This window comes from Ostrinia nubilalis, chromosome 10 (assembly GCF_963855985.1).
Source record: "Ostrinia nubilalis chromosome 10, ilOstNubi1.1, whole genome shotgun sequence".
NCBI lineage: Eukaryota > Metazoa > Arthropoda > Insecta > Lepidoptera > Crambidae > Ostrinia > Ostrinia nubilalis.
This window is the reverse complement of record NC_087097.1, coordinates 12,899,080-13,187,437: the sequence shown is the minus strand read 5'-3', so window position 1 is coordinate 13,187,437 and position 288,358 is coordinate 12,899,080. Positions and strand designations below refer to the sequence as shown.

Below are 288,358 nucleotides of genomic sequence, written 5' to 3'. Positions count from 1 at the left end.
ATTGCTTTTCTAACGAGATGCATAAGTCGATAGAATAATTAAGTCCAAAGCTTGCGTAAATTGCCATGTATTGGTTATAGTTAGTTAATAAAAAGCTCGTGATTTTAGATTGCAGGGTTTGTACAAAATTTACTGCCTATACAACGTTGAAATAACTGTATCGGAAACCGATGGAAGTACATTTACATAGCATCTATAAATCTAACTAAAGCATATGTCATTGACTCGAAAAATGACATCATCCAGCACAGTACGAGTAACTAGGTTCAGTAGATTTGGCTTATTACCCTGCAGTCAAACACGATGAGAGCCAATGACGTTATGAGTGTTACCTATAGTGTTAGTCGATGATTGAAGTCGTGATAGCTACATTTTAAACTATGTTAAGTATGGTATTTAAGGAACCTCTCTTACGAATTTTCGACTAAATTAGTAATATGAAAAAAAATCCGGATTATTAAGACTCTAAAATCCTGGTCACTAAGCTGTTAGTTCCGATAACTATCGTAACTACGATAATCAATTTGACATAACATCCCTCTGATCTCTCCAAATTGTGTTACTGTAGAGAGAAACAAACGACAGGACAAGCATCTGGAAATTTCGCTAACAGACCTTTATTGACCACCTAACCTAAGTACTGGATTATATCCGTAGTTAAAATCTTCGAAGATTTCTGGATGGCTGTAGCTAGAAGCTTTACTGTGACCAGTCAAATTCATCTTAGTTGCTGTGCCCAACTACGAAACTACAACAATGAGCGCTGTTATGGCCTCGTACTACTTCCGACCAACCGGCAAGTCACGTGTCAGAAAAGTCACGTCATGTAGATGGGCACAGAAGCTTACTTCATTACCCTACCTGAAAAGAGAGTGTTCATTAGGCATAATTTAAAATAATTTGGCAAAGCCAGTTGAAGAGAAAAACCTAGAAAATAAGCTAAAAATGTGACAGCAAAGAATGTGAAATAAAATAGGATAACTAGTTTTAAGTGTAAATAAAATAAGCTAAGTAAGTACCAGCAAAGAATACCTATACATACACTCCGTTAAATATAGCTTCATAAAATACACAATCGTCAACAATATTCAATCGTGCGGGAAATATAATTACCAATACCTAGTATATTTAAATCTGGTTTCGTTAATGCTATGCGCTTATCGATAACCCAAGTGACTGTGTCAAAGTAACGCCATTATTTTAAAACACCGCTACTCTCATGACATGCTCCTTTGGCTGGTGGTTGTCCTGACATCATCATTATACCACTCGAACTGAAGCATCAGCCGTATGTATAGAGACCTGCTGCGAACATACTCAGTCCCGTATTATCAAACGACGCTCAAGCGTGAATGACGCTCAAGATCAATCCTGTCATTGGTTTAGATTTTAAATTTAACCAATCACAGGCTTGAGTTTCAAGCGTCTTAAGAGTGGTGAGAGATGGACAGAGTCGCTGATATGGAAGCCAAGTATGGTATCTAATTTCAACATCTTGTTCGAGTGCTGTACTTCTATTTTAACGCCACAGCAGCCTTAAACCACAGCTGATGGTGGTAGAAAGTGAGCTTTTATGAATGTGGCTAAAAACTTTTCTTACAGTGCAGTCCTTTTACACACTACCCTCTGACTTCATGAGAATGATGGGTTATCTAGGTTTAAAAACCTCGCCGATCAGCGCATAACTTTATGCCTCGTCTCATGAAACGACTCCTAAACTTCAATCCAACTGAAGCATAGCTCTAGTTTGTGATTGGTTGAACCAATTACTCACTTCAATCTATTCTTGAGTTGATTCATAGTTGAGTATCGCTTCTTGATACGGGCCTTCATTTAACTAGTACAACTTACTTTAATGTGGAATTAGCAAATCTGTGAATTAAAACATTGTCAGAATAAAATTTTAATTGAAATTCAGAATAATTCCAGATTGGAGAAAATGATTTTAAAGATATAGATTTAGTACAAAATTTGCTAAAACTGGCAAGACATAACCTCAAAGTTTTACTAAAATAGCTTCAATATAAGTTTTTATTAAGCTATATTAATGGAGTTTACAATTGGCTAACTCATTCGCATATCAGAAGTACTTAAAGTACATACCAGTCGATTCTTCATTTTTTGTGAATATAGTAAACGAGGGAAAAACAAGTCTAGTTAAAATTATTTTACAATAGAATAGTGTAGTTTAATTTAATTAAATTAAATTTGGTATTGTAAATACGTCATAAATTATGGTAATACAGCTTTGTAAATTATTGTACCATAATTATATCTGCACTCGGGGAGAAATTTACCAAACAGGGTTACGAGTAGATAGTAGTGAGTAGTTCTTGCGAGTTCTTGTATGGTCCATGCCACTAGACTGTAGCAATCTTGCAAACAAATAACCCGACTAAACCTGACATCTAATAGTCTTTGGTCATAGTAGTAACAAACCTACTTATTTGCTTGCAAAGTAAAATAAACTTGAGATTACTGAATCTGACCAACCATTGTTTCACATAGCCGTATCTCATTTACTTACTGCGTTCTATTGACGTGGACTTATTTACTTGGACATAAATAGATATACTGTCATAGTCATCACCAATAACATCTGCTGGACACAAGCCCTTTTATGCTCTAGATGCAGGTTGCAAACCCAGAGCTAAGTGAAGGTTAATTGCCTAGCTCGCATCAATATTTATAACTTATAGATATTTTAGAGACTGTACAAGACAATAGTTATTTTCAGCACTGGCCCATTTACTGTCCCGTAGCAGTGATAGGGTTATTAGTGCTTTTTAAAAGCCTGCTTGCAAAACAAATGATTTTATGAGTTTTTTATGCATTTATTAGCTTAGCTCTCATAACTAACGAGGTTTTCCATAGTGTGTTGTAGTTTGCACACAACAATGGAAAACTGGGTCAGCTATGCGAGCTGAACTAAACTAACTCATCTAGCTCTTGGTTTACAACCCGCCTAAGCCTACTCCTCAGATGGTTGCAACAGATGCTCAATAATCATAATAAAAATGTCAATCATTAGCATAATGTTAATATAATTTAATTGTAATAATGTATGTACAGATAACGGCACTCTAGGTATATATTTTTTGCATAATCCCCCCTATTACAGTTAGGTTAGGTTAAGTGCGTGCTGTTGTCTGTACCTACATAATTATTAGTACTAATTACTCCATTTATATCAATTATTTGGCAGAAAATGCTAATAAAACGAGTTTTTCCACCGACCTTTCTTAAGTCGCCACTCCACCTCTGGAGGGACACCCTACACTAAGCTTGCCGAGTCACGAAGAACTTAAAGAAATAACCTCCTAGTTCAAGAATTTAAGCCATCTAACAAAGTACTTGATCATAAATAAACAAATCAAAACTACTACAAAATTGATGAAAATACTTGATATTATGGAGTTGGAAGTACAGATAGTACATACAACTACTATGAAATTACGAATATCTACAGTGAATTTTTAATTTAGTTAAAAAAATATTGTGGACATTATGATTCAGTGGTAGGTGGATGTGCTCTCAACTGTATTTATTTTAAAAATGTGTAAATGTGTAAATAATGTAAATATAGTTTAATCTCTATATAATAAATGTATATAGTAGCGTAATCCAGTGTTTTATTATACAAAGGTATCAATATCAATAAGGTATAAATAGATCCCTTTATTGTAATAAATAGTTCGTAGAAATTAATAAATAGTCAATTTTTACTACTTAGACTACAAACATACTGTCTTACAAGAAATGGAACTACAGAAAAAGTTGGATTCTCTCAATCATAGAGGTCATGCTGGGTTCAATTCCCAGGTGGCATAGGTACAAACCTATTAATATATCGAGTCTTCCTATAGTAGATTTTATTCTAAAGAATAAATTGCCAAAGCCTATTGGGGCTGGAAATCGCCTGTGGCAGGTGACAAGGTCTAAGTATCTATTCTAAGACATGGTTGTGGCCTCAGCAGTTACAACCCACACAGTTAGTAGGAACGAAAAGAAATAAAGACCGCATACTTACAGTTCATGCATAAAAATCCTTAAACATTAGTAACTACAAAGGGGTTGGTTTTATATGTTCGCTAATAAGAGATATCACTTACACCACCAAAAGAATCCAGAAAGAAAGAAAGATGGAAAAATATATTTATTTGAAAACTAAATAAAATACACACAAACCATAAGACCATAACGTTATTCATTAAAACAAAAAAAATCTATGGCTAATTTGCATCACTTATATTTAACGGTACTTTAACGAGAACCTGTGCTTTTTGTATGGAGTTTAACAGGCATTTGCTAATGTTAAAGTAAGATAGTGAAACCCAGCCTTACAAACAAAGGGGTTGATTTAAAGTATGTTGTTTTTTAATAAAAGATATCACTTATTTACACCACCAAAAGAATGTAAAAATATAACAGAAAACATTTTGGGGTCTGAAATGGGGTGTGTAAAAAAGAAACTTTCCATCGTATGACGTAACTCCGGGCTGGAGCTGTAAGAGCAAAGTAAGTAGCAAACCGTAAGTTGTGATTTAATCATATTAAGTTCCTAACACTTAAAACCGTAGGGCGTCCACGTATGAGGTGGACCGACTACCAACTGACCTTTGTGGAAATCATTGGGGGAGGTTTATATTCTGGCCCAGCAGTGGCTGAAATGATGATGATGAAGATGAATGTCTTAAAAAAGCGCTCTGTTTAACGTGTATTAATACTATGATTAATTCTGAATACTAATACACTTTAAAAGTTACGGTCCCAGGTTCGAGTCCTGGCTGATAATCTCGTGTCTGTGTGTCTTGAGTAATTACACGGGTAAAGTACCTAGGTAATATTTAACGAAGTTTCCTATAAACCACAAACAGTGTCTTCGTCGTCTAAAAAAGAATCGTTGTCAAAGACTTGTACCAAACTTTTAAACTGACTGAACTTTTAAACTAGTAGTCTGGGTTCGATTCCCATTGGGTGTTAGTCTAATCAATTAGCTTACAAACGAATGTTATTGCAATGAGTTATCGTTGGACACTTAGGTACAAATCACCATCTAGTCCTAAGTAACGTAAGTAGATCTTACCTGTTTAATTACTATGTGCTACTTAAAATGGATAAAAACATACATCCTTTCATACTTACTTGTTTGTACAAACATATAGGTACCTACATAATGTTTTAAACCTAGTTAAAACAACCGTGACAAAACTCGTCATGAAGCCTGCCACTTAGTTCATGCTCTCTGTATGGTATTAAAAAGAAATTCTTATTTCTAGAATTCATAAAAATACCAATAAGTAACAAGTGGGTCGAGCGACTTTTCAATATGGCAATGCTGCCCACATTAATCACATAAAGGCAAAGTTCTTTTCCAAATCAATATTAAATGTTTAATATTCACTTTATAGGATCGTATATAGGTACTAACGTATTTTGTGGCTTCATTAATTGCAGGCGAAATCTTGGAAAGTCCTTTCAGTCGCGGTATTTCTGCCTACACAGTAACATACAAAGAAGCTTGTAGAATGAGGGCTATCGTTTTAGCGCTCACCAGTTAGCGCCACTGTAGAGTAAGGTCCTGTCACTTGCTAGTAGCGAAGATAGTGGCACCAACTGGTGAGCGCGAAAGTAGTAGGAGGACTATCGCATTTGCACTCATCAAGATGGCGCCACTGTAGAGTAAAGTCCTGTCAATCGCCAGGGGTGCCAACTGTTGAGTATAAAAACGATAGCCCTCATTATATTAGATAGAAGCCAAAGAATTGCCTTCTTACTCGTAGAATTCATATTAAAAATTACTTACTCGTATAGGTACACTTACGTATAAAAATACACCATTCGCAATTTTAATACTTCAGCCAGAGAAATTGCGGTGTAAATACAAAATTCTTTTACGTCTGGAAGCAGCGAGATGGAATAAGTAAGTATAAGTAAGTAAGTGATGGAGTTTTTACGCCTGTCTGGAAAAGTCAAACGCTTAAGCTCACTCTGTGTGGAGAGTATTTTTGGGATGTCATACGTCAGAAAAACTTCAAATTGGCTTCGGATTTAAGCTCTAAGCCATAATATGTCAATGCCACCCCTCCCGTGCCACTCACATACCTCAGGTATTGACTGAGTTATGCTGCATAACTTATGCATCAGACTACAGATTGATACACTAATATTAAATTTAGGAAGATAATTTTTCCTTCGCCCTCACTATATGGCATATTCAAATAATTAACTGCTAAAAGAATAAAGACATTGCTACTACTAAAATCCATTAGCTATCAAAGTGAGTTTGTCAAATTAGGTCCCCGACATTCCATACTAATGCCAAAGGGATGCTAAAAATCAATTTCTACTGATCTTTTTTGAAGGGGCGATGTCCACCCCAACCCTTCCGCTGGGGCACTGATTTAGCCCTAGGTCACAAAATTTAATACGAATGGCAATAAATTACACTAAAAATCGTTTCAACCCATCAGCAGATTGAAGAGAATTTTTGAGCCGTTTAAATCCGAGGCTCTGTTTTGTTTTTTACTATTTCTTTGTCTGGAGATGCAGTACTCATCTGAGCACTTTGAAAGACAATATTTAAGACGGATCCTATTTTAATTGTTCCCTTGCTTAGCATTTCATGACAATCGTGCTTTGATTAGTTTCTTTCCCTACGGATTTTTGGAAACCAAAGTTTGACTCTCAATACGGGGTATTTTAACCTATAAAATTGTTTGCTACACTTTACGTCAAGATATTTTAAAAAGTATGAGACTTACAGTATTGAAATTTTGGAACATTACCTATATTCTGCAACTAATGTAGTTTCATAATAACAAGCGCATTTCACACTTAATTTGCATTTTATAGATTTTTTGTCGTAAACCGTGATTTAGTAAACAATAGATGCCACCCGTATTGAGAAGTGACTTTTAACTTGGCAACAATAGGTGCCTCCTGTAGGTAAGAGGTAATAAGAATAGAACTAAATAGAAACTAGCACCAATGTAGAGGTACAATAGGTAATATAAGGTCCTACTTTAATTACAAACTGGCGATGACATACCTTCACATTTTCCGGTATCAAATCAAGTCTTAAAATGAAGCATGAAATTTTAGTGCCGGCATCTTATTAAATCCTTTATTTAAATAGGTGTGGAGTTTTATTTAAATTGGCAATTTCGTCAACCCTTGTACAGCGTTTTGTTGAAATTGTCTGTTTAAAATGTGAGAAACTTATTAGAGTCAAGTAATATCACCAAGAATCCTTGGAAGTTCTGAATGCAGTCAAAGCATTGTCTTGCACGTTATTTGTGTAAGGAACTGCATTTCAATACAAATTCTTCGTAAGCTCTTAGTTTTGCTGGAGAATATTAAATTGTTAATTGAATAGTCTGAAACTACAAGGCTGACAATGGTAGCTTGCTTCATTTGCTTATGTGAGAGTAATTTGATTGGATTATAAAGATAATTTAGAATAAGTATTGATATTTAAAGCATATCTTCAATAAAATAACGCCAATGAAAACAAAACGCCTATCAATTAAGATGTTCATTTTAATAAAGGACTATTTTATCTTTGATATTTAATTTTTAAGGTCTAAACTAAATGAACTATAATGTAGACCTACTAAGATTTATTAATAACTTAAATTAATGGTAAATTAATAAATGATTTAACAGTAGTAATCGACTCATTTCTCGTTCCCAAACAAAACGCGAAACACAGCATTCGCATTAAATCAATTGCTCGATGTAAATGCTCAAAAGAGAGACGAAATAGAGCGTGATTGAGTATGAAGAACGGGCGGAAAAACACGAGCGTTGTTTGCATTATTTACCGTTACGTCTGCTCAAAAATAAACAATTAAAATGCAAGCTCAAAACGTAGGGTAGACAACAGTAAAACAACAAAAAGAAGCCTGTAACAGGGGCTTAGGTTTCCAATAAGCCGGAAAAATGCAGCTCTGATAATGGAAACGAATTGATTGGTGGAATATTGAATTTGCTAATTAAATTCTATCAAAGAAGTGAAAATAAGAAGGTTTTGTTAGTATGCTTGGTGCAGAATCTAATTACTTTGTGTTCGCTTCTATTACTTAGGAATCCTCGTAACTTAATATGAAATTAAAGGAAAGATAAAAAAGCATATTGCTGTTAAAAATGACGTTTTATTTTATTTATTTAATAGGACTGCAATCAACAAGACATACTAGTAGGTATTATTTAAGTGTAATTTAATAACATAATTAAAAGAGACCTAAACAGGCGCTTTTCAATTTGTCCTCAATAGACATCGAATCTGCGGACTCACTGTGGTAACTTACGAAGCCACTGTGTAATCAAGCAATTAATTAGTAATCACACAGAGAGCCTATTATTGCTGATCAATTATACAAACTATTAAGGTATATAGTTACTATAATTTGTGTATATTAATCTGTGGTATAAACCCATTCCATATTCACTGTATAAGTTGTTATACCAAACTATTTGCCAAGATATCAGTAGCACCATTACAAGACATTATTTATTTATTTTATTATATTTATTAAGACAACCAACAAGACAAACACGCATACATGGAATTACTATAACTAAAAGTGCTTAGAACTAAGTGTTGTCTTAATTAAAGGCAGACATACATTATATCACTAATTCTTTAAAAAACTTCATTTTATTTTGAAAAAGTTAGATTTTTTGATGAAGTCATTGAGGTGATAATTATTAAATTTTAATTTGATCAATTGTGATATTATTTTCAAATAATAATATGCTGGATTGCTGGTGAAGGTTGATGATGTGCTGTCAACTATACTTTTACAATAAAATTAACAGACTTATATAAGTAATTTGTTTTAATGGATTCCGTGGAGGGTAGGTATTTAAATGGAAAGCATGGTCGATCTGCATATTGGTTTTCATTTATTGTTTAATGGACTTTAGTGTACAAATCTGGTGCTAATTTGTGTTTTAAAGTGCAGTGAAGTAATAAGTATATAAAAACATTGACTGCTGAGGCGTTGTTCATCGCTCGAGAGCAACAGATTCCAGCTTTAATGCAGACTTGAGGCAGTTTTTAAGGTAAGTGACCACCTTTTTTTATCAAGTTGTTAACAAACCAACATTAAGCCTCTGATTAAGTGATAGCAGCATTGATTACTTACTATAAACATACGTTGCGAAGAAATTTGCGACATACCTATAGAAATTATCTATCAAGCTTAAAACTAATTCAAACCGGTACATAATAAATGAAACAAAGTTATTTAATTTTTAGCGTTAAGAGTGTGAATCGTGGGTTCAATTCCCGCCTGAAAAATGAAACAAAGTACCTACATTACAATTGAATGCAGATACAAATATTATACGATAGATACGAGTCTGAATATGTCCAATAACATCAAAGCTGCACCAAATTCCATGCAAACAAAGACCGTTTGTCCGTCAATGTTACTTTCGAGGGCGGGCGTGTCTACCATGCCTTTTTGTACTGTATTGTAAGGGGAAGTATAGACTAGAGCAGTGGTTCTTAACCTTTAAGGCACGAGGGACCATTTTACCAAATTTCTGTCTTGTCAGGGACCACTTTTTTTTCAAAAACCTATGAAAGGGGAGGTCAATTTCTCGCCCACTGTGCGCCGTTTGCGTTGTGTTGACTCGATTCATCACGTCACGTCACTGTTTATTACGATGTCTTCGCGGACCACTTGGAATGCCTCCAGGGACCACCAGTGGTCCGCGGACCACCGGTTAAGAACCACTGGACTAGAGCATTTACTTGTAACAGAACAACGAATATGTACGTACTAGTGACTAAAACATATCATGAGAATCTAGTGTATATCACTACAATCTACATCTAATGTATCCACCTTTTCACGAACCAAACGTTGAGCACGCTCGCCGTTTTGTTACAGCCCAATTGTACAAAGATATTTAATTTCTAGAGTTGCATCTCAAACTAAATTGTCGTGGGATTGATTCCCGCATTAGGCAGTTCGTTTTCAAGTTATTTATAATTTACAATATCGTCTTTCCTTTGCACGAGCGCGGGCAATACACATTTCGACAAAGAGTGAACGAAAGGTAAAACAAAGTGTTACGGGTAAGTAGGTACACTCGCTGTGAGCATTACGCCGAACAGAGCCCCAAGCTATCACAGGAACGTTACTGAACCGTACTGACTTTTAAATAATATGGCTGGGTTGTACCATCTTATTTTAACTTTGACAAATGTCAGAAATCTGTCAAGCTCCATACAAAAAACACTGGTTATCGTTAAAGTTACAGTCAAAGTTAGGTGGTGCAACTCAGCCTATGAATACACAAATTCTAAACAAAAAACCGTCGTTTGGTTTTCTAGTCAGTTTTCAGTACTTGTCTTGCATGCAGGCTGGACCTACATTACATAAAAGTTATTTGGAAACTGAACGGTACAATTAGTATTGTACCGTTCAAAAGAATGTTACATTATATTGTTTTAAACTTTCATGGTCACTAACATAATTATATTGATGGGATTGCTAGATTGCTACAATGTACCTTAATTTAGAGTTTTCGATATTTCGGCAACGCCATGGTCACGGAGTAACTGAGGCAACTTTCAATGCTACATTACATAGACATGCTCCAGTCTATACTCGCCTTAAGCGAGCGAGCTGCAGCCCGGCCGTTGCCATGGCGACCGCCTGCAAGCCCTGCCGATAATAAAAGCGATCCCGGGAATCTAGGTACACGTACATCTAAACAACGGCACATCAGACTTTACATTTTTACTGGAAAATAGCTCCTATTACCATTGAATACAATGCAACAGTGAAGCTTTATGTGCTTTCTACGTACCTGTGTAAGCGGTGCGTGAGTTTATTAAGTTTTTAGCCCGCTTTGAGCTTTGACATCGACAAAGGAGCTTTATTGGAACACCGTACCTCCTATCTATGCTTTTTCTGAAACTTTTGTTTTGTCAAACTCTCCTTTGTTTGCTTATTGGCGGGCTATTTAATGCAAAATTAGATTAAATCTTTGTAAAAGACAATATTAATATGTTACAAAGGGCAACAATTTTATTCAGAAAGGAAATTCGTTGTCATCCGCAGAGCTCTTGTCGCCGTCAATGTGCCAGCAGTTTTAGAGCCTAACGGCATATTCCGTGACGACGGCAAGAGACCTGACGGCATGACGCTCATTCCCTGGAAGCAGGGACGTCCTCTTGTGTGGGACGCAACATGCGCGGATACGCTTGCTCCGTCTCATACAGGAGGTACCTCCCTTGCCGCAGGCGCGGCGGCGGCCTCGGCTGAGTGCTCCAAGCGGCGCAAGTATGCAGCTCTCAATGAGAGTTATATATTTGTGCCGTTTGGGGTTGAGACTATGGGACCATGGGGTCCAAGCGCTCGTTCCTTTTATAAGGAACTGGCAAAGAGGCTCACCGAGGTGACCGGTGATCAAAAGGCTGGCAGCTATTTTGGTCAGAGAATTAGCCTGGCCATTCAACGTGGCAATGCTGCCAGCCTTTTGGGCACCATTCCTGACTGCGGCGCTGGGGGTGAAGTATTTTTTATTTTGTAAATAGTTTTTATCATTAGTAATTTTTAAATTTTAGTTTTTAAGTCATTTTAAGTTAATGTAATGTATTATTATAAAATTTATTCTCTAATAAAAACGTTGTAAACTATTCTGAATATTAAGATTTTTACTTCATACACGAGTGCTAAAGGTGTAATGACGGTAGTAATCGATTACTTACTTACCTAAAGTTGAAAGGAATAAATCCTTTTCTTTATACTACATTTATTCATTTACTTAACTACAAATACATATATCTAGATTTATTACAAGAACCAGACTAGTATAGTCTTAATTTTCACTAACTCTTATTTTCACTATAAATATCTTAATTTTCACTAACTCTTACACTAGCTAAAGGTTCTGGCAAACCGCAGGCTTGTAAGTATGTATCCAAGAATATTAATTTATTTATTAATGGAATAGTAAAAGTATTTTCAAAGTTACAGCTTCTTAGAGAAAGTCTGTCCAAGTCCACTAAAAACACAATGGCGAATTGATGAAAACGAAAAATGGAATAAAACTTGAACAACCCTGCAAAAATAATGTAACAAGCAAAAACGCGAGAGGGGAAATGTAAGCATGCTGTTGGTACAGTCAGTTGCGTATTGTTAAAAACCTATTATCAATAGTGTTTCACGGAGGATTTAAGGGGGGAGTGGGGGTGGGTGGGCTTACACCGGGTGGCCACTTCATAATAACATTAAAAAGAAACCGGAGAGCGGGTGGCGAGTCGAAAATTTTAGGGTGCAATATTAAAGTCCGACAATGAGTTTATTGAAACATATTGGCATTCGTTTTTGGTTCAATAATCGAGAGCTTGGAAATGGGAATGTAATATTGAAGTGGATGAAACTGGACTATGTGTCTGGTGATTATGTATTACAATCACAATTAGGTTTAAATAAATCATTGGAAAATGTTTGTTACAAAATTTTAGTTACCTAGTAGAAAATGAAATACACGTAGGAAGTAGGCTCATAATATTATGATGATTAGCGCCGTTATACTTATTACCAACTTACTTCAGTTAATTTGATAAAATATAATTTTGTACCAACATAAAATTGGATAAAATTATTATAATTTTTTTGCATATTCATTTTGTATTTAATTTCAATGTAAAAACTGTTAACGTGTGTAATCATTAATCTTAGTAGCCATTGAAAGAAAAGGTAAGTAATGTACAGTCACGGAATGAAAAGGTTCGTCAGTTTTCAAATTGATTCCTTCAACGAATCGCGAGCACATATTACCTTTTGAAACTATGTTACAGAATAATCTCGAGTTAGAGAAAATAATCTTTAACTGTTCGTCAGTAAAGTTCAAAATTATTCAGATCAAAGTTGTTTGACGATTTAACTTGTCAAGAAGATTATTATGATTGATAAACTAAAACCTTCTTGTTGGTTCAACCTGCCATTATCTATTAAAAAAAACTACATTTTGTTGCACTGATGGGATAGAAAAATAAAGAAGCAAAACCTTATTCGTTAGCAAACGTCATATTTATTTAAATGTTAGCAGCACTGTTTCTTGCACGGTTATGTTGGCAGGTTTGACTCTTACAGTACCTAGTGCAAGCAAAAACCGACACTAAGGTGACGAACCTTTTCATTCTGCGACTGTATAAAAACAAGTTTAAGACATGAAAAAGCTCTTAAATTTTGCTAGCGACAAAAGTGTCTGGATTCTGTAAAATTCATTGCACTTGCCTCAGAAATATGTATAAAAGAGTAACCCAGGCTACCACTGAATTGTTTGTCTATATCGCTGTAAGTGTCGTGTTGTTGCAATCGTGGTACGGGGGAAAAGCCCTGTCGAGTTGTAAGTACGATAAGTGGCCCTAAAATGGTTGAGTGGTGCCAACTAGTCAGTTTTGGGCAGGATTGCGAATCCATTAGCGACGATTAGCGTTCAGTTCTGTGGGGTCAAATTTGAACTGGTAAACAGTAGGGTAATTCAAGTGCAATCTGTCATTTCAATCTATTCTATTTGTCATTTAGCTTGTTTAATCTGTGCTGAATAAAGTGCACAATATTTAAGCAAGATATGGTTGCACGCGGATTTTTAGAGAGTTAAATCTTTTGGCCAATAGAAAACGTCATAATAGTTATTATATGAACTGGGATTGGTCAATGACTTTTGAAATTAAAATCCGATGGCCTGAAAAAATCGGTTTTCCAACAAACGTCAGTTACGCGCAAGGAGGTTTAGCTATTTATCCATCGAAGTTAATAAGGGAGAAGACATAAGACTAATTTTATTATTTGCCTGCCGCGACCCGGTTTTTACGAACAATGACGATGACGAACGTTGAACCAGTAACGAGGAGCACACTTAGCAATGCTTCCAGGTTGCGCCTCGGTATCAATTAAGTAACATTTTCCGTTAAGTTTACTTTATGGCCAACTAAAGGACTTTTGCCGTCTCCATGGACAAACTCGAAGTATGATAACTACAGTCATTGTCAAAATTTTGCACTGCCATTGCCGCTGGATACCATATATCGCTACTATATTCATAGATAATAGACTTTCAGTTAATCGTCAAAATTGACATTGTTTTTTAAATAACAACAAGGAAGCGCGGGAAACGTCGGTTTCGGTGGACGTCATTTTTTTTGAGAAATTATTTTTTCATTATTTTGCTATTTATAGGATCAGTTAAGTAGTGCAGTGTAGTTTGTTAACTTAATTTTTATTTATATATCATTTAAGTGTATCATATCTCATCACATATTGGGTAAGTTTTAACTTTTTAACTTTCCATCTCGTCCAATGGACGACGATCCTCATGACCCGGGTGGGACAGCCCCCCCGGTTTCTAATTACATTACTATTTCACGTAATAGTTCATGTCTGGACACTGAAGGATCGGTAACCGATAATAATAACAGTGAGTCAAATGTTTCGCATGCAAAACGCAAACGAACTTTAGCTAGAAAAGTTTGCAAACATTGTAACAAAAAAAGGAGGAGTCGTCATAATAAGTCTAATGTGTTCGATTCAACAAACGTTTTTGAATGTCAGTGTGTTCCTAGTAGCAGTACTAGTGAATTACAGGATGCGCCCATAGTTTCTTCATTAGATCCATCCCCATCCACTGCGAATTTGTCGGCCAATGAAAACGTATCCAATTCTCCAAGTGCCCCGGTTGCTAGACCTTCTTATGTAGCTTCAGATTTGGCACCATATGTTGTTCACATTCAAAGAGTTCCATCTGACCCCAATGAAAATTGCACCATCCATCCTATTTCATTTGGATTTTTCTTAAAAAAGAATGGCATTAGAAACATCATTGATGGTAGTTTGAAAAGAATTGGACGGAACCGAATATCAATATCTTTTTCCAAATTTGAAGATGCTAATTCATTTCTAGACAACGGGAGCTTAAAGTTTAATAAATATAAAGCGTTCATTCCTTCTTTTAATGTGACACGTATGGGTGTGGTGAGAGGTGTGCCAACAGACTGGACTGAAGAGGAAATTGTAAACAATATTTCAGTACCAATAGGTTGTGGGAATATTTTAAAAGCTCGGCGACTTAAAAGGAAAAACATAGTTAATGGAGAGGCTCAGTTTGTTCCTATAGAAACGGTGGTGTTAACTTTTGACGGTCAAGTCCTCCCTAAGAGAGTGTTTTTATGTTTTAACTCCCTACCCGTTGACCTGTATATCTACCCGACTATTCAATGTTTTAATTGCTGTCGATATGGGCACGTAAAAAGCCAATGCCGCTCAACTCCCAGGTGTTTCAAGTGCGGTCTAGGCCACTCAGGTCATTCATGCTCAGTGGAGGAAGATGATATAAGGTGTTGTTTGTGTTCAGGGCTTCATATGGCCACTAGCAAGATATGTCCTGAATATAATAGGCAAAAGAACATAAAAGAAACTATGGCTAAGGACTGCATTACATATGCTGAGGCACTTAAATTACACCCTCCCTGTTCTAAATCCTATGCAGATGTTTTAGCATCTCCCACCCCTCAGACTCTTTACAATCTTGATTCATCAAATTACTCTAATAAGACTTCATACAAAAAAACGTTTTTCTTAAAGCCAAGATCTCCTCCTAGGTTCTCTAAAGGGTATGACAAATCTGCTCATGATGAAATTACTAAAGGATATAACTCTCCAATATTTCCAAGTAAAAGTATTTTAATTAATAGTGATGAGAAAAACTCAAACTCTTTAAGTAATTTATCATTAAAAGAATTAATTGTAGCTCTGATCAATTCTCTGCTACTACTAATTTGTCATCCCTACCGTCCAACGTTGCCCCAATCAAAGATAGAATATTAGAAAAAGTTTCACATACTGAAGAAAGCATCAGCAATTCAGTGGAATTGCCGCAGCATTTTAACTAAAAAAAGTGACCTTTTACATTTAATAAATAAAGAAGATCCTTTTATTATTGCTCTACAGGAAACATGGCTTAAGCCTGTTTCCATTTTCAAAGTACCTAAGTTTTCCTGTGTTAGAGAAGACCGTAGTGATGGCTATGGAGGCGTGGCTATTCTCATTAGTCACTCTACCCCATTTTCCCATGTCCCAATTCCTCAGCACAGTAGTGATTTTTCTATTATTGCAGTTTCAGTAAACCATACAACTTTTGTCTCAGTTTATATCCCGCATCCCTCTTCTCAGATTTATGATGAAATAGATAACATTATTAGCAACCTTCCTTATCCTATTATTATTATGGGTGATTTTAACGCTCAACATGAAGCTTGGGGAAGTAGTAGTTCTAATTATTACGGTAATAGGATTTTAGAAATTTTAGATAACAATCAATTATGTATCTTAAACTCTGGTGTTGCAACTCGCAGGACTGCGCCTCATGAGGGAGTGAGCGCTCCTGACTTATCTCTTTGTTCTACTAATTTAGCTTCGTCATTATCATGGTCAACATTAACTTCATCGTATGGCAGCGACCATTTCCCAGTTGTCATTGAATTTCCAGATATTAATAGGAATGTAAATAATCGCGATCCTCGAATGAAATACAGACTTGACCGAGCTGATTGGAGCCTATTTAAGGACAAGGTAGAACAGGGTCTTTCATCTCTTCCGGTTGTTAGTGAAAACAATCAATCAGCATGTGCTGATGCTTTAGCCTCTTTATTAATCGAATCTGCTAATCAGGTATTTCCTATTAAAAACGGTCGGCATACTAATAAAATCCCCTCACCACCTTGGTGGGATAGCGAATGCTCAGATGCTGTTAGGAGAAGAAAGGAAGCGGAAAGGAATTACTGCGCTTTTTCAACAGAAGCTAATTTTAATTTATTAGTTGAAATAATGTCAAACACCAAAAAATTATTAAAACGTAAGAAGTGGGAAGGTTGGAAAAACTTTTGCTTATCTATCTCGCCAGATGTTTCCCCTTCCTTTGTTTGGACTAACATAAGAAAATTTAGATCTGCCTTTAAAGAATCTCAGCCGCCGTCTCTTAATGATACTTTAATCGAAGAATTTTTAGATAAACTTGCTCCTCCTTCTGTTGCTGAGAATCTTTTTATCCCCAATGATGCCTTATTATTTACTAATATTGAACATTCAGTTCTTAGCGATCCTTTTTCACTTTCTGAGCTTAAAGGAATTTTAACTTATGTTAAAGACTCCGCGCCGGGTGGCGATGGGATCCCCTACTCATTTCTCTGTAACCTTAGTAATTCTAGCTTATTATATTATCTAACTCTTGTAAATTCTATTTTTAATTCTGGTTGCGTTCCACCGTCATGGAAATCTCAGGAAGTAATTCCAATTTTAAAACCCCAAAAGCCTCGAGAAGACCCCAATTCTTACAGACCAATTGCACTCTCATCCATTCTTATGAAAGTAGCTGAGCACTTAATTAAAAATCGGTTGGAATGGTTTATGGAAAGTAAAGGCCTGCTTAGTAAGAGTCAATACGGTTTCAGAAAAGGGAAGAGTTGCGCAGATAGTATAGGCATTTTTTGTACTGATATTAGATTGGCATTTTCATGTGGCACTTCAGTTCTTTCGGCTTTTCTTGATATAACAGCAGCATATGATAATGTGTTGTTAACTGTTCTCAAAAGTAAACTTTTACAACTACAAGTTCCCGGTTTGCTCGTAAATTTCATCCTAAATATCTTATCTATGCGCACTATAAATGTTATTCATGACAACAAAATCGCATCCAGGTTATTAAGCAAGGGCCTTCCTCAAGGATCCGTCTTGAGTCCTTTGTTATTTAACATCTATAGCTATGATTTAGAAGCTTCTATGAATAACAGTGCTCATATTTTACAATATGCTGATGATCTGCTCCTATATGTTAGTGGAAATAATATACAGTTAATGTGTGAGTCTCTTACATATTCTCTCACCCTGTTAAAATCATGGTTAGATCAAAATGGCCTTAGCCTTTCTCCTTCTAAAAGCTCAATAGTTCTGTTTTCTAGAATCCGTTTTCCACCCCCAATTAGTGTTTATTTTGATAATCAACCAATCCCGGTTAAAAATGAAGCCAAATTTCTAGGAATCATTTTAGATTCCAAAATGACAGGTCTTCCACATTTCTATTACATCAGTTCTAAATGTGAGCGACTATTAAATATCCTCAGATGTCTAACTGGTGTCTGGTGGGGCGCTCATCCGTTTTGTTTAAAGCTCTTATATAATGCCCTTATCAGGAGTATACTCGATTACGGAACTTTCTTTCTTGAACCCTGCAGTATAGTTGGACTTCGTAAATTGGATTTAATTCAAAGTAAAGGTCTTCGGTTAGTAACTGGTGCCATGAAGTCGAGCCCTATCATTGCTCTTCAAGTCGAGTGTGTCGATCCACCTCTTAAGCTACGTCGTCAATACTTAAGTGATAGATTTTTATTCCGAGCATTACAGTTTTCGAATCATCCTCTCCATTCAAAACTTCAAAATCTTTTAGAATATGTAGAATCTTCTTCATACTGGTATCACAAATCTCCTCCGTGTCTAGTAATCAGTTATCGTAAATACATATCTCTGCAAGCTCCTACCCATAGTTCCTCTTATCTGCCAATTTTTAGTAGTAAATATGAAGAGTTAATGTTCTCTCCAGAGATTTATTTTGATTTAGGTGTTTACAAAGATGATCGAAATGCCCTCACAAACTTTAATTTTATGATTGACAGAGATTGGTCTAACTGGCATCATATGTATTTTGATGCATCTAAGCATTCTAATAGCCAAGTAGGCGTTGGAGTCTATCATTAACAATTAAAAATAGTTCAAAAAATCAAATTCCCCCCAGAAACATCTGTATTTACAGCTGAATGTTTCGGCCTTTTCAAATCCCTTGAATACATCTTAATTATGAAATTGCAACAAACTATTATCTTCACTGATTCAAAAAGTGCTCTTCAAGCTCTTGTTAAATTCCCTTTTAAGTCAAATACTTTCTATCCTGTAATCATGGATTGTAGACGGCTACTATTCAATTGCTTCTTAAAAGATTTAAAAGTCGTATTTGGTTGGATTCCTGGTCACAGTAATATTCCTGGGAATGAAAAGGCAGATCGCTTAGCTAATGATGCAATTTCTTGTGGTGACATGTTTCCTTATAAAAATTACAGTCATGACTTACTTTCACTTCCCAAACTCTCTCTTATGGAATCCTGGGAAAGTCAATGGACTGACAGCAGTCAAACTAAAGCAAAACACTATAGAAATATTCAACCACATGTTCCTCTCAAACCGTGGTTTTTCAAACTGAAGCTGGATAAGGCAGGGACTAGTAGCCTCATTCGTATGCGACTGGGTCATGTTTGCCTTCCCTTCCATTTGGCTAGATTAAAGATTGTAAACAGCGACAAATGCGACTGTGGAGACGGAAGTGAAGTGGGTGACATAAACCATTGTTTATTTTCCTGTCCTAAATATGACCGCTCCTCTTTTATATCTTCCTTACTTTCCCTCCGTGTCCCTTTTCCTTCTTGCATTAATTCTCTTTTATACACGAACGACCTAACTATATATAAATGTATCTCTATTTATTTATCTAATAATAATATAAAGATTTAGTTTTTATACATTTGATTGTTTATTGCTGAAGTAATATTTACATTTCAATTTCCTATTTTCCTATAACTACTGCCTGTTCCTACCTATACTGATCCTAGCCCTAAATTCCGAAATTCCGTTTTTTACTGATCCGTTTCCCTACCTTGACATTGGCAAATGCGCAAGCCGCGCGAGCCATTAAAAAAAAAAAAAAAAAAATAACAACAAATGGTATGAATTTTTAAATGTGATATTTTTATAAAGGTAAGTCCCCAAAACAACATTTGATAGCCTATTTTCTTTCGTTGGCATCTAAGTTCCTGTTTTCTACATATATGTTACTACTACCTATTGGATAAGTAACTAAGAACTTTGTCGTTTATTCCATGTGAACAAAATCCCTAAAAGCCCATTTGTAATAATATTCTTACTAAACACTGCTGAAAAAGGACTAAACTTCTGAGCTATGAACGTATAATCCAGTAGCATTAAGTAGGTAGGTACGTATAGCGACGTTGGAACTTGATATAGAAGTTAGCTGTTTTATATTTTTTTTCACAGCAGAAATCTTTATCTTTGATCTTAATATCTGATCGTACGTATTGTCTTTTAAAATATTACATTTGCCTAAATAAAAATAACCGACCTGCTGCTTATGTAAATTATAATTATTTATAACCCTACTTACAATGCATAACAATCATAATTAGGTATTATAACCCTACTTAACAATGCATAACAATCATAAGATAGTTTGGCGTATAAGTAGGTAGGTAGGTACTATCTAGGCCGAAGGTGGAAGCGATCGACCCGGAAATATTCTCAACCATCTCAACTATCATAATATGTATTTAGAACAGTCCCTCCTTACCAATGATATTATAGATAATACCATTGCTCCTTACCATCAATGCAATCGAGCAGACAAAGGACATTGATAAAAATCGCCCTAAGATTTTCAAAGACTTAGTATGTACCATAATTTTATGTATATTTTATTTAAAGGCACTGGGTCTCTATCAGAAGGAACTCTAGGGGTGGAATCTCCATAGGCGTGGGTTAACGGGCAAGGAGATAATATCTTGGATGGTTGACAATCACTTTTCCTACAATTTAACGTTCCACCAAACTCAACACGCTCTCAAAGATAACCTCGCAGCCGCCTGCTCACACTTGACATGACATAACTCATTGACAGTTATCTTTTTCTGCGCATCAGTCGGGTGTTACGTTTAGGAATCACAAACCTTCTGCTCTACAGATTTCTACAGATAACATAATATTAAGATTGGTACTATTAATCATCAATAATAATTTGCAGCATCTGTGTCCGGCGCCGACACGGCCAGCCTGACTATCGCACGGCCTCGTGCGCTTAGTCCAGGGTTTGTCCATCTGTAAACATTCAATTTCTTATTATCACAGCTCGTCCATTCCTGACTACAGAACGTGCGAATATCAGATCGTAGAATCACAATAAATACAGCTGATCAGGGCGTGATGACCCTGGATCAGGAAACCAAACCATTACAGCTGGCCCGGGCGCGAAGCCCGACCAGGAAACCAAAACATTACAGCTGGCCCGGGCGTGAGGCCCCTTCGACCAGGAAACCGGGGTTTAGGTAACATGGCCCGACGCGCAAGGCTTACGCCAAGGCTCCTTCAACCATTTACCTCAAACCGCACCACTACTACTGCTGATCCAGGCATGCAGCCATGCGACCAGGAAACCAGGGTTTAGGTAACATGGCCCGACGCGCAAGGCTTAAGCCAAGGCTCCTTCAACCATTTACCTCAAACCGCACCACTACTACTGCTGATCCAGGCATGCAGCCATGCGACCAGGAAACCAACATTACATCAGCGTGGCCCGGGCGTAAACAGCCCCTTCAACCACGGCAACAGGGTGGCCCGGGCGCCCTTGGCCCGGCCCCCTCAACTCACTCACTCACAAAGGCCCTTCCAGTTTACGTCAATCACAATAATTTCCGTCAACCTGCACCAACTCTCAATGTCTGAGCCAGCATCCTCCATGTAAAACTTGATGAGTTGCGTAGCGTAGGTGTGCATGCTGAAAGATTTATCTCCTTTGAATAGTGCCCTTCGAATCCCACTTCTGATAAAGGCACTGGGTCTCTATCAGAAGGAACTCTAGGGGTGGAATCTCCATAGGCGTGGGTTAACGGGCAAGGAGATAATATCTTGGATGGTTGACAATCACTTTTCCTACAATTTAACGTTCCACCAAACTCAACACGCTCTCAAAGATAACCTCGCAGCCGCCTGCTCACACTTGACATGACATAACTCATTGACAGTTATCTTTTTCTGCGCATCAGTCGGGTGTTACGTTTAGGAATCACAAACCTTCTGCTCTACAGATTTCTACAGATAACATAATATTAAGATTGGTACTATTAATCATCAATAATAATTTGCAGCATCTGTGTCCGGCGCCGACATATTTATTTACTTGCAAGTGTCCAAACCTATCGGACAAGTTGCAGTTCGAAAAAATATTTTAAAAGTATTTAAACGAAATCAAAGTCACCGACATATTGACAGAGCAGAGACAGAGATGCGCTTTTTTAATTCGATTTAAGTAAATAATGGTATGATCGATTAGACTAGAGTCTAATCATTAGACCTTTAGACGGGCGCAGATCCGCCGCGCCCGCAGCGCTTCAGTGGATTATTGCATTTTATGTATATTTAATCACATTTATTTACCTACATTTACATATTTACTCTTTTCTTTAAGTGTAGACACTGTTTATGTATAAGTCCACTATTGCATGCCGTGGCAACCTATAATTAAGGCAGCACTTAGATTAAGTTAAATACGTTGTAAATATTGATTGTCTTCCAGTGTATGTCTTGTTGGTTGTCCTATTAAATAAATAAAATAAATATTTATAGCAACACAATGTTTAAAAATAAAAATTTTCAAAAACGATCAATTTAATCGATTATGTCTATTCTAAATGGACATCCCTATTTGTTAGTCAAATTGTCATTCACTCGCATCACCTTTTCTCTCTCACTCACTCTTGCTGTGTTGCTGTCTTGCTTGATCCTTCTTTGTGATTCGTTTGTGTTTTAGCTTTTATTTTCGGAACTTTATTAACTACAAACTTGGCTATTCAAACGGACTCTGATTGATTGCAATAACGACATACTCAGCCTGGGATTTACTGTTTTTGTGTGGCTCGGCCAAGGCTCGGCTGGTGGTTCTATGGTGTTAGAAAATGAGCAACTTAATTATACACAACAATGGGCAGCACCTCGATCGGTAAGTACCTACATTTTGCTCTGCAATCTTATGAATAAGTACTAGCCTTGCCAAACTTCTGAATTGCCATTCTCATGGCGGGTTGTCTTGAAATGAATGTTCCGCTATTATCTGTGGTTCAACCCTGGACAGTGTGGACAGCCAGGCCCGATTCGATTGTAAGAAACTAGTCGATGGTACAGCGCAATGGAGGCATGAGCGAAACAACAATTGAGAATGTTACTAGGTATGCAAAATCACTTGAAACCTATGTTACAGTTAAGCTTTTACATTTACAAATACATTAGTTTTTATTTCATTCAAAAATACCCAGTAGTTATGATTTTATAGGCATTCAAAGTTCGCTTAAATATTGAGTCCCGCCGACGGTCACGTGACCCCGTGTGACGTACATTCACAGCGTCCGCTCACTAGAAAACGGATATAAACATACTTAAATATATTTTTTTTTGTAAATACAAACTTATTATACATATTAACACCCAGACCCATCACAGAAATTAAAATTGAACCAAACCCAAACTTGATGCGATTGTGTCGTTTTATTGCGAATTACCTTCCAGCTCCATCATTAGACCCCGATTACTATATAGAATTAAAATACTCATCAATACAAAACGAACGAGCCCAAACTCGATGCATTTAAGTCGTTTTATTATAGAGTTCCTATGGCCACCTTCCAGCTCAATCATCAGATCAGCTCCATGTCATCATAATATTGCATGGTCATCCAAATCACACGTGTTTGCGAAATTTCAGCTTAATCGGTTGCCTGGAAGTGGGTCTTAATTCAGTTTGCAAGATTCCACCCATACAAATATGAGCCAGTCGTTGTAATATGACGTCACGCGCATAAAATGGCGGGCCGGCCGCCGCCCGTACTTTTAAAATTCAATATCTTGGAAACTAATTGACGTATCGAAATAATTCTTTCACGTGTATTTTTTATTTTTAACAGAGAATACAGAAAGCTAAAAAACAAAATTAGTGAACATTCTTCATTATGTTGACAATCCAGCTGGTTTTGGTGTAAATCTAAGGAATTATTTACTTTGACACTATCTCCCTGCTCTCAATGAAAGCTTGTTTTGTTTTGTTTTTTGGAACTAAAACTACTAGATTATTATTTTTTGTAACTAAGTTTGTAACACGTCATAATTAATTATTATAACAACAATGCTTATTTACTAAAGCTGTTTAACCCTACCCTCTGACCCAAAATTCTACTAACAGCACATAATATTGAATTATCATTTTTTTTATGGTTTGCGGCTCAATTTATTCAACGCACAGGAGTATGTGTGGCATGGCATGCAATGAATCTATTTATTTTTACAGGTTACAGCTCATGATCTTATATGCACAACATGTTGGACCCAAGCCCAAGATACAACACAAATGCATCTACTTCAAATCTTAGCAGAAAATGTGTGCTTTGCAGTAGAACACTAGAGCCTAGAACACGTTCACATCAGCTCATGTCCCTGAGAACTAACACTCAACATCATATTAACATCAGAAACATAATTGTGGAACGACTAACTCCATTAGAGGTAATGCACGCTAAAGTCCTTATTTAATAAAATGTTATTGGCTATACAATCAGTCTAATTCTTGTAAAGTTATTGGTTTCTGTAAATTAATACTAAAATAAAATAATTTAAGTGCGGGACATTAAAAAACTGATAATTTTTTTAAACTTATTTCTAATTATTATTATTTTTAAACAGGTTACTGCAAATGACTACATCTGTGGGGCTTGTCACTCATTATTGCAAAGAGATACCACACCTACTTCACAACACTCTCCAGATATGCCAACCGGTGCCCCGGTAGGTCACCAACAAGTTTGTGTTGGATGTGGTTGTTCATTATTGCGAACTTGAAGTCATTGTTTGGATACAGAGAATAATCAAGATATATTAAACATTGTTCGAAATTGGATTCAACCCAGAGAGGTAAGAGCCCTGCCAGTTTTATAATACATAAAAATAATTATGCCGGTTTATTATAATAATAAAAAAGGTTTTTTCCGAATCAGCCTTCCCATCCTTCAACTCCTTCCATCGCTTTCAATCTGCCACTACTCTCATCCATACAGGTTAGTTAGTTAGTTAGTTAGTTTTGCAGGGCAATCGAATACCGCACTTAGCCTCATGATAGGGCCATTGTGCGCGATTTGTGGTTTATCTTCCTACTCCAACCACCCCAGATCCCCCCAGAAGGCGAGCAGCCCGTCCAGGCTGCTGCAAGCTTCCTGTAGCGACGACGGTGATCGAAGAAATTGAGCCCGTTGTTCTTCCACGCTACTGCACTCCATGAGCACATGCTGCGGTGTTTCCTCTGCCTCCATGCACCCCCTGCACAGTGGGCTGTCTGTGACACCTATGTTGTATAGGTGCTTGTTTAGCATACAGTGTCCTGTTATGACACTTAAAACCTTGCGGATGCTGTCCCTGTTTAGTCTGATGAGGCTGCGGGAGAACTTTTTCGATACGTCCGGAACCGCATCTTTTGTTTGCCTGCATCCTTCGCTATTTTTCCATTCTGTGTGGTGTTTTTCTTCTGTTTTGGAACGCAGCCAGTTCCTGATCTGTGCTTGTGGTATCGGCAGTATTGGTTCCGGGCCAAATACTGTTGTGTCCGAACCTCTTTTTGCCAGTTCATCCGCTGCGTCGTTGCCTAAAGAGTTACTGTGCCCTTTGATCCATTGTAGGGTAACTCCATTTACAGCTGCAATGTCTTGGAGCGCTTCATGGCATTCCAATATAAGGGCCGTTGTTATTGTGTTGCTTTGTAGCGCTTGCAGTACGGATGCACTATCCGAGATAATTCTTATATTTAGACCTCGGATGTCTCTGGCTGTTACCGCCTGTGCTGCTTTGGTGATTCCAATGCATTCTGCTTGGAAAATTGTATTGTGTTTATCTAAAGTTGTTGATATTCTTATATTAAGATCATTCGAGAAGACACCAGCTCCTGTACCCGTTTGAGTTTTGGAGCCGTCCGTGTATATCCTAACTTCATTGATTCCAGAGTAATCTCGCGTCTCCGCTGTAAGTTGGATATCATATCTTCGGTCGAAAATGTGTTCACAGGGTATCCTATCGATTGGTGCCTCAGTGAGAGGTATTTCTTTTATGGTTTTCTGCAGGATCGCAGAGTGTCCTGTCTCCTTGTTTTGCTTCCATAGGCCGTTTCCTTTAAGTCTTAGAGCGGCTGCTTGCGCTTCCTCCTGAATGATGAGATCTAAGGGTCTAAGATTCAGAAGGTACTCAAGTGATGCCGATGGTGTGGTTCTCATGCAACCGGTGGCCGCTATGCTTGCTAGACGTTGCAGGCTTTGGAGTTTTGATCTTACTGTGGATAGTTTTGTTCTGGGCCACCAGACAACTGATCCGTAAGTGACAGAGGGCCTGATAACTGATGTGTAGAGCCAAAGTGTTATCTTTGGGTTAAGACCCCATCTGCTACCAATGAGTCTTTTACACTGATAAAATGCTATACAGGCTTTCTTTGTCTTGTTTTCAATGTGACTCGCCCAGTTCAATTTGTGGTCAAAGGTGATGCCCAGATACTTCACTTGTGTTGAGAGGGAGAGTTTTGTTTTAAAGAGTTCTGGTAGCTGGAGCTCTGGTAGTTTCCTTTTGTTAGTGAAAAGGATTAGTTCAGTTTTGTTTGGGTTTACTGACAACTGGTGGTCGCTGCACCAGTTTTCAACAATGTTCAGGGCTGAACGCATTATTTCACATAGCACGTTTTCAGCCCCTCCGTTTAACAGTATGGTGATGTCATCTGCATATCCAATGGCCGTGTACCCTCTGTCATTTAGTTTCCTTAACAGACTGTCCACTACCATGTTCCATAGTAGTGGCGATAGGACGCCTCCTTGAGGGCATCCTCTGACAACCTCTGCTCTGGTAGTCGTGTTCGCCACCACCTGAACCGCCCTTTTACTAACTAGTTCAGTGACCCAGCTTCTTACGGCTGGTTCTACGTTGAATTGTTCCAGGGCGTGGTTTATGCTGTTGTGCATAGTTTTATCAAACGCTCCTTCTATGTCTATGAAGACAGCAAGAGTTGACGCTTTGTTTGTGATGGCCGACTCTATTTTATGTACTACCATGTGTAGAGCCGACTCTGTTGATCTGCCTTTCCTGTAGGCGTGTTGTTGGGGGTGTAGTGGTTTGCTTTTCAGCACGCCATCCCTGAGATGTCGGTCTACCAATCTTTCTAGTCCTTTTAGTAGGAACGATGTTAGACTAATTGGTCTGAAGGATTTTGCCTGTGTGTAGTCTTCTTTTCCCGGTTTCGGTAAGAAGATTACTTTTGCTTCCCTCCATGGCTTGGGTATGTATTTGAAAGCTATGCATGCCCGGTATATCTGTACTAGGTACTTGAGTATTTGGGCTGTTTGCCATTGTAATAGCGCTGGGAAGATTCCGTCCAGTCCTGCGGATTTAAAGGGTTGAAAGCTATTTAGCGCCCATTTTACTTTATCCGCTGTTGCTATACTATTGGCGATTTTCCACTCTTCGTTTGTCGGTGTGCTTTGTTGTTCATCCTGCCACCTTGCGATCGATGTGATCTTACAACCCGGAAAGTGTGTTTTTAGCAGCATTGTGCTTGTTTCATCTTCCGTGTTCGTGTAGGTGCCGTCTTCCTTCTTTAGGAAGCCCAGTAGATTGAGATCACCTTTTGATAGGATTTTCTTAATCCTAGCAGCCTGGCTTGTTGAGTTTATGCTACTACAGAAATTGCGCCAGTGTTCTCTACTACGGAATCTGATCCGCTTCTTGTAGTGCTTCTGTGCTTCTTTGTATTTGTTCCAGTCTTCATTGGTTCTGGTGTTTTTCGCTCGGTTGAAAAGTGTCCTGAGTTTTTTCCGAAGGCGTTCAAGTTCCGGCCCCCACCAGGAACCTTTGTTCGCAACTTTGGGAGTAACTTCTGGGCATGACTCTACGTAGCTTTTCGTTAGAGCAGTTGTGAGGTGTTGTATGTTTAGCTCTATATTGTTAGTGCTAAGTGTTACATCTGTCATTTGTGTATCGTTAAGTGTTTTGGTTAGTATTTTGGTATACCTTGTTATATCGGTTTTACGGGGGTTACGATATGGAACAGGGTCAGTTAGTTTCATTTTTATTTGGTAACATATGCGTCGGTGGTCTGCAAAGGATGGCTCGTTTGACACATGCCAGCCTTCAATCAGTTCCGCCGCCTCATGTGTTGCCAGCGTCAGATCTATTATAGTTTGGTACCTTGAACTTACGAAGGTGGGTTCAGCTCCTTTGTTCATAATGTTCAGGTTCGATTGGAATAAATATTCAGTTAGTAACTCACCCCTTTTGTTTGTATCCGTACTTCCCCACAGCGGGTGGTGTGCGTTGCAGTCTGCGGAGATGATCAAGCCCCAGGCCTGCTCTCTACAGTGTTGTACCAGTGCGGTGAGTTCTTGTGAGGGAACTGCATCCTCACTTGGCATATACACTGAGGCTAGCACTAGGGTTTGTTGTTCTGTCACGGTTTTCACTGCGGTGACATCTCTGGAACAGAACTGATTTAACATGGTACAGCTTAACGTATTCGGCATGTAAATACACGTTCTTGGTTTATCAATGGAGGTGTTTACTAGTAACTTACCTCCTGTGTTGTTTAGGCCGCAGATTTTGTTGTTTCTGATCCAGGGCTCTTGGATCAGGGCGACGGTCCTATTGTTATTTACCTCCAGCACCCTGCGTAGTGACGCCGCCGCTATTTGTTTGTGCTGGAGGTTTGTTTGTATGACGTCGATGGTGGACTTAGGGACTGTTGAGGAGGCCATCTTCGTCTTCGCTGGTCCCTCCTTCCGTCTTTAGTGGCGAGGCTTTTTCCAACTCGCTCTGACCCTGATGGGGAGCTGAGGTGGAAGGCTCAGGGGTCGACGTCTCCTTCGTCGCTGCTGTGGTTGTGGTGGTGGCCTCCGATTCTTCCTCCTTGCTACTGAAGAATCTGATGTAGCCACCACCAGACAGGTGTGATACCCGACGGTCTCTATCGAGGATGGTCTGTTTTTGGTCCTCAGGGATCCCCAGGACCAGGTACACTACTTTGTACCTAGACGACAGACCTTCCTCCGCTTCTTCTGCTCCCTCTGTCACCGAGGCGCTGATGCACTGCCAGGTGTCCACCTTGTACCAGGGGTTTTGGTTGCTGATAACCTTTTGCAGCGTCACCGGGTCGGTAATGTGGCTGTGTAGGAGAAGTCCCGCTCTCAGTTTCCTCCTTACTTCTGACAGCTTTACAACTGTCAGGGTTGTGTCCGGGATAGGTGAGGGAATGGATTTCACCTGGTTCTCCAGCCATTCGCGGGACCTTGCATCCTCGCACCAAAACGCGAAAGCCCCCTCATAAAGATAGGGACGACCGCGCAATGACGGAGCATGCATGCCTGGGGTTAGAGCAGTATCCGTGATTCTATCATCGATAGCAATACGGATCCGCTCCGCTTGGCTCATAGTGAGGTCCCTCGGCGGGACGGTGGTCACCGCTATCTGCAGATGCGATTGACTCGCATCCGCGTAGCTCATCGTCCGCTTTGGCCTCACGTCGGTTTTTGCACGCTTGGCTTCCCCCCTGGGAGACCTGGTTTCGTCCAGTCGGGCGCGCTTCGCTGAAGCGCGTTCACACTTCCCAGGTTGCGCCTTTTCAAGCGCAGGGGTTGCCGTCGCTGCAGTCCGCCGACCGTGATAACCTCCCGGAGCCTTACCCTTCGCCTGACTGGGTAACGTAGGTGGGGGTGGGGGAGGAGGAGGTAGTGATGATGATGGTGGTGGTGGTGGTGGTGGTGGTGGTGGTGGTGGTGGTGGTGGTGGTGGTGGTGGTGGAGGATTTTGCTTCGTGGTGCCCTGCGAATCGGTCAACACCTTGGAGGTGGACGGCAGATTCTCACGCTGCGTTTCCGCCACGTGGGGTGTTTGTGAGTTTAGCGACTGGCGGGCTTTCTGTCTCGCTCGCCTGCTAGGACGAACGCGAGCCGGTTTGCTTCCCTGTCGTTGCTGTTGTTGTTGTTCCATACAGGTTATACAGGGTGGAAACGATAAGTGATCTCACTCGATTATTTCTAAACTACACAAGATATCGAAAAACTGGTTACTCATCCTGAAAGTGCTTCACGAGCTCTTTCTAACGGTATCAGTAAATAGTTACAGAATTAACTGGATCTATCCGAAAATTCAATGTTTTCAGCCTCCATACTAAATGTATGCCAGCCACACAATATTAAAAGTGTTATAGATCACTTATCGTTTCCACCCTGTATAATACAAATAGACTTATATTATTAAAATATCGCAATATTATTACTTACATAATATTAAACATAATTTTTACTATTATAAAGCCAGTTAAAAATTCCCTGAGCCAAATAAACTCAGTAAAGTTTTATTTATACTTCCTGCATAACAACAGACTACTCTTTTAAACTACCACTATTCTCACTCTCAATCCTCGTTCCTCATTCATCCCTTTCGTTTCCTCCATAGACCAATCATTCCTCATCATTCAGCGTTCAAATCATAAATTATCTTTCATCACTCGTCTTACTATTCCGTTACACACAAAAGTCGTTAATCCTATATAAATATTGCTCTTCTTATTGTTGAACTGTGAATCTGATGTTTTATTTTATTTTCAGATTCGTCCTTCAGATCTTCTTTGCCATAGATACTATCAGAGAGCACGAATTACTACAGTTGGTGCTTATTTAATGAAGCTGAGGACCGGTGATTCAGATGACAGAATAGCTACATTACTTGGCATTTCAAGGAGTACTCTTACAAAATATGTAATGAAAGCACGCAGTATGATGGAGGAACATTTCGTACCAGCACATTTAGGGTTACAACATATTAGTAGAGAGGAAGTAGCCCAAAGAAACCTTTATGTTCCAGTCTCTTTTCGGGAAGCCAGGAAACGATTTACCACAAAGAAAGGCTATTGTCATCATGGATGGTACATACATACATTTATGTGCAAAAAAGTAGCAATTATGCATACCAAAAAAAAAACTTATTCCCTATACAAATATCGGAATCTCGTTAAACCATTTATGGTACTTTTTTGTGATGGCGACATCATTGATGTATTGGGCCCATATTTAATAGAAAATGTAGAACATGACCATTAATAAATAATAAGTACCTACATACGTATTTTCATTTATACCTACATAACTGCCTACTTACCCTTGGGTCGGAATAAAGATATTTTTGGATTTAAATGTAAGTAAAATATATTAACTTCTTTTTAAAAAATGTTTGGCTTTTCCGTAGGCATTCCTATTTTTCCAATACGCAAAGTTCTATTTGCTGCTATTCATACGGTTTGACAAAGGGGTTCTTTATCGATCTACGATTTAAAGTGTAATTAAGACGTCTCTCCTACATATCTATACCTACTTTTTTCCCGTTACAAATGTTTTTTCCCGTTCACGTGGGAATTTTGCAATATCCTGTTGTAACTAAGCTTTAAGTTTATTAAGATACCTACATGTCAAATTTCAAGCGTCTAACTAAAGCGGTTTAGATTTTTCATACAAAGGGATTTTCCCACGAATTCCAGTTCCCGTGGGAATTAGTTTACTAAAGTACCTACGTGCGAAATTTAAAGCGTCTAACTTAAGCGGTTTAGATTTTTCATACAAAAGGATTTTCCCGCTAATTCCTGTTCCCGTGGGAATTCCTAAGTATACTATAACCTGCCCAGGAGTATGAAGAATAATTGTACCAAGTTTCGTTAAAATCCGTCGAGTAGTTTTTGTTTCTATAAGGAACATACAGACAGACAGACAGACAAAAATTTTACTGATTGCATTTTTGGCATCAGTATCACCCCCTGATAGTTATTTTGAAAATATATTTCATGTACAGAGTTGACCTCTCTACAGATTTATTATAAGTACCTTAGAAGATAGAAAATGGAAATGTACTTCTGTTATGCTAATAACCTCAAAATCTGAAGCATTTTTCCTATTGTAACGAATCTCCCGCTTATCCGTGCTTTAAGTATCTACACTAATATTATAAAGAGGAAAACTTTGTTTGTTTGGTTGTAATGAATAGACTCAAAAACTATTGGACCGTTTTTATTAAATTCTTTCACCATTCGAAAGCTACATTATCCACGAGTAACAGGCTAAATTTTATTTTGGAAAATAATAGGGTTCCGTAAAATATGTAGGTACCTAATGTAGGCCACGCGCGCGAAGCCGCGAGCGAAAAGCTAGTGGAGTATAAGGTGACAATCGTTAAGTAATTTCACATATAAAAATCATTATTTCATTGCTTGGGGGTCTTGGGGCGAACGATGTATGGACGCAGAACAATATCCTTTATTTTCAAATTTAAGCAAAAAGCATTCTGTGGTTATAAAATACCTATGCTTATTTGCACCTAGTTTATCAATCACCATGTTAATTCCATGCTTTCTTTTAGTGCGTAAACACGGGACGATAGTTATAGATCAGGGATGTTATGGATATGAAGTTTCGGTTATGGATACGATTACGGATATTAGAATTTAAAAATGGTAAAATTCAAATAGCAAGATGCTGCGCGACCGACATAGCCACTTATCTACTATGATAAAGGTAAAACAGGTGGGTATATCAGAATGGTGCCAGGGGATACCAGACAAGTACCTAACAAACATTAAAAATATTAAGATTTAGACTCCGCCATTATCCGAAACTTTTGAATCGGTTCGGTTACGGTTATGGATATTTTTTTATTTAGATATCCGATAGTTTCGGTTACGGTTACGGATATCCATAACTGTTATGGATTTAACTACTGGGAGTTAGTTGGGAGCAGAGCCTGAGGTGTAGAGCTCCGATTTGTCTAAATATTGACCTTTCTAAATGCTTGATAAACTTTTCCTTTGACCTAAACATTCGAAGCCAAGAAATGTTTGATTACGCAGTTTACTTAATAGGTACCCATATATGTATTCGATTTTTTACAGGAACATTTTAGACAACCTAGGCCACCAAAGCGCGACAATTTTTGGCATATTTCTCTCAGTGACAAGTTTTCATTTCGCATAGAATCATTCAAAGTAATGTTTGAAAGCTGTATTGCATTTCTTGGTAACCAATCTAACTGATGTTCCAATTTTATGACTTCACTAGCTATTTCACTAAACTTAATCTAGTAATATACGTATATCACTAAACTTGGACCGGTTTATAACTATATTCCTAGTGAGATAGTAATGAATCGCTTTCGTATAACTATGTTACGGTATATAATTATATAACTATATTACGGCTGTATCTATCTTACTGCGATATATTACATACATTATACTACGAGTATTAAGACAGCGCAAAGACGGTAAAAAATGTAGTTTTAAATAATTTAATAGCTAGGTATATGAATTACATTACATTTCACTCATAATGTAAAAATTAAAGACTTTTCGTACTATTTCTATCTACCTCTAAAGATATTTTGTTACCGGAAAAATGTTTTTTTTTTTACTGTATTTATTTATTTATTTATTCAAGGAAAATCTACAGCATATTCTTTAAGTAATTACAAGTACCATGCTTAAATTATATAGCAAGTAATGCCAATTACAGGTTTGCTCTCTTTTTTTATGCTAAATGGTACTTAATGACAACATGTCTTTGTTGACTTTACCATGCAAATGAGGAACTCAAACATGGTGCAAGTTCAAAGTAACAAACATATTCACCCTTGCATTGAAGACAAACATTAAATGTAGAGACACAACAAGTAGTCCCGCCGGAAGTCGGTGCCGCGAACCGGAAATGCGTGGATTGCGCGAAACATCTTTATATTTTGTAGCCTGGGGCGCTTGGAAATCGTAGCAGACTGTATTTTTCCTTTTTATATTCATTAAGTTTCCTTTTTAGGGTTCCGTAGACCTGACAAGGAACCCTTATAGTTTCGATATGTCTGTCTGTCTGTCTGTCCGAGGTTTTGCTTGGAAACGTCCCCTCCCCCCTCTAAAAAATCTGGAAAAAATCACAATAATAGTGCTTTTTATTAACTTTCCAGGAAAACTATAACGGTTAAGATGTATTATAAAATTTCTTAACTAGTAAAAATTCCTTAGAAGAAAATATTAAAAGTGACTTTAGATGAAGTAATTGCTTGCTTCTGAAATATATTGTGGTAACGAAGGACAACTACGGAACCCTACACTGTGCGTGGCACGACACGCACTTGCCGGTCTTTAATATCGTGGGATGTTATTTTACTATGTTGATTCTTTGATCTGTTCAATTGGTGCAGTAAATGGTTGTACTGCAATATACTTGCACTTTATGTAATTTTTCCGCACTCATTGATTGAGATGTTGTACATTTGGTTCATATACATCATTAATGTCGCGCAAATTTAATACATAAAAGTTGAATTTGCAAGAAAATTTAAACGCTTCGGAGTCATAAAATCCTTTTCAAATGTAAAGTAATTTTTCATTGTTTATTTTTAAATTCAAGAAAAAAAGGCGAACGGTGCATTAATTAGCCAGCAAATTGTTTTTAAAAGTCTCAGAAGAAATAGCCGGAAGGGTTAATTCTGCTACAAACAAAAACATTTACAGAGGTCTTTGAAAGACATTTAATGACTTAAAATTAAGAGAGTTTTTATCTCATTAGGATTTTAATTATTAGAAGGAAGAAAGATTTCTTTCCTGAGAATTACGATTTAAAGAATTGAGCTTATGTTCCGATTTCTTTTTCCATATGAAAGTTGTGGAAAATCAAACTACACTCACCATCAAATAAATCGCACCTCCCGCGACAAGCACTTATCAAACGTATGCATCCCCACTTCCCACCAACATTGGTACCATTTGAAAGCCTAGTTCTAAACTTCATTTCATTAAAGGAAAGGTTTTTACCCCAAAAATGTGTCTTTACAAGTCACTTCTTCAAAAAATAGGTAGTTACGCTATAGCCATTTTTTATGACTATAAAACTGTTAAGTTGGGATTAATCGCTATCCATCTGTTAAAGAGGACACGTGAGATCTTTATTTGGTTTTATAACCATAAAAATTGGTCTTATTGATCCCAGAGGTGAGCCCAAAGTTAGGTCTATTTTCAAGTCACATTTATGGTATATGTTAATCATTTATTTAGAAATGAAATGTATTTTTATTTAAGGATATTTATTGGGCTTTCAAATAACACCAATATTGTTGGGGTACCATGTCAGAAGAAAATCTTTAAAGTTCGCGTCGCGGAAGGTGCGATTTATTTGATGTTGAGTGTATTTGAAAGAATTACTTACGGTTGGACCTCAGATTCCCAATCTCAAGTCGCGGTTTGACACTCATAATTGGTATTAATAATACTTATTTTGATAATTTTTAATTAATTTATTTCTGTCAGAAATAATTAAAACGTTTATTTATTGAATCAATCAATGCAAGGTAAAAAATAGTTGATCTAATGTTTAATTCTAATATAGATTACTCAAGAGGAACATTACACCTACATTTAGTGAAATACAATCGGTGTAAAGTTATTAAGTACTCATTATCGTTAGAGAGATGATTCGTTACACTTGATACCTACAACAAAACAGTTTTTGAAGCCAGATGGCCGTTCAAATTGCGATTTCAAAGCGTATCTCTTCAAACACTAACGCCCGCTACATCATAATCAAGTGCATTAATTGAGCAGTCACCGTACGTCCTAAACAGGGATGTATTTATCCGGAGGGATCAACTCAACCCTTCTGGGGTGAACGCTGGGGCGAAGTGACGTCATTTTATTGTGTTGGCAGGTGATGAGTGAAAATTAATAATGTTAAAAACGCTTTTAGAGGTAGCGTTTTATCTATGGCATAATCTGTAAGGATCTTATCTGTGATAGAAAATAGATGAAATATTTTAGGTCATTTGTAGTTGGAATCAGTACAGGGGCGTTTTTCTTTGTGTTAAATAGGTACCATTATACATACGTGTATAATAACTACGATGCTTACAGTCAGTGATAGATGAGTTATGCCCGTTTTCACCATCAAACCCTAGTTTTTAAGTGACCCCTATATTGATACATAACAGGCATTTTGTTTTCATAGGGGTCACTTAAAAATTAGGGCTTGATGGTGAAAACGGGCATTAATCTCTGGAATAAGAGGTTTTGGATGCGACCAAATCTGGTTAAGAATTATTAGGTACTTACTGCATTTATTTTGCTTATTATCTTAGCCTAGTAGGCTAAAAGAAACGTGACAGCTTACAAGAAACATCCAATATACTACCTATGAGTACGACGTAGCTATATTTATTATTTCTCAATAATGGGCTTTTAAGACACTCTTCACTTGTTAACAAGTACCTAATATCAAAGCTGCATTCTTGTATCATAGAGTCTTCTAGTAAAACACGCACGATCAGATTTTTCTAGACTGTCTACAGCATAATTTTATTATTTGTGAGCATTATAGTAATGTAATATGCTTTATAAAGCACTTCGCGTCACTATGGATGCCAGCATCACAAAGCAAAGGGCGTTCTTGGCTTCCTATAAGTAAAACGACGGCACATTAAGCTAAGCATTGTGACGTCTTATGTAACTTGTAATATGGATGATATTTCAATGAAAATGTGTAGTCTGGTGTGCTGTCGTCTACGTTAGACAACAGTTTTCTCAAGTTACAAAAACAAGCAGCTGAAGAAAGAAGATTAAATACGTACTCAGGTTGTTTACGGAGTTATTTTTAATTAATTAGCGAACAAGCTTGAGAGTTTGATTTAAATTCTTCAACAATAAGGTTTAATCCTTTGATAGCTGTATCTTCATAAAAGAAAATTCGAGATAGATACTTATCTGCGAAAGGCAAAATGATGTCACCTAAAAGGATTAAAAACGTCTCCTTTGTAATCCAGTTATTGTTCAGAATCAAAGATCTGTGGGTCTAGACAAAGTGCAAATTATAATCGCAAACCAGTCGAAAAGTGGTCGAAAAGCCCCTTATTTGTATGGAGTTTTGACGGATTCGATTTTCGATTCGATCAAAAAGTGCGTTTTGTCTAAGGGGGCTAGTTATGTTTTCCAGTTTGCAGCTGTGATTCAGTGTGTATGCTTTATGTATTTGTTCTTAAGTTAGTTAGAATTCAATGATCCGTAAACATGACAATTTGGTTGTTGTATCCTATAAAGCCATCCATGGATGTAATTAAACTAATATTATAATTATGTTATACATAAATGTGTGTATTGTGTACGCGCCTCATTAAAAAACGAAGTAAACAGGTTGTTACAGCTTACATTCTCGGTTGCAAGATAGTAAAATAAATGCGAGACCGCACATTTTATTTTACAAAAAGACTAGACTGCATCTTACTTAACACCAGCTACGATGGCGGTAAAATACCTGCCTTGTCTTGCATAAAAAATCAATTTCCTTTGACAACGTTCACAAAAAGTTCATCAAAATGAATTCAATTATTTACGAATCCCAGTCTTTCTTGTTTCTCCGTCTAACACGTTTCCTGTCTGCATTTATTTTCATTTCATGCATTGAACTTTTATAGAAAATATAAGATTCCTAACCATGTTAGTCATAAAAGCTCCTGTAAAAGCTTGCGATGTTATTTTCTTGTACCTTCAGTTAATAATGTCTCCGCTTCAGCAAGTTATAATATTATAAGTAGAGATGAAAATAAGTAATACATCATGGCACAAAGCGCTGATATTGCTTCGCAGCTCATCTGTCCCGGCTCGAACGTACAATTTCCTGCATCGGCAATATCATAAAACGCATCACAACCAGTATTTTACAAGATAAGTATAATATTGCAACGTGGCCGCACACTTGGTTACATACCTGTCAAATTTTGCGACTTATTATTTATGATATAGAAAGCTTTTGTTTTTTCAACGGATGGATTTCAATGGCAGCCGCTAAATAGTTTAAAATTAAGAAATTTTTATAAATAGTGTTAAAAACATTTTGAGATGTGTGTGCTGTGTGCCACAATATTGTAGTAGTGCTTGGAATTTGAATATGGAAGAAAGTAAACATCATGTATGTTTTATTATTATGAGAAAGGGTCAAGAACACGGTGTTTTCTTCACCTAATGTCTGATGTAACACGGCTCTTAGCACTTATTGTTAGTACCTACTAATATATTAGTATGTCGCAGACGGTCATGAGTACGGACACTAAAGTGAAACGCAAGTGCGCCACCTAGCGGCGAATCGGCGCAACACCGCTTTGGCGCGCTTCGACAGAGTCGTAACGGTCACGGCGGGACGGATCGAACTCACTTTCGCTCCGGACGCCGACAAGAGAAGACATCGTCACGGAACTGTCCCACGTTTCACCTAGTGCCTATTTTATCGCTCGACGAAGTCTAGATTGTAGTAGATACTAAGAACTAAGTGCTGATTTTGAACTCTGTTTGACGATTATTAAAAGTGTTCGAACACAAGTCTCATTCTCATTGCACGATACCCTATTTCGCCCACAATATCTGAGGTTCGAATCCCTGACGAGCCGACATCAGAATTGGGATCGAATCGTGCAATTGAGATCACTTTCAACGATATTGGAACCAACACGCTAATGAAGAGGCCAACATTTGCGACGTGCTATTTTGGACCAACAAAATAAGAACATACCTACCTACTACCGGCAAGCTCCTTTGGCATCCAGGAACCGCTTGCTCGCTGGTCGTTCACTGGGCCTCGACCAATGTCGTCTCACCCGGTGGGCTAGTACCGCGCTGAGGGCGGAACAGTGGTGTCAAAGTCGAGCTGAGGGTATGCCCGGAATATAACTGGCCAGAAGAATGAAGAATCAGGATAGATGACGCGGGGCGACGGTCAAGCTCACAGCGTTGGACCGGCGCGAGACGGCGGTCAAGCTCCACAGCGTTGAACCGGTGCAGAACGGCGGTCAAGCTCACAGCATTGGACTGGCGCGGAGTGGTGGTCAAGCTCACAGCAATGGACGGCGGCGGCGGTCAAGTGGAGAACATTGGACCGGCGCGGCGCGAACGAGGTTGCCCGCGAGTACTTTGGATCACAAGGGTGAGCGATATTGTTTTTCATTTGATTCTGGTGCTGAATACTTGTTGTTCTTGGTTAAAGATTATCGCCAAGATTGAGTGGCAGACGTTTCAATAATGTTACAGTAATGACCGGTATAGGTCAAACACAAGTAGTCAGCACAGAATACATTTTATGTTGTGTAATGATTAACGATCGGATTGGAGGGATGCCCATCAGTCGAGTGCCGATTGATTAGTAATAACGATGATTTGAGTAATGATATTAGTGATGTAGAGGCCACTGAGTGATAGTCACAGGGATGACTACCACTATGTTCGTAATCACAGGGATGATTACATAATTTTGACTTGATGACGGACCATAGACTTTCGACTTATGACGATATCGTGATCACAGGGATGATTGCGATTAGTAATGTAGTCACAGGGATGATTACATTATTTTGAAACCTATAGTCACAGGGATGACTTGGGGTGTAGTGTGCAGTTACAGGGATAATTGCAATAGTAGTCACAGGGATGATTACTTTATTTTGAAACCTATAGTCACAGGGATGACTTGGGGTGTTTGTGCAATTACAGGGATAATTGCAATAGTAGTCACAGGGATGATTACTAGTGAAAGTGATTGTTACAGGGATATCATTCACTTATTTTGAGAGTCACAGGGATGGCTTTCAAAGTTGTGGCACTTACATACCTACTATTCATGATGCTTTCTTTATATTTGACTGAACGGCACTTGTACTTTTTGGCTTTTCTCTAGTATTTTCGTTAAAGTACGTTTTATAGGACAAAGGTAGTTTTCAGTTAATGAATTTTCATGTTTTACCATCTGGTAAAAGGTAGTTGTTTGCAAATTAGTATTACGTCCAATCAAGTGATAATTTAATCTTAATTCAAAATAATTTTTGGTTTGGCTCAGTGGTACAAATGGTATCAAAAAAAGGGGCCGTTAAGAACATGCAATAAATTACGTCACGTGCTCAATTACGCGTGACCTCAGCTGAGTTTACATTGAATGAAGATGTTATTGGAAATTATTTCATTCCTAGGTGGTAGCTTCACCACTGATGTGAATATTATCGATACGGACGTACGTGACGGATGTAAATAGACTAAAACTATTAGAATTGCTTAAATAGACTTCCTGAATTCCTTGTCGGTTTACCTTGTAGGTACTCGTTTAGTAGAATACGGGCGGTGAGCTTAAAATAAGATTTCATCTTAGGAAAGTAGCAAGCATCCCTGCCACTTTGCACTTGCGTACCTACTATTCATGATCAATTGAGAAGAATGCCATAGGGTTATGTAGGTACCAGTCTAAAGTTGAAGTCGAGGTACGTGCTGATCACAGTTGTGGTGATGATGATTATTTTTTCTGTAATGGGAACTCGAGTTTGCTCTTGAGCCGTAAATCGTGGTGTGTAGTCGGTGAGTGATGCACACGGTGGCAGAGGACGTGGTCTTGGTAGACCGTAGTGTGTAGTCCGTGGGTGATGCACACAGTGTTGTGATGGTACTTAATGGTACAGTTTCAGTAATGGTGATTACTGTGGCATATGGAGATACTCGAGTGTCCTACGAATTTATTAGTGACTAACATTATTGAAGTGTTGAAGTTAATGATCATGTTACATAGCCCTGGCTACTTCTATGTTCTTGAATGTTGAGTGTCGATTTTAGAAAATAATTAGAATTGAGTTAGTTTACTTTCATGTTTTAATAGCAGTGGTTATGGTAGCGATTGGTAGTGTAATTATGAACATTGGATTGCAATGAAATTAGAACGCCTGAGGTAGACGTGTCTAATGTAGTACAAAAATGCTAGATAAAGTATTTGGTAGATGAGTGTACTTGATGGAGGTACATTGCTTTTTCATGGATGATAATGAATCCCCTACATTCATATGGAGATGGACCTTAAACCAGTTGAAGGATTAGTCGATCAAAGCTCAATTATTTTAAAGTTCTTTTTCTCAGTATCGTAGTATGCAAGTCACTCAGATTGCTTGCATCTCCCGTGCATTCGTAGTCGTAAGCGTAAATCGGGCTTGATTTCCCGTAGCAGTGCGGCCATGACTGTGAATGGCATGCGTTTGGCGGGGAGGTGTAAGCGATCGCTGTGTGTCCACCGGATTGTTTGTATTCGGGTACCGGAGGGAGGTAGCCCATGATTGTGTTTTATTTGGGCACTGGATGAAAGTAGCCCATGATGTGTTGTATTCGGGTACCGGATGGAGGTAGCCCATGTTTGTGATATGGTGTAAGAAACAATCGGATGGAGATGAAGAGTATTGTTTACTGCTTTGCTGACCTTAGTTATTATGATGTAGTTTATTGAGTTTTGATGGACCTTAATCTCTATTGTTTTGATAATGTATCAAGCGATCGCTAGGTAGATAGTAGCCTACGTGTGGTACGTGTCTCGCTGTATCGCACCTGCCGCGTTTCCGAATAGTCATCCGTTAAAATCTAACTGATCGTTGATTATTTCGTATTAAATTCTAATTGATTGTGGGAATAGACGTCTATACTGCAAATAGAGACTAATATTTCGAGTTTCCCGCCATGTCTGACCCACTTTATAATGAGTCAACCCATCTACCTTAGTTTCAAATTGTGGAAATCTGTGATGGTGACCGTTATGTTTTAAGATCCCTAATTAACAAACGTGTATTGAGTATTCACATGATCGTGTTAGGAAGACCCCTGAAGGCCCAGTACCTATTGAGATTGTGAGGGAAACGAGTTGGATGACTAAGTTCCATCTAATTAATTACAAGCACAGGTTTCTCAATAAGTTTGGTCGGAAATTGTACCAGGATGCCGTAGCCGTAGCCTATTAGAAACTGGTATCTGCTCTGAGTAGTCCGTGGGAATTCGGTAGTGCGATAGTTCTGGGTGGTGCAGTAGGATCTGGCAGTGTGTAGCTAAGATCATAAAGTCATTGGTTGATTGACTTAGGCTCCCGAGGTAGGGTAGCAAAATGTGGACCGCGATTGTGATACCTGGGACTCATTAAATTTTTGAAGTAATTTTTGGTAATGATGATTTACCACATGGTCTTAGTGACTTCAATGTAGCAATTATTAGGAATTGTGAATAGTAGTGATTGGATTCCTAAAAGCTAGGTAGTTTCTAATAGATAGCTATGGTTACTAATTAGAAACACTAGACATCTACTTGGATGGCTTTTATTTGGAAGAGTGGATAGAGTATAGTAAACTAGTAGTAGAAAGAGTAACTACTAGTAGTAGAAAGAGTAACTAGTAGTTGTAGAAAGAGTAACTAGTAGTTGTAGAAAGAGTAACTAGTAGTTGTAGAAAGAGTAACTAGTAGTTGTAGAAAGAGTAACTAGTAGTTGTAGAAAGAGTAACTAGTTGTAGAAAGAGTATCTAGTAGTACTGAAAGTTTAGTTTCCTCATTTCTGAAAGCACATAAGTTGCTTGAAATAGGATTGGCCGAGCGGATACTGTGCTGTTCTTTTGGTTTTTTTCAGATGATCACACGAGGACGTGTGACACGCAGGATGGCCGTGTCGCAGACGGTCATGAGTACGGACACTAAAGTGAAACGCAAGTGCGCCACCTAGCGGCGAATCGGCGCAACACCGCTTTGGCGCGCTTCGACAGAGTCGTAACGGTCACGGCGGGACGGATCGAACTCACTTTCGCTCCGGACGCCGACAAGAGAAGACATCGTCACGGAACTGTCCCACGTTTCACCTAGTGCCTATTTTATCGCTCGACGAAGTCTAGATTGTAGTAGATACTAAGAACTAAGTGCTGATTTTGAACTCTGTTTGACGATTATTAAAAGTGTTCGAACACAAGTCTCATTCTCATTGCACGATACCCTATTTCGCCCACAATATCTGAGGTTCGAATCCCTGACGAGCCGACAAGTACTATTAGTACCAGCTAATAGTATGTAGTGAGCAGCTTTTGTTCTTACTTCAATAGACACATAAGATAGTAAGTAATAGCAGATTTTAGAAGACAATCTTGTGTAGGGTCGCCACTAGCAGCCAAGTGTGCGGCAGCCCGTCATAGTTACTGATATTGGCATCTAATATTATCTAGTTCGCCTTTGAGGACGTCTTTCCATAAATCTTGATGCTTTAACTGATCTGGAACATTTTGCGAAAAGAAATATATTGTAAAGAAAATAATAATATTGCTTTGCATGTGCAACCAGCACCATTATTCACCGAAAATAATTAAATAGAAACAGCCACTTAGGTCGCGTAGTATAGAGTGTAATTAACAATAATGAAAATACGAATGAGATTTAAAAAAAAAACAATTTTACGTACAGTTAGCTTCAAATAGTTTGTGACACCCATCACCCAAAGTAGCCAAAAAGTTGACAGCACAACCGTATTCTAATGAGGGCTATCGTTTTAGCACTCACCAGTTGGCGCCACTGTAGAGTAAGGTCCTGTCACTTGCTAGTAGCGAAGACAGTGGCACCAACTGGTGAGCTCTAAAGTGGTAGGAGGACTATCGCATTTGCACTCATCAAGATGGCGCCACTGTAGAGTAAGGTCCTGTCAATCGCCAGGGGTGCCAACTGTTAAGTATAAAAACGATAGCCCTCATTGTAACAAAGACGTGCTGCGAACTTCTTGGCTACTTTGGGTGTCATGTGCTATTTGACGCTTCCTGTACATACTGGAACGTTGATGGCCCTTTAGTTTTCCGCTGCAAATGTCCAACACGGCATCAACCTAACTGAACGTCTAAACAATATCCTTTAATCAACTTGGAACAATGACATAGTTAACGTGAACAATGGCGGCGTGATGGTTTCACGTCAAATATCAAATACACAGCTTTATCAATATCCTGCAGCCGACAAAGCCCTGGCCAGGGCGTGGCCCTTCCATTGTCCTGTGTTAGTGTATCCGCATATTCTCTTAACACTGGACCATAGTAAAAGAAAAGTAGTATCATCTTTGTAGGTACTAGAAACCCCCTATTTTGTACACATAAGAAACTTATACGACGACAAGAGTTACAAGAAATCTTTGTTTTCTCTTGCGCTAAACTAGTTTGGCCTTTATATTAGTTGGTCTTTTTACAAGGCTTACGGGACTATTCCCACCACTGCAACTCCTGTGTAGGCAGGATCTACAGCTTGACCGCCATAAAAACCCAACCAATGAAGGTCAAGTTTGTCCCGGGAGAAAGTTAAACTGTCATTGGACCCGCAACGAAATTAATCAGAAGAACATAGGAAAAGTTCGAAATTAGGTTCGACTTCCCTCCATTGCAAAGCGGATGACAGGTGACAAACAAAGGTTTAAAACCTTTAAGAAAAGATTACAGAAGAAAAGATTTAAAGGCTTGTTTGAAGATGCTTTACCGTAATTCTCCTTCGCTGTGGCATATACGGATTACGTGTTGAATAATCCAATGTTTCACGCGTGATTACGGAGATAAATAAATTAGTCTGACTGTCAATTGGTGACAGTCCAACTTTCCTAGAGCTGGTCACTAATTTAAGCTGGCTCAGTGATCCTATCAACAGGCCCAGGGAATCCATTTCGCTGTGGACAGCCAGACTAATTTTATTTGTTTGTCAGCGCTGTACAACGCATATGCACATTGAATTATTTGGACGCACTAACGCCGTGATTATAGGATTTAGTTACAAAGCCGAGGGGCGTATAACTATTACTAATTACTGTTATTTAAGTCCACAATATGGTCATAGTATCCCTTGCATATAAAATAATTATGATGACTAGGTAATGAAAATTAACGCCTGTATCATAAATTATCTCCTAGCTAGCTTTAAGACATCATACATAATGGTCTACTTTGCATGACTCATAACATATGTAAATCTATCCTTTATACAGATTTGAATTTATATATACAGACACACAACGCCATCTAGTGCAGACATAGAAAATCCTGTTATATGAGTACAAGGAAATGAGTGTTATTAAATTAATAACCTGCTGATTAAAAAACTTAAAACATTTACCTGTAGAAAAATGCTATTTCGTATGCATCTTTTTACAATCTGCTACTGCTGTAGTGCCACTTGATGACTACGAAGTGCTACGAGTCTACAAGATGCTACGATAGTTCGTCGTAGCACGTAGCTATACCATTCGTAGTACCGTGTTAGAAAAATATTTTCTAACACCGGGCTTGCGCTCCGAACTACGAAGTTAGCAGTCACGAATATTTTGTATGGGACAAAAATGTCTTTGTGATGTGATTATTCATCCGTTGCTACCACAGTATATTTACTGTGCTATACTAATTAGATATTTCTTATATATTTATTCGCAATATGTTTAATGATGAAAAATATAACTAGAAATGTTTGTGTAAGCCTAACACGTTAGAATTATCTAGACGATTTAATACAATGTTATTGAAACTAATTTGAATTACCCTACTGACTCCTACAAATAACTAATAATTATTTGTTAGATTTTATGAGTCAGTTTTTAGTTTTATCTATCGTACGGCCGCCGAACTAAATGATTGGTGAAAGTTGTGACAAAATGTTGTATATTTCAAAAACTTTGTTCTAGGCCAAAATTTATATTGCTACTAGATGAAAGACTATTAATTTCCCCTTCTATTGTTATGGGTTTCTTATCTATAAGTAATACAGGAAGTGAGTAAAAGACATTTTTGTCCTTAAAAGGCCTATTGTTCAACTGAAAACTTTCATGTTAGCGATAATTTTTATCTACTCAGGTAAATACAACAATGTATAATATTAATGAGTTTAATTATAATCAGAGAATTAGCCTGGCCATTCAACGTGGCAATGCTGCCAGCCTTTTGGGCACCATTCCTGACTGCGGCGCTGGGGGTGAAGTATTTTTTATTTTGTAAATAGTTTTTATCATTAGTCATTTTTAAATTTTAGTTTTTAAGTAATTTTAAGTTAATGTATTATTATAAAATTATTATGAAATTAAAAAAAAAAAAAAAAAAGAAATTTAGACAAATTATGAATACGAGTTAATGAGTTACATTATTTACAGAGTTACAACGTTGAACCTTGTGGATGATTGTGTTGCTAAAGCAAAACAAAATATTGTTCTGATAGGTGTGAGTGTGACCAGGTGGTATTGCTAGTTAGCAATCCCTGAAAAATTGGCAAAAGCTGTTAAAAAGTCAATTACTAACTACTCGTTCGCGTTGGGCACGTGCTGCGTTGTTTTGTTAATTTGTAACTTTCATGGTTTGTATTTGTAGCTAGCCGATATCACATACCAATTGAAAATAACTAGATTGTAACATATACCTTTTCTTGGTTGTAATATTGGATCTAGGTTTTTATGTGGTAACCATCAGTTTTTTAGAAATCGTATACTTAAGAATAATAACAATATTTACTGTACAAAAACTTAGCCTAAATACGTACCAGTTTGGTTTCAATAAAATTAAGGTTACTGTGTGAAAGTAAGTAATTAATTGATGCCTAAATTAAGCAAAATTAAGCTTGTCTTCAAAAGGAAACCTGTATCTTAGATCTATTTAAAAACAATATTACAATAATTTTATCAAACTAAAAATAAGTACATCTACTGCTAAATTTAACTTCTTACTATATTGAGATAGATCACACTTTTATGTTAAGGTTTTACAAATCTTGAAGGATGCACAATCAATTCTAATTATGCATATTATGCTGGACGGTGGAACTGTGGGTAGAAACTATTCGACAAGAAATTTACACCTGAAGCTATCCTGTAGCAAATACATAGTTCAAACAGACAGCGCCCAAAGTTTCGCTCAGGAATTGCGCCTTGAAAATTAGTAGATCAATAGAGAATTGCGTCTAGAGAATTAAGTCAATATAGCTTCTAATAATAGTTTATACAGACGCGACGGTACAAAGTCACACAATTTAATACAATTATACGTTCAGTTACACAGCCATCGAAAATGTTATCTGCATTTCCAAAATTCAATATTTAAATCCCTGTTTAAAGCCCTGAAGTTGCGGTGGCAGCCAAAAAAAAATTGCGTTTCAAAATGCTCAAAAACCCATCATATTCTCTGGATCTGACTCTCAGCTACGTTAATAGCTCTTTTTCCGATTTAAAAAGTAGTTCAGGGACCTAATATTTGAGGAATTGTCGAGGCAGTGTCCTTTTTAGGCCTTTTAGGAAAGTCAAGAAAATCATCCGACTGGTCGTGATTAGGTGAATGTAATTTTTAAACGAACTTAAATGATTTTTGTACCAGTTTCTAGTGAAGAATTAAGCTACCTGCCCCATTTTTGTGATAGCTAGAAATAACCCACTCTCATTACTTTCTGAACACACAATATAATACAACTTTACGTTCAGTTACACAGCCATCGATAATAAATCTGCATTTCCAAAATTTAATATTTAAATCCCCATCACAGTCGAAGCTTCGCAAAGCTCAAACACACATCATCTATCTATACTTATAATAAATCTGTAGAGAGGTCAATTCTGTACATGAAATATATTTTCAAAATAACTATCAGGGGGTGATTAGTGATCGATACTGATGCCAAAAATGCAATCAGTAAAATTTTTGTCTGTCTGTCTGTCTGTCTGTCTGTCTGTCTGTCTGTATGTTCCTTATAGAAACAAAAACTATTTTAATGACTGACAGGATTTTAACGAAACTTGGTACAATTATTCTTCATACTCCTGGGCAGGTTATAGGATACTTAGGAATTCCCACGGGAACGGGCATTAGCGGGAAAATCCTTTTGTATGAAAAATCTAAACCGCTTAAGTTAGACGCTTGAAATTTGGCAAGCAGGTACCTTAGTAAACTTAAAGCTTAGTTATAATAGGATATTGCAAAATTCCTACGGGAACGGGAATTATCGAGAAAAAACATTTGTATGAAAAAATCTAAGCCAAGTAAGATAGACGCTTGAAATTTGGCATGCAGGTACTTTAGTAGATTTAAAGCTTAGTTACAACAGGATATTGCAAAATTCTCACGGGAACGGGAGTTAACGGGAAAAAACATTTGTATGAAAAAATCTAAACCGCGTAAGTTAGACGCTTAAAATTTGGCATGCAGGTACCTTAGTAAACTTAAAGCTTAGTTACAACAGGATATTGCAAAATTCCCACGGGAACTGGAATTAGCGGGAAATTCCTTTTGTATGACTGACTCACTGACATACCCACGCACAGCCTAAACGGCTAAACGTAGGCACTTGAAATTGATAAGGGACGTAGCTTAGGTACCGTAGAGGTGCACTAAGAAAGGAATTCCCGAAATTCCCACAGGAACAGGAATTACCGGGAAAATCCTTTTGTATGAAAAATCTAAACCGCTTAAGTTAGACGCTTGAAATTTGGCATGCAGGTCCCTTAGTAAACTTAAAGCTTAGTTGCAACAGGATATTGCGAAATTCCAACGGGAACGGGAGTTAGCGGGAAAAAACATTTGTATGAAAAAATCTAAACCGCGTAAGATAGATGAAGGGGGTAAAACGGGATCCACGCGTACGAAGTCGCGAGCGGCCGCTAGTCATAAATATGGAAGTTCGCAAAAAGCACATTTAGTTTAGCGGCAATTTGATACCCGATGTCCATCGGATGTAATACAAATGTTATAAAGCTGAAGAGCTTGTTCGTTTGTTTGGTTGAACGCGCTAATCTCTGTAACTACAGGTTCAATTTTAAAAAAACAGATATAAAGTATAAAAAAACAGATATAATTATTTAACAACCAGTTAAACAAATAAGTATTCAGACAAACCTCAAGAGGATTTAAGACACTATTTGAATTAAAGATGTAACGGCTAAATGTATAAAAAAATATATATTTAATTTGGCCGAATCGAAATCCAACGAACGCGGGTTCGAACTTCGAACCCCGCCGCGCCGCCGGACTATTAAGGTGAAACCACTCGTAACAAGCATGTTTAGCTTACCACGTGGGGTTATCTTTAAAAAACAATAATTAATAGGCTACAATACTTTGCAATTTATTCAAACGATTTTCATACGTACAAAGTCGCGGGAACAGCTAGTGTTTAATAAATCCGCACCCCCTCCCGCACACATGTAACATCATAATATTAATAATCTACAGAGCATGTGCCTAGGTCCCTACAGGCCTTTGATGTGGTGGAAACCTCAAAATCAATTCGGACGACCGTAATACCTCTATTGAAAGGGTATTTGGTTGTGTTGTCCGGTGATAGGCAGGGTGCATTATTCATATGATAGTTATTTGGTTTCATTGGGCTTAGTTTTTTTGTAATTACGGTCATGTTGATTACGTCGGATTTTTAATCATAGTTCTTTGACGAACTGTTATCTACAGGGTCTTATGTCAATAATATCCACCCGCATAGAGTTAAGTTCATTATGGCTAATTTATGACTGCAAATACTTCTAAGATATTACAGAACGAAGCTCAAACTCGACTCAATTTCAAGCATAGATTGACAAGACAGAATCTACAACTGAAGTAAAGTTTTCATTTATAAAAATGTAATAATATCACACACTAGCTTTCGTTGGTGATAAAAGCTACCTAGGTACCTATCTATTTTAACATCTACTGTTGTATTATCTTGTTTCGGTAAATAGATAACGACACCTTCAGGTTCAATTGTCGTATAAACCATTTTGGCCAAATTGAGTTATATGTATATACCATTTTAATCAGAATTTTTTTCTCTATCGAGCTGTATATTCGATATATTGAAATTCGCTAAAAAAATGTTTATACGCCCCAAAAAACTATAGCCTAAAAGATAAATAAATACCTTATAAACGATGTAAAAACCGAACGCTTGTTTTTGGTATTTTTGCTAAGATGTATCAACCATACAATTTTTTAAGCCAGGATGTAAAACTCTCTCGTAATTGAAAATGGTTTTTACGCCCAAAGACATATGGCCAGATATTTGGATCCAACGTCGTAAGTCCACGTATTCAATATGGTAATTATCTGTTTCATATTCATATTCATTTATTTATTGCATCACATTGTATGTATGGACAGTAAGTAAGTTTTTCTTAATTATAAAGTTAAAAAAAGTTGATTGTTTCTACTTTTAAAGATAATAACTAGATAGGTAGGTATATAAGGTTGCTTTCCAAGTCCAATACATTCGTGAATTGATCTCGACTAAATGTGATGAATTCAAGACTTTTAAACAAAGAAAATAAGCCATAGTGTGCTCATGAAGGCTATTTATACCCTTTTGATATGCTCTGTAATAATTTATTACTTTACAAGTACTATTAGGGATGATGACTAGGTAATGAAATCGAAATTCTATTTAGTCCGTCAGACAGATAATTAGAAAATATTAGACTCATATTTTTTTTCCATAATCGAATAATTACAGTGTAGCATTGATATTATTTAATTATGAAAGAAAATAAAAAATATGAGTCTAATATTTTCTAATTATCTGTCTGACGGACAAATAATTGAAATTTTGACATCTAGCCTTTTCTTTTAGCTGTAATTTAAATTTGGGTTTCTTGTAAAGATATAAATTCCTTAGAGAAATTCTCAAAAAATTACAAATCCTTCTCCTGAGCATACTGGGGCTCTTCTCTTTATGCAAAATGTATCATAACCAAACGAATTCAATATGCGTCAGCAGATAACCAGGAAAGCTGTCTTAATGTTTTGCTGTAATTGTATTTTTTTGTTCAAAATTTATGGTGATTAGTTTTGTTTAAAATTATTAGTTTTGCCATAATTTTCCTGCAAAATTGTAAAAAAAAAAACAATAAACTTGTTATAATTTTTCGTATGCAAGCAAATTTATTATTTCTACCTCAACCAAATATAGTTTTTACACTGTTAAATATCTTTGTGCAAATTCTCTAAACAACAAAAGCCTGGAAATAGTAAACAATACATTATTTACATGTATAGTTTTAATAATACATTTGAATAAATCACTTTATCAATGGGTATATAAACCAAAAAAATTACATCTAATGGTCTTTAAGCCATCAATTTCAGTCTCGTGTTTACTAAAAAATCAAATACGACGTAAAGAGTTATTTTTAGGTCCAATATAATGGGTCGTATAAACCACCGAGTGACTTTTTGAAGGACGTAACTCCAAGCTAACTTTAAAACTACTAAAGATGCCCATTTTTTAAATATCTAGACTTTTTCATCGCAAGAATTGAAAAATGTTTTCTCTTGGTCATTTTTTTATAACTTCTCAAATAAAAAAGTTACGATTTTTTTATTAAAAAAAAACGTTTTTGGCTCTCCTGAAAAGTAGGGTTTTGGTTTATACGACAATTGAACCTGAAGGTATCGATAATATTTAATAGCGAAGATGTATTGTTCATATTCAGAGATCTTGGAGCATGCAATCTTCGTGTCAAATTAGAGAAAGTATTAAGCTACCTGCCAAATTTTTTCCAGATTTTTGTGATAGCTACAAATATCCCATTCTCATTACTTTCTGAAAACCCCTCGTATAGTAACCAGCCCAAGACGTCTTAATATGGCGCAAAAGAATTATTAAAGTTACAATGCGAACAGTTAAGTATTTTGTGCTTGCCAGAAATAAGATGCAAAACGATAAAAAGTTGGAATGCTATTTCAGTTACGGCGCAAGTAATAATGCAATATTGCTCTTAATTCACATTTCCTTGTGCTCACCAAGGAATTTATATTTTTCTCCTTTGGAAATGTGCGTAATTGAAAATACTTACTTTTAGTTTCCTTGTGACATAATTCATTTCTGTAATAACATCCTTTGAGTGCCGCTGAAAGAAAATATATTTTCCCTGCTACAGTTTTGTCGAAAAGCTTTAGAGTATTTTTTAAATTTAATTGACTTGCTTTAATCGATGTAGTTTACAGAGTTTATTTTTTTCACTAACGCAGCAGCATTTATAATGTTTGTTATACACTAGGTATCATCATCAACATTTTAAAATGAACCGCGAGCAAGCACAGTCTCCTGCTTCATAAAAATATTGAACATTCAAATAGAAAATACTGAACGCATGTCAAAATTTGCTTAAAAAGCATTGAAAATATGAAGTGTAAACTTGGTTTTGTTTTAAAACTTGTATAGTTTTAAGTATTGTATAAAAAGTAAATAAATAATTAGTAGTAGTGAATTACGTTTGTTCTATTTCTGTTCCTAATATGTCAGTAATATATTTTAGATCACATGCAAATCACCAATGCACTATCAAAGGTATGTCGTTAATGTAACTAAGGGCTGTTATAGGGTTGTGTTTGTATCCAAATAACGCTTTGAGTCTATTATCGGACGCTTTGGCGGTCATTAGCACCTTGTGGTACAATCGGATTGGCCACAAAGCCCTAAAGCTGCATGTCGCTTGGGAAGCGCTGCGCAGTGTGTATCTTAAACAGTTTACGTGTTTATTTGGTGTAGTAATAACTTTATTAATAGAAAATTAAATAATCGCTTTATCAACGCATGACTTTGTGTAGGTATCGATTAAAGTAATAATCATGTATTTATCGTCATATATTTTTAATTTGAAGATAGCAACATGAATAATTGGACTTAAAGTTACTCTGGTACATATAAGTTGATTATTTTGTATTAGGCTTATACTCGCACTCCTTGATAGTCTTGATACCTTAATGCAATTCTTGGTAGGTAGTTAAGCCATGTCTATTAGCCATAAAATTATAGAACCTCAGAAAGGTTTGTGGGAGCAATTACCATAGAGTCAGAAGACTAAAAATAAAGTAGGACCAAGAAAATCGAATCGGAGAAGCAAGAAAACGAAAGAGAATTGCGGTTTGCGTTTGATGTGTTATCTATTTCCCTTTTCGCACAGGTAATCAAAAAGGAAAGGCTTCGATTCGCGGCACAAAGTGAACCAGTGTGCAGTGAGCGAGGCTACATTGGCACATATTGGTTTAGTGCGATGCTTTCCCGGAGCAGTGGCTACGCATCTCTCCCCACTGGGCCTGATTCTGATACTTATTGGGTTTTTTTCCTTGCAACGTATTTTTAAGTCGGATTTTTTTATGTCATCTCAAAAAAACTCTCATTTGGACAAAATTTCAGTTCGTAAATTGAATTTCGGAAGCGTTTGAATGGCTTAATTTCTACTGGCAAAGAATATTCATTCATGTGCGATTTGCTTCGTATTACGTAGATTAAATCCTCCAGCTCTAAATACTACAATTTAGGGCTATATTTCACCGGGACACCATGGCGGCGCAACCAGTCGCCGGCTACCAACAAAATGTATGCAGCTCTATAGAGAGTTACTCACCAGGTGTCAGTTTGGTTGCGCAAAGCTGCATACATTTTGTTGGTAGCCGGCGACTGGTTGCGCCGCCATGGTGTCCCGGTGAAATATAGCCCTTACTCTCACTAAAAAAATCTGATGATAATTTACATAGCAGGACAAACCTAACTTTTAGCAACATTACACACAAGCAAGATGAATTCGCCATCTACGTACTTTAGACAGATATACATACTACATCTCTTCCTGAAAAGAAGCGCAGAATATGCAAAAAAGTGTGCAAATAAAATCGGAATCAGCCCCAACGTTTATAAAACCACACGAGTCGAACTAATTGACTGACTACCGCCATAGCGACCGATGATGAATGAAATCGTCCGCCGGCCTTCGTCACAAATATTTATCATTAAAGCTACGCGTATGACCGACGGAAGGGTGCAGTTATTACAAGGGTCTTTTGAACGAGTATTTTCATTACTTTAAATCGGATGTGACATTGTAAACAAAGATAATATCGGATTCATTTGTTATCAAGGTTAAGGTCACATTTATTACGTGCATATTCATTTGTTCATACAAAAGTTTCATATTTTCTGTGATTTATTTTTGAATGATGTCATTTCCGTAAGCGTTGCTTATACGGGACTATTCACACCTCTTATTCCCACTGCTGCAAAACCTGTGTAGCCGGATACAATGTACAGCTTGACCGCCAGTAAAAACCCAAAACGTGAAGGTCGAGTTTGTCCCGGGGGAAAGCTGTTTGTATGACTAATTCCTATTATTAGTTATTTCAAAGAAAAAAATAAGTACTTAGTTGTCATTCTGCCTTTAAGAAAATATATCGTAGTGTTTCTATCAAGAACGTGTAAAGATGACAATTAAAAATTAAAAACCAATAAAAGGTAGAGTCTCAGCGCAAATTCTAAGTTAACACCTAGTAAATGACTATTTAGCACGCACGTTACATAAATTCAAACTATTTGAAACACCAAATTCGGAGTAAAACAAACAGACTCATCGTAAATTCAAACATTGGCCAAGCAAACACCCGCGAGCTTTAACGCAAAGCTCATTTTGGTGCTTTGATACCTTCGCTTTGATTACCTACGTATATGATTCGGTGTATCCGTCCGTCTGTTTACTCGCTTCGACATTTAACTCTGGCAGGCATCACTAGTTTTACAAAGGGCTGGATGGACTCTGTGTGTTTAAGGCATATCTACATAAATGTCCCTAGAGTTTATATAGAGTGAAGGGTGTGGGACATTTGCGTCAGCTTTTATCATTAGCATGCTTATTAAAAGTTTATTCTGCTTCTTTTGGAAGTAGGTAGGTATACCACATACATAGGTTTTAATTTTTCAGTCAAATAATCTTGAGAAATTATATTATGAAACATTTAATACTTAATAGTTTCACTAATTACAGAAAAGGCATTTAGTGCAAGTTATAAGTTTTTGATAGCATCAATTTTATTTTCAGACAACATTCAACCTCCAACGTTTCGGGCTACAGAATAGGGGTCCTAAAAAATTCCCTGAAGAATGTACCTACATCGAAGTGCTGCACTGTGAAGGCTTCAATAAGGGCGAACTTATCTCTCTACGATTGCTGTAAATGGCGTTCCTTTTAGGAGCCACTAAAAGGTACGTACTTTTCCCTAACATGTTATCACCTACAGGGCAAGCAATTATCTATAGGTACCGAGCTAGTTTTGAACTTCTATAACCGAATATATTACGGACATTTCTTTTTTGCTTTATAGTACGTGAAGCTACACCTCAAGTAGCCAAAAAGTTCGCAACACGACTTCGTTACAATAGGCTAGATGACAAAATTTCAATTATTTGTCCGTCAGACAGATAATTAGAAAATATTAGACTCATATTTTTTATTTTCTTTCATATTTAAATAATAACAGTGCTACATCGAGTTGAAGTGGCGCGTTACGTCACGCTTGAGTAGATTTTTTACTCAAAAGTGACGTCACGCGACATTTCAACTCAATATAATACTGTAATTATTCGATTATGAAAAAGGTTGTTTTTGGCCACTTTTAGTGTCACTAACTATTTGAAGCTGATTGTACCCACCTCAGTTTACCAATATTAAAATTCAAAGTACACAGACAGCGTCACGCATCATTGAAGTAATTAACACAAATCATGCGAGAGTCGTGTTTGGCTTCCGCAGTCTGCGCAAACAAAATGAAAATGAGCACTTGAAAATTCGCTATCATTTTATAATTACTTTGCAAGTTCATTGGGCGAATATTTCCAGTTGTAACTGTTTCCATTGCCGGCACTTCACAAATATGCATAGTCGGGTAAACAAGGCATTCAAACATTGACTGAGTATCCCGTAATTAAATTTTGCGGCACTGATGATAATCATTGTGATCATAAACAATCATCATGAGAGGCAGATAGATGAAATTTTCCTGTAATTATGGATGAAACTAAAGTGCCTACATACAAAATAACTATCAGTATAATAATATTTAGAGTTAGAATAAAAAAAAACTTCTAATACGTACAAATATATTTAACTAACGGCCGCCAGTGACTTCGTATGCGTGGATCCCGTTTTACCCCCTTAGGGGTGGAGTTTCGTAAAATCTGTTCTTAGCGGATGTCTACACCCTGGAACCTACCTCCCAAATTTCAAATTTGTAAGGTCTAATAATTAGTTTCTGAGATTTCGTGATTAATCATTAAGTGGTATTTCGCGTTTGTATAGATTATTAATGTCTGCTTGAAACAGTTAAAGTTTACTACTTTTTTTTAAATGCACATGAAAGAAACAAACGAAAATATCTGAAAAAGTCTCTCTTTGTTTGGAGTTCCTAGAAGGTCACTTTATTCCGCACGAAAAAGATTCCATGAAAATGTGAACAACATCCTTGACGCACGCGTGTCGCTAGCTGAAGCTATTTTACATATAATAAATGACGACTAATATCGAATTCAAAACCTTTTTCAAGATGTTTCCATTTCATTTTCCTTAGCGTCTCATTTTATCGTGCTTAGAAACAGATTTTCGGACAAGAAATGATCCTGGAATTTCCACAAGATCCTTCGCTGCTTACAACCTACGCGTTCGTTCGGGTAAATTGATTCGACGAATTAGGGGGGCTACTCTGAAAAATGATACCCGAAATTTCAAAAGTTGCCATCCTTCTCACGCAAAGCGAGATACCAGCATGAGCGACAGTGACAGATAGACACGAAACTACGCAAACAGCGTTTCGGAGTAGCCCTGTATTAATGCTACTTGAGCCGTATTATCGTATTTTCTTGAAATAAGAAAACATTTACCTTCAATCGAGTATTTTGTTCTCTCTTCAAAAACAAGGTGGGAGAAATTAATCCCAATTAGTAAAATCTGTTGTTTTTCTCGGCTCTCGAAATAAAAATAAAGAGGATTAATAGAAATAATGAGTTGTTTTTTGTTTTCACATAATTTGTCTTATTTTTTGAGTCAGTTGATTAGCGCGTGTATCCGATTATAGCTCAATTTAAATAATTATATTACATAAATTGTATGTACTTATTAGGTAATCAAAAACTTCTAACCACCGAATTTTACTAGTAAAACACAATTTGCTAAGAAGGCACTCACTGAGATTGCCTAGTAAATATTGGAAATGTAGAAATATGACAAATAAAGTTATTCTTACACATCTGACTATTTATAATATTTTTTTGCTTTTTCAGTTTGGGTTTGCTCACATAATATATGTTTCGTTTATCTTCAATCATTTGAAAAAATAAAACTCAGGGAGTGAAAATTTTACTCCCTGATATCATAATTCGTTTTCCTCGCATGCTGTGCGCAAAATTTTGTTTCATTCCACTTACTATGATTTTACATTTTCATCGTGAATTTTGGGCACTATGTGCCGTCGTCCGGATATCCGCCCAAAACAAATATGTGAGCAAGTCACGTGATCCGGTGAAAGCCATACAATTTGCACAGTGCGCTATGGTTTTGGTTTGGAATGGTGATCGAAAACTTTTTTGAACATCAAAGAGGTTTTTTCGTTTTTGGTTTCAAATATCGAACCACTATACGGATTATCTATTTGTTTTTTTTTATTGGTTGCTTAGTTAAGGCTTGGTATTTCTGCTAAAGTAGGTATTTCGCGCTGTCAAAATCTGCGCGCGCAATACTTCGCCGAAGACAGCGCGCCAAAGAGCTCTCGCGGCTACACAGTATAGAAATACGCAGTTGGTTAGGTTAGGTTGACTTCCTTCCGTTCAAGCGTCACACTCACAGCACTTTCTAATACAAATCATATCCAAGTGATACAAATTAAAACAACTTTCATAATTTTTGGGAATATATTTTAGAATCGAATTATATAAAATATAACTGCCAAAGTAAACACGGTTCAAAGAGGCGTGGCGTCACCCGACCTTCCAGAAGTTCCGCGGCGGCCAAAAGAATTTCAAGATTACGTCACCCGACCTATCGGTAGGTCCTCGGGAGCTTGAGCGATTGGAAAAACATTTTATGATCAGTTACTCGTAGTAGCGATTATTTAGAGCTTGGATAATAAATTTTAGTTGTTGCAATTCACGAAACTTTGCATGTGATTAATTACATTAATCAGTACACGCATCAATTTTGTTCAGTCTTTTTGTTTATTAATAAATAAAAATATCATACCAAAATTGCATACATATTTGTTTGTATTGGTCTGGGTGTTTTCTTTCCATAATTTATGTATAACGTATGTACGGGGCTCTGTATCGAAAATCACTATGAGCATCACACGCGGTTACCTGCCGCAGGCACCCGCTCTGAGCACTCATGGGAGTTTATGCAGAGGTCGCTAGAGTTTGAGTTTGAGTTTTGTTTATAGTCATTACGAAGCAGATTTTGATGGGAAACTGCACTGTCTTGAATTCGAAAGGGTAATTTGACGGTGTTAGGGGAATTCTAGGAATAAATGCAGAGCCTCCTCATTGAGATTGCGACATTTCAATTTGAGATTTCACTTGACATTGATTGTAATCTGACATGGAGTTTTCAAACACTTGTAAAAATAAAAAGTAATTAAATCAAAAGCAGTAAGTATCTAGTATTGATATCAACTTCGAAGCAAATGACTCCCAAAATAACTTTCTAATTTTATAATATTAAGGAATTGTTAAGCAAAATTTCAAGTAGATTGAACCAAAGAATCACTTTGTCCCATACAAACTTTGCCCCCTTTTTTCACCCCCTTCATTTCATGACCCCATTTTGGAAAATCGGATGCCTACGTCATACAAAGAACACACCTTCCAACTTTCAGGTCTCCTTACGATATCCGTCAGTCATTTAGGACAAAGCATTTTTATTAGTTGTCCAATACTCTATCGTTCCAGGTATGTCATTGACAGGAGGGCGCTACTATCTTAATGGGTTATTTATTAGTCCCAACTTTATGCCACTTGACATTAATTCAGAATCGTTTGACTTTAGATACCTAAGCGATTTGATATTCGGAGTCTTTTAATGAAATCAAGTTCTAAAATAACTTGAGGTGTTGTATCCGATCAAGCTTTTCATTGCAGGACAGTTAAATACTTTTATTATTAGTTTCTTCTTTAAGTCTTGATTTGTCAGAGTAAGTAAAGGCTCCATGAGAGCAAAATTTAGATTTATAATAGTTTTTAATTTTTTTTCTTGAAATATTTGACGCCTTGTAATCTCTCGTTAATATAGGTCCACACAAATAAAGAATGTTTGACTTCGACTTTAATAATTATGCTCTTACATAATTATAAATAAACTAGCTTTCCGCCCGCCGCTTCGCCCGCGTAGAATTTTTAGGTTTTTATATAACCTATTACACTCAGATATAATGTGGCTTTCTATTGGTGAAAGATTTTTTAAAATCGGTTCAGTAGATCCCGAGATTACCCCTTACAATTTAACAAATATATAAACACACAAACTTTACCTCTTTATAAATTAGATAAGGATAGGTAATTTGAAACCCTATTTTGTTTTATTCTTTTTTTTATTTTAAATATTTTACAATCCAAATTAATATTTACTGTAAGTAAATGCTAAATAGTAAATATTAGTTTGGATTGTGAAATATCCTATCCTACTTCCTACTAATATTATAAAGGCGAAAGTTGGGATGTCTGGATGTCATGATGTCTGGATGTTTGTTACTCTTTCACGCAAAAACTACTGAACGGATTTTGTTTAACCTTTACAGTATTATTGTTTATAACCCAGATTAACATTAGGCTAACTTATGACGATAAATGTGACAAATAAAGGACAATGGGCAAAATGGTACCCGGCTCCAATAGATATGCTTCTAGTGTCATTTGAAAGGTCTTACCAAGACGAACAACTTTTACTATGGCCACCAGCCTCAGATCTGGTTGTGTTCGAAGATAAACATACTTTTTTGCAAAATGCTACCCGGCTCCAATAGTTATGTTTGTAGTGTCATTTGAAAGGTCTTACCAAGATGAACAATATTTACTATGGCCACCAGCCTCAGATCTGGTTGCGTTCGAAGATAAACATACTTTTTGTGTAACCGAAGTATCATACGTGTCCATCGTATAGTACTTAGATTATGCGAGGCATGAAGGATTTACTGCTCCAGCATCCTTCCTTAACTCTATAATTATTGATAGGGATAATTGTCAAATAAATGTTTTTATTTGAAGAACTACTACCTTATTAATAAAAAGTTATACCTAGGATGAATCTTGGATTAAAATGACATTTCCATGCTAAATAACAATTTAAGCCAGAGTTCAACTAGGGTGTAACTTTTATTAATAAAGGGGTTGGAGTTTTATTACTTCTTAAGGGTTTTATTATGGGTTGCTAAAGCGAATAAACCCACAAGACCCAATAAGTCAGCCCACGAGATGGACCGACGACCTCATAAAGGTAGCGGGAAGGCGCTGGATGCAGGCCGCCACCATCCGGCCATTGTGGAAATCATTGGGGGAGGCCTATGTTCAACTGGACGTCCTATGGCTAAAATGATCACGATCATGATGATGATGAAAGCGAATAAAGGGCTAATAGCTTGGGTAGTTCATCGTAAGTATAATCCTTTCCTTTTCAATGTTTCTTTTAGTTATATTATTAAATTGTAGTCATAATACATACTCGTATACATGGATGATTGTGTTATACTTTCATTATAATACTTAGTGGAATTACTGCTTTCAAAACGTGAATTAGAACTGGCCCCATAGCAGACATTTTTCTACATCTAAAGGCCTTTTGAAATATATATTGGTTATGGCTATTGGAGCGGGTACCACTTTCCATACATTTGTGCCCATCATCCTTTCAATTAATTAATAAGACGTGTCTAAAAAGCGCCATCTACCTATCGTCATTGGTTAAAATCTACAGCGCTGGACAAACTACTGTATGACATTCGTAAATATTTATTCGGGGGAAGCCGTGAAACGCCATCTATCAACATGATATCTAACGAGGGTAAAACGAGGTCCACGCGAAATAAGTCGCGGGCGGCCGCTAGTTTATAATAGGTAGCTTTCCCTCCGCAACCTTATTGGTATTCCATGTATGTGTTTTTTAACTGATTTCTGTTAAACATTTCATGTAAAATTTGTCCAGTTATAACTCCATTTACATCTGCATCTGTAAACTAGGGTTCATGTTCTCCAGCCCAGATGCCGAGTAAACAGAATCGTCTTTCAGTGACGTGCAGCTGCCCCTATATTTGACCCACTGACCAAATTTTTTATTATTTATTTGTATCAGTGTGCTCTTCTAAAGAGTGTAAGACGATTGTATGTAAGGTACTATTAAAATGTAATTTTAACTCATTGGTTTTGTCTCATATTTGAGGAATGTCATGAGTAGAGTCTTCGTTTAAAAGGATGCGAACGATTTAAATTTCAATAGGTAGACAAAATTGATAATTTTTAATTATCAAAAATTTTAGCTTTCTCCAGTAACACTGATATTATTATACTGTGACTCATCAAAGTCATCATTGTCAAAAATATTGACAAATCGCGAACTGTCACGGCCAAAAAACTGACACGCGTCCGTCCTCAGTAAGCGCCACCGCGCGACTGATTGAGATTGTCCAAGCCGTCATGGACGATTTTTTCCACATTTTTTAACATAGTAACTAAATAAGACGCAATATAAAAATTTCATCCGTTAAAAGCCCTCGAGTTATTTCTGAACTTTAGTTTAGTAATAGATTTAGAATCTCAAATCGCTTATTTTAAAAATAAAACCATAAATAGAAAACGAATAGAGGTAACTTTGGGAATTTATTCTATCGAGTCAACTTCATCAAATCGTGTTTCCATCCGTTAATAGCCCTAGAAAATATCCTCAACTATGCCCAATAAAAATCTTAGCTTTTAATTTTACTGTTTAGTACCTCAAAAATGAAAAATGAAAACCTCATTTTCGCCATTTTCTCTGCTACCCGGCCTTAACATAAAGAGAAACACGCTAAGGGGAGCTACTAAAAAAAAATTTCTTTTCAAATTTTTATTTTACCGTTTTGTTGGCGTGATTAATATACATACCTCCACAAAATTACAGCTCTCTAGTGCCAACATCAAAACCTCGGACAGACAGACAGACAGACAGACATATCGAAACTAAAGGGTTCCTTGTCAGGACTACGGAACCCTAAAAACGTCAATATGAATATTACTCTTTAGGTCTAAGCTTATCCTTTGTAGAAAGAAAACTCAATCAGTGACAAAGCCACTGTTAATCCCATGACACTATTTTGCCTCATCGTATTAATCTATAGTGTTACAATAACTGAGCTTATAATCCTGGTGTCAAACTTAACTAATCGCTAAATTATTAACGCCTGATATGACTCAAGTAAACGTGCTCACCGAAGCGCGGTATCATAGGCTGGGTTGCATCATCTTACTTTAGCTTTAACAAACGTCAAAAATCTGTCAAACTTCATACAAAATACACCGGTTAACGTTATAGTCACGGTTAAAATAAGGTGGTGCAACTCAGCCTTAGTGGGAAGGACAAATACGACTGGAAGTTTTAGCACTGAAGCATAGAAGCTCTCGCTCGTCCACGTGAATCTCGGTCTATCACAGAATTATTTTATCAACCACCCTTTTCAAAAATAAGGATGAAAACTATCGTAAGATTTCATTTATGTCAAAAACTGTTCTCTACCAGATTTCATATAAATCGGTTAGTGGTGCGTGAAAAATTAAAGAGAGAGAAAGAGTTAACTACTTTCGGATTTATTTATAATACATATTAGAAAGAAAGAAATAAAATTTGTTAATTGTACGAAACAGTAATTTAACACAATTTGAATAATAATTAAAAATAAATTGTTGAACCAAAACTCAGCTTGTATCATGTTCCATAAAGAACATGATGCTGGTATTCTGTAGGAACCTTTTTGAAAAGAGCGTCACCAGAGACGCAATAAACATTGGCATTTCACCATAAACAGTAGTAAGTAAGTAGTATTTTCCAGACTTGTTCTTTACAATATCCAGGCACATTCCAACCGTTGAAACCAAAGGCCGTTTAAAATATCCGTACGCAGCATGTCGTTGTAATTGACAGCCGCCAGTGGGCGCTCAAATCATATTCGGATGAAATTGAAACTGCGCGCCGTCGCTAATCGAGTTACCACCAAACTGTGGACGGAGGTCTGTGTGAATACCAAATCATTTAAAATATCTACAGGTTCACTGAAAGAATTTTAAATGATGTAATAGGGAAAACAAATTTTACTGTGGTATTAGGTTAATTAACCTTTAACCGACGACGTGATTTTTTTGTCACGCCGTCTGCGACGTGCGGTCTGTGGGACCGCTATACTGTTTACTCAAAAAGTAATATTTTTTTGTATAATAGTATATTGGTTTTATATTTTTTTAAGAACATTATAGTATTACAAATAAACATACGTATAATTTGCGAGGAATCAATGTATATTTTTTTATTTAAATATGGCTAAAACTTTTTTGACCCTTAATTTCATTGAAATTACACTAGAGCTCAATAATACCTATATAACTTGTAAATTTTAATCAAAGCAAGAAAAACTATACTCCTTCCTAAATTTAGTGAACATAATGAATAAAATAAAAATAAACGACACGTAAATTACATGCACAAAAAAAAATTGACGTAGGGTAAACATCAGGCAAAATCAGGTCATTTTTTTTACCGCATGCCAAGTATTTTCGGAATCCATAGCTAACACCTGTAAGATAATTTCGTTTTCAATTTAGGTGGACTAAAATGTACATCTTTTTTGCAGCTGGTGCAATGACATCAGGCTGATTTGGCATGTCAGAGCCTAGAATACATGTCACTGTTTGCTTTACCACCCGTTTCGCGGTATTTTTTTACAGACTACCATCTTTTACATAATATTATGTTCAAATATCAATATATCATTAGGAAATGTCTTTTCCTAGGTTGTGGTGGCCCAGGATCCATCATTTTTACGAAAAATTAGTCGTCTAAAACAAAAACGCCAGTTTCAGTATGGTACAAAAATGTCACGTAGTCTGCGACGTGCGGTCCCACAGACCGCTGTTGAACTTTAAATCGAATTATCTTATTAAAACTGCCCTCGTCGATGTAACCACTACCTGTAATGGCGTTTGGGCAACTAAACTCGAAGGTACTGAGACGCTCGGGACACGGGAGTAAGTAGAACATTGCAATCCAGAAATTTCAAAAACCGGAGCGGTCTGTGAGACCGCACCTCGTCGGTTAAAGGTTAAGACACGCAAATTATGCCAGATTACTAAATATTCACAGGTTAACTAGAATTTTTCAGTGACATAATAGAGCAAGTAATAACATTTACTGTTATATAGAAATAGTTAGTATTCATTAGGATAATATACGAATTATACACACACAGAAAAATTGAGATGACCAGTAATTGAGATCTATGAATTATGTTAAATAAAACTCAGAGACATACCTACAAGCTTTATTATTGCGAACACTATAGTGAGTCATTATTATCTTTATAGCTTTTGCTGTTTGCCTATAGTTTTTTTCCCAAAGGGTTCTGAAGGTTATAAGCATAAGATACAAAAAACATCAAAGAAAATCAAACCGCGTAACTGCCATTGATGATTATGAGTCTAAATTATGTTTCATGTAGAGATAACATCACACATTAGTTTTATTTCAAACCTGTTTACAGACAGAAAATACGTGTAAAAATATAAAAGTTTATAGAAAACATGTCAATGTAATACTAATAAAATGTTTTCACGTGTTTAATAGAAAACATGTCAATGTAATACTAATAAAATGCTTTCACGTGTTTAATAGAAAATATGTCAATGTAATACTAATAAAATGTCTAAATGTTTTCACGTAGGTGTAACATTATTACAGATGTTTTCTCCCCACATTCGTCCCTAAGTCGGTAACGCTTGACAACGCGATTCCAGACAGGTACCCACATTTTCAATTGTGTCTGCCACGAGAGTGAGCCTCTCCAAACCTCACCTTGAGGGCCTTGCGTATGAAGGCTTTAAAAATCGATATAAAGATACACTTTGCTCGGTCATTTATGAGAGCTATGGAGCTAATGGCAAAAAATTGGAAGATTTGAAACCCAGTCTCATTATCGTGTGATAAGTATTTATTTTATGATTTATAACAAGCAGCAATAAGACGATTTTTTGTTAATTATTTAAAATGCTTTAATTATAACTTACTGTTAAAAAACTACAATCCTAATACTTCAGTTTTTAAAATGTATTAGCGTCAAGATCGCATCTCAGTTCGATTTTTATTTCAAGTTATTTATAATTCTAATAATTGAATTTTTAGACACTATTCGTCCGCGAGATAAGTTGCAAATCATTTCAACTTGATCTAATAAGTAATTAATTATTTTCCACATAAGTTATGTGTACACGATTCAGTGACATAGCACGTAACCCTAACCTAATTAACTGTCAATTTCGGCCGGACGTGAAATAACAACGTTAATTTTCACGCAGTAAAAATACCCTCCGCCGCCCAGAGGCGCACTTCCGCTACGAAAGCTTTAGGTCATCACGCGCCAACGCGAGCTTTACGCCTGACCGGAAGCTAACTTCATTACACTTCATCACCTGGTTTAATGGGGGAAGTTCGCTCGCATCGTGTGCGAGCGAAAATCATTTTGATTTATTCTGCGATGCAAAAATATTATCGTGTTTCATTGCGCAACAAATTGCTCTTGCTTGTATATTCGTCGTCGATAGAAACTGTATTTTTCTAGTAAATAAAGCCGAACTATAATGATGCCGAGCCAATTATGTATCTTACTAATTGAGTAAACATATCTTTGATTGCAAAGAGAAGTAAATAAGTAATATTTAGGAGATTGTGATAGTTACATGTCTGATGAAGTCGATTTTTCATAGTATATTTACTTACTTGTCTATTTCTAATGGCGCGAGCGAGAATTGAGTTCTTTCGCTAAGTAACCATCTCTTTTAACCTTTTTTACTTCGACCAAGCTCCGCACAGAAAATATTTCTCTGAAAAATACAGGTACTCAACAAAAAATAAAGATTCATATTCGTGGAGAGGCGACAAAGTAGCGAGCTTTTCGCTAAATTGAGCGGAGTATCGAGAAAATTGCGGCGGCTCAAAGTTGGCAAACAAATGGAAGTGAAACGTCGCTAATTGGTTACAGACGTACGTGGAGTTGATACGAGGGAGCGGTAGGGTCAGAAATACCGTGCATGTAATGTGAAGCGCTATCTATACTAATATTATAAAGCTGAAGAGTTTGTTTGTTTGTTTGTTTACTTGAACGCGCTAATCTCAGAAACTACTGGTCCGATTTGAACAATTCTTTCAGTGTTAGAAAGCCCATTTATCGAGGAAGGCTATATAGGCTATATACCATCACGCCACGAGTAATAGTTGCAGAGCAAAAATGAAAAATGTAGCGAAAACTGGTTTTCACGCGTACGAAGTCGCGGGCATAGCTAGTTAAAAGATATTATAAGTCCTACCTAGAATTGGGTCAAAGAGACGAACGTCTAAAGAGTTCTAGAGACGATATAAGTGGTCGTGTACGTGTTCGAAACAGCGCACTTTTTTTTAAATTTTAGGCTAGTTTAGCAATTCACTACTTAACAATTTATTAGATTCTTACTCTGACAAACTGTAATTCGAAGTTGAAGTAAAATCCATCCATTTCGTATGGGTAATCCCGATTTTAAAGACGATATCATTTTTTAACGATAAAGTATTCGAAACCCCAACCACTTTAATCCACCTTCCTATTTATGGTACCTACGGTAGAATATTAGAAATGTATTATAAATCAGAAATATAAGCGATATGTATCCCCATTGACAACAAAAGCCACTCACGCAAAATCACGCTTTCTGTACGTAGGTATGGTGTTGCCAGGTCGTGCCAATACGTCCGGGAGAGCGTGGAAATTGTCCCCTAAATTCACTCTTTGAGGCGAGGATGGAGGGTGAATCCAATTTTTATGCAGGCAAATGAACAGTGATTTATTTGCGTTTTAGATATAAAGGTATGCCAATATAATAAATAATAATAATAATAATAAATATCTTTGGACAATCTCACACAGCGCCATCTAGCCCCAAAGTAAGCAATTAATATGCTTGTGTTATGGGTGCTAGCTTAACGGATATACTACTTATATACTTTTTTTTTTTTAAATACATACATATTATACATAGTAACACCCAGACCCGTCACAGAAATTAAAATTCATCATTTCAATTTATGCCCGGCCGGGAATCGAACCCGGGACCTCTCGGCATAGTAGTCCGTTCTGAACCACTACACCAAACGGCCGACATTGAATATGTGACGAATAACTGACTGAGCGGTTAGAAGCGATTACGAAATTGGTATTTAAGACTATTGTTATTTAAGAGTATTTATTTGTCTTTTAGAGAAAAAAAAAATAAGTTAAAGAACTTATTTGTGGAAAAGGAAATCTAAATAAAAGTAATTTTTTGACGGAATCATTAGCTGCTTTTACACATTATTATAAAGGTTCTTAGCTTTTTTTGGTTTTCACATGTTTTTCCTATTTACTTCACTTCGTTATTAAAATCTTTCTGGCATTAAGAGTCGTCTCTCGAGTATCCAGTGTCTAAGTAGCTCAGAAGGAAGAGCAGTCGCCCGGCAAGCATAAGGTGGTGGGTTCGATTCCCACCGTAGGCAGTTCGATTTTGTCAAGTTATTTTAAAAAATACTTCATTTATTTGTAACCTTTTGTAACGTAACTTGTTAAACCACCCAACACTGTCCACTACTAACAAAACAACACAGTTCGCGTAATTCTCGCCGTATAGGTGGAAACAATACGCTGTGATTACAACTTTTAAACGCATGTCACATCTACTTTTGCATCTCAATGGGGGTCGAAAACTGAGTTCGGATACCGCAATTAATATGGCCAGTAGATATAAGATACAGTAGGTCTACATCTCACACAATATTTTACTTCCTGAGGAACCAAAAAGTATAAACCTAAGCCTAGGCGCAGACCACCGATTTTTAGTCGGCCGATAGTTGGGCCCGATTCTAATTTGTATGAAGAATCAATCGGTGTAATGTGCGCACTTCCATACATATACGATAAAAAATCGGTGGTCTGCACCTAGGCTAAACCTGTTCTGTGATTCACCATAAATGTCTGACATAAGCATCTTAACTTGTCTCCTAAACCTGTGTTTTTCTGAAAAGAAAAAAAGATTCTGTAATCTTTTTTCTTTTCAGACCTTAATGTCATTGTTCTAGCAAAATCAATGATTAAGTTTTTTCTTTGTGTGTTTAGAAATCGAATTCTTCCTAGATTTAGGTCGAGAGAATATACGAGCACTTGCCATTTATTCACTCGGTACATTATTATCAGAAGGCTGCTAAGTGCTAACATGTTTTTTTTTACCCACGACGTCCAAAAAAGGGTGAGGGTGTTAGGTACCGCAAAGTCTGAATAGTGAAGGGTCCTTACTTAAGAGGTACCTCAACAAGATATTACAGCGCCATTTCCACAAACAAACATTATTTTTTCCTTTTTACATATTCGTGTTTCTTTCATGCGGTTTGGTACGTTTATAATTGTTAATTTATTTTTAGTAGTGATTCAAAATAAAAGTAAACCTTCTTCACGTATTTTGACTATACAACGACTGTGTTTTCTCTCCGCGAGACTCAATAATCTGAATATAAATGGGGTGTCCACTGCCGGTCCGGTTGTTTTTTAGTTTTTGCCGGTATTAATAAAGCCTGCATGCTCCCGTTACAATAGACAGTGATTGTGCAATATTGATTTTAATTGCGCACTGGATAAGCTGTAGATCCTGGTTATACAGTATGGTTGCGCTGCGGTGGTTGAAACGAGAGACCCGTACAAAGCTCTACAGCTTTGTTTTAATAAAATGATTAAAAAAGTTAACCGATGCAGTTCTAGGTCTGTAATAAATAACATTCAAGTAGGTATGAACACACTAAAAATAGATTTAAGCCTGTGACTGGTTTATTTCAGACTTTAATGTGGGTAAATATAATTTTAATTCGATTGAGTTCGAATCGAGATCTGATTATTATAAATAAGGTACTCTCTCACTGAGAGCATTCGTGTGTAATGTAACGTCACAAATTCGAGCACTACATGAGCGAAGGCGGAAAACCGAACATTACAATGCGCACCTTGTAATGATACAAAACGATCAGAGAAGCAGGAGAACTGAGCATTACATTTACTTTGTAATAATGATACAGTACAATGTGCTCGCAAAGTCAAATCTATACTGTTCCATTACACATGAATGCTCTTGGTGAGGGACCTTTTGAAAAAAACATAACATCTTCAAGAAGATTTCATTAGAAATAAAATTATTTTTTTTACACAAGTTTTATAAGAAATACTTACCTACCTGAAAATTGAAAATTCTAATTTCTATATTTCATGTCATCATCATCATCATCTCAGCCATAGGACGTCCACTGCTCAACATAGGCCTCCCCCAATGCTTTCCATGTTGCCCAGTTGGTAGCGGCCTGCGTCCAGCGCCATCCTGCTACCTTTATGATGTCGTCAGTCCACCTTGTGGGTGCCTTGCTGCCCCATCGGCCCTCAGTTCTGCGTACTATGTGCTCTGCCCATTGCCACTTCAGCTTGCTAATCCGTCGGCCATATTTCATGTACTCAAATTAATTAAGAAGATTAACATTAGAGGGAAAATGTTAATTTCCAAGTACCTCTCCGCACCGAAAATAAACAAACTCCGATAGCTGAAGACTGAAAAGCGCGCGCGAACGTTGTTGAGTTATTTTTCAAGGATCTATAATCTCTGCTAGCAATATTGATAATGATGCTCGATTGGATCTTGTAGTATCCACACATTTCTTTAACTCGGGACATTGATTATTTTGTAATTGTGTAATTTCAGGATCCTAAAATATTACATCATATTGGACTCTATCTATATTATGTATATCCGGGGATTTTAAGTAAGATTCTCAGATAGGATACATTATAAAGATTGTTAAACAATAGCTAAAAGATTGGTTAGAATGTTTTTTGCTTGAATTAATCTTACTCATTTGTAAAATTGTCATGATTCTGTACTTGTTTTTTTTTTTTTTTTTTTTTTTTAAAAGATTATTAGTAATTTGTTATTACACAAATTACTAATACTCCCGTTAGCCCCTCGTACTAAGCTAAATATGCTTGTGTCACGAGTGAGCTCACCACAATAGTCGAGCGGCGGCGGGGACCGAACCCGCGTTCCCCGGATCACGAGTCGGCCAGTCCGACCCCTTCACCGTTCGGCTATCGTGGATTAAGTTTAACACTATGTTTTTGTTGCTTACAACTCTAGTTTAGTTAGTTACATTTTGGTTTTAAATTGTAATTCAGTGCTAACCCTAACATTCTACGGTATTTTACCCAATATACCTCCACAAAAAGCGCCCTTGCATCAACGTACATCGTGGCAACCCCAACAATTAGAGAGCTCACGTCTTTTTAAGGGATTACGCCAATTATGAAGCTCAGAGCCGTCTCGAGTGCTGTACGCCTGTACAGACAGCACATAAAGCTAAATATTATACATCTTATGTAGTGGCAATAAGAGCTCTTTTGTATCAAAAATGTATACTTTAATGTGCTATACCGAACCTGTTGCTCGTTCGATTTCAGAAATACCGGGAATACTTCTGAGCCTTAGACGACCCACGCGGCGCCTAATTGGTTTAAGTATTTGATCGTCCTACAGAAATATACAGGGTGGAAACGATAAGTGATCTCACGCGATTATTTCTAAACTATACAAGATATCGAAAAACTGGTTACTGATCCTGAAAGTGCTTCACGAGCTCTTTCCAACGGTATAAGTAAAAGGTTACAGAATTAACTGGATCTATCTGAAAATTCAATGTTTTCAGCCTCCATACTAAATGTATGCCAGCCACATAATATTAGAAGTGTTAATTTTTTATTATTAAATAATTAAGACTTAATATGAACTCGTAAATTGCATTCTTATTTAATATTATTCATGGAAAACATTGGTATTAGGCTTTACTTGCTATAATATTATCAAGACATGAGTGCCATGACTGTGGTTACCACCACTACTACTAAATGTATGGAAGCTAGAAACATTGAATTTTCGGATAGATCCAGTTTATTTTGTAACTTATTATTGGTACCGTTGGATAGAGCTCGTGAAGCACTTTCAGAATCAGTAACAAGTTTTTGGATATCTTGCATAGTTTTTAATATTATGTGGTTTTACTAAATGTATGGAAGCTGGAGACATTGAATTTTCGGATAGATCCAGTTTATTTTGTAACCTATTATTGATACCGTTGGATAGAGCTCGTGAAGCACTTTCAGGATGAGTAACCAGTTTTTGGATATCTTGTATAGTTTCGAAATAATCGAGTGAGATCACTTATCGTTTCCACCCTGTATAAGACTGAATTTATTATAGGACTGCTCTCGTCTACAAAATTGATGGGTTTCCGTTAGAAATAGAAACGTCTCGTGATCAAAGCTAAGTAATATTTTCTAAAAAAAAAAATTTTAGAGGAAAAATCATTACCTTTATTGTCGATAAGTACCTACTCACTTCAATTGTATTTCAATAGTTTCAATCACGTGTTGTTCATTTTAAATGTTATCTAGAAGTTTATTTTCAGTACCTCTAGTAGGAAAAACTTTCGAGTTCGTTTCGTTGCGTATTCAAAGTGTCATCGAAAAATTTTGTATGAAAAATTAAACAGCGCCCCCTAGGGCGGCTATAATATAGGGGGCGCTGTTTAATTTTTCATACAAAATTTTTCGATGACACTTTGAATACGCAACGAAACGAACTCGAAAGTTTTTCCTACTAGAGGTACAGTGTTATTTCAGAAACTTTCAATTATTACGATACCATAATGTTCTGCTGTTTTTAAAAATAGAATAAGGAGACATAATAACATGTAGGTAGGTACGTACTTCAATCTAATTTTAATCAGATACAAAATGGCCGTGTCTACGTACACAGTCTACAAAGAAAATTTTTATCATTCAAATTGCTCAAAATCTTAACACGTGAAAAGATATTTGCACTGCATGTCGTACTAGGGGATTTTCAATTTCACAATCATTTTACAGCTATAACTAGTGCTTTAACGAAGAAACTTCACAACATTTAAAAGACGACATAACATTTGGGCGACGGTAATCACTTACCATCAGTGCGCTTACCATGAGTTTACGTTAGGTGTGCTCGCTAGCGACTGCGTAAAAATATGACATTAATTGTATGACATATTGTGCAGCGCCCCCTAGTGGCTACTTTCAAGAAACAAAATCTTCACAGAGATTTTTGACGTACTCGCTAGCGAGCACACCTAACGTAAACTCATGGTAGGTACACAGGTGATCCGTCTGCTCGTTTGCCTCCTGTCACATAAAAAAAGAGCTTTTCTCTATCTTATTGGCGTAGACTGTACCAACATCTTAAGTTCATCGCCGGAGGCTGTTGATACGTTGATATGTTGTTATTCTCAATGTATCACATCGCTAATTAGCTCGTTAGACGCCATTTGATACGCTTAGCTCGAATATACATAGAGACGTGGCAGGCGCATTCGTACTTAATGCGAGGATTGCAATGCGCAATGAGATCTTATAACAAGCTACTTGCATAAGGCAATTTACTTAGACCATAAGTGAATATAATAAGCAGATAATTTCAACTAAGTGTTTAAACTACCAATTCTCATATTAATAATGGTAATTTTCGGTAGTGTTAGCTTCGGAAGTAGGTAGGCACCCATTTTTCACCCCTGAAAATGCCCACTATAACTCTATTGTATCTATGTGTATAGTAAACTCCTTAGCTTTATTTCAAACCCTATAACGATAACCGGTATTTTTGTATGGAGTTTGACAGATTGTCAAAGTTAAAGTAAGATGGTGCAACTCAGCCTTCGATTTCACGATCTTTCAACTGACAGCTTTTACAAAAAAGCTCCGAAACACTCAATCTAAAACGTATCTTAGAAATATTAAACGAGAATCAAGAATAAGTAAATATTTAAGTTTCCTAGAAGTTGTTGACATTATAATTGTAGCGGCTAGGTTGAATTAGAAAACACTATCTACTACACGAGTATATTACATGTTGATGCACTAATGCTGGGTTACTTTAAGTTTAAAAAACGTTAAAAATCTGTCAAACTCCATACAAAAAACACCGGTTATCGTCAAAGTTACGGTCAAAGTTAGGTGGTGCAACTCAGCCTAAGTGAATACAATAGGCTCGCCCATAAGGCAAGTCCAACTATGGTGGTATGCCATGAATAGATGGCATTGATTATGGCAGTGGTACACAATACACGACTTGGCAGATTAGCCTTGAGTTAATCGATGGAGGCCTATTACTGATATATTCAATACGTGGCCTAACTGTGATTCGTAGAATGAAATTTAATGCAGTTATTAAGTAAACTATGTTTTTTTTATAGGTTTAGATATATTACTTCTTTCTCTATAAAATTATTTCTTTGTAATATGCCGTAATGATATCTTATTCCTTTTGTTTGGTACTTACTAATGTCATGGCCATAAAATATGTAAAGCATTGTTAAACCATGTGAAAAGTAAGGTAATATGCTAAGTAGATACATGGTACGTAATACTTGTAATTTAAATAATACGAGTACTCTACCTTTTGATATAAAAATCATAATAATAACTAATGTCGCGTTAAGACTCATGCATTCATAGTATTTTATACTCTTAAAATTTATAATTTCGAATATGTTTTATCACCCAAGTCCTTTTTCAGGCGACTGTTCTGAAAACTGAACTATGAATTTTATTTATTGGTAAAGCTGTATAATTCTCAAGTTTATTTAACCTACGTTGAGGCAATGCTTTTTCCAAGAGAAAATTCATATCATAATAATTCTTCAACCGTGCAATCCTTAAATATTTTCCTTTCAGCTGACTGCATAAAATATTAATTTTGATTTTCGAAAAGTTTATTAACACCGAAAAGCTCTTTTTCAGATAATATGATAATGTTGAAAAATCACGTAGGTATTTAATACGTATTAAAATTATTTTACGTTGGTACACATAAGTATGAATATTTTTTTGGTATTTTAGAAAATTAAAATATATCTATACAAAAAGTGACTAGGTAGGTACATGCAGTCTGAAAGTTTGTTACCTACCTGTAACAAAACCTCTATAAAGTTCATGACAACAAGTCTACTAATTTTATGAGAAACAACTTTAAAGTTTACCAATGAAAATCTTTCAGGAGTAAAAGTGTTTTTAAAAAGCCTACTTACAAAATAAATTTAATTTTATGAGTTTTTTATGCATGTTTCGCAAATTAACTTAGGTACCGTGAATTCTAAACTTTACTCGTATCGCTATCGATCCACCCACTTCGCACGGGTATGAATTTATAAGGGTGAATTTCAACAAGTGCATATTTTTGCCTAATTTTGGTGGAAATTGTTATTTGTGTATTTTTATTCTTTAATTATAGATCAAATTTATTGGAAACTTATACTGTTTCTAAAATGATTAAGACATTAAATTTTGTCCAGCAGTTTTTTAGATTTTCCTTAGGTACACCAAAATTAAGAGAACACCAAAATTTATATTAAAGCACCAAAATTAGAAATGCTGTCAGTCGGACATGTCGGTGCCAGCCTGCTTAGTGCCAAGCTCAAGAAATGTTTTAAATTTACCAGCACCGACTCCAAAAATATTAATCATGGTATATTGTCCTAATAAATAAATAACGACGTACTTATTTTCTACTTTTAAGTGATTTTTGGCGTCGGTTTTAATTTTTTTGTTAAAATTATTTTTTTTCATGCTTTTTAGTTGATTAGTCCTTGTTATTGTCACTGAAGAAGGACAGTACCTATGTTTAATGTGATTAAGACTATAATTTTCCATTTTGTAATGGACAATTATAGTCTTAATCACAATCCAAGTGTAAATAATCTTCCTAGCAAAATACAGGCTCCCTACTTTAAATATCGGCAACTAAAAAGTATCAATGTATGATTTGTATGTATTGAGTATCATCTAACTCCTAACTTATGTAGTTTGACCTTTCATCATCAGCTCATCTTAAATACCTGAAATAATACAACTGTATGTACATACCTACCTAAAATATTTAAAGAATTATCCTCCAACTCCTAAGCGTTAAGGAGTTTTACCTTCCATCATCACCTCATCAACATTAGATGATGACTACTTGAATAACTTTAGAAAACGTATTGCATTCCTACAAAATTTGAGGTTTACTCTCGATTTCCCTAGGATCCCATCATCAGATCCTGACTTGGTGACAATGGGACCACCACATAAGTGTACCCTATAGAACAAAAAAAGAATTTTGAAAGTCGGTTCACAATTGACGGAGTTAAGTCGGTTAAAAATGCTTTGGTGCACCACCAAAAACACCAAAATTGACTCACCAAAATTAGATTCTCGTTGAAAAAGCTAAATTATATGAAATCTGTTTTAAATATAACAACAACATTTTAACACATGGTATGAAAACAGTTCCTTTACATTATACAAGGAATTCAACTAAAAAGAATAGCTTAGAAATCTTATACAAAAAGACACCAAAATTGCAGAATTGTTGTCCGTTTAAAAAATAACAACACATTTACGTTTTTGGCGGGAAGACGCAGAGGTCTTGCACCCGTCTGCCGTCACTGCTCGCGGGGGCGGTACTAAACCTAACGAATGATGGGAGTGTTTAAATCCTGTTTGATCTTTAAAGAAACTGACGAGCTATTTCATTATTGACACCAAAATCATAAATTTTTCGCGGACAAAACTTAAGGACGTAACTTAATCACAGTTATTTGGGAAACTTGCTTAATTTGGTAATCTTAGATAATAGATAGATTGTATAATTCAAAAATATACTTTTTCCCTAAGTTCTGTTTTGATCTTCAGCTAAAAAAAATACATATTGTAAGAAATTAAGGATGTGGACGCTGCACCAAAATTAGAAACGCTTAGTTCAATTATTTTTTGTCGAATTTGTAAAAGAAAATACTCATTAATAAAATGGAACCTCTGTATATTTTCGTGTAAAAAAAAATCAAAGTTCTATGTCATAAAAAACATATGATTTGCAGCTACGCCGCTCAAAAAATGTGTTTGGGAAATTGACCCATAAGAAGGTTTTAGTCTCAGATCATAGAAAGAGAATAGATATGAAGTCGCGCGTAACTACAACGAGAACCAGTGTCCCCACATTTCCCCCACCACAGCTCCCACACACACATTCAACTGTGTAAAAACAAAGCGACTGAGAGTCTACGACAACATGTGCAACCGGCTTAAAAGTGCTGTGATTGGCCAGAAGGCGTGCCTTATGGCCAATCAATGGCCGCGTGACGTGACGCACACTTTGAAAAAAGCAATTAGAGAGAAGAAAGATAAAATGGAGTCGATAAGATATCGATACTTTAAATCCTGGGGGCAAGGCTCGAAATTGGTTTAAAAAATGCTTGTATGAAAACCTTTTTATTATTATACGTTATTATTATGTTCTTTAACGATTTTTGCATAAAGGAGTCAGTTCCATTTTGTATGGACGAAAAACTCAGAATCAATTATTGGGACTAAATGAAGTTACCTTATATTAATTTACCCCAACCAAAGCTCAATGTCGTTATCGATGGAGTATAGAAGTTATAGACTGACAAAGTTTGTATGAAAAGTCATGGGTTAAGTAGGTACTTGCGATTTTTACCAGTATTTACAATATTGGTAATATATTATTATTTACTTTAATAATAATAACAGGATCACTGTAATTATTATTAACTACTATCGCGCATTAACTTTTTAATTATGGCGAAATTCGTACCGCCTATGTTTATCAAAAATAATGCCTATATTAGGCTTTCAACTAGCTCTTATAGTAATTACATAGTTGACAGTTACTAATCCCTTCTACTATTGTTATTGTTTTTGTAAAAACTTAAAAATCGCAAGCAACTCATGATTTTTTCATTCAAAATTAGAAAATAGAAAATAATAATTTACTTCTATTTATCGATAATAGGAAACCGTATTAGAACACGAGCCCTGCACTATGTTACGACCGGCACATGCGGCCGTACTGTGTATTTTCACGCGTCAGTGGATATCGGAAGAAATAAAATACATTGCGCAGTAGTTACGCATGACATAAAGTGGTTGCTAACTAAATCGTCAATGTACAACGTGTTTGAATTTTTATCACCACTAATTTCGATATCGCAGTAAATGTCACGGCACTGAATTCGTTCGTAAAAATGTTTAGTTTTTTTTATTTATAAGCAAAATACCAATGGATTTGCAATACTTACATGTGGTAAATGACTTCATTGTTCCTGTAGTTCTTCGTTTCACTTATGTTATTGCACGTTACGACGCATTATCCAACAATATCGGAGAACATTTCCTTAGTACGACTGAATCGCGACTAACCTGGCGTCGCGGGCGATGTTCGTTTCTGGGCATATCGCGGAGACACGCGCCACGCCCCCGTTTCACATCTATTCCCTTCTATGATCTGAGGTTTTAGTCCACGTAAATCGGCCTACATTATCTGTGATTAGCCCCCACAGACAAGAGACGCGGCAGGGGACTTCAATTTATAATCAGTATTGACTGTCTGGAAATGTGATGAAAATACTTTATGATGTATACTAATATAAGTACTAATTTAATTTTGATAAAACTGTCAGATTCTTAAACAAAAACAAAAAAGTTACCGATAACAATAAATAAATAGTCATTTTTCATTACGCCATCTAGTCGACTCGTAGTCTAACCCTCTTACTAATAAGAGTTATTCACTCGATGAACACTTGTTTAAAGTGACGTTTAGTATGGAAATGTCACTTTAAAATACTATTCAACGAGTGTGTAACTTTATTAGTAAGGGGGTAAGAGTCATGTACGAGTACAATAGATTATTCGTATATTGATACGCATAACTTGAAGCATATTTTTGGAATCCAAATAATGAATAAAAGCTACTTCAATATACATTACATAGAAAACATCCGAGCTGTAACAGCTAGTTACATCATTATGTTGATTCACACAAAGGTTTCTATTGTGTGGAGATCGAACTCGCAACCTCAAGCATCGTTGTTTGATACGCAAACCACCATTGAGTTATAATGTACTTGTAATTACTTCAATGCAAACCACTGAAATTTTCCGGCAGCTTTCAGTCAGAGAAACTTAATAAATGTTTCAGTCGACCTAATGTCTATGTGTGGACATATTTTCATAAAACTTTCCTATTATCCTTTAGTTTGGTAGTAGCTGAAACGTTGCTGTCATTTGATTTTATTTTATTTTATTTTATTTTTCTTTATTCAGAAAACCACAGCTCTTTATAATAATAATACAAACAGGTATTTTTGTTCTTACAGCCAATAATGGATTTTATTAAGAAGATTTAATAACGCAGAAATAATTTATTTACAATTCATTAAGAAGTTATCGTCGTCAATCATCCGACTTCGACTTCATTGTCAAATCACTTATTTTTAATTGAAACCTAAATCATAGCCTAAATGTAGCGTAATTACCTATACCTACCAAAAAAAGGTTAAGCACAAAAGCTGTCATAATTAATAAGTAATTACTTATAACCAACATTTACCCATTTCAATTTCTGCCAACCTATCCGTTACATCATCATTACACAAGAATGAGTAAAGCTGTAAACGTTTCAAAACTTTTTCTGCAACTTCACCATTCATTTTCTTCACTCGACAAAAAAATCCCCTAAACACCATAATACTTTTCATAAACCTATTTTCCAGCAACATGTATTGTGACGATACTTAATAAACAAGCAAAAACATCCTCAAGTACAAACCAAAGTCAAACAGTTACTTTGCAAACAGCGCGGACTGTCTCCAAGCCGCCTTGAAGTCGTTCGGGCATGGTCTGCTTCACTTCCAAACGAATGACCCCACTGAATGGGAACCTACTTATCAATAACATTCAAGTCGTGAAAATCTTGGAAAAACTACAAAAGTGTTTGCCGAAAAAATATCGATGAAATCTTCCTTTGTTAAACCATCCGTCTCACAAATTGATACATATTAACCCTTCGCTACAGATATGCAAAAACAAAAGCACTTATGCGTTGGGGAAATAGCCCCTACATATCGGATTTAATATCGAACGCATCCATTATTTTGAGTTCGTAATAACGACGTCCATCAAAGTGGTATTTAATACTGTAATGAACAAAGGTGAGAACTCACACATGCAAATGAGCCCCGGGCAGAGCTCGCGACGCACACAGCGGCGCGGCATTACCGGTGCATGTACGCTGCATCGATTGCAATACACACATTGACGCGCCGCCCGGCAGCCGCCCTAGCCCTGCCGGCGAGCTCAGCCCAAAAATAGAACCTTCATAATCATTTTATCGACTGTTTTCCAATGCAACCGATGCGGACACACAATACCATAGTTGCACTAATTAGAATGAAAGTTGAGCCTCGCCCGCTCACCCCTTTGTTTTGCAGACTTATTGCTGTAACACCGGATACCGGCACGGTAGGATGCCCGGGACGTGCGAGAGGAATTCGTGTTTATTTGAAAAGCTTCATTGAAAGTTCTGTCCTTTGTTGAATACTTGCACGACACCTTTGAGTTTGGACACACGTTTTTTAGACTTTAACTCATTTGAATATGACTGAATATTGAATGTTGATGCGGAGCGCAGCAGGGAGAAAGGGCAGACGTCCGTTGGCGTGTAGGAAAATGATTGTAAAGTAAGCGAACCGAATTTTTTTTTCATCGCATCAATTATAAGTTTAGATTGAGTACATCAGGAATTTTAGAAGTTCTGGAACTTATCGTCTTTGTAGAATGAAGCAATTTTATTTTTCAATTATTGAGAAATTAATTAAAAGCTTTTAAAATTAAAAGAACAGCTAATATTTAATGGTAATCTAATACAATCATATCAAAATCGATCAATAGTTACACGTGTCGCCAATCCCGGAATCATTCTTATTTCTTTTTGTCACAAAAACAACATGTAACATAAGATTCGGTAAGGAAGTCGCTAATTGGCAATATAAGATCGCCAAAACACTTCGGGCGTGAGACAAAGAACTTCCGGTAAACGGACGTATTGATTCCTTCTACTAAACATCAAGATAATATGGATATTATTTCAAAACAAACTTGATAGACCAATTAATATTGATATCAGTGAGGCGTGATTGGATTTTAGTTTTACAAAGCTCGTCCGTCTGTTTGTGTTTACAGAGCTTCATTAAATAGAGATATAGCAGCAATCGGAGCCCGCAACCACCGCGGCCCCCTGCCACCCCACAAATTCTAGGAATGCGTATGAGACCTGAATTCAACCAGACCCTGATGCGTCATCACAAAAATGAACTATGCCAACCTGTAATAAAGCTCATTTTAAACCAAACCCTTTGTTTGTGTATTCAGGGCGGATTTAGTGAAGCAAATTATAGAGATGCAATAAACTAGTAATGTTCTGAGGTTTATTAAATTCCACTTCTCTTTCGCAGTGTTATTATTAACGGAGCTTTATTAGTACTAAGCTGACCTGCAGAAACTCCGTTTGTTTGATGTTACACGGGGTATTGTTCGCTGCAGAGCTTTTAACACTTTTCAGTACAACTTTATGCGTTTATTTGAAACTGAAATCACATAATATTGAAATTATGATAGTTGACTACTATCATTATCATTTTGGGTTGTAACAACTGAATATATTAGACTAAAAAAATCGTCGTAGGCGTTTGACATGGTTCAATTGGTACCGAATGGTTTAACCAAATATTTTTCTTTCTTTCTTTCTTTCAAAGTGCTTTGTTTTAACAAGTGGGAATTTAACCCACAACCTTTAAATAGAGGGAGCCTCACTTTGCTACTTAGTCCTCTTTACAAATTGAATCAGACATCTATTAATAGGCTTTCATAAAAATCATATTTATCATTTTTGCTCAAGTTCAATTCAACAAGATTAAACATTTTTCTAATGAGTATAAGGTTATTTCTAGCAAATTAAATAAATATTCCAAACACTTCAAAGATATTTGATGTAAGAGAAGCTGTTCCCCGTAGGTCTAAGTTGAGCCTAACTTCGAACCCTACAGGAGATTTATAATGAAAAACTGTATTTTTGAACTGGTTATATTATTACAGCAAGACTAAGATGCGCGCGCGATGGTCGTACGGAGTGAGTGAGCGGCGGCCGCGGTTGCGGCAGCGTATTTATGTGTAGGCGCGGGGACCCCGCGCTCCCCCGCCGATGCGCCCTCTGTTGTCATCACTAGAAGCCATTACATTGATTGCCGTCTCAGACGGTTTTTGAAGGCTTTTCTTATGCCTAATATAATTATTAAAAATTTACTCGTACTTGCGGGCGCGGTGAGTCGCCTGAAAGTGACTCGGTTCGATATCCGGTTTAATCAATTTTTTTTTCAATTAGATTGTTGGAGTGTAGCCGAGTATTGCTATGATTTCAAGTTTATTTTTAGTATTTGTTGATTTTACACACGGAAAGCTATTTGGACATTATTATCATGATCTCAAAGGCAACCCAAAAACATTTTGTAACAAAGGTCTAAGGACTTAATGAATTATAATTAGCTTCGCACGGGTAGATGTAGGTATTTTTAAATGTTAAAAAAACTTGTTACAAAAGTTGGGTTTTAATTAGTTAATGAAAGTTTTTTTTTTAAATCGGAGCCTATTCAATACAAATATACACAAAGATACAAATATTCCTCTTTATAATATTAAATTAGGAATACTTACACACATACAAACATTCATTCAAATAATGAAACTGCGAACAATATTCTGCGATGATTCAAAGTTGCACCAGCACACAATTTAAGGGCATTGTTATTTCGGCATTTGTTCGCGTAGCTCCCTATGCAATTAAATCATACCTATACACCGCAATTTCTCTTAATTAGAGGCAGGTATGCACCTGTCAGTGCCAGCTCATGTAGTGATGTGGTACCGGTAAACATTAAAACAATCGGTTTCAAAAATTAATAGGTATCCTTGTCAATAGGTTAAGGTTCATACGTCACTTGTGTGTGTTTGTCATGTTTGTGTTGTTAGCATGATTCAAAAGAGATACTATATGAAAATAAAACAAAAATTCAAAAATTGTTTCATAATTTTCAGAATAGTTCAGAAACATACAGCTGTTTTGATCTACAGGATGTTGGCTAGTGTCGGCTTATAAATCCATTTACCTAACATCCTGTATACAGAAAAATGGCCGTTATATCGGAATGGTTGGAGAAATAGGGCACGAAATTCTCTCACTGCGTTGACAACAATGCTAAACGTGTTACAAAAATGGGTACACCCAAAAATATATTAAATAATAAGAACGTAGTTCCTTTTCACGGGATTTCCTTATGACCCAGATATTTCTACCTATATCAAATGACCATGTTATTCAGTGGTTCATCTAATAATAAGGAAAACCTGTTTCTTAACATGTACCTTATACCTTTAATAAAAATCCTTTCACTATTATCATCATCATTTCAGCCACAGAACATCCACTGCTGAACATAGCCTAATGATTTTCAAATGGACCCGTTGCTTGGTAGCGGCCTGCATCCTTTTAACTTTTTGACTTTCTGCTTTTTAACTTATAACCGATTCTAAATTTTCTCCCGCTGTGTCTCAGCTCAAATTTCGTTTCAAGTCAGCCGCTACAGCAAGCGCCGTGATGCCTGTCGCTTCCATACTTCGCTCATGCGCGTCTGACAGGATTTGATACCATTATAAATACTGATATTATGAGCTGTTCGGGGAAATTTTCTATTACGAGATGAGTTGCTCTTACGAATTTTGGATATATGTATGAGAGTTCTATATTAATATTTAAAAGCGTTTTGTTGTCTATTTTTTACCTTGTCACGCCTACGTGTTGTTTTTAATGGTATGGAAAGAGATTAGATCTCAGACAAGGACGAAAGCTACAGTTGGAAATTAAATCTAAGGCTGGGTTGCACCATCTTACTTTAACTCTGACAAACGTCAAAAATCTGTCAAACTCCATACAAAAAACGCCGGTTAACGTTACAGTTACGGTCAAAGATGGTGCAACTCAGCTTAATAAGGGGAAAATAGTGGTTGAAACTATTATACGTAGCATGGTTTTGCTTGGTGCTGTAAAGACTCATTTATATCTTTAATAGTACCTAACCTACCTAATAATAAGATAAGTAGTGTTTTGAACGGACTGCGAGATATAAAGACTGTCTGTGACACTGAAGTCCATGTTGACGCAACTAGTGCTAGTTAAAACATACACGAATGCTATAAAAATACAACTAAGGCCCAGAACAGACGGTGAAACGCAACTGCAACTGCTAGTTACTTTTGAGTTGCATCTAAGTTTCTGCCATAGCGTCCGTTGAGAGACCACACATGACGCGACCAGTTTGAAAGTTTCAGTTTCATTCATAAGAATCATCAGAAAGTTGCAGTTTCGTTGCAGTTGCGTTTCACCGTCTGTTCTGGGCCTAAGGGTTTAAGTTAGTTTTCGGTTTTCTACAGGTATTATTATAATTAACAAATTTTAATTAAACCGGTAATTTAATCACAGACGTGTCGCAGCCCACACTTCGTTTTAAGCCGGCCGCCAGCCGCGATCCCCGTTTTCATACCTCAGTCTATTGACAGGATTTCGACACCGCCCGTTTTTGTTGTTTGATGTATCCAGCTTTTGAACGTGAACGTTTACCTACCCGCCTGTCTATGTTTATTGTATGGGCGAATAAACGCGAGCCAATTATGTTTCGAAGCACAGATGGGTAAGAAATGTGATGCTGATTTTTATTGCTGTTGCACTCGGGTTGCTTTACGGGGTTAATTATTGTCTGGACGGCTCTTGATGTAAAATTACACTCCTAGGAATTACTTAAGTAATAATAAGGCGAAGTTGCATCAACTTACTTGAACTTTGACAAACGGCAAAAAATTTGTCAAACTGCTTATACAAACACCGGTTATTGTTATGGTTACCGTTAAGGTAAGTTGATGCAACTCAGCCTTATAAAAAGAAATAATTCATGGCAATTCAATAAGATCATAAAACGTATCAATTCTTTTGTAGATGACGGAAAAAATATGAATCAACATTAACAACAACATTATCAACATTTGGTGTAGTGGTTCGAAACGGACTACTATTCCGGAGGTAGCGGGTTCGATTCCCGCACAGTTTGTGTGCATGAACATATTTGTTTGTATTGGACTGAGTGTTTTCTATAAGTAGGTATGTATTTAAAAAAAAAAGTATTTAAGTAGGTTTAAATCCGTTGTCTAGTACCCATAGTACAAGCTTTGCTTAGTTGGGGACTAGAAGCGCAGTGTAAATGTCCAAGGATATTATTTATTTATTTAATGTGCTAGGTACCTACTTGGATAGAGCAGATTAATTTGTATCTTATTAGCACACGTATAGCCGTATCTAGACAGCAACCAATCCAGCTATAAATATTAACCTTTTCTTTAGGAAATATGATCATGTTTATGTGACACAGATCCGTCCTATTAGAGACTTACTTACGGAGACAATGGAAACTCTACCTGACCTCTTATTTTTGTGCTGAATAATGTCCATTATCACCTGTTGTATACTAAGTAGCTGTCAGCTGAGCACAAAAAGTATCGTGGAAGGTTTGACAGCCCTTGTGTGGAGGATGTTCGCTTCGGCACTACCTTTCACCGCCTATATGACGTCCGCTCCCATCCACTCTCCTTTTTGTTTCGCCTTTGTGCTCCCTTTAACCAGTCAATATTGGTTTACTAGTTTTTACGTAGCACTAAAGTGATGCAAAGGGTGCCTATATTAGATTTAAGGCAGACGTAACAACGTTTGGCGCGATTTCCCTTCGCATGCGGGAGTGACGATATAAAATATAAAAGGTACGTACGTGTGCATTTTAGAACCTAGGAATAGCTGAACATTCTTAGTGTGTAAAATGTATTCCTACCTAGCTAGTACGGATTATTAAAACATTTTTTTTAAACATTTGTATAGCTATAAATTTTATTTGCATCCACATTTATGTGTAGTTGTTGAAATAGCGGGTTTGTAATTACATCATCATTGTCATACATAACATTGCTGAAAATAGGTACATAGCGGTATAATAAATATTTAACTAATAATACAGTTATTACACGTATTACAATACATATAAATAGACTTATTACCCATTTTGACTGTAGTGTCTAGCTGAAGAATATTACACTACCCACGTGCTTTCCTTGCTATTTTCGGGATTATAATCTTTCAAGATAAAATTTCACGGGCAATAAGAAAATTTAATATACATTTTACAAGAATAGACGTATTCGGGACTAATCTTATTTAGAGGAAAATCCTTTCAAAGCACTTTTCTAAATAAGTACTTATAATGTAGGAGTAGGTAAGGTGCACGATTCAGCTTTTGTAGTTGTAACGAAATAGACAGTGGGCTGAATATCTGTTGCGTTTACATCTACCAATTTTTAATAACTGTAACTTTAAAGAAAGAAAATGGTTAAAATGTAAAACTAGATGAGTAATTAAACTTTTTTCATTTTCATTTTCATGAAAATAATATTATAATTTAATGCTGAAGAGTTCGTTTGTTTGGTTGAACGCGCTAATCTCAGGAACTATTGATCCGATTTGAAAAATGCTTTACAAAAAATGACAAATAGAAGAGTATCAATGAAAAATGTTGCGAAAACGGAAATAAAAAAAAAATCACGTGTACGAAGTCCAAGCACAACAGTCTGATATGACGCTATTTATAAAAGCGTTTGAAAATAAAGTGACCCTACGGCGTCTAATTTTCAATTAGCGACTTCAGGAGGGCTCGCGTTCACAAGATATTTATTCATGTTTCTCAGAAGGGGTTGTTAGTTGGCGTCTGACTGGCACCAGCAAGAACTTTTAGGGCAATCCGGTAAGTAGTTAGGAAACATGTGGCCTGTCTGCGCCCAAACTTCGTGTTCAGTTAATCTGATAGAATATGGAGAGCGGAATTAACATGTCCCATAATAGGGTGTGGTCATGACGGCCTCCTACGTTTCGGACTGTCACGGTCTTTAATGCCTAAGTTCGTAATGCACGTCTCTAATTGACGTCGGATACTTGTGAAAGGAAGACAGATTTAATTGGCTAGCAATTAATTTGTTACTAATTTGATTGGAAGACCGATGACCGACTCGTCCTTGTATGATTCTCCGTGTATGTGTTAAAAAGTTATTTAGCAATTTAATTCCAAAAATTAAGGTGAATAGTAGAATGATGATCTATGCTTATTTTATTAAAATCTGGGCACGTATTCGAGTTGTAATGTGTTTGAGAGTTGTTCGGATAATTAAAGATTGTTATTTCGAGGATGATAGCTAATAGGGGATGCCGGCACTTGCCTTCAAAATGGCTGGCCCCTATACCCACTCCAACTGAATGAGGTGGGTTTCAGCTGCGCCACTCTACAGCAATAATAATTGACAGAAGGAAAGGTAAACCATTTTTATGATTTTTAATTTAGTTTATTGTCTAAATAAGTTTTATACACCTAGCCTAATTAGGATCAATGCCGTATGATAAGTCGTGAACTACATATTTATGGACTGTAATAATGTTTACTTATTATGAATCACTTGTATAGTTGACCTCACGCGACATTTCAACTCGATGTAGAACTGTTATTATTTATTTATGAAAGAAAATAAAATCTGTCTGACAGACAAATATATTGAAATTTTGTTTTCTAGCCTATTGCCCATGAGCCGAGGCGGCATGTTAATGAGGAAGCCCATGTTTCGCACGCGGTATGTTAGTTAACACGTACACGTACCTACTACCCATGAGTGTCAGCCTGATCCAGCCGTAGGCGAAAGAAGCAAAGCTTTTCTTTTGTTTCTTGACATTTGCTCTCTCCATTGATTCTGGCCATAAATAAACAAGAGAAGGAGAATAGTCTTTTGACATCTACTCCTTCCAAGCGCTCCACCCCATGAGCCGCAGCATGTTGTTGAAGAAGGAAGCCAATATTCCTGATGTTAAATGTATCTTTATAAGTAGGTATCTTGGTTAGATCTGGCCGTAAACAAAAAAAAAAGTATTTTTATTTTGTTTATTGACGTCTGCTGTCTCCATATAAGCTACCCCATGAGCCGGGGCTCCCTCCGCAGCATGTTGTTAAGGAAGCCCATGTTGCGCACGCGGTACTTGAAGACGCCCTTGCCCGGCAGCCGGCCCATGTGCTTGTGCTTTTCAAAGCGGAGCGGCAACGCGGCAACTCAGCGAAAACGCCACATGTCCGCGGCGAAGACGCTCCGCTTTAAAAACGCTTGAAATTTTCCAGTGTGGCAAGGTCTGGTGTCTTGGGCAGACCTGGCCGTAAACAAAAAAAAGTAGAGACTTATCATTGAAGTAATATTACTACATAGTACATTATAACTCAATGGACACTTCTTTTGTTTTTAATAAAATTTCTCCATATAAAGCTACCTCATTAAGAGATCTGGCCATAAACAAAAGAAGGAAGGCTTTTCTTTTGTTTTTTGGCATCTGTTCTACCCCATGAGACGCGGCTTTCGGCGCAGCATGTTGTTGAGGAAGCCCATGTTGCGCACGCGGTACTTTTTTAGATTATTAGCAATTGATTAATACCTGAAGACGCCCTTGCCCCGCAGCCGACCCATGTGCAGCAGCATGCGTATGTTAAGTAAGTGGGTCATTCCACCGGCCAAGAAAATCACGTGTCCGGGGCCAAAAAGTACCCGAATATCATAATATTTTAGTAACAAATATTTTTATCTAATAGTATAACTTTGGTTCTTGTTGTTAAACCACAGAGATAGTTAATAATAGTTAATTAAGTAACTTAAAAAAAATCGTAAGTCGTCAAAAATTGATTACCACGACGTGTCCGCGCTCCCGATTTCAGAACAAATTTGCTCGTATAAATTAATCCGTTATTATTACCGCTTTCAATGCTTATGTAATCGATTACTGATTAAATAAACATTGATAAATTAAATACGATATAACTATATGACTAAAAGGTTTTGTAAAATAACTATTTGAAGTTGTGTCCGGGCGTTAACCGTGATTACCCCGACACGTCACTAATGTGCGCCTACGTCCCTAGCTACGCAATTTAGAAACGAGCTCTATCCTCCCCCGTGAACCTTTAGTGGTGGCCTGCGTGCCGAGGTGATCGGTAATGCAACTCGTCGCAGGATTTCGGAGTTATCGAGATAAGAATATGATTACCCCGACCTTGGTTCAGTGCACGATTGATTTACTCTATCCTGTTTTTTTAGGTTTCTTTACATGGAAAGTTCTTGAGAATGTACAGGAATAATGGTCCATGTAACCGCATTTTTGTGTATTAAAACATATGGGATTCAACTTACAGATTGGGCAGGGCTCAGGATAAACCTTAATTTTTTGACTACCCCGACCTTGATTACCCCGACTTTTGTCACCGAGTAATCAATAATACTGTAATTTTACTAATGAATGATTAACTAAATAACGTTTAATAAGCAAAATTCGTGCATTGTGCGCAGGACCGTGCATTGTGGAAAACCTTGGAGGAGGCCTTTGTCCAGCAGTGGACGTCATTTGGCTGAAACGACAAGCAAAATTACCCTTTACTAAAATGAAATCCTATCTCCTATTAATACGTAATATTATCCCTCAAAATTGGCAAGACCCCTGGACTCGACCTTATCACCGCTGAAATGCTGTAAGCCGATGTAAACTCCGCCGTTAACGTCCTGACACCTGTCTTCGAAAACATCTGGATGGAAGAGGAACTCCCAGACGACTGGCATAAGGGGCTTCTAATTATTGTGCCGAAAAAAGGGTAAAGCAAGGGTATCAGTACCGGAAGACCCAAGAGATGCGATCTGGAGTGAGGAATTGCACACCGTTGGTGCAGAGGATGTCCAACGAGTCCACAATTTCACTTGCCTCAGGAGCATCGTTTCAGAGCCTGGAGGTACCGAAGAGGACATCACTTCGTGCATTGCCAAGGCCAGAGCTACCTTCGCACAACTTCGAGCCGTATGGCAGTCACGGAAATTGACACAAGCAAGATCAAAATATTCGGGTCCAACGTCAAATCAGTTCTGCTCTATGGGCGTGAAACGTGGAAGGTCACTAAGGTTATCTCGCACCAGCTGCAGATCTTCTTCAGCCGCTGTCTTCGCCGAATTCTCCAAAATCTTCAAACGACGAACTTTTGGAACGCTGCCACGAAATACCAATCTTTCAGCAGAATAAACGCTGCAAGTGGAACTGGATCGACCACACTCTCCGAAGGGACCCCGATCACATCCCCAAGCAGACTCTAGATTGGAACCCCCAGGGAAAATGCAAACGTGGTCGCGCCAAAAAAACATAGCGGCGCACTGTTAAGACTTGGAGCGAGATCAAACACGAAGCTCAAGACCGAATGCGATGGAGGACTGTTGTGGACGCCTTCTGTCCCATATAGGAGACATAGGGCATTGAGTCACTAATATTATATGTATAATGTATATGTATGTTTTTTACTCTTTTACGCAACAACTACTTAACAGATTTTGTTGAAACTTTACAATATTGTCGTTTATACATCAAAATAACAAATGGCTAGTTATAATAACATTTATTTTATCATAACTTAAAAAAAACCTTAGAAAATAAAATATTTTGTTTTATTTTTGATTACTCTGACTCCCAACTTTGATTACCCCGACCATGAAAATTTTGATGTCGCATAACTTTTTATTCCTGCTTGCTACAGATGGGCCAATATAAAAAATATGCTCGTAATAATGTCTATTTTGAAATGTTTTACCTAACCTTACTCTTAATTCAAAAATAAAAAAGGTCGGGGTAATCAACAAAATAATCCAGATCCGGAGAATGACCGAAGTATCAAGTGTCAGTGGCGGCGTAGCATGGGCTGGCACCTGGGGCGATAAATCACCCCCCACCCCCCGTCATTAGTCCTAAGGCACCCCCAAGATTTTGGGGTTACCTACCGATTCGAAGATGAAAGACCCCCCCCCCCCCCCCCCCCGTATCATGACATAGACCGTAGATTTGCCATGCAGATGCGCCAGTGAGTACTAATTTGCGCAACTTGTGTCACCCCCTGATGCCTGGCACCCGGGGCGGACCGCCCCCACCGCCCCCCCCTTACGCCGCTACTGTCAAGTGTCTTGGCCAGATCTGGCGTAAACAAAAGAAAGTAGACTTTTCTTTTGTTTCTTAGCATCTGTTCCCTCCAAGCGTTCTACTCCATAAGGCGGGGCTCCCTCCGCAGCATGTTGTTGAGGAATCCCATGTTGCGCACGCGGTACTTGAATACGCCCTTGCCCCGCAGCCAGCCCATGTGCTGCAGCGTGCGCACCAGCGGTAGGAAGCCCTCGTCGCCCCGGCAGAACATAAATGAGGACCGATGGAGGCTGGATAGGCTGATGACATTGGTTCTGGTCATAAGTAAACAAGAGAAGAAGAGTCTCTTTACATCTGCTCTCTTCAAGAGCACTACCCCATAAGCCTGGACCAATAACGGGCACTGCTGGAGGCTTTAATATGCCGATAAATTCGTAGGACGCCCTTGCCCCGCAGCCGGCCCATGTGCAGCAGCGTGCGTATGTTAAGTATCTAAGTGAGCTGCCACACTGGCGGATTGCAAGCGTTTTCAAAGTGGAGCGGCGACGCAGCGTACACGCCACATGTCCGCGGCGAAGACGCTCCGCTTTGAAAACGCTTGAAATTTTCCAGTGTGGCAAGGTCCAGTGTCTTGGCTAGATCCAGTTCTAAAGAAAGTAGACTTTTCTTTTGTTTTTAATAAAATTTCTCCATATAAAGCTACCTCATGAACAGATCTGGCCATAAACAAAAGAAGGAAGGCTTTTCTTTTGTTTCTTGACGTCTTCTCTACCCCATGAGCCGGGGCTCCCTCCGCAGCATGTTGTTAAGGAAGCCCATGTTGCGCACGCGGTACTTGAACACGCCCTTGCCGCGCAGCCGGCCCATGTGCTGCAGCGTGCGCACCAGCGGCAGGAGCCCTCGTCACCCAGGCAGAACATAAATGAGGACCGATGGAGGCTGGATAGGCTGATGACATTGGTTCTGGTCATAAGTAAACAAGAGAAGAAGAGTCTCTTTACATCTGCTCTCTCCAAGAGCACTAGGTACCCCATGAGCCTGGACCAATAACGGGCACTGCTGGAGGCTATAATATGCCGATGACTTCGAAGTATGTAAGCAGTTACAAGGTACTTAAGTGGAGCTGGTTATTTGAGGGGTTTTCTCTGATTTTAGACACTTTTGTTACTGTGTTAGTAATACACCATTACAGGAAACCGAGTATGATGTCAGTTTTATACTGTCAAAAAAAATGGAAGCAACTGGGTACAAAAAGTGTCTATATCTGCCCAGGGAGTATCTGATTTCATGTTGCCTTCTTCTTTTGTTTCTTGACGTTGCTGTTTTCATAATAAGCTACCCCATGAGGCGGGGCTCCCGGCGCAGCATGTCTTTTAAGGAAGCCCATGTTCATGACGTGATATGTTAATTATTTTGGGTGAATCGGGCAATAAACAAAAGAAAAAATAAACAAAAGAAGGAACACCTTTTCTTTTTGTTTTTTGACGTCTGCTGTCTCCATTTAAGCTACCCCATGAGGCGGGGCTCCCTCCGCAGCATGTTGTTGAGGAAGCCCATGTTGCGCACGCGGTACTTGAACACGCCCTTGCCGCGCAGCCGGCCCATGTGCTGCAGCGTGCGCACCAGCGGCAGGAAGCGGAACATCGAGCTCATCTCGTCGCCCAGGCAGAACATGAAGGAGGACTCGATGTAGGCTGGAACAGACAAGAAACTCTTTTTGAAATAATCTTTATTGTAGACTACACAAAGGTCAGTTTTTTTTTTAAATATTACTTCTAAACGCGTGGTTGCTTTTGAAATAGTACGCGTCAGAGCCAAAGCACGCCGCACTGCAAAGATTTCACAGTATCGCGCGTGTGCTAGTCACACAGTCATATTTCCACGATACAACGACATCGCTTTGGCGTCGCACTGCCGCCACAACGCATCGTGTACTTCGTGTCGCAATCGCAACATGATTATCCACAGCGAAACACATTAAAAACTATGCGTGAAGATTGTATCGGGTAATGTTATAAAATCATTATACGCACTCCTTTTTAAAGATATATCTACTAACAAACCTTTACGATACTAATTGGCACATGAATTCTTCCGATTGATAAAATTTATTTATTTTTCCTCTCAAATATGCTACAAAAAACTGACAGTTTAGTAAGTTAACATCTACAGACCTTGTTATAGAAATAGAAAAACCTTTATTTGACACGAATACCTACACAAATGAAAATGAATAAATATAAGAAGAGAGAAAAAAAAATTCAACACACTTGTCATTATATTAAACAAGTATCTCGTACCAAAAAGGCTTGTTATTACTGTATTCGTAATATGAATTGGTTCAAATCATTACCTTCCGTTTGATGCTTATAAAAATAAAAGATTTATTCCCGCCCGCCCACGCCTTGAAGCCTGAAGCAGGAAATTGAGCTCTGTAAACGAATTTCAGTACGTTTATGCAAATAGAGGAGTTTGTGCCGGCAGAGGTGCGCCAATTTGCCCAATAATATGCTATTTTTCTCATAACCGGTTGCTGTTACTTCTTCTTGTAGCCTTCAATGATTAATTTCAAATTCAAATTCTCTATTCTATCTAACCAAAGTAGGAAAAAATAACGTTATTTTAAAAATCTAACAAAAAAGAAGACAACTTTAGTTATTACACGAAGGAGAGGTTTCATAATCCATTTATATCAATAAAACAATATAATTTCAAAGGGATTGGGAAAATATTTCCTTTACTTGTATTTAGTCGTTGGAGTAGAGACACAAGCATAAACTCGACTACCATCGAAATAAAAAACATAGAGTGAAAAAAAACTGGCACAAAACTTATTTGTTATCAGTAAAGATGTATAATTAAAAGACTTTTACTAACAAGACTCTTAAATACAAAATAGTGGCGCGGTAGTACTTAACACCCGATGACGAATCATTGCAAAGACATAACTAAATAACGAAAATTTCAGTACAATTGCTATATCATTTTCAAAAGTGACCCTAATATGAATCAGACGGTGATTCACCGCGTCCCAGAACTATCAGTGTTGAAATATAAAACAAACAACCTCGAATTACGATCAAAGCGGTTTCCCGGGCCCTCAAAACACACCGCGAGGCCCCTAAATTGCGGTGTCTTTCCTTGACATTGGTGTAGGTCAGAGTTTTGGGGGCCTTGAGCCTCCCGGGCCCCGGGACCCTGTCTGCGATCCGTCTGGGAATCTTGTTTGCGGTTTGTATTTGTATTTTGGTGATATGGGGTTCATTAGTAGCAACAATGCAAGTGTACAAAGGATTTTTTAATTAAGTAAAATTTTTCCGGGACGATAGGTTTGAAAGTATTTTTTTATACAAACATTTATTTGTCTTGTAAAAGGTTTACATAGATCACATAAAAAGTTATTTAACTCAAGTATCACAAGACCAAAAAAATTAAAATGGACCGAAAAAGTAGAAAAAAATCGTTTTGTAAGTAACTACGAAGCTAGGTACAGTCATTAGGAAAACGTCCTATGAATTTCCTCCATTTATTTAGCATAACCTATACCAAAGTCCCTTTATCAATGACCTTACACTTACCTACATTACAAAGTGCCATAGTTGACCATTATTTGCTGCCGAAAAATTACTCTTATTTTATTTGTAAGTCTACTTAGGACTCTACATTTTTATTTTCTATCATAAGCTAAATAAGTATCACAAAACAGCCCTGTAACAACTAAGTTTAACGAAACAAAGAAATTGTCAACTTAATTCATACATTACACATCATCAACCCCATCAGATATCAACATCTGCATAAATCGCTACGATCGATGAAAGTGATCAAAGTGTGCGTTACAGTATCTTCGAAATAGGTCGCTTATGACGTACGTGTGCACCACCTGACCTTAATTTTCTTGTGCTTGCGTAGATACATAGATGCAAAAGAAGGATACGCTTCAGGTATGAAATTAATTTAAAAGTAGCCTATAAAGTAGCCAATTTTTTTGCTCATAAGATTTGATTAGTCATGTGATCATATTGTATTGAAATTCTTAGTGCGTTTATATTAGTACGTTTTGTAAAATTAATTAGACTATAAAGATTGTAATGTTTTTTTATTTGTCTTAAAAACAAGAGTAATAAGCTAATTAGAGTCATACTAAATCAAAAGCATTACTTCTATGACTTAATAGTAAGCCTTCACATTTCGAAGCATTAGTTTTAGAAAACCCATCCCAGAAATCCAGCTCATTAAAATAACCTAAAGCAAAACTTGGGTCTTCCATTGAAATTCATTTAATTAGACTAATCCCGGGCATTAGTCTCAAAACTTACAGAATTAGTCCGTTATCTCTGCAGAATATCGTCGGATTGCTAATAAATTGAACTGTTTTCAATGTCGGTAGTTTCAACATCACTCGCACACAGAGTTGAGAGAGTACCTGTCAGCGGGAGGGGGGTTCCCCCTGAAATCTGTCTGGCCCCGGGGGACGCCACCCACCAGTTGCATTACCCCCCTTTACAGGTATATTGGCTATAGTGCTATAACCACCCGGTGGTGCCACAAAATATTGGGGTACAGTAGATCCATTCAACATATTTCTCGACGAAAATAAATGTGTTATTGTCGACACTAGACACGTGTAATGAGTTTTTAATTAAACGTAAAGACTTCGGATTAAATGATAAAGTATACAATGATTTTTACGTCAAAAAAAATGGTCCAAAGATAGAGCAATACTTACTTTAGCTATCAAATACAGGTCTTCACCATTTTTTGTGGTTTTCAGGTACAAAAACTTAACCTCGCACAAAAAATCACCTTAGAGTCTACTGCGCCGAACTCTACCATGGCATTACATTGCAATTTGCCGCCATAACAATATTCGGTTGCGTATAATTAATAGCAGAATCAAAGCGACTAGCCAGCCGGTTTAACAGACAGACATGCGAATCAAAAGAGGTATTAATTACTACATGTAATGATGTCCTATGATGATTTGCGTAGCGGACATGACGGCGTTATTAAATTTTGATTGAGATTCCAGACGGAGCGGTACCAAACGGATTGCGTATTGCATGTGGGGACAGAATATGTGGGTAGCAAACTATTCTGTGGTCAGCTTTGAGCTGCGCGTTCGTGAATATGTGGAATATCTGTATACCATTGCAATGGTAGTTCGAATATTTGTAACGGACGAATAATAGCATTTCTGTTTGCCTTTTGTAAGAGGTCGATATCTTCGTGGTCATAATGAGATGTAAAATGATATCTGTAATTCAATATACTTAATAGAACTTATTTACGTTAGTAGGTGAAAGTAGGAAAACCAATAAGGAAAACGAAGAAGTGAAACTTAACTCAATTAATTAGCGATTGCAAATCTACTTATCAAATTAAACATGACAATAATCAAAACTTGTCAGAAATTAAATAAGTTGAGAACTTAAAATGTTGAATGTTGTAATTAAGTTTTAAATCCTTTTACAATAGCGACACCAACATACCTACATACAGGGTGTGTCGTAAATAGTGGTCCAAAGCAAAGGGGTCGGTACACTGTACACTGAGGTACAATATTTTATATCAGTATTTAAAAAAAAAATTCAAGGTTGTACAGAAAAAACATTTTTTAAATTGGTACCTTGCGTTACAAATTTGATTACATTTATGTATTTAGTAAGTATTCCAATATTTTTTTTTACAAACTGAATTTAAATAACCAAGTTTGTTTCGAAATTCAATACTCACTACTAGCAAATCGGTTGACTTTATTAAAATCTTGTCAACATTATTAAATCGCGTAGTCCATTACGAACCTTGTCAAACATTGCGGTAGGCTCTGTAGAGGGTAATTCAAGTTTATTGTGTCAATGGAGCTCTCCGCTGATCGATAAGGCAAAGAGGACGCGCGCCGTTATAAAAAGATTGCTGCGAATTCGAAGAGGCGAGGGAAGCTCTGTTGGTTGAATAAGTAATATTTTTATTGAAGTATTATTTATTAAACGATTCAGGGTGAAAATAAGGAGAACGTTTAGCTTAACGCTGTTTTTCGCTAACTAAATGGACAACCATTTAGCAAGTAGCAGCGTTAGTACTTTTATTTAAATGTTTTATTTAATAAGATTTAGGGTGATAATAAGTAGAAAGTCTAGTACGCTCGCTGTTACTTGCTGAATAGACAGATTGGACAGTATAATAATATAATTTATAACAGTTAGGTATTAAAAATTCGATTAGGCATTTCGACTGCAAAATAACGTCTTACATGTAAATGGAAAAATACACTATTTCACACTTGGGAAAATCCCAACCAGGAGGTGAAGGAAGCTTTTCGCGTCCAAATAGTGTATTTTACATTTAGCAGTGCTCTTATAACTTGAGCATTTCGCCTTTTAAATAATTAAATGAGTATGTAAAGTGTAATTTCTTCAACAATGCCAATCAATTAGATATGATTCTCAATAAAACAAAATTCGTTTCACCCTTTCCACTTAAAATTTCAGCTCCAATTATCGTAATAATCAAAGGGTTTTGATATGCACGAATATATGTAACTTTTACCGGTGCGTCCACCCTCGCGGGTAGGGTTGTCAAGTGTCTGGATTTAGCGGACATGTTTGGCTTTTTATAGACGTGTCTGGCCAAATATTTTCTTGTCCGGCCTGTCCATCTTTTGTTAGGCTTTTTATGTGGCTGCCGCGCCAGTTGCAATCGAGCGCACAAGTAGTTAGTTAGTTTTGCAGGGCAATCGAATACCGCACTAGCCTCATGATTTGTGGTTTATCTTCGTACTCCAACCATCCCATATCTCCCCAGAAAGCAAGCAGCCTATAGGCCGCTACAGGCCTCCTGCAGCGACGCTGGTGATTGGAAAATTTGAGCCCGTTGTTCTGCTACGCTTCTGCTATGTTTCTTCTGCCTCCATGCATCCTCTGCATAGTGTGCTGTCTAAAAGACCTATGCTGAGCACACAAGTAACTCAATGCCGCGATTTTTTTTTATTATTTTTTTTCGACTATTTTCGAATTTCCAGTTTTTAGGGTAACATGTCCGGCCAAATTAAGCACCTAGTCCGGCTTTTGTTTTTGGAGCTGGCAACCCTACCCGCGGGGTTCATAATGAATTGGCGAAGGTAGCCCCTGCACCAATTAGTGCTTTAGCCGGTGGCGCGGCTTAGGGTGCAGCGGAGGATTATCTCCATATGTTTTGATTAATAAAGGGTCGTCCACACGTTTCCAGGATGTTTCCTCGTCAATGTTTGGCCGGGGATAATAAATTGCTTGTACCGGGTATCCGGTAACTGATAGATAAGCCTTAACGTGTGTATGGACTTTAGGGTTGTCTTCGGGATATCCGTTTTCGAGGCGATATGTGATATGTCACTGATTCTTCATTTATGTTCAGTCTTTCTGTCTGTGACCATGTTTAAGTGAAGTTCTAAACTGAATCCATCTTTCACTCTGACTTTTGTATTTTTGGTCAAAATATAAACTAAACAAAAACTTTACGTTTCTGTCATCGGCCGCATTGCATAAAAGTTTAGCTACTTGTCAAGTCCGAAATATCTTATTTAGTTGTAGTGAGAATACCGATGAACCCTTTTGAAAAGTTAGGGTAAACGTGAAACCAGAATTCTAATAAGTTGTTTCTACAAATGAAAATTTTACTACTTACTGTATCAAAGGGAAATTGAGAAGATAATGCTGTATCTTACATTTTATTTGAGTTTTGAAGTTTGTTTGGAAGATCTAGTTTTTAATCTCGATTTAAATACAAATCGTAATGTTATTAATATAACTCTATAAACATTATTTGGCTGACTAGAAACAATCATAATTGCATCCATCCTTCTAAACTTTTCCATTTACCCTTAATATAAATAGGTATACAGGGTGACAGGTAAAGCGATACATTCCTTGATAGGGGTTAAAGTAGAGCTTATTTGCAGTCATTAAAGTCATAAGACACTATGTCCGAAACTTGTTCATTTCCAAGTTATTCAAGATTTAAGTATTTTTAAAAAAATCTCCAGTTTTTATGTTAAAATGTACCCTTGTAATGAAGAATACGGAATAATGTTAACTTTTTTGTTGTATTCGTATAGCTAAATAATAAGATTGACATTTTAAATTAAAATTTGCAAGAAAGAATCGTCATTACTCAAGTAAAAGCTAAAAAACCATGTATAATTTTGCAAAAAAATTATGTTTTAGGTAATTAAACGAAGAATTTCCAAGAAAAAATGTATGGAATGTTGTGTACAAATTACAGAATTTAGTTCCTTGATTCATTAGCTATTCAAAAAGGTACAGGTGTTTAACAAACACTACATAATTATTTTTTTATTTGAATTTAAACGTCTAGTAAGATACTTTCATAAAAAAAATACATAAAAAAGTCACACTAACAACTATTCTTGGGTCTCAATAAATGAAAAACTTAGTATTTTAATAATAATTGTATCACCTAATTTTATCTAGGTACATTATTTTAAGTCCTGCTCAAACTGTGAGCCCCGTCTTCTAATACAAGCTCGTAGTCTGTTTCTCACTTTTGTTTTTGTGACTCTTGTTGTCAAACTGATGAATATCTTGAGCTGCCCTCTGAATGCGCTCTTTTACTTGAGTAATGACGATTCTTTCTTGCAAATTTTAATTTAAAATGTCAATCTTATTATTTAGCTATACGAATACAACAAAAAAGTTAACATTATTCCGTATTCTTCATTACAAGGGTACATTTTAACATAAAAACTGGAGATTTTTTAAAAATACTTAAATCTTGAATAACTTGGAAATGAACAAGTTTCGGACATAGTGTCTTATGACTTTAATGACTGCAAATAAGCTCTACTTTAACCCCTATCAAGGAATGTATCGCTTTACCTGTCACCCTGTATACAGTGCTTGTACTTAGGTAAGTACTCGGTGTATAATTTTGATCCCTAACGGTCAAAGAGATAATAGATGACAAGGTATCTTCAAATTAAGCTAATTGCTCTTCTCGCTGATTGAAACGGGCACGAGTGTGGGGATGATAATACCATAGACAAAGGGCTACAGATGTATCGATGTTTGACACGTAGGGCTACACATGTATCGATGCTAGATACGCTTCCGTATCTAGTGGTTACAGGATTGGACTTGGTTTGCGAACCGGAAACTAATCACTCTGCGGTTGTCTCCAGTTTGATTACTGGACATTGCACGGATCAACGAGATGGTCCGATAAGTAAAATGATTGAATGCATTTAAGGTAAGGCAAACGGGCTTTAACTTAGAGTTATTCCCGAGGATGGGACAGTTTGAAATGCACTTACAGAGTGAAAGAGTTTTATTCAGAAACTTCTTGTCGGAAAATTCTTGTTTCGTGGTAATATTAATTTTTGAAAAACATTAGTCAGGTATTTATTTTGTTTTTATATGTGAAAAGTAATTTAAAAAGATTCGGTTATTATTTTCGGCTTCAATCTCCAGAACAAAAGATTAGACATAATCTTTTTGCTACGTTCACAAAACAGTGTTTCGCTTCTACAACGGTTACTCAAGTATTCTGATGCAAGTCCTATAAAATTTACCTGAGCTCTCAGCAGTTGGGCTTGCTTGCAGCTTGTTTTCCTTTTACATTTTGCAGTGTACCATGCCATGAAGACTGGTTCTGGATTCTGCAACGGTTCCTCAAGTCGTCTGAAGAAACAGCAGTTACAGTCCACACAATAGTAGTAAATAGTTTACCTGAGCTCTCAGCAGTGGGGCTTTTGTCCTCCCAGTGCATCTTGCACTGCGCCACGTCCATGAAGCAGTGGTTCTGGAGTAGTGCCTCAAGTAGTCTGATACCAGGACTGCTCTGTAGCAGTCCTACTCTATAGCAGGATATAGTTACCTGAGCTCTCAGCAGTGGGGCTCTTGTCCTCCCAGTGCATCTTGCACTGTGCCACGTCCATAAGCAGTGGTTCTGGAGTAGTGCCTCAAGTAGTCTGATACCAGGACTGCTGTCCTACTCTATAGCAGGAGATAGTTACCTGAGCCCTCAGCAGTGGGGCTCTTGTCCTCCCAGTGCATCATGCACTGCGCCACGTCCATGAAGCAGTGGTTCTGAAGTAGTGGCTCAAGTAGTCTTATACCAGGACTGCTCTGTAGCAGTAGGCTGTCCTACTCTATAGTAGGAGATAGTTACCTGAGCTCTCAGCAATTGGGCTCTTGTCCTCCCAGTGCATCTTGCACTGTGCCACGTCCATGAAGCAGTGGTTCTGGAGTAGTGCCTCAAGTAGTCTGATACCAGGATTGCTCTGTAGCAGTAGGCTGTCCTACTCTATAGCAGGAGATAATTACCTGAGCTCTCAGCAGTGGGGCTTTTGTCCTCCCAGTGCATCTTGCACTGCGCCACGTCCATGAAGCAGTGGTTCTGGAACATCATGGAAGGTTCCCGCGCCACGATGCCTGGCACCCCGCATACCGGCGCATAGGTGTTTGGGCATTCCTGGGAAAGTGATAATATTTATATTAGTAGTTTTGAACTACTTAAGCAATTAATAAAGAAGATGTTACCTAATGAAAAAAATGACAAGGAAAATATATAATTGTTATAGAATGTCGTGAAAAAATGAAAAGACGCGTAGGTATCTATTTCTTAGAATATATTTCAGAGAGTTTCAGAGCATACTGATATTACACCTACTGCCTACCGGAAACCGAGAAAGGGTGCGAGAGCCTGGAAGTCCACAGTGTCAGCCGGGTTGTCATAAGATTTTATTCTTTTCAGTAACGAGTCTCAGTGTAGTTTCCGTCTATACAAAATACTTTGTATTCTATTAAATGCCTCCTGTCACATAAAAAAAATATATTTGTAAATATTTAGTCTATTTAGGTAGTTCATAAATTTTGTAGTTGTATTTTAATTGAATCTTGGTACTAATTTGAAAGCAAATATTAAAACGAGTTTCTATTAAACAAGAAACTTTCCAACAATAATAAGCTTGCAGTTAAATTGTAAATGTTCCTATTTACCTAATTACGGTTCAGAGACGGTCAAATTTGTAGGAGTAAAGGAAGATTTCAATTAATTTCAGTTCACATGAAAAATGATAGTCAATTTATTTTCTTATTATTCTTACTAGTTTCTTTTCCAACTATCACAACGATCTAATATTGTTTAATTACTATAGCCACGATAGCCGAACGGTGAATGGGTCGGACTGGCCGACTCGAGATCCGAGGAACGCGGGTTTGAATCCCACCGCCGCTCGACTCTTAACACAAGCTTAATTAGCTTAACACGAGGGGCTAACGGGACTATTAGTAATTTATGCAATACAAATTGCTAAATAATCTTTTTAATATAAAGAAATACATTTACAACAAAGAAACAGACATAATAAAATCTGTGCAACGGTATGAGCTTTGTGTTGGAGATACACCGCCATTTCCCGGGTTGTATTTCAAAGCTCTCGTATTGTAATAGATTATTGATTTCCTGCAGTCTGAAACAAGGAGGTGATTGCTTGTATCTAGCCTACACCCAATGTGTAGGTTCTATTAGTTATTGCATCACAAAACCTCAAGTTAACTCTAGTTCTCTATCTTAGTTTTATAATTTGAGTAGAATACGTAGTAAGTAAGTACGACATCCTATTGAATTTTCAATTTAGGCACTAGTCATACTTCTAATGAGATTTTTTTGGCAACTTTTGCATGAAACTGAAAACATGATGGAAAACTGTATACATTATCATAGTAATACCTTTTGATTGGTATTAAAACCAGTCTGATGTAAACCGTATTGTCATACTGCATATTTTCCAAGATAGGCTTAATTATTCAAAGCTCCAAAGTAATTATAAAGTACTAGCGGCCGCCCGCGACTTCGTACGCGTGGATCCCGTTTTACCCCCTTTTCCCGAATTTTCTTTGCTATAAACCTCACGGAGCCCGAGACCTTTCCAACGAATGCAAAACCGTGGAAATCGGTTCGTGCGTTCTGGAGTTATAGCGTCAGGGAGGAAAACCCGACTTATTTTTATATAGTAGATTTCTAATTACAAAGTAAAACATTAAAAGCAATCTAAAACTGTCGCAGGACTTACATTGAATCGATACAGTGGCCGGGTGCAGTATCGATTATTCTATTTTTACTGGGTCATAAACTACGCTTTGGAGCGGCTCGATTGATGCTTTCCCCTATGCCTTCCCCTCCTGACGACATAATAAGTGAACGCAATATGCAATTAAATTGAACTTGACCGACAAATGGATTCAGTTTAGAGTTTCGCCAAAGTTTTATGAGGCCTCGGCGATGTTATTTAAAATGTTTCTTCGTTTACTAATCCTCAAATATGAACTACTACTACTACATGTACCTTTTTATGGCACTTTACTATGTCTCAACCCTTACTAAATCCTGGAAACGAGTAGCTTACCCTACCACAAACCTTTATACATTTTCTAATTATTATCGTAATGAGAGTAATTAAAATTAGCTTTATTTTTTGGCATTCAAAAGTAACTACTCATAAGTAAAGATTTCGTTGCAAATTATTTATTCAACGTAATAATGTATTTCAAAAAACTCACATTTTAAAACAATTGTTTTTAATGCGTACGTTCTTGCATTTTGTGGAAAACAACAAGCCCTTTTTGTCTCTTAAGTACAAATTATAAGGAAGACTGTCAGTCGATGTTATGATGCCGCGCCTCCTTTTTAATTCACGATGCATTTTCTTTGACGAAGAAACAATAGAACTTGCTTCTAAATATTTAAGTAAGTCCTCGGCTAGTAATTGCACTAGGCTAGTTTCCAACTTGATAAGTAAATGGAGGTTGTCATGTTTTAACTGTTACAGAACACCTGTGTCATTTGCACTCTACATTTTCCATGGTGCCGATCAATAACGTTTCACTACAAACAAACAGTAATTACTTAGTGAATTTAATTTTCTTATTCGTGGTCCAATTTATCGTTTAGTTTTTGATCTTGGTAGGTCTACATACTTTGTTACAGAAATCAAGACGTAACAAACGTAACACAGACATATTAGTTAAACAGACTTGTCCCGAAGCAGGGGTAGGGAGTAGATAATACTGGGACATGTAAAAGTCCTTTTTAAAAGCCTATTTGCAAAAATAAATTAGTTTTATTGGGTTTTTTACTGAGTTACCTGCATTGTATATTTTTTCTGCCTGTGAAACTGTGAAATATCTTAAAGTAAAAACACTTAAAAGTAGAAAAATAATTACCTACCTACTAATTACTTATTTATTAGGACGTATTAATATTTATGTTATACCATGATTGTACTTTTGGAGTCGGTGCAGGGAAACTTCACACGTTTCATAATCTTGGCACCGACTCCAAAAGTACAATCATGGTATAACATAAATATTAATACGTCCTAATAAATAAGTAATTAGTAGGTAGGTAATTATTTTTCTACTTTTAAGTGTTTGTTTTTTGGAGTCGGTTTTATTTTTTTATATAAAAATTAACTTATTTTTTGCTTTTTAGTTAACTAATTATTACCTTGATGTTACCACTGAAGGTAGGCAGTACATTGAGACTATATTCTTCATGTCAAGTGTAAAATAATATTCCCTACAAAATACAGGTTATCATATCGGCAACCTAAAAAGACCTTAAACCGTTAGCCTACCTTAAAAACATGAAAGAATACAACTGTGGGTCTAATTGTACCTATAATATTTAAAAAATTATCCTCCAACTCCTAAGCGTTAAGGAATTGTACCTACCATGACCAGTTTATCATGATGAGATGATGTCTATCTGATGCAAACACTTGAATAAATTTAGAAACTATAGTTATCTATAAAATTAAAAGAATTATCCTCCAACTCTTAATCATTAAGGAGTTGTACCTTCTATCATCAGCTCATCAATATGAGATGATGATTTCCAGGAGCAAATACTTGAATAACTTAAGAAAAAGTTTGAAATACGATATACGTGCCTATAAAATTTGAGGGTTGCCCTCGATTTCCCTAGGATCCCATCATCAGATCCTGACTTGGTGACAATGGGACCACCTCAGAAGTGTACCCTATCGAACAAAAAAAGAATTTTGAAAATCGGTTCACAATTGACGGAGTAATCGGTGAACATACATAGAAAAAAAAACATACATACAGTCGAACATATAACCTCCTCCTTTTTTGAAGTCGGTTAAAAAAAGCTGGTAGCTATACTTATTGAAATATTGTGATTAAAACAAAAGAATACCTATGAGGGTTGTTACTTACTTGTTTTCTTTGTAGAAGGCAAGTTTTTTAATCGTTGGATAACTTTAAACCTTTTAGGCTCGATTGCACCATCCTACTTTAACTATGACAAACGTCAAAAATCTGTTAAACTCCATACAAAAATCACCGGTTATCGTTATAGTTACCGTTAAAGTTAGGTGGTGCAACTCAGCCTAATTGCTAGACCAAGTTTGTCATGCCTAGTTATAATAGTGTGCAGAAACATTCGCTCTACAAACAATAAATTAAAAAAGTATTCACCGTAGGGCACTTGTGGAAGCAAGAAGACAACGTTGGCTTGTGGTAATAGTCTTCACTTATATTCTTCGGTATCGTGATCCACGGTTTATACACCACTTGGGGTCCAAAGATGTGTATCATCATCCTCCGGGAGCTATCATTCACTTGTCTATGGACTTCAGCTAGCGGCACGTTCAAGAGGTGCGTTGCAGCAAAAAAGTTGTCGATGGTTTCGTTAACGTGCCTAAAGTTGAACATTGAGGCATCCACGACGATAATCGGCTTGAGAACTCTATTGCTTTTGACATTGAGTTTCAAATTGGTAGTATCTTTGGAAATATTTAGTCCGTTGCAAATGTAACGGTCTGTGATGGTGAAATTAGTGTCGTTTTTGCAGTTTAAGAGAATGAGCTGGCATTTGTTCTGGAATAATCTCACTCTGAAGCCGTCGCCATCTTGCTTGATGCCACAAACTTCTGCTGCGTCGTCGGGGTAAGAGCAGTCGTACTCTACACAAGGTTTTTCAGGATCATTTGCTTCTAAGTTTGAAAATAAGTCGGCAGATTGAGTGTCGTTGAAAAATACTTGTTTGCAGTATTCCATTTTTATTAGACCGTATTCTGAAAAAAAGTGAACAATTGTTTCAGTTTTTTAAGAACAAAAACTTCTTAAAAGTAGGTGGAATAATTAATTCGCGACATGCAGCGTGCCTGCTCCATCCTTTAAAATTTGAACTTAAATAAACTACCTACTTATGAAATTAAAATTGAATAACATTGTTTAAAATCATGTAGTAGAGCGTTTTTGAAACTAATGCAGACAAAAAACGCGATAACTTAGTGCTTGCCTGAGAAAATTTAGCTCTACTTACTGTAGACACAGAATAATAATAAGTACTACGTACAGAAGTTTTACTTCGCGAAGGTATTTAAAAAAATGTATGCTCAATGTCATTAACAATATGGTGTAATTTAGTTTGTCTCAAGAGTCAAGCAAGTTTGTCAGAAGTTTTGTTGACAAACGTCAGTGATCGGTACTGCGCCGAAGCTATAGGGCTGACTTCGGTAAAATGATGTGACGTGAGGTGCCAATCTGCAGAAAATGGCGGAGGAAATACATGATTTAGCATGAATTATCATGAATAATATTAACTACTTATTTACCTCTCAGTGTCTTCAGGCAACTTAAAAAAGTACATTCTGTGTTTTTATTATTATTTAGGCAGTTAAATACTGCACAGTATTTAGTACACCATTTTCTTTATTTTTTTCCAACATACACAAGAATACACGTGCGTGAGTCAATGTTCGCTCGTATGTGAGGCCTTGTCGAATAGTACTCTTGTAGGGGGCAATCGTGCGTGTTTTGTTTTCGATGTAAACTCGCGGAGATGAACAGCCCCCCTAGACAAAACGCACTTTTTGATCGAATCGAAAATCGAATCTGTCAAAACTCCATACAAAAAAGGGGCTTTTCGACCACTTATCGACTGGTTTGCGATTATAATTTGCACTTTGTCTAGACCCACAGGCCTGCTGTAGAGACAAAGGAAAACCAAACTAATCTGTCGTGTCTTATGTGTATGTACTTTTTAGAAAGAGTTTCAATTTTCCAGCAAACATGATCCGTCTGATGTACCGTCGAATGTAATACTTTAAGATTGCAATAAAGCGTACAATTTTACCTTTATCATCTTCAACATCGCATCCAAACTTCAAGAGCTCGCATTCGCTTTCAAATAACCTCAGTCTGAAGCCCTCACCCTCCTCTCTTATACCACATACTACCTCCTTAGCTTCACCACAGATTAGATTTTCACAAAACTCTTTTTTATTCGCACGACAACTTACAATACTGGCTGCAAATAAAAAACCTATCAATTGCAGCATGTTTTTCTTAAAGTACGGCACATTGAGCAGGTGAGTTAATGACTAGACGTAAAAGGCCGAAATCATAACTTTTATGTAAAATCAACAAACTTTTATAGGCAAAAATTAATTAGGCATGAGTGCAAATCAGAACCTTAAGTACCTCTTACCTACTTTGGGTACCTACTTATTAATGAAATCCTAACGTTATCAGTAGACTTCAGTCGTTGGTAGCTGCTAGTTATTGCCCCGAATTTTAAATTTTCTCTTCGAATTTTTCAGAAGTTTTTCATTCATTCAATGAAAATTATTCATTTCAGGTGGCGCGGTTATTATTAAAGTCCACATGGAAATGTTCTCTCTCTAATTAAATAACATCTGAAAATGTATACCTAAGCCTATTTTGACATTTTAGGTTTTAGATTTTATCAACTTTTTTTAATTTTCAGAGTAGATTGTCAGTAGTAAAACGCTTTATCTTGCTATTGCCGTAAGGTGAAAATAATATGTGAAACTATCACGTATAATAGATTTAACATGTAAAATTCCTACTATAACCTTTTTAATATACCTACTCGTAAATACGAATTTCCTGAAATTCAACTAATATTAAAGTTTTTCCATACCCCTAGCGCCATCTATCGGGATATAAACCCGTGTACATTGTGCAATTTTCTCCTTGGTAGAGATTTTGGTTTAAAAGGCAATTCAAATTCATGCATTTAGAATTACATTTATCTTATGATAATTAAAACAGGTGTCAAGTAACAGTTTTTTGCTTTAAAAGCACCGCCAAACGACTTTCTGCTTCTTAGTCCAAGGGTTAACTGGCAGATAATTCCTTACGGCATTAGGGAAGGCTTTATGTACCTATGTATAAATTTACTTAGCATTAAAGATTAAATAAATTAATTAACATATTGTAGCAAAATGAATGATTTAATTCATCTCATGCGTGAATGTCTTTTAATTTGTTTCCTTGAGGTTACTTACCTACCTCATGAATCTATCAGTTTGTATTTTGAGGTGTTATAATATTGTTAGTTAATCCTATTAAAAGAGTTTTAAATGCCTAATTATAATCTTAGCTCTACACTAGTATTATATTATCTGTGGCTCTACTTAACAATTAATGTGGTTTTAGACATAACTACTTCGTTTAACTTTTTTACGGTAGGTATACAGCGCAATAATACGATAGGTATATTGGTAAATAATACCTATAAGATTTGGTTGTAAAACCAGTAATTGGTACCTAGGTAGGTACTTTTTTCCACCAAATGTAGTTCTCATTTAATCACATAACATACAGAAACGCCATTTACATTATCAGATGTAAGATTTTATTGTAAATCTTGTTAGTGTCTAGGTAATACGAATTTGACTATACACTTTTCTTGATCGACCATGACTAAGTACCTTCATCTTGCTCCAAAAAATGAATAGGTACCTAAAATAGTTTGATGTCAGTTGTCTTAAACCTAAATTATGTAAGTACTCGTACAAGTTAATATTTGCATTTATACACATTGTTATGAACAGTTATGAATCAATTGTTTAAAGTTGTAATTATTAATGACTGCAATAATAGGACCTTAACGTCGTTCCATACTCCTAGAGCCATCTATTGAGATAAATTTTCCGTGTGTATCTATCGACATTGATAATATTGTTGTACATCATAAAAATCGTCATCATCATAAAAATAATAATTAGTTATTTGTTACAGTCAAAACTCATAATCGGTCAAAACCACTTTTGAATGCAAAAAACCGGCCAAGTGCGAGTCGGACTCGCGCACCGAGGGTTCCGTACAAACCTGCAAGGTTTACAAAGTTCGTTCATTACGACAATCGAGTCATAACTATGGTATTTTTATTGCAAAATGAAATTCATAACATTACAATGGGGAAAGTAACTACTTAAAAGGAGAATGCCCAAAAGTGGTATCGCTCGAAATCTAATTGTACATTGAGGGTACCACACCGTAAATTCCTTTCTTCATTTGTAATGATTTGCGAAAGTAGTAAGAAATTGTAAAACCTCCGGAATAAAATCCGATTTTAATAAAAAGTATTGTAACAATGAGCTGCAATCAGCAACACCTATCACCGAGCAACGACACTACGTAGTTCGCACGGTTGTCAATAGATGGCGCTGTTCGTAGTTAGCTCGCGGTATCATTTGATTTTTTCCTGTCCTTAAGTAGTCAGGGCTAACCACAAATCCTTTTCCCCTTGCAAAATGGTATAAATAACATTGGTATGCACGCAAGATTATTTTGTGTTTATATCTGATCCTTATCAAATAACGCTAGCTTGGGCGTAGCTAGGGTTTTTTTTTAGGCAGGTTAACTATCTACAAATCGTCGGCGTCGTCGAACAACGTCGTATGATCGCAACCGTCAAAATCTGTTTTTTTGCATTAAACTACTCTAAAATCGAACACCGACGGATGTGATTATTCTAACGTAGTACAGAGACGTGTTTGTGCAAGCGTCATTGTACTTCGGAAGACTGCACATCGTTTGTTGGAATAGCTTATACATTTGTATTCGTATTGATATTGAATGTATCTAGAATTTCGTCTTTATATCTATAAGTTTGGACACTTTATCGTTTTGATGACTGAAAGTCACAACCATCTCTTTACTAGGGAAGTCAGAGAAAAAAAACTGTGACGTACGTACACACCCGTCGTTGTACTAGGAAGTTCGAAAATAAAAGAAACAGTGTCCTTTTGTTTTTATTTTATGGTATTTGTTGGTAGATTGATGAGTATAAACATTAAGAATGTTTGGTACAAAATAATTGTTTTTGGTGGCTGATGTACTGAACTTACATTGTTCTAAGGACTTTTGTTTGACGTTTGATCAGAACCATCGTTGTACTTCGGTAAAGTTTGGTAATTTTGACGTCGGATATACACAACCGACTTTGTACTAGGGACGGGTATTCCAATTGCGTCTTTGTTCTATTTTTAAAATGCTTAAAAAATAAAATGAGAAATTGAGACTACAATAATTTGATTTTAATGTGTTTCTTTTTGACGATTTGTTACTCAAAATAAACATTGTGTTAAAAATAAAGTTTTTTTTTGCGTATACAGGATGACATCTTGTAATGAGTGAACATCCTTGTAAAGGATTATAGTGCATGTCGTTTGCAATCAAATTAAATAAGTATTTGCCTACGCAAAACACAATGTAATTTTTCCATACAAAAAATCAAAATAATAATAATTAATATCCCGTAGCTGATTTTAAATTTTCCTGCTTTTAAGCTAAGGTAGAAAAAGCCCAAACTATAAATAATAAAAATAATAAAAGACTTTATTAAACACACAGTAAAACATAAAAGTAATAAAATAAAAGAAAAAAGGTGATAAAAGGGCGCCCGCTCAATTTTTATCGGAACACCATGTTAGAATGTCCCTATTAAAACTGAGAAATGCTTGACTTTTGCCTAGGCATATACCTACATAAATAAATTGGTTACAATAACCTGTTATCCCTTACAAGGATGTTCACTTATTACACGTCACCCTGTAAGTATAGGTATGCTTAGAAAGCTTTTCGTCTGAGTTAAATTTTATACTTATTTATTTTATTCATTTCTAAGTAGCACTTACACCATCAAATCAATGCCCCCTTTACCCTTTGCAGATCCCAACATTATTAAAAAAAAATGCAAGATCTTATAGATGATAGTTTTTGCATCCAGTGCCTTCCTGATACCTTTATGAGATCATCGTTCCGCCTTGGTTTGTGGGTGGATGTCGCACGCTTCGTTTTTCGGTATGCAGCCTACTCCAGAATCTTGGTGCCCCATTGGCCGTAAGTTTTGCGTACTATGTGTCCTGCCTATTGTCACTCAGCATGCTAATCTGTCGGGATATGTCATCGACTTTAGTTTGTTTACGGACCTCCCTCATTTATTATTTGATCTCGTAAAGAAACACTGACATAACCCTTGCTATAGCACGCCGTGCAACTTTGAGCTTCTTTGAGAGCCAACGTTATGGACCTATAATAGGGTAACACACACTGATGGTAGACTCTCGTCTTTAGGCACTTTAGGATTTTGGACGAAAAGATGTCTAGTTTTCCGGATACTGCCCAGTCGAGGTAGATTCGTCGATTGACCTCTTTCTCGAAGTTGGACCTACCTAGCTAAATCTTTTGTCCAAGGTAGACATCCTACTTGTCAACAATCTCAAGAATTGAGATCCCAACCAAAGTTGGGTAGGGTGCAACATGGACATTCGACATAAGCTCATTTTTTCCATATTCATCCAAAGCCCCCGTTGGGATACTCGATTAAGGTCTTTAATATTGTGTCGAGGTCTTCCAAAGATTCTACCATGACCATAATATTATCGTCGGCATACCTAAGGTGAGTGTTGTACTCGTCGTTGATATTTATGCCGAATCCTTTCATTCCAGTAGTTGGACAGGTGAACAGTTTTGGAAATAGGTATAACATCTCCCAGCCTTACGCCTCGCTGTAGTGGAATCGCGCTCGTGCTCTGCTTCTGTATTCGGGCCGGATTGGTGCGTTCATGTACAAGTACTTCAGTACCTCGATGTAACGAGAGTTGATACGGCCGCGGTGCAGGGAGAGATTGCAGCACTGCCCAAATCTCGATCGAATCGAAGGCCTTCTCATAGTCCACGAACTCCAAGCATTGTGGCAAGTTATACTCTTCGATCTTCTACATAACCTGCCGCAGTATATGGATGTGGTTTATCTATCCTTGATTTTTGTTAATTTTCTTTGATACCTATTGTCTTTATTTATAAATTAATTAATAATGAAACCTAAAAAACAATGTTTTTTATTTATTTCCTCCAACTTTCTTCATCATCCGACGGGTACTCATGGCAGAAGTTCCGTAGAATAATGACTAAAAGTGACATACGTCATATATTTGATTAAAAAAATTCGTAGAACAACAACGGTTTATCACATACATCCTCAAATTGTCCATAGAACAATGACGCATGTGATTTTTACAAAAAACTAAGTATTTTTGGAGATGGGTACATAGTTTATATAAAATAACATCTTTATGTTTATAACATCCCCAAATTTGAAACCGATCAGCCAAGTAGTTTTTTTTGTAGATACAAAAAACCGGTTCCAAAACTTCAAAACGCTCTCCTGGAAACTTAACATTTTGCAGATACGTCGTTGTTCGACGACGCCGACGAAATATAAAACAAGTATTCTAAGGTAAAACCTGTAGCTATGCCAATGGACACCATTCATTTCACTTAAACCAAAATTACGTCAAAGTCCGGAGTTTTATAAAAAAAATAATATGCGGTATGATTATTTTTTATTTATTTATTTTTCCTATATTTGCATTATAGGTAGGTACCTACCTCAGCGTTTTGAATTTTTGCGTTGATTTAGAATTTCTCACAATTTAGAGGCAATTAGATTTAAGAAGTGTTTGATATGAATTTCAACTTTAATATCTCTACGCGTTCATGTGAAAAAGGGTAGGTAGTAAGTTTATAATTATTAAAAAAATATTTTATGTCATGTAAGCAAAAATAATATTTTAAATTTTATATAACTTCAAATTTATCATTTTCGCAATTTTTCCTTTATCTGTACTATATAACGTTGCTTCGTGCCGAATTTCAAGATTCTGAGTTCACAGGAAGTACCTTGTAGGTTTTGATTCCCTAGCGTGTGACGGAAATTCGTCTAAGGTGTCGGTATAAACTGCTGTATCTTTTGATCGCGTTAACTTAGAAGTTTGATTTTTTTACTTCTTAAAGGGACAATAGATCTAGGTATTTGGTATAAATTTCAATTTGATACCTTTATTCGTTCGTGAGAAATAAGGTAGTAAGTTTCATTTTATTAAAATATTTTTATTATATTATATAACTAAAAAAATGTAATTTTCGCAATTTTTCCTATATTTGCATTATATGACAATGCTTTATGCCAAATTTCAAGATTCTGAGTTTACGGGAAGTATCCTGTAGGTTTTGATTCCTTTGCGAGTGTCGAAAATTTGTTGAAAATATCGACATAATCGGCTGTATCTTTTGATAGGCTTGGCTTAGAAGTTTGATATTTTCACAGCTTAAAGGGACAATAGACCTGAGTATTTCATGTGAATTTCAGCTTGATACGTTCACGCGTTCTTGAGATAAAGGGTCTTGACAGAAGGACGGACGGACAACAAAGTGATCCTATAAAGGTAGCATTCGGATCAAGACGACCGCGACGCGAGACCGCGACTCGAGACCGCGACCGGCGACCGGTCGCAGGTCGCAGGGCGACAGCTACTTACGAATCTTCGCGACACGAGTCGTGCGACCCATACGAAACTCAGTATGTTTGCAGTTAAAGTAAAATAGTACCTATCTGTAAACAATAAAAATAAGTACCTTTTCTAATAAAAATATGTATCATTTGAACTTACTTGTTTTATTTAATGCTTTTCCAATTTCTTCCCAAATATTGTCTCTCACAGTATTATCTTTATAAGCTTGAAGTCTCGTATCGAATACAGGTGCGTTTTTACTTACTAATTCTATTAAAATTTCGTCTTCGTGCGAAGAAAACACGGCCATTTTGCATCTGTCGCGCCGCGGCACTGCCTTGTGAGCGACCGAGTCGCGCGACGCAAGTAGCCGGCAGGCCACGCCCACACGTCGCGCGACTTGGTCGCTTGCATCCGTCAGCACTTCCTATTAATTCATATAAAGCAGTGGGTCGCAGTCGCCGGTCGCGGTCTCGAGTCGCGGTCTCGCGTCGCGGTCGTCTTGATCCGAATGCTACCTTAAGGGTTCCGTTTTTTCCTTTTGAGGTACGGAACCCTAAAAATCAGTCAAAAGTGGTTTTTTCCGATGTCCTTAGTCAATATCACTTTTGACTGATTTTTCCGGTCAAAAGTGAGTGGGTATGTAGCCTCCAGCGCGTGTTCTGCCCTACCCAATCAACAAAAGCTCGTAGAGCTCGTAGAGCTGATGGCCGCTGGGGCAGGTAAATTCTTGAGTGGTGACCATAAGTCGGAAGACGTAGCGTGGGCAGGCCTCCCACTAGGTGGACCGACGATCTGGTGAAGGTCGCGGGAGGTGCCTGAATGCGAGCGGGCAGGACCTGTCTTTGTGGAAATCCTTGGGGGAGGCCTTTGTCCAGCAGTGAATGTCGTTCGGCTGAAACGAACGAAGGAACGAACGAATGAACGAATCAACAAATTAATAACATGAATCAACAAAATTGCATTACATAATAGCAAGAAAAAAGTAATTGCGCTAAATTTTTTTTTTGTTGTTGTTAGCTCAAACCGCTTAGCGTCATCTGTCGATATAAAAATAAATTGTAAAGTAAAAAAAAAATAGTACATAAATGAAAGATCCAAAAGTATAAAAATATCCAAAATAATCTAAAATCTTGGCATTCGTGCTAAACCCTTTTCACAAAATTGTTCATTTACCGAGATAACTATTTCAGAAAAATTCGGACCGTTACTTTAGACAGTTGCCTACTGTCACCATCACAGCTGCTGCTGTCATTTGATAGTGATGTGTATAATCATTATGTATTTGAACATTCAATTCGATTGACATTTTTCAATTTAACCATTAATTTACTAATATAGAAAATAATTAAAGAAGACGTTTTGATGAAATCGCGGGCTTCAACCCGCAAAATGTAATTCTATTTAATTTCTAAACAAAGTTATTGCTCAATAGTTGATTATATCTCAATAAAATAATTTATTTTGTACATTTTCACATAATTTTGTAACACGTACTATCGGCAACTTAACAGTGTTATTAACTGCCCGTTACTGGTCATGTCGTCTCGTTCTATTGCAAAGAATCACTATTTGATGAGAGTGAGTGCAAAAACGGAAATGGATACTCTTGCCGAAAGAAGTCCGCATATTTTCAATCTTGGTTAAATTAACCTAACGTTTAGAAGTCGAAGAACAATAAAAAAGTACGATTTAAAAAACGGTTGATCATTTTGATTTTCAATCAATTATAATTTATCCACCCATGTTTGAGGTGGGTGTTTTTTTATGTGACAGGAGGCAAACCTTTTTCTGTTATGGGCGCGGTTTGAGTGGTAATACGTGTGTAAAGCAATCGTAATCATTTGGCAGGTCATAACGTACGATAAAGTCAGATAAACAAAGCTTTTGACACAATAATCGTACGTTATGAACTGTCAAATAATAACGATTGCTTTACACAATTCCACCTCTGGTTGTAATACGATCTCTCGAATAGTTATTAAGAAATACATGAAAATTTAATAATATTTTGTTAATTAGAAATATATAAATATTTTTATTTTATTTTTATTGAAATTTCTCTCAGTTGTTTTTGAAAGTAAATAAACTTAACGATGACAATGAAAATTATTGAATATTCAATTCAAATAATTTATTATCTGCTTCTACATCACTAAACACAGTGTTTTTTTTTCGAGTTTGGGAAAAGTATTTCGCAATATTATTTAATTGGTTTTGAGTTATTGACCACGTTGGAAAGATAAAATTAATCTGTAATCATGAGTCCTAAAACGGATATAGTAATTAAACCAAAAATAGTGCGGGTTTATGAATTGGATGAATTCGAAAAATTGCTGAAAGGAATGAAGGTTGCAGCATGTATGATCACAGAGCCCTACCAAATTGGTAAGTTTTTAACCTACTTTGTAACATAAATAATTGAGGAAAAAATTTATAAGTGTTAATTCCAAATTTTTGCCGAGTTTTAAATTGTAAAATCTGTGACTAACCTTAAATTTTAATTTTAATGCTAGTTTAGTTTTTTCAAGACTTAAATTAACTTTATTTATTTGAAATTATTATGGACTGTTTTAATGCTTATTTACTATGTATAATTTCAGTTGATGAGGAAAGTGTAATGCGTAGATTGAGTGCGCTTACACTCAATGGTCCGTCAGACGGTAACGCCTGTTCTTGCTGTGGCGTTGGCCCATTCGAGACGAGAGCTCAGCAGATAGCTCATTATAAGCACCACTGGCACACACATAATTTGAAGAGGAAACTATTTGGCAAGGCGCCCCTAACGCTCGGCCAATTTAATTCTAAAAAAGGTAAGTAAATTATTGTGCAATTTCAGTCTACATTATTTTTAATGTCAAGGACATAAATCATTAATTAGCAATGAAAGAGAATAATAGAAAATAATTAAATTACTTTGTTAAAACTTGTGAGCTGGATAAAAAATTGTTATGACAACTAAACATGCAATTTAACTATATTTTAATATATTTTCTTTCTTAGAGTGCATTTGCTGTTGTTATTAATTTACTGTAGTTAGATTAAAGTTCAGCCAATTTCTAGCTTTTTACTGATGTGCAATTTATGTCTCTAAGCATTTATAACGTGGTCAGTTTGGCTGGTTTGGCCTAGTTGTGCAATAGTAGTTGTAGAAGCTAAAATAATCCAAAACTCAGCTAGTTTTTATTGAAAAACAAATAAATCGCTTATCAACTATTGAGTACTGTAAAATCGTGATTTATTTATCAAGTCCACAAACATTGCCAATATTATGCAATAATGTTGTGATTGAATAATTAACATTACACATACTCACGTCTCTAAACACGAATGTATGGAAGTCTAATATGTTTCATCTCTTTCTTTTGTAGAAGAAGACGAAGACCTCAACGTGTCGGGAAGTGACTCGGAAGCAGACGAGAGTGCGACCAAACCGGCCAGTGACCTGTTCGCAGCTGCCACGAGACATTGCAAAGCTTTCTTCACCAACAAGATTGGACAAGTTTTCTGCGTGTACAGATGCATACTGCATCACAAAAAGGTGATTGCAAAATGTTGCCAGATGAATTTGAGAGTTTATAGCTTATCTAGTTTTATCGTGCGTGATTCCCTCCCTAATCAAAACACTAAATAATCAAGTTATTTTTTTAAATGATTGATTTCCCATCATACCTCATATTTCACCTCCTTTTTTTTGCCTTTGGACAATGCCTTTCGTGTTTCCCTAGTCCATATTCAAACTCCGAATCCTCTTTTATCAGGAAGAGCCGTGTGTAGACGGTCACGGCTGCCAATGGATAGCGCGCGTCCAAAAGCTGGTTCTCCCAGTATTCCAGCGGTGGGCGGTCCTAATGGTCTCCGGGGGCCATTTCGCGGGGGCCATCTTCTCCGGCAGCATTCCCGTGGTGCACAAGACCCACCACTCGTATGTGACCCGCAGGGGCCAAGGCCAGGCCCAGGTGTCGAGGGACCAACACGGGAACGCGCCTAAGTCAGCTGGAGCTAATTTGAGGAGAAAATTGCAAGCACAGTTTTTACAGGTTGGTTGTTTTGTGTTCACTTACATGTGTTAAAGAGTTTTTTTTTTGTAGGATTAGAGGTTAATATGTTACTGGATTGGATAGGAGGAGTGTAAATGTAATCTATTTATGGAGCCCAAAAGAAACTGAACTTTTATACTGCAAGCACATAATCTTTTTAGCTTCATTTCAGCATTATTTGGATAAAAAGTATTTTACCATTTGAGACTAGATTGTAGAAGACACTTAGGTCATCTACAATCTAGTCTCAAACTAAAACTTAATTCTGTTTTCCATAAAATTGTAACAGTTAATAATATGTCGAATTTTTTGAGATCTCGATGTTGGTCCCATACTAAAAATTGCTGTAGGTATTTGACTACCAGAAAAACCTCATTCAACCTGACATCTAACTTCCTTTTTTACACCTCAGACGATTAACAGGAACTTAATTGTTTAAGACCGTTCAAGACATCATAGCTGGCTGGGCAGAAGACCTCATAGGATGCGAACTCATCCTATACCGGGCGGTGGGGTCACTGAACCAGGCAGCTCTGTTCGGCAAGAACTCACCGCTGAAGAAAGACGATATGAGAGTGAGGATTCTGCCGTTCCCGACTAAGAAGCCATCGTATAAAGAAGTTAAGAGGGTGCACGAAACTGTTGCCAGCGTTGAAGTCTATGGTAAGAATTTTTATGAATAACTAGCTTTTGCCCGCGGCTTCACACGCGTGAAATAGTGTGACAGATCGGCATAAATTATAGCCTATATGTTTATCTGGGCCACAAACAATAATACTGTAAAGTTTCAACAAAATCCGTTCAGTAGTTTTTGCGTGAAAGAGTAACAAACATGTTAACATCCAGACATCCATACAAACTTTCGCATTTATAATATTAGGATTACTTTAACATAAGTGAGACAGTGCCTGACGTATGGGAACGGCATGGAGAGGTAACATGACGTGACAGAGCATACAAGTCTGAAGCACATCTGAAGTCCCGACGTTTGATGTCGCAAAAAGACCTGGCGCCATACTTCAATATCAATACTAATGGTTTCGTCCGATCTGCAGTTTAAAGTCTAGCTCTAACGAAATTTTACATCCTATTTGAGTTAGTTAAATCACTTTTGCAACCTTTATCTTGCTATTTGAAAATACCATGACAGCATGATTGAGGATAGTCTTGGAGCAGCTACACAGTTATGTCTGCCGTTGAAAAGTGTCACACCCAAGGAACTGATCACAGAGATCCGTCGTCTTAAGAACTGCAAGGCTCCTGGATACGACCAGATTGATGCAACACTCCTGAAACACCTCCCGAAAAAAGGTATCATGTTCATCGTAGCCATATTCAACGCGTGCCTAAGATTGTCAGTTTTTCCTAGTCAGTGGAAAATAGCACAAGTGGTAATGATATTGAAGCCAGGCAAAGCACCTCAGGAGGTGTCGTCTTATCGACCAATAAGCTTACTCCCATTAATTGGCAAATTATTGGAAAAAATTATCCTCAATAGACTGCGAGAACACCTCCAGGATATCATACCTAAGCACCAGTTCGGCTTTAGGGAAGGCCACGGCACAATCGAACAGATTCATCGCCTGGTTGATATACACTCGACAGCAAATAAATCGCACCACCCGCGACGCGAACTTTAAAGATTTTCTTTTGACACAATAATGGTGCCCCAACAATATTGGTGTTATTTGAAAGCCCAATAAATATCCTTAAAGAAAAACACATTTAATTTCTTAATAAATGATTAACATATACCATAAATGTGACTTGAAAAAAGACCTCACTTTGGGCTCACCTCTGGGATCAATTAGACCAAATTTTATGGTTATAAAACCAAATAATGATCACACGTGTCCTCTTTAACAGATGGATAGCGATTAATCCCAACTTAACAGTTTTATAACCATAAAAGTTGGCTCAAGCGTAACTATCTATTTTTTGAAGAAGTGACTCTGGATCCTTCTAAAGAAACATTTTTGGGGTAAAAACCTTTCCTATAATGAAATGAAGTTTAGAACTAGGCTTTTGAATGGTACCAATATTGGTGTGAAGTGGGGATGCATACGTTTGAAAGTGCTTGTCGCGGGTGGTGCGATTTATTTGCTGTCGAGTGTAATAAGCAGAGCTCTGGAAAACAAAAAATACTGTTCAGCTATCTTCCTAGACATAAGCCAGGCGTTCGACAGGGTCTGGCACAATGGACTTCTGTACAAAATAAAACATTCACTGCCTCACTCGTTCTTTCTCATCATCCAGTCGTACCTTAAGCAGAGATGTTTCGAAGTCAAATACAATGAAGAGCTGTCTGCAATGCACAAGATTGAATCTGGGGTGCCTCAGGGTAGCATTCTTGGACCTGTACTTTACCTGATTTACACATCCGACCTGCCAGCTGCAGATAGCTTGACTACTACAGCCACATATGCCGATGATACTGCCCTCCTATCAGTCCATGAAAATCCTGAAACTGCCTCAGAGAATCTCCAGACACACTTGTCTCAAATCGAAGAATGGTTTGGCAAATGGCGTATTAAAGCAAATACAGACAAATCGGTGCATGTTACGTACACACTTAGAAGAGACACCTGCCCACCTGTGAAACTGTATAACAAGGAAGTTCCGCAATCGGACAATGCGAGGTATCTGGGAATGCATCTCGACCGCAGACTAACGTGGCAAAAACATATATGGACAAAGCGCAAACAATTAGATCTCAAAATCAGAGGTATGTACTGGCTTATTGGACGCGAATCACAGTTAACCAACAGCTGCAAAATGTCAATATACAAAAGCATTATCAGGCCAATCTGGACCTACGGGATCCAACTATGGGGTTCAGCAAGTCACAGCAACATAGAAATACTCGAAAGGTTCCAGAGCAAAACCATTAGAGGCATTTTTAAGATACCTCCCTATGTCAGTAACAAGATTATGTACATGGATATCAAGCTGGATACAGTGAAGCAGCAAATTGAAAAGTACAGTAAAAGTTACCAACTGAGACTGGATAGTCACAGAAACGAACTCGCCTCTCAACTACAAGGAACTGGCAGTCTCCACTTTTCTAGACTGAAGAGACATAGCATTCAAAACCTAGCGAAAAGATTCGCAGTGAAAGAATAAGAGATGACTCACTGGACTAGTCTCTTACTGAACGCCCCAAGAACCGGATTGGAATCAGACAGATAATTGGATTATTGTTTCGCGGAAACAGATTGCCAAGTAGCAGATTAGAAAAGGAAAAAAAAAAATTTTTGAAGATACACAACCCTATCTGAGAATCGATTATTATATTAATAGAATAGATTGACTAAAGCCCTGTCTGTGAGCACGTAGAATTTTGCCCAATGACCCCAAGCTACCCATCCTTATCGCTCGCGCGTAATTATGTTGCTGTCGCGCTCGCACACTCACTGCGGGCGCCCGTCGCACACTCGCAGACTAGACTATATCTATTCGTAAAATAATTTTTCCTTATTGCATCATCAGAGTCAGCAACAAATGACTCACAAATTCAGAAAATTATATTGTTTTCTTAGTAACATAAACACGTGCGCTGATAATGCTGGTATGTAAGCGTAATTATCGGAATTTTCTATGGGAACATTAAGAGATATTTTGTCAGAAGTAGCTGCATACCTAAGATAATTACCTAGATTATAGCATTGTATCTTTTGGAGTTATAACAACAATTACAACTCAGCGTAAAAAAATACTAACATTCGTTCGTTCGTTTCAGTCAAATGACGTCCATTGTTGGACAATTAGGTCTCTGTCCAGCAATGAATAGTCATTTGGCTGAAACGAATTGGCATTATATCCGCTTTCATATTTACCAGTTTCTACTAGTGCATCTTATACATATAGATGATAGCATATCAATTTAAACGCTTTGTCGTCTATGTAGTAATAATATGCGCTGTGCCACAATGCGACAGACGTGACCATATCTCTCTGTAATCATATTTAAAGCTTAATGGCATGAAATTAAGAAGCCCTATTATTTATCCATTGCAGAATCGATGGAGCTATTCCAGAAAGCCCTGATAACGTCCACAGCAAGGCCAGTGAGCAAATCGGGTTCTGACACGAGTGTGCAGAGCAAAAAGCCTGCCAAAGCCAGCCCCAACAAGCCTGTGGATAGAGCCAAATCGAGGTAAACGGCGTTTAGGAGTTTACAGGACGTAGCACACTTATCAACCTGGAAAAGGTCCGTAATCGTATCAACTCATCTGTATTTAATAGGTCAGTATTCTTTGTATGAAACTCCGCACTGCAACACTTGTCCGTAACGTAAACGCCTCGCCTCGCGGTCAACCAGGCGTCCACCCTCCTTAGGGTGACTCCTTAGGCACTAGTTACTGACGTGTGTTAGACAAGTTGATATGCTCTCCTAGGAGTCGCTGTAGTGGTAAACGGGGTGAAATTATGCCTGTTTTCACCATCAATCCCAATTTTTAAGTGACCCCTATGAAAACAAAATTCCTGTTATAAGTTATAAGGGTCACTTGAAAATTAGGGATTGATAGTGAAAACGGGCATTAGTCTCGTATTTCCTTATTTCTTTGACAACCCCTTAAAATATTTTAGTAAAAGGGATAATAAATAATTTATTTATTTTTATTTAAAGACTTTATTGCACACACATAAGAATGTTCCGTACAAAAAGGCGAGCTTAGTGCCATAAGTCATTCTCTCCCAGCTGACCTTGAGCAAAACAGAGAATTGGAGTATTCAAGAACATAATGGCAGCATTTTCCTTACTAGTACCACTTCTTGTTCATACTTACTTTTTTCTTTTGTACCTCACTAGAGAACGCACGCCACGCGAGCTGCCCACCCAAATGCTCTCAAGCGAAGACGAAGGCCCATGTTACATCGACTCCGAAACCCCAGCTGGCTGGATCAAGACCCTCTCCGAGCAGAGTTCCAACGGGGTCATAACTAACTCCAGAAAAGACCTCCTAAATGACAACCCAGTGCCTTGCCCGGATTCAGATAGCGAAGAAGATGTTATAGATAAGAAAGAAGCGAAGAAAAAGAGAAAAAAAGAGAGGAAGCAAGAGGAGAAACAGCAACCGGTTAAGGTGCAGCAGAAGATCCCGACTAATGTCAAAAAGGTAAGGAATCGAGTTAATTAAATATTATTTTTTTCCTACCACATTGGTCATTGGTATTGGTTGGATAACACTGCGGTCAATAAGCGCCTGGCGTGGCTCAATCGGAGCGACTGCTAAAGCATACATCCTTGGACATCCTTCTACATTTTACACTAAGTACCCTTCTAGTCCCAAACTAAGCAAAGCTTTTACTATGTGTACTAGGCAAGGATATTGTTAGGTATTTGGTAGGAAGGGGCGATACGTCGCACGTCAATCAAACAAGCAAGTCACATGCACACTCTTTTATTAGAAAGATGGCCGCGGGCGGGTCGCAGCCCGCGCCTATAGATGCTTATATCTAACATCCCTTCCCCTTAAGCTAAGGAATTACAGAAGAAGTACATAGTAATACCTAATAATAAATATACATTACAACCTAAATCATGACAACAGTCAGTCATCGCAAACACTATCCTGGTCCGACGTTGGTGTGGAGAATATTGGACTTATTGCCTGTCGCCTGCGAGTCACCACCTGGTCGTGGTCCGTGGGGGCGGGCGAGGCCGCGCTCGGGCCCGGGCCGCTCGCCGGCGCGCCATCCTCCCCCCGCGGCACGTCGGGCACCACGTCGGGGTCCCAGTCATGGTGGTTGTCTGGCGACTGGCTCCAACGTCTTCTTATTTGATCAATGTGTCTTGTGACGTTTGCATTTAACTTTGGTACATATATCAAATATGTTACATTGCCTGTTTTCTTTAATATAACACCTTTAACCCAGGAAAAGTTTTTAACGTTAATGTTCTTAGTTATCCACACTTTATCATTTTCTTTAAAGTCTACTCTGTTAGTACCTTTATAATATTTAGCCTGTAAGGACTGATTACGCACGATTGTGTCAGTGAGGTCTGTGGACGATGGAGACGGCGCAGACGGGTTAATTAAATCTAAGCGAGATCGTAAAGTGCGTCCGTAAACTAACTCCGCGGGTGTTTTATCAGTAGTACTGTTTTTAGAGTTCCTGTAGTCAAATAAAAGTTTAGCTATTTTATTTTGAATATTTTTTTTATTGCAACCTTCTAAAATCAAACTCTTAATCCCCTTTTTTACTATTTTAACATACGACTCGGCTTGCCCGTTGCTTGCTGGGTGATAAACAGGGGATAATGCGTGTTTAATTCCGTTTAGTACACAAAATTGTTTGAATTCCGCAGAGGTAAAAGAGGTACCGTTGTCACTCACCAATGTATGTGGGATTCCAAACCGCGACATCATGTCGTACAATTTATTAATTATAGCATTTGAATTGTACGTCGAGGATACGTCATAACATTCTACCCATTTGCTAAAAGCGTCAACGATAACTAAAAAGACGTACCCGTGAAACGGACCCAGGAGGTCTACATGTATACGGTAAAACGGCTGCGGCGGCACGGGCCACGGCGCGAGCGGCGCGTGCGGCGGCGCGGGGCGCAGCGCGCAGCACACGGCGCAGGCGCGCGCCAGCCGCTCCAGCGCCGCGTCCACGCCCGGGAACCACAGCCGCCTGCGCGCCTCCGCCTTCATTTTTACCACACCGAAATGCGAACTGTGTAGTTCCCTACATACGCTCTCTTGTAACGACGGGGGTATGACAACTTTATGTCCACGCATTAAAATACCATTTTCGAAAGACAGCTGAGACCGACAATTGAAAAAAGGTTTTAACTCCGAGTCAACTATTTTTCTAGGCCAACCTTTTAAAACGTATTGCATAACGGTCGACAGGGTGACGTCATTAGCTGTTTCGCGGCGCATCTCGTTTAGCGTCACCGGTAAGTCGCCATCAACCACGAAGTTGACATAAGTAGCGCGGTCTCCGCACTCCGCCAGCTCGTCCGGCGCCGCCGGCTCGGTCTCCGCGCACGCCCGCGATAGATAGTCCGCCGTGTTTTGCTTACTACCTATTCGCTGGGTGCGAAGTACTAGGTGGGGGGGACATAATCTATCGCAGCGCTCATGGTGGTCAAAAGTAGAAATAATGTTAGCTCTGTCATCAGATGTATCTGTCAATGGCAAAGCGATTCTACATAATACATTTTAATATCATTAATTATTCGCATAAAAAGGGTCCTACTGGGAACTTAAATAAAAGAGTGAACTGTATTTCGATAGGGCTGGTTTAATAGCCGTTTACAATTTGGAAATAACTAGACTATACAACGTGGTAGTACAAAAATGAGTCACAGTAGTTGTTGTGCACAGATGTTTGCCTTAAGTTGAGAGCGTGAATTATTGAACTCTGCCCTTGTTTTGTTCTTAATTCTTCTACATCTCGGACTTGTCCAGCCAATACCAACAACTTTTCTTTAAATACGGTTTGTGGTTGGAATTTTATATTGTAACACTCACAAACCCAGTCTTCAAAACAATACTCATTTCGATCTGAAAACGATATTTAATTTATTACTAGCGATACAGGAACATTTAAATATATTTACTGTTATTAATGAAACCGTTAAAGTAGCTTTTTTTTTTTGTTTTACTGTAAAACTACAACTATAAATGAAGTAAACAAACCCTGACACAATCAAAATTAAACACACTTTTTGGACTTCTCTCATTTGATTTGAATCACCAAAATGATTTCAAAACCTTTTTTCCACCCAAATCGTGGTATCACAACAATTTATTAGTTGAAAATATTTGTTATCTTTTCATTTCGATATTTTTTCACAAATATACGACCTAAATGTCAATGTGACAGAGCCCACAAAGTTGTGGACGCTAGTTGGCGCTGTAATCGTGCACAGAGCCAATAAACTCTATAGCATAGTTATACGCAGCCAAAAATATAGCGTACCTTTGTAGGCGGTTAGCTGATATCTCTGGAATGCCCTTATGGGGTCCAAATATGGCCAACAGGGGCTTGTGGTCTGTTCGTAATATAAAAGGCTCTGACCTACCGTAAAGGTACTGGTGGAAACGTCGTACGCCAAAGATAATAGCCGTCGCTTCTTTTTGTATTTGTGCGTAATTTTTTTCCGCCGACGACAACGTACGAGAGCCGTAAGATATTGGTCTTTCTAAACCATCATTGCCTACTTGAGAGAGCACAGCCCCCAGCCCGGTCGGCGAAGCATCCACTGATAGTATTATCTTAGCGTTTGGATCAAAGTGAGCCAAAGTATTATCGGACGCTAAAATTTTTTTTATACGCTCAAACGCATCGTCATGTATACTGGTCCACTCCCATTTGGCATTTTTATTTAATAACATATACAGTGGACTTAGTATAGATGACGCGTCCGGGACAAAGTTACGATAGTAATTAGTAAGCCCTAGGAAAGACTGCAACTGCGACACATTTGTCGGTTTAGGTGCGTGTAAAATAGCCTTCACTTTATCGGGCGATTTCCTAACTCCGTTTTTATCTATGGTGTGCCCTAGGTATGCAATCTCATCTTTGAAAAATTCGCATTTACTTAATTGTACTGTTAACTCGGCATCATTTAGCCGTTGTAACACTGCTATTAACCTTTCTCTGTGCTGAATAGTATTGACTCCAGTAATTAAAATATCGTCTAATAGGAAGATAATACCGTCTATGCCAGAAAGTAAACACTCCATCGCGCGCTGAAAGATAGCAGGTGCGCTTGTTAAACCGAACACCAAACGAGTGAAATTAAATAGGCCACGGTGGGTATTGATGCACGTTAAGCCCTGCGAACTTGAATCTAGAATAAATTGATTATATGCCATAGATAAGTCAATTTTACTGAATTGCACGCCGCCGTGCAATTTAGTTAACAGATCATTTACTGTCGGTAAAGGGTATTGATCGACCACCAATTGTTTATTTATTGTAATGGAATAATCCGCACATAATCGGATGCTTCCGTCCTTTTTTAAAACCGGCACGACTGGCGAAGCATATTCAGAGTGCTCGACAGGTTTTAAAATACCCAGAGATAATAATCGATCGAGTTCTTTATCAATTTTATCCTTTAACGCGTAGGGTACCGGTCTAGCTTTAATAAAAATTGGTTTGGCGTCCGGTTTTAAACGCAAGTTAATTGTGTACTTGTTAAAAGAACCGAGATTGCCTGAAAAAACTTTAGGGAACATGTCGGTCAGCTGTTCAACGATCTCATTCCCGCCTTGCGGCGGCGCTTGCGCGTACAGCGCGTGTACCGGCGCAGGCGTCAGCTCTAAACTAAACTCGCGAATAAAATCGCGGCCCAGCAGCGGCGGGCCGCCTGAGCGCACTACATACACATTCAATGTGCGTGTGCGCCCGCTGTATGTTACAGGCAACGATACCACTCCGATTGTTTCTATGTGTTCTCCTGTATAGCTAAGCAACTTCTTGTTTGTGACTGACAACGGTAACTCCTTAAAATTTGATGTATAGGTTTTTTCTGACATTACGCTAACGGCCGACCCGCTATCGATTTCGAACTCTAAAACCAAACTACCGATAATTACTTTTTCAGTCATCGGTTTCCCCTTTAAACACCGAATATTATAAAAAAACTTACCGTCGTCTCCGTCGTCCACGTTACCTTCATTAACGTATTTCACATTGTCCCCGTTAGGACACATTTTACGCAAATGACCTTTAGAATTACACTTTTTGCATTTGTAATTTTTGAAACGACACTGATCGGCCCTATGGTTTGTAAAACCGCACACACTACACTTTGCCTTCTTGGTGATGTTGAACACTGCATCCGGGCCCGCTGTGCCGGCGCCGCCTGCGCTCGGCACTGCCAGCGCCGAGGCCTGGCGTGCGCAGCGCACGCTCTCTGCCAGGTCGATGGCTTTCGCGAGGGTTAGCTGCTGCTGATCCTGCGCGAACAGTTTGTCCCGCTCGTGTCCCGCTGCCATGCCCATGATAAATTTATCAAGCAAGGCCTCCTCCAAGTTTTTAAAAGCACAGTGTGCTGCCAATCCTCTGATTCTGGCCGCCCATTGAGTGTGACTTTCCCCTGGACGCTGTGATGCAGAGTAGAAGTTTGATTTTTCGGCAAATCCAATTCTTTTGGGTGTGAAATGGTCATCTAGGAGCTTCACAATTGCCTCATAATTCAATTCTTCTACCTTATGGGGTAATGCCAGATCACTTGCTAGCTTGAAAGTTGATTCACTTAATGACGTTAACAAAATCGCCCTCCGCTTGACTGTCGCCTTGTCCGTTTCAACGGTTATGTCGTTCGCAATAAACCATTGATTTAATCGCGATTTATAGCTGTTCCACTCCTGTGACAAGTGGTCGAATGTGGAAAGAACACCAAAAGACACTCCCGTAGACATTTTTAAAGCGAAAAGTGAGTCCGATCGTCGCCACGTGTTAGGTATTTGGTAGGAAGGGGCGATACGTCGCACGTCAATCAAACAAGCAAGTCACATGCACACTCTTTTATTAGAAAGATGGCCGCGGGCGGGTCGCAGCCCGCGCCTATAGATGCTTATATCTAACAGATATAAACATACTACTTTTTTTTTGTAAATACATTCATATTAATTATACATAGTAACACCAAGACCCGTCACAGAAATTAAAATTAATCATTTCAATTTCTGCCCGGCCGGGAATCGAACCCGGGACCTCTCGGCATATTAGTCCATTCTGAAACACTACACCAAACGGCCGACAAATATTTAGGATAACTTTACGGGTCAGGGTTCTTCAAGGCGACAGTGAATAGACACTTCCAGGACAGGTATGTACCTACCATCCTAGACTGCAACTCACTTATCACAGAACATCATGTGTGATTGCAAATATGTGCTTTGTTCTGCATAAAGAATTTTTATTATTAAAATTTTAACATAAATTTAATGATAGCACAAATATTAGCCTAAACTTGACTTGTTGACGTCATTTCTTAAATACGAAAACAGTCGTATGTGGCCGTTTTAACTAATACTAGTTTTGTCTATTTATCGTCACAGCCTAAATTATCACTTGAAAGAAAGTAACGAAGGTCTGAAAGCACTATTTTAATCTTCCAATAACAGTGTAAACATATCTCATTCTCAGATGTGGAAGTTGATATCTGGCAACGAGGTGACATCGCTGGAAACTATCTTTGAAGGCTGGGAGAGCGCGGAGTTAGAAGCGGCGTGCAACACCCAAGACCCTAATGATGGCAACACTGCGCTACATAAAGCTGCCATTGCAGAAAAACCTGATATGGTTACGTGAGTATTCGAAAATACATTCAGCTACATACATGCTTCGTTCGCATGAAGTTCCAATTTTTTTACACTATTTGTCGTCTCATACAACAGTGTGCTAATAACAAATTTAAATTTGAATCATCCACATGTCATCAAAATTGTTTAGGCGCTCTCGTCGTTTCAGTCGAAAGACGTCCACTGCTGGACAAAGGCCTCCCCCAAGGATTTCCACAAAGACCGGTCCTGCGCCGCTTGCATCCAGGTACTTCCCGCGACCTTCACCAGATCGTCGGTCCACCTAGTGGGAGGCCTGCCCACGCTACGTCTTCCAGCTCGTGGTCGCCACTCAAGAACTTTCCTGCCCCAGCGGCCATCAGCTCTTCGAGCTATGTGCCCCGCCCACTGCCACTTGATTTTAGCGATTCTGCGGGCTATGTCAGTCACTCTGGTTCTCCTACGGATCTCCTCATTTCTGATTCGATCACGCAGGGAAACTTAGTCGCTCTAGTGGGTGCAAAATCGATAGTCTACCTGCCTTTAGTGCTCACAAGTTGGCGCCATTGTCTTAAGTTTTAACCACACCAACGCGTGCAGATCGCCATCGCCGGCGCGATATAGGCTAATGACAGGTCACGCGACCCGTCCGACGCGACCAGTGTCACTGGTCTATGATCGCGCCGGCGATCTGCACGCGTTGGTGTGGTTGAAGCATTAGCCAAGAGCAAGTAACAAAGTGCTGCCAACTGAAGAGCTAATACACTAGCGCTCAATGCATAGATAGCAACTTTTTATGCAGAAAGAACAAGGCAGGTATTTGAACGCAATCGCACCTGATGTTAAGTGAGATGCAGTTTAAGATGGTATATAAGGTGTTATTTTTTATACTGATCATACTTTACCAACGCATCTAATAAAATCATACAAATACAACCCAAGTGTTTTTTCAAAAAAATTCAGGCTAGTTTTTGAGTAAAACGACAAAGAATGTTTCGAAAAAAATAAAAAATAAATCATCCTTTGAGCGCGGTGAGTATTCGTTGACGCACTATCGTAGTAGCCGGCCGAGGGCAACGACCGCTGCCACGTGCCGCGCCGCGTGAGTCGGCCATATTGATATCGCTGCCAGTCGCTCCGCGCCCACCCACAGCCCGCGCCGAGCCGCCGATCGGCATGCGGGAGCGCAACAACATAAATAATCGTCCCAGTCCGTCCGATGTGCGCAAACGTATTGCAGTGTATGTGCGAGTTATTACAATGCCGCGCTTGATAAATAACAAAACGCAGGTGAAATTATGTTTCGGGCACACTAACTGGCCGACTAGAAACATTGACGAGTCGAAAACCTTCACACCTTGCTTGTTTGGAGCCGCGCAGCGCTTCAGGGAGCGCAGCCGTATCCTGACTTGACGAGATCCCGTGCGCTTCGAGGACGAAGTTCTGGATTTCAATTTCAATCACCGGCACAGTGCTGGCGGTACCCAGATGCGAGCGCCGCAGACGGCGGCTTTTGCGTAAAAATACGAAATGCCTTATCAAGGAGTTGTTGCCAGAGGGCCACGACCGCGACCGAGTTCTATCGATGGATATTGCGGAAGTCTACCTAGGTACATACCTACAGTGTGATTTGGACAGATGAGTGCTTGTTTACGCGAAAGGGACTTTTTCCGTAAAAAATTAGTGCGCGAATTGTGAATACAACATCCGACGTGGTGTCTAGTGAACACCAAGCAAGTGTGCAGCCCGGAAGCATTACCTCAATTCGATCGTGGCTAGATTAGACAGTGCAAGACAGTGTTTACGTGAACATTCAACAAAGGCTTGACGTTCAAAATGTATTGTGATTAGTGTAATAATAACCTAGGAACTTTAAATAACAACATTCAAAATAGGTAAATGTGTGAATAAGTAAAATCAATGAATCTTAAGTGTGATGGCAAATCATAATTTAGGAATTAAAACCAGGAAAATTTATCAGTGAGTTTTATTTACAACACCTATTCATATTCAATATTAGGGTGCATTTCCACTGAAGCGAAGCGAAGTAGTAATAGGTATGTACCTATCAATTTTTTATTACGTCTCTAAATAAATTGCGTAGGCATTACGAAACCGTAGATATTGAATTCCAATTTCTATCCTTTTTTAAATTTCTAGTTTAACGCGGATGATTCGCCTCGGTTCGTTGGAAAAGTCCCCCGCTATTACACTAATGAAAATACACTTATTTACCTACTTATGTGGCTAGATTTTGTTTCTCCCAGCGCGTAGTACCTATTAACATGACGTAACATCGTACATACTCACGAGTGATAATTTTTGGTAACGTAGGTTTAGTGTAATCTAACCTTAATGTGTGTGAACGTTGAATGAACGCGCGCGGCCATTGTTCGTACTCGTATGAATGAAATGAGTAAAGAAAGAGAGAGAGGCAGTGAGTGAAGACAGGATGGTTGTAAAAATAATATCTTTTTTTGTTAGGAAAAGTAAAAACAAAAACTAGCCTGAATTTTTTTTTAAAAACACTTGGGTTGTATTTGTATGATTTTATTAGATGCGTTGGTAAAGTATGATCACTATAAAAAATAACACCTTATATATGTTACGTTCAAAGTGATAAATGTGAAAATTATGAATTATCGCCGGTTATTATGAATAATTACCGCATGATTTGGTAAATGTGATTAATATGAGGTCATTTATGTGTGTATAAAACTAAATAGGCGGCTTAGGGGTGGCCCTTGGGTCACCCCGCCGCACCTTAACCTATTTTTCACTTTAAATCAAAACATTATATAATAGGCATAATGGAAAAGTAATATTATGCAAGAAACATTACAAACTCATTATGCCAAATTATACAATTAATATATGATATCAAAACATTCAAAAGTTTGGCTGTACAAGAGCACGTACACAAGATGTTGTTCTCTTTTATGAAATTTGTTAGTACTAAGGTTGAATTATTAAATAATCACTGTTAAATGTGATTTATTTATCACTTTTACCGCGACTGTCGGTAATTATTCATAATAACCGGTTGTTATTAATTATTTTCATTTTAATCACATTAACCGTAACATATACCTGCCTTGTAAGTGCCTTCACTCTCGCGAGCGCGGCGAGATTATAGTGTTATTTAGCAGCCAAACTAATAACTATAACTTTCCACAGACAAATCCTGACTGCTGGTGGTGACCCCTGCATTCGCAACCATCAGTTACAAACGCCCTACGCAGCCACGCCGCATAGCGACACCAGGATCGCGTTCAGGATGTTCCAGGGACAGTTCCCGGATAAATACAACTATTCTAAGGTGAGCAGGAATAATGGGGATGTCGACAGCACAAAGACTATGCATTTTTGTTGCAAAATAGCACTTATTGCCAGTAGATAAGATGCTACTGCTTAGTTTGTACTGTTATTTGTATATTATTAACTAAAAATTAAAAAAGGAAAAAAATCCCCTGTACATAATGAAGAATGTTCACTAATTTTGTTTTTTAGCTTTCTGTATTCTCTGTTAAAAATAAAAAATACACGTGAAAGAATTATTTCGATACGTCAATTAGTTTCCAAGATATTGAATTTTAAAAGTGCGGGCGGCGGCCGGCCCGCCATTTTATGCGCGTGACGTCATTTTACAACGACTGGCTCATATTTGTATGGGTGGAATCTTGCAAACTGAATTTAGACCCACTTCCAGGCAACCGATTAAGCTGAAATTTCGCAAACACATGTGATTTGGATGACCATGCAATATTATGATGACATGGAGCTGATCTGATGATGGAGCTGGAAGGTGGCCATAGGAACTCTATAATAAAACGACTTAAATGCATCGAGTTTGGGCTCGTTCGTTTTGTATTGATGAGTATTTTAATTCTATATAGTAATCGGGGTCTAATGATGGAGCTGGAAGGTAATTCGCAATAAAACGACACAATCGCATCAAGTTTGGGTTTGGTTCAATTTTAATTTCTGTGATGGGTCTGGGTGTTAATATGTATAATAAGTTTATATTTACAAAAAAAAAAAAATTTAAGCATGTTTATATCCGTTTTCTAGTGAGCGGACGCTGTGAATGTACGTCACACGGGGTCACGTGACCGTCGGCGGGACTCAATATTTAAGCGAACTTTGAATGCCTATAAAATCATAACTACTGGGTATTTTTGAATGAAATAAAAACTAATGTATCTGTAAATGTAAAATCTTAACTGTAACATAGGTTTCAAGTGATTTTGCATACCTAGTAACATTCTCAATTGTCTCCATTATGCGTCTCCTGGTTATCATCGTCATCATAATCTCAGCCATAGGACGTCCACTGCTGAACATAGGCCTCCCCCAATGCTTTCCATGCTGCCCGGTTGGCAGCGGCCTGCGCCCAGCGCCTTCCTGCTACCTTTATGATGTCGTCGGTCCACCTTGTGGGTGGACGTCCCATGTCTCCTGATCAAACACACATTATTGCTAAATAAAAGCAAAAATATACATTTTATGCTACACAAGTGTTCCTTATATCTGAATTGATAGGATTTTGATATAAACCTAATCGTTTTATAGACCGTTTCATCCACAAAGACGCGCCCCACCAATTTTTGGTCGAGGGAAGCGCGTAGTGGGGCGTTTGATAGCAATCCGAGCGTCATTATTGTAGTGTGCGTGTGCACTCACGGATCATTTCGTGTGTACCGATAACACTCAAACATTAGAGTAGGCGCACACCGTTGATTTTTAGTTGGCCGATAGTTGTGCCCGATTTTAAATTGTATGAAGAATCGGTCAAATCGAATCGGCGTAGTGTGCGCACTCCCATACATGGGCATGTATGGGAGTGCGCACACTACGTCAGTATGGGCATACTGATCAACTGCCCGACTAAACTATCGGCCGACGAAAAATCAACGGTGTGCGCCTACTCTTAGCGGAAGAATGGTGGGGCGCATCTTCGTGGATAAAACGATCTATAGCTGTCGTAAGAGCGATTTTGCTATTAGATTTTTTATCTGCTGTATTATCGAGTATTTAATGTCTAATAATATTTCACTACAGGCACACATCCCCGGCCCAGTGACGCCCGAACTTCTAGAGCTAGAGAAAGAGAAGAAAGCGCAGCAGAAGCGAGCGAAGCGGCAGCGTGAAAAAGAGAAGCAAATTGAGAAGATCAAGACCAACCAGTTCTTGCTCATGACTGACGCGGAAAAGGTGAAACTTTTTTAAATTAGCTTGCTTATACCAGGCCTGTTCATCTCCGTGAGTTTACATCGAAAACAAAACACGCACGATGGCCCACCTACAGGATACTATTAGACAAGGCCTCACATACGAGCGAACATTGACTCACGCACGCGTATTCTTGTGTATGATAGAAGAAAATAAAGAAAATGGTGTACTAAATACTGTGCAGTATTTAACTGCCTAAATAATAATAAAAACACAGAATGTAATTTTTTAAGTTTCCTCAAGACACTGAGAGGTAGATAATTAATGATGATAATTCATGCTAAATCATGTATTTCCTCCGCCATTTTCCGCAGTTTGGCACCTCACGTCACATCATTTTACCTAAGTCAGCCCTATAGCTTCGGCGCAGTGCCGATCACTGACGTTTGTCAACAAAATGGTGCTTGACTCTTGAGACAGGCTAAATTACACCATATTGTTAATGACATTGAGCATACATTTTTTTAAATACCTTCGCGAAGTAAAACTTCTGTACGTAGTACTTATTATTATTCTGTGCTTATACTAAGAAACATGTAGCTATATTATGCACAGAGGGCGTAGTGTGAGTTACATCAAACCGCTCGCAAGTGAGCGCGTAAAATGACATTAAATGTATGACGGATTGTACAACGCCCCTAGCGACAACGTTCAAGAACTACACAATTTTCATACATTTTTTTAACGCCCGTGAGTGAGGACGTTTGATGTAAACTCACACTCAGCTCACAGATAAGAAGGCTTTTTTTTCACTGTAGCTAACATCGTCTGGTTGATACCCATAGTTCAAGTTGGAGTTAGATAGTGCCTATTAAAATTTCGAAGGATTATTTATTTTTTGTTTTAGGTTTACTCTTCAAATATGTCTCCTTATTTAATAAAATTTGCTGACGTTAAGCGTCGGCTCTCGATCTATTCTTTTTAAATAACTTTAAAGAATCGGACTGAATAAAGGTGGGAATCGAAATCGAACCCACGACCTTTCGCATTCCCGGTACCTTTCCTCTTCCTACCACTTATCCACTATCCCCACCTCAGGCAGTTTAATTTTTTCAAGTTTAAAAAAATGTCTCCTTATTGTGTCAAGTCAATCTAACAAACTGTTTTGTATCTACACAGGTAAAAGCAGCCGAAAAGCGATGCTTCCTCTGCGGTTCATCCTTACCCAAGCGTCCCTTCGAGTACGAACGCTATACATTCTGCTCCATACGCTGCCTTCAAAACCATCGGAACCTACGACCTTTACACATGAGTGCCTGATAAAAGTGGTGTCATACATGGTATGACATTAATTTGACGTGACTTGTCATAATAAATTAAGAAACGTGTAGTGTAGACTAGAAACACGTATGTGAAGACAATTACGTTATACATTTCCTATTTTAAATATAACCCTTTAAAAATTTTACTCGTGATATTTAAAAAAAAAATCTTAGCCGAATATCCTTTGCGTAAGTGTATGTATTTTGAAAACGTTTTTTCGCTGTTTTTCTTTAAAATGCTTGTTTGTATCAAAATTAACGCTGTTCTTTATTTATGGCCAGATCTGGGATATTAGTCACAAGGTGACCTCCCCATTGAATTTCTTGTCTATCATTTGACATCGTCATTCTAACAGCCTGGGCAGTAGCTACTATTATTTTGACCACACAGTTCGGAATGTTTACCGTTATAATAATCCAGATTTATTATATTAATAATTTGTAATGAATGACTGTGATAAGGAAGGACTGTCGCGATATTGGAAGGATTTTGTCAAGGATTTGGTAAATACTTTTAGTCAAGAAGATTCAAGCCTGTCATTTGTCTAATTTTTAACCAATCTCAGGCTAGTTTGTACGAGTTTTAGGAGTCGCCTGTAGTCGCAACTAACTTATGAATTATGGTGTATCATAAACTCATAAAAAGCATTGATTCTCAGTGATTACGTTTATAAAGAACATTTTTACATGTCCCAACATCAAATAAAATAATACAATAAACTGGGACAGAGCTGAGAAGCAGTGCAAGAAACTCGGCGACTATCAACTACTGTATTTTTACTACATTCGCATCCTATACGTGTAGGTGTTTTTCACAAGGCTTTTTCCAAGTAATATTTCATCACGTAATACGTTTTCATGCAAATTTCCGTAGAAATCAAGTATCATAGGAATCCTACTAATATTATAAATGCGAAAGTTTGTGTGGATGTCCAGTTGTCCAGACATCAAACATCCAGATGTTTGTTACTCTTTCACGCAAAAACTACAGAGCAGTCGATTTTTAATTAAAGTTCGCTCATCATATTGTTACTCTTTCACGCAAAAACTACCGAACGGATTTTGATGAAACTTTATAGTATTATTGTTTGTAACCCAGATTAACATATAGGCTATAATTTATACCGATCTGTGATACTAAATTTTACACGGGTGAAGCCGCGGGCAAAAGCTAGTACTTTATAGTACTGAGATATTCGACGCGTGTATTTTATCCAATTTAGATCAAAAACATGCCAGATCGAATGCCAGTGCCTCAAGGAAAAAGGTGCCAGGATATAGAATCACTACCGTGTATGTGAATACTATTTCTAAGAATCGGAAAAAGGAATTTGATGCTTATTTCCCAAACGAGAGAAAGGAATGCGTGAAAGGAGCTAGTCCCTCGATCATAAGATCAACGCCACCTATTTCAAAACACCAAACGTTGCTAAATTATGTTTCAATTAAGTTTCCGTAAATCTAGAATAAATTATGAAATTCATTTTAGAAGAATACTTACATATTCTTTTTATTTATTATACACATAAAATTGAACCAATAGAAATGTGTCAAATAATAATGTTTTATGTCGTGTTTGTCTCATCAAAAGTACAATTTGTTTTACCCCGTGTCTGTAATATAGAATTTGTTTATTTAATAATTATGTAATTATTTTTTTCATAAAATTGTATTTTATGTTGGCATTGTAATATTGTAAAAATACATGTATAAAACCCGAACTCGATACAATCTTTAATTTTAAAAGATGCCTAACCAGGCATTACTGTCTTCTCTATCAAAAATTAAATTGTCTAGTGACCCACCCATATTATTATGGGATTCGAACCCAGGACCTTCGTCTCCAATCATCTCTAATTCGATCACGGAATTTACTTACATAGCATTACAAGTTTCGTACTACGTTCGATCAGAATGCCTCAAAATACGGATCAAGAAAATTGGCGGAAAAATCGATTGACAGAAATCGCACCGTGCACACCGGACCGTAGTTCACGGATTCACTTATTGCGAAACTGCTCTAATAGTTCAAAAACAAAAGTTTTAGCGCCACATCAAATATTAATGCGTGTAGGTTGATTCACCGAAACACATCTTAGTTTGCTAAACTAACAACTTAAAGAAAATAAAGCTAAAATAGTATTCGCTACCGGAATAGATACGTTGTATAAACGATCGTTTTCTAACGCTCCGATGGGCCTACGATCGTGTTGTTCCAGTATAATTTTATTGAATTATTCTGATCATCTGAAGTTCATCGGATAAATAAATACTTTGAAAAAATACTTAACAGTCTGTTAAAAGACTCGGTAGAAGATGTTGAGCTTTTAAAAAGTCCCGAAATAATACTACAGAAGATTAAACATACTCGATAATAAATAAAATAATACTTTTGCGTTTACTATAAAATCCGATAAATACACACACAATAATGGTGTACGTGATTTTTCTTGATATTGGCTACCTAGGTGACTCGTTAACTTTTGAATATTGGCTGTGTGTGTGTATAAATACTGTTTGTTTTATATTTATTTCGGATTTGAGAGTTACTTTCGCATATTGCTACTCGGCACTGTATACGATTATACTTTATTTACTACCTTGTATGGAAAGAAGTTAGCTCCCAGAGTAATAACATTTTTAACCGACTTCAAAAAAAGGAGGAGGTTCTTCATCATCATCATCATCATCATCATTATTTCAGCCACAGGACGTCCACTGCTGAACATAGGCCTCCCCCAATGACTTCCACCTACATCGCACGGTTGGTAGCGGCCTGTATCCAGCGCCTTCCTGGTAATTCTTAATTCAACGGAATGTTTTTTAAGTTGTAAAAGTAAGCAATGCCTCGGTACTCAGCGGTATCAGGCTATGAGCAAGCGAAATATTGTGGGTTGGAGTCGATTGAGCGAAAATAGCAGAGCAGTCGATTTTTAATTAAAGTTCGCTCATCAATATTTAATTCGCGCCTTTGCGGTAAACTGCAATCGGTGCACAGATTAGAGTGAACCGGTGACTCATTTCTGAGACGAATGCTTTTGAAATTCAGGAGTATTGGGTAATAGGTACCTCATATCAAAGGCCGTTTGTGTTGGTTGCGGGTTCGAATCTCTATTTGAACCTTCCTACTTGTGTATTTTCGTTGGCCAAAAAAAATAATTAAAGTGGATCAGTAGTTACGTTATAAATCTGTACTTACAATAGAGATCAGACAACGGCAAAGTAGGACAGGAAAGTCGTATAAAAATACGGATAAATAAGAAGGTAGGTTACCTACCTATTATATCAACCCACGATTTTTCTAAATTAGCTCCGCGTGTTTCGGTGCGAATAATAAATACAAAATATTTTTGGGATATTTTTACTTATTATTAGATACTCTTCGGCTTATTACTCGATTTGTCGTAGGTATTTGATGAGAACCGTGCCAAACAATCAGTAGTAACATAAACAAGCCGTTATTTCTATTCGCGGAGCTGAGAACTGATAAAAATAAATATTTTTTTTGTAATTGTGATAATACATCATAATAAATAATAATGCACGTTATCTAATTTAAATTTGAAGGACATGAAATGATTTTAATGTGAATGCAGTGAATATTTCAGTTTACACAGACATTAAGAATGTTATTTTTATTCGGTAGCACGTACTTTACCTAACTTTAAGTAAACAACTATTGTTACGGTTGTAACTAGCTACCTACATTATTATAATAATAATATTTAATTACATAATGTTATTAAAACGGACTATCAAAAGTATTGTAACAATTCACTGTCTACAAAAAAATAATAAATAAACACACTTTAGAAAATACCTGTTTGAACTTTTATTAAATTATGACGTCATGACAAAATAGTTATTTGTAGCGCAAAAATGTCAACATTCCTGTGCAGTGCGTAAATCTTTATCTGTCCTTTAGTTTTTTACTTCACCTCATTGTTTTTCCAATCGCCCTCCGTAACAATAACAATAGGGGACGTGCTTTTCTATGCGCGTACGCTCTACAAAACTACGAATATTATCATTGCTGCACAAACTTAAAAAAATGCAAATGTGAAATGATCTTTAATGTATAACGCATAGAGTTGTAGTGAATGCAAATAAAAGTTAGTTTTAAGGCGCGTTTCGGTGCGGTGCACATGGAGTCGGCAGTCGCGCGTCCACCGACTGTGGTTCCGGTGGGGTCGATCACCAACGGTGTGTGCATGCCTTTACTCATTCCGAGTTTGTACCGCGTGCGTGCCGAACGTCCGCTTCGCGCCAAAACTTGTTCGAATTACGAACGCGTAAATACATTTTGAAAAACAAATGCAAACTTTTTAAAAACAATAGAGACTGTGGAGATATTATTCTTAAAAATTGTGGCCAGTGTTGTGACTTAAAAAATATGAAATAAAAACTTTTTTTGATGGACAGCGGTGAAAAACTTTGGACAAAATGTGCATAATATTTCTAAACTAGGTGCTTTGCAATAGTTGTGTTGTGAATAGCGAATAAAATTACGAAAATGAAGATGTGTTGGCATTGTGTTGCGAAATTTTTCGTATTGTGTGTTGCGGTAGTCCGAGTCGGTAAGTACCAATTAATTTTGTAAACACTTTTTTTTTGTTTAATTACACATTGTTAAAATTGTTTGTATCATAAAGACTTTCATCAGAACCTTGTTAAAAATAAAAAGTTCACAAACCTTATAATAAAATGCGACCGTTTTATTACGAAGTATAATATTCTAAAAATTATTTTTTCTAACAATCACTGTTTTAAACTATTTAACCTATATCGATTTGACAAATTAATTACAAGCCAGGGTATTTTTTGATAAAAAAATTTTTAAACAAAATCGTGTGAACCTAATTATTATTCACAGATGATTGCATGTCTGTACACCGGTCTATTGATTCGATTCCCTTTTATCTTGTAATCGTACTAACACATAATTATCACGGTTCACTACCTACACATACGACCGTATTTAACAGAATCTACCGCAAATTCTTCTATCTCGAAAAGTTTATAAAGTTCTAAGAACTCGTTAGTACGCCTCCCCCGAGAATTAAACTTGCAACCGCTTTAGGAAACGCCTTTAGCATCCACCAAGATGCAAGAAATTATGCTCATTATCTTATGGGGCTAATTTTAAGAGTTCGTAGAGGGTGCGAGAGCCTGTTTATGATTGCGAAGGAAATGTGGATGTAATCACGGAAATCTGGCACATTTAGTTGCTTTAAATTCAGTTACAGTTAACAGTACATCAGACTATACATTTTTTAATTGTAAAATCACTCTTATTAAGACTACATAAGATACCGCAGTGTTTAGCTTAATATACCGTTATCTATACGGTCTACGTCAAAAATAAATTTCACTTGATATTTAACTGAAAACTCCAAAAACTGTGTTGAGTGTTAAATGAAAAGACATAACATTAACGTTATGTAAAAAAATATTTTTTTACTCTTAATTTTATCCCGAAGTTCCAAATAAGAGTTAATAAAGTTCACTGTGCGGAATTCGCGATCTGCACACCACTAATTAAGTAGATCAAGATCTCCTGGGAGACGATTTCGAGCACTCGATTTCAAATTCGCGGTTAAAATCGAGATCTTTTTAAAATTCGAGTTTTTAAATCCGAGCGAATATCCGATCCTCGTTTAATCCGTTTATGGCCAAGGATTTGGAAGAGATCGAATTTGGATTTTTTCCTAGTGCTGCTTACAATACTTTACGCCCGTATTCACAAACGATGCTTGCTTAAGTGAAGTAGCAAATCGAACACACAGAGTTGAATAGGGCTCTGTGATTGGTTCGTGTGTCACCCTGTGCGTCCACGCGCACTGTGAGACCTCATAGTAATGTTTGTGAATACGGGTGTTACTCCTGTCTTTAGATGTTGGTACTTGGTATGTACGTATTATGATATTTTTAAAATGCAATTACTTAAACAAATCCGGTTTCTAAGTAGCATGACTAATATTCTGATAAGGGTTCTCTGAGGACTTCTGAAGTGAACCTTATCATCAAAATATCTTAAACCTTTTAAACAATTTTTGCGTACCTACCTATTCAGAAATAAAAGTGTTTTTTTTTATGTTAATTTAAAGTGACATCATTGTTAGAGAACCTGCAAGACAGTTATGCAAAATGTAGAGACTATTTCTAACTTCAAACATAATGCGGGTAGATTATTTCTTATTTGTTTCTTCAATTTCGTGTTTAGTTTCAATAAAAAACTAATTCTCATTAGAACTGTTACCATTTCATTCATTTTAAAAGCAAATAAAATACAGTTTAGAAAACAATTAGAAGAAATTATACTTTCGATTATTGAACTGAATACCGAATTGATATCAGTTAGATATTCGAATAAAACTCGAATTTAAATACAATTAAATACAAGATATAAAAACAGAATGCTCGTACATTCCATTTCTTGCCGAAAAACGATAGCACAAAAATAAATTTCGTTCTAGTACATTTTTAGATTGCTTCGCTGAAATGTCGTAATCATGCCCAATTTTACAGGGCATTAATTCGCACTTGTTCCAAGAACAATACTGCACGTTTCATCTTTACTGCTATATTTATAAGGCTCATTATAATATACAAGTACAGTCACCAGCAATATTTGTATATTTTTGTTGCATTATAGCACTTAATACAATAGCAGGAGGTATCAGGAATGTGTTGTACCTTCTAGGTCTCACGGTGTTTGAGCATACGGGGCGCGCGCATACAAACTATTGTTTCAAACATTTGGCGATACCATCATTATAGTATAATGAAAGGGAAACTTACTCGTATCACTGCTGCGTAATTATTTACGAAACCTAACCAATTTTATTATATTATGCAAATGGCGTTGATCCGCCGATTCCTGCTTATCGCTGATTGATCTTGATGCTGGGATTTGAACAAATCCGTTACTGTGAAGGTAGATAGATGCGCACGATGGCATCAAGGTAAACACGGTAGCATCTTATCTATTTGGGATAAGTTCTGTTTTGTGACAAATATACTGGGATATGATGTGAACTGAACTTTTTATTTCAGAGCAACAATTACTGGAAAATAGAACCTATCAGGTGTTTTACTGACGAGAGCATTATCAGGCTCTATATGTTTAGCGAAATCGCACTTATTTTTTCGTAAGATTACACAGAGTAATTTGATTAACTTAATGTGATGCCCGTACAAATTAGGCGATTTTACCACTTTTATCCAATCTTTAGGTAGAGTTTAGTTGGTCATGTGGTTGTGGAAACTACTTCATTTCTAATTTAGTACAAAATCGTCACTTGTTTTTCCGATTAACTGGTTTTTCAATTCCAATAGATAAGTATTACCTATTTTTATTTACCTGTTGACAATGAGAGGTCCAAATTACCAAAGCAGGCGCTAATTTGAATGTAATACGAGCAATTAATATGTTAATGACCACCTACTTGTGTTTCAGTTTTTATATCGTATCTAACGTTACGATGACATTGAGCGCTTGTTTTGAGTACGGCCTTATGTTTCCTCATTGTACATACGCCTACATATTACATACGAATGTACAGATAGACCATGACGTCCATGACCATGATGAGTCGTGTCGACACTGATCTTCAATCAAAGTTTGATTTTGTTAGTTGTTCAAGCCTCAAGGATGTTTTAATCTTCTATTTGTTTTTAATTGCTTAATAGCTTATAATTGCACAGTTATTTTAGAGTTAAGAAACTTTAATCGCGCTTATTTAATTTTAATAGAAAGATTCGTTAAGTGGACCAATAGTGAGATGCTTAGTAGGGACGCTCTCTCTATCAAACAAAAAAGCCTAACTGATATTCGTTGCTCTATTTACAATAACCCAAGCTGTAACTTTTTGTTACAATAAAAACAAAGATTATGACAACAAGCCATAACGAGAAAAAAAAACAAAAATAAAACCCACAGATCACGTAAACATCTATCCGTGGATCGGCGAATCTATCACGTCCCAACGCGATTATCGATGAAAACGTTGGGCAATTTGTAAGAAATCATCGGACCTAGGCTGTCTGTGTTATTGTGAAATCGTGGAAAGCACTGATGGAACAATTTCACACTTATCTTTAACGAATGCTTGGATCGGACAGGCCACACAAAAAAATATCGGTAACCTACACTAATATTTGATTGTTTGTGTCCGAAACTACTGGACCGACTTGTAAAATTCTTTCACCATTAGAATCACAGGTACGTTTCTGATCAACGTAGCTGGTATAATAAAATGTTCCCCAGGACAGCTAGTGATCAGATAAAAAGTAAAAGGTGCCTTGTTAATAGGATGATAATTATTTGTGACTTAAACAAAAATATCCTTCATTGACTTGACCGATATAATATTAAGGCCTCACTTTCCTACCTGTCAGGTCCTGTTAATCCCACTTCAAGCTTATAATCCCCTGGGTTTTGTTGGATACCTTTGTTTTTTAAGAATTCCACAGCTTAAAGTAATTTTCCGTGTAAAAAATATCAAATTGGCCGTATGTAGGTGCTAAGAAAATTTAATAAAGCGTGATGGGTCCTAAAATCATAAAGATTATTCTATTATCGTTTCCTTTACGCCTCCTTCGATACAATATGACCCCAGGGTTGTGACCTTGTTACATCCACACGATATAAGAAGAATAATTCAGTATTGCGTAGAGTATTACAAAATTAGCAAATAACAACACACTAAAGCGTTATTTTGCGAAGTTGGCGCAAATAGCACCTACTATTTCGGGTATTTTAGTTGGGAGTTTGTTGACTGAGGTTTATAACTTTTAGGTTAAAAGTTTTTTAAATGGAAACTCTTTGTCTTTCCTAATGAGACTGGGTGCAACGTCCAGATAACAGCACGTATGTTAATAAGGCATGTTCTACTTACGTGCTAAGTGATGACACGGTGGAAAGCCTACGACTAGAAGTAGCCTAAATGAGCGTTTTAGAGCCAGCATACCATAAGGTTTTAATTGACTCTCTGGTACTGAATGCTAAGTGATAGGGTACGGTTACATTGAGAGCATTTTCTAAAGTTTGTTGATGAAGAGTAATGAAGGCACCTGAATTCGAAAACTTACAACAGAAACAGTCTTGAAAACTCTCAATTCTTTTCATAATTTCAATAATATGAAAATTATTAACAAAAATGACTGAATGTTCAGTGTCTTTAGCCAATGGAGTCGCCCTGTTTATTTTCCAAGCGACAGTTAGTTGTACCAATAATGTTATCTAAAAAAAAATCTATAGCAAATATTGCTCTGTCTAAAGATACAGATCAGTGATTTACATGAACCTACTTCTTCGGTTTCTAAGAAATTATGAAGCATAACTGTGGACAGTAAAAATTACACAGTAATTCGTCAAAGTCTACGATTTGACATCAGGCTGAAATACAGTTGCAAAAATAAACGGATATTATTTTATTGCATTCTGTTTTCCCTTTAAGTGAGGCGTCTAGTTTCAAATCCCGCTAAAACGATTTTGATAAGATTTCGAGAAATTGAAAAAAACCGCTTATACATATAGCTTTGGCCTTAGGCAAAAAAAAATATGATACAAATTATTATTGTCATCTGGCAATACTAACAGTAATTGCTATTTATCTTTAAATTAAATATAATTTGAATTATAATGAAAACTGTTTTCATTTTGGCGTATTTTGTTACGAACATTCGGTTTTAATGGGATTTGAAACGGACATGTTGTATTTTAGCGGGATTTGATAAGAGCAAATTATGAAGCAACCACGTTATAAAAAAATCTCCATACTGATTTCGCAGTCACGTGACCAAAATACCGTGCTACCATTGGTCAATCAACTTTTAGAGGGTTTTGAAAGAAACGGACGGCGTTTTAGCGGAGTTTGTAACACAAACCTAATTTTAAGTGCTAGTTTAGTAGTCTTTTAGTGTATTTTGATCGAAAATGATTGAACAGTATGATGAGAAAATTGCAGTAGCATCATTTAGAGATATAAACAGAAATTAGTTGCAGGAGCGTTTTAGCGGGTTTTGAAACTAGACGACTCAAGTAAGAATTTACGCGGTATATTTTTCAAAGTCGTGTAAAAAGTTCAATAAACTAGCACAATGTGAGATATGTTAGTAAAAATTTATAGCCACACACACTTTTATGTATGGCTTTGAATTTTAGATAAATCTTTTAAAATGGCAGCAAGTAATCGAGAGCATGAAATATGAAACAGAGCAGATGGAAATAGCTGTTTATAATAGTTTTTGTGAGTTAAAATTTTAAAATACGTCAGTACATAAAAATGGACTAATGCTACATAATCTTAAATCTGATCTAGTTTAGTAAATCGTGGTAATTTAAATATGTTCGAAATATGACGCCTTCGGGCGATTTGATAGCATCTGACGAACTCTACATTCGTTCGTACCGTTCTTCCTCTTAAGTCCAATCATTTTGTAGATGTTACGTAAAAAATACACGAGTTATAGGTACTTATTAATCGAATTAGACACCCACACACTTAATTGCGGATCGGTATCGAATGTATCTATAAAGTGTGTGGGTTTGTAGAAATAAACGGTATTTAATCATAACACTACGCTTTGTAAACTGTTTTTGATTATTTTTGACACACATAAGATTAGTATTTTATTTTATTTATTAAGGTACAGCAACAGATTGCAAATCAAAATACGTTTATTCGTGGAACATAGTCATGTTTTGTTATTTTGTTTCGTCCTTATTTTCTAAAAATACACGTAGGTACTCGTATTTTACATTAATATCTACTTTCTGTTTTATTTTTACAATGAAGTTTACTCGATTATTAGTTTCTCGAGTTTCTCTTCTCTTATCGAATTAATTGATTCTTAGAATTTTAGAGTCATATCGGAAAACGAAAAACCGAATACCAGGCGTGCGGAATCAAAGAAATCGTTCCACAAAATTAAAAATCACTATAGTTTTCGAGATAAGAGATTAATTATTCGAGATTAAAGATTTCTGTAAAAAACCGAAAACGTGGGAAAAACTGCGAGTTAAAAATAATATGCAACAGCCTTTACGTTACCTCGAACGTGTATCAACGCCCTTACAGTCATGGGCTGATAATGAGCTATAATATTATGGTGGTAATGGTGCGGCTTGTAGAAAATGAATTTCCCCATTTGTCACGGCCGATAGCGCAATGTAAGTAGAAACCGGGAGAAATTATAGTGTTGGTGTGCCCTTTTGCATATTAATAATGAGGTGATTTTTTGCCAATGATTAATGTGTAATGTAAATATCTACCTACCTCTACTTCCACATTATAAACCATACAATTTTAAAGATAGGGGAAGGAAATTATGCTTCTATGAGCAATTAAATTACTTTTGCAAAAAATTTAGGACTTCTATCATATGGTTCAACTAGCTGTGCCCGCGACTTCGTACGCGTGAGAACCCGTTTTCGCAACATTTTTCATTTTAGCTCTGCACCTATTCGTAGCGTGATGGTATACAGCCTATAGCCTTCCTCAATAAATGGGCTATCTAACACTGAAATAAGAAGTTCCTGAGATTAGCGCGTTCAAGTAAACAAACAAACAAACAAACAAACTCTTCAGTTTTATAATATTAAATAATACAGATTAACTAACTTCTACACGCATGTTATTACGATGATGAAGTAGTAAGCTTTCTAAATAAAGCTCTTATGATTACTAGCAATTAAATTACTTACTTTTAATGCAAAGAAACTAGAACTTCTATGGTTTAATTAAGTAAGACCTTTTAAGTACCTATGTTATGATTATGACCCTTTGTAGGTAAGTTTTTAAATTACAAAATCACACTTATTTGAAATTATTTATTTTATTAATTTAAGACTTGTGATTAATTCGTTGTATTTATTAAAAGTAGAGTTAGTTGATGTAGAGTCTGAAATTAAATGTTTTATTACAATTTACAAATAAAATAATGTGTAAACCCTCACACACACGTTTTCACATGTGTGAGGGACCGCAGTATATCTAGTACGATCTCTAGCTACAGTGTTGTCAAAAGTGAAACTGCGTCTAGAAAGCCTATCTATGTACGGAGAAACGGCAAGTACTAGTCACTATAGGCAATAAACGGCTAATGGAAAATGGGTGCACGCTTTTACTACTTTTCCACAACTATTCAATATTAGCAGAATCTATACTAATATTGTAAAGCTGAAGATTTTTGTTTGATTGAACCCGCAAATCTCAGAAACTACTCGTCCGATTTGAAAAAATATTTTTGTGTTGAATAATCCATTTATCGAGAAAGGCTTTAGGCTATATGACATCACCCTACAGCCAATAGGGGCGGAGCAGTAAAGAAAAATGTTGCAAAAATGGGAAAAATATTTAAACTATTTTCATGCGTACGAAGTCGCGGGCACAGCTGCTAGTAACTAATAAAATCGATCGGTAGGTAGTAACGCTATCCATTCCACTTTCTTCTCCCCGGTGAACAAAGTGGAATAATCCTTACAAAGGTGTGTGGAGTTGTGGACCAAAATTATTGAGGCGCTTCTTCTTAGCATTCCGCAAAATGTTCGCCTCTTGGCAAAAAGATATTGAAACTTTGGCTTTGGATCCTGAACGTAGTGTGTTACTAGTCTTAGATATTTTAGGTTTGCGTCGTATAAATTTAATATCATATAAAATGTAGAGTTACTTTCGTTCGCAGGATTACAGGACTAATACAACATTCCTGAAACAAATTAAAAATAGATTAGTTTACTTTAGTTGGACGCTTTGCTGATCACAATAGCGTAGCTTACTACAAGAGCAACCTAGTTTCCTTACCTAGGCACCAAATAGAATAGAATATTGTTTATTTGGCACAATACACAATACATGATATAGGCACAATACAAGATTAAAACATCATAGAAAAAAGAAAAAAGAAAAAAAAGAAACAAATATATTACTATTAGTTATAAGAAAAACCCCGTGTAAAAATCTACGAATGTCCTTGCATCGATACAACAAACCTAAACAGTGTCGTAAAATTGGCTTATAACATCGGGTACACTGTGATTGGCGTATGCTAAGGAATGCTCAGCCTCCAACGATTTACGTGGGAACATTCCCGGTAATCCGTGTAATTTGACGTGGGATCCCGCCTGCCCCCGAGGGCGCAAGTTCCGATGTCATCCCTTAGTTTCCCGAACATCTTGTGAATAAATTCGGGATCCCGGTATTGCGGCCTCGCGGGACGCCCATCGTCGGAATTAATATTTGTTGCCGGGATTCCGCAGTTGACCTGGGTCAGCTCTGGATGATGCATGCGAGTTTGGAGTTGGAATCGAACGGGACAGACCTGGTGGCCGAAGTTAGGGTTAAGATGTTTGTATATGCAGATTGAGGTATGGATGGCTGTAGTTTAGTTGTGTTAGGTGACATTATAAAACCAATCTGCATCTTATAGATGTGCTGTCGACTCTGCCTTACCTTACTGTTAGATTTTTCAACCGTTTGTGAACTTTAAGCTCAAAGAAGGTGTTAGATAGATTATCTGTTAGATTTGTACATGTTTGACTGCTGTTGTCTTTACATATTTAAAAAGTGTGTGGTTTATTGACCAACACAACTGGTAGGTAATGTTAAGTATACAAAACCGATTAAAACAAGTAATTATTAACTTGAGAAAGGTCTGATGTTTGTGTATTAATTATTTAGCAAGACCCTTTTCGAGTCGCGTTTATTATATTATTCCATAATTCTTGTTTTGTAATTTGTAGCAAAGAAACATAAGTAGGACACCTTTATTAACATTTAATTGGAGACCAATGTTAACGTAACAGGTTAGGTAACAGGTAAATATTTTAATAGTTGCTTTTTGAGTAGGTATGTAATTAGTTACATGTAAATAATAAAGCATTGGATTTACTGAAAATTCAAGAGTTTAATTTAACAGTTCTTGCTAATTAATATGTAATATTTTGGGAAATATTATATTTTGCTACTATTTATGCGATGCAATCACTGAACAACAAAAAACAAGTGCGCATTTGGCTTTTGGCATTAAATTACTATAATCTGTGATAAGTACTTGGGTTTTTATACCTATGTGATCTCTATGAGCAGTGCCTTAGTTGGTTAGTTTTTTATCTGCGATCTCTATGAGAAATTAATTTGTTGTGCAACATTTATTGTGTATACAAGCCAACATTTCATAATCGGGGCATAATTCTCATACGTCAACCTTCATCGTGGCTTTGTATATTATGCATGGGAATGTGGACCGCGAACTAAGACAATTATGAGCGATATGGTTTAAGTAAAAACTGGTAAGATCGAGTCAGGGTTCGCTCCATTGGTTCCGTATTCTTCGAAAAACAACAACGACCTGATAAGGCTGACTGATAAAACATAAAATGAGGGTCAGATTTAATAAAAGTTACAGTAGCTAATTGACGAAGTTCTAAGATTATAAAAGTCATCAGTATCCCTCCTTACCTTTCTATAAAGTTTCCGTTTTAACGTAATTTAACTTTCATTAAACTGGAAACAAATCAGTTAAGTGAATTTTAAAGTATTACGCTGTTCTACACTGGTCATCACAAAAAAGCGGCCCACCTACGTTTTACAGGAAAACTCGTTTCTACTGACACAATCATGGTGCCCCAACAATATTGGTGTTATTTGAAAGCCGAATAAATATCCTTAAAGAAAAACACGTTTAATTTCCTAATAAACGATTAACATATACAATAAATGTGACTTGAAAAACTTGAAAAAAGACCTCACTTTGGGCTCACCTCTGGGATCAATTAGACCAATTTTTATGGTTATAAAACCAAATAATGATCTCACGTGTCCTCTTTAACAGATGGATAGCGATTAATCCCAACTTAACAGTTTTATAGCCATAAAAGTTGGCTCAAGCGTAACTACCTATTTTTTGAAGAAGTGACTCTGGATTCTTCTACAGACACATTTTTGGGGTAAAAACCTTTCCTTTAATGAAATGAAGTTTAGAACTAGGCTTTTAAATGTTAATATAGTATAGTAATACTGGTGGGAAGTGGGGATGCATACGTTTGAAAGTGCTTGTCGCGGGTGGGTCGATTTTTATGATGACCAGTGTATTTATAATAACAGAACCCTAAGAACTAACGCCCGTATTCACAAACATTACCATGAGGTCTCACAGTGCTCGTGGACGCATAGGGTCACAGACGAACCAGTCACAGAGCTCTATTCAACGCCGTGCTTTCGTTTCGCTGCTTCATTTAAGCAAGCATCGTTTGTGAATGCGGGCGTAAATATCTCAGTGATTGCGTTTTTGTTGGAATCAATTTGCTAATCAAACGGCGTGCGGGAAAGCCGGGGCGGAGACTATCTCACAATTAAGTTAGGAACTATCACGTCACACGTTGCGATCGGCCGCAAAGGGTTAGGCTGTGTCCACACAGCCTCAGGCATATTACTCACTGGCTTTTGCCCGCGTGAAATTTTGTCTGTCACAGAAAAACTTTATCGCGCGTGTCCCTGTTTCAAAAAACAGGATAAAAACTATCCTATGTCCGAAAGGACTCAAATTATTTTATCAAAATCAGTTCTGTGGTTAGGCGTGACACCGTGACAGATAGACAGAGTTATTTTCGCATTTATAATTAGTAGGGAAGAGGGATTTCAGCCAATGGCTGCCCCTTCTCTTTTCTTTTAAGCACCATTTCAGCTATTTCTACAGTTTCTTCTTTATTCCATGTTATACAATCGAAAGACGAGTAATGAGTATATTACATTTCTATAAAAATGCATATTTAAGCATCATTATAATTTAACGCCGTATCTATCTTTACCAGAGGGTGGAAATTGACTTTACTTTCTAGTTCTATCAATTCATGCCAGAAATAATGTACCTACTCTTTCTCGTAATCATCATCATCGTCATCATTTCAGCCATAGGACGTCCACTGCTGAACATAGGCCTCCCCCAATGCTTTCCATGTTGATCGATTGGTAGTGGCCCGCGTCTAGCACTTCCCTGCTACCTTTACGATGTCGTCGGTCCACCTTGTAGGTGGACGTCCCACGCTGCGTTTTCCGGTACGCGGCCTCCATTCCAGAACCTTTCTGCCCCATCGGCCGTCAGTTCTGTGTACTATGTGCCCTGTCCATTGCCACTTCAGCTTGCTTTCTCGTAAAAAGACCATTATTTCTGGCATTCAATATTTTCCATAAAGTTTTTGAGTCCAGAATACTTATATTCAGTGTGTAGCTAGCTTTGGGTCCAATCCTGTGATCATTTTCGGCTTAGTTCACCGAGAGCATACGCCGTGTGCGTTTCAGCAATCGACCTCAATATGTACAGACAGCATATAAAACTACACTCATGTTCGTTGCAAAATCGCACATACTACAACGGTATAGATGTCACAGAGCGTGATGTGCAGTCGTCAGTACTAACGCTAGTAGAGTTGCGTTAGTTTTAATGGAATACGAGAAGGAACCCCTTTATACAGACAGAATACTACATCACATCACAATCTATGGTCCAAATATACAGAATGTTTCGACTTCTAAGAAATACCGCTGGGGGCATATTCGTATACGATTTCAAACATGTATCTTAAAATAATATGTTTAATCTACTTATGATGAAAACTTCGTTTTTCTTTACTTTTCGGTGACCCGACCACGAACAAACCGAAAACAATTACTTTAGGCTGAATTAATAAATAATCTCATTGACTATTATAAAAATATCTATTTTATCAAAGTTCTGTATCAATTCCCTTCCATTGCAACTCCAGTTACCTAACTGTAGATCCTGACTCCACACTACAATCAATAGCTTGACCGCAAATAACATCAACAAATTAAACGCTAGAGTTAGCAGACGATGCCAAACTATCACTTTTAATTAACTAAACGAGGCAAATCAATAGTTTCCATTCAGTTACAAACCTTTGAAATCCAGCTAATAGTGTGGCTCAAACTTCACTGCCCAAACTGCAACTGCCAACTATTCGAATCAGTTTGGCTCCACATATTGGCTCCAAAGTTGGTACCAACGTGGTTGGTTGCACAGAGAGCATGGTCGATCTGTTTTGATGGTTTTAATTTATTATTTTATTGACTTTAGTACAGAAATCTGGAGTTTCTTTCCGTTCTAAAATGCAGTGAAGTAATAAAAACATTGAAACACCTTGAATTTTATCGAGTGTCAAGCGGTTATCATGTGAATAACTTCCCTTTGGACTCGATGGCGTCTTGAAAGCTGGTTACAGGAGTATGTTTTTTACGGAATCTATGAAAAACAATAAAATATCGCACACCTACGGTGCAATAACGTCACTTATGCAATTTTTTTCAAAACTTAACAAATACAAAAAGTAAACCAAGTAAAGAGGTAGATTTTGAGTATTTTCTCATAATCAGCTGTTTTGAAAAAAATTGCATAAGTGACGTTATTGCACCGTAGGTGCGATATGTTCTATCGTTCTATCGTTGGAGTTATATCAATTTTCCCCTTGACATTGGCACTTGTTTAATAAACACCAGAGGTATGATTGCCATTAATAAAAGAAAAAGAGAAAGAACTATTCAAATCAGGCAGGCTCTACATGTTGGTCCCAACGTGGTGCCAATACTAATTTCTAGATCTACATGTAGGACGTGGTATTGGCACCAACATTGGTGCCAACGCGTGGAGGCTTCACACGTTCCAAAAATAATTGCAAACCCGACCTTACCCACGGCCGATGCATCAATGGATGCGCCTGAAGTTCGTAATTAACCAAATTGGAATTGCGTATCGTGATGAAATCTACGCTGGATTGGAATTGTAAGTGCAATTGGATTTGGTCGGGTATGATCTGCTTCTGTATGATCCGGTGGTTTTACTTTATAACGGTTGTGTGTGCAAGAGCGTGCGAATTGAATGTAACATGTAAAGTACTTAATATAACGTACTGCTGGCAGTTTAACAGCACGTGAGGTTAGGTTAGGTTTGTTGCAAAATTAGCACTTTTGACTTTGATGTGAAGTCATCTGGAAAAGATTTAATAAGTATACATATTTCTAAATACGAGTAAAGTAAAACCTACGCTATTATTTACTATGCCTATTCTTAAATTAAGATGGAATGAAAAGAGTCATAGCGTAAAGTCTCACAACACAATTTTCATATCTTTTATTATTCAACAATCGTTGCGTACAAACTTACAGTACGCTTGAGTGTTTTAAACGCAAAATTCCGAATAAACGATATTCTTCTATCTGATACGGTATAAATAGGTCAAAGATTTATAAAGAGCTTAATAGCGTCCATTGGCGTAAGTCCAGCAATGGATTTAGACCAATTAACGTTTAAAGGAAATTATTTTTAAAGGTGCAACGCTTTACAAGAAGCCAAACTTAAACCTAGTAACAATCACATTTTACACGCTTACCGACTATCTTTACTGGCAATGAGACGGACCGACAATAAAACTACTAAAGGCCGAGAAGACAATTCAATGGACATGTTTGCTACGGAACCCGGGATCCCGGGATATAGGACGACCCTAATCCGGCCCTGCTGTCCCGCGCGACACAATAACGAATTTAGATGTTTCAAATACGACACTGAAATACGCTCAAAGCCCGTATTGGTAGGAATTGGAGTTAAAAATCCTGAGTTATATGACAAATTCGATCGTTAAAGTTGACTTATTACTTGCCTATGTAAAAGGTTGCACTTCCTTAATAATTAGGGTTAAATAACATTGTCAAACCAAAAGAGGCTGGCATTTCCCACCTCTCGTTCCCATCGCTGCCACTGCGATGTAGCTAGGCTCTACATTGGCGTCATTTGCGAGTAAGATCCTGTCACCGTTATTGGCTATAATAGTGGCGCCAACTGATGACCGCAAGCAAAAACTATCACATTTGCACTCGCCAGGTTGATGCCATTGTGTATTGGTGATTAAGATGGTCCCGTGACTCATCAGTGGCGCCAACTGATGAGCGCAAGTAAGTACTGCAGGAGTACTATCGCAATTGCAATGACCCAGGTTGGCGCGGTTGGTGAATAGGAAGGTTCTGTGAATCACCAGTGGCGCCAACTAATCGCAATATGGTAGCTCATTGTAATGGTCAAAATGTTATGAAATCGATCTTTTTAAGAGGTTCTTAGCGATAAGTCCGCCTAAATTGTCGTATCTTTTGTGTAACTTCTTTCTTTTCTTCTTTGTTCTGTGGTATACAATAAAGTGTTATCTATCTTTATACGAGTAGGTACTGTGTATTCGGCACACTTTGAGGTGATCCTATTTAGAAAATGGAATAGTCCTTTTTCTAAATTCACTTGACCCAGTGTCCACTATGATTCACAATGCCATTACACTACTTTGAATAAACAACTCCAACTCCAACGATAGCATTGTAGTTTATAAGTTGGATCTTCGGGTTTTAGTTCTGTATGCTACAATGATGATGTCCTACTTACCTATTTAACTGAATTTCTCGTTAAAGCTAATTTCGACTAAAATATTACATAATTCATCTAAGACTAACATTATTCGCACAATATCTATCTCATCGTTCGCTCAATGTACCTTATACCTACCATATTTATCTAGCTAGGAGCTTTCTGATAAATAAATCATGGTATCTACCGAGCTAACTACCGAGTATTATCTTTAGAAACAATATAAGCTGAACAGGCAATTCATTGATATTTTGTAGTAAGAATTCGAAGTCCGTAAATGATCTTCCACAGCAAACGAAAATACGATGTACAGTTCACTGTTTTAGTAAGTCTTCGTGTATTATTTTGGGAAAAGGAATTGTTTATTTTGAGTTAATTGCAATTTATTGGAAACCTGGAAATAAATCGAAACTTGGGAGTAATATGACCACAAACATAATACGGAGTAAGTATTTATTTTAGAAGTAACTATTCACTAAGCTACAATAAGTTACGGACTCTTAAAAAACCGACATGAAACTGAAGTTTAGTACCGATATGAAAAATTCTTCATAAAAATATTACTAAATTCCGAACACGAATAAAAAATCCACTAAACCTATTTCATTTTCGCGTCGAAACACAGTCGGTATACAAAAGGCGTTTCACATTTTAATATAAAATTACTTTTGAAACTCGGGCGGTTAAATAGACTTTTTCATACGAGCTAAAACTGTTTGCTTAGGAACAGTTTGTGAACTGAACCAAAGCGCACACAGAATGATGGAGAACAGTAGGACCACACTATCAAAAGTCTTATTAGAGTCAGTTATAACTTATTTTTGTAATCGCTTGCGAACCGAACATGACCCACGTTTGTTTACAGACATTTCTGGAAGACACTTTTTAAATTAAAAAGGGATAGTAGAGTATACTCGTACAGACACCTGCTTGTGAATGGTTGAAGGCCACACTGTAAAGTAAATGTTTTTTCGAAAACAAAAGTTCCCACTTTAATGCTTGTTTCGGCAACGGTTATAAGCCGGGTCCAGACGGGTGTAATATGTGATGTAATGTAATGGAAATAGTATGGACAGCATTTTACATGTAATGCTTGTAGTGTCGTTTACACCTAGGATTCGTGTTACATTACACGTAATCTTACATTACACATTACACCCATTTGGACCTGGCTTTGGTCGAATGTTTTCATATGATTCTTCACCGACTCGTTCTTCCTTATAAAATTACTGCAGCTCACATCATTTCATCATCATTATTTTTCTTTCTTTCTTTCTTTTGTCGCTAGATAAGGAGTATACTTTCTGCTCCTTCCTACTCTGTGCCCGCTGCGTGTATACCGGGTTGTCACGGAGCGAATCCGTTGGTTCCGCCATGCCGCGATATCCATTTGACGCGAGAAGGGCCGTAACAATTCCAAATAATCAGTGTTTGACAACGTGAGAAGTGGCCCCTGGACACTATCCCGGATTCCCTGAGAAGTCCCTTAAATGGGTTTCGAATTTGAGCTACATTGGTTTGGGTTCCACGTAATGATCTTATAATTAAATGGCGCTTAGTTTTCGGCACTTCTGAGAAGGGATCAAAATAATATAGGAACTAATTTGATTTTAATTAGGCACTTCACGTTATTGATGGAAAAGTAATAACAACAAAAGTTATGGGTACCGAAAAACGGAATAATTTAATCGACCTTTTATTAACTTCTGTAAATTGCTTAAAACTTTTGGCTTTTGGGTTGTAAAGGTTTTCTTTCTTAGAATAAAACAACAAAATTAGGATATAACTACAAAAGTTATAAAGTTGAAATAAGTAGAAATCCATAATCTGCGCCATTGTATAGACAGATAAGTTTCCTTTAGCTGGAGAAACCGCATTTGAAGCAAAAATGCTGACTAAGATACTTACTGTGTCCATTTTTCCGTATCTTCGCTTTCTTTAATGCAATAAACCCTTATCGGAAATTCTCAGACGGCAGGAAACGCATCGACATTTCTATTTGTATATTGTATCGATGTTTATCGATATACAATAATAGACTTTGATAAGCGATAATAGTTTTGGAATCTAAATATTTGGTCAGAATATCGCGTGGCACAGACGAGAAACCTTTTTTGAACGCCCGATAAGTAATTCTTAGTCCAGCTGCAATATATTTGGGTAAATAGCAGGGTTATACGCTGTAAATCTAAAGCTCTAAGCTTGATAAGGTACGGTGGGCGATTACTGCCATTTTATACTTTTCCTTGAGCCTATGGATAAGCCCAAATGATGTTGATGACTTTTACTTTCAGCAACTTTTCTTTTAATTAAACAGTATTGTAGCAAAGAAATAATTTAATTAACATTCAAGGCAAGCCGGTTTACTTTATCTTTACAAGTTATATAGTCGTTTTCAGGTGAAATATTCATCCGAAATGAACTCGTTGGAAAAATACTTCTGCTTTGTTTCACAAAACGATTTAGATTAGGCTCAGGGTAACCGTTTTTAATTTGCGTAATTATTTCATTGCTTAAAGGCTTTGGTCTCGAGGAAAATGGTTTGATGGTGTAAAAGTAACAAATTGACTGACTTAAAAAACAGGGAAGTGACAAAAAGCGCCTGTGTAAAAGATACAAAATAAAGTGCGTAAAATTGCGTGTTTTCAGAAAATTATTAAACTCTACACTAAAAAATTTAATACCTCTTTCCATAACACCATACTTTTTCAATGCGATTTGTGCCGTTAGAAATAAAATACAATCGCAACCAACCTCACAATTTTGGTCACAATGCAAATACTGCTCTTTCTAATTTGCTACAGCTTACCGAAATTGAATAGCACAATGAACTAATTCCGACTAAATCAACACCGAAAAAGTCATGGCGTTCCGATCTGGTGACCACGAGGGATTCAAATTAAGACCTCCGGGCTACAATGGTGGTCACAGGTTCGACAGCATATCAGGCTGTACGAATTCGTTGGAAAGTAGCCTCTATTACAGTTGTATAAGATGCCATCATGTGCAGCTTGATGTGCTGACTGTACAATAAAAGGTGTTACAATAGGGTCCCAGGGTAAATAAACATTAGTGACGCTTTTTTACGCGAGAATTTGACCACTCATGCTAATAGAGTTTTTTTTAAGTTGACCGCTTTGGGAAAAGGATCGTTTAAGTTTTCAAACTGGAAACATCAGTGGGTCTAGACAAAGTGCACTTTTTGATCGAATCGAAAATCGAATCCGTCAAAACTCCATACAAAAAAAGGCTCTTCGACCACTTTTCGACTGGTTTGCGATTAAAATGTGCACTTTGTCTAGACCCACTGATTAATAGGTCGCTTAACTCAGTCAGTACTCGAGGTATGGGAGCAAAATGGGGGGGGGGGGGGTGTTTTTGAAACGTCAAACGTCAGCGAGACTTCAAATGTGCTTCAGATTTGTATGCTCTGTCATTTAGATTTGCATGTTCTGTTATGTCATAATATGTCAATGTCATTCCTTAGGCATTGACTGAGTCACAGATTAGAGAGTATATCTAGACTGAGTTATGAACTAGACCTATAGAAGGAAGTATAGAACCTGTTGACTGGGTTTTTATAAACCTCTAAATTCAGTTTAGGTCCAAAATGCCATTCTAATAATTCAAATCGGAATCCTTATCTTAATTTATTTTATGGAACCTTTCCATTCAAACCCTTATCGGTTATTTAGTATAGGGATGCAAATAATTTTGCTTTGCGGTTATGGACCCCTAAATCGTACCCTATCGTTACGTTGATGGTTGTTTGCTCTAAATCTGACCGCTCTAGGACAGATCGAAAATTGATATGTCTGTGTACTGCCTATTTTTTCTCTTTATCTAATGTTTGTAATTTGACGAGGACAGAGGATAAACGCTTGTTAAATGTCAAATTACTGTCAATCACATGCTATAGGTATCGATGAATCTGATACTTGCAATATTTAAAAAAAAGCTTTTTATTTACCTACAATGTATGTATTTATTTTTGTTACCATGTTTGTTCGGGTGGAATCTTGTTACTTTTCAAAATAACTATAAGCCTAAAGCCACTGTCAGATGATAGGTGTAGCCATTGATTGATGGAATCGGTTCTGTGAGAGATGAATCAAAGCTTGAGGGTAGGTAAATATGAACTGGTACAACCATGTTTCAGTTTCCGTTGAATTTACTTTCTGGATTTAGCTTTCAGCCCATTTTTTATTACGTACCCCTTCAAATCTAACATGCAATATTTATTGATTTTAGGCTTAATTATACAAACAATCAAACACAAAATAATGTTACTATTACTAAATACAATTTTCTGCATGAGAGACAAATAAAACCCTTTTTCATCTAGGGTTACCATATCTCAGGATTTGTCCTGAGATTTCAGGATTTTTCGACTCTTCTCAGGATTCCGGCCGGATTTAGCAAATCTAGTGATATCTCAGGATTTTTAATAAAATACAGGTTACATTTTAAAGATCTCTCTTATTAAACTACTAAAAATAATCTTCTTTTGGTAACAATTGCAGTTAAAATCAATACTTATGTATTAATTTAAAACAAACTTAAAATAATCTTCTTTTGGTAACAATTGCAGTTAAAATCAATACTTATTTATTGAAGTAAAACGAACTAAAAACAGTCTTCTTTTGGTAACAATTGCAGTTAAAATCAATACTTATGTATTAATTTAAAACAAACTTAAAATAATCTTCTTTTGGTAACAATTGCAGTTAAAATCAATACTTATGTATTAATTTAAAACAAACTTAAAATAATCTTCTTTTGGTAACAATTGCAGTTAAATCAATACTTATTTATCGAAGTAAAACGAACTAAAGACAATCTTCTTTTGGTAACAATTGCAGTTGCAGTTAAAATCAATCCTTATTTATCAAAGTAAAACAAACTAAAAATAATCATCTTCAATAATCATCCTTAAAAATAATGTTACTAACATTTGCAGGTAAAATCAATACTTATTTATCCAAATAGGTACTTAATTAGTTTTGTCGTATTTAATATTTGAAGAAACTTTTTTAAGTAAATTCTTTTCTTTGATTATTGATTTATAAAATGCCTCACAAGTTAAACTCTTCAAGTTATATTGAACTAAAAGTAGAGCTCGAATTGAAGACACGTTTAGTCGGTTTCTTTCTTTCGACCATTGAGCTCCCATGATAGAAAAAACTCTTTCTACGTTTGCATTTTGAGCTGTTATTGCAAATATATATTGACAAATACGCAGTATCTCTGGCAATCGTGAAATACCTATTGTCTTGAAAATGTTTGCCCACAACGCATGAAGCATTACGTCAAAAAATGCTTCTTCCTGTTTTGTCAAAAAACTATTCAGAGATGCAATTTCATCGAATAACTTCACATCATCTATGTGTATTCCTTTTCCATTTAGATAATGAATTGATAAAGCAATCTGATCAAAGTCGATCATTTGGCCCTTTTTCAGCATCAACCAATTAAAGACTTTGAAATCATCTAAAGGCGTCATCCACTTGATCAGATATTCTACGCAAGTCTTATACATATTTTTAAGGTCATGCTTGAAAACTTCTTGGTTTTCCGCAGTGCACTTAGCCAGCAACTCTCGCACTTTAAGTGGCATGAAGTTTGCGTTCGCTCGTGCAACTAAAATTTCATGTGTGGATTCGAGGATTCTTTTAATATCTAAAACAGAATTGTTTTCTTTTTCGATGTCTTCAATTTTCGTCTGAAATATTGACATCAATGAGTGAGCAAGAAATAAATAAACTTCGCTGAGTTCATTTTCAAAAAAGTTCTTCAAAGTAATTGGTACACCAGGAGTAGATAAAAAGTACTGCTTCAACGGTTCATACATCTTCAATATTCTTTCGATCGCTGGAAACAGACTAAGCCATCGGGTCTTGCTATGAAACAATAGTTTCTGATAATTGACGTCTATATATTCGCTGATATCCTTCAACGCCTCCGTGCGTACGGTGTATACGGAAAAATAATTAAACAGCTTCATTACTACAGATTCTATATCAATATGCAGATTATCAGTGCCATGTTGAATACAATTGTGTAGTATGTGCGCTGGGCACCCAACTCCTACGATATCTTTGTCCAGAAAGTTTTTTAAATTAGTCCAAACATTTTGTCCCGGTTGCCGATTTACTCCGCCAAAATTAACATTAGCGTTGTCTGCTGTAAATGATACACATTTCATCAACAAGTCGTACTTTTGCAAGCTTGTTTTAATTATCTCTGTTATAGTGTTAGCATTTTCATTGGGTGTGCTCAGCACATCCAGCAGTTTGGTTTTAATTCCTTCTTGCCAGTCGAAGAATTGTATCATAATAGGAAATATTTTTTCAGCACCGTGATTACTTGCATCTGTGGAAACGCCCAAGAAGTTGACATTTTGTAATGAGACTTGTACCTGTTCAATTACCCACGGAGATATCACGCCCGTTACAATGGCCTCAGTCTTCGTTCGTGCACAAGAAATACTCTTCGCAGTGTTGGAATCGGCAAATATAGCCTTAACCAGTTGGCTGGTGCAATCCATAGATTTAAATGACTGGTGATGTTTCACTGTGTGGAAAGCTAAAGTGGCTTCAGCGGCGGATATTTGGTCTGTCAGTCCAGAACTTTGTGGTTGAAATAAAGAGTCGATTTTGGTGTTACTTGAAACAGTCAGACTATTTTTTTTATGTTTTTCCGTTAGGATATGTTTTTCAATATCAGCACCTCCCTTGAACTTAATTGAAAAATGATTGTTACATATTGAACAAAACACTTCGGTAGGTTCTCTTCCATCTTTCATAATCGGAAATCTTTGTTTTAAAGTATCTGTGAATGTACACACGTATCGTGGTCGTTTGGTACTTGAAGACATTTTAACTCGTATCCATCCAACAGCTCCGATTCTCGCTCGCTCGCCCGTCCCGTGGTGACACTCAATGAAGCGTAATCCAACCTTCGCAATGGCGCAAGACGAACTGACTGAGTGACCGACCGAGCGAGCGGCAACCGCGCTGCGGGGCGACGGGCGCCCCCCTCCTCCCTCCACCCCGCTGTTTTGAGTGCGATGTACATACAAGCTTGCAACGCGTCGCGTAAAACGCGTATACAACGATAATAATACGTTTTTGAGAGAAAATTCTCATCTGTAGAAAATCTCAGGACTTTTCCATGGAAATCAGGCCTTTTCTCCGGACTTTTGATTTTTTCATCTGGTAACCCTATTTTCATCTCTCTTTTTGGCAAAAAAGATTGAAATAATTTGGTTAGGTTCATTGTCTATCATCACCATTGTCTCTTGTCTCGAGGGTTGAACCCCTTCTTCTCCTCTCTTTTTCAATATTTATCTAAAACCATAGACAAAAAGTATTCCAACGAGACCGCGCTACGTGCGTCGGTCTCGCGCCGCTTGCCGCGAGTGGTTGCGCGGGCGCAGCGCAGGAAACAAAACCAATTTTATATTGGCTAAGCAGGGCCGCGGGTTTCCGGGACCGTTTCCTTGGAACAAAAACATCATCGACCGAGATACGTAGTAGACAATGCTGAAGTAGGCTCACTAATGTAAGCAAAAAATGTATTTAATTAAGTAATTATGTTTATATCCGTTGTCTAGCTAGACCCTATAGATAGTACAAGCTTTGCTTAGTTTGGGACTAGAGGCACAACGTAAAATATTCAAGGATTTTTTTTTATTTAAATCGAAAAGGAGGGTTGTAAACCTCTCTGGTTCCCATTGCTATGAAAATTCTAATTCATTCTTCTATTAGGCACTTTTTCAGGGCACTAATAAACGGCCCAACATAGTTTGCTCTACCACCTATGTCACCGGAATCGATAGCTTAGAATAGATCTAATTCTTATCTATCAACTTTGAAAAAAATTAGTCTGAAAACTGTGTGCATAAATTAAAATGTAAATTACGGCAAAGCATTACTGTCTTAATATTCTAGGAATTCCGTAGGCGTTTTTGTTTGACATTTTACAATGGATGTCAGTTTGTCCTCCGAGGTTACTGAACCCATCCTAATTGCCCTGTCCCATGACTACTGTTTTTGATAATTTCGTCTCGAAGTCAACACGTGCTTGGACCTTTTGTCGGAACTCAAAATTGTCGCAAAAAAAGGTCAGAATAGTCAATTATACTAAGAAGCCGGTCTCTACCTGCTAAGACAAATAAAAAAGGAACGAGTAGTTTGTTATTCTTTAAGTTAGTGTCAAAAGGAACGTGTGAATATGTTAATTAAAACGTAAATAAACCAAACTTATGTAGTATGTATAAACTTTCTCGAGTATTATACGGTGTGAATGCGAGGAATAATGTACGACATAAAAATAAATAAAGGGTTTTTCGGTGTTGTCGGAGCTCGATTTGCATATACATAGATATGTGACTCAATGAAATGGAAATGAAGCTTACCTATTTCTGTATAAATCAAATCTACTCGTAGATACTCACCTATCTTATTACTTTATGTTAGGATAATACAAGTTCCAATGTAATATTATGGTTTCCATTTTGGTAAGCAAGAGAAATATTGGATCCAACCAGTGGCGGATTTACAGTTTTGCCGCCCGTATCTTTATTTAACTTTTATCTTCTAAAATCGAGTAAGCGTGGCCTATACGGCCTATTGACAGATCCAGGACTGGATCCAACAAATTGATCCCATTATTATGGGTTTCTTATTTTTCTTTTGAGATACGGAACCCCAAAAAGGAGTTATTCTGTGTTTTGCAGGGCTCATTAAGGTGTCATGAATATCGACATTGAAGAGAATGGCGACTTCGTACGCGTGAAAATAGTAGTTGAATAATAAATCCTGTTTTTGTAACATTTTTCTCTACTGCTCCGCCCCTATTGACTGTAGGTAGGGTGATGTCATAAAACCTACCTCGATAAATGAACTAGGTATCCAACACAAATTTCTGTTTTGAGTGTCTGATAGCGGTCATGGGCTCATAAAGTTTGAAACCAAGTCTATGAACTCTATTATGACCTCAATTCTAACCATATTATGGCATAGATTTCAAACGATGCTCACGTTCATCCCAAACCAACCATTGTTAGTATTGATTTGCTATTTTGCATTTATAAATGCATGAATATGTCACGCACTGAAATACCATCCCGCATAGATCCGAACTTTAATGTTATTAAACAATGTTTCAGTTTGAAAGGTATTTTATGAATATCCGGATATTTAATTTTAAATCCGGATTTCACACTGACACGCATCCAGAAAATAGTTTAAGCTCCTGGTGGCTCTGGAATATATTTTTATGTTTTAATAATTAACTTTTAAAAAAAATAAAACCGACTTCAAATGCGTGAACACAAAAAAAAACTACAAATTAAAAAAAGCGGAGATATTGCGTATAAGAAAGTTCATCCCCAATTTTCCACCCTTGGGGGTGAAATATTTTCTTCAAATTCACATGAAACCACCCTTTTGATAATACCTATTCAACAAAAAAATAATCGTTCAAATTGATTTATAATCGGCGGAGATATTGCATATAAAAAAGTTCATCCCCAATTTTCCACCCTTGGGGGTTGTTTTTTCTATTAATTAATTTAAATGGGACCACTCTTGAGGTATTACCTATACGCCGAAAAAAGATTTGTTCAAATCGGTTCATAATTGGCGGAGTTATCGCGTAACAAACATAGAAAAAAAAAAACATACGGGTCGAATTGAGAACCTCCTCCTTTTTTTTTTAAGTCGGTTGACAATGGAAGGAAAATTAGGTCTTGGCTTTACCTACTTTCTAAGCTTTATCTCTGTCCTTGTAAAAGCACAAAGCACTTGTTTCACTGTTTACAGTATTTTCTTAGCTACTTTCTTTATTGCAACTTCTAAAGTCCTCTTGCTTGCTAGTACCTATTGTAAGAAAAACCTTTTGAAAAGGAATGTCTAAATACCTAGTAGGTACTTGAATATGGGCTGAGTTAAGAACCGAATACTGTATCAACTCAGCAAAATAGAAAAACAAGCGCAAAAACAATATACGGTCATTACTTAATTCAAATTGCGTTTTAATAGGTTAACTGAGACTTTAATCCTTTCCCGAATTGGACCTAATCATTTCCAAGGTTGAACCCGTCGTAATTCTGGCTCAAAAAATGATGTTTTTATTACACGTAATTTTATTCTAAAAGCGGGCGTTTCGGGCAAAGAGTTTCAGCTAAAAAGGATGTTGTTAAAACACAGAATAAATACAAAACTGACCCATTAACCGTTCTTTTAACCGCAGGCGAACGTGGTCGAGTTAAAAATATCAAAAAACTTGACAGTATATTAATTATGTTTTTTAAACTGATATCGCCGCGTGCGGCACGAAGCTAGGAAGTGGCTGTTGATATAGAAAAAGTGAGATATTAGGGGCTAGTAATTTAATTAGAGATCGCGAGATATTTTGTGGCTATTTACTTCTTTCCATAATTAAGAAAAAATGCATTCTCAGTCGTGAATTGCTAAAAATATTCGTGACCGATCCTTACAAATTATAGATGTTGTGGAATGTGGTTAACTCGTTAATCATTAACTGCCTTTTCAGTCCAATTCGGAGGAAAACAGCTAAAAGTACTGATTTAATTATATGGTTTGTGTCTGTTCATATAAATCACATAAAAAACTCACTTTCAAAGTTTAACGACGCCTATAAATTTTGCGGCAAAAACACGGTAATCCGAGCAAAATATCTTCGTAAAAAAGTTAAAACCGCCATAAATCGTTACAATACCCATTTGGACCCTTTCCATTCGTACTGCTAAACTGTGTTATTATCCCAGATCAACTTTGATTTCAATAACTCACGCGGACGTATCACTGGCCCATTTCTACCAGCCCTATACTTTCCCATCCGACCGATAATTGAAGCGTTTATTCCAGTCGAGGGTTTGTTCAGAGCTTTAGGCAAACTAGGTAATTATCACATCGCCCTCGGTCAGTTCCCATGGGACCACGGAATTGTAAAGTTACATACGTGTCGAAGCTCGCGGCAATACTCCTTTTGTTGCGCTCGCTGTAGGATACTGTGTCGCGGTCAGTGTCTCGGCGAAGCCGTAGAGCGCATCCTCGCTAGCCTCGGCCCCTTCCGCATCCATCGCTCACTATTCTCAGAGAAACATGGCCACTCGTAAGCAAACACAAGAAATGTAGTAATGGTGTACAAGAAAGCCGCCGGGTCGAGTTACAGAAATGTTTGTCCCGACCGTCGCGTGAGAACCTTCGAACTGCATGGGCGTGACATCGAACGCTTTTTTGTATTATTTCTTTTGTAAGCCTAATATTGAGATGTATAATGGTACGGTTCGACGTGACCGTGACAATGCATCTTTAGTTTGGTGCAGGCTTTAGTTTCACACATGTTTCGGCGTATTGTTTCCGTATATTCCGGTTTACGACAGTATTGTCGCGAATGGTCTGTGTCGATTTCACGCTAATTCTCTCTGTTCTTTTGGGGACGTCGTCAAAACCCCATATTTGGTGGAATATTCAGCGTGCAGCGCGAAACTCTAAAATTGATCGTGCCCGCGGGCCGGGTGGCCATTAAAAATACATTAAGTTTCTGGAACTCATTGCCGACAATGTTAGTAATGCAATAGTAGGAATAGGCTGCCCGTCAGTTTGTTTTCGTTCACAGAGATTGGCGTACTTTCAACACGTTGGTGTTGCTTAGGGGAAAATGCATTTATTATTTTGCACGGCAATTTTCATTTGTAGGTAAAATGAAAGAGAACGCTATCTCGGCTTATTTATGGGGCGGGTGATTACACGGGCTTTGCCATTAATTAACGTGCCGGTTTATTTGGTGGTATTGTTTTAGAGAGATCCGAATGTAAAGGGTTGATAACTGGTCAAATAAAGTGAGAGACAACGATCTTATTGTTACATTTTAGTCGACAAAAAGATGCTTCACTTTTCATGATATAGTAAGTAATGCAATTTGCCATATCAATAGGTTACAGAGGTGAATTAATTCAGTGCTCTCCCGTGGAAAACCCATCTCAAAAAGCTGAACTTAAAAATGGTTTTCCTGCAATCTTTTGACGTACGAAGCCGAGCCGTCTATTCACAGCGGATTTTGTAAGTGAATTTTAATATACTTGGATTGAAGCGGTTCACGGTGGCCGTAATAAAAATTAAACAAGTTTCTATTAAGTTTCCCGCTGCAGTAGCTGAGGTAACCCGGGTTTATAATTTAGTTAACCGGAATTGATCACTGTTCCGAACTGCGGGTAGACGGGCACTTTTAAGGGATACGTTCGCGTTTCAATTGAACTGTCTTCGGAAGTTAATTAAATGGACTGCTGAACAGTTGACTGGAGGTAATAGAGCCGATAGTTTCCGATTAATTACGTCTATTTAGTTGGAGATAAAGACTTGGAATCTTGTAGTTGATGCCTACTTATCCGCCTATAATACAGGGTAGAATACAAAGAATTTATTCGTCTCAAAATAGGTTCGTATAGTCTTCATTGGAGACCTAAGCAAGTAAGTAATATGAGTATAACGTTAGTCAGTCCCTATCTCAATAATAAACATCGTATTTTAATTCCCAGACGTACAGAGCTTTACTGGGTATTTCTCATCGGCACGGTTCTCATCGTCACCTTCGTGGCGAATTTTATTTCTAACTTATTTCAACATTTTGTAAACAAAAATCAGTCAAATACTGAGTATCGTTTGGAAGCTTTAACGTTTTGAATTTTTTGATGCCACGAAAGTGATTCTGTACTTCACAGCAATAATTTTTTCAAACTTTATTACTGTAAATGACTCTTAAGTGTTTATAAAACATATATTTTGTCTTATTTTCATAGATAAATAGCAATAATATAATATAAATAGTATTCCTACGAAAAAAAATTTTTTTCTTATATTTTGCGGGGCACCACGTAATTTGAATATATTACCATATGAAAGTCTTTCAATTTTTTTTTTAATTTTTAAAAGACATTTAGGGGTCGCTACCAAGGTTTGAATTTTAAGTAAAAACACAAAATCTGTATTTTGTTAGATTCATTTATTTTTATAGCCGAAAAATAAAAATATTACAAAATTATTGTTGTTGCTATGAACTAAGATATGATGTACAATGTACATATTTGAATCAATTATTTTTAAGATATAAGAGTTGACTTGTTAGTATCTCGACGCGTCGGTACCATGGTCGGTACAGAAGAGGGGTTGAGGGGAGAAGGTGACAAGAAGCGATTGTCTATTCTATCTATGCGATGTTCATTTGCACGTAAAATGTGATATAAACACTTAAATAAAACATTTATGAAACCATGATTTAAGATCTTCAAAGCTTTTTGTAAATATTTTGACAGCTGGTAGCGACCTCTAAATCTTAACCAAAAAAAAAAAACAAAAAAAGCTAATTTCATATTTAGAGGTATATTTTGACAGCTGGTAGCGACCTCTAAATCTTAACCAAAAAAAAAACAAAAAAAGCTAATTTCATATTTAGAGGTATATTCGAATGAGAAAGTGCCCCGGGGATAATTCAAAAGTCGAAAAATAAGGACCACCCTAATAAATAGGTACCTACTTAAATACAAGATAAAATTTTACCGATTACGTCACCTAACTAAGTTACAAGATTCTACGCAATTGGTTTTAAGGGTGACACTGGTGGCGTGGTGGCATTCTGAAATGCTAAAGAAGCAAAAAACGGATTATCAGTACCTCAATAAAAAGAACTCTAACTGATTATCAGTCCCTCAACAAAAAAAAAAAATTTAGGCCAGAGGGCCTCGTATTTTTGTTGTACAACTTTTAACTCAAACTTCAGATTAAATTTATCTTACAAACAGATACACAGTCACATACAGACATACATACAGTCATACAGACAGATAACAAAAATACCCTTATTTATTTATTGATGTACTGATCTCTACTTACCACGTATAATTTATTAGTTATTAAAATATTGTAAAAACATAAACACCACTCACTATATTTTAAAATAAACCAAAGCAAGAAATCACTTTCGTGGCCTAAAATCACCTTCGTGTATAAAACACCACGAAGGTGATGCCACGAAGGTGACGAAAATTTTAGTTTTTTATGAATTATCCTTAAATTTGAATTTAACGGTTCAAGTCGAATACTACACAAATAAGTCTAACATGTTAAGTTTTCGATGGCAAAGTTTCAATTAAATTGTTAAAATTTTAGAGGTAGAAAATATTGTTCAAGCAAGCGACGGTATGTCTATGGATAATCACAAAAAGTTATGTATTTTTTTCGCGGAGCGACGATCGACCTATTTCACCTCCCCAATGGTCGAAGCGCGACTGACGTTAACCGAATAGAACACTGTGATTGGTTGCTGACGTTCGGTTTAACGACAATCTTGTATTATTACTCAAAATTTTAGGTACCTAAAATCGTGTGACCAACGTATTTCGCTTTCTCAATTCAAAATAATTATAAGAAGATATTTTTTTGACTATTGTGTGGAAAGTATATTTAATTACGATGATTTTAGTATATGCTACACACAAATTGAATGAAAATTGTGAATGCAGTAACCAAATGTTTCATTGCAACCGAAGGTGTGACACGATGAGAACGCGAAAAATCACCCCGTTTTTTATCGTTTCATGTGATTTTTTTCATATTATTTTTGCTTCTATTACGATCAAATTTATTTTGTATGTAGCTAAATAGATATTTTATCATCTGATTTCAAAGTTATTGTTCTAACTTATACCGTTTATGAACTATTATTGTGTGACCATCAAATTTGAGTGTAAATGAGAAGTACCCTACTAAAGCAGCTTGTAAAAAACAATAATTATTTCAACTCTGTCTGACATTTTTATCCTAGTAAATTTTTGAACTTTACTTCAACTTACGTAAGCTTTAACTTATTCATTGGCATATTGAATAACATCTACAACATAACGAATGTCTGACAGACAATATTTACGTGGGGCCACCGATCGCGCTGTGGGATCGATCAACAGTCCCAGACCACTTCCAAACATTCCTTACTATGGCATAGCAAACAACTCATGGTTGTGCTGACGCTACTTTAGTAGAGACGAGGAAAAGTATTTTTTATGCTGATTTGGCGTCGTTACGTAGATACTAATACCTACTTATTATCTATGAACAGCTGATTATAATTACACTTAAAATAAATTAATGTAAGTGAAATCACAGATTTAATACTAGTGCCTATAGTTATACGTACCTACATTATCTAACGTTAGGAATTCCTCAAAATCAAAATAAGGATTAAATATTTTCAAACTTTATTTGATAAAAAAAAGTTTAAAGTAGAACTTAATACATAAATTAAGATATTCTTTCCTACTCAACTTTTACCAAGCAGAAACTACAGATTAGTACCTACCAAGGATAAGTAGTAACTATAAAATATTAGATTAAATACTTTGGAAGTAAAATTACGACAGGATCTAGATCGTATAAATCTGTTTACAAGTTAGCAACTTATAAATAACTCTGAGATAATTAACTTTGACTAACTTTATACAGATATTGTAAAAAGCCTCCTAAAACGCTTCGGTACTTATACTTTTTCCATTAGGTAAGAGCACTTAATAAGTTTATAAGTAAGTAATAAGTTCATGCCGTAATTTTAGCGAGTGTACCTCCCTACAGCATAAAATTTTCAGTGTTACTTCGTAGTTCTAAACCACTTAAATTGTGTCAAGAAACCGATAAAACTATTTTAAAGCTCATTTTACTGTATAAATATTGCAGACAGTGAAATTGCTACAATATGAATAACACTCACTAAGGATTTTTGTGGCAATTCCTAATGGATTAGGGACTGAACGCCTTTGGAATTTTCAACCTTTTTCACCATGATGTCTATCAAATTGTAAAAAAAATCGCAGAGATTGGCTGAAATAAAAAAAAATTTGATTGGCCGAAAGCAAAAAGAACAATCCTACCAAAAAAAAATCATGTTATACATGCCAACATGAGACCATAAATGCCTCGCATTGTGAAAAAGTTTTCAGATCTCATGTAGAGCCAAGCTTCTACTCGTAGCTTTACACTCCCTAACTCTACAAGCCCACTAAAAAAATTCTACATTTTAGTCAAAATATGAGTCATTTTTGTGAGTGACTGAAAACAGAAATATCAATCAATCAGATGCTTGAGGTTAAACCAAGTTTTGAGTGAAGTTTCATAAATAAACCTGAAACTATAGACACTGGCACTGAAACTCATAAAATCTACATTTTCATTGCAAATTAATACCTAATACAACTGCATAAGATCCTAAGTAAGATGCCAATGTTTAGCTTGTTCTGCTGTCGCCCTACCTACTTAGTCGGTGCATACTCGTATAATCAAAATGTACTTTATGGCGTATTCGTTATGCTTTCGCTACGGCCATAATGACACCATTCAATTTGCATTTAACATACTTACACCATAAAATACGTACTATAGTACTTTAAGTATGTCAGTGTGATATGCGACTTAGTAATAAGTGTTTATAGAGTGCTTTGAGATTTTATAATTGCTAAGCTCAAAACCAAAGTTATTTAGTTTTGTTTATTTACGAATAATACTGACCTATTCAAACTTTCAGAAGTTACTGTTGACTTTCCTAAAAGTCCCAATATAATACCACATTTTTTTGTTTTTGTCTGTAAAAAATGCAAACCTTCCCATAATACCTTCCCATTGTAATCGAACGAAGCATTGTAATGTAATCTAAAATAAAAATTTTAGACAGAGGCATTTTATTGCTTATTATAGACAATTTGAAGTCCAAAATTGTACCTATACGGCTCCCTTTAATAAAATTATCATATATCATTTTTATTCGGATCCAATATACCTGCTAGAGATATTGTTTTTGAGCGTTCTATTGAATAAAACATATATTTTATAGCATGTTTGCTACACGCCCGATGCATATTTTTTATACGCTTCATCTGGCTGTATCTGCATTTTTATTCCGGCTCCCTATTTTATTGCAATTTGTTTTAGAGTCCAACAAAACAAGTGATACAATAACATTTTTGGTCGGTAGCTCTGTTATAGTTTCGCTAACGACGCAGTTTCAGGCTGCACTACGAATAAAATGAATATCTGAGATGGTTTTATTATTTTTCGGCCAAGACACCAACTGCAGGCTTTGTAGAGACGACAAAATATAAGCCCTGTGGCATTAGAATAGACGCTACTTCGCAACGAAAATGTAGTGGCATGCTGTTGACTGTATGAAGGAAACGTCTTGCCTTTGTAACTAAAGCAAACATCTAGAATTTTCTATTTCTAACAAAAGTTACGTTAATATTGTGTGGGTGTGTTACTGGAAGTAAACAATCCTGGGAAAGGTGCATCGTCCTGCCTTTAGGCGAAAAGGTAAACCTTCGAAGACACAGGCCATTTATAATAATAACAGAGGAGGCTAGCTGACTAGTTAAGTGCCTGCTTTTGTTTTTAACCTACTCATTATTGGTATGGGACATGCCATAAATTCATTTTATTTTGAACATAGTAATTAAGTACGTATCCTAAAATATTTCCATTTATAAATAATACTTATCTATAATTCCTATTTACCACCTAAATAACGGGATGTTGCGGCTTAATACCTGCATGTCAAATAAAAAAAAAACTCTGACAAAAATATTAATAATCTGTGGTCAATAAATACGCGGGAAATCGAATCATTGACGCTCCACTTCACTTATCACAAAGTATTTCTCCCACAACATCGCACGGCATTGTCTGGCCGAAAATAAATCACGGCTAAAATCACGTAAGAGCAAACTAATGAAAACCATTAGCTGCCACGAAATAATCGTTCAATACACTCGGCGAACTTCCCACGGGCTCTATTATGGAGTGTTATGGCCGAGAGTGCGAGGCTTCAAGTGGAACAATACTTTTTAGAGTTCCGTCTGTACGAGCTTATTTTTTAAATGGTTCTATTTTTAAATTTGATTCGGACGGAATAAAAAAATGTTTTTTCTTTTATTTCAAAGGCTTGCAAATACACGTACGTGGCCAGTGTTACGTGTTTATTTTCTTTTTTAATAGCCTGAGGCTGAGTAGCACGTTGCACCACCTAACTTTGCCCGTAACTATTTCTGACGCTTGTCAAAGTTAAAGTATGATGGTGCAACCCAGTCTTAGAGCAGATTTTAATAGTCAGATAATTGTCATTTTGACATATTTCCCGTATTGAAACTGTCAATGTAGCAATTCTTCAGTTAAAATTATCCAACGATCGAAAAATCTGCCTTTATCAAAACTTACTACGAGTAAAAGCGTAAATAATGTAACCTTCTTTATAGAAATAACTTTTATCATAGGCTCCGGGCGTAGATACACAAGTCTTACACTGTATGTCAATATAGAAAAAGTTTTATTATTGTGCCAAAATATCGTCTAAAGTTTCGGCATGGAAATTCCGAACGTTACTAGATGAAATTAATTATGCTAACGGAACCATGCACAAACTATACTTTGCTAATCATCTGTTGCGCGTCCCGCCACCTCGCGAAGTGCCGAGCGACCGGTTGTCTGTGGCTGCCTTTGTTGAAGTGATTGATGGGTGTGGCTAGGGTTGCTATGATGTTTAATCAAGAAAAAAAACAGGTACTTAGTTTCTTGGCGGTCATTTTGCCAAGCTTAATTATTTTGGGCTAATTGAAGGAGAAATTGAAACAAACATGACTTTTAAATATTTTTATTTTCAAAATGACTTAAAGATTAACCCCCTTACTAATAAAGAGTTACACAAATGCGTTAAACCGTAATTTAACAAGCCATTTCCATAAGTACTCAACGTCACTTTAAAACACTGTTCAACAAGCGTGTAACTTTTATTAGTAAAGGGGTAAGGAAATGAAATGGTTTATTTACACTAGTTTAGTTTTTAGTTTTTATAACTTACATAAGCAAGTTATTGTTTAACAGGTCAAAATATTGTATTTTTAAAGATGTCAATAAAATATTAACGAAGTTAAAAACATTTCAAAAGCAACATGATAGCAAAAGCCTGCTGCCTAGTTATTGATTTAATTGACACAGCTTTTGTGTATCGCAACTATCGTAGCGTTTACGTATTTTTTTTCTCGAAACTGAATACACATATCTCTTTTTACTATAAATATAAACAATGGCTGTCAACCCTAGCTACTCTCAGCTGTTTTCGCGTTAACATGAAAAATGCCTCCGTCCGTGATGGCTCTTCTATTTAGACTACGTCAGTTCCCAACGATGTTCGTTTGTTTTGACTTTTGACGGACACTCAATTGAATATGGTAAAGTCTCAGATCATAGAAAGAGAATAGATATGAAGTCGCGCGTAACTACAACGAGAACCAGTGTCCCCACATTTCCCCCACCACAGCTCCCACACACACATTCAACTGTGTAAAAACAAAGCGACTGAGAGTCTACGACAACATGTGCAACCGGCTTCAAAGTGCTGTGATTGGCCAGAAGGCATGCCTTATGGCCAATCAATGGCCGCGTGACGTGACGCACACTAAGAAAACGCTAGTGAGAGAACAAAGATAAAATGGAGTCGACAAGATATCGATACTTTAAATCGCTAGGGGCAAGGCTCGAAACTGATTTCACAAAATGCTTATGTATGAAAACCTTTTTATTATTATACGTTATTATTAACTACTATCACGCATTTACTTTTTAATTATGGCGATCTGCGTACCGCATATGTTTATCAAAAATAATGCCTATATTAGGCTTTCAACTAGCTCTTATAGTAATTACATAGTTGACAGTTACTAATTACTTCTACTGTTATTTTTTTTTTGTAAAATCTTATAATCGCAAGTAACACATCATTTTTTTATTTAAAATTACAAAATAGAAAATTATAATTTACTTCTATTTATCGATAATAGGAAACCGCATTAGAACACGAGCACGGCACTATGTTACGACCGGCACATGCGGCCGTACTGTGTATTTTCACACGACAGTGGATATCGGAAGAAATTAAATGCATTGCGCAGTAGTTGAGCATGACATAAAGTGGTTGCTAACTAAATCGTCAATGTACAAGTGTGTTAGAATTTTTATCACCACTGATTTCGATATCGCAGTAACTGTTACGGCACTGAATTCGTTCGTAAAAATGTTTGGTTTTTTTTATTTATAAGCAAAATACCAATGGATTTGCAATACGTACATGTAGTAAATGACTCCATTGTTCCTGTAGTTCTTCGTTTCACTTGTTTTATTGCACGTAATGACGCATTATCCAAAATATCGGAGAACATTTCCTTAGTACGACTGAATCGCGACTAACCTAGCTACGCGGCCGATGTTCGTTTCTGGGCATATCGCGGAGACACGCGCCACGCCCCCGTTTCACATCTATTCCCTTCTATGATCTGAGGGTAAAGTAATAAGCGAAGTAATTACTTATAGATGCGTAAGCACTTATATGGACACGTTTTGAGCATCCCTTGTATGGTAATGGACAAATCGTTTGAGTATTCATAATTATATTGATGACGGTTTGTGAGAAATAAATCGTCTATGCAAATTGCTGAATTTTGACTAAAACGGTTTGGTTGTTCGACATCCCTTGTTTGGTCGATACTTCGAGGGTCGGTATGGCACAGCCGACCAATCTTACCACTGTACCTTATTGATATTGTTATAGAGTTTATTTTGCAACATAAAATAGTCCTATAATACCTTGAACTCTTACTTTGATTGATTTTGATTTACATTATAACTGAAGCTTCATCGAGGGGCTGCCCACGGCTCGTGCTTATTGGAATGAATCCTTACAAATTTTCTATAATTTGTGTCGTTCTTTGAACTGCTATATTGAAAGAACTCTATGTAAGTGAATATCTGATTCTATACTTTTAATGATTTTTTTTTTTCAAAAAACGACGCTTAAAAATTAATGTGCTTGAGTTGAGCTTGCTTAAGGTAAACCTCAATTTTATAGTGTAGGTAGGTAATATTATAGCCTCACAATCACCATTTAAAAATAACATTAAGTTCATTAATAATAGCATATAAAATCTGGAGCTTACAAACAATCCTATCCCAAATAAAAAATAGACTCTAAAGTCAATTTTTTTCAAGTTCATCAAAGTCCTAAATAATGACTCTACATTACACTTAGATAGCTTGATTTTGTGAAAGCAACTGTACTTTTCTTTTCTTTTAAAAATAGTATATTTTGTATTTCACATAGTTACTTCCTTTAGTTAGAGTAAAATAAACTATGATATACCTTGAGTTTGCTTTCCCAAAGGCACAATGCTCTGGCAGCGGACTTGTCAACAGTGTGAGAGCTGCAAATACTACTGCTCTCAAGCTCACCGTGGTTTATATACAGGGTGTTCCTATCCTTAGTTAAGATAAATAAATGTGTAATCCAGTAAGTACTTATAAGTAATTTTATATGTGTTGCTGATAAGCACGTAGTCAAAATATTAACAAACCCTAGCTTTCACCAGCGACTTTTCGCAAGTCATCACTCTCCCTAACTTTCTTCGTACATGAAAGCTTAAACTGGGGATAGACATAGTAACATTCATGACAGTTTTGATCTCAAAATCACACGGAGTACTAAATGCTATAATAAATAACTTCGTATAGACGATGGCACATGAATCTAAATACGGTAGCCTCATAACTACTGAGTAATAGAGACGATTTGCAACAAAAACTTGACTATAATCTGATATGCTGTTGTCTGTATCATCAATAAATTTGACGCTTGAACACTTTAAGACTTATATTTCCCCGTAGCGACTAGACACAACCCGCATGTGTCGTTTGTTAGGTCACGGGGGCCGATCTAAGAAATATTCCTTATCCCACCTCGATTTGCTTACACCCTGTATACACTAAAGCTACAGATCTTGACAGAGACGAACTACACCAGCGATGATTGAGCGGCCGTTACTTTTGACACTGTCTAAATTGAATATCTCCGTCTATGTAACTAACAATTTGTAACCATAATGACTTTTTGTAAAAAATCGCTACCGAGTTATTTTGTTAATTGAGATATCAATGAAGTGTAACTAATGTTCATTAAACACAATCAATGTTTAACGGTAAGTTAAAATAGTTCGCGGTTTGTTTAGATTACGAAGGTTTTAGTTGCAAAGTTGCACAAGTAATTTTCAGGCTGAAACAAGAGAAATATCCGATATTTAACAACATTTTTGTTCAAGATTTCTTGAAGTTTTAGCAAAAATACTTAACGCCTATACTAAGTGCAAAAAACTTTCATATCAAAAAGGACACCTAGAACAATGTTGGTACCTATTGTAGAATAGACATTACCTATCGAGCGATAAGTGTTAGCAGTAAGTACTTACTTTCATTTTTGTTTAAATTTATTTATGTCTTTCAGTTGTTTTTTGTAACCTATTTTTGTGAATTTTGAGTTTCTGAGCCTTGAATTAAAAATTATTTACTACTTACTTGCGAAATAAATGTAAATTTTATTCAGGGTGTTGAAATCCTAGTCTCTACTTATCGCGTACCTATGTATAATATACATTTATATTGTAAGTTTGTGTTAAACCACACATGCGTAAATAAGTAGGTATGTCTGTCTCTTCATAGTATTCGAACCGTAAACTACTTAGGGTGATGTCGCCTGTTATCGTCCACCACTATATTCTCGTACTTATCTATATATATAAAAGAAAGTCGTGTTAGTTACACCACTTATAACTCAAGAACGGCTGAACCGATTTAGCTGAAAATTGTCAGGGAGGTAGATTAGAGCCAGGAGAAGGACATAGGATACTTTTTTATCCCGTTCGAAATTAAAAAAAAAGTCTGCTTATTTATTGCCATTAAGGCGGAACAAAGTTCGCCGGGTCAGCTAGTTACAGATAAATCTTTAAACACAGTGGAAAATAACCACCCTACATCGACACACAAACACAGAAGCCTGAATTAAAGCTTGAATGTATAGTACCTAGATTGCTTCTACAGCCTTGATAAGATTGTTATCAAGAGTACACACATAGTCTATATATATAAAAGAAAGTCGTGATAGTTACTCCACTTATAACTCAAGAACGGCTGAACCGATTTAGCTGAAAATTGTCAGGGAGGTAGTTTAGAGCCAGGAAAAGGACATAGGATACTTTTTATCCCGTTCGAAATAAATAAAAATGTCTGCTTATTTATTGCCATTAGGGCGGAACAAAGTTCGCCGGGTCAGCTAGTATAAAAATAAAAAGTACCCACTCCTTAGTATTTTTTGCAGACTTTATAGAGTGATCCGCGACGCGAATAAGGAGGTGGACGCGAACAGGCAACATGACTAGTTAAATTGTTTTTGCGTGTGTAGGTATTACTTACGTGTGTGTGCGTCATATCAGTCACATCTTCATGGTTTCGTGGTTCCAGCGGGTGCCGTACTGGAAAGATCTATATGTCTTTGAACTTCGTGGAATTTTCGGAAAGTTGCACAAGATTGCACACGGCAATGTTAATTAAGCAATCTATTGCAATTATTTAATAGAGCCTTTCGCTTGATTGTCGGTTTAAAAAAATACTAACACACTCTTTGTTTCTGAAACGACTCTACTATTGATTTTTTTGTTACGATTTTCTCAAATAACATAGGCAAATAATTTTAACTCCACCACCAGTTTATCCGAAAGCCCTCTCTAATAAGTTACAAGGTGTGTAAAAACCTCTCCACCTCTCCGATGCGAAATTCAAATAAGAAACATAATTTCTTTATATCGGACGAAAAATAAAAACTCAAAAATAAATTATCTTTCCGATACAAACAATTAGATGGATGACCCATCCATTAAGATGATGGATGATTACTTTTTTTAGGTTTTTGTGTTCTAGTAATATTATTATTATCATCCTAGGTATAATATAAAAGTATGATATTCTCTGGAGCCCTATGTAATATCTGTGACAAAAAGTCTATGTGACGCTCGGGAGTGATATATCTTGTGGAAATCATCAATTCAGAGAATATTTTGTACAAATAATATTACAGAGAAATGTTCATACTTTTACCTCTTTTAAATATCACAAACATTATTAAATGTAATTTTGGATTATTTCGAGGAAAACTTCGTATATTTTTGAAGAACGGTGAAATATTGTTATTATTTAGCTTATTGTTACAATACAATTATAAGAACGTGTTTAGGAAAGTGTAATGGAATCCGTAAGATTGATATAACGGGTGTAAATTTACACCCTGTACAATATTATTGCTGATATTGAGATGTCGGTAGCCAGTTGGTTTGCGTTTCGGACGAATTCTTTAGCTAATTGTGGATTCCAATCTAGCTGGGCCCATTTTCATAGTCTAATAAAGAGTACCTAAAATAGTTATAATATACGGAATTAAGGATGTTTAAAAGAATATACAGCGTAATTTATTGATTATGAACAACTTTTACCTTGTATCTTAATGTGGGTCTCCGTAGGTATGTAAACGTTCTCTCAAATCTTGGTTGGTCACCATAGAGTCAACAGCAAATGATTTTTTTGGTGCAAAACAGCACATTTACCTACAACTGCATAAGTTACCACATTATTTATCTTACTAAGTACAGTCTGTACTACAAATTTAACCATTTTTAACCCGGTATAATGTTAACCATTACGGCACAGGTGTGTTCGGACGCGCGCAATCTACCTTCCATCAGGTAATACATACCAGCTGACGCGTCTCTGTCTCTATAATACATTAACCAAATGGCTTAGATATTGTTTTCCCAATACCAGAATTGATGCTTTGTAATATGGAATATTCTAGACACAATATGAAAGGACATGTTGATGTATTTACGTATAAATGGAATGAGTGTGATATAATATGTAGATTTTTTTTATCCACAACGAGGAAGCTCTTGGCCTGTATCTCACCTGATGGTAAGTGATGATCAGGCCAAAGTTGGAAGCGAGCTTCACCCGGAATCCTCAACCACGGAGGAACTGGCTATCTTACCTCTAACTGCCGGAACACAACAATACTGTTAACATTGTTGTTGTGGCGACAGACTTAGGTAAGATGGTGGTAGCTAGCCAGGCGGACTTCAACACAAGCCCTACCACCAACCAAACTGAACAGGAAAATCTGCCCCCATTGGGAATCGAACCCGGGACCTCCGCGTCTGAAGCAGGTGGTTTTACCACTAGACCACAGAGGCGGTTAATAGTTAGATAGAGGAGTCTGATGTTGTAGTCAAACGATTCTGAAACGTCAAGTGGCAAAAATCAGAAATAATAACTCAAATACTGATCTATGATAGTATCACCCTCCTGTCAAATTGTCAATGCCAAATATAGGGTACTGTGGGTCACAGTTCCAGCTACGTATTTCCGGTTATATGGTCTTGTTTTATCGCAAAGAATTACCACTTGAGAGCAACAGAAAAAACAGAAATGGGTAAGCTGAAACTGTGGCCACTTACCTATCTAGTTCCTGAAATTACTCTGACAATCAGTCATCATTCTAATTGGGTATGAGGACGATTCGTCTGCGATTTTCCGATCAGTAACAAGAATCGGCTTAAGCGAATACAAAATGACTAATATTTTTCTGATCCATTAAAATTTTCCCAACGTCACCTTGGACACTAATCTTTCTTTTACAAATAGTGGGTACTTTATAAACATTCGTGCTCCAATGTCAACCCTATCGGGCGATCTCCGTCGAATAAAATAAGGGTTACGATCCCGAATCGACAATAAAGTAGAAATAAGGAAAACTTAAACTAGGTTAAACGGTTCCATTTTCTATTTTACTTGAAGTATTGGAACTAAGTAAGTATCAATTTACGTTGAAAGTTGCGTTATGTTCTTGTAAAACTCTGAGTTTAATAAACGTCAAAAATCTGTCAAACTCCATACCTACAAAAACACCGGTTATCACGGTTAAAGTTAGCTGGTACAACTCGGCTAAGTAGGTATAATATTTCTACAAAAAAGTCATATGGCATAGACAATAGACATATTATAGTCACGCCGTGATGCCTAGTTTGATTATGAAGATGTGTCACGACGCGCGCCAAGGCATCGCTCTACCTTGCTGTCCATACTAATGTAATACTCGTACGTAAATAACTCTATCCGCCAGTTAGTTTACCTTTCAAGCTTATACTACTGAACCGATTTTGAGTAGGTGAAAAGTATAGGCCGTTTGGTGTAGTCGTTCAGAACGGACTACTATGCCGAGAGGTCTCGGGTTCCATTCCCGGCCGGGCAGAAATTTAAATAATGAATTTTAATTTCTGTGACGGGTCTGGGTGTTTTCTATGCATAATATGTATTTATTTACAAAGAAAAAGTATTTCAGTATGTTTATATCCGTTGTCTAGTACCCATAGTACAACTTTGCTTAGTTTGGTTGGAGCTAGCGGCGCAGTGTAAAAAAATGTCCAAGGATATTTATTTATTTATTTATTTTATTCATCACATTACTGTTCTTTTTTGCACGCAGATAGGAGGTCTTTCATATACAGACCCAAAACGCAGGTTTCTTCTACTTCTAGTGTTTCGTGTGTATTTTCTTCAGAAAAGTTCTTTTACGCAACTCTATCTTTCGCCTCAAAACTGAACTTTTATATTTTTGGTTTTCATACAGAAAACAAATTATTTGGCGTCGCACCCCTTGTTAGGTTGACACGCAGCGCGCAGGAAGTGCCCTAATTCGGGGCCTTGACAATTGTGTGCTATGTTGTTTAACCCATAATCAATTTGTTGCGCTAACCTCACATTTTTCTCTGCAGTCATCGTCATAAGCCCATGATTTGATGATTAGTTTACTGGCTATTTTCCTTACTCTACCTTATTCCAGTAGCCAAATGTAGAAACATTTGTACTTGTATATTATTTTAAATCAATTATTAACCAACCCCGTAAATTTTCCCTTATTTCACACATTCAAGTTTGTTTTGTTACAAAAGGAAAATTATCCTATAATCCCTAAATCCATAATATCCATTCGAAAGTTGTTTCTGCAGCTATTATTTAGATTAGATAACATCAGAGCAGGTGAATCTATCATTCATAGAAATAAATACTAGTTCCGAAAAATACAGGTCCACCAATTGACACAATTCTGAGGTTTTATGTAGGTCGTAGGACACACGCAAACGGCAACCACAATCATTTTATATTTGACCTAGATCATATCTCCGATGAAAGAAGAAAGCGCCAAGACTAAGCACTTATTGAAAGTAGAGGTCATAGCAGACTTATCAACGCGAAGAGGGATCAACACCGTTTCGCCTTTCGCCAGCTGTCATCGCCTTCCGCGAGCTGTCAACCGTGAGGCTTTTACGTTGCAGTGCGGATAGTGTGCGTTGCTATGGAGTTTCATACAAAGAATTCTGACCGCCTCGAGTTGATACGGCTACGATCCTTTTCCAAGTTGATAAGTGTGCTACGTCCTTAACACGGTCTTATGTTTTCCTCTTTTATCGAATCTGGGGGCGTATTTCGAACGTTTCCAGACAGTTGGTCGCAAATCATTCGGAAATGAATGTTTTTGTTAGTGACCCGCACGACTTCGGCGAGTCCTGAAATTAACGTTTTTGTACGACCCTTTTATGTAGCTATATTGCAGCTTTACAAAGGCTGCATAAAGATGCTAATGTAAGAATTAAGATGCATTTAATATTATGCCTGAATCAGTCTGTATTGTGCGTTAACCATAGCATAAAGGAGCCTGTACAAGCGTGGCAAGAAGGGAGTTATGAAATTCGGAGGTTTGTAAGCCGACTACGATATATCAAGGTGAGATGTTGAAACAAAATGGCACAAATGTGTCGTCTGATACGCTGTTTCCTGTACTTAATGCCTGATTACCCCGAAATAAAACGTATGTGCTCCTTGTAGTGAACAAAGGGATTGCACGATACTATCCTGTTATAGATTTCTTGTTTATTAAATTATGGATCAAGCAAGTTTGAGATCTTTTTTGACTTTTTGAAAACTCATTGTTTACGCAAATATTGTTACATCCTTATTTATTGGCTTTCAGTCTGAAATTAATACTTATTGATGTTGCTTTTTCTAATATTCATCGAAAGATTTCAAAATAACCGAAATATTTTTAGGCTGAGTTAAAGTAAGATGGTGCATCTTACTTTAACTTTAACAAACGTCAAAAATCTGTCAAACTCCACACATAAAGCACCGGTTATCGTTTAGTTACCGTTAAAGTTAGGTGGTGCAACTCAGACTTAAATTTTTCATTTTACATACTTCGCTGACAAGTTTCTCATATAGTGTGAAGTGAAAAGAGTTTTCATGCAACTTAAGCTCACGGAATGGTACGTTCAAGTGCACAGATGACAGCAAATCAAGTTCAGTAGCATTTATGTAGTTGTAAGGCCTCAGCCTCGAACTTAGCGGGCAGCGGGGCGGGAGCGGCGGCGGCGCTGGAGCGGGGCGGGCAACGCAGACCCGTTCTCGAAACAAGCGGGCAGCTCGCGCGGCGCTTTAGCGGCGAAGTGTTGTGTTCGGGGTTGTGTTGTCGAGATATTTGTTTTTATTCGCAAACGAAATGTCTGAACAACGGCGACAATTATATTTCGATTCAAATTTATTCCTAACGCTCGATTTATTGTGGGCAAAAGACGGAGTGCGCTCTGCCCGCTCGTTGCCCGCTCCCTCGCCGCTGCCCGCTCGTTGCCCGCTGCCGCCCCGCTGCCGCGCCGCTGTTTTCGAGAACCGGTCTATTTGATTTTACGCATAAGATCCTGCCGCTCCCGCGCCGCCGCCGCCGCCGCCCCGCTGCCCGCTAAGTTCGAGGCTGAGGCCTTATACGTACTATATTGCGACAAAATGTGTAGTCTGGTGTGTTGTCGATTGTATTAGTGTCACTCCAAACCAAATCCTACCTTTTGTCCAAAATTGTATGCCCACCTGTGGTTTCCATATTGTATTGCGTGTAACGTTTTAAACCACTTATGTGACCGTGACGCAGTCATTGACAGGTATTTTTTAATCCGTATACAGTAGTAGCCATTGTAATTTGAACCTTTTGAAAGTCTAGTTAAAGTTGAAATCGAATATTTAGAAAACCTGACCGTTAAAGGGCTAATGTCGTTTTGCAATGCATTCGTTTATAATGCGTAAAACGGTAATAGCATAGATTTTCGGATAATAGAGTCAAGAGAAGTTATTTTCGCGTGCATATTTCACGCACAAGAGTCATATTGTACCTTAATGTAAAATAACTTTGTGTAGTTTTTACAGTTTCTTCAGGATATTGCAGGTTTATCGTTGTCTGAAACAACAAAGTATGTACCTAATTGATTTCGTTCCCTTCCGAAGGTTACCTTCGAGTCGGCTCCATTGAGTCATGACAATCGCTTATGGCATGCATAATGTCGTTAGCTCACGATAGATAAGAGAAGTAAGGAACATTAGTTCAATGTTAATGTTTAGTTTCTGCTACATAAATTTTGAACCGACATTCTGTAGCTCTTTATAAACCCTAAAACCGGTTAAAAAAATTTAACAACCGGAAACTATATTTTGAAACTTATTGGAAAATTCCCGATGGAAACGGTAGTTTCCGGGAAACTTAAAATACACTCCGCGCAGCTTCGAAAAGTTATACAAGGTGGGTTCGACTTCGGCCAATTTTTCGAGTTATTGTGCAATAACTTACTTCGGAATTGGGGTAAGAGAAAAATGATTAAAAAACAACAAATTGCGAAGTTCAATTTGTGGTGGAATTGCGAAGTTATTGATTCGTAATTTGGCTTTTGCGAATGCTTTTAGGTTACTGTTAATGAAAGCTTTGAAGTTCGAGATAAAGTACGAGTGTAAAGGTTAGATAGAAAGAAGTTGTCGTATTTCGCAAAAACGTAGCAATTTATACTAAAGAAAGAAAGAAAGAAAATAATTTTATTTTGACAACAACAGATACAGGAAACGAAGACATAAAAAAAAATTTACTTAGTTGCCAAAAAAGGTCACCCACTCAGTAATATCTTGACAGTGTGACTGCCAAGACACTGATTTTCAGTGGGTGCCTTTTTGCAGCGCTATTTAACAAAAACAGAAAGAAGAGTAAAAAATAATTTAATAAAAACCATAAATTAATAATTCAAAAAATTAATCAATTTAAAATTAAATAATAAATTTTAAATTAAATAATAACAACATACATAATTAATTAAATTAAAACATAACAATATTAATAAAATTCATACATAGACATGTCAAAACAAAAACCATTTCTACTGCATGGCCATAAAATGTCGAGGCAGAATACTGCTATTAGTTTTTCCTTTCTTATTCTAGACTATCTTATGGAAGTTGTATCCAAAGTCAAACATGCATTTCTTCCTTTTTTATTTCTTTTTCGTAGCCTGCGTCTCAGCTGATTTTCCATCACGTAAATAAGTTTATCTGTTTTACAGTGTACATTTTAGGTTCTCCTTAGACAAACTTTGAAGTATGTGCTTTGATGACACACGGCGTGGAAGTGAACCGATGTGTAATTAGGTGTGTTTAAAACGAATAATGTCGAGGTAGGGGACATAATGAAAGGATTAAAGGCCCGATTATATGTACTCTATGATCCGAAATTAAAGGGTATCAACCTACAACGCTTTTTAAAATCATCAAAGTAATTTATTTTTTCCCACCCACGCATAAATGTTGCTGATACTCACACATAAAAATATTGTAAGTGTAGGAGATTGGGATAGGAACGGGATGGGATACCTTCGATTGAGCAGACTCCACAGGACGGTCCAAGCTTGGTTCTTCTTTCACTTTCACAAACACTTGAATTTTATTGAGATGAGTTTAGCGCGCGATTTGGGTTTATTTGAATTGGTTTATTTTGGATACTTATTTAGTATTAACGCCCAGATAGGTAGGCGAAGCGGCGCGTTGCGATGCGAGAGCGAGACTGAAGGTGGGAGGGAGAGGATAGGAAAAGGACTGTCAGAATGAGTGATAGAATAGTGTGACATGAGTTTGAAATGTATGAGGTTTTAATGCTGGCGCGTACAACTCCCCCGGCCTAGAGGTCTTCCTCTAGATTGAGTAGCGTTTGTAAAAAAAAGTTAAAAACGTAAAAAAACATGCGTTAGAGAGAACTAAACGAGTTAAATTTGAGTTAAATGAGCGTTAAAGTTGAGTTAAATTAAAGTTAAGAAAAATAAAGTTAAGAGCATTATTAGAGAAAGTGATTGGGAGTGAGAGCGGATATATCAGATGGGTCAGAGCTAAGAACACACAATGGTCTACTATTCAATAAGCCTTCTATTTGTACAAGTACAGTGTTGAACTCTTCGTATGTTAACACTTGAAGACCAATAACTTTATAAAGATGCGTTTTTACATAACGAACATTTATCTCTGTGATGCCGTTAAAGTGCGGACCATATGGTGGACTATGAAGAAACTTAATGCGTTGTTCAGCCAAATGTGAACTTAAATAATTTTTGTGAGAGTCAGATTCTAAAAGAGCGTAAATTTCGTCAAGCTTGCGTTTAGCGCCAATAAAGTTAGTACCTCCGTCGCTATATATCATGGAAACGGGGCCTCTTCTACAAATGAATCGACGAAAAGCGGCGAGAAATAGATCAGAGCTTAAGTCTGAAACTAACTCTATGTGTAGAGCCTTAGTTGTAAGACAGCAAAATAAACAAATATAAGCCTTCTGGCTTTTAACACCTCTGCGGCGAATGTGAGTAATAAAGAAGGGACCTGCATAATCGACTGATGTATAAGCAAAGGCTTTAGCTTCTGAAACGCGAAATGATGGCAAGTCGCCCATAAGAGGGTTTGTAGATTTAGGGTTTAAACGAAAACAGATATTGCATTGATGCACTCTTTGACGTACTAAGTTACGTGCGGAAAGTATCCAAAATTTCTGTCTAAGCAGACCGAGTAGAAGTGAAGGACCAGTATGTAAATTACATACATGAAAGTAATCAACTAAAAATTGAGTGAAGCGATGTTTAGGCGATAGAATGATTGGATGCTTTTGTCCATAGTTGAGTTGAGAGTGAGTGAGTCGACCTCCGACACGAAGTATATTATCAGAGTCAATGAAAGGGTTCAGTTTGAGAAGCGATTTGTTAAAGCGTTTATTATTTTTAATTGCGTGCATATCTTGAGCAAAAAATAGCGCCTGTATATGGCGTACTAAATAGAGTTCAGCGAGTTCTAAATCAGAGGATGTAACCACTCCGTTTGAACGTAGTATTTTAGCGAAGCGTAACACGTACACAGTAGCGCGTAATAATTTTGGGTACGTGGAAATGCGATCAATTAATCGATCGAAAGGGTGAGAGTTCGATTGAGAGTTTGTCTCTGAAACAAGAGCGATAGTTTTCTCTTCCAGTCGAACACTGTTAGATGAAACTTGAAATGGCTCGATAGGCCATTGCGAGATTGGCTGAGCTGTCCATTGAGGAGAGTGAAACCAATTTAATTGATTTAATAATGCTTTAGGAGTTACAGGTCGCGATATTACATCTGCAGGATTTTCATTTCCATTAACATGATACCAAATTTTGGCGTTGAGTTTCGAATTAATTTCAGTAATTCTATTCGCAACAAATGTGTGAAATTTGTACGCGGGAGAATGTATCCACGTGAGAGTGACAGTCGAGTCTGAAAATGCGTAAATTGAGTTAACAGGATAACGATTCTCTATACTATCGCGAACCGATAATAAAAGATTTGTCAAGAGCAGCGCTGCGCACAGTTCAAGCCGCGCAAGAGATATTTTCTTTAAAGGCGCGACGCGCGATTTGGATGCGATAAGAAAGACTTCACCGGGTGAATCTGCATCAGAGCTCACGCGCACATAAACTACAGCTCCGTAGCATACTTCGCTGGCGTCCGCGAAGCCCATGATAGTGACGTGACAACCCGCGGTGATTCCTATGTGACGAGGTATTTTTAATTGCGATAAATAGTTAATCTCACTATCAAACCGATTCCATTTATTTTTTATTGAGTCTGGAACTGGCTGATCCCATTCAAGTTCGCGCTGCCAGCATTCTTGAATTAAAAGTTTGAGAAACGCTGTCACAGGGCCTAGCAAACCCAAAGGGTCGAATAATCTAGCGGTTGCGGAGAGAATCGTGCGTTTTGTGCATTGGTCAGAGTTAGTAGAGTTAATTTTGTAAAGAAAAACGTCATCATTAGGAAGCCACTGCATGCCTATGATTTTTGTCGTAATTTCTGAGTCAGTGTCAAAATCGACGAGCTGTGGATTTTTATGCGAATCGGGAATCTTATTTATAAGCTCAGGGTTGTTCGAGATCCACTTAACCATTTTAAACCCCCCGGCCATGAACATCTTAACCATTTGATGGTAAGATTGTTCAGCTTTTTCTAACCCGTCCATCGATGAGACATAATCGTCCATATACATACAGGATTGAGCTTCAGACGCGGCGATAGGATAATTCGCGCGCTCGTCCTCAGCGAGTTGGCGAACGACACGCATAGCGAGGTAAGGCGAGCTAGAAACGCCAAAAGAAACCCTATTGTATTGATAAGTATCAATCGGTGATTCAGGATCAAATCGAAATAATATGCGTTGAAACGGGTGGTGATTTTGATCAAGCTTCACACAGAAATACATCTTTTCAATATCAGCAGATAAAGCGACTGAGAAAATGCGTAAGTTAATTAAAAGATCAAAAATATTACTTTGTAAGTTTGGGCCAGTGTAAAGAACATCATTTAACGACTTTCCAGAGGTTGTTTTACAACTTGCATCTAAAACGACTCGAGTTTTTGAAGTGAGTTTATCTGGTCGGTATACTGCATGATGAGGTATATAATAATTTGGAGTATTTTCCTCTGAATTCGATGCGTTTTCAACTTTTGACAGAAAACCGCGATCGATACAGTCTTGAATATTTTCATTATAGTTAGTGCGTAAGCCCGGAGTTGAGTCTAACTTTTTCTCTAAGTTATAGAAGCGACGCCTAGCAGTAAAGTAAGAATCGCCGAGTTCTGATGGGTCAAGTTTAAATGGCAAAGAAACGGTATACGTCCCAGAGTCGTCGCGAGAATGAGTTGATTGGAAAATGTTTTCACATATTTCGTCGTCAGGGCTGATGTGTCTCTTAGTAGGTACACTTTCAAGCTCCCAAAAGCGTTGCGTGAGTGATTCTAATGAGTGCGAGTCTACATTGCAAAAGAATGCTTTATTATCATTGCGTGAATGAGCTGAGTAGCACTGAGCGCGTCCCATAGCGAGATATCCGAGCGTGGTTTCGATAGCGATGACAGAGGATTGCGGTGAAGTTATTTTATTACTACCTAAAAGAAGCGGGAATATCTCATTGCCTAACAAACAATCGACTTCAGCAGGGATATCGAAGCTGTCATCAGCCATAGGAAGACCTTGTAAATGCGATAACTGGGTTATGTCAACCTTTACATTAGGTAAATAATCGGTTATTGTATCAATGACGCGTGCGTTAATTGTGTATTTACACCTGGGATCAAAGCGTGAGGCAATTGTGAAAGATACATATCCTAGCGACACACTTTCAGACTGACCTATGCCCTTAATAGTGGTAGGTAGCGGATTGACTTTTAAGTTCAGTCGCGCACAACATTTATTTGTGATAAAGTTGCTCATCGAACCTGTGTCTAGAAACACGCGTAATTTTTGACACGTCTTATTATTGTCATAAGTATACACTGACGCGGTGGGTAATAAGACCGTGGTACTAGATTCATCAGCGATCGACGGCGTGACTGCAGAGAGAGATACATTGTTGGTTGGCATCGATTGCAACGGCGGCGTGACCGGACCGGGCGCGGACATGGACGCGTCGGTCGGCGAAAGCGTCGCGCTGCAAGTCAGCTGTTGTGACGTCATAGGTCTATTCACGTTAAAGTTGTCTATATGAATAAGAGTGTGATGTTTACGTTGGCAAACTGAGCAACGATTTTGAGATCTGCAATCTTTAATGTTATGAAAGCCTAAACAATTGAGGCAAAAGTTACATTTAGTAACTAAAGAGTGGCGAGTTGGCGCATTTTTCGAGAGAAAATAACTGCATTTGAACAGGGCATGTTCAGGTTCCGTCTTACAAAGTTGACAATTCTTGCGTACAGCGGATGGAGTGTATGAGCCTTGCGAATTCGGTTGAGATTGGAAGTAATGTTGATTGAGTTTTACTCCAGAAGCTGTATTAGAAACAAACGACTGTGTCGGTTTCGAGTTTTTAGACTGCGATGCGAAATTCGTTTTATTATTAACGTACAGCTTATTCTGCGTAAAACATAAGCGTAAAGTATGGATTTTATTCTGTTCTTTTATAAAAGTCTTGAGATCATTAAACGTAGGCATTTTTACGTGCTTAATGGATTGTTCAAATAAATTTAGAGTGTCTTTGTCTAATTTACTGAGAGCAATATGAGTCAAAATGAAATCGGAAAGGTCATCAATCTGTAAACGTCGTAAGGCACCTTCAGCTGAGCAATACTGTTCCAAAAATTCATCTAAAGATTGCGATTTGAAGTTTATTAACTGTTCCAAATACATAGAGGCTTGTACTCTTATGTCTTGGTATTTTTCTAATAGGTTGTTCCAAATTATGTAATAGTTCTCACCAGTAGGTGGAATACCCGAGCAAATTGTAAGTGCTTTTCCGGAAAGTTTTCCTATAAGGTATTGAGCCTTTTCACCTGGAGACAAACCAGTGTTCTCATGAATAAGCGTTTTAAAATTTTGGTAGAAAACGGGCCACTTGGAAGGGGCTCCGTCGAAAGAGACTAGTTCTAAAGGCGGTAATTTTTTTACGAAATCCTGTTTGCGACGCTCTGTGTTGGCCTTTAGTTGTGCGATGGAGCTTTGCACCGAAAGGATGTTACAGTACAAATCGTCAAACGAGTTGAGTGCGGCAAATGTAGGTTTGAGTTCCTCATCATTTTTCATATAACACAAATTAAGTTCGTCAATGGTATCAAGAAAATCCGATCTCGTTTTTTCAATCGAATGCATGCGAGACATGAAAATTTGTTCAATCTGAGGGTCGGAGACCTTTAGGCTGAGGTCGTATAGTTCCTGAACCCTCTGAAAAAGCGCTTCTTTTTTAGCTTCAAGCAAATTAATTTTGCGTTTTACTCCCTCCATTGTATTGTAGGTGAGCAAACACACGCACGAGAGCTAGCGTTAAAAAATGAGTTGAGTTGTGCGTATTTATTTATAATCCAGTAGGAAAATAAAATGCGTAGCGTATGTAAGCGAATTTGAGATTGAATTGAAATAAAATTTTAAAAAATTGAATTTAAAAAATATACGTGTTTACAAACAACGAGTTGACGTTTGAGCGAATAGTAATTTCTAGAATGTGTCAAATGTCAAACGAATCGAACTTTCCAGAAAGAATGTGTCAAACGAGCGAATTTTCTAGAATTTTCTAGAGAGTTGTCAAAATGACGGATGCGTGAAAATGTGTAGTTGTGATTTTCTGTAAGTGTAAAGGATAGGAAATGAACCATGCGGCTCGGTAGGACCAGAAAGGAGTTGTAGGAGATTGGGATAGGAACGGGATGGGATACCTTCGATTGAGCAGACTCCACAGGACGGTCCAAGCTTGGTTCTTCTTTCACTTTCACAAACACTTGAATTTTATTGAGATGAGTTTAGCGCGCGATTTGGGTTTATTTGAATTGGTTTATTTTGGATACTTATTTAGTATTAACGCCCAGATAGGTAGGCGAAGCGGCGCGTTGCGATGCGAGAGCGAGACTGAAGGTGGGAGGGAGAGGATAGGAAAAGGACTGTCAGAATGAGTGATAGAATAGTGTGACATGAGTTTGAAATGTATGAGGTTTTAATGCTGGCGCGTACAGTAAGCTTATTATTAACTTTTTAGTACCAAAATAAGGAGATCTTTAATTGATAACTAAACGTAACACAAATAGAGAATACATAAATTAGGTACACATGAATAAACATGATAATATTATTATTGTAATCTAAATGCTTGTGATCAACATAGGTACTAGCATAATTATGTCTCTAGAGGGATTCAAATACGCAAACGGATCTTACTCGAACATAATATATTAAATTATTAATCCTTCGAACTACCAGGCCATCGAGCTGTTTCTGAATTAGGTATCTAAGTATACATTATGTGCCAAGTAGGTATACATTATGTGTCATAGATCGATAACCAACTGCCATATTTTGAAAATTATAAATAACTTGAAAAAATCGAACTGCGTAAGGCGGGAATTGAACGTGTGAACGTGAATCTTGGGTTCAATTCCCGGCTTAGGCAGTTCGATTTTTTCAAGTTATTTTGAATTTTCAAATTAGTTTTAGATGCAACTCTTAACGCTAAAAATTAAATAACATCTGCCATATTTCCACGAACAACATATAGACGGCTTCTTCAGCCCTTGCGAATGACACACTTTGATGTCACACAGTGCAATAAAGCGATTAGGATTACGTGTGTAGCGGACAGGTACAAATATTGATGTGCCGTTCCCGAGAACGCTCTCTCAACTGAGAATATTCTCGGGAGCGTTCCCGGGAGCGTTCTCCTAAGTGAGAAAGGTTGAGAATCATGTTTATCAAATGGAAATAAACAAACTTTCTTAAGTAAAAAAGTATTAAATTAAGTCAATAGATAAGTGTATATTAAACAATACACTCTATTTGCAGTGAATGGCTATATTCTCAGTGTTCCCGAGAATATTCTCGGGAACTTTCTCGGCAATATTCTTGGCAACTGCACCTTTATTATTTTTTATTTTTTTCGTGGTGAAATGTCGTTTTAATGATATGTAAGATGACAGAAATTTCTTTTTACACGTAATTAAATAATGTAACTGTCCATTTTTTCGTTTTTAACACGCTCTTATTAGGTGGTCGTGTATGTAAGTGTGTACTATGTAATGGAATCTTAGAATCTGAATTACACGAACTTCTAAGTATTGTATCATCATGAAACTTGGCAATTATATGTAGATTAGAAATGACAATACAATATTGCGGTACCTACCAGCTGGTCTGATGAAGGGACTGGAAGGTGGCCAAAAGAACTCCTAAACGAAACGGCGGAATCACATCGAGTTTGGGTTCATTGGATGTCTTTTCGAGATCTTTAAGTGCTAGATAATGTTCAGGGTCCTAATGATGGAGTCAGGAGGTAGCCATAGGAACTCCTAAACGAAACGGCGGAAACTCATCGAGTTTGGGTTCGTTGGATTTGTCTTTTCGAGCACTTTAATGTTAGATGATGTCCAGGGTCCTGATGATTTTTGGCTTTTTAGTGCTGTTAGTAATTAAAAGCGTGTTACCTATTAGTTTTTTAAACTATTCTTATTTGACATTAAGGGCATATTTCACAATCGCTTAGTAAGGGCCTGTTTCGCCACTTCTGGATAAGTTGTGGATAGCCTGTCTGACGAATCATTTGACACATTTTTATAGAAAATAAGTGCTAGCTAGATTGATCCGACACTTAGAAGAATGGTAATACTCCTCTTCAAAAAAGGTGACAAAACCTTGTTGAAGAATTATAGACCCATTTCGCTTCTGAGCCATGTCTATAAGCTGTTTTCGATAGTCATTACGAATTGTCACGCTAGCAGGCTCGATAACTTTCAGCCCCCCGAACAAGCCAGTTTCCGAAAAGGCTTTAGTAACTACCATATACCATAATAATATACGCAACGACAGATTATACGGAAGATCAAGGAGTATAATCAGCCACTTTGCGTTTGTGAACTATGAGAAAGCCTTCGATTCATTTGAAACATGGCCAGTGCTTCAGTCTCTTCAACTGTGCCAAATTGACTATTGATACATTAAAGAGTTGAGAGGCTTGTACAAACACGCCACAGTGACAGTCCATTTTAAGATCAGGACCCGAAACCTATCCAGTTGCAGCGAGGGGTGAGACAGGGAGATGTCATCACCACCGCCCTGAAAGATGTTTTCAAGCTTCTGGGCTGGAGCGGATTCAGCATAAATATCAACGGCGAGTACATCACCCAGACATCAGACGATATAGTAGTAATGGCTGAGATCGTGGAAGATCTAGGCACAATGCTCGATGGCCTCAACAGAGTCTCTCTACAAGTGGGTCTCAAAATGAACATGGATAAGATTTAAAAATCATGTCTAAAGACCGTGTTGCACCCACTCCTCTATAAGTTGGAGACTACACTCGAGGTTGTTGACAATAATGTATACCTGGGACAAACAGTCCAGTTAGGTAGGTCCAACTTCGAAAAAAAAGTCAATCATCGAATCCAGCTCGGCTGGGCAGCCTTTGGGAAGCTTTACGATATTTTCACGTGGCTTCTCTGTCGCGTCGCCACTCCGCTTTAAATCCACTTTGAATCCGCTTGCAATCCGCCAGGGTGGCAAGGGCCTTAAAACTCAGAGGCACACTGATGTTAAAATACCGTAGCCGAGTCCTAAAGCCGCGGTACGCGTTCGCCACGAAAAGAGTGAGCAAGACAGCAATATCTCACTCACACGTTTCATGCCTTGTTTATAACGACTAGTCATAACGCCCAGTTAATAAAACATCGAAACATTACAGATAATATCACATATGAACAACAAAATAAAAATTAAAACTAAATGCATTCTGTCGAGAACACTGAGAATATTCCCGGGAGCGTTCTCGGTTCTCGAGAATATTCTCACTGGGAATATTGCCGGGAACGAGAACTTTCTCAGCGGCACATCTCTAGGTACAAACGACTGCACATCTAGCTAACCTTTATAAGGCAGAGGGAATATAGTTCCCACCATATTTTGAACCTTATTCTCCTGTCTTAAGGTCCAAAAACAATTAAAAATTTGACTATGCTATGGCTGTTAAAGGGTTAATATTGTCGCATCTTATAGACGAAGGGCTAGTGAACGCCAGACCTACGTCATTTTATAAAAGCTGAAAGTTTGGCAGCGTATGCTCCCAATATAGGACATAATGTTGGTGAATTATGAAGTTTGGGTCATCGTGGCTTTGGCAGCTATCCTAAAAAAACTGTATGGCAAGGAGTTGGAACTGTCAAAACTGTCTGGCTGTTGGGGAAACTACTTCTTATTAGTTTTATAAAATGACGTAGGTCTGTCGTTCACTAGCTCTTAGTCTATTATAGAGTTCTAATAAGGGCTATTTTCACACATGACACTTCCCCCCCCGCCCCGCACGGTGTAGTGCTAGCGTACGGAGCTCTCGGGAGTTTTTGCTTATAAAAATAGATAAATCGCTTATAAGTGTTTGTGAGTGTAATAATCGGTTTGTATGTGACACGAACTACGGAAACTGTAAGTTATTCTGTCTATTTATCGCCTCGTTTGTGTTTTCTGGTTAAATATTCGGTGAGTAAACATCTTTTTTATTTTCTCTCGTTGCGGGTGTTTGATAAAATCGGCCCGCGCCAACCGAGGTGGCGGGTCGACCGTAAGCGCGCTGCGTCAGCGGTGCGCGTTTCCATTGCGCCCGACTATAAACTCGTCCGTCATGCCTCTGTTCAACGATCAACCCGTCGACGTCGCTAACGAAGTGTTTCTCCGTAGCAATTTAACGCAACGTTCTCCGCCTAGTGTAGGAAAAAGGACACGTAGCGAAGCATTATCTCCAACAAATGTGTCGCCATCGTCTTGTAAACGCGTACAACTATCGGATTCGCCCGGTCTAGACGATAATTCGACGGCACCGGATCAAACACAGTACGACTTAGTAAATGAAGCCGCGTCGTATCTTACAAAAATAAATGTCGTCATTAATTCACTCGGTTCGCGAATTGACGTTAAAAATCGGTCGACAGTTATGGATATGACACAGCGAGTCACGGCAATCGTATCTTTACTGGCATTAAAATCATCATCAACCGAGACAAAATTGGCCATCGCGCAACGTGACTTATTAGAGGCCAAAATCAATAAAAATTGTAGTCAAAATAATGTTATTGGCAATGTCTCAAAGCCCACCTACGCAGAAAGCCTTAAGCTAAAAATGCCTAAAGTCGCTCCGGCCGCTGCGGCAATGGAAACACGCACGCCCCTTCCCTGTGTCGTTGCGTATCCCACTAGTGAGCGCTCGGCCGAGTTCGGCTCATCATCGGCGACAAAACAAGCGTTGATGAAAGCGATCAATCCTACGGACGACGGGTTTCAAATTGTAGGTTTAAAGAAAACGGCAAATGCGGGTGTAGTACTTCGCGTAACGAACGAAAACCAAATTAAAAAGTTACAATCCGTCGCCGGTATTAAATCCGCGGGCTTACGTTTAGAAAAACCGAAAGGACGTCGACCTAGAATTCTTGTTAAAGACGTACCCGCAACATTAGAAGACGCCGCATTTATGTCAGCTTTGTATAGGCAAAATATTAAGGATGAAATGTCTATTTCTGAAGACAATTTTATTAAGTCAACAAAAATAGTTCGTCGTCGTGTTTTAAACAACGGTAGAAAATGGATCGGTTTAGAGCTCGAGCCCGAGATTCGTAAACATTTGATAAATACAAAGGAAAAAATTTTTATTGATTGGGCTACCTGTCGCTTTAACGATGACGTAGAAATAGTTCGTTGCATGAAATGTCAACAATATGGTCATGTTGCGAAATTTTGTACGGAAAAATCTAGCTGTTGTGGGTATTGCGCCGAGGCCCACGATACGAAAGATTGTATTAAAAATACCGCCAAAGACTTTAAGCCAGTTTGCGCGGCATGTAAACGTTTTAAAAAACCAAACGACCATTTAAGCGGTTCGCCCGACTGTCCGAGTTATAAGGCAAAATTAGAACAACTAATATTAAATACTGTTTATGGCTAAAGTCTCCATAGGCCAATTAAATCTCCATAACGATAAAATTGCTACGTTGGAGTTGGACAGACTTATTGTAGAATACAACTTAGATTTCGTGTTAGTACAAGAACAATATCAGCGTGTCGGCGTGCGCTGCAAAACTATTCAAATTAATAACAGTGCACGCGCCGGTATCTATGTGTCACGCGCGTCTACACTCACAATAACGTCTATTGCCAACCTTTCTTCGTCGCATTGCGCTGTTGCGGAAGTTTCCTCCCCATCCTTCTCCATATTTGTCGTGAGTTGTTACTTTCAATATTCTGACCCGGTTGGGCCTCATCTACACCACCTACGCTTTGTATTACAGTCCCTAACAGGGCGTAGGGTTATCATTGGAGTTGACGCGAATGCGTCATCTCCACTTTGGCACGGCAAGCTCCGCTCGACTGATGTGGAGCGTCGCTCAGCCGTGGAAGACTTCATAGCTGAAATGAACTTAGTTATTCACAACACCCCTAATGCACCACCAACCTACAGTAGCCCAACGGGCGAGTCTTATATTGACGTCACGCTTTCTAGCGCAGACGTCCAGCTGGATAGGTGGCGTGTCCTCCCCGACGCGTCTTGTAGTGATCATCGCTTGATAGTGTACGAGTTTAAACCAATGTCGCGACAAGACACAGTTCATGAGTGCAACAACAACTATAGATATAAATGTCGTGGGGCCGACTGGGCTTTTTTCAGTACTCTTTTTGCGTCTCATGCCAAAGATTTTACTCGTGCCGACCTGAGCGCGACTGATAGTGCAGAAATTATGTCCGATACTTTTACGTATTGTGCAGATGTTGCGATTGGTCGCGCTCCAACTAGAGGTGTACGTAGATGTGATTGGTGGAATGAATCGCTGGTAGAAATTAGGAAGAGGTTTCGCCGGGCTCGCCGTAAGCTTAACATACTTCGAAAGGCAAATGTTACTGGGGATGCATATGAAAATGCTTTATGTTCTTTGAGGGTTGCCAGGTCCCATTATCGAGCTGCTGTAACTAAAGCCAAGGGCGTGTTACTGCGGAAAACAGTCGAGAGATTAGAAAAAGAGGGTCCGTGGTCTCCGATATATCATGAATTCAAAGCTAACCGTAAATTAGATATTGCTTATATTTCTAACATAAAAATTAACAACACTCATACGGTGGGTGTAGAGGAAACTGTAGTGTATGTAGGTAGTTTAAGATAACTAGTTGTCAGTTAAAAAGTGTAAGACCCGAAATGTAACGCCAGTCTAAAATAAACCGTGCACACAATAGACGTGTTTCCTTTCTCTCGTATACTTCAGTGGCGAACGAGGATTTTAAATATTAATAATTATTATCGGTGTCGGTGCAAGATTTTGTTCTGTCGGAATGGCGTCAATCGGCAAAATCGGCGAATTTAAAGTCGACGGTGGTAATTGGACTTTGTACGTGGAGCGGTTAGAGATGTATTTAGAGGTCAACAAGGTCGACAAAACCATGTGGAGGCCAACGTTAATTGCGGTCATGGGGGACGAAACCTATGAGCTCCTGAGTAATCTAACCAGCCCAGAAAAACCGGCTCAGAAAACATATGAAGAAATAGTGAAATTATTGCGTGAACATTTACAACCGAAACCATCTGTCATGGCGGAAAGATATCGCTTTAGACAAAGGAGGCAAAAAGATGAAGAATCCGTTGCGCAGTACGTATCAGAACTGAAGAAGTTATCAAGATTTTGCGATTTTTCGGCCAGCCTAGAGGACAATTTACGAGATCAGTTCGTATGTGGATTACGCAGTGACATTATTCGACAACGCCTGTTCGCGGAGGACGATTTAAAATACCAAGGAGCGGTAAAATTGGCATCGGCATTAGAAGCGGCGGAGAGAGACGCAGCCGTGGTGGAATTTGGGAATAAGGCGGCAGGGATGTCAACGGCGGCCGAGGTGCACGCGATGAGGTCATTCTCGCGTGGGCGCGGCGGGAAAGCGGGGTGGCGCGCACCGCCACCGGCAGCGCCGGCGCACGGGGGCCCGTCGGACACGTGGCGCGGAGCGGGGTGGCGCGCGCAACCACCGGGGCCGGCGGCACGCGGAGGCCCGTCGGATGCGGCGTGCGGCGCATGCGGCGGACAAGACCATCGCCACGAAAATTGCCGTTACAAGGAATTCATCTGCAGTAGATGTCGGCGTCGCGGGCATTTGCGGCGGGTGTGCCCGGAGCGGGGTAGCCAGGGCGACTTCAAGCGAGGGATGCATCACGTAACGGAATTCACCGAGGACTCTGCCGGTGAGGACGCCGCGGATGAGCGGCTGACGCAAGCAGAAGAGGAATTATTCCAGCTGAACTTGAACGGATATAAACCGGTGAGCCTGTCTTTACTTATTGATGGACACAATATAGTGATGGAAGTCGATACGGGATCAGCCATATCGTGTATAAGTGAAATTACATACCATAAATATTTCAAGATTAATCCTATAGAACCATGTAAAACCATACTCAAGTTCTACGATGGCAGTAAGATTAAACCGTTAGGTACTATCAAACCGCAAGTTAAATATAATAATGTTTGTAAAAGATTAGAATTATTTGTAATAAAAGGAGGGACGACGTCCCTATTAGGGCGATATTGGCTTAGCGAATTAAATATCTCCATTCCACCGTTTCATAAATATCAGGTTTCGAATAACAATTGTATTAAAGACAGTAATAATAATAGTTTGTCATCGTTACTCGATAGGTATAAGGAGTTATTCGAGGAGGGACTGGGTCGGTTCACCGGGTGCAAGGCGACGCTGCGCGTGCGCTCGGGCGCGGCGCCGGTGTTCTGCCGGCCGCGCGCGCTGCCCTACGCGCTGCGGGCGCGCGTGGACGCCGAGCTGGACCAGATGCTGGCGGCGGGCGTCATCGAGCCCGTGGACCACTCGGACTGGGCGACGCCTTTAGTACCGGTGAGGAAGGCGGATGGTGGACTCCGAATTTGTGCTGATTACAAAATAACATTAAATCCAGTTTTGTTGGTTGATAGGTTCCCCTTACCGCGTATCGAGGACCTCCTGGTTGGTCTCAAAGGGGCGAAAATGTTTTCCAAAATTGACCTCTCCCAAGCCTACAATCAGGTTGAGTTAGATAGCTCGAATGAACTCACTGTAATCAACACACACAGGGGGCTATTCAAATACAATAGGCTAGTCTATGGCTTATCTTCAAGCCCGGGAATTTTTCAGCGCATTATGTATAACCTTCTAGGAGATATTCCGAACGTAGAAATATTTTTAGATGACGTAATAATTGCGACAGGGGGAGGGGACAGGGAACATTTGGCTACTCTGAGTAAAGTACTTCAAAGGTTACATAGTCATGGAATGAGGTTAAAAAGAAGTAAATGCTCATTCATGGTAGATGAGGTTAAATACTTGGGATACTTAATTTCAAAAGAGGGAATAAAAGTAGATCCTGAAAAAGTAGAAGCTATTAAAAAAAATCCCTCGTCCCCGAGATGTTTCAGAATTACGATCCTTTTTAGGTTTAGTTAATTTTTATGCGAAGTTCGTTAAAAATCTTAGCTTTATTCTAGCACCTCTGTACACACTACTAAAAAAAAATGTGCCATGGAGATGGAACAAAGAACAAGAAATATCATTTTTACATATTAAGTCAATTTTAAGCAGTGCTGAAGTTTTAACTCATTATGACCCGGAACAGCCTTTATATTTAACATGCGATGCAAGCGCCCGCGGCATAGGCGGCGTGCTGACGCAGCGGTCTGCGAGCACAGCTGATGGCGGGGCGGGGGGCGCGGGCGCGGGGCGGGAGCGGCCCGTTATCTATGTGTCCCGCGCGCTCACTGACGCAGAGAAAAATTATTCGCAAATAGATCGCGAGGCGCTTGCGATTGTGTTTTGTTTAGGAAAGTTGCATCAGTATTTATACGGTAGACGATTTGTTTTACGAACCGATCACAAACCCTTGGTCAGTATATTCGGCCCTAAAAATGGCATACCGCAAATGGCGGCAAGCCGGTTACAGCGTTGGGCGATTAAATTAGCGGCTTATACATACGACATAGAATTTGTTAGCTCTAAAGACAATGGAGCAGATGGCCTGTCTCGGCTCCCCGTTTCATTAAAATTACCCAATACGAGCGATTGCTTGGAATTACCTGAACAAACTTATTTACATTTTGCGCAAAATGAGATGTTACTAGATTATAATGAGTTGAAAAAACAAACGCAGCGCGATGCTATGTTAGGTCGGGTACTCAGTTACATAAGAGACGGCTGGCCTAGTAATTCCGAGATTAAAAACTTACAACCATATTTTAATCGCAGAAATGAGATTTATGAGGAATTAGGTTGTATAATGTGGGGTCACAGGGTAGTCATACCTGAAAATTGTAGGAGTAAAGTATTATTACAATTACACGAATCCCACATGGGAATAGTAAAAACAAAAGCGACAGCTCGAAGTTACGTCTGGTGGCCGGGGATCGACGAGGCGGTGGAGGCGCTGTGCCGCGCGTGCCCGGCGTGCGCGGCGGAGGCGGACGCGCCGCCGCGCCACGCGCCCAGCCCCTGGCCCTGGCCCGCCGCTCCGTGGTCGCGGTTGCACGTAGACTTTTTGGGACCTATTTTTAATAAAACCTACCTAGTAATTATAGATGCTAAAACCAAATGGCTAGAAGTGTTCCAGGTACCGAGCACTGCGGCTACGAGTACTATTCATAAACTTTCGGAGTTATTCGCGCGATGGGGACTTCCCAAGCAGTTAGTTTCGGACAATGGGCCCCCTTTTACAAGCAAAGAATTTTCAGAATTTTTGCGAGGTTGTGGTATCGCTCATTTTTTTACTGCCCCCTATCACCCGGCTTCGAACGGTGCGGCCGAGAATGCGGTTCGCACGATTAAAAAAGTTATTAAGAAGGCGATAAGACTAAATCTCGACGTTCACTTATTTTTGAATACTTTCTTATTACACTACCGTAACACGGAACACTGCACCACAGGAGAAAGTCCTGCGGCGCTCATGTTAGGTAGGCGACTCCGGACCAAATTAGATATCCTAAGACCTAACGTCGAGAACAGAGTCAGTATAGTGCAGGCGCGTCAGGCAGAGAGTAGGGGACAGCCAGGAGATAATCGAGAATTGCACGCGGGGGAGGAAGTATGGTATAGGAACTATCAAGGAACGACGCGATGGTTACCAGGGGAGGTATCGCAGAAAATAGGAGGTACCGACTATAAGGTACTAGATGGGTTAGGGAGAGAGAACCATAGACATATTGATCAGCTCAAACGTAGGTCAAGGAGTTCACTCATTTGTCCTAACTCACCCCTGTCAGATAAACAGGATGAGAACAGGCTATCTATCCCCAGTACCACTATGAATGAAGCCGGTCCAGAGGAGACGCGCCCGCCAAGCCAAGAACCAGCGGGAACCACCAGCACCACCCAACCGCCCAGCAACGAGCGCGAGCCGAGCGCCGGCGGCGCCGCGTCCGCGCCCAGCCCGCCTGCGCCCGAGCCGCCCCAGTCCCGACCGATACGACAGTGTAGACTCAACCCTCCAAAATATAAATTGTAGTTTTTATTGTTTGTATACTTATCATTATTATTAAGGTAACTTATGCGTACGTACGTACATAGAAATGTAGTTATAAATTTAGTTCGTAAAAAAAAAATGTTAATTAACGATAAATAAGGGTGAAGGATTGTAGTGTATGTAGGTAGTTTAAGATAACTAGTTGTCAGTTAAAAAGTGTAAGACCCGAAATGTAACGCCAGTCTAAAATAAACCGTGCACACAATAGACGTGTTTCCTTTCTCTCGTATACTTCAGAAACAACAGGTGCTCTTCTTAACGCGCTTATACCCGACGATAGTGTGGCTGACGATAACGATTATCATCGGGACGTCAGAAATGCTATTGCGGTGCTGCCTGAGTCGCCTGTGTCTTCTATTCCTAGCCTTGATGAGTTTTACGATATAGTAAATAGTTTACCCTTAAACAAAGCATCGGGCGAAGATAAAATATCAAATAAAATGATTAAAGCAGCGTGTAAAACAGCCGGAACGGATATTCTTAATGTTTTCACTCGTTGTATCTCGGAGGGCGTGTTTCCGAGTATATGGCGTCGCGGATTTATTAAAATTATACCAAAGGGAGATGACAAACCGCCCGAAGATCCTAAATCGTACCGACCTATTACATTACTTCCCTCATTAGGTAAACTGTTGGAGCGATTAGTAGTGCCGCGTTTGCTACCGGGTGGTCCAATTTTTCACGAGCAGCAGTTTGGCTTCACCGCCGGGAAGTCTACTGCAGATGCAGTAATATCTGTTAGACAAAAAGTGACGTCCTCGGTGGCAAAGTACGTTGTAGGAATATTCCTCGATATTTCAGGTGCCTTCGACAATGCTTGGTGGCCGATCCTGCTCTTAAAACTGAAAGTTCGTGGATGCTATAGTAATATATATTCACTACTGCACTCGTACTTTTGTAACGGTACAACTAAATTAAAACTCGGCCATCATGCTGAATCAAAGGTGCTCACTCGCGGCTGTCCCCAAGGATCGGTCCTAGGGTACCTTTGGAATTTGGGTTTCGATGATTTTCTAGCATTACCACTACCCGAAGGCTGTTCGTTAACCGGGTACGCTGATGACGGTCTCCTTTTAATAGAGGCTGACACTAGATCAATGCTTGAAAATCTAGCGGATACATGCTTGAATTTAATATCTCAATGGGGAGACAGGAATCGTTTGCAGTTTGCCCCTCACAAAACTTATCAGCTTCTATTAAAAGGTAATCTTAAAGTTTTGCCTCGCATTAAATTCAATGAAATAACTGTTAAAAAACGGGAATCTGTTTGCTATCTCGGACTAATTTTAGAGAAAAACTTTAGTTTTGTCGAGTACATTAAACAGATCGGTGAAAAAGCTAAAAAGAACTTTTATGCCTTAAGTCACATTTCAACCTCGACGTGGGGTCTAACGTTTAAAATCCTCCGAGTAATATATTCGGCCACTTATTTAAGCTCCATTTGCTATGGTGCACCAGTTTGGGCTGACAGAGCTACTATAGGAGCCGCTCGACGGAAACTACTCCAAAGTCAACGCCTTGCATTGATTTTTCTTTGCAAAGCTTACAGAACTGTGAGCACGGAGGCTCTGCCAGTCCTGGCTGGTGTACTGCCGGTCGACTTAGAGGTACAAAAGCGTGCGGCTATGTACTTCACATCAAGGGAAAATATAACCTCCGATTTCTTAAATAGCCGCGATCGTTCTAAAATAAGTCGATTATTTGATTCCCGAGAAGTCGTTGAAGAAGATTTACTTAATGAATGGCAAAAAAGATGGGATACGTCAGTCAAAGGACGTCACTTATATAAATTCTTCCCGAATGTACGCGAACGTCTAACTAGGCGATGGTTAGAAATCGACCATTGCTCGTCGCAGTTCCCCACGGGACATGGCAACTTTAAACATAAACTTCACGAATTCAAACTAGTTCCGTCTCCTTTTTGCGAGTGTTCCACTGATGATGTCTGTCATGAGCAGTCTGCCCATCATATCTTGTGGGAGTGTGATCTTTGGAAACATGAACGTGATATAATGCTTAATTCAATACAACATACATCTGTTTCCGCAATTTATTACACCGATCTTGTCGCGACAAGGAAAAATTTCCGTGCTTTTAAGCGATTTTGTGAAAAATATTATTGGCAGGTAGTTGCTAATTGCTCATAAGATAGGCCCCCTTAATTTAATTTATTGTCCGTGGTGCATAATCTTTTTCTTAAAGGTTTTTAAACCTTTGTTTGTCACCTGTCATCCGCTTTGCAATGGAGGGAAGTCGAACCTTAATTTCGAACTCCTCCTATGTTCTTCTGATTAATTTCGTTGCGGGTCCAATGACAGTTTAACTTTCCCCCGGGACAAACTTGACCTTCATTGGTTGGGTTTTTGTGGCGGTCAAGCTGTAGATCCTGGCTACACAGGAGTTGCAGTGGTGGGAACGAGAGGTGGGAATAGTCCCGTAAGGGCTATTTTGCAAACAAAAATGTGGTTTATGTGACTGTACCTACCTTGTCACGATGAGTGGAGGGGATGATACAAATTAAATCTTTATGAATGGAGAGTTAGCCACGTGTCACAATTAGAGGATTACGATGAATTTAGGAGAGTGAAAGTGAAAAACTCGGGGACTTTGATGTTGCGTAAGTAAGTGGCTGAGCCCGAAACTTTGAAAATCGTTTAATAGAATAGTGTCCCCTCTAGTTATGTACTAGTAAATCAAAGCATCTCAATAAAATTTATCATACGCCAAGAAAAAAAAATTATACAAAAGAAATAGTTAGTAGCTTATAGAATCCCTAGACCTATAAAAACATTATTTTAATATAAGAGATAACGTGTAACTATTATTTTATGCTTTAAATGGAGCTATTATAATACATAGGAGTTTTGAATATTCAAATCAAAAGAACATCAAACTATTTTTAGTTCAAAAAACCTAACTACAGAGAAACACTTAAATGTCAATCGCTCAAAGTAAAAAGCCTGTACTTAGCCGCTTATTGATTTCAAAGTCTTTTTACTAAGTCGTCCTTTGATGTCCAATCCGCTTATGCTAGTAATTATGAGTCCTGGGACATTCTCACACGTCTGGCCATAAGTACAGGGGAACACGATACGGGTGTGCGGCTCAACTTTGAATAGCGAGCTTTGGATCCACCACAATGAAACGAAGATAGAGATACCAAGTGGGATATCGATAAGAATATCGATAGACCTGCACATAATAAAAAAAGTAGCTGTGCCCGCGACTTCGTACGCGTGAAAACCCGTTTTCGCAATATTTTTCATTGTTGCTCTGCTCCTATTGATCGTAGCGTGATGTTGTATAGCCTATAGCCTTCCTCGATAAATGGGCTATCTAACACTGAAATAATTTTTCAAATCGGACCAGCAGTTCCGGAGATTAGCGCGTTCAAGTAAACAAACAAACAAACTCTTCAGCTTTATAATATTAGTATAGATGAGCTAAAGCACACTGTGCGTATGTAAAACGAAGCACCGCCACTGCTACGCATCGTGTGCTTTGGCTCTAATGATAAATTTTTGGGAATCGTTCCAAGAGTGCACACTAAATAATATTATTCAGGAAATCTACTGCGATACATTTTAGATACTTGTCAATAACAAAATTTTGTTTTTTGTTAGTAATAAAAATACTTTCTACAATATCTAAATTACCTATTTATTACCAAAACAAGTTACTAAGAGTTCAGGAAACCAAGTAACAAAATTTTGTTACAGCTAATTAAATATTCCACAGATTGGTTGAACAATTTACCTTGTTTATTTTTAGCTGTGGGATGTTATTGATTTTAGATTTTGCTAAGCTTTTGTTAAGGTTAAAATTTTAAACCAAGATAAACGAGCTTTACTAGTATACAGGGGCCTTCTGATCAAGCTGCGTTCCATTTAATGAGGCATCTATGTCACTTTGAACAAGTTCACGAAGTTTGAATATGTATTTTATAATTTTACAAAGTTTTTTCTAACAAAAATAAACATTCATTTCGTCTTTATTTATTATCATTAAATATTATCATTTTCAATTATCATCCAAGCTTATGACACATTCAGTACCTGCAATCGGATATCAATTAAGACGTATGCCATGTTTTATTTTGGACATATTATTGAGTCAAGTTCAACGGTCATATGACGTATCGATATCGATAAAACTATTAACTATTCGGACATCTCTATTTCTGTGACAATGGAAGGACATGCAATTTCACAATGCGTTCTTCCCTAAAGACATACGATACGGTAGGATAAAAGCAGGAACGATTAGGGAGAGCGGTAACCAGACCACGATGGGTCTAAATATTAAAATATTTATACAATTATATTACTATGCATATTTAACTAAACAAAATGAACTTGAAATATGAGCTTACTGCATGCATTTGTACAATAAACATTGTGTGTGATAAACCATAAATGAAAAGGGGTATTTTATTACTTCTTTATCTTTTAAAGGGCAATGAAGAGATCAACTTAACAATTATTGACTGTATAATAAACAAATATTATTATACTTGGACATTTTTACACAGCGCTGTCTATTACTAACTAAATAAAGCTTGTACTACAAATATGTTTAGGTATCTGTAAAAATATCACTTGCTTTGAAAACAAAACTGTCACTCTCAAATAATGATTAAACTTTTTCACACCAGCGCAACAGCGTTTTGAATTTTTTAAGAGCTGCCTCCCACTCCAGTCCACACTAGTTAGTTTTTTCACAAAAAGTGTCCTGCTACTAGTTAACTTCATCAAACTGCCCGACACCCCACAAACTGGACAGTTTGCTACCTGGTGCCGCCACCTGCAAAAAAAGAAAACCATACGTTCAACAACGAAAAAATTTGGAAAACTTTATAAAAAGAACGAATGATGTGCAGGCGACGGTATGTCAAAAATTTTTGGCGCAAAATAGCATCTATTTAACTATAGGATGCCACAGTGTAAAGCTTGATGTGCCGTCACATAAAGAATCTACGAATCCATCTGTAATTCAGTATCATAATTTAAAATACTGTGAGTTAACGAAACTTATCAGGGTAGAATTTTAGTTGGAAACATAAATGAAACGATGACAGACTTTGGCAGCAGATTTTATAGAACAATACAGTTTTATAGGTCAGCGATATTGTAAAACCTCAGAGCAAGGTAGAGTCTCGGAATCAAGAAATCATATTTTTACAGACTTACCATTCAATAAATAATCAGCAATGTTCAACTGGGAACGAAAACATACTAAAGTTTTATGTTTTAACTAGACCGTATTATTTTATTCGATACCTATAAGTATACTTTAGTCTAGGCGCAGACCACCGATTTCTAGTTGGCCGATAGTTGGGCCCGATTCTAATTTGTATGAAGAATACATACATCTCCATTCTGATAAACAGCCCGACCCAATCCGCCAACTAAAAATCGGTAGTTTGCGCCTAGGCTTAATGTTCATGTATCCAAGATCCGTATTAGGTTTTTGATTTAATTTTTTTTATTAGCTACTACGAGTATTATTGTAAAGGTCGCATACGACCAAACTCCTTGGCCGCATGCCTAGCCGGCGAGAAACTTATTTTTAAATTTTTGTGTTCTTTACGATTGTCGCTTGTTTTTCTGCACTTGAATTTCTTAATTGAACAAAACCAAAACCTAACTATTGCAATGTGATTTTTAAACAATAAAATACCATAAAAGCCTTTCAATTATAAAATCTCTCATTGTATCGGTGACGTATTTCGTTTAGTGATTAGAACATTTAGCCAACAAGAGATTAAGTTTAAAATTTAATTTTTGAACTCCGTTTTGTAACCTTAGAGCATAATATTTTGTGTATAAACATTCATCATCATCATCATCATCATCATCATGTCAGCCATAGGACGTCCACTGCTGAACATAGGCCTCCCCTAATGCTTTCCACGTATAAACATTAAAATATCCTAATCACATAAATTAATATTAATATTTTTGTTCTAGATGCGGTCCAGCGGTTCATAGAGATGCCTACGTACACGGAGGTGAACCCTGGCGAAGACGCACTGCTCAAGTGCCGGATATCTGACAAGAAAGGCGTCTGTTCATGGCAGAAGGACAATAAGGTATGTACTTATTAGAGTATGCGCACACCGTTGATTTTTAGTTGGCCGATAGTTGTGCCCGATTTTAATTTGTATGAAGAATCGGCCAAATTGAATCGGCGTAGTGTGCGCACATGCCCATACTGATCAACTGCCCGACTAAACTATCGGCCGACGAAAAATCAACGGTGTGCGCCTACTCTTTAGTATTGATTGGATATTATTATTCTTCTATTTGTATTTAGGTATTTAGCACAACCGGGTCTGGTAGACAGTGAGAATTGAGTTTGTTATTATTATACTCGTAGTTCTCCTCAGCAGAACCAAAAACGTTATGAGACATGTAAAGACTCTAGGTACAAAATTTAAACAACTTGTTACAGCCTTTTTTCATACTATTTTATAGACCATAAATTAAATACCTATGCTAGATGTTGGAGGAGACTTTATTTTTCAAATAATAATAATTATTTATTACTACAATTTCGTATCTACAACATTAAATACAGTTTTATGTTACAAAGGTACTGAAATAAACAAAGAGAGTAACAATTAAAGCCTTCAAGTCATGTATTAATAATTTACGGTCACCCGACTCTTACAGGAAAGTTTTCAAAGAAACTTAACTTAATTTCGGTTAATACAAAATAACCGTATAATTTCGTTTTCCCTTTACGTTTTCAAACTGGACATAACGTATTATTGACTACAGGGACATTTCCTACAATTATGGGGCATGAATTATTCAGGAGAAAGGATAATGTTGGCATTCCATTTTCTCTTTCTCCGGTGAAACCCCGTGTCAATATTAGTCACTGGACAATGTCCAGTTTCTATCAGTCAAATCACGTTCGACCTCAATCTCATTAACATCCTTGCGTTTTGCCGCCACTGACTCTACTGCATACAGTTAAAAGAAATAAGCCACTTCATTTTAACTACGTCATACGAGATTTTTTCACAGGAAAGTGTTTGTGAAATGAAATGAAACAAAACTGTGCAACATCACTCTCAAGAAGTCCGTATGAGGTCTCACTTAAGCGCCTCATCTTTACTAAAACTCTAGGCTTTTCCTAGAGTGACACGATTGTCATTTAGGGCATAGGTCATTTAGGGCTAAAGTTTAAGGTAATTAGAAAAAAATAAAACTGAAGACTTAGCTGTATGGCATACATTATAAAAATACGTTTTTTTTATAGAACAATCGTTATTTAGGCGGCTGATTAACTCTTTCAAAATATTAACAAAAGTGACTTCATTGGCTGCACTTGCTTTGTTGTGGCCGTATCTTAATGAGCCTAATTCTAGAAGGGTAGACTTAATTGTTCACCCGTTTACCTTTACCTTTGACTAATTAGTCCGATTGGGGAGGCGGTGTGACTGGCATTCGTCATTCGACACGAACGTGCAAATGCACGAGCTATTTGCGAACATCTTCGCGAAACAACTCACTCAATGTTGTATTTATTTCCTAGTGATTTAAGTAAATCAGATGCGACGTTATTATTAATTTATGTGACAAGCTGCTTATACTATCAGTCGGTCTAGGATGCGCGTCATGAATTCATGATAAAGTCTTATGGATGACTTTAGTCGTGTAAAATCGACAAAAGATCGAATGTCGAATCTAAAATCGATCGCTATTCAAAGACAAATAAATATGTATTTCTATTTCGCCTAACCCTACTGCATAGTAATATTACTTCAATGCCCTACAAAGAAAAAAATATGAGCATAATATTGAAGCATTGATTTTTAAATTGCAAACGGATTCAATTAGTTCGAATTCGAATCCCTAAAATATTTTCTTTTTTTTTCAACGAATGTTATGGTTTTTGCAACCAGTAAGACTCAACTCAACAGAAAACAAAAGAGTTCAGTATCAGTTCCAAATTTTTTTTTTCCATTTAAAAATAGATTCAAGGGTTGATTTTAATAGGCACACGGCTTTGAGTGATGCAAAAAATAGGTAGGTACGTAAAATCAGAAGTAACTGTGGAAAATTTTGTTCATGTTTTGTTTTTGTGCACCAAATCAATATTTTATTCCATTTCCCCTATTTCAATAACTCAGCGACCGCAACGTAACTGTATTCAATTTGACCAAAATATTCATCATCATCATTTCAGCTATAGGACATCCACTGCTAAACATAGGCCTCCTCCAATGATTTCCACATCGTCCGGTTGGTAGCGACCTGTATCCAGCGCCTTCCTTTAAGAGATTTTCGGTCCACCTTGTGATTGGACGACTAAAATTATGATAGATGCCGCTTATTTTCTCTTAAAATTGTGACATCATTTTCACTAAGCTACACAAGCTCTACGTAAAAGCCTTAAAAATGATATTACTCGCGTGAAACACAGCTTTAAGTCGGCCATTTCAGCTAGGTCGTTTCATATTTATAGCAAGCAAAGCATGACTACGTAAGTGTGCGATTATGATTTTAAATTACAAGTTGACTCGCTTCGAATGCAACTAATCAAGGCTTTTTCAGTCTTTCTAAGCGGGTAAAAATAAAACATTATGCACGGAAGTTTTTGCTCACTTTATGCTTGCTCGCTCGGTGCTGCATTAAATTCTATTTCTGGTGAATCGAATTCTATAAAATGGTTAAGGGCTATGAATGTACTAAATGTAGCACGGTTGTAAGTCTAATAAAGTTGCTGTTATTGCTTGCTGTCGTAAAGTTTATTTTGCAAGTGCCAAAAATTAAGTAATTTCAGTCAGAAGCTCGTACTGAAATGAAATGATGCTCAAAAATGTCAAACTCAAGTATCTGTCCTGTGATTGGTCTATAATAAATATGTGTAACAAGAGCTTGAATTGCTCAGATTGAATCAAATGAGCGTCTTGATGTTGAGTCATACGGGTCTAAATTTTAATATTTCCCTTCCCAATTCGATAGGTGTTTATTGAGAAATACACGTCATCATTTAATATCTCTGATTACCTATCTAAAGATGCATTACAAATATTACGCACCCTTCCTTTAACTTGCTCGTACTCCCCTACCTTTTTGAGGGTGGGCCGGAAAGTCTTAACATTTTAGGGTTCCGTACCCAAAGGGTAAAAACGGGACCCTATTATTAAGACTCCCCTGTCCGTCTATCTGACACCAGACTGTATCTCATCGACCATGATAGCTGGACAGATAACAACAAATTACTAAAAATAGAGTAAAATAAATATTTAGGTTGGATTTTATTTTGATTTTTTGCTCGAAAACCTTCATTTCATTTCAGGAACAAACTATGTATTTACTTACAAGTTTGTACGGAACTCGCACTTGACCGGTTTTTTTAAACCTCTCCCTATGATTAAGATTTTATCTAAGGCTTTATCCTTGCCGCTATCCTTTGAAAATATTTTTATACAACTGCATTAAAACCCGAAATCCCTGCATGTCCGGCAGATGTATAACGTTCACAGATAAACTAAACGCTACGTTTAACTGCTTATCAAGAGTTAAAGTTGAACCGGCCGTGTTTAGTATGAACAATCGCCGACGAGATCTGAATCTTAACTAGGGTTAGTCACGACCGTTAACTCGCGGTGGTTTACGAAATGTTAAACGTTTGTTAAGCTTGAGGAGTTAGGAGGACTGGTGTGATCGAGTAGCAGGCGATGGGGAAGACGGGCCTTGATTTGATTTTGATTTTGAATTTAAGATTAGTTTTGACTCAAGCATAATCTGAAATTTAAATTCACATATGGAGCATTCAAGCCCGCACCGCTCGACTACTTCTGCCTTATTTATTTATTTAAAGTTTATTACAAAGGTTGTGCTTACAATCTCTTCATTACATTTCTTAATTCACTAAACATAATGGACTCAGTTATTATTCTGCCCTTTGAATTTGTGATTTCGGTATGTCTATACTACGTATAGGTATCTAAAACATGATAGTGAAATCGAAACTATTCTGTAACGCAACTTCTTATCAGAACTGAAGTTAAAAAAATTCATACCGCTAACTTTAGGAAATGGACTTATAAAAAATAATTTACCATGTTCTACAGTATTCTTCTCCAAAACCTAAACTATCTCTATAAAAATATTGAAATTAGTGGACGTGAAAACGTATTAATCAGAATCAGAATGTTAGACATTCGCATAAAAATGTTAGTGACCATAGCCTTCGGTAAGAACCGTCATAAAAACTTTGGTTTAATTGTCACTTTACTAACTATAATTAAAAACTCCACAGTAATAGTACTAATTCTTCAGCACTAAAAACTATTATTACTACTATTCGAAAATTAGTCCAGTGCTGCCACAATTGTAGGTTGCGCGGCATGCAAATAAACTCAAAAATAAATTATTTTCACGACCGTTAACTCGCGGTGGTTTACGAAATGTTAAACGTTTGTTAAGCTTGAGGAGTTAGGAGGACTGGTGTGATCGAGTAGCAGGCGATGGGGAAGACGGGCCTTGATTTGATTTTGATTTTGAATTTAAGATTAGTTTTGACTCAAGCATAATCTGAAATTTAAATTCACATATGGAGCATTCAAGCCCGCACCGCTCGACTACTTCTGCCTTATTTATTTATTTAAAGTTTATTACAAAGGTTGTGCTTACAATCTCTTCATTACATTTCTTAATTCACTAAACATAATGGACTCAGTTATTATTCTGCCCTTTGAATTTGTGATTTCGGTATGTCTATACTACGTATAGGTATCTAAAACATGATAGTGAAATCGAAACTATTCTGTAACGCAACTTCTTATCAGAACTGAAGTTAAAAAAATTCATACCGCTAACTTTAGGAAATGGACTTATAAAAAATAATTTACCATGTTCTACAGTATTCTTCTCCAAAACCTAAACTATCTCTATAAAAATATTGAAATTAGTGGACGTGAAAACGTATTAATCAGAATCAGAATGTTAGACATTCGCATAAAAATGTTAGTGACCATAGCCTTCGGTAAGAACCGTCATAAAAACTTTGGTTTAATTGTCACTTTACTAACTATAATTAAAAACTCCACAGTAATAGTACTAATTCTTCAGCACTAAAAACTATTATTACTACTATTCGAAAATTAGTCCAGTGCTGCCACAATTGTAGGTTGCGCGGCATGCAAATAAACTCAAAAATAAATTATTTTCAGTCAGTAACGATAAAATAGGTTGTTTTGAATAAGTGGATAAGTTTATTTTTTTTTTTTTTAAATTAGTGCAAACCTACTTAAGTTTAAAAACAACATAAGACGGAGTAGGTTACAGTCGCCATTAGTTTCTACATTTTTGTAGAAAAATTGTTTCAAGATTTTAATTTTCTAATTTTCTAAAACTGAATAGCTGTTATCTATTCATATTGTATCAATAATAAATCCCTTAAAAATTCAGTTGATTAATAATACGAGTAATTCTACCAAGATGTTCTAAGTAAGTATAACGAAACACAAGATTTAATAATTTCTTTCATATCTTGGGAATACGTTGCTTAGACGTAGTTAGGCAAATAATCTTACAGAATGGTCATATGATAAAAATCATAATCTAATGAAAATATTTTCGCACCACACTAAACATAACCCAGCCAATCTTAATCTACTGAAATCTAATCATATCACATACTCTAGCCTTGTTCCAAATTGTTTATGTCCCTGTAACTGTATACATTCTGTTTACAGAATACCAATATATTTACCACCAAAATTCCAGTCGCGTATTTGCTAAACGCGGAAGCTCGAAGACTTTTACTTGGAAAGCTACATTGTAAGATTAAGTGCGTCCAGATTTGCGAGCTGGAAACAAAGCGGCCAAAATAGACTAGTTGTTTACTCCTCGAGAAATATTGGTACTTAGCTTCCTACTTAACTATGAGATAGATATAGCCTTTGTTGTTAGTGCGGCGATGGAATAACAAAGGTTTTATACAGGGTGAAAACGATAAGTGATCTCACTCGATTATTTCTAAACTATACAAGATATAGAAAAACTGGTTACTGATTACGGAAACTGGAAACATTGAATTTTCGGATAGTTCCAGTTTACTTTGTAACCTATTATTGGTACCGTTTGAAAGAGCTTGTGAAGCACTTTCAGAATCAGTAACCAGTTTTTTCGATATCTTGTATAGTTTAGAAATAATCGAGTGAGATCACTTATCGTTTCCACCCTGTATATTTTTTCACTCTGACACACACTCTCTCACACAACTGGATATAAGACGTGAGACGTGTTTGATTTTACCGTCATATTCCAAAAACAAAAGGCTGGTACGTTACCAAACTATTGTATTATTAATGTAGTTGTAGCTTTTAAATATTTGATTTTAGTAAATCAAAGAGTTTAACTAGTACCTATAATTTAGTAGGGGCTGAATATTGATTTTCAATAATTCCATCAAGACATTTGGCCTTTTGGCCACCAAGATACGATTTTGTAATGTAAACAGTGTTTAAGTAAGTCTCATGTGTGTTCACTTAACTCTATTTATGTACTCAAGTAGTTTTACTGAACTGAAACTATGGAAACGTTCAAAAGTTTCAACCACTATGTACAAAATACACGCGCCCCAGTTTCACTTGACGAATTCCGTAGATTACAATCGCAACGTGTAGTTACAGACTTAAACTATAAAAATCCCTGACTGTTTATTCTTTCGTTAATTTGTGACTGGCAACAAAAGGGTTAAAAATTAAAAGGCATTGTGCTCACAATTTGAGTTTTTAAGGCTCTGTAATTATGGTAATGCAGCCTTATTTGGGGTTCATTTGTGTATGGTCATTGTGCGCCGTGGTGGGCTCAAAAATTAACCGAGTCGAGTCTTTCATTTACATTTTAATAAGATACGTTTTAAGATTCGTTAATCTCGTTTGTTGCTGTCCAAATTTGGCCATTGATGTGTATTATAGATAGTGCACTCACTTCTAAGCCTTTTAGTTTATGTGTGAGGTCCATAATATCAACTAGCTCTGTCCACGGTTCGTGATTTTGGTCTGTCATAGAACATTTTCATGGCGTATCCCGAGATCATAATTACTGTGTGTATTAGTCTTAAAAATTTTGAAACACTGTATTTTACCAAAAGTGTAACATGATTTTTTAAGATCTCACATTCGAAAAATAATGATAGATTATTATAGCCGATAGTAAATTAATATTATACTTACCACATGACTGGTAATTTGTAAATCACACATCTTGATGGTGTTTAAAAACGTTGTTTTTGTTGTTTTTGCCCTGTAATAGAATGTAATATTTAAACATTACTTTATCACAAATAAACCTCAGACACGGGTTTTAGCTGACAAAGGTAAACACTATGGGCTTTGAATTCAAATACTCGACTACCTCCGTTAACTACAGACATCTGCCACTCACTCGCGTAATATATTTTCACCAATCCTAGCACTAACATTTCTCACTAGTTTCCACTTGTTAACTAATCACTCACGGTGCTGCTTGTCTTATTATTGCTAACATACAAACCACTCTTGTAAACATTGTTTAATATGTGCATAATATAAGAGCATCTCATTGCCTTTGCTTCAAGAGTGGGCATAAAATTAACAATGTAGGTAGCAAAGGTTCGAATATTATATGCTCGCACTTACATAATGTTTACTTATAGAGAACTAGCTTTCCGCCTGCGGCTTCGCCCGCGTGGAATTTTGTCTGTAACAGAAAAACTTTATCGCGTGCGTCCCTGTTTCAAAAACAGGGATAAAAACTATCCTATGTCCTTTCCCGGGACTCAAACTATCTAACATCAAAATCGGTTCAGAGGTTTAGGTGTGAAAGCAAGACAGACAGACAGAGTTACTTTCGCATTTATAATATTAGTATAGATTTGCACAAAAATATATTCACACAAATCTGCATAGCAATCAGCACACTGCCTATTTAGAGCTTTTATGTGTTGTCGAATGTAGGTAGGTACCTACCTCTAAAGGCTCGTCTAGACTCGTTTGTTATTTGAAAGTTCTGCATATTGTGACGCGTTATATTTATCACGTATTTAAAGTTGGATATTAGTTGGATAGAGTAGATTTCCGTGTACACTGTCATTGTCATTCTATTCATCTAAACGTGTCAGAGAGAACTACTTATTAATATTACTGCAATACACAATCACAGTGCTATCAGATAGAACAGGCATTCAGCTAATCATTGATAGATAGCATTCTCCTATCCAGTGCAAAGTAAGTGAGAAGTAGAATCATAAATGCTCTAAATATGTAGTTGGAAAATTCGCTTGTGAAAAAAACGACGTTATTTCAAGGCAATAACTATGCAAGTTACATAATTATGCAAATCTTAAGATTGCAATCAAATAAGAAGGCACATTAGTCTAGTAGGCACTCTTTAATATAAATGAAAAGTTAAAAAGACGGTTTTAAGAGATAGTACATAGATATGTGTTTAACTCAATTGTAGAGCTAAAGAAACTCAAATATGTCACCAATGCATTACTCTAAAGTTTAAATAGTTTTTTCCACTTCCTCTCATTGTTTTTCTAAAGTGGTCATAATCTAGAGGTGCGTTAAACCGCGGTGATTTTATGTCGCATCCTGGTGCGTTGCATTTACATAGTATTTGAATTTCAAACAGCCGCAGGACTGGCATTATAAAAATGGTTTTGTATGCAGATGGAAAAAAAAAATGTATTTGGAACAAAAGAACTACCTACATCAGCGGTATAATGGTGATAGTGTGGTGCGGCCCTGCGCGTTCGCGCTGTTTCTCATTTTGAAAAAGTGACTGTAGTAACTTTAAATACCTTCTTCCACTTCCACCTTCAGACAAGCTCTATGACATCATAACATTGTGTTTTTATTCATAATTACTGCTAGAATCGTCTACCAAGCTCCGTAAAGATAAACTGAAGTTCTGTTAACGTGTTGTACAGTTGAAGCCTCAGTTACAACACTATTTTTTTCTACACAAAATTACATTCCATTCAAAATGCGTGGAGTACAGATTATGCATAATTCTAAACACGTTATGAAACGTCAAGGCGATAGTAAATCTTCATCGGCACGTATTTTCGCCGCTGGCAATGTTAACCTTGACGTAGCAATTGCCCTTAACATATTTAGAGCCACATTCCAAGCACATCGCAAATGCGAAGGTAATTTCAGATAAAACGAATTTATTTGACGCTCCTTCCGCCTAAAGTTGCTTCGAATAGCTTTGTTTATGTCAAATGGAATTGTGTTGCCAGTTGCTAAATTGAGTTTTAAGTAAACCCTTTTTCTTTCGTGAATAAAACTTATTCCAAAGTGATGTCAAACCTTTTATTGGTAAGGCTTTCTTCCAAAGGTCTGCCCGCCTAATCCATTTAAGCAGTTTTCAGGTGTTTTCATGATATATTGGAAAGAAAACTCCTTTATCACAGTTACAGAGAGAATTGATAAGAAATATGTGAGATTTTTGTTTTTAACTACGATTATATTTATCAAAATTGTTGTAATGTTGTACCATTATAAAATAATTATACGAGTAAATAGAAGCACGATATGTATAATATGTGTAGATATAGTAGATAATGCGCAATCGCATGACATTTGTTTCCTTCTCACCTTTGAAAATGTCACCATATTCGCCGGGACTGAGTCAACCACCGCAGAATAGCGCACATACAATAGCACCACACAGGTATTGTTGATCAAACCACAAGAATGACAACGTTTTCATAACAGCCGATGACTTAACCCTTAATAACGCAGTGAGAATTTAGTTCCCACCATATTATTGACCTTATTCCATTGCCTTAAGGTTCAACAATAATGAAATTTGAACTTGCAATGTACGTTTAAGAATTAGGCATTAAGTCTTTACTCTGTAAGTTCAGCGTATAGGCACAGACGACGGCTCATCAAGCTATACATACACTGTAGCATCTCAATGAATTGTAATAAGAGTGATTTTGCAATAAATGGATAGCATATTCGATCGAACAGCATATCAGGCTTTAATTTTGTGTTGCACAATAGCACTTAACACGACGATATAAGATGCCCCAGTGTTAAACTCTATCTGCCGTCGCTGCACATCACAATGCAAGTTCAAGCGGTAAGACACTGTCGCTCATTAGCAAGCAAGTCACGCTCGTCGTGAATCATGCTCTGCTCATCGTGCGAGGTAGGGTCTACTCTAAAATACCATATCGATACCGTCAACTCTATCTGTTCCTCTCACACATACCAGAATCAAAGGGTGTGTGACAGAGACGTGTAGATCGTTTTTGAACATGTCGACTGTGAAATCACAGCTCGGGAACGATAGATACGTTTACTGCTCACGCGTTGTAGGGTTCTTATGAATATTTAAGCAACTGAAATCCCACCGTCGATGTCAACGGATAAATCAAATAAAACAATATGTAAAATATTTACAACAATAAGTAACTTATGCCCGTTTTCACCATCAATCCCTAATTTTTAAGTGACCCCTATCGTAACACAACAGGAATTTTGTTTTTAAAGGGGTCACTTAAAAATTAGGGATTGAGGTCCGCTTTTAAATTTAAACTTTTAACTGCCAGTGACTTTTAACTTATTTATTTTAACGTATTTTTAAATAGATGGGTGGTAACTGGGCCTAGCGCGGTAACACTCAACCGCTAATAGCTTCGTGCGACACAGCTAACCGTGCCAGCCTACGCCGTGCTAATAGAAACAAAAATACGCAAATTTAACATTAGGACTGTGGGAAAATGTGCATGTTGGTGTATTGGCGTTAGTTTTACGCCAATTTCTCGCCGAACACACGTCGGTATCGCACGGCATCCATGGAGTCACGCCTCGTGGTCACGCCGCACTCTGCATTGTTATTATGGCGCTGGTCAGCTGGCGCAATTTGTAAACTTAGTGACGACGTCAAAATAAAGGCCGAAATGAGCGAATGTATCTAATTTAGAACAAAGTTAAAGTTAGTTACTAAGGCTGAGTTGCACCTGGGTGGTGCTTTGACCGTAACTTTAGCGTTAACCGGTGTTTTTGTATGGGGTTTGATTTTTGACGATTGTCAAAGTTAAGGTAAGATGGTGCAACCCAGCCTTAGTGTTTTCAGTTTAAGTTTACGGTCATTTATCACACTGGATGCCGTCTGCGGTCGTTAAAGAAAACGCAGCCCGCATCATGTATTTACTTCGACCTGACCGCAGATTACATTCAGTGTGACATGTCCTTTACGCTTCCTTTTATCACTTGGACCAAACCATGCTGTATTTTTGCCGGTTCAAACGTGATGACGACATACTACGCAATGCTATTGACTCCATTGCATTCCCATGAGTAGATAATTATACGGATGTATTACCCAAAGGACAAAAAATGGAGTTCAGCTGATTACTAATCAATTAGCCCACACAATCAAATGTTATGAAATTGACAATAAATGTGAAAACTTTTAATTTTTAAATGAAGTGATGGTTTAGCACTTCACTTACAGTGGTACCACACATTTAGTTGGGCATTATTTGTAGAGTTCTAAAGCCTTCTTTTCATATAAAACAATACAAGTTTACTTTTTGAAATTAGTGCCACATACCTTGTTGGAAAAAAATAGTATCTAACTGCCTCATATTAAAAATGTTGACAACAAGTATAAGGGAATCTCGCTCGCATTTCCTCACTTGCACCAAACCCTAAGCTCTATTTTCGCCGGTGCACGTGTGATACGCGCCGCGTCCGCGCGTAACGGTGTTAACGCAGTGCTTTCGGCTCTCTCCTATTGGGCTTTACTGCATTTGCACATTTTTTCAACCCGGATTGAGGCCTGGGAAATGTAAAGTCATATTTCAGTGAACTGGGGCACGCTATTTCGCGCCTATAACAGGTTTGCGAGCTTTACGATAATGCTAGGTAAAAAAGCTTTTAAAGCTAAAATTGCTGACGTTGTGTTTGTTTTTTTAAGCCTTTATTACGAAACGGATCCCAAAAACTTAGATTCAAGTCAAGATTCCAGCCTATAATTGGTTGAATCTCAACTTGTTACACCTTGACTTTTAAAGCACCTATTTAGAATGATAACTTAAAAGTTAAAACGCTTCTACTGTACTTACTTGGCAATGTGTGATTTTTTTATGCAGAATGAGGCAATCTTAAATGAGTTACAGTTTATGATGGTACATAATATCTGCCTTGTACTAAACAACAATGTTAACAGCATTGTTGTGTTCCGGCAGTTAGAGCTAAGATAGCCAGTTCCTCCGTGGTTTAGGATTCCGGGTGAAGCTCACGTCCACCTTCGGCCTGATCATCACTTACCATCAGGTGAGATACAGGCCAAGAGCTTCCTCGTTGTGGATAAAAAAAAATACAATGCCTACTTAAATAATGGCACTCTTTTAAGATATGTACAGGATTTATCAGGAAACTGATAAAGGACCGCACCCACTAGTAGTGTCATACCATGACGACACTTTTAACTACACTATTTATGTGTTTAAAGGGAAAGTGTCAGCCATGTCACGAGTTGCTCAGTGACGAAACGGTGTAGTAGGTGCTGTCTGATCGTAGTAACCCGGTATTGTTGGAAGAGCTCAAAACGTAAACGTACTAAGTATAACAAAATAAAGTCTCATGCCCGTTTTTACCATCAATTCCTAATTTTTAAGTGACCCCTTTGAAAACAAAATTCATGTTATGTGTTACCAAAGAGGTCACTTAAAAATTAGGGATTGATGGTGAAAACGGGCATTAGTTACCTAAATATTACACAGATTGATCACATACTCAATCATCTAGCTACTGAAAAAAAAAACAGTGATAATGATAAAAAAATCTATAAGGTAAATCTCGTCTACATTTTTAAACGTTAACAAAACTTTAGTATTATGTATTATTAAACTCAATCTGATATACCCACACGTGTACAAACTATTTGTTGTCCCCAACAAGTGGGTAAGTACCTTAATAACGCTCAACTAATCATTCAAAATTGCCATAGAATTTCCGAAGAATTTATTGTGCTGGCAACACAATACAGGTTACAAGGACATCGATCTTATGTTACAAAGATTTTTTGTCACTAAAAAGCGGCACATGTGTGTCGGGCACTCTTTGTGTAGGGTCCCGTATATTGTCAAGTGATGAACAAAAAATAAGAAGAATTTACTTTTATTTTATTTGTTTTGAAGCATTCTTATTTTAAACTTAAAAAATTAGAATAAATATCTCAAGTAAATACATACATACACAATAGATACAAATGATATAAAAAGCTATCTATGTTGGTAATAAATGTTTTTTTATTTATTTTATCGATTTATCCACTTTACATGTTTTTTAATAAACATGAAGCATGGAACTGTATAATAACCATATTCATATTCATTAAAAATATTCATGCATACAACATTTCAGAGCTTACAGCAAAATAATAAGTATTCCAACTTTAGCAAATATTATATTGAAAAATTATGCTGAAAACAAAATTAAATGTAATCGTACAACGTCACAAACCATGTCCCATTTCCAAGCTGAAACCCCTAACAAACAACAATATTTATTTCCCACGGAATCCTAAAATCCGTACAAAGCAAACAGTCGAACATGACAAATCCCGCCAATAATAGCAAACAATGCCCTTTCCATAATGTTATCTTAATCTAAGGGACTGAGGCTCGGCCATGGCCAATTAGCTGCACAATACTGTTGCGCAGTCATCCCATTCCTACACTTTGTCACTGGTTCTCAAACTTTACTGTCATGGGAAAAATCGGCAAAAGAGCGTAAAGGCACGGCCGTACGTACCATCTTTTTCTGGAACCACTTTCAGGCATAGATCTTTACTGATGGTAAAAAGAATCCTTTTTTATGAAAAACTCGATTAATTCTGTGATTAGTGTAAAAAATGGTAATTAAGTTAATTGTACATGCGTCAATTCAGTTTAGAGCCTTGTTAAATAATTTATGACACTTGAAATCATTAGAAAGAGTCGGTATATTTCGAAGAAGAAACATTATTTTTGATATCAAATCATTACCAGTGTTAAAATTAGCAATTTTTTTGCATATAAACTTGCTGCCTGTTAAGGCTAGTCACAGGGTAATAAATAAAATGCGACAGACTGTGTTATACCTATTGACCAATATGAAAGAATCAAAGCAACACACCGACTTTATTGCTTACTGTACCAACGTAAAATTCATATTTTGAATTGGCTTTTTGAAAGTTAAATGTAGCGGCCACAGCTGGCTGGCGAGATTAAATTTTGTGTCATAGCTTTTACAATATTCACTTTGTGGATTTACTTATTGCTCAATAGACAACAATTTTATTCAATAAACAGAATATTCAATGAATTTTAAAAGTTTTTGTTTGACTTAATAGACTACCAAAACAATAAGATACTGGATAATTTTGATAAATACTAGCTCACTCGGCGAACTTCGTATCGCCTATGTTCATCAGAGATAATGTGGGATTCTAATGGTGAAAAAAATTCAAGGAGCCTATTTAATTAATACAAACAAGCAAATTTTTTCCCTTAACAATACTAGTGTAGATGTATTAATGTACTTAACCATCTTCAAGTTTATGGTCAATTTTATTTTATATCTTACTCCTTCATTATGGCTATGAAACATTACAAATTTTTGCACATTTGCTCTACATTTACAACATTTAAGTAAGTGCTTAGAAATCCCAACTATACAGGGTGTTTCTTGTAAGGTGTCAAGCCGAAGGCAGGTGATAGGTGAGGACTAGACCTATCGATTTGACCCCCATGTATGTTCTACGATTTTTCATAGTTTAGAAGTTATCGTCAATTTTGTGATTTTTTCAAATTGTATGACCCAGTAGGCTTTAAATTTTTTTATCTTTTTTTGGGTCGACTTTTCTCAGATTTCTTTTTTTTGACAGATTCCCTATTAATTGGAGATTTTTGAAAAAAATAATCAACTTCCTATCTTTGATGCAAGATACAAAATTTTTGCTAGAAACATAAAAAATATGCTATTAGCGGAACATTCTAAAATTTTCAACTTAAAAGTTAAAAAAAAAAGAAGAAATTCCATAGGTCCAAAATAATTTTAAAAACTGCGCAGTTTTCTGAACTTTCATAATAACACAAAAAACATGTACTTAATAGGCCATTATTTTCTGTAATCGCTCCACTAATGTGGTAAGTCGGAGATTCCGTTACATGTTTTTGACTTTCTTAGGACTAACTAATGATTGCAATTCTCTAAGTTTACGTTACTTAGAACACATTTAAAGACAATAACTGAACAGAACATTTTTTTATCCACAACGAGGAATCTCTTGCCCTTCATCTGACCTGATGAAAACTGATGGATGATCAGCGAGCTTCACTCGGAATCCTAAACCACAGAGGAATTGGCTGTCCTAAATAGGTGGCCTTACCACTAGACCACAGTGGTGGTTGTTACTTTACGATTAAATTCGATATAACTACCTACATATTAGAGTGTGAGAGAAAGGGAAAGAGTTTGTGTGTGTGTGTGTGTGTGTGTGTGTGTGTGTGTGTGTGTGTGTGTGTGAGAGAGAGAGAGAGAGAGATAAAGAGAGAGAGAGAGAGAGAGAGAGCAAAAATGGGTGTAATGATTTATTTTAAAGTAAATGTTCATAATGTCCGCCGTTGACCTGAATGCACATTCGACAACGACGCAAAAAAAATCTTCGTAAAACCTTCTTCTTCATTTTAATTTGGTTTTGTGCTTCAGTCAGCTTTGTCCGCAGTTCATCAATATTTTCATATTCCCTATTGTATACCAGATGAAGGGCAAGAGCTTCCTCGTTGTGGATAAAACAATGTTCTGTTCAGTTATTGTCTCTAAATGTGTTCTACATAACGTAAACTTAAGGGATTGCAAACATTACTTAGTCCTAAGAAAGTCAAAAACATGTAACGGAATCTCCGACTTACCACATTAGTGGAGCGATTACAGAAAATAATGGCCTATTAAGTACATGTTTTTTTGTGTTATTATGAAAGTTCAGAAAACTGCGCAGTTTTTAAAATTATTTTGGACCTATGGAATTTTGTTTTTTTTTTAAACTTTTAAGTTGAAAATTTTAGAATGTTCCGCTAAAAGCATATTTTTTATGTTTCTAGCAAAAATTTTGTATCTTGCATCAAAGATAGGAAGTTGATTATTTTTTTTCAAAAATCTGCAATTAATAGGGAATCTGTCAAAAAAAAGAAATCTGAGAAAAGTCGACCCAAAAAAAAGATAAAAAAATTTAAAGCCTACTAGGTCATACAATTTGAAAAAATCACAAAATTAACGATAACTTCTAAACTATGAAAAATCGTAAAACATACATGGGGGTGAAATCGATAGGTCTAGTCCTCACCTATCACCTGCCTTCGGCTTGACACCTTACAAGAAACACCCTGTATATTTTAATATTATAAATGCGAAAGTAACTCTGTCTGTCTGTCTGTCTGTTACGCTTTCCCGCTTAAACCTCGCAACCGATTTTGATGAAATTTGGCATAGAGATAGTTTGAGTCCCGGGAAAGAACATAGGATAGTTTTTATCCCGGTTTTTGAAACAGAGACGCGCGCGATAAAGTTTTTCTGTGACAGACAAAATTCCACGCGGGCGAAGCCGCGGGCGGGAAGCTAGTGTAATCATAAAGCTTTCAAAAGTTTTAGAACCTGAGTCGAAATCCATTATAATAATCAGATAAGTCCACTGCGGAGTTGACTCATCACTCACGCGTCTTTTGCATACTATCGGCCGGTATTGGAAACAAAAAACGCTGATGTCAGATATCGACGAGCTAATGTACTGAATGCAGCTGATAACAATCGATTTGAAGTTCAAGAACACGAGTAATTCATGGTTAAATGTTTTAGATTGCTGCGAGTTGACGAGGGTTAACAAAGTGTGTGTCATCGTTTTTCTGACTCTACGGTTTTCCTCATATCCTGGTAGATAATGAAGATAGGATCAGGTGAAGTTGACTCAGCTAATTTTGGTAGTATTTTGGAGACAGCTGGATAAAAGCGTGTTTGTTTCATATACGTGTCTTGCACTGCGCTTTCATGTAGGTAAATTAATATATCACTTGGTCAAAATAATTAGGTGCTGTGCAGTAATCCAATTTAATTCTCTTACTTATCCCATAACTACAAAATACATAGGTCCACAGCAAGTAATACCAATTTTGTCATTACATTATCAAAATGCACGTAGATACAAAAAGCTCTTTTCTGAATTTTCAATGAAGAAGGTAGTTATGACTTTCCAAAGCGCACTTAATGCACAACCACACGGTGAGGTTTTAGTTTAGTGTATTTTCAGTTAACACAAGTACCTAATCTACCTTTGCCACTTAGTTTACGCAATGCAATTTCAAAGTACGACTAAGCACTTACTTAGTTTAGTAACTATTAACTATTCTATGATTGGGTCCAAGTTACCCACAAACGGTTAAGATTAATTCAATGTACAGCGGTAGTTAAGTTGAAGAGCATGTATAGTAAAGTTTACGGTTAAATCGATTGTTAAAATTAAACCATCTGTTGGACAACTTGAGCTAGTAATTTTACTTTGATCACTCAAGTGACTCGCGTAGATTGTCATTGAACTAAATTCTTGAAAGTAAACCATGAAACATCGGAAAACAAAAGTAAAATAATATGCATATTGTACCTAAAGCTTTTTTTTACCTATTAACGGTTTCTGCAAATTCAGCGTGTAAAAGCGGCCAACCTTTGACAACGATCTGATCCAGTACACTTTGTATCTAATAGCAATATTTATTTTTCCGTCTTTTAATTTAGGACTTTAACCTGATACCTATGTACTAAACTATGTAGATAGGTACCAACTTTAAAATTTCATAAATTTGTAAATTGCCTTTGTTTTATTATAATACTCCAAAGATTAAATTATGGTTATGACATATTTAAGTACGAGTTCATAAATGTATTTATTGGCTTTGCCCAATGTTTCAAAATATTGTAGCGCAGTAGCGCAGATAATACAGCGCTACCGGCGCTACCGCAACATGTTAATGAACAGTTTATTATGATTAAATTTTATTGATGTTTGGCACTGCCAATATATTTATGAACTCTACTGTATCTGCCATATTATTTGTTTATTATTATTAAACAGAACCTGTTTTTTAGAGTCAGGAAAATATACAAACAAACGGTTTATGTTGGTTTTGTTCGTATAAATTCTCCTTTTTCCGGGAAACTTGAACGTTTCATTAATTTTATTCTCTCTTTAATGTATAATTCATTTGTACTCATACTTAGACATTGTCATGATAAATGGTGAAATTTACGTGAAAAAAACGACTGATTTTCAAAATAGAAGCTTGGTCGGATCTCACTTTACACTCACGCAAATGTTTACATTGTGCGAGGATCGAACTCGTGATCTCTAGCATACTTAGTAGTCCACTAAGTGAACCACTAGACAAGACTTCCAAAATGCTGTTAAAGTTTTCACTATGTAGAGACACTCTACAGTCAGTGTTATAGAACCTAATACAAAAACATGTAAAAGCGCTTTTTAAAAGCCTAAAGTTTTATGAGTGTTTATTAATTTGTATGACGTTTTACCACGTTTTACGGGATTGAAAATCGCCGTTGATTTGTGCGTGAAGCAAAGTTGTCGGTGTTGCCACGCTTTTTGGCACGTCATGAATTAAACATGGCCGCCGAAAGTAGATCGCAAATACAGCATTAACTTTGACTAAATAAACCGACTGTGACAATATTTTGCAAGCTTGCTTCCCCAACTTTTTTATTTATTTATGCCGGATAGATGTCAACGCATAAAGTTTGCGTCCCAATTGTTTAGCATTTCTAATTCAATTAAATATCTACCTACTTTGCTTTTTGTCCAAAAAGTTCGAAAGTAATATTTAATGCAGATTATGCAAATAACTTAAGCTATACACGGCACGGCACATCTTTCAATCATAAAAAATTTGGTTGACGGCTTGTATTGGAGCGATTTTAATATGTCCGGAAAATTCACTATGCCTAGTCTAATATTTTTGCTAGATAAGTTTATAAAGAGTTTTGCAAATCCTCGCAGAAATTCTGATCCAAAGTATTAACATGATAGTTTTAAATGTTGTTCCTAAAGTCGACTAATATTGCAAATGGTTTGCATTTTGCTAATGGTTCAGAAATGTAGGTATAATAATAAAATAATAAATAAATCCTGTCTATTTGTCACTCCATATTCACACGTGTGGGTTGAAATAGGTAGGTACATAATAACTTTGTATGGGGAATCGACTATTTCTTAGATGAGAATAGATTAATTTAATCAATGTACGATAATTAATTTATTGTATCAAATCGAATAGGTACCATGCAAACCGAAAGCTATAGTTAGTATTGAAATTATGTAATAATCATTTTCATACGTAAAACTTGTTGATTGAAAATTAATTTGGCTTACAGTTCAACAAAGCTTTACCCTATGATATTTTAATTATAAACTGTATGTATAGTTTAATTAAAATTATTCCATTAATGTCATACTTTATCAATAAGGCCTAATGAAAAGCTGCTGATAAAATAACATAAAATATGAATTGATTTTGACATTTTAAACATTAATGAGTAACATTTACAGTAGCCAGCCCATCAAACCATATTATATTTTTATTGCAAAACCTCTTTTATTACAATCAAATAAGATACCACAACATTATGATTGACGGGCCTTCTTCCGTACAGTCAGCGTCAATAGTTTGTGACATCCAAAATGACAAAAAAGTTGTTCAACACAACTTTATTTTAACAAAGACGTGTTACGAACTCTTTGGAAACTTTGAGTGTCATGAACTATCTGACGCTGACTGTACATCAATTTATTGTATGGTCGACACGAGTAAAAATTATAAAATATATCTAAGTACATAATATTTTCACTTACATATTCCTTTTTTTCTCGCCTTTCCTTATCTTTGATCAAGAATAATGCGATCGCTTTTTCCTTATTTAGTTATACCTATTTAACAAAAGACCTTTTCGGAGAATAACATTGTTATACAATGAAAAATATCAAAGCTTTATGTATAAAATATTTCGTTTTTCAACTGTAATTCATCAAATTGTATGGCTACTTAAGGAAATTATTGTTAAGCGAGATGTACACAAGTTGATTTAATTGTGGAAGTCGAAGCTTATACATAGTATACTATATCCTTATGCTGTAATAAATATGTTTATTAGATAACTCGACTAAGGTAGTTAGTACAAAAAGACGACGCGTCAGTAATAGTCAGTCAGTAGTCAGCGTAGTTAAGACGCGGTAAAAAATTTGAGTTATCTAGCGTAAACATTATTAAAAATTTTGACTAGTTTACCAAAGTACAGTGACGTAGTATAATGTAAGTTGTAGAGTCAGCTAAGTGTGAACTACAACAAAAACAATATAATACAAAATAACTAGTAAGATCTGCACTAACAAGTTAAACAAACCTAGATATTATCTACTTTACAACAACCTAGCTAAGCAAACACAATAACGCGGGCTTAACTTCTGAAGGCATTTGCATTACTATCCTAGCTACGTCTAGCTTTTAGATTAAAATTTTGCAATTAAAGACGGAAAAGCTGGGTTAGCAGTTAATTCCTGACCACTTTGTAAGAAAAGTTGTAGAAAAATATACAAAATAGCATGTTAATTAATTAATTATACATATAAGATGATTCACTTTAATTTGACAGCTTTACCGGTTCCTGATAAAACTTTTCGGTAAGATTTTCTTTGCCGTTTTTCTTTTGGTCGTATTAGATTCTTCTTCTTCTTCCTCGGTCCCTCACTGATGAGGATCGCGACCACAGATAGTGTTCCTCCACAGACTGCGGTCATAAGCTGTGTGGACCGCACGATGCAAAAACTCCCGCCCACCGTCCTCGCCTCACCGCGTCCGACCATCTCGTCGGTGCCCTGCCCGATATTAGATAGATAGATAAAAACTTTATTGCATACCACACAAAACAAGAAAAGAAAGAAATAGACAAATAAAGCAATCTTATAAGTACCTATGTACCTCGACATACCTATATCTTAGTTTAAGTGTAGAAGATAAGATGCTGAAAAAAATTTGTAAGGCCAATTTTTCATGCCTTATTTCGCCGTGACGTCATGTTGTATTTCAATCATATTAAACTTGATGAACGACGCGTACAGCTGTACTCAGCTTCCCCCACATACATGTTCGTGCGAGTCCTGAAAAGCTGCTATTTGTCTCCAAACCCCGACACTGATTAAACGACAGGGAAAAGTAAAAGTAAAAAGCACGCTAAGATTGATGAATTAACCAAAATCATTCTTTCAACTTTATCGATATATTGCGTAATCGTAACTTTCCTCATTTCTTGTTGTCGGCGATGATATATTTGCGAAGTTGCGGCAAGTTTCCGCAGTGACAAAATATTTCAGTTTAGTTCTCTATTCCCGGTGGCGTGTAAGTTGTACTAATAAGGTTTACACGCAAATTGTAGAGAAAACTTTGGAAATTTCGGGTAGACACTATCGGTTAGGTAAGCTTAGGCTTGCATTATGGGATGGCTGTCATAATCCATTCATACTCTAGCAGATTCAAGCATGTATCTATCGAATTGGTTGAATTTAACTAGTATTTTGAGCAAAGGCAGTCCATTAATACAGGGTGTCCCAGAATGGGTGAATCAAACTGCTAGGGGAGGTAGCTCTACTAATGTACTATCCCTAAAAAGAGCTACCTCCCCTATCAGTTTGATTCACCCATTCTGGGACACCCTGTATAAGTATTATTCAGTGTAATGAAACACTTAAAATGTAGAGGACAAAGGCAGGTAGACAAGCATCAATAAAACCTTTAAATGTTAAACTAAATGAAGCTTTAATGCTTAGAAAAAATATAATTATTTACTTACCTACATTTGCGAAGCAAATTGGTACCTAAATTTAAAATTAGGTTTCAATTTTATTGAAAAGGATAATATTCCAGATTCTAATGCCCGTTTTCACCATCAATTCCTAATTTTTAAGTGACCCCTGTGTAAACAAAATTCCTGTTATGTGTTACCGTAGAAGGTCACTTAAAAATTAGGCCTATTGATGGTGAAAACGGGCATAAGCTACCTAAACCAATTCTAAATCCTAAACCAACTCTGAAAAAAGTAAATCTGTGATTCAGTGACAACGGTTAGGCAGACCAACACGCCATCAAGCTTATAACCTACTATTTTCTTTAGAATTTGTGCGGAACTCTAGAAAACCAATTCAGCTGTAAGCTGTTTCCATGATCCGTTGGATGTATTTTTAGCGATCCCCAAGGAAACGCTTCCGCATTAAGTAGGGTCCACTTCCTATCTGCCGATCCATCCTTTATCCTCAGTTAAAGCTTATTTGGATATAATTGTATTGTTTTAGTGACATTATCCTTAAAGTTTCTCGCCTATTTTCCAGAGAGGTTTTTCCGATCATAGTTACAGTCAGCGTCAAATAATTCTTGACCCTAAAGTGATCAAAAAGTTGATAAAAGTACCTTATTCCAGTTGTTTATTTGTGTCACGAACTATTTGACCTATTTGACGCTGAATGTACCAGTAGTAGGTAGTTTATCCTAACGCCACACCAGTATGTGTATCGTAGCTAGTATGTTCTTACCTAGATAAAACCTTAGAAAATTGGTTTACGTTTCCAATATCTACGCTAGCCACCATTTAAAAAGTGAATCCTTTCTCTTCTAAAAGAAAATTGCCAACCTCGTGTTTAGGTAGTTTTATTTTTATTCTAGCGTATATCTGAAAAACAATTAGCTACACTGCACTTCAAGAGTTCCCACCCAATAAAAAGACAACCCTCGTTCATTATCTCGAGATGCGAAAGCGAAACTAATTCGATCGAAGTTGCGTTGCGAAGCGACCCGGCAGCCGCTAATGAAGCCGGTTCAATTAAACCTGGTAGGTGCGGCGGAAGCAAGTGAGTGCGGGGCTTTATATTATTGCTTTGTACACACGACGAGTCTGTTATGTAGTTGTAATAGGGACTTTGCAACTAAAATGAATAGTCCGATGTGTAGACTGTATACTGCACGTACTGTAGGTACATTTAGTTGCAAAATCGCACCTGCCAGTGCCAGTTAACTGCCATAGTCAGAACATTATTTTTTTAAGATGATTGGATCATAGCAAAAGACAATAACTAAACATATTCATACTCATACACCTCAATTTTATTAACTCAACTTCGCATTTATAAGGTTAACCATACTATAGTATAGGTGTTACGGTTAATGTGATAAATTGAAAATTATTAATAATAACCGGTTATTATGAATAATTCCCGACAGTCGCGGTAAAAGTGATAAATTAATCACATTTAACAGTGATTATTTAATAATTCAACCTTAGTACTAACAAATTTCATAAAAGAGAACAACATCTTGTGTACGTGTTCGTGTACAGCCAAAATTTTGAACGTTTTGATATCATATATTAATATAATTTGGCATAATTAGTTTGGAATGCTTCTTGCATAATATTACTTTTCCATGATGCCTATAACATAATGTTTTGATTTAAAGTGAAAAATAGGTTAAGGTGCGGCGGGGGTGGCCCTTGGGCCACCCCTAAGCCGCCTATTTAGTTTTATACACACATAAATGACCTCATATTAATCACATTTACCAAATCGTGCGGTAATTATTCATAATAACCGGCGATTATTCATAATTTTCACATTTATCACTTTGACCGTAACATAGGCACACGAATTCATGCGTGTTTTACGAGTATATTAGAAGGGTTTTAATTTAATGTCCATGCATATTTTTATATTAGGTACCTACTACCTGGCATCGTTTCGTAGTCTTAAAAGAAATAGGTATATGTATACAACCATAGTATAATAATGAGAATTTTAATAGAACAAAGTCGAATCCAAACACAGATATCAAATCACAACTTGCTTTATTAAGACAAAAAATTTTCACAGTTTCATCTAGGTCTCATGAAAGTTCCTTGTATTTTTTGAGGTTTGTTTCTGAATGCCACGTCATCCAGCACCTCTGAAAGCACATGTGTTCGTTGCAAGTGACGCATCGCGATCGAACCAAATTCTTTAATCCCATCCGAAAGCAAACGACACAAAACTTTGGAACGATTGCCGTTGAAGGTTCGTCGTACATAGGCTCATGCACCAAGTGAGATTGAGAGCCTAATCTTTTATCGACAGTATTCTCATCATCTTCTATTAGATCACTAGCAAGCCGGTTTCGCGAACTTTGGTACGATGACTCTATTTTGATTACGTCGTATCCCGACTTCGATTTGCCTTTACTCAAACCGTGGCGATACTTATTCATTATAGAAATAGCAAGTTCCTTACGAAATTCTTTATAGATCATAGCATGTTTTTCACGCTGAATCAAAGACCAATAATATAAAACGTGAGCATTGTGTACACTTGCATTTAGCAGATTCAAAAACATCTTTTGATACCAAATTAGATCTGTCTCTTGTCCAATTAAATATCTACGGAGGTTTTGATTCTTTTCGTTCAGTTTTTCCATTGCCACTTTGTAGTCTCGCACCACCTGAGGCTTCACTGACGGCATACCTGCTTCTACATCAAAGAAATTTGTATTACTGTGGAAGTTTGATATCAAACTTAACTGTTCGTTGTCAGCCTCGTTCCATTGTAAAATGGAAACATCATGACTATGACGAGCTATTCGTGTAGCAGTGCTAAAACCTGTTATTCTGCTCCCTTGACCCCTGAAGTCATAAGGAATGTTAAGACTGTTAATAATATCCAATTTTCCAAAACAATTAAAACCCTTTCTTTTAAAACGCCGCGCTAAAAATGGTGAAATGTGGTAAGGAACTGATGTAACACAATGACCCATATTTCTCAAATCCTCTAATAAACCAAAAATAATATCAGAACTTCTCAAAGAAACACCATTAAAAATTAAGCCAGACTTCGCCTTCTCCTCAGTAATTTGGAATTTGTATAAGTAGCCCGTATTTACTTCGCAAATTTCATACGATCTCACGTCATAAGGCTTAATAAAGGGTATTCTATCAGATGACTGGTCTGGGATTGCGGTCAATGATTCATTAATAGCAATATCTTGTTTTAAAGTATATAAGAAAGAAAATTTTTTATTCAGATGAAAGATTACGTCAGTAAGTATTTGTAGTTGCTTTGACGGTGAAGCCATCAGTTTTGCCATTTCATCACAATAATCATAACTTCTATGATACGAGAAACTGCCAAAATAAAGAAACTTCGTTAAGAGGCAAAAACGACGGTGGCTCATCAATGTCTTGAATAAAGGTTCTTGGTTGTAATATTCTTCGTTCCACAAGCGCTTATCGAACCCTATGTAAATGTAAATAGCGAAGAGAATCATTAACTCTTCGAAATCTAAGTCGGTCCAGTTAGCTAAATCTGACACATTTCCTTTAGCCCTAATTATCCATTTTACATGCTTATTAGTTTGTTTCACAATATGGCTCATGATATCTACAGTCCATATATCGGTGAAGGCTTCAAAGGGTGTGTCGTAAAGTTTGCATGGTCCAGGTTCAGGTCCTCTAAACTTTTTAAAAGCTCCTTGAAAGGATTGAAAATCGCTTTCCCATTTAATTTTTCTGTACTCTCTAGTTACTTTTCTGGTTCTTTTTTCAGATTTTATATCAGACGATTTCTTATCATCCCTATTCCTTTTCTTATTATTGGAATCATTACTTTCTACAATTTCAGGTTGTGCAGAAACTATTGACTTCCCAGGATGCCCTTGAATATTGGACGGATAATTCGTTTCGTTCTTTTTAAGGATACCTGATGAACTTTGTTGTATCCTAATAGGATCATCATCTTCGCTTTCCGAACTACTACTTTCATTAGGCTGGAATTCCTCCAGGTCTTGATGTTTAGGAGAGCTCTCTTCATACTTTACAAATGCGTCCGGCGACATCGTTCGATGGTCGTCGCCAAGTGGATCATCTAAATCTAAATCAGAAGTCATATCTGTAGCTTCAGATTTCACAGTTACAATATTTGGCATTAAACGTGACAATAAAACACTACATTCTTTTAGCTGGAATTCTGAATAAATTCCTGTAGACATCGAAACTTCTTCATCGTCGGAATTTTCTTCTTTAACGGGTAAAAAGGTAGAACTTGAAGAATTCGGACTAGATGGTAAGTGATGACTTGCTTGCTTTGCGAGGAGATCTTCTAAATATTTGGCCTGTTCAGAATCATTTCTTTTTTCACCTTCGCCACTGTAGAAAAAGAAAGACAATTACTACAAAGGCGATCAATGAACACATATTTCAATTTTTAAAAGATTGATATGGTTTTTTTTTATGCATAACAAGGCAGGTATTTGACCACAATCGCACCTGATGCTAAGTGGGATGCAGTCTTGGATGGTTCATCTCTAGCTCTGTAATTTGAGCTTGAAAACGAAAAACTTTCGAGTTCGTATCGTTTGCGTATTCGCATCGCCCATCGAGAGCCCATGTTGATGCTAAAACTGATAGTGACACGAATGGAGTAGGTACCAAACGATCAGAAATCATCCAAAAAAGCTTGAAGTCATTATGAGTAATTTATTTAACCCGGCGAGGATGTGGTACAAAAGGTATAATTCGAGGATGTGGAGGGTCTTTATGACCCTGTATTTGATTTGTAGATTTTTCCCTATTAAGCGGTAATTAAAGTAATATTTATCAAGAAACTTAAGTAACAGTTAGTAGTTAATGGATTTAAATTGAAAAATTCACCAATAGCCATATACATGTTTAAATAATAGAGATTATCCAAAACTCTAAAAAATAGTGAAATTAGCGTTATCTTGTAACAAAAAAGCAATTTCATCATATTTCATAATATTAATTAGTATTTTCTAGTAATAAATATCTTATATCATTAGTTATTCATAATTAGTCTTCTAAGGTACAAATTAGCTCATTCTTAACAAAATAGAGCAATGTGATTTTGGCAAAATTTCGTCATTTTTACGTTTTCGCACGTCTATTTTCTTTCACCAGCGATGGTTGACTCACTAGTGGCGTGCTAAGGGTAGCAGAGTTCAATTACTCCAGCTACTGAGACGTTCAACAGCACACGGCTACGGGATAAATAACTGTACACAAAAATATGAAGCACGGGGTCAAATTGACCCCTCCACATCCTCGCCGGGTTAAAGAAGATAAAATTTTGAATGTGAATATTAAATTAATGCCTTACCTTATAGTCGATATTACTGTCTGAAGAACACCGCTGTTTTGTTGGCCCGTCTGGTCACGCGCCAAGCGTAAAACGTACATCTAGAAATAAAGTAAAAAGTTACTGACATCTATAAAACTTAAATAAATAAGGGTTCCTTGTCAGGACTACGGAACCCTAAAAATGGGGACGTGTTTCTTACATAATCTATTAAATACATCCTACTAATCTTACTAATATTATAAACGCGAAAGTTTGTACATAGATGTCTGGATGTCAACATGTTTGTTACTCTTGCACGCAAAAACTACTGAACGGATTTCGACGAAACTTTATAGTATTATTGTTTATAACCCAGAATAACATATAGGCTATAATTTATGCAGACAGGTTTTCAATAAATAAATAAGACGTGAGAAATATTTACAAAAAAGCGCCATTTATCAACATTGCTTTTGAAGTTCGTAAATATTCAAGCGGATGACGAAGCCGTGCAACGCCGTCTATCAAGCGCTGTTCAAACTACTGCATTTGACGTTCGTAAATAATATTGAAATTTTATTAAATAAAGAAATTTTATGTATTTGAATCACAGTGTAATATTGGTTAAAATGGGGTCCACGCGTGCGAAGTCGCAGGCGGCCGCTAGTAGGTACAGTCGCGGAATGAAAAGGTTCGTCACCTTAGTGTCGGTTTTCGTGAACGTCAGAATGGCGGGTGTATGATCATAGAAATTAACAAAATAAATACGATTAATTAATACCTGAGGTGTACCTTGGTGTACCTTTAGTTATTTATTTTGTACTTCTCTAAGATGGGAGCAATTACGATTGCAAAATGAGCCGCCAACCTGATATCAGGTTGGCGGGTGTATGCTGAAATTGGACGAAACAGGTAAGTTATGGTTTTCTAATATTTATCATTATTTAGTACCTGAGATGTACCTCACAAATAATGAATATGAACCAAATACGACGAATAATTAAGGAGAAAATCGATACGAAAAATTTGATGTCCACCTTTTTTTTGATGGCCACCATTTTTTATAAGAAGTTAGAAAGTTGATACCGACACAGATAATACATACCGTAGTATTTTTAAAGTCTGTTTTTTATGGCACGCACACTTTTGCATTTGCCAACGTCATTAATTTGCTAAAATCAAAAAGTTAGTATTGATAGTAGCGCCCTCCTGTAAATGTCATAAATAAGGTTGTCCAACGTGGCAACAATCGGAACTAATAATCGAGACATCGTCTTCCTCTTCTTCAAATTTTATTCTCTTCTTTTTTTCCTCTCCTGTCCTTCTTCTGTTTCTCTTATTTGTAAAATAAGAAGATATAAGACGAAAAAATAAAAAGATAACAAAAAAAAGATGAGAAAAGAATAAAAAGACATAAGGCAAAAAAAATAAGAAGATAATGAGAAGATAATGAGAAGATGAAGAGTCGAAGAAGAAGAGGAAGAAACAAAGAAGAGAAACAGAAGTAGATGAGAAGAAGAATAGAAGATGAAGAAGAAGAGATGAAAAGAAGAAAAAAATAATATTAGAAGAAGAAGACCATGTCCCGATTATTAAGTTCCGATTGTTGGACAACCTTATTTATGACATTTACAGGAGGGCGCTACTATCAATACTAACTTTTTGATTTTAGCAAATTAATGGCATTGGCAAATGCAAAAGTGTGCGTGCCATAAAATACAGACTTAAAAAATACTACGGTATGTATTATCTGTGTCAGTATCAACTTTCTAACTTGTTATAAGAAATGGTGGCCATCAAAAAAATGGTGGACATCAAATTTTTCGTATCGATTTTCTCGGTAATTATTCGTCGCATTTGGTTTATAATAATATATTTCTGAGGTACATCTGAGGTACTAAATAATGATAAATATAAGAAAACCATAACTTACCTGTTTCGTCCAATTTCAGCATACACCCGCCAACCTGATATCAGGTTGGCGGCTCATTTTGTAATTGTAATTGTTCCCGTTTTAGGGAGGTACAAAATTAATAACTAAAGGTACACCAAGGTACATCTCAGGTATTAAAAATTCATATTTATATTATTCAATTCTGTGACCATACACCCGCCATTCTGACGTTCACCGGTTTTCGCTTGCACTAGGTACTGTAAGAGTCAAACCTGCCAACATAATAACAGTGCAAGAAACAGTGCTGCTAACATTTAAATAAATATGACGTTTGCTAACGAATAAGGTTTTGCTTGTTTATTTTCCTATCGAATCAGTGCAATGCAATGATGACATTGACCAATTGACAATAGCTTTTTTATTTAATAGAAATAATAATGGCAGGTTGAACCAACAAGAAGGATTTAGTTTATCAATCATAATAATCTTCTTGACAAGATAAATCGTCAAACAACTTTGATCTGAATAATTTTGAACTTTACTGACGAACAGTTAAAGATTATTTTCTTTAACTCGAGATTATTCTGTAACATAGTTTCAAAAGGTAATATGTGCTCGCGATTCGTTGAAGGAATCAATTTGAAAACTGACAAACCTTTTCATTCCGAGACTGTACATACACTTGAAAAACATAACCTTCTAGCGCAGTCGGGTAAAACAAAAAATATGCAGAAGTATTATAATTTTTAGAGCATTTTAACGAAAGATTGTTTTAGAAATATTAATGTATCTTAAGAAGTCACTTTGATAGGGTCGTATACCTACGCATTTATACATAGGACCAAAATAATAAATAGGCTCGTCCCTCGTCGATTCGCACGAAATTCGTTCGCACCAATATGCGAAACGTCCCAAAAATAATATTGTTTTAGTAGGCGTTTCGCCCGGATGTATTAAAATCGCGTGTGAATCGACTCCTTCGAGAACTAGTAGGTATGCGATGCGATTACTAGTTCTCGAAGGAGTCAATTCGCACGCGATTTTAATATGTACTTTTAATACATGCATCCGGGCGAAACGCCTACTAAAACAATATTATTATTGAGAGGGGACGTGTCGCACATTCGTGCGAATTTTGTGATTTTCAATTGAAAATGTCGGCTTGATAATTAAAAACCACAAAGTTGGACTTTGGGACAGGTTGCGATAGATAGGTATTTTTTATAATGATGTATTTGTATATTTGTATAGTTTGTCCTTTTGATGTCCTTATCAATAATAATAAGGATGTTTACATAACATTAAAATAATACAGAAGAAAATTCATAGTGTGAAACAAAACTTCTCCGCAAATTCCAACGCCTGAAACTTACGATAGAGCAAAGGCATCTATACTTTGTTTTGCTATAAAAACAAATAAATATTTTCTCACACGATATTTTCATTATTAAATTATTATGCAATAAGATTTCTAAACCATTTTATAAGCCTAAAATACTAGGCATTTATTACATGAAATATTTTTGTTAAATTACAGAACAGTAGAGCAAATACAAACGTTAACAAAACAATGATTAAAAACAAAACATCTAATGTTATCTATTCAATCGAACAAAGGGATTGTAAGTATTATTTTGATTTAACTTACTGTTTTGTTGACTAATTAACTGCCATCAGACACCACAAACCAAGGGTTACACTGTAGAAATACACCTCGTTCAACGTAATGTTGACAACTGAATAAGCTGGGAGGCAAACTGGCAAATGGCGACGATAACGATATTCGTCTCTAGCGCGCACACTCACTCGGCGGTCTTTTACCTGCGTGTGAGCGGGATAGCTATATTTACCCCGTACTACTTTAGTTTTTTGTTGCAGCTGCGTCGGTGACGGTCCGATTCACACCGTGTCCGTGTTATACGAACGTTACTTTACTTCGTTGCTTGTATAAAAGAACGAATGGCGCGTGATTCGGACCGACGCGACATAGGTAATCATACAATTTTAAACCCGAAAACTGTTTGATTCGTTTATCTTTTATTAATTTAACTAGTAGTTAATTTTTTACTCTTGTTTTTATTAAGAAATGTCTAACAGTTTTTGTTCTTTAACGATTTTTTATTTATTTTTATTTAGTAGTAGGTCTAGTATGTGCTATCTAGTAAAAAGGCGGTACCTACGTAAATAAATAATGACCTTACTTACAACTGTACTTTTTTTATTAAAATTAATAAACTTTTATTTTTACATTTTGTTTAAATAGTTTTTAATAGGTATTTAAGTAATTACTTACAACATTACTTTATTATGTATATCTGCATAACTACGGTTTTAATTCTGGTAAATTTGTACCTACTAATTATGAAAACCGCACTGTGCATTCGGACCATTCTGCAGAAAATAATGAGGCATGCCAGGCCCGGTTAAAAGGGGTTTGTTTTACGGTTTTTTTTTAGTAAAAAAAACATCTGTAATTGCTCAAACACTAGGTCCAAGGATCCCATACCTACTCTTATCTATATCTATAGGTAGGTACTTATAATAAATCTGTAGAGAGGACAATTCTGTACATGAAATATATTTTCAAAATAACAATCAGGGGGTGATTAGTGATCGATACTGAAGCCAAAAATGCAATCAGTAAAATTTTTGTCTGTCGGTCCGTCTGTATGTTCCTTATAGAAACAAAAACTACTCGACGGATTTTAACGAAACTTGGTACAATTATTCTTCATACTCCTGGGCAGGTTATAGTATACTTAGGAATTCCCACGGGAACAGGAATTAGCGGGAAAATCCTTTTGTATGAAAAATCTAAACCGCTTAAGTTAGACGCTTGAAATTTGGTATGTAGGTACATTAGTAAACTTAAAGCTTAGTTACAACAAGGAATTCCCGAAATTCCCACGGGAACGGGAATTCGTGGGAAAATCCTTTTGTATGAAAAATCTAACACGCTTGAAATTTGGCATGTAGGTACCTTAATAAACTTAAAGCTTAGTTACACAGGATATTGCAAAATTCCCACGGGAACGGAGTTAGCGGGAAAAAACATTTGTATGAAAAAATCTAAACCGCATAAGATAGATGAAGGGGGTAAAACGGGATCCACGCGTGCGAAGTCGCGGGCGGTCGCTAGTGCTTAGTAAAAATGTTAAACAAAATTGAAAGCAGTTTGAGTTTAGTTTGATGTGCTGTCGTCCGTACATACCTGTAAGTCTAAATTCTATAACTCAAATATGATAACATAGCGATCTATCAACGCACAGCCACAGCCCAAACCACTGGACGGATCGGGCTGTTTGGCATGCATGTAGTATTTTGTAGTGTACTACCAATTATGTATTTTGTGGTACTACTGTCTATGCACGGACATAGCCCGCGGGTGGCTAACCGGAGAGAGCAGCGAGTGGGTGGCGAGCGTTCGGCGAACGAACGAGCAATGTTCGGTTCGCGAGCGAACATCCACGAAGACGGCCCTGACGCACTCTCTTCAAGTACTTCATACTAAACGGTCTCACTTTGTTGTCATTTTGTAAATATTGAATAGATTACTAATTTTATACAGTCCACTCGTTATTTCATTTATCAACTAACTTCCTCTATCGAAGTAAAAACTATCACGGTTAAAGTAATTATAATAGGTATCTGTCTACATAACAGCACTAGGTGAGCGTTCAATCATATAAGTATGTACTATAGGTACCTACGTTCAATCAATTAAGCTGTAGGCCTAGTAATCAATTATTCAATTAGGCAGACAATAACCAAATAATATCTACGAAACCTAGTTAAAATTAATATTTATGTGGCATACTGAAATTACTTATGGTGTTGTTTTTGTTCGATATCAAAAGGTAGGCTTATGCCCATTTTCACCATCAATTCCTAATTTTTAAGTGGCCCCTATGAAAACAAAATTCCATACCTACCTGATGTGTTACCATAGGGGTCACTTAAAAATTAGGGATTGATGGTGAAAACAAACGCTTCGTCAAAAGTGAGGCAAAACTCTTGTCATTACTGTCAAATAAAAAAGTTGTTAAAATGTTGAAATTAAGGTTTTTTTTTTAAATTGAGAGATTTTTATCGTAATAAAATGCTATTAATTATTATTTAATAAATAAGACATTTAATTAAAACAAAAAAGTTTCAAGTTTCAAGTGGACCAGAATGGTGCACTAAAAGTGGCCTCACTTTTCGGGCGCTTACATCTGTCTAGGCTTTATCTATGAAGTTAGGTAATTCGCATAGTCAATCAGTACCTACTGAGGAAACAGTGCAATCAGGCGTCAGGGCGCGTCAGGAACTAAATTGGGAACTAAAAGGCGCTAAAAGTACGTTACTCACAATGGAAATGTGTGTCCCAAAGCAAGATGAGAATCGAACCCACAGTCTCTGAATTAAGCAGCTATACTAATCCCGAATCACATGCGTACTCGAATAAAAATGAGAGGCATAGAAACCGCCTACAAATACCCTCGCATCGCTTGCGTATTTCTTTTCATTCCACGTCATTGCCATTCCTAATTTGTCAGGGAATCAGTCGGTTGAATTTTAGATCCCTCCATACATATTTTATTTTCTTCATACCTAAATTCGTCGTATTTCAGATAAATACGTTAGATATTCACCCGCATATGGTTATTCAAATCATATGGATATTATACGAGTAACTATGTATAATATCTATATGATTTGAATAACGTCACATATCGGCTGTATAAATGTAGACACAGGGTTCTGATAATTCGTTCGTGACTGCACATTTTAATATTCAGTCGGTGTACAATCAGCACGAGAGCTTACCATGTTTATAGCAAAATATAACCTACGACAACTACGTAAGATGGTAGTTTAGTTTGATATGAGGATGTCCGTACTCCGTACGTTGCTATGCTTTGATACATCAATAAAGACGTTACCGCGAAGGGTGGACACAAACGAACGACAAAAAGAAAGTTTAAAAACAATCCTAACCTTCTTTGCTAGGTCAAAAAGTAACCTAGGACTAATTAATTTATTAAATGCCTTTAGTACCATTATTAATAGGCTAGTTTCTTAAAAAAAAATGTTTAGTCCGTCAATTTTAACATAAAAAATATTGGACACGTATATTTTTATATGTCAATCAAACAAATAATTACAAAGTTATAGTGCGTTGAAGTTCCGCGTGACGTCACAAAGTGCTGCACTTATAAGCACTCATTGACGTCACAGGCCTTTTCTGTATAACTTTGGCACGCTTTATCTCTTGACATTTTCATTAGTTTGAAAAAGTGAAAAATACGTGTCGACTGTCGAGTATTTTTTTGATATGCTGACGGACTAATTAAAACTCTTGCTTTTTTACCCAGGAAACATCCCTATTCAAACCTCATATTTTGGAGTCCTAAGAACTGTCGAGAGAATGACACAGAAGCAAATCCATTTAAAACAATTAAAGTTAAGTCGTTTTAAACTAAGTTTTTTATTATTATTATGATTAAATATTATTGCTAGGCACTAAAAGCTCTACACTTCCGATTCTATCTTAATCGAGTTGTGTCCAATGTGTCCATTTCTTTTTTTTTTCATGGACTAAATATAAAAGTTTAAAAAATCGGTTGCGTGTAGTTTTCAGTGCCGAGGATCCTGATACTAATAATTATGTAGAACTTTTTACTAATCAAATAAAATATCAAATCAACACCGATTAGTCGACCGTTTGCGCTCAGCTTATGTTCGTCATAGGTCGGCGACAACGCTAAGGCAGGAAGTTTACACAATACAAACTCGTAATTATGTTCGTAGCGCCCGTGAATAGGCTTATTGAATACCCACATATTAACTACCACGGTTATAACTTACCCATACGTTAAGGGTCAGACGTAGACAGATGTGAAATCAATCTAATGCCTACTGCTCAACATTTTCGGACTAAAGGACGAAGCACACTTATCAACCTGGAAACGGATCGTAACAGTATCAACTCGAGGCGGTTAGTATTATTTGTATCAAACTCCGTACTGCAAGTGGCGATTCGATGTTGATCCCTTCCTAGGTTGATAAGTGTGCTATTTTATCTACATAACTAGCTTTCCGCCCGCGGCTTCGCCCGCGTGGAATTTCGTTTGTTAAATTTTCCTGAATTTTCTTTGCTATAAACCTCACGGAGTCCGAGACCTTTCCAACGAATGCAAAACCGTGGAAATCGGTTCGTGCGTTCTGGAGTTATAGCGTCTGGAAGGAAAACCCGACTTATTTTTATATAGTAGATAATTATGTAATTGGTGAGTTTATTCTTTAAAAACAAAGTTCACCATTTTGGGCGTGTGTTTGTCTAGTTTGATGTCTAGCTTAAGGATAGCATGTTAAGGATTCACATTTATCATGGTTGATTCTATCAAAGTTGATGAATTATTTATTACATGCGTGTCTCTGAACGTGGAAGTTTTAGGTTGATAATTTGACTTATACATGATATTTTTCCCCCCAATTTCAGTAAATAAACGTATCGTTTTCAGAACTATGAAATAAACAACGTAGGTTAACTGTCTTTTATTATACCTATGACCTATCTTATAATCTTGTTGAGTGCCTTATCAAGAAATAAAGCAAAAACAAGCATAGATTCAAGTCTGTTGGTTGAATTTCAATATCTTAGACTCTAATATCTTATATCTAAGAATCTTAGAATTCTATCTTAGAATCTAAGACTTAGACCAAGCAGCGTTACCATGACTACGAGACACGTGCATCGGACCCTTAACAGCCCGGATTATTAGGACGATCGTTATATTGGGCGCTTTGATTTTTACGACCCAACGCATTAGTTGTAACGATGACAAGTATATAAATAAAAATTTAAACGATCTAAACTGGACGTTTGTTGACACGGTGCGACTATAATTCGTTGATTTATGGTTTGGTACTTTTTGAAGTTAAATATTTTATAGCTACTACCTACGTATTTAAAAAAAACTATTTATGGTTTTTATCATGGTGGTGTGTGTGTATAAAATACACATAGCTTTTAGCATTATTTAATCCAAACAAGGTGATAGTTTAATTAATAGCAAGCAACAATACCTTACTTACAACATAAGACCTAGAAAGCATAGAAAATTTAAATGAAAATAATTTATTTGAAACCTTATCGGCTTATCGAATCTAATTAAAAAGAACTAATCCGTATCTTGAAGCAATCAGAGGACAAGCGGAGCCCCAGGGCTGTTCCCTGAATGCCCCCATTGAGTCTGAATGCGCGCCTTGATCGATCATGGGCATCTCGTATTAACATCACTAATGTTCCTATAGGTACTCGACAGCGCATCAGGATGCACATTTCCATTGAAAACTCACCCCTATTACAACTTACATAAGATGCCGCAGCGATTAGCGTGTACTCAATGAACAGACGATTCAAGATGGCCGTAAGCCCCTCACAAAAGACTACTATTCGAGGATCAATGGGGTATGCTTTCGCTTTTTATCGGCGGGGTTGAGTTACTTGAATGAAGATTAATAATTTGATGTTCAATGCTCGCTGCATGGGAATCGAGACTAGGACGTGTGTCTGGCTAAATATTTTTTATTTCGATTACTCTTTTGGATTGTGTTAAACTTTCATTAAAGAATTGATTGAGGATAAAAAAGTTCCATCTAACTAATTCTCCCGAAAATTGCTGAACCTAAAGATGTGGCATTTATTCTATTGCTATGCCATTTTAAATCCCTAGTTTAGGTTGCTTATGTCCGTTTTCACCATCAATCCCTAATTTATAAGTGATTAAATGGTAACACATTACTAACAGGAATTTTGTTTTCATCGGGGTCACTTAAAAATTAGGGATTGATGGTATGAAAACGGGCATTAGGTTGTCATTGTCAATGACACTGCATAAAATGCAACCTCATAAAAACATTAAGGATAGAAGTCTTGATAGAAGAGTCTAGCCTCTAGTCTGAACTCTAAAGTAATTTAATTGCGAATAATGTGGTCCTACTCTGTAAAACTATTTCCAGAACACAATGGCGGGTACAGGCACAGCTTAGTAATCAATTCTAAAATTGGATGCAGTGTGAAAACAGTCACTAAATATTCAATCACCAGAGTCCCTTGACGCTATTTCCAGAGCTATTGGTCTACAGATACTTAGGACAACTATTCTATATTCTAGAGCTTTTGAATGGATTTTCTCTATATCACAAAACGATATAAATAGAGTTAAAGCGCCCATTTCCCGACTCAAAAAAATATTGCCTTCTTGAACAAGAAGTTATGGTCTCGGTTTTTTAAGTAGTCTGACGATTGTCGTCTTATCCTATGTATACTACGAGTAATATTACACCGACACTAAAACTAAGACCGTTAAAGAACAAAGCTCTAACAAACCCTCCTGTAAGAACTCGACACCAACCTCAAACAAACATAAGAATTACCTGTGATTTGGTAGATAATGCTTGAGTATTTTTAATACAGGCCCAAGTATTTTGCATCACTAACCATTTACTACACTTATAAAATCACGTCATAGATAACTCGAAGTAATTTCCTGAGCAGAGGGTTTATCAAAATAATCCAAGACTCCGTTTACGAACGGAACCTTAAAAATGACGACATGCATTTAAATCTCAGCTTTATGATTACAGGAGTAAAAGTAAAACCCCTGATGAACGGTTGCGTGCGCTTTTGACGACATCAATGGGGATTATGGTATGGGGTGTATTCGTTCATTCGTTTGTCATTAGAGGGAATATCGCAGGCGAGCACCTGTGTTATTCATTACCATCGGATTATTAGGGCTGTACCTATTATGTTTGCGAAACAAACAAAGGATTAAAAATAAATTTATCCAGCCCTGTACCACGCAACTCGTTTTGCAATCAATCTAACGGCTGTCGCTGGTGAAATTCTAAATGCATATCAAATAAGAGCCATTTTGCTCCACAATGACACTACGATATCGTTTTTTATTCGTTTTTGTGTTTCACAATACGCGCGTATTTATTGGGGCTTGTATTATATGGGAATCGAAATAAAGGATGAAAAGCATTAAAACAGAGAGGGCTTGAAATGGAAAATCAGCTTAACGACGAGTGCTTTTAGATTTTTGCGTAGGAAGGGTTTACGGAATATTTGCACTTACTGGAAATTTTACTAAGTACGCTGTACGTAAATGGTAGGAATACTTGAAATATAATTAATCCTCTTAGAAGTACTTTAATGTGCTTAAAATAATAAGGGACCTTGTATTAAGGACTTTATTTCAGACAAAAGATTCAAGAGCTAGAGCGTTTGATAAGCGTCAACCAGGTAAAATTTTCATCATTTTCAGTTCTTAAGACAAGGAAATTAAATTCTATCCAAAAACCAAATCAATTAGGATACCTCCAGATTCGATTTCCAGGGTTCGATTCTCTGGCGTTATTCAACACAATAAAAAAAGTGTGAACACTGTCAACACACGGCGTTTATTTTCAGCGTTATTTTATTCTACAGTTAATTGAAAACCACGGAGTTAATTTCGGCCTCATGGTACTCTATTATGTCCCACGTTTTATTGTACCTGTAGTAGAGACATACAACTATAGTAGTATGTCTCTACTACAGGTGTTCCTACTATTCAGTTACTATTCATACTTAATTTGCAACGGTCATTGTGATCGACAAATCACAAATAGTGGAGGCCAACTAAGGTCGCCCTTTGAGCTTCACTGCCTGCATTGTTGAGCACTTCAGTTGAAATGGTACAGTCATTCGGATAATTAAGTATTTACACTGGACTAATCTCTTATTAATCACTAATTATTTTGAATCGACTTATAAAAGGAGAAGGTTCTCATTTCGACTGTGTTTTTTCAGTCTATAGCATTTGTAGAATAAAATATGATAGAAGTCTCACGATGATAATTATTCAAATTTTAACAACATTATCTGCGGAAAAAAACTAGGCAATTCAAAATATATTTTTTTTAACAAAGCCCCTGCCCACACTTTAACTTACTGAGTTCTTAAGTACCTAAGTTTATAACTTAAGATTTTGGCCTTGTATAGGTACTATGTAGTTTAGAACTTTTTAATTGATAAAATAATTTACGTAAATTGATTTGCCCTCTTGTGCTCCTTCCAAGAATGTAGCTTAAAACTTCCTAATTGATAGATTCCAGTCATTGAATAATAAATAAGTAGAAACTATGGATGGACGAATGAGACCATAGTTTTTGTTACAAAAATTATATTCGTATGAGACAGTGGCGCAGTAGTTTTAGGATTTGTATGCGAATTCCTATGCGATTTGTGATTCGAATGATTCAAAAATACATTTTCCAATTCTCTTGGCACTGACAACTACTATTTTTCCATTTTCACGTCATGTAAAATAACTGGGTTAACTGAATGCAATTTTTGACTCCGACTGTACATCAAGCTAAACACTGCATCTTATTTAATTGTAATAAGTACGATTTTTCAACGAAAGTAAGCCAATAAACTGATGAAAGAAGAGTATTTTGAATCTTAAACTTTACTCGATATGAAGTGTAAAAGTGTAGGTATACAATTCCATGCAACTGACTGTACCCTCTAGTACACTATTGAAGTAACATAAGCCAAATAGGTATACAAAGTACATATTGTTACACATTCAGGAGTAGGTAAACCTTGTTTCACAAAACGTGTACCACCTCAGGGTATATTTCAGAATATTCCTCTGTTGTTCTCTCAACTTACTTAGTCTTAAATAAATTGTATGTTACAAGGTATCTACAATCTACATTTTAGATGTTCCTACTACTTACTGTATGTTAACTGTAAGAAATTACTGGTGATATTTTACTGGAATATTGAAAAGAAACTTTCTTTGTTTTGTGCATAATTTGCGTTATTTAAAAAAGTTGTGTGTATTGAAAAAAAAAAACAATAATTAAGTAGATTACGAATGAAATGAAACTTTATTTGAAAGATAAAAAATCCGTCTGTGGTTACGATGGTAATGAGAAATGAGGGTAACGATAAGCCTTAATCTGTAGGGTTCTTACATAACTGGAGTAACATTCCAGGTACAATGGCATCTGAAGATTTAAAAGAGTTTTAAATGCATGCATGGGCTAATTTAATACTCGAGTTTCGGGGTAATAACGTGAATATTACGATTATTTACAAATTCGAGTCGTGACAATTTGTGTTAGTGGAAAATAGAGACTCGAGCGGTAAAAAAAACAAAAGAATAGCGAAATAATTTGGTCGTCTAGAAGATAATTCTTTTTCTTGCTGGCCAGTGACGCGCGACCATACATAATGATTCCTAAATACCTTACCATATTAGGTACATCATTAGGTAATAGGTAACAGTAATAATAAATTATATCGGTGAAGGTTTTAGATGTACTAGTAGATAGGTATCCCTAACTAAAGACTAAAATTATTTATTAACGACGATTATGAGAAACTCTCTCAACTCATGACTGTTTATGAACAACATGAAACATGAACTAATTATAAATAGCGCGTACTACATCATTTGACTGTGTAGTTGTTTTTGCATTAATCGCACAGTTATTAATAATGTAATCAACTAATCAACAATCAACGCAGTTACATAGAACCGCAATTTGGCTAAAATGTACATCCACTACGCATTAATTAAACCGCGTTTAGAGGAAATTACTGGTTTAGTTTTCGGTTTTCGTTGAATTGTTATTTATTGCCAACACATATGGCCTCCGTGTAATAATACCTTCCTAGTTATTAATTATTATCTAATTTGTAATAATTAATAACAATCAGCACTTTTTAGTATTCATTTCAAATGAATTCGAAAGTAGATTGTAGATGTGAACTTTAAACTTATGCAAAATATAACTTTAGTCTGCGCCAAAAGTCTTTGTCAATTTTGCAAACCTATGCAACTTACTTTTGCCGACTTAAAGTTGACACCTAACCTTAGGTAGGTATAATAATATGGCCCCGGTAATTCGAGTTAAATGTTTCTAATTGCAGTAGGTAATTTGGAAATTATTGAACAATTCCGTGTAAGTATATTTCTCTCTATTTTTGTTATTTGTCAAATTGCCAATAAATCTAAATATTTCAACATAGCTTGTGCGTTAATCAAAAATAACTATCGGTTTGATAAACGATAAGTACCGGCATTTAAGAATTATTACCAAATCCTATTTTCTCGCCAACTTAGGATCTTATCTAACTTCAGGATATATCACGAGCTGTGATTTAGCAAGCCACGCATGAATGGCGGCGTATACATAATCGAAGATTTATAACTTTCCTGCTTGTTGACATATTTTCGCCGTTTGCGTATTTACATTTTCGCCAGCCTCCATTTTACCTCGTCGTGTTTTGTTCGCAATCGGCGAGGTAACACTGGAATATTCCAGGACTAGGTATTTAGATTTTGTAATAGAGAATCAGGGTGGGAATGTGGAATGGATTATTTAATGAAATAACCATTTTCTAAATAATAGCAGTAAACCCATAACGACTAGATACCGCTACATTTACAGTAAATCAGATTAATCGCATAATTTTTTTGTCTCATAACGTGCACTACAGAATTTACCAGTCGATGAGGCACCTGATGTCATGCCCTGAGTGCCCAAGCAACTGCACTCAGGAGGATTTGATGAGTGCTACTGACAACGCCACTCTTGTGGCGGAGTTTTGGGCTGACACTGTGTAGGTTTGTTGTCGACACGAAAAGAAGAAGAACAGAATTTAACAGACTCTATTAAGTTTTCTTTATAAGCTTTCTTTTAAGTTATGAAATGCAAATGTCTGCGTAATCCACGCCAATGGAAACTGGTAAAGTATAGTAATTATGCTGTATTATAAAAATTTACTCAAACAAAGATTGTACTGTCATGTCATCGCTGAACTGTCTATGTAGGTAGGTATATTGTCACAAAAATTACCGGTTTCTCTTTGCACGATATGATAAAACAACATTTACCTATAAAGATATTTTGACTTTCATACATGACCTGACGTGCCTAAGTTGACCCGTGCAAAGTAACCTTCACCCGATCAATCAAGCTGTGGGAACCGTGGTTACGACACCATAAACACCTACTTTCAACACTATAATAATTACATAAGATTTACATTCAAATCGTGCGTGCAATACGCATTGTATTGATGCGCAAATTATCCCTATTCAACGTTTTAATGACTTTGGAATCGTATCCTTAAATCAGCATACCCTGTGCATGGCATCCTATAATAATAAATTGGTTATACAGTAGGATGGCCATGATTGAGAATATTGTGGACTAGCTGACCCGGCGAACTTTGTACCGCCCAGTCAATTAACGTGTAACATGAGGTGTCTAATGCGAAAAATTGTGGAGTAATACTTATACGATGTTTTCATACGGATCCCTAACTTTTTGGAAATATTTTCTATGTTCTTCAGGGATATTTTTTTTTTAAAATCGGTTTAGTATGTACTTACTTTCGGAGCTTATTCAATTCAAACAAACAATCTCATCTTCTTTATAATACTTGTATAATACCTACTCGAATTAATGTATAACACTAGTATTTTATTATCCGGTAGAAGTGTAGATAAATCCACGTGTGTGGGAGATAGGTATTATATTGCCAGAAAATGGGGTCACGGACTCACGGTCCAACTTCCTCGTGTTTCTTCTTCGAATAGACAATACACTAATGATGGTTTGCTTTATCGGGATCGGAAATCACTTTTGGTTTCAGATCAATGCCCAATCAATATGATTCATACGAATTGAGCACAAACTCATAACCGCATGGTTCCTTCTACAGATTTTGTTTTATTTATTGGATCTAAAAGCAATGTAAGTCAATAAATAATTGATTCTAATAACTAAAACATGACCGAAACTTGGTAAAACTTGATACATAATGCTGATTAGAATACCTATTTATAAACATACTTGACTAGGTAACTATATTTTTATGTAGGTACTTACTTAAATACATAGGCATACGCCGTATACCCAATGCTAACGATTATCTCGCTAACTTACTTACCTCCAACGGGAATCAAACCCGCAGCTTTTGAATTTCAGAGTACCAATGGTCATTTCATGACTTGAGTTTTCTAATTTCCCGCAAAACGCTGTGCAATTTCAACCTAACTCAATAAATAGGGATCTTTTGCCCATCGAAATTTGCCTCTAGAAAACGGTCTTTGTCCCGCCAAATGTATAGGCTACGTGGCATGCGTACACAAGAGGCACAATGGTGGGTTTGGCTCATTATACTGCAAGGGCGAGGAGCCACAGGTATGCATGAATGGACCTACTTATGATTTAAGGCCTTGGCATGGCTAGGAGCATGCTGGCAGGGGGTTTGAAGACAGGTACCCTATTAATATGCCTACAAGATTCTGGCAGATCAGGATTTCCATTCAGTTCGAAGATGTTAGTCAGGAGACTAAGTATACGTAGGTATTTTTCGATGTCAGTTTCATAACATAAACTAATCTCATAAAAAATGGCCCATCTAATCATATCCTTGTCGCCATATAATCCGTAACCATGTGAACTAAGGGATACCATACTTAATTTTTTTCTAAATACGTTACATAAGTATACATGGATATCACCTAGATCAGAGGTGTTAATATTTTGTATTGTACGATGATCGAACCCGTCTTCCCTGGAGTAGTATTAGAGTTCTCTACCATCTGTGCCAATTCAGAAGTCTTGAAAGATGCTTATGGTGCATAACAAATAGTGATTGTTCTAACAGAAACCGAACCAATTTACATTCGATACAACAACACATCCGCTAAGTAATCCGAACCAATCTAGGTTAAGTGACTGAGCCTATCAAGTTCCATAGAAAGTAAAACCAACAGATGCGCCGTCACGGTTCATATATGCGCGGGCGCACGTCACGCCCTCTGCCGGAAGTTGCGTCTCGGTATTGTTCTCGATCGACATCAATCAAAAGACTATCGTTCTTTTAAGCTTGGGACTCACGAGAGGACTTATGATCCACCTGGACATAGTAACTACCCTACGAGACCGATTCTCAACTGTTTTTGGGACAGTGTCTCAAGATCCGTTACTTGTAAAACATGGTCTCCACTCAAGAGCTTGACAGTCGATCCCATTATAAACGAAAATAAACTGGATGTCAGATTATTGTCCCGAACTGGCCCATTTATTGTCCCAAAGCAGTTGGTACGGTTAAAGTATTTCTGAGACTTGTAAAAGAGCTTTTTAAAAGCCTATTTGCAAAATAAATGATTCTTTTTATTTTAATTATGCACTCCCTCTAACACTGTAAACAATGTAACATTCGTTATCGATTTCGTTTCGATTTTTCGTTTTGCGAGGATTTTAATCCATTTGATTTGCAAAGTCACTACCTAATTGACCACACTGTTGTATGTTGTATGTATTCCACAAAATGAATCAGTTTTAACTAATTAGCAACTGATTTATTTCCAAAAAGGTATTAAACGAGCAAAGTGGTGGCATTTGACCGCTGCATGTGGATTTTATCTATGTGCTAAACCACAGATCGGTGGATGTGGCACCAATATGTCCCTCATTAATACATTTTGTAGCGAATCACGTACCTGATCCTAGTAATTAAATCAAATCTATAGCTAATAATCAGGTACTACGAGTAGGTATTGGTAACAAATCCCGAAGCTTTTACTTTTCATTCAAAAAGTTTCCATTTCAGTAGAGTGCACACTCTTGCCTTATTTTGTTCTACTTGTAAAGAATCCTAGGTAATGATGTTAGGTATAATGACATTTTTATTAAATTAATAAATTAGACTTGGGATCATTAAACACCACACGTGAGTTCCAAGCCTTATTTTATTTACTCCCGAATAAATCGTCATGGCAAATGATTCGCGAAGGTGAACCATAAGTGGAGGATATTTGGAAACTGGGTGTTACTTAGTAGCATATCAGAGCAACATTTTTATACCAAAATAGCATCTATTTATAAGTACATAAGATGCACAGTGTTTAGTTTTATGTATCAAAAGCCGTATTACTTAGAGTAGGTAATTACGGATTGGTTAGGTGAACTAATCATTTGTTTAAGTTCTACAAAATTAAATATTGCTTCATTACATTTTCCTTTTGTTACTAAATGGCTGATGGTTCCAGATAAATATTAACAAATAATAAAATGGAGTTGAATTAGTTTCATGTTAGTAGCAGTACATAGATCAGTTTTAGTGACTGGTAATTGTTTGATTATTTATTTATTTATTTTATTGGGCTATCAACATGAGATACAGTATTAAACACAATTAAAAAATAAACAATTAAGCCAAAGGTCTCTAGCTAACTGCTCCCACACAAACGGTAACCACAGCATGCACAATATTATAATGTAAGCAATCAATTACTAGGTATTATGTAATTACTAGGTACACAAATTTTAAAATCAAACTGAAAACTGAAGAATCTTATTTAGTTAAAAAAAGGTGCTAGTTTACAATAAAAATGTTTATCTTGAGGTGCTGTCAACCATAAATGCTCTACAATTTAATGTCGAGTGACGAATGATGATAATTTATTTACGTTCCTACCTACAAATGGAAAATGTTTCTTCTACATTGGTTTTTCCGACTTACTTGAGTGGAGACTCACGTCCGTATTCACAAAGATTACTATGAGGTCTCACAGTGCGCATAGACCAATCACAGAGCTCTATTCAACGCTGTGCGTTCTATTTGCAAGCATAGTTTGTGAATACGGGTGTAACTTTATTTTACATATTTCACACTTAGAGCTTATGTTTGCTCTATGAGTGTCTCTGTAGATGCAAATATGGAAATAAATGTTTGCAAAAGGACGGTGCAAAATGACGTAAAGGTAGACTTAGGAGTGGGCGGTGAAAGATAAGCTCCATAGCACATAGGTAAGACGATCAAAGCGCTAAGCTTTTACAGGAAGCTTATTTTTAAGCACGTCGCTGCTTGCGTGTCTCGCTCTATTTAGCCTTATGAGTGTTGGAAGAGTACCTTTATTTATTTATCATATAGGTTACAAACTGGGGTCACTAACGGTCACTATCCCAACTAATATTATAAATGCGAAAGTAACTCTGTCTGTCTGTCTGTCTGTCTGTCTGTCTGTCTGTCTGTCTGTCTGTTACGCTTTCCCGCTTAAACCTCGCAACCGATTTTGATGAAATTTGGCATAGAGATAGAAAGAGTCCCGGGAAAGAACATAGGATAGTTTTTATCCCGGTTTTTGAAACAGGGACGCGCGCGATAAAGTTTTTCTGTGACAGACAAAATTCCACGCGGGCGAAGCCGCGGGCGGAAAGCTAGTCACAAATAAAAATAAAAGGCTGACAGAGGTGACAGTTTCTTCCACCACTTCTTTTCGGTACCAGCCGATATGTCGTCCCGAAGTAATGTTAGGGCAAGCTAGATTTAGGACTTGTAAAAATGACCTGAAAAACCCATAGATAATAATGAATTCGAATTTGGATCATGTGCCGCCATAAGCTATTGACATGGTCTTAAGTGCCTTCCGAAATGGACGTTTTACTTAGTGGAGGACAGTCTAAATCAGTAGATTTACTTAGGTCATGTATTAATTAGTAGCACTTTGACAGTGACGAGTCGTTATGCATGCTCTATGTGGATTACCGATATGACATGTAGAGCTAGGTTATCAGGAAGCTGGACTGTTCAAACAGCTCACCAGGATATTTAGATGACAAGATTGAATTCCCGAGATCTATTTAATCTTTTTAATAAGGCAGACGTGTTTTGTATTTTAAACATAATCCCTAGCCAAATACCTACACGCTGCCATATGTATAATGTAGATAGATAGACGAATCGCAGAGTGGTTTTCGTAGAGTCAAAGTCAAAGCTAGTTTGTAGTCAATTTCTCACTCAGTGAATGTTGCTCACGCGGCTTTGAGTCATGCGGTGGTTGGTGGGAATAAATCGCATAGTCCAGAGATATTGTGCATCTGAAAAGGATGACGGCTGGATTAATGATTGCACTGTACTGAGTTCGAATCCCATAGAGGCAATTTTTTGTGTCAAAATCCGTAGGTATGATGTGCGGTATTTATTATGTACCTACAGTGTGTCATCACAACATTCAATAACACCAGTACACCACATTAAACTGTATTCAATAACTATAATGGATATTAAATTGTATGTCATCAAAAACTTTGTTAGCCAAGACATAAACAACAAAATTAGTCTACAGTTAGTTGTTAGCAAGGAAATGGTCAAATTGAACTTATAGACAAAGTTGATAGCTTTTCACTGAAACTGAAATGTTAGCAATTGGCCACTGTAAATGGGCGCTTGTGGGTCAAAACTATAAATTTGTAAGCACCTAATTGGTTTCACACAACCCATGAATGCGGTATTACCGTTGTAAATTACATTGACGTGTTGCTTCAATTTTGGCCACACAATTTATGCCCTGATGGTGTTTGAACGGTGAAATATAGCGGGCAAACGCTCTGGATATAAATATTTTATAAAATGGTACTGAAAATATCATCACCCAGGGCTTTCCCCAGTAAATTACTATAATAAAAATAAAGGCTTGTTATACGAGTATTTGATTACTGGGTTTTCCACAAAGACCGGTCTTGTGCCGCTCGCATCCAGGCACCTCCCGCGACCTTCTCCAGATCGTCGGTCCACCTAGTGGGAGGCCTGGTCTGTGGAAATCCTTGGGGGAGGCCTTTGTCCAGCAGTGGACGTCTTTCGGCTGAAACGAACGAACGAACGAACGATTACTGGGTATTGGCCGAACAGCGTTTGGGCAGCTCATAAAAATTACCTGAAATTACCTAGGTATCTCAAAGACTGGTGTGGTATTATTGTATTAAATAATTTAAATTTTTAAATACCTTTTTTGGAAGAATTTCCTTTCAGTTTTTGAGAAAGTCTGTAGCAGCCTTTAAGACGCTTACAGTCACTCTAGTGTGTAAAGTTTTTTACAATAGATTTTCTCCGAGCTATCTCTAAACAGTTTTCCTTTGTTTCTGAATCAGCCGTACATACCGTACAGCCGACATAGCTCCACCTATCGGCAGTTAATCGTAATATCTTCACAAGTAATGTGTGTGGCGACACTTTACTACTCTGGCTGGAGAAACAAGCTTCTGGGAACGAATTTCTATTCGTGGACTGGACTTTCAAGACACAAAACATTATTTTATCATGATCTTTATGATGAATCGAGACTTAAGCGATTCAATCTTAGTTACAGGTCCTGTAATTGATCTACATACTTACCAATCAAAAGTATATCTATGCTTGACTGAATCGAGTGTAGGGACGTTTTTTAATACATAAATTATTTAAAGATAAATTGCGTTGGTATTAAGTACTTCGTGGGTCCTGAAAAAATAATTCAATAGTGCTGAGCTATTAAATAAACGTACTTATCTTGAATCTGCCATACAAAATCAACATAAAGCAATAAAAAAATTCCCCTTTTCTAAAACTATGTACATACTGAATAGCCTTTAAAGCGAGTAAGCAATCAAAAAACAAAAGGTATTCATACAAAACAAAACCTTGTAAACTAATCGTGTTTTACACCAAGATTATTAATCAAATGGTTTATAGACCTGCCCTGTGCCCTTGGAGTCGTAATCAATACCAACCCTACAATAACATGTCTGCTTCCTTTCGAACACACTAATAAAACTGTTTTGATGCTTCGTGATTGAGTTTGCTGGTAATACTCGTATATGTATAGGATCTACACGAAGCCGCAAAAACAAACAGCTAGTACAGCGACAACACGTTGAAAATCGCACTTATTTGGAACTACAAAGATGCCACAGTATTAACATTGATATGTGCCTGATGCTCTGTACTTTGGCGATTGATGACTAGCTAGACTAGATAAGCCTAGGCGCAGACCACCGACTTTTAGTTGGCCGATAGTTGGGCCCGATTCTAATTTTATTTGTATCAAGAATTGGCCGGTACCAAATCGGTGTAATGTGCGCACTTCCATACATGACCATACTGATTAACTGCCCGACTAAACAATCGGCCGACGAAAAATCGGTGGTCTGCGCCTAGGCTAAAGGCATGAAGAAACTTTTTTATCTGTGCTTTTTGTTAATGACCATACCAGGAGAAGCTCGCTTCCACCTTCGATATTCATCTTGTGAGATGCAGGCAAAGAGCTTCCCTGTTGTTACTAATGTGACCTAACAATTAAAACTTCGACTAAAAATCTAAAAGACGCTAAAATCTGATACCCATGATAATAGTTTGCCTTTCTCCTACCTATGTCTAAAAGACTTTCTGGGTCTTATTATAAAAAGTTAAACGCACTTTGAACCCTGGTTTGAGATGGCATTTCCATACATGTCAATTAAAACAAGTGTTCAATGCGCGTTAAACTTATTTATTAAGGCGCTCTATGTCTTAAAATCTGTGCCTTCATAAGAATCTGTCCTTATGTATCGTACTAGAAGACTCCTTATCAAAACCCTCCACTGCCTCTTAATTAGTGCAGGCGGTGGAGCTTACGCCATAATTCCATACGGTCAACGCGGGTCAAGGAGTTTACAAACTGGGAATAGTTTTCAGTTTACAATATTTATAAAAAAAAAATGTTGGCAAAAATAAGAGACGATATAATGGAATATACGCTTTAATGTATTATAATAATGTAACAACGCCACTCTTGTTTTGGGTTGACTGTGTTGTCGACAAGAAGAAGAATGTATTGTCTTCGTCACTACATTACCTACATTTAATTAGGTACTATGTAATGTAATGTTTAAAATAATAAATAGAAACTATTCTTAAGTACTAGCTGCGGTTATAACTAGCAAAAAATTTATAGTTTAAAAATAAATATCGTGACAATTCAAACGACAATTTGAATACGTGAATTTATAACTCAAAATCAATTCATGGTTTCAATAGGTTTCAATTGAACAGTTGGAATTCACAAAACTGAAATATTCGTGACCTACAACATTCACTGTTCACGACGAACTCGTGAAATGCGACTGTAAACCAAATTAACATTTCAAATGAAATGTGAGGGTTTGTAAACTGAGTTTCCGGCGTTATCTTAAGTCAAGGGCAGGGCTGAAATATTGTTAATTACTTACTTGAATGACCTTATAAATAAATTCCTTGGAAGTACTTCGTAGGTTTAATTTGTAACTAGCTTTGGTTCGTCACAGAAAGTATTTCGCCGACACTCAGTTTTAAAAAGGTCAACTTTTTACAAGTTTAATATAAAATAGTCATTAAAATGTTTCCACGCAGCGGCTTGTTACCTATTTTTCCACGAAAACCCATTACACTTTTATGCCCACAAATTGTTCATGTATTTCACTATGATTTTTAACAAGATAGGTTTTTCATTTGCATAAAATAACAAGAACAACTATTTAAAGAATCGCTTTTTACCAGTTAACTAAAGCGTGAATCTCCAACCGTGGTGTCATTCTGTTTTAAGAGTCGGTACTTTGATCCGTGACGTCCGCTGGACTATGTGGTGAACCCATTAATACCAGTTATTTAGCATAACTGAAAGGATTGACGGGATTATTAATTATTAACTTAAATGTTTCGTTGAACTATTTGCTGATTTACTTTTTCTTCTTTCCAGCCAGTGGGAATCTACCGCGGCAAGTACGAGTGGGCCAACGAGAACAGTCCAGTCGGCGGCGACTGCTCCCTGTGGGTCCGAGCAGCCACGCTGCAGCTCGACGACGGCCAGTGGCAGTGCCAGGTCACAGCTAGCAACTATGACGTTCAGGTAAGAGGGTTAACCCTATATCATTAAAAGATTACAATAAATGGGAACAGTCCAGTAGGCGGAGACTGCTCACTATGGGTCCGAGCAGCCACGTCACAGCTCGATGACGGCCAGTGGCAGTGCCAGGTCACAGCTAGCAACTATGACGTTCAGGTGAGAGCATCACGCTGTAACTACTTAGACGATGCCAGGTTACAACAATCAAATATTATCTCGTTCAGTTGAGAGGGTTAACTAAAGTTTTAGCATCAAGCTCTCTCTACATAGCATCCATGCTGCAACTAGATGATGAGCAGTTCAAAGTTACATCGAGCAACTCATAGTAGTTGCTCGATGTAACTTCAAAGTAATAGAGAGAGTTAGAAAACATCATTATGATTCATTTATGATTAACTGTAAATAACAAGATCAGCTTTCAGAGTTGAGTGGTTGCCGTGGAGTTATATGCATCTACACCGTAGAAAAAGTTAACAACACAATAAGCAAATAGTATATGTAAAAATGATATATTTTATTTATTTCCAGGATGCCCTATCCAGTCCACCGGCAGCGCTAGCAGTGCGAGTGCCCCCCCAATCTCCCAGGATACTCTTTAACGGATCCCACGTGATGCCAGGACAGAACATCACCGTGCCCGCCGGGTCCCGGGCCACCGTCGTCTGCGAGGCTCGATACGGCAACCCGCCTGCTTATATTGAATGGTATTTGGGTAAGTTAACTTTCTATGCTATGATCCGCCTTAGTTTCTCTGCTTGACCTGTGGTTGACTGACAAAGAATGCCAGCCGGCATCACCACCACTGTAGGTACATCAGTTTTACGTGCGCCGACGATAGCGATCTGCACGCGTTGGTGTGGTTGAAGTTTAAATAAGATTCTCTCCGATCTCAGGTCCCCATGTAATAATTCGTTTTTCTGAATAACCTCATTACATTCGCTTTTAAAGCGTATAATATGAGCAGTTCTCGTATCTTGGTGAAGACGCGAATCTTTCGAGTGTAGATATGTATGACTTAATAACTTAGAAATACGCTTTCAAGGCGCCTATGACGCTTCTGGGAAATTGTATAATGCTGAAACACGAAACTTAGCGCGTCTTTCAAAATCTGACAAAATTATAGTTTTGATCTGAATGAGGTATACGAGTTTACTGTATTGAGTGCATATACATTATTTTCTTGGAATTTCCTATTTGTACATCTCTCATTCCCATCTTCTCTCCTTAATGGCGCATCCACACATGCCAGGCGGCCAACCCGATGATCGAGCATCTTTTACTGGCAAGGCAGACTGAAAGCCGGCGGCAAACCAAACCGGTGGCATGTGTGGATGCGCCATAAGAAACTATTTGGTAAAAATCATGATTTGCTACAAAATCGACTTAACTTTTCAGAAAAGGAACGTCTCACAGCCTGGAGCCAGACCAATGCTTCAGAAGTGGAGCGACCACGAGTGTGGGCCTCCCGATCAGTACTAGAGCTGGGGGCCACGAGGTCAGCCCACGGCAGGCAGCTGGCGTGCCGGGCTCACCACCCTTCCTACCCGTCTCCGTACTATAAGGACTCGTTTACCATGCTAGATGTTACATGTAAGTAGATATTTTATCTGGTACATCTCAAACTGTTATCAGCAAGAATCTTCATAATTCAGGATCTTATCTGGAAAAAGAATAAAAGGTAGAAGCTGCTGCCAGTTAGGTTACCAGTTCGACTAGTGACAGATAGGTTCACGAAATCTTCATTATTTGTTATTTCTACCACACTTCTACAGCGTTATTTAGGTACAGTCACGGAATGAAAAGGTTCGTCAGTTTTCAAATTGATTCCTTCAACGAATTGCGAGCACATATTACCTTTTGAAACTATGTTACAGAATAATCTCGAGTTAGAGAAAATAATCTTTAACTGATCGTCAGTAAAGTTCAAAATTATTCAGATCAAAGTTGTTTGACGATTTATCTTGTCAAGAAGATTATTATGATTGATAAACTAAAACCTTCTTGTTCGTCCAACCTGCCATTACTATTTCTATTAAATAAAAAAAAACTATTGTCAATTGGTCAATGTCATCATTGCATTGCACTGATGGGATAGAAAAATAAACAAGCAAAACCTTATTCGTTAGCAAACGTCATATTTATTTAAATGTTAGCAGCACTGTTTCTTGCACTGTTATGTTGGCAGGTTTGACTCTTACAGTACCTAGTGCAAGCGAAAACCGACACTAAGGTGACGAACCTTTTCATTCCGCGACTGTACGTACATAAGTATCTCTAATAAAATTCTAGAAAGTTGGGTGTAGAAAAATAAAAAGATTTTCAGAGTTGAAAGACTCGAAAACTTTACGGAGAGAGTTGCTGTCAATGCATTTTTGTGTTCTTCTTCCTACTTCTGCTGACTTCTTACCTCATCCGTCTACATCTTGCTACTTTTCTTTGTACATTATGTAAACAATAAGTATTTGATGAAAACCTTCTCTCTTCCAGTCGTCCCAGTAGTCTCCATAGTGGGCGCCGACGCCAGTTCCTTGGGCAACCTGGAGGAAGGCTCCAGTGCTCTTTCTCTAGAATGCCGTGCTGAAGGCAACCCGGCGCCCTACGTGTGGTGGACCCGCAACGGACAGGTCATCGCCACCAACGGACCCAAGCTGATACTGGCGCCTGTGTCGAGGAATCATTCAGGTACCTACAAACTAAAAAATATACATCAAGCTACCTAAGTATGTATTACTTCTACACCTTTATGTGAGTTGTAGACCAAGAGCTGAGTTAATTTTTTTTTTTTGCTTGCATATCACCTAATGGAAACTGATGATCAAGCCGAAGGAATATAACACATCTCTTGGTCTGCCTCATTACGTTGTAAATATCTAGGTGTTTGCAAATACATAAAATACAGGGTGTTTGGCGCATCGTGTGCCAAAATGATTTGGCGGATAGAATGGGTCATTTCCTATATTTTCAGCCCCCATAACACGTTCCATGTCAGGCGGCTACTTTTATACTAAGTTTTTTAGTAATTTCACCAAAATACCCAAATCGCATCATTTAATTTCGATTTAAAAAAAAACTACTAAGCGTAGCCTCAAAGTAAATATTTTGTTTTGACGTGCATTGACATAGGGTTGCATCAAATCTAAATTTACTGGCAAATATCATCTAGTTTTTTTTTAATTCTGCTTTGAACTTTTCCGAAAAGTTAAAAATGGACTGAACATTTAAGTTTACATGGCTATAAAAATTTTTTTAAAAGAGATAGCGATCTTCGGATTTTATCAAAACTTCTCTAGTCTATCCCCGTTCAAACGGTATACTAATCTTGTTTAAATAATGACAACAACTTCACAAATTCCCTAAATTAGTGCATTGACTCTATTCGGACTGATTTGCGAAATTTGTGTTTATAGCCCCTTTTTGTGTGAATAACACGTTAAATACCTACAGGTAAAAATATTTATCTTATGCAATGTAAAAACTTTTTCCCTATCGTTTTTAACGTGGATTTCTTGAAATTAAAGACGAAAATAATTATTTTGATCGTTTATTAATTATTACAAATTTTGTTCAAAATGTCCGCCTCGGCAACGTATACACTCACGACATCTTCGACTGTTGTCGTATGCAGCCTCGTTTCTCTTTTTATTACTATAAAGGCGTTTTCTATTCGTTGTTGTAGTTCTTCTAATGTTTGAACTTCCGTTACGTACACCAGTTCATTACCTCGTCCCCAGACGTAAAAATCTAACGGAGTTAGGTCTGGGGAACGTGCAGGCCACTGTATAGGGCCAGTCTAAATTAGAAGAAGATGTCGTTACTTAGTGTATACGTTGCCGAGGCGGACATTTTGAACAAAATTTGTAATAATTAATAAACGATCAAAATAATTATTTTCGTCTTTAATTTCAAGAAATCCACATTGAAAAACGATAGAGAAAACGTTTTTTACATTGCATAAGATAAATATTTTTTACCTGTAGGTATTTAACGTGTTATTCACACAAAAAAGGGCTATAACCCTTCATTTGGCAGTGATGCTTTTAAGCAACAACCACTTTGAATATTTCTACAGCACCAAATAATAAGTTTTGTGCAAATCATTCGATTTTGTTACGAAGCTTAGTTCAGCAAAACACTAGTAAATCGGTCGTCGACTGAGTTTTGAGTGATTTCATATCAATATTTCTGTCAGACGCCAAGATGACGCGCAATGAGAATAACAAAGACGGAAGTTTTATGATTTTGTACTATTTTATCATCTCTAATTGTTTTTGTTTTGTCTAAATTTTATTCATAATAAATCAAACTAATCATATAAAGCAATATTTGGCGTAGAAACTGTGTTTTCTAATACATGACATGCTTCCGAACCTCGATGTTGCCTAGAAGCATCAGTGCCAAACATCTAACAAAATAGGTTTAGCTTTTTGTTAATACAAAAGAGTGTCAATACACAATAAATCAATCATGTATTACATGAATAATGATATAGAGATGGTATAGTAATTACTTTTGATGCAATTATGGACCCTGTCGGGCACAGCATTTTAGGAGAGAGGAAGAATTTGCTGTCTGTCTCTGTGTTGTCTGTCTTCAAGCTTATACCGCTGAACTGATTTAAATGATAAACACATTTTTCTTGCGTTGAAGTCAACAACTATAGCAGATAACGGTAACATACCAGTTTCAGAAGCTAAAGAGAAAATAAAAAGTCAACTTTGGCTCGGCATATTGATCGTGAAGTATGATGACATACGTCATCTATCAAATGTTGGTGAAAAAGGTCATTGTCGACTTTGCGAAAATGGCCAAAAAAAAGTTTAATGCATAAAATGTGAAATACGATTGATTTTTTTAAGATTTTCATATAAAAAAAATAATTCTATAATATATCTCAATGTTTTATTTAAGTACCCCTATTTGGCAATGTGGTAAATAAGCAACAATCGTTTTTCGCGAAAATACCAACCAAATATTTTTTTTACTATTTTTCTTAACTTTATTTGATAGTAACAATTAGGTCTAAATAGATTTTATTGAAAAAATCAAACAATTTGTGTCTTGCCAAATGAAGGGTTAAACACAAATTTCGCAAATCAGTCCGAATAGAGTCAATGCACTAATTTAGGGAATTTGTGAAGTTGTTGTTATTATTTAAACAAGATTAGTATACCGTTTGAATGGGGATAGACTAGAGAAGTTTTGATAAAATCCGAAGATCGCTATCTCTTTTAAAATATTTTTTATAGCCATGTAAACTTAAATGTTCAGTCCATTTTTAACTTTTCGGAAAAGTTCAAAGCTAAATTAAAAAAAAACTAGATGATATTTGCCAGTAAATTTAGATTTGATGCAACCCTATGTCAATGCACGTCAAAACAAAATATTTACTTTGAGGCTACGCTTAGTAGTTTTTTTTTAAATCGAAATTAAATGATGCGATTTGGGTATTTTGGTGAAATTACTAAAAAACTTAATATAAAAGTAGCCGCCTGACATGGAACGTGTTATGGGGGCTGAAAATATAGGAAATGACCCATTCTATCCGCCAAATCATTTTGGCACACGATGCGCCAAACACCCTGTATAATGTTTTACCATTTTTTTTATTATAAGGTGAATTAGTGCAATAACATCTTGCCTGTTTTACAGGAATCTATGGCTGTCAAGCAAGAAATTCTCTGGGGACATCAGACTCAGTAAAAATTGAGATCGATATCAAATGTGAGTGCTATCATTGTCTATTATTTACCACAATTATTTACCGATTACTTAATTGTTATTGTGCATAATTATAGACTTTTTAACTTCTAATTTAGTTCTTTCGTTTCTATTATTATACCGATGTTGGTTTGGCATAGTATTTTGATCTGCTAAATAGCACCATGTAGTGGTATAATGGTCTTATTATTTTCCATTAGATCCTCCGCGAGTGACATGGGTGGGCCCCGACACGGTGGTAGAGGCAAACCTCTTCTCTCAAGTCACGCTGGAGTGCAAAGCCGACGGGAACCCCACACCTTCCTACCAGTGGTATCACAAGTAGGGTTTCTGATTTCTCGACCTATTTTTTTTCTCGAGTTTCGAGAATTCTCGAGGCCAAAGTCTCGAGTTTTCTCGGGTCTCGAGTCTTTTAATGAAAACTGCTGAAATCGGTTGAAATTTAATAAAAACACAGGTTTTTTTAATCTAATATACCTACTTTTATGCACAACAATCAATATTAGAATTTAGTACCACTTATTTTGATAAGGAAATAAACGAAAAATAAAATCTTCTTTCATAATTAATATTTACCAATAATCAAAACAAAAGTCATAAAGTCGCGGGCACTTTAAGGATAAATAACAATAAAAATCTGGAGCTACAATTGAATCACTTGTTTTCTAAAGAACACAAGTCCAAATAGCAAAATTACGATAAATAAATAAATAAATATTCAATTTTTTTTTAGACTAGTCGATACCACGCTTCCACGCAATCTATGCACATGTCGTGGCAGCTTTTAATTAAGGCTACACTATAAACACGTATTGTTTTCAATGTTTTTTCCAGTTAATTGTGTATGTCTTGTTAGCTGTCCTTAAATAAATAAATAAATAGTTTTTTTTATGAACAAAAAGAACTTTTTAATAAATTTTTAAATTTCTTACAGATAACGACTTGAATTAACTTTACGAGGAGGCAGGAGTACCTAACCTAACGTCTGTTAGGTAAGGTAACTGTCTAGTTAACAAATTTTTCAGTCAGATTAAACATACATAATAAATATAGCATACTCGTTGGTGAACATTATTACTTAGTTTCGATTGAGATCATGACTTGCAAATCAAATCAGTTAAAAAAGGAAAGAATAGGCCAGTCTAAAAGCAACGTTGACCTATTAAATAATAAAAAACTTACTTTTGTCTAAGAAAATCGGCTTTCAAGAATATTAAAGCTTCAAAATCGAAACTCGAGAATTCTCGAGCTCCGGTAATTTTTTTCTCGTCTCGAATGAAGCCAAATTTCTCGAGTTTTCTCGAGTTCGAGAAAGCTCGAGCAGAAACCCTAATCACAAGTGAGTACGATACATTTCTACATTTTACTTGATAAGCTGATTCTTTAATGATGCCTAAAACTATACTCAAAACTCAATTAAAACCCAGGGATAGATTTGATTTTCAACACCAGTGATTCTTCTAAAAAACACAGTATAACAATTTCACCTAACTAATGAATTCAAACTTCGTTTAATAATGGGCCACTGACTTCATAATATTATATCTGAGTTTTAACTTTATTTCCCATCGAAGCGAAGTTTAATAGAAACTTCAATGAAACTGTTGGTGTAGCACACGCACCACGATTAAAAGGCGATTGGTGGCTTCCTGCTACACCTGGATCAAACCGTAGAAGGCTTGCCGGTAAAAAGGGATCGATGTTCTGTACAAGCAGTACGCAATGACAAAATACTATGCACTCACGTACCTTGAGCAGATCGTTGACAGTTCCACCTCGAGTATGGGCAGCAGCAGTTGGGAATTCCTTCGGTTTCTAGCACATTTGGGCGTGTAGATGATGAGATAAGTTGAGATAACATGGGAGGATGACTAGCACACGCGTCGACGGGCCCGTTAGATACGAATAGAAGGTGGCGATGTGACCGGTGCGGCCTTCAAAGCGTGACTGCCCTCAAGTTGTCAATAAAAATCCAACTCGAAGGACGGAGCGCATAAGCAGCCTAGTATGACTGCGTTTTGTCACTACATTGATACTTATGCCACAACTTATGCAGAGACATCGATACCCGCGATTATTATGAAAATTAAACGAAAAGTTACGATGACGGAACAGTTGGGGTACGAGTATTTACATCGAATAGTATCTCTTTATGCCACAAATATTCCGTAATCCATTTATAAAATTGGCACCTAAATACTCTTTTTGGGCTAATTGTAGAACAGCAACTGATTGTACTTTTCCTACATTCCAGCCCAACCCCATCAGTGCACATCAACTCGGCGCCCGAAGACGGCTACCCGGCCGCGACCACCGCGCAGCTGCAGCTCCACAACGTGTCCTACAACCAGCACGGCCGGTACACCTGCGTGGCCGTCAACCACATTGGAGTCGAGGAGAGGTATGTTCCTGGTTTCTATCTAGTACTTAGCTAAGCCTATAAAGTGGTTTCGTTGGAGTAAAATAAGACGGTCAATGTCGTAAGGCGACTGAACGACAATATGCGAAAAACAGGTCTCCCTGACCCGTTTAGAGAGAGGAGCAGCCTACAGCCTTTCAGATTCCAAATTGAGGAGACTACAGCGCAGCTGCAGCTTCACAACGTGTCCTACAACTAGCACGGCCGGTACACCTGCGTGGCCGTCAACCACATTGGGTTCTTTGTTCCTGGCAACCAAGAGTCTACACGACGCATTGCGCGCCGCACCGCAAAGATTTCGCCGTACCTATCGCGCGGCACGCTGTACCTCTTGTGTGCTCGCCGAAGACAGATTTCTATGTAAGACGACGCCACGACGCAGCGTCGTGTCGTGTGCTTTGGCTCTTTGTCTAAGCTGTTTGGTTCTGAACTTCTGACAGAGTAGAATAGGACTTCTTTTCGTGGATGTCGTAAGGGACAATAATATGCGAAGACCCAACTCGTCTAGTCAGTGCGAACTTGTGGAGAATCTTGTGAAACTTTCGGTAGCAAAGCAACTGTCAACAGTTAACGCCGTAAAGAGTCAACATGGAGTCCTACTATTCAGCGTTAAAGTGCTACTTTACAACAAAAATGTCCCATGAACTGATTGTGTATGTCATTATCATCTCAGCCATAGGATGTCCACTGCTGAACATAGGCCTCCCCTAATGCTCTCCATGCTGCCCGGTTGGTAGCGGCCTACGTCCAGCGCCTTCCTGCTACCTTTATGCTGTCGTCGGTCCACCTTGTGGGTGGATTTATGTATGTATAAACCCTGCATTATTTTGTTCCAGGACCCACCAATCAGAGCCGATCACTCTGAACGTGCTAGGGCCACCCGTAGGCGCGGAGACCGGCACGGCGCACGCGTGGAGCGGCGCCGAGGGCCGCGTGCACGCCACCGTGTGCGCCGACCCTGCGCCGCGCCGCGCCGCTTGGCTATGGGGCAGCTTGCGATTAGATGTCCCTTCGCAAATTGGTAAGCAAGGCATTATCTTACGGCTTAAGTTAGACCATGACCAGTGGCGGCGTAGCATGGGTTGGCACCCGGGGCGATCGGTTCGAAAAAGATCCTTCCCCCCCCCCCCCCCCCGTACCATGACATACATTATTTATTTTTAACATAATACAGTGTGAGTCACGTTAAAGTGTACATATGAAAATAGATGAAACTAGACCTATTTTTATCGACAAAAAAGAGGTCAAAAATTTTTTGAGATTTTTTTTTAATTTTTTATAGAATTTTTTTTCTTCCAATTACTTATTGTAAAGAAAACGTAATAACTTTTAAACTAAACGGTATATCCTGATAAAATAAAAACAGTAATAATGCTAAATAACAGGCGATACTAAAAATTACATAAAATACACAAAAAAGGCCAACAAATAATAAAAAATGATACTTTTTGAAAAAAATCTGCTTTTAAATTCGTGTTTTTTTGGTTATTTGATAAATTTCTCCAAAAAATGCCCCTATAACAGGTGGTTTTTATTACTTTGTATTATTCTCCATCGTATTATCTTTGTAAAACCAAAAATCGCATGTCTCTATCCCTATCACAACATTTGCTATGAGCGTTTGAACAAAATTTTTTGACCTCTTTTTTGTCGATAAAAATAGGTCTAGTTTCATCTATTTTCATATGTACACTTTAACGTGACTCACACTGTATATTTAACCGTTACATCTATCTATACTTAATATTATAAATGCGAAAGTAACTCTGTCTGTCCGTCTGTCTTGCTTTCACGCCTAAACCACTGAACCGATTTTGGTGAAATTTGGCATAGAGATAGTTTGAGTCCCGGGAAAGGACATAAGAGTTTTTATCCCGGTTTTTGAAACAGGGACGCCGCGATAGTTTTTCTGTGACAGACAAAATTGATAAATGTCTTAGTAGAAGCTTCAGACTATAGTTCTACTAATGGAATGCCTGAATGCCCTAATGCAATGGGATGAGCTGTCTAGTGCCCCGGAGGATTCGACAGGGGTCTTACAGTTAGTGCCGTTGAAAAGAAGGACGCATCATTTCAGTTATTGAATGTCCACTGTTGGGATAAGAGTGTCCCTTAAACTGAGCTGAGCTTGAGACATTGATCAACGATTGTTGGGTGGGACCACGTAGTCATTGTACTCAAATGAGTAGTGCCACTGCAGCTGCAGCTTTACTGAAAAGTGCGTTTTTCCATGAGAGCTCTTAGAACAGAGTTACCCAAATAGCCGTCACTGGGAGGAAGTACAAGTACTCGTATGTGTAGGATCTAGTGGTTTTATTTTTGCAAAACTAAAAACATATTCTTACTTCTTTATTAAATTATCTTAAAGTCTGCCTACATCCATAGGATCCCTATCAAGCTCTCGAATATTCTATAAACTTCTATCAACTCCTTTCCAGGTCGCTACCGAGCCCTAGAGCCGTCAGGCGCGAACGGCTGCTACCGCTACACGCTTCTCATCTCCAGCACAGCCGTCTCCGACGCGAGGGTCTACGTGCTGCACGTGGAGAACGAGCGAGGCTTCTCATCGCATGCCGTCTCCTTGACTGTTCATGGTAAGTCCTTGGAAGACACTCGTCTGGATATCCAGTAAAATCGTAGCGGAGATGGTCATAGTCATACGCCTCCTCCAATCCAATATGCACCATTCTAAAGCCTGATCCGTGAGCACGTAGAATTTTGTCCAATGACCCCAAGCTACCCACCTTTATCGCTCGCGTATAATTATGTTGCTGTCGCGCTCGCACACTCACTGCGGGCGCCCGTCGCACAGTCGCGACAGCAACATAATTACGCGCGAGCGATAAGGATGGGTAGCTTTGGGTAATTGGACAAAATTCAACGTGCTCACGGACCAGCCTTTACCAATCTTTTTTTGAAGCCACATGATAGATAAACGGTGAAGGGGTCGGACTGGCCGACACGTGATCCGGGGAACGCGGGTTCGACTACCGCCGCCGCTAGACTATTGTGGTGAGCCCACTCGTGACACAAGCATATTTAGTTTACTACGAGGGGCTTACGGGACTATTAGTAATTTGTGCAATACAAAAAAATCTATATCTACAGCTTGATGCATTTAGCCCCTGCCAGCATTTCGCAAGTCCTGGCTCATACGTTAATGTAAATGGCAGAATAACGGGTTTAGCAATACATTTTTAAAGGTTCTTAATGTAAGTAGGTATTTTGTGATAAGCTAATGTTTTAACTGTACTATCATAAGTAATCGTCTCAACTAAAACCGCTGGAACTAAAAATTGAATAGGGATTCAGCAGCTACGCACCGGCAGTATTTGTCAGTTTCAGAAAAAAACACTGATGCCCGTTTTCACCATCAATCCCTAATTTTTAAGTGACCCCTATGAAAACAAAATGCCTGTTATTTGTTACCATAGAGGTCACTTAAAAATTAGGGATTGATGGTGGTGAAAATGGGCATGGGGGTGTCTAATGCCTGTTTTCAACATCAATCCCTAATTTTTAAGTGACCCCTATGAAAACAAAATGCCCTTTTATTTGTTACCATAGAGGTCACTTAAAAATTAGGGATTGATGGTGGTGAAAACGGGCATGGGTGTCTTATTCTAAGTAAATAGAGACAACCTAATTCCATCCACTCTAGCACTAAATGACGTGACAGACACAAAACAGAAGCAAGTAAACAGTCTGTAATTTTAAAAATAGCAGGGTCTCTGGTATAAACTGGAGAATTATTAATGTGACTAAAGTAGATCAATTAGTCCGTTGCCTGCTGGGAAACTGTAACCACTACGTTATTCTCTGCTCCATTAACCGCGATGTTCTGGGGTTAATTATTGTCGAGAGTTCAACGTTATCCTTGGCGAAAGCTACAAATATACGAGCATTTTTTTTAGCTTCCATTAAAGTGTTTGTACTGTAATTTTTAGTTATTGATAGCCAGTGGCGGATTTACAGTTTTGCCGCCCGTAGGCTAGGGTGAGGTTAGATCTTTATTTAACTTTTATCTTCTGAAATCGAGTAAGCGTCATCTGAAATCTGCCGCCCCTAGGCCACGGCCTATACGGCCTATTGACAGATCCAGGACTGTTGATAGCCTACAAACCCTGAATAAAATAATTTAAAGAAACGTATTAACTACTCGTATAGTAGTAACGTAACGTAGCAAATTGACTGATAGGACAAAGAGCTGCTGGTTATCAGTGAGCGACATTAGTATCAGTTTCCTGTTTTTGAAGGATTACTCACTACACAATACAATAAGGTTTTATTATTATTGTTACTAAAATTAGATGACCTTTGATGGAGATTAAAATTACATTTACTTGTAAATGTAGAATTAAATAAATTGCTTAAAGAGAGATAATATCATTATTCTCCTTTCAATAATTAGCCATATCTAAGAAGGAATACTTACTTATTATAAAAATATGTAGAGTCACTTCGGCTTCATATTCGATACGGGGTTCAAAGATAGTAAGCTTGGACAGATAGGTTACATGTAATTAAGGAGTGATTTCGTACCCTGCTGCTGCAACGTGGAGTCGGCTACAAACTTGTACTGTCGACAGCACATCCGACTAAACATTGTTGCTGCAGTGCCTATTACAACTATAATAAGGTGCCACAGTGTTTTACTTGATGTTCTGACCTCTGCATCTTTAGTTAGGGTATTGGCTAGAGACGGAATGTATTGTTTTTGTTTATTCCCCTTAAGTTTTTATGATCGTCAATTGAAATGAAACCCTTTGGTTGAGCAGAGACGGCGCACGTGGCGCCCCTGATCGCCGCTGCGCTGGTCATCGCGGCGCTCCTAGTCATCCTGCTGTGCCTCATCATCAGGTGCCGGAGACGACGAGGTAAACTGCTTTTTGACCCATTCATTAATATCTATATCCATTAATATAGTATTTATTGAACTAACGCCTCCTTGCAAAGAGAGAGTGATGCCCGTTTTCATCAATCTCTAATTTTTAAGTGATCCCTATGAAAACAAAATACCTGTTACGTGTCACTTAAAAATTAAGGATTGATGGTGAAAACGGGCATGAGACTCTCTTGTTGAGTTCGATTCTCATAATATCTTAGGACATGTCATACTGGATGTGATCTGCGGTCAGGTCAAAGTAATCACACATGATGCAGGCTGCGTATACTTTATCCTGATCACAGACCGTATCTAGTGTGAAAAATCCTTATAAGGAGAATAATACTTACATTTTGAAGAGCTGCGCGAATTGAAATTTTCTGCCAGGCTCTATCTTTCGAAGTTACATAACAAAATACATTATGGGTGTGTGTATCCTCGTATACAGAGGTATCATGTAGCAACATTAATGGTGTCTTTATTTGTCCACAGAAAGCGTTGAATACAAGACTGATGACTTAGATAGGTGAGTTATTAGTTTTTTTCTAGCTCTATAACCACTAGAGTCAGAGTCAGAAGAGTCAGAGTAACATCAGAAACTCATGATCATCATCATTGCAGCCATAAGACGTCCACTGCTAAACATAGGTCTCAACCAATGATTTCCACAATGGCCGGTTGGTGGCGACCGGCATCCAGCGCTTTCCTGCCTTTGTGAGGTCATCGAGTAAAAGTGCTTTTTTAAAGCCTATTTGCAGAAATAAATGAGTTTTATGAGTTTCATCGGTCCACCTTGTGGGTGGGCGTCCTACGCTGCGCTTTCCAGTACGTGGCGTCCAGTCCAGAACATTGCTGCCCCATCGGCCGTCAGTTCTGCGTACTATGTGCCCTGCCCATTGCCACTTCAGCTTGCTATCCATCGTGCTCGTGCTATGTCAGCGACTTTAGTTCGTTTACGGATCTCCTCATTTCTGATTCGACTCTTAATAAGTACGAATAAGTATTTATCGCGTGATCGAATCAGAAATGAGGAGATCCACAGGAGAACCAAAGTAACCGACATAGCCCGCAGAATTGCTAAAATCAAGTGGCAGTGGGCGGGGCACATAGCTCGTAAAGACGTTGGGGCAGGAAAGTTCTCGAGTGGCGACCACGGGCTGGAAGACGTAGCGTGGGCAGGCCTCCTACTAGGTGGACCGACGATCTGGTAAAGGTCGCGGGAAGAGCCTGGATGTGCATTATGGAAAACCTTGGGGGAGGCCTTTGTCCAGCAGTGGACGTCATTTGGCTGAAACGAACGAACGAAGTATTTATGAGGGATTTTTTATCCAACAGTGAGAAAACAGTGCTGCCAGCGGACGCGGTATACTCGCCGCAGCAGGCCGGGCGGCCGGCGCCGCAGCCCAACCCGGCGGCGGCGGCGCGCTCCGCCGGCGTGACGTCACGCTACTCGCCCGGCGCGCTGCAGGTGCGGCGCGCGGCGGTCGTGCTGCAGCCCCCCACCACCGTGTGACTGTGCACAGGTGTGACGCACTTACTAACAGCTACTGTGTGACGTCACTTGAGGTTTTGGGTTCACACTTTTTGCGAATGGGGTATTTTTAGAGCGTCTCTAGATACGAAGATAGTTGACACAGACATGCTTTTTAGGAGATTTTTCAATAGATGTTGTATGACAAAGACATTAATACCGAAAATGAATATTGGGGGCTTCAAAATATTAATTTGAACCCGGCGGCGGCGGCGCGCTCCGCCGGCGTGACGTCACGCTACTCGCCCGGCGCGCTGCAGGTGCGGCGCGCGGCGGTCGTGCTGCAGCCCCCCACCACCGTGTGACTGTGCACAGGTGTGACGCACTTACTAACAGCTACTGTGTGACGTCACTTGAGGTTTTGGGTTCACACTTTTTGCGAATGGGGTATTTTTAGAGCGTCTCTAGATACGAAGATAGTTGACACAGACATGCTTTTTAGGAGATTTTTCAATAGATGTTGTATGACAAAGACATTAATACCGAAAATGAATATTGGGGGCTTCAAAATATTAATTTGAACCCGGCGGCGGCGGCGCGCTCCGCCGGCGTGACGTCACGCTACTCGCCCGGCGCGCTGCAGGTGCGGCGCGCGGCGGTCGTGCTGCAGCCCCCCACCACCGTGTGACTGTGCACAGGTGTGACGCACTTACTAACAGCTACTGTGTGACGTCACTTGAGGTTTTGGGTTTACACTTTTTGCCAATGGGGTATTTTCATCGCGTCTCTATAGTCCGGTCGTCGAGCACGTAGAATTTCGTCCAATGACCCCAAGCTACCCATCCTTATCGCTCGCGCGTAATTATATTGCTGTCGCGACTGTGCGACAGGCGGCCGCAGTTAGTGTGCGCGCGCGACAGCAACATAATTGGCTCAAAATCACCAAGGTGCAGAATTGGCTTTGCTAGCAATTTAATGTGTTAAATCTTGACTTATTTGAGAAAAAAAAAATTATAACTTACTTCAACTAACTTGTTCTATGTGTACATCAAACAATATAACTAATTAATAAAGCAAATTTTAAATAAAATCAATATACATGCATGGATAATCATTTCGGGAACGCGTCCTAATGTACAATCTTCAGCAACAAGTCCAAAAATGTATGTAAAATATTAAGGTAATTTACACATGTCATTACTTAATACACCGTATTTTTTATACAAAATTTAGTTTTAGAAAGGATACTAAAAGATTATTTATTTTTAACTATAAAAATGTCCAATATAGTTTGTCCCATACCGCACAAGTCATTTCAGTGAACGTATCGATAATCGATCAAAAAATATTTTAAGTGAACGCAGCCATTCGGTGTCTAACGTCAGTCGAGGAAGAAAACAATAACAAAGCGGGCTGTCAGAGTATTTATCGTCAAATAAAATAAATCTAAATGGTAAGTACCTTTCAATTCATTATTCGTAGAGCGTACATCAATAATCCGTCATTTCGTGAACGTAATTATTACATTTAATTACTGATGAAATTCTTTTTTACGACACGAAATAACAAAGTAACCTCAAATATTTTCCTATTGACAAACCCAGATCGCATTTAAGATGGCTACCGTCTAATTAAAGCGCGCGCTTATTTGAAATCGTCATTTCGTGAACGGTCATTTCGGAAACGTTCCCGGACATGATGGCACGTTCCCGAAATGACCGTTGCGTTCTCGGAATGATGATTATTATTTGTAAGGGCGAATCATTTACAATTTTTAATAAATTTATTTGAAAAATTTGTTTCTTTATAATTACAGCAAAATGGAAACTCCTGAAAAAGAAAAAAATAAAAAAAAAACTCAAAAAAAGCTTAAAAAGGATAGTGCAGCTTATTTGCGCCAAAGGGAAAAGGCGAATGCTAGAAAAAGAAAGTTTTTGGATAAGATGACTGAAGAGCAGAAAGAAATTAAGCGGGCTAAGGACAGAGAATATTATAGAAAAAAAAAGGCAGAGAAAAAAGTGAAGAAAATTACTGATATGACTGAACGAGAGAAGCGAAAGCAGAGGAAAGATTGGAAAAAAGCATCAAAAACATACAGAGAAAAGAAAAAAAGTTTAGCAAATCTAGTGAGTAATACGCCACCACAATCAGATGACGATTTAGCCGCAGTACCTCCAGAGAGAAGACAAGTAGGTAGAAAAATCGTTCGAAAAGATAGGGCCAAAGCATACCGAAAAATAAAAAAACAGGATAAAATTATAATTGAAATGAAGCGGAAAATTGCATCTCTAAAGAAAAAACTAGTAAGAAGAGATGCAAAAACAAAAACTGTTCCAAGTCCCATCAAGAAAGTTGATGCTTTAATTAAAGATATTACTGTACCTCCTGAAGTACGCAAACAACTTATATTTAGCGAAGTATTGACTAAACAGTTGCAAGAAAAGGCTGATTTTTTACCAAAGAATTCAAAAGAGAGAGAAGCCTTTCATAAATGTATCAGTGGAAGCACTTTGCGAAAATACAAAATGCTACATATGGCCAAGAAGATTTTACCAACTAGACCGAAAAAAATAAACTATACATCAATTTTAAAGTCTGATACCAAAGTTCGCAAAATTGTTTTAAAGCAAGAAGTTCAACAAAAAGTCACTGATTTCTTCGAACAAGATGATGTAAGTCGAATGTGCCCATCTAAGAGAGACTCTGTGAAACATAATGGTATCAAAAAACAAAGACGCGTGCTTTTAAACTCAGTTAAAACCCTGGTGTCGAGATTTGTAAAAGAAACTGGAATTGTGTTATCATACGCAACGCTGCTGAGAGCAAAACCATTTTGGGTCGTAGCCCCAAAATCAAGGGATAGAGAAACATGCTTGTGTGTCAAGCATGCAAATTTTGAAGAAAAGTTCAATAAACTGAAATATGCAAAAGAGCTTAAACACGCGTCTATAGAAGAGTTTATTGAACAATACACTTGTGATGTTAAGTCTCATGACTGCATGAATAGTTTATGTGAAAAATGCAAAATTCCTGAGTTCGAATCAGAAGATAATAGAGATTCTTTGACATATTTCACGTGGAAGTCCGTTCAAGAAGATAAAATTGTAAAAGGTATAAAAAAGACTTTTAAAATAACAAAAAAAATCCTGATTTCGAGTACAGTCAAAGAATTGAAAGTTGCTTTATTTGAAGATATTCCGACTATGAAGAAACACTTGTATGGAATTTATAGTTACAACAGATTGAAAAAAGAACTAAAAGACAATTTAGGTGAAAACGAGGTGATGATACAGATAGACTTTTCAGAAAACTATACTACGAAGTACGCAAATGAAATACAGTCGACACATTTTGCTAAGAACCACTTATCTATTCACACAGGCGTATATTATTTGCGAATCGGTAACAGTGATTTAAAATCAAAATCTTTTGCTACAGTAAGTGATAATTTAGATCACCAAGCACATGCCATATGGGCTCATATGAAGCCAGTATTAACAACAATTTTGGAAAACAAACAAATTGACACAGTTCATATTTACTCTGACGGACCAACATCGCAATACCGGAACCGAACAAATATAACTCTTTGGATACAAACATTGATTAATGATTTTCAACAAGTAACAAAATCAACTTGGACTTTTAGCGAGGCTGGTCATGGTAAAGGCCCTATGGATGGTGTAGGAGGATACCTAAAAAGAACAGCTGACAGACATGTCTTGATGGGTAATGATGTTAGAACAGCCTCAGAATTCGCCGATTTGTTCAAAAATTCTGCTATCGAAGTAAAAGTAATCCCAGACGACGACGTGATTGAGGAAAAAAACCGCGTTCCAAAGTCTCTGGATGCTATTCCAGGTATAATGGACATCACAAAAGTGTACTGGCAAAAAGGACTAGACGTTTTAATACAATTATATCGATACGAACATTTTCATAAAGAGCTAAAACTATCGAAGCTTTCAAGCCTTTGTAATATGAGTGCAGTTGAACCTGAGGAAGTTTTTATGCCTGCAATTGAAACTCCTGTTGACGAAGAGCCCATGATCACAGATATCGATTTGAGATTTAAAAATAGAGTAAGCATTTATAAATCTGTATACTGTTCATCTTCCTCGGACAATGAAGATTTAGAGACAATATCTCATATTCAGCAAATGAAAGTTAAACAGATTGATGTTGAAGCAAATACGTCTTATGGCAAAGAAAATATACATCCAAATCTCGTATCTCCTGGAACATTCTTGCTTGTTAAAGTTCCTACTGAGAAGCGCAATGTTTGCTTCAGATATGTTGCTACCTGCCAGACATGTGTCGATGATGATGATGGAGAAATCTTAGTAACCTTTTTGAGATCTGTGCGTAACAATATTCGAAAATTTAAGCTGGAACCTAAGGATAAATCATATATTGATTTTGAGCAAATAATCAGTATTATTCCAACACCAACGCTGAAAAAAGAAAAAAGTCAAGAATATTATTATTTTGATAATGATATTGATGTTTGCGAAAAATAATAAGTTTTGTTTTGTATTTTTAATATTTTTTTAGTTAACTTGTTGTTCGTGACAGAATTTATTGTTGATTTTCTTTCGTTTCTTATATATTTTTTGTATTATGTATAGAAGTTTACTGAAGAAGACTGTGATTTAAGGTCAAAAGACTGAAATTGTAAGAACTGAATAAAACTTATAAAAGATAATATAATATGAGTATAGAAGTTTAACTAGACTGATTTATGAAGATGTTAACACTGAATTATAATAAGAATTTATTAATAGTAAGAGTAGTTTTTCTTAACTGTGAACAATATGGCAATATAAATAAATAACTTAGTTATTTAAATCGTTGTTTATAATTTAAATATTACCTTATTTCTACCTAATTATATCAATATCATCATTTCGAGAACATTTTTGTCATTCCGGGAACGGTTGATCATTTCCGGGAACGTTACAATATTTCAATAAAATACGCATTAATGGAGGTATTTCAATATTATTTATATATTTATTACATTACAGAACTGTTGTTCTGTACATATTACGTTAATTCGATTAAAATAGTTTTAAATATTATGAAATTTCTTAAACTGTATGCGGAATAATAGCAACTTCTTTATTTTTTTGATGTATTTTGCTTGTAGAAAATTTTTAATGTATTGATTTCATTATTGCTTATTCAATATAGAAACATAATATACCCATGTTTTTAAACAAAGCTCAAATTATGCACTTTGTTTAGTTTTTGCGGATTTTATGAAACTTAGGAAAACGTTCCCGAATTGATGGTTTCTGCAAGATATTTACTACTAAGCAATATTACTAAAAAAATAAAGAATTCTGTGCGCTGCCCTGTCAAGGTTTAAAAATATACAAATTAAGCAACAGTATAAACTAATAGTCATCATTATAGCTTGCAATTTTTTTTGTCACAAAACCGATTTTGAAATTCGCAACCTTGGTGATTTTGAGCCAATTACGCGCGAGCGATAAGGATGGGTGGCTTGGGGTCATTGGACGAAATTCTACGTGCTCGGCGACCGAGCTTTAGATAATAATTGTCACAGATTTTTCAATAGATTTTGTATGACAAATAAATTATTTGCGTGACGTCAACGACGTTAGGACGCTTGTGGCAGTATTATTTTATACTATGACGTCAGTTTTTCTCCAACACAGTTGAGATTTTTTAGAAAATACTCTTGTATAATTTAGGATATTGTTATCTATTCAATGAAGCCTTACAATGCCTACTCGGTCATCGGTGAATTCATGCAGCCAAAGAAGACTAAAAAATAAAATAAATAGTCACTCTACTTACAAAAATAACTGATTAAAGTAGTAAGCAGTCAGTCCATACAAGACAGTTCATTTATTTCTCTCACTTTTACCAAGATACTAGCCTAAACGTGAGTGAGGTAATATTAAGTAGATCTGAAAATTCAATTCAGAATGATATTAAGGCGTTAGTTACGTGCATGAATATAATACGTAGGGGTGTTTTAGCAGAGTAAAATGAAGGGGCATGTTTAAAATGGACTAATACTGTAATCGCATACTTATCTGATTTTTATCTTAATCACTTTTGCATCCTCCTTGCTTCCACAAGAAACTTTATTTCTACAGTCACTTAATATTAAGTCACATCGTGTTTCACTAGGTATAATATCACTATAATTAATTGTAATGAGTCAGACATTTTCTAACGATACTGACTCATCTCAAAGGTATACATTAAGATATTAGTTACCTTAGAATAAATACATCATCATTTATAGTAGGTGCTATTATATAAAGTCTAAACAATCAATTCAACAAGCTCCCAATAATCCCGTATCACCAATAGTAAATTAATAGCCCATTATCCTAATTTTTATGACCGCTTTTATCCGTTCATAATAAAAATGTATTATTTAATAGGATGATTAACAATGGCTTATCAGTGTTCGTAGATTATGGCACTTCCGGAAATGATTTCAATTTAAGTTTATAACTTTTCACAATATTGATACAATGGGACTTAATCTAAAAACATTCTCCGTCAGTCGCCCTTTGGGTCATAGTAAATATAATAAGCCAATACAATAATAAAAATAATCTTCTTTCAAATATTCTTATCACAAATAGCAAATTAATGGTCCATTATCCTAATTTTTATGACCGCTTTTATCAGTTCATAATAAAAATGCATTAGTTTAATAATGTCAATCAAATGCTGACAGATTGGTATACCGGAAATATTTTTAACTAATTAAACATTGATTGCACAAAATTCATAAAAAAATTTTATTAAGTCAAAACCTTTCTAGAAATAGTTAACTAACAGTAACTACTAATAAATTATTAGGACCCAAATATCGACTGGCAGAGAATTCTTCTAGTAATAAGTCAAACTTTTGTATCAAAGGACAATGGGCAAAATGGTACCCGGCTCCAATAGATATGCTTCTAGTGTCGTTTGAAAGGTCTTACCAAGACGAACAACTTTTACTATGGCCACCAGCCTCAGATCTGGTTGTGTTTCAAGATAAACATACTTTTTTGCAAAGTGGTACCCGGCTCCAATAGTTATGTTTGTGTCATTTGAAAGGTCTTACCAAGACGAACAACATTTACTATGGCCACCAGCCTCAGATCTGGTTGCGTTAGAAGATAAACATCTTTTTGTAACCGAAGTATCATACGTTTTCATCGTATGGTACTTAGGTTATGCGAGGCATGAAGGGTTTACTGTTCCAGCATCCTTCCTTAACTCTATAATTATTGATAGGGATAATTGTAAAAAAATGTTTTTATTTGAAGAACTGCTGCCCCCTTATTAATAAAAAGTTATACCTAGGATGAACCTTGGATTAAAATGACATTTCCATACCAAATGACAATTTAAGCCAGAGTTCAATTAGGGTGTAACTTTTATTAATTTTTTAAGGTTTTATTATGGGTTGCTAAAGCGAATAAACCCACAAGACCCAATAAGTCCACCCACAAGATGGACCGACGACCTCATAAAGGTAGCGGGAAGGCGCTGGATCAGCTGGATGCAGGCCGCCACCAACCGGCCTTTGTGGAAATCATTGGGGGAGGCCTATGTTCAACTGGACGTCCTATGGCTAAAATGATCATGATGATGATGATGAAAGCGAATAAAGGGCTAATAGCTTGGGTAGTTCATCGTAGGGATAATCCTTTCCTTTTCAATGCTTCTTTTAGTTATATTAATAGATTGTAGTCATAATACATACTCGTATACATGGATGATTGTGTTATACTTTCATTATAACACTTAGTGGAATTACTGCTTTCAAAACGTGAATTAGAACTGGCCCCATAGCAGACATTTTCCTACATCTAAAGGCCTTTTAAAATATACATTGGTTATGGCTATTGGAGCGGGTACCACTTTCCATACATTAATGCCCATCATCCTTTGAGCAATTAATTTTTATTCAATCCAATCATAAAATAATCTTACTTCAAACTTACCTAAAAAGTACATAAATATTTGTTTACTCGCAAACACGGGCCAAATAAAACCTTGTCATAAATTAAAAAGTATTCCGAACTACATTTACTACATTTAGCATGAACAACTTTCGTCTTCGAATCGTTTGCGTATTCGACAAAATTCGATACTCAATCTTCGAATTAAACGATAACGTGACAGTTTTGATTCTCAAAATAAGTTTCTTTCAACCATTTCTCATACTAAGTTCACTTTACGACACGACAAGGGCGACAAGGGCGACAAGGGCGCTGTTGCAGTTTTCGTACTAAATATTTTAAATATTTTAATGGCGATTCGAACACGCAAACGATTCGAAGTCGAAAGTTTTTCATGCTAGAGGTACTGGTAACAATAATTCATTTTAATTTACCGGAGTCATTGTAGAGATGTTTGGTTTAGATACCGGCTGTCGCGGCGAAGACGTTTAATCACACTGAAAGCATTTGCCTGTAAGCCGGTTAACTGATTAACGCTAACTTTAAATGTCATACGTACTTTAGTATAAATACAATTTCATTTAAGTTATATTTAGAAACGGTTACTGTAAAGTTCTACGAAAATAAAGGGAGTCTGAGTACCTAAGTGAGTTCGTCGACATTTCGACAACCTACAGTTAAAGTCTAGTGTTTAACTCTGTCAGTGCCTGAGTGATAGTAGCGGCATGGGAGGGTTGACATTGACATTGACATATTGTGATGTGACGTGACAGAGCATATAAATCTGAAGGCTCGCTTACGTTTGACGTTACAAAAACACGCTCCCGTGACATTCTCATACCTCAAGCAATGAATGATTTATACATTTTTTACTCAAACTTCTTCTCGTAGTTTATCGACATGTAGGTACATAAAATCGTAGAAAGCGAAAGTAGAAAAAATAGTAATCGCTCTACCTAGACTTTCTAGTAGGTATTTGTATCCAATTGATGCTATGTTTAAACTTTTCTTATGCATAATTTTTGTCCACAGGCCGCGTTGACGTCATTGGAGAGAGAAGCCAAAGAAAATGTGTATGCGGTCTTAGACCCGCATATACAATACGAAGTAACGATTAATAATCACGGAGAGCCGCCTAAGTATTTTTCGTTGTCCAAGCCTCTAACACACCAAAGAACGCACGCTTTCGACCCGCAAATGATCAACGATGAAATTAACAATAACGTTAACGAAAACAGATTCTCCACCTTCAAATCTGGACCACCCAAAGCTAGAAGATCTAACAAGTCCAGCGAAGGCAAAGGTATCATTAACGATCGAGTCTATGTTTGCAAAACCAATAATGATATTGAATATTCCAAAAACCCATTCTTCGGAATCAATAAAGAAGTTGAAAATAATGTAGCAGATATACACAGAGATAATTTTGGACACAACGAAAACAGAAACTCCAAGAATTACTCGCGTATGTACGAGAGGAATAATTCTGGCAGAAAACATAGTCATGGGAGAGGAAATTTGGAGAAGCATGAGCAAGATTATCGCAGGGATGGTCATAGGCAGTCCAAGCGCAGCATCGACGAACGAATGCGTCAGGCGAAAATGAATGAAAACGATCGATCCTTTGAGGAGTTTAAGGAAGAAAACGCGAGACATGGTGATGTAGTCATTGACGAGAAGCCGCGACCTGGAAAAGTTAGGGAAATAGCTTCAAGATTCGATAGAAACTGTTCGAGGAATGACGATATAGAAATTAGGAGGTCGAGGCCGAGACCTCTACAGAGCTACGGTCACCAGCCCTACTTGGACCACGTCTTCCCGGACGCTATTGAAATCTGAATCCGCATGCATGACAAAATCGTATAGGTTAAAACGTAGATCTCTGCTTAGTGCGAAGATAGTTGTAAATGTTAATATATACTCAACATCAAATAAATCACACCTTCCGCGACGCGGACTTTAAAGATTTCTTCTGACATAATCATGGTGCCCCAACAATATTGGTGTTATTTGAAAGCCCAATAAATATCGTTAAAGAAAAACACATTCAATTTATTAATCAATGATTAACATATACCATAAATGTGACTTGAAAAAATACCTGCAGGAATCCTACCAAGCCTGGGCAAATGCAGCGAGGCTACGGGATGAAAACACCAGCGCATTAAAAAAGGAGTTTAACTTTGCCTCTAGGTCTTTCAAAAGAGTCATTGCAAGGGCGAAGTCGGAGCACATTGGTAGAATTGGTGGGAAGCTAGAGCGTCTTCCTTCTGGAACTCGTGCGTTCTGGTCTCTTGCCAAAGCTATCCAAGGAAATTTCTGCACGCCATCATTTCCACCCCTGCACATGGGAAACGGTTCGTTGGCCCACGATGCAAAGGAGAAAGCCGATCTTCTGGGCAAACTCTTTGCGTTCAACTCGACACTGGATGACGGGGGACATGAGCCACCGATTATACCAAGGTGTGAGAGCTGTATGCCGGATATCCGGTTCCACCAAAGCTCAGTACGCCTGGCCCTATTTTCCCTGGATATCCATAAGTCGAGTGGGCCCGATGGAATCCCTCCTATCGTGCTGAGGACGTGCGCTCCAGAGTTAGCACCGGTTAGTTAGTTAGTTAGTTTTGCAGGGCAATCGAATACCGCACTTAGCCTCATGATAGGGCCATTGTGCGCGATTTGTGGTTTATCTTCCTACTCCAACCACCCCAGATCCCCCCAGAAGGCGAGCAGCCCGTCCAGGCTGCTGCAAGCTTCCTGTAGCGACGACGGTGATCGAAGAAATTGAGCCCGTTGTTCTTCCACGCTACTGCACTCCATGAGCACATGCTGCGGTGTTTCCTCTGCCTCCATGCACCCCCTGCACAGTGGGCTGTCTGTGACACCTATGTTGTATAGGTGCTTGTTTAGCATACAGTGTCCTGTTATGACACTTAGAACCTTGCGGATGCTGTCCCTGTTTAGTCTGATGAGGCTGCGGGAGAACTTTTTCGATACGTCCGGAACCGCATCTTTTGTTTGCCTGCATCCTTCGCTATTTTTCCATTCTGTGTGGTGTTTTTCTTCTGTTTTGGAACGCAGCCAGTTCCTGATCTGTGCTTGTGGTATCGGCAGTATTGGTTCCGGGCCAAATACTGTTGTGTCCGAACCTCTTTTTGCCAGTTCATCCGCTGCGTCGTTGCCTAAAGAGTTACTGTGCCCTTTGATCCATTGTAGGGTAACTCCATTTACAGCTGCAATGTCTTGGAGCGCTTCATGGCATTCCAATATAAGGGCCGTTGTTATTGTGTTGCTTTGTAGCGCTTGCAGTACGGATGCACTATCCGAGATAATTCTTATATTTAGACCTCGGATGTCTCTGGCTGTTACCGCCTGTGCTGCTTTGGTGATTCCAATGCATTCTGCTTGGAAAATTGTATTGTGTTTATCTAAAGTTGTTGATATTCTTATATTAAGATCATTCGAGAAGACACCAGCTCCTGTACCCGTTTGAGTTTTGGAGCCGTCCGTGTATATCCTAACTTCATTGATTCCAGAGTAATCTCGCGTCTCCGCTGTAAGTTGGATATCATATCTTCGGTCGAAAATGTGTTCACAGGGTATCCTATCGATTGGTGCCTCAGTGAGAGGTATTTCTTTTATGGTTTTCTGCAGGATCGCAGAGTGTCCTGTCTCCTTGTTTTGCTTCCATAGGCCGTTTCCTTTAAGTCTTAGAGCGGCTGCTTGCGCTTCCTCCTGAATGATGAGATCTAAGGGTCTAAGATTCAGAAGGTACTCAAGTGATGCCGATGGTGTGGTTCTCATGCAACCGGTGGCCGCTATGCTTGCTAGACGTTGCAGGCTTTGGAGTTTTGATCTTACTGTGGATAGTTTTGTTCTGGGCCACCAGACAACTGATCCGTAAGTGACAGAGGGCCTGATAACTGATGTGTAGAGCCAAAGTGTTATCTTTGGGTTAAGACCCCATCTGCTACCAATGAGTCTTTTACACTGATAAAATGCTATACAGGCTTTCTTTGTCTTGTTTTCAATGTGACTCGCCCAGTTCAATTTGTGGTCAAAGGTGATGCCCAGATACTTCACTTGTGTTGAGAGGGAGAGTTTTGTTTTAAAGAGTTCTGGTAGCTGGAGCTCTGGTAGTTTCCTTTTGTTAGTGAAAAGGATTAGTTCAGTTTTGTTTGGGTTTACTGACAACTGGTGGTCGCTGCACCAGTTTTCAACAATGTTCAGGGCTGAACGCATTATTTCACATAGCACGTTTTCAGCCCCTCCGTTTAACAGTATGGTGATGTCATCTGCATATCCAATGGCCGTGTACCCTCTGTCATTTAGTTTCCTTAACAGACTGTCCACTACCATGTTCCATAGTAGTGGCGATAGGACGCCTCCTTGAGGGCATCCTCTGACAACCTCTGCTCTGGTAGTCGTGTTCGCCACCACCTGAACCGCCCTTTTACTAACTAGTTCAGTGACCCAGCTTCTTACGGCTGGTTCTACGTTGAATTGTTCCAGGGCGTGGTTTATGCTGTTGTGCATAGTTTTATCAAACGCTCCTTCTATGTCTATGAAGACAGCAAGAGTTGACGCTTTGTTTGTGATGGCCGACTCTATTTTATGTACTACCATGTGTAGAGCCGACTCTGTTGATCTGCCTTTCCTGTAGGCGTGTTGTTGGGGGTGTAGTGGTTTGCTTTTCAGCACGCCATCCCTGAGATGTCGGTCTACCAATCTTTCTAGTCCTTTTAGTAGGAACGATGTTAGACTAATTGGTCTGAAGGATTTTGCCTGTGTGTAGTCTTCTTTTCCCGGTTTCGGTAAGAAGATTACTTTTGCTTCCCTCCATGGCTTGGGTATGTATTTGAAATCTATGCATGCCCGGTATATCTGTACTAGGTACTTGAGTATTTGGGCTGTTTGCCATTGTAATAGCGCTGGGAAGATTCCGTCCAGTCCTGCGGATTTAAAGGGTTGAAAGCTATTTAGCGCCCATTTTACTTTATCCGCTGTTGCTATACTATTGGCGATTTTCCACTCTTCGTTTGTCGGTGTGCTTTGTTGTTCATCCTGCCACCTTGCGATCGATGTGAGCTTACAACCCGGAAAGTGTGTTTTTAGCAGCATTGTGCTTGTTTCATCTTCCGTGTTCGTGTAGGTGCCGTCTTCCTTCTTTAGGAAGCCCAGTAGATTGAGATCACCTTTTGATAGGATTTTTTAGCACCGGTTTTAACGCGCCTTTTTCGGCTCTCCTACCTCTCTGGCATAGTCCCGACCTCATGGAGGACAGCTTTGGTGCACCCGATCCCTAAAAAAGGTGACCGCTCAAATCCGTCCAACTATAGGCCGATAGCAATCACCTCCTTGTTCTCGAAGATAATGGAATCCATTATCAACAGCCAGCTCCTTCGGTACCTAGAGGCCCACCAGTTGCTAAGTGACCGACAGTACGGTTTCCGTGGAGGTCGCTCGGCTGGTGATCTTCTGGTCTACTTGACACATTGTTGGGCACAGGCGATCGAGACTAAGGGGGAAGCATTGGCGGTCAGTTTGGATATGGCGAAGGCCTTCGATCGGGTTTGGCACAAAGCGCTTCTTTCGAAGCTCCCTTCCTATGGGCTTCCCGAGAAATTATGCGGATGGGTCGCCAGCTTTTTAGCAGACAGAAGCATTAAGGTCGTTGTCGACAGTAAATGCTCAGACTCTATGTCTGTGAATGCTGGTGTCCCCCAAGGCTGTGTGCTATCGCCTACGCTCTTCCTTCTGCATATCAATGATATGCTGCAAATTAGCGGCATTCATTGCTATGCGGACGACAGCACGGTTGATGCCGCTTATACCGGCCGCGCAAATATCTCTCGGGAGAACGTCATTGAGAGCCGTAACAAACTTGTGTCCGACATTGAAACCTCCTTGAAGGAGGTCTCAGACTGGGGTCGACGCAATTTGGTCCAATTTAACCCTACAAAGACACAAGTTTGCGCGTTCACCGCCAAAAAGTTGCCGTTTGTCGTATCCCGCTGTTTCGAGAGCACTCCCCTAACTGCCTCAGCCAATATCGGAATCCTTGGTGTCGACATATCGAGCGAAGTCCAGTTCCGTGGTCATTTAGAGGGTAAGGCTAAATTAGCCTCGAAGAAGCTTGGTGTGCTCAATAGATCGAGACGGTATTTCACTCCAGCCCATCGTCTGCAACTTTACAAGGCGCAGGTTCGGCCTCATATGGAATACTGTTCTCATCTTTGGGCAGGTGCGCCCCAGTACCAGCTTCTCCCTCTGGACCGCATTGAACGGAGAGCAGCTCGAATCGTTGACTGCCAGGACATTTCGGATCGGCTTGACCCCTTGGCGCTGCGTAGAGATGTATCCTCACTGTGCATATTCTATCGCATGTATCACGGGGAGTGCTCCGAAGAATTATCCGGACTTATTCCTGCCGCCACTTTTCGCCACCGATCTACCCGACAGCACTTCCACCCCCATCACTTAGATGGTTGGCAGTCCACAACAGTACGTTTCTCTAGAAACTTTCTGCCCCGTACAACCAAACTGTCGAATGGACTGTCGTCTGCGGTGTTTCCGGACGGATACGACCTGCAAGCTTTCAAGAGGAGAGCGTATCTTTACCTTAAAGGCCGGCAACGCACCTGTAACGCCCCTGGGTCTGCGGGTGTCTATGGGCGACGGTAATCACTTACCATCAGGTGATCCGTTTGCTCGTTTGCCTCCTATCACATAAAAAAAAAAAAAAAATACCTCACTTTGGGCTCACCTCTGGGATCAATTAGACCATTTTTTATGGTTATAAAACCAAATAATGATCTCACGTGTCCTCTTTAACAGATGGATAGCGATTAATCTCAACTTAACAGTTTTATACCCATAAAAGTTGGCTCAAGCGTAACTACCTATTTTTTCAAGAAGTGACTCTGGATCCTTCTAAAGACACATTTTTATGGTAAAAACCTTTCCCATATAGTGAAATCAAGTTTAGAACTAGGCTTTTAAATAGTGCCAATATTGGTGGGAAGTGGGGATGCATACGTTTGAAAGTGCTTGTCGCGCGAGGTGCGATTTATTTGACGACGAGTGTAGTTCTTTCAGGAACCTCTTTTTTATATTATTATACACTATTTATTAATTATACTGCCATAATATTCGTAATTAAGAAGTCCAAATGTATAATATAAGCTTTTAAAATGACAAGTTTAAAATAAGTATTTATGGCGATTTCAGATTGATGTTCAAATTCTACAAATACCTGATTGTTACCATGGATATTGTACTTAATGATAATGTTGATAGGTCAATTTTAAAATTTCCAACGCCTTTCTAAGTAGATAGTGAATCATATTCAGTAGAATGGGAAATAATTAAAGTGCTGTCATTAATGGATGAGCTGCTAATCCTTTTGGGGGTCATGAAACAAAATGAATTCATTAATTGCGTGGCCTTCCCAAGGGCTTGAAGTGTTAAATTCCGTTGAAGTTACTGCATAAGATAGGGTGTTAAGGGTATGGCCACATGATGCTTTGCAGTGAGATTTTGCATTAAATATTGCAGTTAGTACAAACTCTTTTGGAAATTATACCAATGGCTGTACTAGATAGTACAACTCAACATGTGGCCGTATTCTATTGACAAATTATTGTATAAAACGTGTGTATAGTTAGATTATTGTAATATGACAGAACGATATTGCTTCAGCACAAGATGAGCTTTCAATAGTCAATATAAATATTGCGATTATTCTTCCATTTAATTTGCATTGTATGTATAATTTCTCTTTCTTATAGTTTTATTACTCGTTAATGTTTATTTCTTTCTGTGTATAGACTCTATTTCTTACGTTTTGTATTGTTGAATTTTAACAGTATTAAAAGTCATAATTCATACTTGGTGGTTTCATTGGTATCTAGAATTAGAA

General features: G+C 37.3%; 3 protein-coding genes and 2 long non-coding RNA genes across 6 annotated transcripts; 4 read left to right on the top strand and 1 right to left on the bottom strand.

The window, feature by feature from the left end:
• Positions 1-22,432: 22,432 nt before the first annotated feature.
• Positions 22,433-31,029, top strand: LOC135075298 (uncharacterized). 2 transcript variants are annotated; one of them, XR_010258002.1, is made up of 4 exons: positions 22,433-22,857; positions 24,196-24,410; positions 24,588-24,815; positions 30,530-31,029. It is a non-coding gene; the product is annotated as an uncharacterized LOC135075298 (long non-coding RNA). The 2 variants fall into 2 exon arrangements; XR_010258001.1 differs by lacking the exon at positions 22,433-22,857 and having other exon boundaries at positions 24,072-24,410.
• An 83,663-nt stretch (positions 31,030-114,692) lies between these two features.
• On the top strand, positions 114,693-135,981 carry LOC135075293 (tRNA endonuclease ANKZF1-like). Its single transcript, XM_063969684.1, has 11 exons — positions 114,693-114,919; positions 115,135-115,344; positions 115,903-116,072; positions 116,293-116,571; positions 117,012-117,234; positions 120,589-120,727; positions 121,385-121,691; positions 127,696-127,856; positions 131,007-131,148; positions 132,891-133,043; positions 134,181-135,981. The coding sequence occupies exons 1-11, from the start codon at positions 114,793-114,795 to the stop codon at positions 134,319-134,321; spliced, it is 2,052 nt and encodes a 683-aa protein (XP_063825754.1). The 5' UTR covers positions 114,693-114,792; the 3' UTR covers positions 134,322-135,981.
• Positions 135,982-138,492: 2,511 nt separating this feature from the next.
• LOC135075446 (kin of IRRE-like protein 3) lies at positions 138,493-268,767 on the top strand. Its single transcript, XM_063969885.1, has 11 exons — positions 138,493-138,900; positions 207,107-207,228; positions 257,852-258,001; positions 258,527-258,710; positions 259,394-259,588; positions 260,486-260,680; positions 263,648-263,719; positions 263,917-264,037; positions 265,971-266,117; positions 266,972-267,156; positions 268,574-268,767. The coding sequence occupies exons 1-11, from the start codon at positions 138,837-138,839 to the stop codon at positions 268,765-268,767; spliced, it is 1,629 nt and encodes a 542-aa protein (XP_063825955.1). The 5' UTR covers positions 138,493-138,836.
• On the bottom strand, positions 231,083-237,993 carry LOC135075606 (uncharacterized). The gene is made up of 3 exons (XM_063970021.1): positions 237,898-237,993; positions 234,395-234,474; positions 231,083-233,424 (listed from the first exon to the last, which is right to left on the bottom strand). Exons 2-3 carry the CDS (start codon positions 234,472-234,474, stop codon positions 231,138-231,140), a joined length of 2,367 nt encoding a protein of 788 aa, XP_063826091.1. The 5' UTR covers positions 237,898-237,993; the 3' UTR covers positions 231,083-231,137.
• A 2,156-nt stretch (positions 268,768-270,923) lies between the features above and the next one.
• Positions 270,924-272,436, top strand: LOC135075609 (uncharacterized). Its single transcript, XR_010258068.1, has 3 exons — positions 270,924-271,012; positions 271,513-271,546; positions 272,356-272,436. It is a non-coding gene; the product is annotated as an uncharacterized LOC135075609 (long non-coding RNA).
• The last annotated feature ends 15,922 nt before the right edge of the window (positions 272,437-288,358 follow it).

Excerpts from the sequence above, each read along its gene's own strand:
- LOC135075293 (XM_063969684.1), top strand. The coding sequence starts at position 114,793 with ATGAGTCCTAAAACGGATATAGTAATTAAACCAAAAATAGTGCGGGTT. Across the intron at positions 121,692-127,695 it reads TCCCGACTAATGTCAAAAAG|ATGTGGAAGTTGATATCTGG; the intron begins GTAAGGAATCGA and ends TCTCATTCTCAG. Across the intron at positions 133,044-134,180 it reads TCATGACTGACGCGGAAAAG|GTAAAAGCAGCCGAAAAGCG; the intron begins GTGAAACTTTTT and ends GTATCTACACAG.
- LOC135075446 (XM_063969885.1), top strand. The coding sequence starts at position 138,837 with ATGAAGATGTGTTGGCATTGTGTTGCGAAATTTTTCGTATTGTGTGTT. Across the intron at positions 258,711-259,393 it reads TTATATTGAATGGTATTTGG|AAAAGGAACGTCTCACAGCC; the intron begins GTAAGTTAACTT and ends TTAACTTTTCAG. Across the intron at positions 259,589-260,485 it reads TACCATGCTAGATGTTACAT|TCGTCCCAGTAGTCTCCATA; the intron begins GTAAGTAGATAT and ends TCTCTCTTCCAG.
- LOC135075606 (XM_063970021.1), bottom strand. The coding sequence starts at position 234,474 with ATGTACGTTTTACGCTTGGCGCGTGACCAGACGGGCCAACAAAACAGC. Across the intron at positions 233,425-234,394 it reads ACAGTAATATCGACTATAAG|TGGCGAAGGTGAAAAAAGAA; the intron begins GTAAGGCATTAA and ends CTTTTTCTACAG.